Consider the following 288,358-nt stretch of genomic DNA (forward strand, 5'->3'; position numbering starts at 1 on the left):
TGTTCTGGCACTACCATGGCATGACAACAGTCAGACCACCACAACACTTGCCTATCCCAAGATCAGAAACTGAGAGAGACAGTTCCTTTTCCCCATGGCCAGACAGACTCAGCCCCTGGTGAACCCCACACATGAGCAACTCATGAGTCAGGGACAGAGAGAACCCCAATGAGTTCATCAGGACAGAGGAAGATGTAAGCTTAGTGAATGAGAAAGAAGTTGTGGCAAGCTGGTCAAAAGAGCTTTCCTGCACAGCATTAGCCAAAATCCTTTGTGAAAGAAATTATTAATAACAAATGCATTTCTACTGCAGAAAATAAAATCCTATTTTATCTATATATATCTGTTTTAAAAGAGCTGAAGATTATTCAAAGCTGAATCAATAGTGGTACTACTGGAACTCATTTGGAATGGACAGTGTTTGGCCTATTGTGTTGAATTCCTGTGGGTTTGCCTATTTTTGTATCAGATTACGTCTTTATTAGGTACAACTGTTTTTACATTGCATTTTTGTGATTAATGATGCTAAAAGGATTTTGGCATTTCAAATGTTGTACACAAACCTAATGGGCAAAATCTTCTGTAAACTTCTTCTAAGCTTTTGGCAAACTTTCCTCGGGAGCAAATATTAACTCCAGATAGTGTTTATTAGCTTTTATAAAATAAACACTGTAATAGTGGCATGTAATTGCTGGAGGTAAGGGAACATCCAGGCCAAGAATTAATCAAGTTTGAGCTCCTTAACAGAAAAGGTCATGAACAATTTATTTCTTGCTCAGTTTGTATTTAAAATAATGTAATTTTCCTCTGATTTTTGTTTCATATACCAAGAGTGATTTCATACACAACATTCCCTGAATAAACTGTGTTCTTTACTAGAGATAGGTCTGAACAGCAGAGTTCAGGACCCACTTCATATTCTGACAAAGTATAGAGGCATTTGGACTTTAAGTTTTAATTTGCACATTATATGGGGTAGAACAAACAAAACATTCAGATCTGACTCCAGCTCCATTGCCTTTTTTACCTCTGCCCAAACTTTGCATGTTTCTGTTGGCAGGTTTTTGTTCGAGGATGTCCTGACAACATCAGGCAAATGAGAACCAAATATTGTTCTTCAAAGTAATCAGAGTATGCCAGACTCATTAAGCTTTTACTTGTGATAAGTTATAGGGTATAATTGATTTAAAAAAAAAAAAATATCACAGCAGAGGAATACTACCATGAATTCTCGTATATGGTGTCTTTCATGTAAGAGGCATAGAAGTGTTTTGCAATTGCACTCTAGAAAATAAGTGATGCCTTCCTGTTGAACCAGTGTGTGCCAGTAACTACTTGACCAGAAACAGTGCAGAAACAGTCTTTTGACAGGAGACATGAGTAATGGTTAAAACATGAATATAGACATATCTAAGATGATACCAGGTGAAAAAAAATTCTGGAATTGCCCTCCCCAAAAAGGACTTCTGAGTTTAATCTAGTGTAAACACCACTATATAGCCTTACAATTTGGGATACTAAGTAAGGTAGATTTAACATGTAGGGTTGATGTTATTTCAGACACATCTAATTCCCAATCTGCGTGCAGTGAAGCTGTTAGTCATGCTTTTCTTTGAAGTTAAAGCCATAGCATAAGTTGCATATCATGAGATGTGATCTCTCAGGTGTATCAAGCTGAATTAAGACATCCAAGGTCAGCTTCAACATGGGAGACAAGTTCTTCTCGTTAGCTCAACTGACATCTCTGAAAAATCGAACATGCCTGGGACCTTTGAGCACTGAGGTTGACAAACTTGGAATGGTTTGTGTCTGTATTTGGCTCTCTTACCCTCCAAATCAAGGTGGTTGCATCTAAAATGCTTTCTGCATAAAGTCAACTCTGCATTCCTATCTGGAAATTATCTGGGAGAATGCCAGTTTGCTCGGGCAAAATCCATGCCTGTGATCAGCCTAACAATTTGACAGCATGGATAACTGAGTTCTGGTAACTGGGTTTGTATGCTGAAACTGGTAATTCACTAGGAAACAGAGGCTTCACGTATAATTATTCATAGGGGATTGTGTGGTCAGGTTGTTCTGGGAAACAAAGACATCCTAAGTCACAGGCCAGACCTGGAATCTGCCATTTTTCTGTTTGAAAAAACAATGAGAGACTTGCCGTGGAAGTTTTGAGGCAAGGATCTTACCAACAGCATGAAGTTCTCTGCCTGGATAAGAAGGAATCAAAAGCACAATGCCCACAGTGTGGAAATCCATCCATTCTCTAGTGCTAAAATTCGTATTTCTATTTAAAAGAGCTCACAGAAACTAGTCCATTCTCCTTTTATAATCAGTTGAACATCAGCCATCAATCATATTTAATGCATATAAACACCTCTGCACAAAATCATAGGGGATTCTTGTGGTTTATGTGTTGGGGTCTCCTCCCCTGCCACGTAGCCCTGGGAGAGGGGCCCTGAGGGCACAGACACGGGGTTTCCCTGCCCCTGCTCAGCCTTGTTCCCATTGGTTGGTTTGTGTTCCCCTGCGCAGGCAGAAGGACCCTTGGTCCGGTGACTGCAACAGTTCCTTGGCAGAGCCCCGGCCATGCGGCTGGAGAAATAAACATCTCTGAAACATCTAGCAAGAATCTGTCCATATGTATTTCCTTTCCACGGGACGCCTGGTTTGGTATATGCGTGTTGCAGTATCCCCACTGCAACATAATGGTGGAGAATTGAGAGCAGAACGATCCCCGATCCCTAAGCGACTGATTTGTGTGAGTAAACCCTGGAAACTTTGGATTCCTCTTCTTGGTTTTGTTTTGCTATTCCATAGCTAAACTATGGAAGAACCGTGGGAAGACTCTTGGCTTTCAGAGCCGCATATGGACATTTATCTTAAACTTAAAATGATTCTTGAACAACGATTTGTAAATTTTAGCTTGATTCAAGCTCAAAAAGAACTGAAACACTTCCTGGCATGGTTGTTTAAGAACTTTTTCTATGTTTCTTGGGATTTAATTCTTACGAAGGGCTTTTGGAAAACCGTTTGGACACAGTTAATATTGGAGTCAAAATATATGCCGATGGAAGAATATTTTCATGAATATTATTTAATTACCGAGACTGTTGAGCAATGTCAGCTGTGTCTTGGCGAAGGGAAGCCTGGCGCAGGGACCGTGCGGCCCAGGCCACGTGCACCGAGTGCTCTGCGAGCAGCAGCGAGGCAGTTCCCGCGCGCGGGAGGAGCCAAGCGAGCCGCAGTGTCGGTGGTGGAGCGAGGAGCGGCGGGAGCGGCAGGACCCGGCGGTGCCCGCACGGCTGCGCGCAGCCGTGGGTACAGCGCCTGGGGGCCCGGCCGAGACGGGGGCCTGGCCGAGACGTGGGTACAGCGCCAGGCAGCGGCAGCAAAGCTGCGACCAGAGGAGGCGACGCACGGAGAACTGAGCGGCGCGGCCCGGCCCGGCCCGCGCAGCCCCGAACGCAACCCCGGGAAGAGCGCGCAGGCACCAGCAGCCCCGACAATTCCAACACGGGAGCGACTGAAATAGAGAGCAAAGACGCAGCGAGACAGAAAACAGCAGCCACTCGGAAAAAGGAAAAGATTATAGTAGCTAAGATCTCAGGGATAGTAAAATGGTATAATGTTAAGCAAAATCATGGTTTTATAGCAAGGTGTGACGACCAGCAAGACATATTCGTGCATAGGACTGCTATTAAAAAGAATAACCCTGAAAAATGCATCCCAAGCTTGGGAGATGGAGAGGTGGTGGAATTCAAAATTATACAAGGTAGAAAAGGGTTACAAGCATCGCAGGTCACTGGGCCTGATGGTGTTCCTGTAAAAGGCAGTATATATGCAAAAAATCGTAGTCATGTTAGACAATATCTCCATTGTAAGCCCCCCCTACAGTCTCCCTTTCCTAATCCCACCTTTCCCTTTTACCCTATGTCCTATTACCCCCAGTGTATTCCCAATCCGTTTTTTCATCCATGGTTTCCCTCACAAAACCATGCTTTTGCCAATTGTTTCCCCAAAAATCCCTTTCCAATGCCGAGTGGGGGATGAAAAGGGGGAGGGAAGAAGTTAAACCCTCTCCTGCCTCAGTTTCCGCACAAAGCATGCTCAGAGAGTTCTGTCTCCCTTCTGTCAGCCCTAAGATGTTCCACAGAATCTGTTTGGACATTTAAAGACTCAGGAGGGTGGCTTGTTTTGTTTTGAAACTGTTCTTGTTATGTTTATCCAGTTGTTTTCATTCTCCTTTTATTAAAATAAAACGGGTGAGGTGTTGGGGTCCCTCCCCTGCCGTGTAGCCCTGGGAGAGGGGCCCTGAGGGCACAGACACGGGGTTTCCCTGCCCCTGCTCAGCCTCGTTCCCATTGGTTGGTTTGTGTTCCCTGCGCGGGCAGAAGGACCCTTGGTCCCGTGACTGGAACAGTTCCTCGGCAGAGCTCCGGCCATGCGGCTGGAGAAATAAACATCTCTGAAACATCTAGCAAGAATCTGTCTGTCCATATATATTTCCTTTCCACGGGACGCCTGGTTTGGTATATGCATGTTGCAGTATCCCCACTGCAACAGGTATGCCCAGCCACTGCCCTGGAGGGACGACTGCTGAGATAAGGAGATTGAGCAATCTCCCATCAGGACTCCCTGGAAAGGCAACCACTTATGGTCATGGCAAGGAAAGGAAGACCCACAATCCTTTGGGAGACACTATGCAGATCATTCTGTAACCCACTGGTCTGTCCCAGACCCTCTGTAATCCATTGGTCCCCTACTGATCCCCTGTATCCCTATAAAGGCAAGCTCCCTAGGGCCCCTCGAGAGAGAGCTCATCCCTGGCTCCCCCCTTCGCTGGAGGGGACCCATAATAAAGCTACCTTCGTGCAGAACCAGCCACACGGGCCTTCTCGTCTCTCTCTCTGGTCTGGCTTGGCCTGGAGGCTGCCCCACAGAGCTGAGCTGAAACCACGAGCTGATATCACTAAAGAGCTGACAGCCTCTGCAAGGGCCCCTCTGCCAGCAGCTGAGGGAAGACACTGAACCTCAGGAAGGCGATTCCTTTCGGGACCATCTCCCCGGACCAGTCATCTCTTCCTGGGTCACAGCCTCGAACCCCATCACCAGCTGTAATAGATTCTAATTCAAATACAATTATTAACTATAAGCTTTGAAACTCATTTTTTATAATCATAAGATTTGCCTTTAGATTTGCTTTTAGATTTGTCCTGATCAAATCAAAGTTATTTCAATGTTATTATTTTCCTAACCCTAACTTTCTAGACTATACTGTGGAATCACAATACTGTACAGAGAAACATTGTAAATGGATAATGACTAGCAGTTGTTATGCATTACATCATGGAAAGCAGTGTTTCCCACTTCTCAATTCTGGAGCTTCACTTAGAAAACCTGCTATTTCAGTGCCTCATGGGGCTCTCCAGCTCCACAGGTGTCAGAGCCTTCTATTTATCTAAATCACTTCTGCTATCAGCTGTGGAAAAGGTAGTATTAAATCTAAATATGTAAGCCTTTCCAGACCTGGACCTCGTCCAACTCCATGCAGACCCACACAGGTGTCTCTGAACACTGATCTCCAAGGCTCCAAGGGAATACAGATCATAAAGGCCCATGCTGACCCTCTCCAACACTAGCACAGGCTAAAGATTAATTCATTTACATGGGCTGTATATCTAATGATTGCCCTGCAAGGTACACCTGACTGGATAAAATACAGTGATAATTTTTATAAACTTTTATATTGGATGGTCTTTTTGGAGAACTAAATGTGGGCACATAACTGCTATCCAAAAATATAGTCACTTATGTACCACAATGTACCACTTACACAGAAAGAGGAAGAGAGTGGAGTAGTTCACGGGAGTACTGTTAAGTAACATTTACAAAAGTCCAGAGTAACACAATTGTTTTCAGCGTTCCTCAGAAAAATCTTTAACAGGCCTGGAAGATACAAAAGGAGTTTTCTTAATCATCTTCACAATTTGGCTAACCACATAGCAGTCTAAGTTGAGAATTTTCCTTCAGGTAAGAATCTCTGAGAAAGAAATGAAAAATGTGAGAGAAAAGGACCCTGTCCTCCCACTGCAGCTGGCCAGAGAGCCAGCCAGCATTTCCAACATCAGGACCACAGCAAATGGCAGCATGTAACAGCCTGAGTTCTCACTCCACCATGCATACCAGCATTCAAAAAGTGCATATTTATACCAAATTATGGCCCTAGTGAGAATAAATGCAATAGAATTTTTATAGTAATGCACTTTTATATTACATATATGAAAATACAGAGCTCACTGCACAGTTGAGTAAAGCTAAAATTCATCCCTAGAAAATCTGTGTAATCTTGTGTTTGACAGTGCAGGACAAATATAATTCATGAATAGAAAAAGACAGAAGAAATGCAGAGAAAGGGCAAAGGAGAAAATGGTAACATGAAGTATTCAGCTGAAAAGGCATTCATCAAAAATTACAGGTTTCATCCATTTCTGGTCACTTAATATAGTTTCGTGAAAAAAATAGCTTTTAAAATGAAAATACACATCTCGGAAGTAAACATGGGTTTCTGAGGGGAACAGACTACACAGAAGAAGCACGGAGACATAACCAGAAATACACGTAGGACAAGACAAAGTTTGTTTCAGTGTAAAGACATGATCTATGGGGAAGGACAAAGCCTCCTTTCTCTAACCATCCCTGAGACCATTTTTGTGGGGTCCTACAAAAGAGCTATACCTGCTGGCATATATACCTCTGCATCTTCACCACTGGCAGTAAATTATGGAAAGGAAAAAAAACTAACTTGATTTCCAGTCCCTAGGGAATCTGCTCTGATTCACTAAGTCTCAAGTGTGATGTTCAGATTATCATGGGTAGCAGGCTTACACACTGATGTGTACACACAGAGACACACAGCAAAGCCACACTGCTGGGATTGTACCCGTTCACTCTCACCAGTCAAGCTGCACTTTCCTGTGTTGTCTTCGCAGATGGTGTTAGATAGATGTGTTTCAGACATAAAGAGAACCATAGAAGGAAACTCTAGATGTAATTTTATAATCACTCATGTGGAAGCATATTGTTATGTCAGTGTGATACTTACTCCAGTTTACTGACATAAACTGTTTAATACTGTTTACAAAAAATCTTTTTCTAAATATGTGTTATTTTCAGGGCACTGAACATTGTACTAATAATTAAAAATCAAGATCCTTGTTTTAAAAGGTTCATAATCTAAATGAAAAGCATAGACTCAAGACAGATTATGTGATGTAAGAAGCAAGGCAGTAGACAAAAAATTTTACACATAGCTCTTTGGATTTTGTACTTTTCAGGAAAAAATAAAAATCAAGATCTCCTAAAAAAATAGAGAACAGTCCTACCTATTACAGCCACAACAAGAAAGCATTTTGCAATCTTCCATGTTTCTCAGTTATGTTCTTTTGGGGTCTATTTTCATCCACTTTTTTGCAGAGCTTTCAGCCTATGACTGAACTGAAACCAGCCAATCTCTCTTTCTGGTTCATGTATATTAGCTCAGTGCTGTTAGGTTTGTTTCTCCAAAACAGCAGGGTGCTGGGATTTTTTAAAGGTTTCCACAGAAATTAAGAGGAGAGGCATATAATACCTTCAACTCAAATTTATTTCTTTTAATTCATTTTATATGCACTTGGGGCCTAAATAACTCAAGAGTAATTACTAAAAGTAGCCTATTGTGTGACTTGCACCCCTTTGTGAGCAACTATTGCCTTAACTCCAGATGCAGAGTGTTTTGTAACATGACTACGCTCCATATTCCCTTTGTGGAGCACTCAGACAAGCAGTGGATCCATTTTTCACTTGTGTGCCAGAATGGCTAAGCATATGTGTAGAGTTAGCCATTTATGTAAAGGCCAGCAATCAATTACTGCTACTAAGGAGCAGAGACGCAACACCTCACAACTGTCTCTCTAAATAGTAGTGCCTCCTAAGCCTGCCCCAATAACAGATTAAAGTTACTCCTGATAACACAATGTAGTCCTTAATATTTTGACTAATAAATGCCAACCTCTGGAAACGTGGTCTTGAATAACAATAGCAATGACAGGCAAGAAATTTTAAGCGTTCATTCAAGTCGCTGGTCTCTGTCCAAATCATTATCACGCATAGTGTGGCTTGAAAACTTTAAGACACACATTTGTTTGAACAGAGTTCACTTTGTGCAGGACAAACAAGGCATCTCACACAAAAAAAAAATCAATCAGCTGCACAATGTACATATCATTATTATAGGTCTACAAGGATTGTGTGAAATACAAATCAATGTGCAAGGGTTATCAGAGTGAAAGGGAAGAAATGAGGAAAATCTGGAACCAGCTAGCCACATTTCTCTGAGCTAGATAACTACATCTTTCCTCTCTTCATTTTTCCTCTCCATTACAAGCATCTGGAAAAAAATTAATAAGGTGTGTTAGGAGGGGAGTCATGTCTGAAACCTTTTTCCTTTGCTTCAATAAGCTGGAAATCTCAGGATCTCTTAACAGCTGAGATTTTTTTCCTTCTCAGTTCAAAGAAAGGGGGATGGGCTTTTCCTTCCTTAGCACAACAATTTTTTATTTTCTTGTTATACAAAGACTGACGCTTTTTCTCTTAGAAAAATTCTTTGATCGGAAAACATTTGTTAGGAAATTAGATTTTAGATAAAACAATTAAACCAGTACTGTTCTTGGGATGTTTTTAGTTTAGATTTTCCATGTAATTCTGAATCTACATTGCATTAGGTAATATAGATGGACACACATCTGGCTGAACACACATATGCACTGTAATGTAGTCTCAGAATTAAATTTCCTTAATATATATGTTCAAATATATATAAAAGACACAACCTACGACTCAAAAATAGCAAATGGCAGAATTAGCACTGCTCATGAAAACCTAATTCATCCTCCCTTTGGGAATATACATCATGAGGCAGTACAAGATTTTATAACTGCACCACCTTCTATTTTTGCATGGGACTTTGACTCTTTGTTCTCATTCTCCTTGCCTTTTATACTCAGTATGTGATGGCATGAAGTCATGTGCTGGGTATAGGATTATAACTTCCTTCTGAGCATTATGGCCAGCCTGTCACCTGAGTAACTGAATTATTCCGAAACATGAGTGAATATACTTGAGACCACTAGGGTATTAAAAAAAAAAAAGAAAACACCACCACGTTAATAAAAATAATAATAATAATAATAATAACAATAACATAAAACTTAGGAATTAATAAGTTGCTAAAATTTTCTATTTAGAAGAGTTTGTCAGCTGAAGAATCTAGTTTAGGACATATAGAACCAGATGTCTCAGAATAATAAATGTTTTAGAGATCATTGTGTATTCAAATGCAGCAACAGTTAGTTGTGTCTGTAGGCAGTCAGCATCCCTGTAAACCTGTAACAGCATCCTGTGTTAAGCTCCCTATGGATAAGAAAGGCCGTTACTGGACAAGAGTAAAACGGTAGCTTTGAACAAAAGAACTCTGTGAAGAACGGCAGTCACAGAGTAAAATTGCATGACCTCGCACCTCTTGAGCCAGAAAGCTGTTCATCTTTGCTGCAATTCCTTGACTCTTTGTCCATGCCCACTTCTAAGATTAGGTTGTTTAGAGAATGCTCTTTAACAAACATGCTTCAACCAAGTGCATAACCTATCTGATGCACTAAATAAAAGTGATGCTGAAGCAAAATAAAATTTTTTGAAGTTAAGTACTTGTTTAAATAAATAGCAATATTTTTTTAAATAGAAGACACAAATACTCTGTAATTAAACAGGGTCATAGAATCATAGAACTAGAGAAAGGCTTGGGTTGGAAAAATCTTTAGTTCCAGCCCCCCTTCCATGAGCAGGGACACACTTTCACTAGACCAGCTTGCTTAGGGCCCTGTCCAACCTGGCCTTGAACGCTTGCATGGACGGGGAAGCTACAACATCTCTGAGCAACTTCTCCCAGTCTGAACCCATGTCTAGGATTGCCCCGAACCACGTGCAGGACCTTGCACTTGGACTTGTTAAACTACATTATGTTCTCGTGGGCCCACTTCTCAAGCTTTTCTATCATATCATTATAGCATATCAATTTGGAAACACAATTTCCTGATAAAGAAGCATATTTCAACAGTAAACATATTTTCTACAATATTCTGAAATTGGAGCATCTTTGAACACCAAATCCAAAACTTCTGTTTGAAAATATGCAACTTTATAAGAGATAGGTAACTGGTTTCTAGTCAACTGTCTTAATTAATATATGGAAAACAAGTGAATTAAAGTTATGTAAATACCTTAAAAATGGTATTTTCTTGCTTTTCAGACCTTGTACTCACAAAGTTAAAATTCTTCCATGTCCCACATATAGGGTTACAACCAGTAATACTATCATATGGAAGGAACTAAACTTGTCCAACATGGTCTTTGACAAGTCCACAATTTGAAATTTGTTCATTTGGGCCAAACAGGTAACCAAGCATTACAGTAAATAATCCATTTTTGTGTAAATGTTATATACAGATATGCAGAGCAAACAGATATGCAGTTTCGGGAAGACTGAACTAGGATCAAATTTTCATGGAATCATAGAATTGTTTGTGTTGGAAAAAAAATTTAAGTTCATCAAGTCCAACCATAAACCTAACACCACCAAGTCCTCCACTCACCATATTCCCAAGCACCGCTACACTCAATCAGTCCAACCATTTAGCCCTGAGTCATTTTTGCAAACTTCTACCTGCAGCTCCTGCAACTGCACAAGCCAGTTTCCTGAACTGGAACCAGGGCTCCCGTTCTCTCCCAAGCACGTCTTCTGAGAAAAGGAAAGGCAGCTGGACATGCCAGCCATGTCCTATGTGCTGAATTTGATATCCATTTAGAGAAAAGACATGTATGCCTTGTTAATGTGTGTTGTCCATGTTGACTTGGAGTATGTTTGCAATACAGCATTCAATTTAAGAAAGGCCACCGGTGTCTCACTGAGATACTGATGTTTCCCTTTTCTGAGCCACAGTGTCTTAGGGCTTTATAGGTCAGTGTTGTAATGAATAAGAAGTAAAAAATCAGGGAAAATCTGGGAATATTAGAGTTTACATATTTACTTCCATACATGCACAAACACTGGATGAGTAGTGGCTGAATTGAAGTACCGTACACCTCTACTTTCAGAATTCTTTGTATGATAGCAAAGCATGGTGGGCTGAAAGCACTTTGTCTCAAAACTTTAGGATATTGGAGCAGCATAAAGCAAACAGCTCTTTCACCCCTGTCATTCCCTCTAATGAAGTATAGGGTGTTTCGCATTTCTTCCCAAGACTGAACATTTGCTCAAACACAGAAGAATAAGCTGGCAGATATGTACAATACCACCACCTAGTGATTCCCTGCAAGAGCCACCTGCTATGCCAGCACTGGTGTTATAAAATTAAAATTATCTGAGAAGCACTTCAAATACTTAAATACTGATGCTAATCTATATAAACTATTCTAGATCTTAAATTGTTTGGATATTGTTTTGAAATTAATTATTCACAGAATAATGTGTTCTTTCAGTGATTCATGAGCAAGTTCAAGGGAGAAACAAATTTTTGGAACAGAATTGAAAGTATAGAAAAGAAGGTTTTTGAACTATTAAGAGATTCACCAGTGCTCAGGCTTTTGAAATGAAGATGATATTTTTTAATCACTTAGTTGAAAAAGTATCATTATTGTTTAAATTAGTGTCTTGTAGGAAAAATATTCTGATTTCATTGAAAAAAAATACATGGTTTAAGAGAAATTTGGCCTGATTCTGAGCAAAAAAGCATTTGCAATGCCATGTATCCCATGAATGTAAAAAAAAATGGTAGCATTCTACATACATAAAAGTTCCCAGGTTGGGAAAAATTGTCAGGAATGAACTTCCCACCAAAATAAAATACACACATTTTTTTTAATATGTCACACAAAGTATTGAAATATCTTAGCTGTTGCTTCAGCACTTTTTTGTGTCTGTACAAGGATATATTACACAATACATGTCTAAATTTGAATATTGCCTTATGGATATAAATACTTCAGATGTGCCAAAACCGGAGCATATATAGAATGCACAGAATTTCTCTTTTTAAAGGAAGGTTAACACTGATGAACACAAAGATTGGATAGTTCTAAGTCCTTAACCTCCCTTGCTGAAAACAATGGAAAACCTCCATTAACCAAACTAAGGTCAAAAAATGCACGTATATAAACATGTCTCTATGTGTCTACATATCCCTACATATGCATATATACATTTATTTCCATGGTTAAGTGTATATAAGTGTAGAGTGACCTTAGAGGAAATCAGGCTTTCTAAAAATAAGATGGTGATGGATGATGGTTGTACAATGGGCTCCTTTGCTTCTCCAAAGTTTGTGCATGTCACAGTGTGCTAAAAAGCATAAAAAATAATTAGGATTAACCTTTTAAAAAATGGAAATGCCTAAGCCCTACTTCTTGACAGCAGTCCTAACCCTCATCAGAGACAAGTCAATCTGCAGCAGCAGCAGGCAGCTATTTAATGCCAGTGGATGGGGCCAGAGCCATGGGAAGTGCAAGGCTGTAGCTCCGGCATTCATAGCTGCTGCATTCCTGTGCTTCAGGACTGAGCTACACACTACTTCTTGTGAGCAAGACTGTCATCAGTTTGACTTTTTGCCTCTTTATCTCTGTTTGGCATCTTCATTTACAGAAATCCCAATTATCCCCTTCTAAATTTGAATGTCTGGGGTTTGCTTTGGTTTGGTTTAACTTAATTTTTTTTTTAATTCCTTCAGTGCAGCACAGCACTATGAAGGGATCCATGCTTCATCTGGGAGAAGGAAAACAGAATCACCACCACACTAATTGGCACACCTGCTAATCCCAGGCCCACACTACACTGACTTCGCTGCACTACATGAGATCCTGCAGCTTCAACCTGATCTGCACCACGGTTGGGAGCGTGAGCTTATAGTACTATACTATGAAATCTTCTTGATTCAGATATCCCCCAGTTGCTTTATTTTCTTTGAGAACAGAAGTATCATCCTATCTACTGCAATTTCCAGCTCTTTCTGTGACATTTACAGGAGCAGATTCAACCTGGCTGCCAGACAGAGATGCCTGTATGATACCAGTGTTACTCTTCACCCTATAGCTGAGCACCACAAGGACAGGAGGTGGTCCCAGGACAGTGACTGCTCATGCTGTGGTACCCACAGTGGGCTACAAGATCTATGTGGCAATAGGAACAATAAAAAATCTAGAGGACTTCATTTTCCTCTGTGGCCATGGGACTCAGCACTTAGACACTGGAGACAAAATGTGAACTGTATGGAAAATGGGGGGCTCCTGCCCTGTGTGAACATACAGCTTTTTGATTCTTCTCCTTCAGGTAACTCGTCCCCCCTTGCTACATTTGGAAACATTAAAATACCTTAATCTGGGGTATAGACTGTACCAACTTCATTTTAGTAGTCTAGGGTATACAGAAAAATTAAATGTGCATCTGCATTTTTCTAATATTCTTTTGTGTCACCCCTCTCACTCACTTTCTGTTGTCATCTAAGTTTTCTATGCTCTGTTTTCACAACTCATTTTCACCTTCCCACATGCAGGATATCTCTGGCAGGAGACATTTATATTGTAAGCAACCTGAAAGCTTGAGTTTGCACTTATTACACTAAAACTGACAGAAGTCTTGTAGCAATGGGGAAATGAGTGGCCCTCTATGGCCTTGAAAACAAAATGTATTGTACATGGGACCTACAGTCTGTTAAACCCCCCCAAGTACACAATTCTGCCATTCTCTACATTCATGTTTGCCTATAAAACTTTAACTTTTATTTTGTTCTACAGAACAAACTTGAAATGCAAATGAAGGCCTAGAAGAGAGCAGAGGTCTGTCTGCACATGATTCAATGGTGGCTTCAAGGAAGAGAACTCTCTTATTTTAAGATAGGAGAAAAAATGTCGCTGAGACTCGCCACCTGATTTGATCAGGGAGCCAGCTTTAATACTAATGTGGCATCACTTTGCATGTTTCCCTCTGAATAAAAAAAATAATAATAAAAAGTGCAAGTAGGTAAACACATAAAAGAGACTTGGGTTTGGCAGCAAGAAGGGCTTCTGGGGAAATCCAAAAATTTATAGTGTATGCCTAAGAAAAATGTTTCTTCTTAAGAAAAAGAGAAGTTGCTGTACTCTGGTTGGGCGCTTCCCCTGAGGATCTTGAAAGAAACCATGGCAGATGAAGTGCAAACTCACAAGGGAGCCTCAGTAGATGGCACTCCTCCCCCTGAGTCAACACAGGACTTCAGATAAGGATTAGAAACTGTTCTTCTAAGGGGAAGGGGTCAAATTGTCTTATATAAGATTTGGGATTTAATACACACATATACACAAACCATTTCTATTCAAGCTGTAAATATGTATAAAACTTAAACAGTCTAGGACCCAATTTGCCTGGAGATACCTTTCTCCGTATGTCTCAGTGTGACCCATTTCCTTCTAACTCCAGCTGTGGTGGTTGGAGCGACAGATGCTGTGGGGCCTGGAATGGACCAGAGGAGCAGACAACAGGCTATTGCAATACAAAATTGCTTTTGAATATGAGGGGAATCTGTTAAATCTTCCTGTTTGCACAGAACATGACAAATGCAGTTCTTTAGTTGCCCTACTTGGATAACTTCTGTTTGAAAGTATAAAATCACCCCCTTGTTCTACCCAGGAGATGATTGCAAGGTTAAGATAGATAATTTTTGTAGTTGTACAGAATTTTTTATTCTTTTATTATGTTTAGAACCAAAAGTCCACAGTAAGCAGTTACTATTAATGTATACAGGGGAAATAATATATTTAAATCTAGCTAAGTCAGTCCTCATGTCAGAAATACTAATTTACACTGCAGTTCCTTCAGCATGGATTTTCCATGTATTTTACTCAGCTGAACAACATTTTCTTAATACTTGCTGAAGGACTTACCAATCCATAAACATAGTTCACATACTTCTATGCTATCTTCCAAATCAGAGTTTGGAAGAAAATTGTAAAGTCTAATGGCAAATAATCTCAAGAGAGAAAAGTAAGAAGATCTAGAAAATAAAGAATTGTTGGAACAGATATTAGAATTTTCCATTGCAAATTATCGCCACAAACCGGCTGTCTGGGAAGCACTCCAACCTGATGTTGGGTTCTCTTTGATAACGTGGTGTTTCTAAGCAACATTTCTAGTCAGTCCGTATGTATGAGTGGTCAGCCACCACTTGGAAACTTCAAAACATGAATTTCTTTTGTTAGATGCAGATCCAATTTGCTGTTTGGTTTTCATATGAAAAATACAGCCGGCTTTTTAAGATACAGTTTTAAAAAAGGGAAAAAAAAGGAAGCAGTTCTAAATATTGTAACATATTTCAGCACATAGAGCAGCATGTTTAATTTATTCAATACTACATTAATGAACCTCTTTTTAGTTCTTAAGCTAAGCAGATGGGTATTCAGGTAGCATGTGTTAAAGTTGTCAAGAATTTATGTTCTAATTCCTTTCACATAGCAGCTGAAGGCACTTCTTACATAAGAATGACAGTGATAACAATTAGCTGGTCTCTTCAGTCAATATGTTTCCACTACAATCCTAGATAAAATATTTTTCAGAATTTAGACCTGCTGAACTAGAATTTCTGAAGTTCATTTCTTTCAAACCTTGTATGTGAAAAATGTGTGAATTCCAATCCTTCAGAGTCCACGGACTGCCTGTCCAGCTTGCATCTATGCTTTGCATGCATTTAAGTGCAAGGCATATATAATGATTAGGTAATTCATAATTTAATTTGGAAACTGTTCCTATCTCACACAAAAATAATTATAGTTTGATATGTAGTGTTCATATCACTGATAAATAAAGAACAGGCATGTTGCTGTAAAGCAAACGATAATCAGTTCTGCAACAGACAGGATCTCTCATTCTGACAGTAGAAGGGACCCAGACCAGCTCCTGGCTCATGGACCTAGACAGAGACCTGTAGACTGCTGGCAGGGATGGGAATACAGTGGAGCCACAGGAGATCACTGTGTTTTGTGAAGTTAGGCACCATTTCCTGTGGCTGTGCTTGCATCTCAAAGAGACTGACTTCAGATCGCTGGCAAGGACAGTTGCATTCCACGTTCATTGCACTCCACACTCAGGCAGAAAATATTTTAGATTTCTATAAAATCATCCTATCAAAATGAATATATTTTATCAACTCAGATCTGGAATACATGCATCCTACTAGTGCTAATTATAACAAGACATATGGTGAAACAGCATTTTAGATTGAGACAGTTTGGGGAATTTCTCTACTATGATTTCTTCTTGACACTGGAATCTTATGGACATCTGTCAGGATGTAAGTTCCAGCAGGAATGTGGCACACTCCTCTCTTTCTGATCCTGTGCTTCCATATTGATATAAAACCCACAGTAGGTGACAGAAAAGTTGCTTGCACCTGGTTCATGGCTAAAAATACTGAGCCATTAAACTTTGATGATTCTCCATTTAAATGGAGCACACTTGAATAAAAGATGGCAGCTATCCAGAGCAAGTGGTTATTTCAAGTGTGGTTCCCAGGAAAGACAGTAATTGAACTACAGATTAGTTACCAAGAAGCAGATCATCTGATACACCTTATCTAAAGATACCTGAGGTATAGCAAGGCATTTAAAGAAGTAGTTTCCTCTGAAATTACTTCAGAAGAAGGAAAGAGGGAGCAGATAGGACTGAGAAAAACTCAGTTGTTCAGACTTGAAACTGCAGAAATGTCATGGACAGCCCAGACAATTCCAACCAAAGAACAGAACCATCCAAGGTAAAAAGGAAACTGAAGCAGAAGGCTGAATGTGGAAATGTTTTGTCCACAGATGTGTGCTTCTAATGCTAGCTGAAGGAAAATGGCATAATCTCTATCACACACTTGTTCACCTCAGTTATTCCATATTTTTGAGAAGAGAAACTATGAGTTTAGGTAGACCGTAATGTGGAGTTCTGGGAAAAGATATGCATGGAGAAGTAGGGGAGGAGGCAGTGGGCTCTAGGAATCTTCCTTTTATGAAACAATAGTAGATAAAGAATATATCAAAGAAGTCCGCTGGAAAGAGAGGCTAAATCTTACTGAGGCTAAATCATAAGAAAGCTTAAAACATTTAGATATCTTGTAATATTACCCAAACACAGCAGCTTGGAATGTACAAAGAGAACTGAGCTTTATCAAGGCTGTGACACACACAGTCCTAGTAAAATTAATTCATCTAGCCTGCAGCTATGTGTTCCCTTCTTAGCACGCTGACTCCCCTTGTTATAAGTCACAAGAGTATTTCTGTCACAGGCTCTCCCTTTCACAACAGCCAGTCTTCATACAGGCCTGAATTTTGACTGCCCTTGTGAATCGTGCCAAGGTGTAATACATGGAGAGAAGGGCCTTTTTGACCTTCTCTAAAGCATCCATCAGGCACCCAAGTGGTCTGTGGACTTCCTGAGTGAAGCAGGAAAACCACCTAGTGCAACTTTTTGCATTTCATGGTCGTGTGAAAACATGACCAGATGGATCACAGGTGAAGGCAGCTTCCCTCATTTGGTCTGGCTGCAGGCACTGGGGACACCTCTCACTACAGTACCAGTGGAACAGCATTTTATGCCTTTCTCCACCAGTGCTGGCTGAGGTATGTTTTTCTCAATGTACATGGAGTGCCTTGTATCTTCATGGACAAAGACATGGTTCTCCTCTGGAAACTTACTGAAACTATGGAAGATCTGTATCATGCAGTCAACATGTAAGCTTTCAACATTCAGCAAGAGCAGAGCTTAGGTCACATAGAATTTAAAATCCTGAAGTTAAATAAACAAATAAATAAATAAATAAATAAAAATATGTTGATTTAAGACTACAAACATACAAACACAGCCCCTGGAAAATACAGGTGGAGCTTTAACAACAAAAGTCATGAAAGAAATTCATCTACAGAAAATTCGTCACAAAGACACTGAATGAATTCTCAAATAAAGGAAGCACTTCCAGCCATTAATTAATCTATATAAATTATTCATTAACTTTTTTTAAGCTGGTGCTGAGTTCCATGAGCTATGGGGGATTTCCCACAAATATGTATGTCACCAAATGTTGTGAAGAGGTCTGTGTGACAGTGAGTTCCCAGAACAGACCTTGAGAACAGCATAGAAATCAAACCCAAGGTCCATCTAGCAGTTTCTTTAAAGAGCAGTGAAAAGTAGGTGGCTAAAGAAAGTATAAGTGCTAGGAAAACAATATGATATTTTGTCTATTACATCATTCCAGCTTCTAGTGCCATGTAGATAAGTGATTTCATAAGCCAGATGTTCTAACTTTGTGGTTAACACTGCTTGATTGATTTTCTGCTCAGGATTTTAACTGGTCACTACATCTGTGGTTCAGACCATGGGCTCATTTCATTTCCTTCTCTCATGAGCATTTCCATGCTTTCTACCATGCAGGCCACTACACTTGAAGTAACTTTTGCCTATTACTTCATTTGATTCTTCCCATCTTAAAATTCAGCATTGCTCCAGAAAACCTCTGGGAAAGTAGCAATGAAAAGATTAATGAATGTAACTTTCAAATTGTGCATGTGTTCAAAAGCTTGATCCAAAATCCCTTTGCTGACTAAGCAAAAACTGACATAGATTTGAGACAGATATACACTGCCTCCAATGTGATTTTGTTGTGAGAGATGCTAGAAAATCTCATGGCACCTGAAAACTCAAAAGTGGTATAAATTAGGTTTGAACCTGAGACCCTATGTTACTGGGGTTTGTTCCCTGGTTTAATTAAAGCAATAGTGTTTTCATTGCAAATACAAACAGTTGTTAATTTGACACTGACATTTGGAATTATGTATACACAATGTGCATCAAAATATTTATGCCAGTTAACATGCTTGGTGAATATTCACAAAAATCCAATATATAGCCAGAACAGAGTTTAATATTATAGTACCAATAAGCATTACAGTCCCTTTTGATAACCTTCATCAATCTCACCAGTCCATGATTGTGCTGTTCAATACTGTGAAAAGAATAGCAGAATCACTGATGGTTCACAAAGTCATTCAAACATCTTTGGGTGTTTGATAGATTTGTCTCTTGCCATCGAGTCTGTAAATAGGAAATCAAGAGATCGGCTTGCTATACCATAAATGACACCCAAGGTTTAAGTTCACCAGATGGATGTTCACCAGATGGATCAGAGTCTTAAAAGACTCTTTCACATCTTTGAAGATGGGATGAAAATTATCCATGTCACAACTGATCAGTCTAGCAGGACTGCCATTTGTCATTCCCTTTCTTTATTTCCTCCAAAATTTCTTGATCAAATAGCCTAGGATGAAGCCATCCTTACTGGGAGCTTTTCATTTTCTTTACCTGACATGTGTTGCACTCTCAGCAAAAAAACATTTTCTTGGTCTACATCCTTCTATGCCCCAACATGTACATCAACACAGCAACCCAAGTACCAGATTTTTCTGCTTGGTTCCTGTAGCTCCTTTTAAGGTCTTATTTTAAGATGGTCTGAAGACCTTGTTTATCTTTCCTTGCTCACCTCAGTCTTCACCATGATATTTTCCTTCCTCTCTCCAGGATTCATAAGATGTAAGCCCTTCAGTTACTCTTCACAGCCTGCAAAGGGAAGCTTCTTGAGGAGGCAAACACACCAGCTAGCCTGCCTTCTGGTTTATCCACTCATTCTTCCAGGGAGAAAGCTGCATACACACCGTCCTCTTGCTCCCCTGCTTCAAGAAGCCTTTTCCTGCACTTAACTGTCCTGTTCTGTTGTTCTCCCCTGTCAGCTTGAAAGGTTCATTCCTCCTCCTATCTTTCTATCATACTGTCCCACCTCTCAGATTTTGCCAAAACATCTTCTGATGTCCCCATAGGGTCCCCTCACCAGCAACTGACTTTTCCAAAAAACTTCTGCAAGCCTGTGACCCATCCTGTCCCTCTTTTTCCAGTTATTAGATTCAACCTTCTTAATCAGTTCCAGTTGAGGTGCAAATGTTCAACCACAGGAAATTACACTTTGGTTTATTTGGCATCCCTCTGACAAATACTCCCCTACTTCACAGGATTGTACAGGGTGAGTCCTTCCAGGATCACAACACTTTCCAAAGTCTTGGTTTGATTACCCAAAATATTTCAGGGTGCAGAATCAAATTTTATTCTTAAAATGTTCCTAATCTTTTAAAAGTCAGGACATACTTTATTTGAACCTTCCACCTCAGTGATCAAGAGTTGTGTCCTACACAGGTTGTGAGAGATCCTTGGAGCTCCTTACTTGCATGGAGTCAATTAGAGCATGGGCAAGTGGGGCTCAGCACCTTCAGGCTCCCTTTGACGAGGTGAATTGGTACATGCCCTGGCAGTACCTTTGAAAACTGCATTGCTTTTCTTGCATGGCTTTCTTTTAAAAAAAAATAATTCCATTGCAGGCTTGGCCCTTCAATATGCTTGAGGTTAAGCATGTAAATATTTTAACTGATCTGAAAGAAATCGCCTACATGCCTGCACATGTGATTGAATGCTTTGGTGGATCAGGCCAGAATGCCAAACACATTGTTGAATCAAGAAATGAGTATGTATATAAACAAGATCTTTACAAACTGACACAAACATAGCACTTGCATTTCTTTAAGAATCTCATAATTGAATTCAGCCCTGGCCTAAATGCTGATTCCTACTGGTTTTAGTAGGAAAAGGCTAGCAATTAATTTAGCCTTACTTCTTTTTTGATGTGAAGACAAACTCCTCAAGTGAAAGTCTGTGGCGTTAATTTTATTAGTTACAGACATATTTTTGTCAGTTGTTATACAGTTTTATATGATGATTTACAGTATTGACAATATGCAAAAACTTTAAAAATATTTGGATTTCTATTTTTACCAAGCTTCGGTTGCTTTTTTGAAGGATTGTGTTTGTGTTATTGGCCACTGGAGCCCAGCTAAGAACATCAGAACGTTATCCTGCCCTGCCCCTGCAAGTAATGAACTCTTTTCCAGTCTGTAAAATGTTGGCGTTTTGTGGTTTCGTGAAAGGGAGATAGCAGCTAGCTGTTCCTGCTCCCACAGAACATGACGTCAGGGCTGTCTGCTTGTATCAGAGATTGTGACCCCCCTGCAGGCATCAGTGCAGGATTAGGAGAGGAGCATCCCTTTATTTTATTTTACCATCATGACTACTGCAAGTAATCTCCAATTTGATAGCTCCACTAGTAGTCAGTCTGTTAGCCACAACTTCGTGCTCCAGGACAAGCAGCAGTGATGCTTTTATGACATCAAAAGTAAACAGGGATTTACACATACTATTTTTATCTTGATTCTGGCTTTTTTAGTAGTGAAATTACTTTTAGTAGTTGCTATGAATTTTCTTAAAACTTATAGCACTTCTTTCTTTGCTCCTACTTCTATATTGAAACATATCACAAACCATTTTAAAAGACATTAAAATTGCCCCTCCAAAAGCCTCCCAATAGAATTCCTACTTTATTCAGTCATTTATTCTACACTTTGAGAAGACAGAGCTCCCACTGATTGCTATATGTTCATATAACTGGGATTATTTTTGTGGGGTAAGAAAACTGATAAAAAATTAGAAGTGACTATTTTTGTAAATGGATCTGGAAATATTCCAATCTCTCCAGTGCTCACCCCCTGTCTACAAGTGGAGGTTCTATGCACCTCACATGTGCCAGCGTTAATGAGAATGATCTCTGCAAATGTGCTGCATGTAGCTGGGAAAGGAAGAGACTCCAGTGCTCCTGCTTGTTAACATTCTTCTTTGTTTCTGCCCTCTCCAACTCAAACGTTTTCTAGATGTTTTTCTGGCAGCTTAAGCAGCATTAGTGCATTCCAAACTAGAAAAGTTTCTACTTCAATATCTTACAACTAACTCAATATGTACTGACCTCAAACCCAGGATAGTAGTAATTTGATATTGCAGCTCATTATTGTTACTCCCAGCAAGTTTCCCCTTGGAAGTGCCTGATGCTTCCCCCTCCCTCTCACACACGCCCCCCCACCCTCCATTCAGAATTTGTTTTTAATTGTTCGGGAGAAAAAATTCAGACTGTGAGCCAACGGTATATTTCCAGGGGGTACAAGATATTAATAGAGCAACATTGTGGCCCCATATATTGTAATAAACTGTGCTGTAATTTGTTTACCCACCGTAGACAGTAACTAACATTCAGATAAATGGAGTTGGCGCCTGCGAGATTTATGATATACTTCTGTGCTTAGCAATGTTTAATCAGGGAGTTAAAATATTACAGTGTAAAATCCTTTACAAGCATGCACAAACAGAGAACTACCATTAGAGGCTTGGCAGACATACTCGGTGTCAAATAGTACCTCCAGACACTCTCAAAACACAAAGAGGAATATTCAAAGCAGCTACTAACTGACTAACATTATTTGAGAACCACGTCAGAGCTCATTTTTTTAGGGGGGCTTGCTTTTGAAGTGACAGAATGATAGGCAGGGACAAGTGGGCTTGTCTGCAGAGCCCATCAAGCTGAAAGAAGTTGGGGTGGGTGGAAAGCGTTGAGGTGGGGGGGAAGGGAGGTGAATTTTGGTCAAAAAGGTGGTAGATGCCTGTCACAGAGCTTAGACTGTTTGGATAAGACAGGCTAGCATGTGGGGGGATCAGCATGAAGCATCACACCTGGAGGAAAAGACAACTAGCTCCAGCCTCAGTGCCATAAGCCTGGCTCCACAAAGTCTAGCCAACATCTGGAATGGATATCAAGAGACACAGTGCAGCCCTGACTGGCGCTCTACTCTACCTTTGTACTTTTCACTGCAAATTGAAAAGCAAAACAGACATCAAGGATATATTTATATAACTGTCTTCAAGCTGCATTTTCTACTCCCATCTGCTGCACATGATAAGTTTCAAGTGTTTTCTAATAAAAAAAGGATTTTTTTTCTTTTTTACTCCTTGTTCAGTATACAGACTGACCTTTTTTTATTCACAGTTTTAAAGGAACAGTAAATATTTTACAGCCAGAGGAAGTGTCAGCACTGTAAGAGTTTCTGCTATTGACATTATTTAACCACGCAGGCTATTGAGCCAAATGTGACAGGGTGTGAGTCTGTACGTGTGCAGATGCCTGCATTTGCCTCAGTGTGCAAACGAGCTCATTTGCGTGCATTTGTACGAGCACATGTGTTTTGCAGAGGAATGTCCCTGAGAGTTTTTCACTTTATTTTCACATCATGCTGTTGTTATGTCACTCACAGGGGAGGTGAGCCCTGTGTGTACAAACAAGTGCACCCTGTGGTAAACTGCTCTTCAGGACGGACATGCTGAAGGAATGCAGCCTCCATATAAAAAAGGCTCTGGTGTTGCTCTCTGCTTCCCAGCTATGTAGCAGATGAGACCAGATCAGCATTCTAGTCAGGCTGATTAACTATGAGGGAAATAACCAGGATGAGAAATGGTTACATTTGACTGTGAAACTTTGCCTTCTGACCATAAGACACCAAACTGGGCCTGGTCATACATGGGTTTTGGCAGAGACATGGAGAGCATGGACTGATGCCCTCCTCAGTAAAACCAGAAACACTCAAATATTACAAAATACATTCTGGATCACATAGGCAATGATGTGTATGAGTAGCCATGAGAAAGTACAGTTATCTGAGGCAGTCAAGTTCATGAGAGACAGTAGGAACCAGAGATACTCATCCAGCCATAAGAAATACCTCCTCTTTAGTACAGAGTCTGATCCCTATCTACCTCACTTATTAGTGTAAATTAGAGACAGCTGCATTAGTTGGAGTTACACTCCATGTAAAATGTTCAGAAAAAAAAGCTTTTTGAGTCCACAGGTGAGAAGTTTCACCAATAGTAGTAACAGGAATAACAATCCTAGAGAAATTGGCTGGAACATCAAAACTATTATTTGCTATTACTTGTTGCTCTCATTAGAAAGGAGAATTGTACTGGGAAAAGCTCCAGTTTCTCCCCATATTGAAAAATTCCAATTTTTAGCTGTTTTAGTACTGTGAACAGGAGATAGGGATGTAAAACAGGCAGTTCTGTTTTGACTGCACAAGTCACTTTATAAGCCTAAATAACTAGTAATATCTCTGTCCAGTCCTTTGTAAAATACATATTATTCACACATTACAGGGAGAACATGAGGCTTAAACAGTGGTCCTAATTAAAATAATCCTGAATTTTGTGTTGGAAATTTATTGCTGTGTTATAGGCATTTATAGAAGGAGAAATATTTTTCTTTTCCTCCATGGGAAACAGTACCCTTTTTTCCATAAAATAGGCTTCAAGGAAAAAGATGTTTTCTTTAAAAGAAGTTCTGTTTTTGTAATAAAATATTTTTAAAGTGAAAAATAGTGTTTTCATCAACATTTCTTATATGAAAAAAGCCATCATTTCTAATTCACTTGTAATATGCTTCACTTTTCAATTAAAAAGTGCAGTATAAAATATTATATTTATAGCATTGTAAGAAGTTATACATTGTGACCCCCCATGAATTTCAAAAGAGATAGATGTTCTTAGTTGAACTTTTCTAAGTAATGTCTAAATCAATACAATCTGAAAAGTGGATCATTCCATTACATCTATTGAAAAGTGCTAGCTAATGAAACATATTTGCTCTCCTCCATAATATGGAAGAAAATACAAATATCTGATTTTCATTTGCTGCTGTGTTATCAGCAGCAATTATTTTGTTAGACAGCGTAGCGATTTTTGTATTTGGGAGATTTTTTTTACCATTTAAAAGCCTATAACTTCACTTCATTTGGAAAATGGGGTAACATAGGATCTGTGAAGTGAAACTCACAATATAAAGTAAAGCTGGTGAGAAATCACAAAAAAGGAGAAGCCTGTTCTTTAACTGAAACCAGTCACTCTGAATGAATCAGGCAAATTTCACAGACAAAAAAAATTAATAAGTGCTTGCTCTCCTAATTTTGAAAATATGTTTTTCCTTTGAAATCTCACTGGCAAACTTCAGGCATCTTCCCAATGTAATTTTAGAGTTTACTGCTTCTGAAGCTATGGTCCCAAGTGAACTTACCATGACAAAAGTAGCATAGGACAAAAAAATTGCACGTTTTTAGTATAGAAACTCTGTGGAAAGAAACTCCAGGCTAGTGTTTGGACATAAAGAAGGAAGTGCTTTTTCACAGCAGTACTTGAGATGTGTTTTGTCATGGATATCCATTCAAAATAAAAGCCCCATGAGTTTGCTTTTTGGACAGTAGGACATTTCATTTCCCTTTTAACAGAAGGGATCATAGATCAAAGGAAAGCAGCCAGGTGGGTCAGAGGGAAAGACCAGCATTTCCTGACCCTATTACTTGTTTACAGATAAACATCAGACAGCTGTAAAAGTGACAATATGTTTTCACAAGAGCAAGAAGGAAATAGAATTGAAAAAATCTAAAGAAACAGAATTATATATCCAAATTTGAAATTCTTGAGTTTGTTTAATAATGAATGTTTCTATAGAGATTTAGAATATTTTCAATATTATGTCTCTATCATTTATTTGTATTGTCTCATTTATTAAATTCAAATGAAAGGAGTTTTTCTCTATAGAAGGTCTAAAGAAACCAAAAAGTCATCTTTATGTAGTTTGTAGTGACTTTGCAGTGAGGGTCTGCATCAGACCATGCTACCAGATCATCTCATGCAACATAGAGAGCAATGACATTTGCACACTGTAGAGTTAGATATCCCATACTGAAAGGCCCTGACTGCAAATTCAGCATCAAGATTACATTAAACTCCTAAAATATGCTGAGTGAGGTTCGGTTTCTGAGTTTGTTCCTCCCTTACATTTCATGTGGTATATTTCTCAAACAGGGAACCTGCTCATTCTCTCTGTTTACCAGTAGATAAAGTAGAACTGAAAACACTGTGTTGTACTGGAACGTGAAGAAGTTCAGAGTTCAAAACAATTGCTTGCTACAAAAATAAAGGAAGGCCTCTCCTATGAAATCTATGAACTCGAAACAGGGATACAGAACTAGTCGTTGCCAATAACTTTAACTTCATTTATCTATATTTGGCAAAAATTGTGCTGCAGCTGGAGATGAAATGCTGAGCTAAATAACTGCAGCGACGTGAGCTCCAAAACAGCAATTACTAAGCTGTGCTGCCTTGTGTAAGATTTTACTTTTATTTATTGTATTTAAAGAAACTCTCTATCTATGTTCAGTACAACAAGAACTGCCTGATCAAATAATGCCTGATTGCAAGGCCTCTCGGCTCCACTGTCAATATAATTCAGTGTTTAGTAAGGAAAACATGTTTTTCATGAAGCCAAACTACAATGCTGTGCATGGCAGTTTTATCGTTCTACATACCTTTACATTGTCTCTAATTGCAAGGAGTAACTCATATTAAACCTAAATTTGGCTTATCACAGATGATGAATGTATTTTTTTCTTACTATTAGAAAAGCTAATATTTTTAAAAGGCTAAAAGAAAGGGGCACACAATCCCTTTCTTCATGGTTATAAGAACAAAAAACCCGTATTAATAATGTTGTTGGAGGAACTGCTCACCATCATTGTTTCTATCATCTATCTTTTTTAAAAAGAGAACAAGGAAGTTGGGGGCATGTTCCAGGTGGATGTTTTTGTTCTCAAAAGAGAAGCCCAATTAGCTGTAATTATGGCTGATCTGTAGTACTAACTCCACACATGTGTCTACTATCACAGTGCAGCCTCACAGTGGCCTCTCTCTAAAGCACTTCATCTAGGGACATGTTGACATTTCAGAGAGAGAAAAGGAGAAAATTAAGTGACATATGAGTATTCTTCTAGTTGTCCAGGAAAATGGATGCTGACGCCATAAATCTAGCTCCTTCCCAAAAAGTAATGTGACTGAAATAATATCACAATGCCAGAAAAGCTGACTAATTGTCTGGATTCCAAAACTGACATAATTTTTCCAAGATGACATAGTATTATTAGTAGTATCCAGTCCCTCAAACAGTGAGTTTTGTCCTCATTGACCGTATTTCTAACTCTCTTCTCTTTACTTGCACAGACAGAAATCCTGATAGAGACTCCTCCCTTCTTTCAATTTCTTGGTCATTCTTGAGCTTTTTAACCCTCACAAACACAAATTCTTTCACTATCTGTCATTTTCTACATGCAGTCAGCAGCATTTCTTTGGGACAAACATTTCTTTGGGACAAACTGCCTTTCAGCAGATGGTTCCCAAACATTTAGGGCCAGTGGATCATTGCTGTTCTTCAAATTAATCAAAATTACCCAGCACTTGTCTGCAGACCATCTCCCATGACTCAATTGACTGACCATGAGCCACTGATGAATACAAATCTACTGATCTATTGTATGCAGAACTGGTGACATTTGGTCCTCATCATCTGCATCCTGGAAGCACCTCAGTCAGAGAAAGTAGCCACATGGATTATAGTAGGTCATATTGTTTAATTTCTCACTAACTTCATCAATGTTAGATTTTTCTGTGCTTAGGGAGAACCAAGCTGTATGTTTATATGTCCTGGAATACTTCTATATGTAGTTCAACATCCTGGCAAAGGCAAGAACTGGAGGTTTGCCTCTTGTCACCTCCTCTCAAATTTTGGGCCTGCCTTGTTTCATTGAATAAATCTTAGTCCAGCACTATACATACAGATACATCTTTTGCTCTTATTTTGTTACTCCAGCGTAGATCTTGTGATTCCATCCTCTGTTAAATTGCTTGACTTCTGGATAGAAAGGAAGGAAAAGCAAGGTGAAGCAAGCCAAAGAAAGGGATGCAAGTACTGTACAAATCTTCAGAACTTTTGACGGAATTTATCCACCTTTCATTAGTGGATATAGTCTGTCAAAGCCTTGCTTCTTTCTTCATTTATCCATACTACAGGTCACTCTTGCAGTTCTGTAGACATAATGTAGAAATATTTCAATGTTAACCTACAAAAAATCACCACCAAAATCATCTACAAGCTATAGTTGTTCTCATAGTACTGGTTAGTATAGGAGGCCTTTCAGAATGGAAGTGAGGCATCGTTAAGCACATGCATCTAGCAGCCATTTGCACCCCTAGATCAGGTCTGTTGGATTGACTGGGAAGCTAATTCCAAAGTCCCTCTAACTTGATATTCCAGTCTGAACAGGTCAGTGATTAGCTGCTCTTCTCAGCCAGGTCCTTGTACCTTGAAGGACATGAAAACCACATTTCAGTTTACTCTTCCTTTGCAGAGTCACTAAGAGATGGCAGAGTTAAACATTTCAACAGACATCATTTTAAACTCAGTAAGCCAAATGAGCCAAAGCATTCCAACATCAGTGCTAATGCTTTTAAAATACAGTTTGTTTTTTGTTTTTACATCAGAAAGCTCATACTTACATGGACATCCTGCTGAAAAGAGAGACTGCACACATATTTCCAGGGTAATCTAACTTGTACCAGAGGCTGCTAGGGATTAAATGACTGGATGTTAAGGATGTTGACATTCTGATATATGGCTCTCTGCTTCTACTTTAACATCTTACAGCCATTGCACATGTTGAATGTTGTTTGGGCTGTGGTGTTTCAACATAACACAAAGCAGGAACTACAGCAACATATAATTTACAATGGAGAGTCTACATTTTACTTTCACATATAGAACACATAGCGAATTCTTCCTTTTAAAGTAAAGTTTCCTTGTCCATTCATCACACACCACTAATCACCACCACTTAGGCATCTTAAAGAAAATGATGTACCATGTATCAGAAAAACTGACAGGGCAAATGACTGAAATTGAACACATCTGTGCAAATTGTGAAGAAACTGCAGGACTGTTAAACAAACAATAATAATGGCAGTTACATTTCTTTTCTAAAAATGGAATCATTCCCCTGCCATTTACAACAGTTTAGTATTTATGCACCTCCACAATTCTTCAAACAACTATTCTTGAGTTGTTCCAAGGCCTAGACTGTGGTTCTGTCTCTCTGGAAAGATCAACAACTAGACAAGCACATAACAAAATAACATCCTGACTAACTCTTTGTGTTCAGCAGGATAATAGCACTCAGGAATCTTCTCTTTGCTAACAAGGCTACGTTCTGCTTCAGAAAGATTTTCGTGCACACAGATGATTGTACTTATTCTTTGCACTGAGATCTACCCTCCATTATCTAATTTGCTACCTTTTATATCTTCTATTCCATTCTTAGCTATTAAATAGGAAAGACTATGGTGTTGAAACTTGTGTTAATGTATATGATTACCTTGGCAATGGAATTATTTGGTATCTTCTTCTTCAAATTGCTGATATGTATTGACTGTTCTTTGTCCTCTACAGAGTTTTCCTCCTCTGGGCTACAGTGTCAACTCTTTTGTTCCCAGTTCCTCTGTAGTAGACTGGACATAAAGTCTGTCACCTCAACAACCACTCAGATAGAGACACAAGAAAATAAACGTCTTCTAAACCAAGGAGCTTCTTCTGGAGCAGAAAGCATTTCAGCTGAAAGTCATGTGGTAAGATATAGGCAGCTCATAGTTTTTCCCACTCCTGCCTCAAGTAGACACTGTGCTTTGCCCTTGTAGAGATGAGCATCTTCATTCACATGGGGTGCTGACATCCTGTTTTTGTAAGTTAGCTGCAGTGCAGGTAAATTACTGTCACAGCAGTAAGGCAATTCCCATTTCCACACTCTTCTAATCTGCCTCTGCCTCACTTCAGCTCTTTATGCTGATTTGAGACAGTAATTCTTTCATTTTTATGCCAGCTGAGAGCCAGGCTCACCAGCCTCTGAGCTTATGGTGTATCACCTCTGTGAAGCTCATGGGTTTTTTTGTTTATACCACAGAATTCACTTTCACCTGTTAAAAGAATAACTTAGCTCCATACGTGGGAACATCCTGCATATTTCAACCAAGCATAGCATTGCTGTCATTCTGGCCTGACTATTGCCAGTGACTATTCAGACACAAGACAGTGATAAACCTGATACTGAAGCTAAACTGTCTTTTACAAGGAAGTGCACTATTGATAGCTTGTAACCTGCAATCATTTAAAAGGACAAGCAAAATCATATTGGACGCCATGAATTGTGGTTTCAGACAAGGAAATAACTGAGTATCTCATATTATTTGACAGCAAACATTTTCTGAAGGGAAACTATTGTCCTAACCTTTCTAAATAAGAAAAAACAAAATACATGAAAAACAATTTATGAGGCTTACACTAGACTCAAGGCCCTCAATTTTTATTTGGTTGGTTGGCCTGTTGGGACTTTTTCCTTGTTATGGAGATATTTTCTTTCCTTATAGTGAGTGTGATATTGTTAATACAAAAGGATATACTGTTGATAGTAGATCTGCCCTGAATACAAAAGGATATACTGTTGATAGTAGATCTGCCCTGAATATCATTCAACTAAATTTAGCTATAAGGTCAGAAATAAAAGTTACCCTGTTATTAAATCCATATTCTAGCATAAACACTTTGCTAGCCCTTTTCTTCATATGTCAGACAGAAGCTGAGGGGAGGCAATAGTGAGGGACAATAACAATGGAGCCTCATTTGTCCTAAAACATTGCATTAAACTTAGTTTGTAATTTTATTTGCCAAGCTGAACTGTTTTCCCTTAAATTCCCAAGGGCCACCTGGTGAATCAAGAGAGTATGAGAGTGAAGATTAAACAGATTTCCTTTCCTACACTTCCACTCAGGTGAGGGGGAAGGGCTCCAAAGAACCAGAAAATTTTAACTGCATTTTTTTGAGGAAAAAAATAAAAAATTAAGATGGTGTCTTTTAATTTGCTAATTAACAACTTTTACTGTGGAGAATACTGCCAAAATGGTTGAGATTATTTGATAAAGATTCATTAGAGAAGAAGAAAAATAGAAATTAAAGGAATGAAGATCTTAGATAATTCAGAATGTTCCACTGAAGCCAACAGAGCCAAGGATGCAATTTAGGGTGCATAGTTTCCAAATTTTTGTTTCCTGTATTTTCACATATTGCCTACTAAAGCAGTCATTTCTAGAAACTCGATAGGTGCTGTGGGCTGATTATACGACAAATCAAGATCAGGTGAAATAACACACAGCATTTGCCAAAAAGTATAATTTTGAGAATCCTGAAATTATTTCTGGATTTGCAGTGAACGAGTGCAATAAGGGTTTGAGAGCTAGATGCTGATAATGTTGCTATCTATGGCTCTCCTTACTTAGTCTCTTCCAGTTATTACACCTCTACCCAGACACAAGAGACTGGTTCCATTCTGTCCTTCACTAAACACAGTTTTAACCCAAACCACTTTTCTCCAAAGAGAAGGTCCTAGACATTGAACTAGGCATTTAGACTATTCAGGCACTCTCTACTGTTATTTTAATATTCCTTGAGTTGACAAGAAAATAGCACAGTAGCCTAATGGCTACTGAGCCTGTAGACTACCTTAGCCTCAGGGACTGTTCTGAACCAGTCATAACATGACCTGAATATTTTGTTAAAATCTTTCATTTTTTCAAGCAAATGTCTTAAAAAGAGACTGCCAATCAACCTAAACACTAACATCCTCAATCTGGTTTTGGTGATGTCTCACATTAATTTGTTATTTATCAACCCAGTGAGTAAATCACAGTTTAGCCCAGTGGTTAGGGCGTTGCTCTAAGAAACATGAAAGTGGCTTCTCATCCTCTTCCACTGATAAAGTCATTAATGCAATTGAAACAGTAATGACTTAAGAGCATTTTTACCAGATGGCTCATATTTTCTACTATGAGTAAGACACCAGGATTCAGTCTTTACTAGGAGAAAAGAGGGAATGTCTCCCACACTGAATAAGGATCAATACTCAAGGTAGACTGAGCATGGAGGAAGAAGAGAGGTAAAAAGGAGATAATGATGGAAATTACCCTGTCTCAGGTCAAATAGACAGTAGGTTAAAAGTGGGATTAAAATTCAGTTCCTGTCAGCTGGAACACAGACTCAGTTACTACAAAGCCTTGCCTGCCCTCACTTCTTTTACTGCTAGTTTTCCTACCTTATCAGACACATTCATCAAGCCACTTCAGGTCACCTGGCTTTAGAACCTAAACGTGCATTGACAAATTGTCGCTAAGATCCATTTCTGGAGACATTTCTTCCTCTTAACCTGGGATAGGCTTTAAGATGGTTGAGGTGAAACATCCCTCCAGATTGCAGTGTTTGACTAAAAGAGGGGCCTGTAGTGATGAGACTGAGCTGGCATGACTCCATTTCAGATGCCTCAACTATACAAGAGAAACCTCTATAATCCAGCTGCCCTGTCCACGTACAACACCTGTTTGCCCTACAGAGATATCATGATAGTTACTGCATGTTCCAAAATCTTCAGAAAAGGTATCAAATACTATTTTCACCGCTTTGCAGTCAGATTCAAATTCATCTGTAGGCTGCTATTACTCTTCAATTCTTAAGAAACCCATCCTAAATTTTTACAGAAGTTTCAGTTAGCAATGAAGCTAAGCTCCAACAACACAGTAACCATCCTTAACAGCTGGCTTTTTTAATGGCATCCAAGACAAAGAATAGAAAATGTTTCAGTGATGCTGACCAAAGAGATGTGCCATCTCTTCATGAATAAGAGAAGGGGAAAAGCACTCCACAACTGAGCATACTCACCAGCTGGAAGAGAGGGAGAGGCAGCGGGCAGGTGCAAAAAGCCATTTTGGGGCTCTAGCTGGTTTTCTCTGTATTCCAAAGGACAAACAGCAGAAGAGCTTTCTGTGAAAAGAGACGAATCTAGATTTAGTCCAGAAGTGACTAGTCAATTAAAAGGGATAGTATCCAAACTCACACATTTTTAAAGGATTAGGCCCATCACACACACACTGTTTTTCAATATTGTTCTCTGCAATAAAAACCGAGATTGTTTTCTGAACAGGATGCCAGCTGCTTCCTGTTCATGCTACTAATACATAACACTGCCATTGTATCCCATCAAGGGATCTTCACTCTGATCACCAGCCAGCAGAACAAATGCACTATATTAAGTAAATCCTCATAAAAAGCTACAGAATCGATTGGTGTAATTCAGCCCAGTCACACTGACTTCAGCAACATTTTACTCCAGCTTAGGACCTAATCTGATTTATAATTTATCTTTCACATGATTAACTAACTGTTGTACACTTATACATAAGAAATCCAATTCTATAGGTTATGTGTGGATCACACAGTTAGTCGCACTTATGTATTATGAACTCTCAGGTGCACTTGCTATGAAAAGGTACAAAAACAGCAGAAACCTTCCTGTGGCATGAGCTGTCTTGCTCTCCTTTGCCATAAAGAAGCAGCTCTGACCTTCTGCAACTCTTGCTGTGAGCACCCCCTTCCCTCCCAAGAGGCAATCTTCCCCAAGAAGCCACGGCCCCATTCCATGTAACTCAAAACTGCTGTTACCATGGTTAATATTTCTGACTTGATTGGCACCGCTAGTAATTGAACTGCAGTCTCTTGAGCACAGCAAGCTCTATTCATTAGCCCCTATTGTGTCAGGACACTGCATCAACCCACATTATTTTTCTGTGTTAAGGGGGAAAAAATCAGCCATGAATACAAAGTTATGTTGCCACACAAGATTATGCAGTTTTGCTCTTGGATTAATTTTATGAAATGAAATAAAATATTGCACATAAATTTTATTTATGTCAATAACAGTGCAATATGGGATAAGGCACCTTCATTCTGACCGCATAATATTATGTACATCTAAAACCCAAAATAGTTTAGTATCAGCTTTATAAGAAAACTTTTGGTTTCATCACCGTATTAACAAAACCTTTGCAGTCTCCTGTCTCATTTTCTCACAGTTTATATAGAGTTACTCTTTATATGAACTTGCTGGTTTGAGTCTATATGTGGTGGAATGTTATATAAGTAATGAAAAGAACAATATACCAGAAGGTTTCCTGTATAAGGAACAGGACAGATAAGCTTTAAAATGCACCTTCCAATTGCCTGTTCAAACCAAGACTTTATATATTTTGTAGATTTTAGTAGATTTTATAGATGACACTATGGTATATATAAAGAAATTAGACCAATTAGAAATTATTTCATAAACCCTGACAATTTTGAGCTGACAGTTTAATAGAAGTAGCCCAAAATATGAGAAATATTTAGTATTCTGATCCCATAAAAACTTCCATAAATTGATAACCTCCAACATCAAGGAGATGGCCATACCAGCAAGTTGTTCCATAGTGATCCTTCTGTTCATCCTGCTGCATTTTTATTGTACCAAATACCCTCTTGGTTTCATCTTTGCAAAAGTTTTCATGTTTTGTCTGTTTTATTCCTTTTTCCTGTCTCCCTTAGACAGGACCATGAGAGATGTCTGAGAAATATTCATCGCATAGATTCTTTCCCATGGGGAAAAGGAAAAATGAGAAGACAGTAAGAGAAATGTAGGTGTTAAAGAAAAAAAGTTTTGCTTTACTCCATCAGCCTTCCTTGGCATTGTGAGATGGATCTTGGAAAACTGAAGAGTTTGCAGGACTTCAGAAATGTGAGCTAGAGAAAGGTGGATGCAAGAGAGAGCAAGAGACACTGTCAGATACAGACAGCGGACAAACTGCTTCTCATAGTAGCTTAAGTGGAGTAAGATATTCTTCACACTCTCAGTGCCAAGATTCTCACCTTTCCACAACTTACACTCTGTCTTGAAAAAGCAGTAATTTATTCCAAATTTCTTCAGTTTCCAGCCTCACCTGAGTCCACTGTATTATGTAGAGACAAATATAACAAGTCACACAAAACAATACATATTCTAGCAGAGACGCACTCATACAACACAACAGTGCAAAAGAGCAGCACTAAGAGATCTGCCTTCCCAAGGTCACAGGATGGATGGCCCTGTCAGTGGTTCTGACCTGTTTCAGCTCTCTCTGAGAATGTTCAGTACTTGGAACATCAGAAAAATCTAGTTGTGTCCCATTTTACACAAATTATTATAGAAGCACACAAAATTGGTGGCACTGTATATTTAGATCCTTTTCCATAGCATATAGATAACAACACTTATCTTTCCCTTTATCATTGTAAAACTTATTTTGTATTTGCAAGGTATTTGGTTGATAAGACCAGAAGTTGCCAAAAGAAAATTCATGGCACTGTGAAAATTCCTTATCTGGTGCATGCCTGCTGCTAGGACTGCATATGAGGAGCACTAAGAGTGACAAATAGACTGTGAAATGCAGTGTTAACTGAACCTGCTTCATTTTGAGTGAGCGATTCTCTGATGCCTAATATGCTGATTGAGCCAACCTATCAAGGTTCTGAGGACACACACTATCTCCTCCTTCCCCACATCAAGTTTAGATTAGATGGTCTAATAGATTTAAAGTCATTAGAGAGAGGACTGGCCAGCAGAAAATAACAAAATACTCATTTCTTAAGAAAAAATGGTTAAAACTAATTATTGATCATCTGTCTCATCCAGCAGTCTATGTCCATGCCTACAACCAATGTAGGCACCCTTTGAAAAACCATTATATGTGATCAAGTAATAGTTTTCATAGCACATATGCCAATGGATATGTCTGCAGGCATCAGATCAAGGCCTGTGGCTCTCACAGTACTAATGCATTCACACTTCTGATTACCTCATTTCCCAGCTGTAAGTTGTTTTAAATGTAATCTTCTGTTAATTTGTCTTTGGGCATGCATAATCTATACAGCTACATGTCTTCTTGTACTTAGTTTGCATTTTAGGGTTAAACTGATAACTTGATGCACCAGCCCACACCCAGTACCAACAGCCATGTGCTCCCAGAGCATGGCACACGTGCTCCTGTAGCTTTCTGAGATCTTTCTTTCTTTCTTTCTCCAGGGCTCTATTAGGCAGAGCATTGCCAGTAGGTGGAAGGAGGTGATCCTGCCCCTCTATTCAGCTCTAGTGAGGCACATCTGGAGTTCTGTGTCCAGTTCTGGGCTCCTCAGTGCAAGAGAGACATGGAGCTCCTGAAGCAGGTCCAGCAGAGGCTACGAAGATGATTACAGGACTGGAGCATCTCTCTTACAAGGAAAGGCTGAGAGAGTTGGGCCTGTGTAGACTCGAGAAGAGGTGTCTGAGAGTGGATCTCATCAATGTCTTTAAGTCTCTGAAGGGAGGGTGCCAAAATGTTGAAGCCAGGCTCTGCTCACTGGTGCTGGGCAATAGGACAAGAGGCAGTGGGCAGAAACTGATGCACAGGAGGTTCCAACTCAATATGAGGAAGAACTCTTATGCAAGGGACCATGCACCAGAACAGGTTGCCTGGAGGGGTTGTGGAGTGTCCCTCACTGTACATATTCAAGAGCTATCTGGACACAATCCTGTGCCATGTGCTCCAGGATGATCCTGCTTAAGCAGGGAGATTGGACCTTATGCCCCACTGTGGTCCCTTCCAACCTTACCCAGTCTGTGATTTCTGCTCTTTCACAGCCTCATCACCATGTGGGATTTGTAGCATTAAGTAGCCCCACAAGTGGTCATCTCTGGTGTGCATTAACTATACACCCTTTGTTTCACAATTTACGCAGTCCTCTTCAAGCTCCTGCTGGGACCACTGCAAGCATATCTCATGTATGAGCAGACTGGTTATTTTCATGCACGTCAGCTTTCATTCTTTTTGTTGGCCATCATGCCTGCTACATAAATAATCATGGTTTAAGAATAGAGCTAAATTCTATTCCTCTGTTTGACATACTGAACTAACTGCGTATATTCTCAGCTCAGCTTTTTAGAGCAGTTTGTAAACAGCACAAAACCCAGATGTGACTCAAAGGACACTCTCATGTAAATATAAAGAGTCATAATTCAAAGTACGATGTTAAGTTTCAGTAATTCACACCAATTTGAGCTTTCCACTTCAGTGGCAACAAGCATGACCTGACAAATACTACTGTGTAAATTTGTATAAAATTGAGTACATTACAAGGTATTAAAATCATAATAATAGCAGTGGACTTTTCCCTGGAGCCCAGTACATACAGACAGATTTTCTAAAGCGCCTGAGGAATGTAGGTGCATAGGCACTACTGCAGATCAGTGGGATTTCCATGGCTAAATCCCTAGGACCTTTTGGAATCAGTCCCTTGCAATTACTAATTCAGGTACAATATGCAGTTATTCACTTCTCTATTTTAATATACATAAAACAGCAGGCTGCATTTGGTCTGATGCTGAGTCACACCTGCCTACGTACCTTTGCAGTGAGATAATAGACGTTGGTAAAGTCATCTCTAATGGGAGAGAGAGCATCTGAGTCTGTCTGTGGTTGTTTATTATCTTTGCTTCTATTCTCTTGGGTTTTTTCTCTTTTTGTTCAGCATCTCCCATTCTTGAGATAATTTTTTCATGTGTGTTTTGATATACACAGAGTTTTTATTCTTGGCCACACACTCTTTTCTCTCTGCATCACTAGGCTGAATTCAGAAGGAATTAGTGACTTAGCTGCTTCCTTCTCCAGGTTGTATTTATGATAATGATGACAGTATTTGGGTTAACTCCTTCTTGTTTTCTGATAGAACTGAAGCAAAATTAAATGTGTCTGTTAGCCAGACACTAGGGAAGTTTTTGGAGTTAGAGGTATGTCAGTGGTACTAGAGCACTGTCAGGGACAAAAGAGACAGAGTCAAGCAACCCCTATAACTCTCCACCCATACCCATCCAGACTTACTCTCCCTCACATTCCCAGAAAGGAATCCCAAAAAGGAGGGATTCTGTCCCAGACAGTCTTGCAGAGCCCACTGATTGGCAGCATTCATTACATTACACCTCTATCCATTACAGCACAATATCCATCAGTGAAGGAGCAAATCATTCATATATCACAAGGCAGTATTGTGCCTGCATTATGGAAAGGGATTGCTCCTGGAGCAAACATCAAGTGCTGGGAGAGAAGCTCCTAGCAGGAAACTGCGCAGGAGGTCGTCTCACTGTGAGCCCTGAGAGATGACAGACATGGATACAAAGAGATGTGCACTGGTCAACAGCTGCTTGGACACACTGCTTGCTGTTAAGTATAGGATTCCACTGAATAAAACGGTCCCTGTTTCACTCCACAAATGTGAGGAACAAGTGCAGCGGAGTCCAGGTGTATGGATGCTGTTCACTGCACTAACACTGAACCGGCTTCAAAACGGTTTTGTTTAAGTATTCAAACAAACATTAAAAATAAAAGTCTTTTTAGTAAAATATTATCTTAATATTTTACCCAGAGCCCCAAAGATATAAGCCATGTGAGGATCGAATCCTCAGAGTTCAGCTCCTTCACAACTGGAAAGCAGTAAGATTTAATTACTTTATGGCTGGAAGATAAATAACAGTCCCTGTAAGAAACTGCAAGTAGTATTGCAAGAGATTAGCCTTATTTGGTTTTGTTTTCTTCTACACAGGGTAATATAGTTGCTGAATCATTATTAATAATTGTTTATGTCACAGTCATGCCTTAAGCAACCCTCCAGGACAAATACTAAAAAGGATAAACCCTAAGCAATAGCTCCAGCAGAACAAGGGAGATTGTGTTTTCCCTGAACCTGGAGCCTCTTGCACCTCCAGTTGAGCTGCTCCCCAAATTGCCAATGCCGCCCGTGTGTGTGGTACATGGGGTGCTACGGAGCAAGTGGTACTACCTGCCTTTCTTCTGCTGTGGAAACTCAATCACCCCTCAGCTCCTTAACTCCCCAAGAGATCTGTCAACAAAAATAAAGCAAGCCTGGCATGCACTCAGCTATGCTGGTCAATCTGAATAACTCCCTAGCTTTGGTATCAGGCACCATGCAGTTCCCACTCACCTCAGTAGGAGGGAACTGGCCCTGTGCATTGCCCAATTTATCAACATGATACATGCAGTCTGTCTGGAAGATAGACAAGGGGACATATTGCAGTGACATACGAACTTTTTTCAAGTTGTGCATCCTAGGAGAGAGATTACATGATGAACATGTGCATTATGCCTCTTCCAGCTTGTGCTTCTGAGATGAACTGTGATGTCCTTCCTGAAGAAAAGTTGCATTTTATCTCACAGATAAAGCTGGCTACCCTTTCAGGAGGAGCCTCTCAGAATTCAGTTCTCAGGTACTTGAGTGCCTAATGAGAAGAGATTCATAACCCTTTGCCTGATGAGATTTTGTGTTGTCTTTCTCTTTGGGGAGAGGTGAAGTAGTACATTTACATTCAGAGAAAAGCAAATAAAAAGGAGCAAGCCTTGTGATGTAAAACCGTCACAGTCCCTGCCTGCCTCCTAACAAAGATGTTTGCAAAGGCAATTCCACCTCATTTCCATGCTTCCCCTCTAATTCACCATCACTTGAGAGAGAAGAAAGAGCAGACAACACACAGTAATTTTTAAAAGGCATTAGGAATAATATTGTGACAAACAAGTCAGCAGCATTTCAACACCTCCAAACACAGAATGGCAGAAGTGCGCCTGTCAAAGCACAGCTACAGAACAATTTCTGGACTTGCCATCCCCAGTGTAAAGTACGAAGGTGGGAAATCTCCAGGAACCTAAAAGACACATAAAGCAGCCTTCCTTCTCCCAGCCAAATTGATCAGGGGGCCTTTTCACTTCTTATACCTTCAAAAACTTCCCTTCCAAATGTAGTGGATGTCAGCATTATTATGAAATCTGCTACACCTGGACTGCACTATTGCTGAAAACAGATTATCTGAAGATAGTAATCTTTTAATAACATCTTTTCAAATTATCTGTTCTCCTCTTGTCATTGATATGTTGTCATATGCTCAAAATTCATTATAAATATTGATGCTAAGGTTGTGTACCTGGCTGGAGAAAACAGGTTAGCGTGGGAGTTTTTAAGAAATCACTCACAAAAAATAGCCCTCTTAAAAATAAATATATTAATATATGGGTAATAAATAATCCAGATTAGCTAGACTTTGTTAGTTAGACTAACAAAGAGGTTGGCAGTGGATATAGCTTAGACTGTGTTGAAGTATGATTTAAAATGATAGGTGCCTTAATCCAGTTTTTTACATTCACACTGCTTACTCCAAGGCTGCATGAACTTGTATCTCACCTGGTCAGTCCCAGGAACAGGAAAAAGTCCATATCCTGAGACCCTTAACTCACATCAATTCTTTCATCTTCACCCTTGCTCCCCTAATGCCAGGACCTCTCTAGGTAACACATTTGGGCTGGTGGCTCAGAGTTGCTCAGACAATGGGCCAGCTGGATGCTATTACCAGGTACAGAGCATCCAGACCTGTCCATGTGGAGCATCCTTTTGCCCTAAAGCATAAAATTTGAGATCTTAGCTCTTCAATGGTAGCCACTGGGTTACCCCAGGGCTACCAGGCTTGCACCTGAGTTTTGCTCTACAGGGCTCCAAGGAAAAAGTAAAATGCATTGGTAATGTCCTTTCTCTACTCCAGCTGCATCTGTGTTATGCTACAGCTCTGCACATATGAGCAAACTGGAGATCTTTTTCAGACTAGAGTTCTTTCCTTAGGCGTGGCCCAGCCCTCATTCTAACATAGTCAATACCTGAACAGGATGGCCATATCCTGACTGCTTTTTAGGGATAATTCTTGTTACATGTTCTGTTCCATCCATCTCTAGCTATGTGCTGGTTAAATCCATTACAGGGACCTTGCTGGCAGTTTATGTGTGGAAAATCACATATCAATGCTTGAGCATACACTGCTAACCCAGGTTAGGTGTAGCTTCTGTGTCCTCAGCTGCCTAGGCAGAGATGAACCCAACATACCCACTGTTGCCCTGGGCTATCAGCACAAAGTCTCACTGTGGCCTGCTCCACTCAATATTCCAGGAGCAAAAATTTGGGTCCACTTTTTGCCCTGAACACACCCACACATGGTGCTCAGGAAAGCCTGGGTGGCATTTAACACTGAGGTTGGTAAACCAAGACTTGGAAAGCGGTTTGAACTAGGACTGGCTAAGGTGTTGTATTTTAAAGTGTATCAAGACACTCCAAAAGAAGCGAAAATAATGGGGTTTCCACATAATGGCTATAGACGTCAGAGCAGCCTGAAGTAAAAGGCATAGTTTTGTTACTTTGATACTCAGTTTCCATGCAGCCTTTTAAATCAGCCTACTCAAAATCCAAACACACTGCCCTCTGCACAGAACCACAATGCACACAAAAAGGAATATGAAATGCAATTTGGAGAGACAATATTAGGTTGGAAAATTTTGGACTATTTCTCTTACAGACACAATCAGTGCCAGTTTTGTGTATTTTTCTACCTGCATGAACGAAATAATTACCAGACTACAGCATTCTGCAGTAATGATCATTAACTGCAGTAGCAATATTGCAGACTCTAGGGCCTTATTGTAATCTTCCTCATTTCAGTGTTAAACTACTCTAACTTCATTAGCTTCACTGGAGATACTCCACTTTACACCTACATAATTGAGAGCAGAATCAAGCCTCCACTGCTTTGGAAAATACTGGGTAGTGCAGCACTTTTCAAATAAAATGTAATTAACATGAAATTCTAGATCCATATTGCAATTTGCAGAATGATCACTGTGGGTGCAACATGACTTCCAACTCCCTCTCTCATCTTAATTTAGTTAGAAATAGGGCTGCTTGTGTAATATTTTCTCCATAGCAGCAAACAGAGGCATATTTCTTTTCTTTTCCTATTGTTATTTTTTTCTCTTTATAAATCTTTGTCAACAAAGGATTACTAGCTCACCTGAGAGAGGCAGTTAAAGTCAGATACTTGCCCATAATTAGGGAAACTTGGAATCCTTGACAGTGAACACCTGGCTTCTCATTACTACCTGAATTTTATACTTCCAAGTGTTAATCTCTCCTCAGGGTTTGCCTAGGAGTTTCATTCTGGTATTCAATGAAACCATCAGGTTTTCCAGGCACTGACACCTTTGAAATGTTTTCCACATGGGAACCAATATGAAACATGTGTGATTATTACTGATTTTGCTGCGTTGATTTCTATTATGGTAGCTCCCTGAAAAAAATAGTACAGACAGCAGTAATAAAATCTTTCATTGAATAACTTTATATAGCAGGAAGAGTTGTGTTTAAAGGGGCTGGTTTGATTGGGGGGAGGGGGAGGCATTGCTATGATGAATGGTGTTATCATGATTATAACTTGGTTTAAAGGATTCTAAGAACTTGCACATTTTTTAACCTTGAGAGTAAGTTCTACCAGCACTTCTTTCCTTTTAAAAGCCATCACTGCTTCCATTCCTCATAGCTCTAGATGAAATAGGTGGGCTAGCTGGAACCTGGGAGCATGCTGATCGTGAACTCCCACCTAACACTACAGGGCTACAGTTCAGGCAGATTGCTATAATTTCCTTTACTGAGTGCAGAGTTTTCTTCCCAACCTTTACCAGCCTTATGGGCAGGAAAATTTTCTCATTCCTACAAGACCAAATGTGTTGGTAACTTTGTACTTTTTACCCCAGACACTGGAAAACCCAGGCAAAAGGATATCTTTGTGGCTTTTCTTCTGTTAACCAGAAGGATTTACTATCCTGTGCCTGAATAAGAGTTTAAATTATTCCAGGCCCAAAGCTTTTATTGACTACTGCAAGGCAATAGACGTAATAAGAAGTCAAAATCCTCTGAAAGAAAAACACCAAACTAAGAGTTTCCACAGAGCTGAAACTCACTCAGAAACATGAAAACAAGTGACTTTTAAACAGTGCATTTGCTTTTGGAAAGCACCAGGTGCCAATGAGAAGAAGAACACCCAGGTTACCTTAACTTGATCAAGTCCAAGCCCTGATGCACTTGACAATTTTTAAAGTTTTCAGTGAAGTCAGGAAGAGCAGACTTACTGCAGGAGTAAGTAGCATGTTCAGTGAAAGAAAGTATGTAAAACTTGTTTGGGATCTGAAGTGGAAAAGAAAAAAAGAAGCAAAGCAGTGGAAGATTTTGTGACTGATCCTAGTCTGAGCATCTGAATTAGTAGTATTTAACTGATAAAAGAGCAGTTGTCATGGAATCCCAGGAGAAAAACAGAAAAAAACTGAGAAACTCCAAGTTAACCTATGGTGAGCTTTATATGTGAAATGAATTAAGAATGCAAAATGTAATTAAAACATTAAAAAATCAAAAGTGCTGAACAAAGTAGCCTTTGTCTTGAAGTTCAGTAATAAAAAATGGGAAACTCCTTTGAACTACAAGGTTCAACTCAGATTCCAATGTCTAATATGGCAAAGATGCTAAAAATGAGCATCAATATGTTCCAGCAGAACAAGAGAATTTGTTCTTCCCAGAAGATACAGGAAACTTCATGTCCCTATTTCCCAGCACTCAGTTTCATTTAAAAGTAACCAGAGTCCAGTTCTTACCACTGCCAAAGGACACCTGAAAATTTTTCCTGTAGAATAAGGTTGTCTTTCTTTAGTTGCACAATTATGATTGGAGTTCTGGATACAGGCCTGGGAGACACTGATCATATACTTTGAAGGAGACTACATAACCCTGTTATCACAATTGGAATGCAAGCACATTTCCCCAGACCTTTGGTGAGGTCCTGGATGCATGGCATTTCCCAAATTCCTTGGGAATATCAAATAATCTTAGCAGTATCCTGGTTGGTTGTACTGACTCCTACTCAGCTGAGCTCAGGTTAAAAAAATAAATATATCTTCATAAATATATGTTTCAGATTATTCATAAAATAAAATTAAAATAAAGTAAAAACAACCAAACAAACAAAAAGCCTCAGACCCATACCATAGGAACAGTGAACTTTATGTACCTATATTTGTAAGTAATGCAAGGGAAAGTTTAACTTAGATGCTTCTTCCCTCAACAATTTTTCAGTCTCCATTGACTGTTTCAATTCCTGCATTAACCCCCTTCTCCTCAATTCCCAACAGCCTGTTTTTCCTCTCTGTTGTAATACCCTTCCTGTCTCTGCCTTTGATTTTATGCAAATTTAGGTTGTCTGGGGTGATGATTATAGAACTGAAAATAGAGTAATACAATAGTCCTGTGCTAGAGCTTTAGACTCAAACAAAGCACAGAGGATCACTACCTGCTCTGCTGGGAGCATTTCTGAGCACTCAGTGCACCTTATGCAATTCTTCAGATCTTGCTATTTGTCTTCCAGTTATGTGTGTCAGGAATTAATTGTCTCACAAGGCTACAGGGCAGATTTGTGCAACAGTCCAGCTTTCTGGGACTGGCGTGTTGCATCACGGATATGTGCCCTGTCACAGAAATGACACATTCCCACTCTCAGTCTTCATATATCTAATTGTATAATAATTCTGCAAGTCCCACTTCCTTTGACTCAGCTTCTCTCATTATAGAGACTATAGTTCTCAGTTTTCTGTTAAAAAACTTCCATAGATGAGGGCATGAAATATGTTGTGGTGGTGCCTCCTGTGAAGAGTTGGTGACTCTGCCCCAGTAAAACTGACAAACTGTTCACTGATGAAATTACACGGCAAATTGGTGGGCTCTGAAATGTTTCTTTGAATTCAGCTCATGAGTTCTCACAATATGAGGAAATCTGAGGAAATGCTAATCTAAACAGCCATGTTTTTACCAATTTTGGCTGAAGAGATTGACTGATGAACCAGCTTTTATTGCCTGTCAAGAGAAATGAGGAATAAAAAAAAAATCCCAAAAGGATTTGAGAGACATACACAAAGGCAATGAAGGAGAAGGGTCAAAAAACTCATAGGACAAAGAAACGTACACCCACGTGATAGGGAGGATCTGACTTAGCTAATGGATCAGCTCAAGATGTGGAAACACTGTCTTGTTCAGAAAACGGCAAGAGAAATATCTAAACAGAAGCAAGAGTACCTGCTTCCAGCCTAAATGATGTACCAGGGGAATAAGGAAAAGGCAAAGAAATGTATATAGGATTTATCACATTTATCTTGTGCTAGTAAGTAAGGAGTAAAAGAAAACCTGAACTGAGACCTCTGAGATAGTATTAATAAATATATCCATGCCACCCTGTATACTTGAAATGTAAAATAGTGCGCTCACATACTTGCCAATAGTGATTTCTAGGAAAACATTTTTAAATTTGTGAAGTCTAAAGAGTTGGTGTTGTGTTTAGTGGAGGGAACAAAAAAAAAAAAGTTGCTTTGGATGAGAACAAATGTTTCATTTTGTGTTTTCCAATTCAGTCAACAGCAAAATATACTTCATTGCTAGCATCACTTGCAAGTCAGGCATATACACAGGAAAACAAAAAAACATAGATTTATGTTGTCTGTTGCACTGGAGAAACCCAAGGGGAAACTCTGTCTGACAGGCAAAAAAAAGAAAACAGAGAGGAAAGAATTCTTATTTCAAAATCTCTAACTGGATTAAAGTGACAGGGAACAAATGACTACAAGCCTCCAGAGCTGAGGACTTCCATCTCTAGGTGTGCTGGTGTTTCTATTATGAGCCCCCACTTCAAATATAACTACAGAAACTAAATTGATTTTCTGGTTTTATGACCTTTTTAAAGGCACATTAATGTTCTACATAACTGAGTATTTGCACAGTACTTTATTATGTGAAATACCATTAATTTCAATGGGAGTTTGTGTAGTATGGTAACGATGTCATTAAACAGTGCTGTTAAACTCATTGGGCTATTTACCATCCTGAATTACACCTGGACCCCCCTCCCCCTGAGCAGCACGGCCTCTCCCATACCTCTGCCCCTGAGCAGCACGGCCTCTCCCACACCTCTGTACCTGAGCATTACAGGGTGCCCCTGCTTCCCCGGGCTAGCAGGGGCCAAAGACCAAAGCTCTGCAGCTGCAGCTAATGACTAACAGGACGTTTTAAGACATGGCCCATGTTATATCCATCTGCACAAGAGCAAGATTTTTCCAAAAGATACTGGACAAAGATAGAGACATTTACTGTGTGGCTATGCCACGAGATGGAATAGCTTCATTTATCACTCCATCCTAAAATGTCCCAGGTTTATTCTCACAACAACTTTGTGAAGAAGAAAAAGAGCAACTTTATTCCCTGGTGTTAAACTGATGCACACACAGAAGATATGACCTGCACACGGCAAATTTCTCCAGCAGCCTGAGCCATAGGCAGCATCCTGGCTAGAGGCTGCTTTACAGACCCATTACTGCTGCAAGCAGTAGGAACATCAGTATATGACATGTTTTGTAGGTGACTATTTCCATTTTAATCCATGGATAATAACTTGCATGTTCAAGAATTTGCAAGACTTTGTCCCTTTAATGTTGAGGCATTACATTGTATCTTCAGGAAATTCTTGGAATAGGGGAGGTGAGTAAGCTGCACCATCTTTGAAGTAGCTAGAGGAAGTTTTGCGCTCAGCATCACTGCTCTAAAGCAGTGATAGTCAAACCTCTTTCCTGTGTGTGCTGAGGGAAGACCTGTTTTCCCTCACTATCCTATCCATGCTGGTTGCCTTGAAGAGAGAAATTGATGCACATTTAGATTAGGGAATGAGAGGCTGGAGTGCAGCCCTGCAGGAGGAGATCTGAGGCTTTTGATTGATGATAAACTCAATTTGAGTCAACAATGTGCAGTCAAAAGGACCAACCATATACTTGGAGTGCCTCGAGGATGATGTAGCTAACTGATCTAAAGTGATTGTCCCATTACACTCATCATTGCTGAGGCCTCACCTCGAGTACTGTGTGTGGTTTTGGACTTCACAATATCACAAGGATATGAAAATTTTAGTAAGTGCCCAAAGGAGGGCAACAAAGATACAGAAAGGACAGTTGGACATGACTTACGAGGATTGGCTGAGGATCCTAGGTTTGTTCAGCTTAGAAAAGACGAGACTGAGCGGTGACCACATCGCTGTCTGCAACAACCTCAAGGTGGGGAGCAGAGAGGGAGATGCCGATCGCTTTTACCTGGTGTCTGGTAATAGAACACAAGGGAGTGGCTTAAAGCTGCATCAGATGAAGTTTGGACTGGATATGAGGAAAAGGTTCTTTCCTGAGAGGGAGATCTAGCACTGAAAGAAACTCCCCAGGGAATAGGTCATCACCCCAGGCCCACTGGATATTCAAGCAGCATTTGAACAATCCACTTGGACACCTGATTTAACTTTCAGGTTTCCCTGTGTGGAATAAAGAGTTGGACTCAGTGATCCTTGTGAGTCCCTTCCAACTCAGGATATTTTATAAATTTATGAAAACACAGCCCCATCCTCAGCTTTCCACTTGAAATAGAGACAGCATACCAGAACAGACCAGAAACCAGCAAGGGCCGGGTATGAAGGAAGCTCTCACTTTCCATCTTCATATCATGGTTTGTAGCCCAAATCATCTCTTTGACTTTAACCTCTGTCATTTTCTCTCTTTCCCAGTAATGGGTTTTTTCTTTACAATGGTTTCTTCCTGTCCCATTGAAGTCAATGAGAAATAAGATCAAGCTCTTTATTTTTCTTTTTGCGGTTTTTGGGTTTTTTTTTTTTTTTTTGGTATCTAATTTGGATTGCAGTTGTACTGATTGACAACTCTACTACAACTGCATTGAATTGCTGCCCAACTCAGTAATCTACTTTGGTGTCTTAATTAAGTAGAATCAAATTTGAATTGAATTGCTTTTCTTAGAGATCTTTTAGGGTGGTTGTCAATCCAAAGGTAAAGACTTTTATAAAATTGCTGCTGCTTTTTATTTTGTAAAATTGCTTTAGATAAAGATATTTTTCTTCATCTCTTACCTCTCAGTACTTGCATTTCCTTATTTCATATTTCCTTCTATTTCCTTTTTCCATTTTTAATGTATTCTTTTCTCCCTCTTATTTTTTTAATTAGCTTTCTATTTGAATTTAATTATTTTTTTCTCTTTCAGCTAACTCTTGTCTTACACAGAGCACTATCTCACCACCCCCTTCAATAAAGCTCTGTCTCTCAGCTTCACCTGCCTCTTTGAATTCTCAACTCTCTAATTTATTTTTTTGCTTTTCTAATTCCCCTCCCCCCAATAATTATTTTTTAACTCATGAGTTTCTGTTCCAGCCATAGAACCTAAGTTTCTCCACTTCCCTTCCCTTACATCAATGCAATTCTGTGGGTCCCAAATGAGCAGTACCAGATCTGTACTCTTCTTGTGTAGAGAGGAGTCAGTCCCACAAAGCAAACCCAGTTAAGAAAACTGAAATGTTTCCTTTTGAACACATTGGGAAGCAACTGTTCAAAGTATGACAAATAATAGGAAAAATTTTCACATTTCTCATTCCATGAAGGGAGAAAAGCATTGCAGTAAGCAGATAATAAATATTCCTTGTCTTTACCCATTCCCTACCAACATTTCTCTTCCCACTCATTTTCTTTGTACAAAGTTCACATATGATGTCTCCTATGGGCACACATTCTGATCTTGTTTTTACTGCTGTTACACTGCCTTCACTGTGTTAATTTCTGTTCATTTCTCTTGAGTTATTCAAGCGTTAGCAAGAGCAGACTCAGGCTCTCTGTTGGGCTGGGATTTTCTCCTTTTTTGTCCTCTTACTTTTTAAATTTGATGTCCCAGCTGATCTTAAACAGATGGCTTTTTTCATTTCAGGAGTAGCTTAAGTCTGCACTCTCCAACATACAGCAGTTATCAGTTAATGAGATGACTTGTACCCTTGTCCACACTTGCATCACTACGGCTGCTTAAATGAGCTGATGTGCTGCAACCGAGGATTAAACCATCTCTTTCAATCCTGCATGCACTGCAGCACAAGCTACTCACTCCAGCAACCACAGAAGCGATTGCAGTCCTGGGAAACCAAGACGAGCAGAAACCCTTGTGCATTAAGGTAAAGCAACTTCAGCAGCAGAAAAATGAAAAGAGGAACATATCCTCTCCCTGCTCTTCAGATGCTGCTGAAATCCCGTACTATTTTCTTTTCAATTATATATTATTTTGTGTATTTTCAAATGCTTTTTTAATCCACCCACACATGCATCATTTTTGTAAGGTGGACTGTGAACCTGACAGAGTTAAAAAGGGTAACCCAAAATTCATGTCTGTAGACTACACCATTCCAAAGCCATGCACATAGAGTATGGGAAACATGTTCTAGAAAAAGAAGAAAATTCCTAATGGTGGAATACAGTCTTTGAGACTTCATGCTTCCAGGGTGAAGTAGCCACTCTGGTACCCCGAAGCTCAAAGAAGAGTTTCTTTTATAATAATGCTACATTTGTTGACACCACAAGGAACTCACAAATTTTGTCAGAATGGTTACAGAGGTTTTAATCCAAGTGTTGGACCCACCCTGATATTCAGCTATAAATGACTACCTGGCCATTTAAACTGTGGAGCTGAAGATAATTACATGCATCTTTTGGTTGTTATTGATCACCGAAACACCACAACATAACTATTTCAGCCCTAGGGCTAACTAGGTTCAGATGTACCCTCTCTTTTCTATGCAGACCACAGAAAACAAAGATGCTTTAAGGAAGGCTTGGAAACTGGTGCCTATTTATTTGTGCAAAAGTGTAATTTGTTCAGAGGACCTAAATTAATTGTTCCATTTCCCTATTACAGAGATAAAATTAATAATGTTTCTTCATATGTGAAGACAACGTTTGCACTGACGTGGTTATATTTGCCAAAACAAGAAAAATCCTCAGTGGATGAATATTTTTTCTGTCATACACTATTACTCCCTTCTCTGAAAAAATTCTAGATTAGACTTCTTTGGCTTATTGAAGTAGGGAGCTAAGGCATGATTCTTATAAGCAGTTTTATGTAGTACGAAGACTCGGCAAGATCCCAACACAGCTCTAAGCACTGTGCAGACATCTACAGAAAGACAAATCCATAAAATCAACCCTGAAAGACATTTATTCCAATGTAAAATGAATGTATTATAACACCATTCTGGTTTGATGGTAACTGAGGTCCATCAGCTAATTAATTGTGTGCAGCACAAAAATAGTGCTGAAGGGACACAGCAGTCCCTGCCCTGGCGGCTTCACGAACTACTTCCCCTTCCTTTCCTTGTTATACTTGTGTGAGCTCTACACACAGGCAGCAAGTCTTCAGACTTAGAAAGGATTCAAAATAAAGCACACCAAGACAAAAACTCCATTGTGTACTTTCTGATTAATTTTTGAGTGCACCTGAAGCAATTACAAGAGCAGTACTGCTATTCTTCATAAAGCCTGTCCCTTAATGTGCACCATAATTAAAGGAAACTTGGATCCCAACAGACATGGTCTCTAAAGACTTGAGAGATTGGTAAGAGAGGGGGGGAGCAGAAGAACGTGAAGGTCATTAAACATAGCCAAGGTACCTCTGCTTGCCCCTCTCAGCACAGACCAATGCAAATACGTGGTCTGAAAATTAACACAGTTAGGGAGGAAACATCCCACAGGGGGAATCAATACCCAGCAAAGGATAATGGGAACTCTGTGCAAGCAGCTGTGATCTGCCCTCTGAACATTAGCACCTGTCGAGGACAGCAATCAATGCTGGTCAATGGGCAGCTCTCCTTACAGCTCAATTCACAGTGATCATTAGCTGGAACCAAGGCGGTGGCACCCCATGCTGCCAAATGGTGTCCCTCTCTTGCTAAATGTGGACAAACAATGACTTCCCCAAACAATTGACACTGCTCTTTTTAATCTTCTGATTTGGCTTTTTGCAGTATACAAGGAGGATCCATAGAATCCACAACTAGAAATTAAGTTATTCAGCTTAATTTCAGAACATGTTAAGGCATGACGGGCACTTCAGGCACAGCAAGGAATTTGGGTTTAACTATTTCCATCAGTGCCATGTTTGTCTTGTACTTTATTAATGAACCTTATTTATTACCCTTTCAAGAACAGTAGAGGAGCTGAACTGGAGATGGTCCAAGCAGGTTAGTACTTGAATTATTCTCCACAGGACAGAGAAATTTTGCAGGCAGTGACTTTTACATTTCAATTGTATCACTGAAGACCACCCTTGCTGATGCCTTTTCCTGGTCTTAAAATTAAGAGTCAAACGCAGTTAGAAGGGGGAAAAGGGATTTTACCTTGGTATTTATTTTAAGGATTCTTAGGTGCACCACGTCCAGGTGGAATGGGCTGAAATGCACACCACAACGCACACCCCCAAAAGATCTGGTATAACATTATAGGTCTTACTAATTAGCATACCTATCAAAAATTCCCTAGTGAGAAGCTTGAATGAGCTCCCCCCCCCCCCCCCCCCCCCCGCCCCCACTAAGGAATCTTTCCCTGGATGGTTCTATCTTAGTTTACAGAATGTGTTCTGGAGAGGACCTTGGGGTCTGGGGCACACTAACCCCTACCTACGAAGCTTCTAAAATGTTTAGTCTCTTAGCTTGACAAACAAGTCCAAGAATGTAGGCAAAAAGCACTAAGAATACAGAAGCTGTAAAAAGGTATAACAGGGGTATAAAATAAAAGGCAAAAAATCTTCATGGCATCATTGTCACAGCCTTTGTGCTTGTCTCCATACAATCACACTGGAAAATAGTAAAAAAGGGAAAAATGGATATAAGCAAAGAATCATGTCTTTCATGGGGCCATCGGACAGGATGAGGAATTAGCCTGATGTAGTCAGCAACAGGTCCTGAGAATATTTCTTTCACTCAGAAGGACCTTATTTTCTCTGCTACAAGTAATAACAAACAATATCAAAGTCTGCAGATTTTTTAGAAATTTTAAGCATGTCATTTTGACCCATGACTGTATGACTCCTCCTGATAGTCTCCAAATACTGTTGTACTTCAGTATCCTGAGATAGTGTGAAATACGTGCAGTAAACTGAACTCTAAGGAAATCAAAGCCTGATTCCTCTAACTGCTATGTGACTACTCACATAATCAAAACTAGAACTGTGCTTCGTTAGACAGGGGTCTGTGAATCTTCTTTAAATACTAAAAGCCAGAAGAATGTCTCCAGAAGTTTGCAGGAAATCATAATAGGCACCAAAAATTACTCCAGATCTCATGTTTCCCAGTCCCTCGCTCTCAACATAATAATATCCTGTTTCCCACTAGAGAACCCAGTAGCATTAACAAACACAGAAATGCAGATTGAGCTTACTGAGATGCCAGCAAGGGCGCTGAAAGGTAGACAGCTGAGCAGTGTACTGGAAAATGACCAGATATATTTAAACTGGCACGATCCAGTTAACTACATTCTGAACTGATGCCAAAAGTTCAGGGGCATTGTGAGCGCATCTTACATAAGGGACACACATTTCTGCCATCTACGCCTGCTACTGAGCACAGCTGAGTGGAGAGCAGGGAGCAGAGAGCAGAGGATATCCTAGATTGTTCTTTCAAACTTGACACAGATTTCCATTTTGTCACGTTCTTAGCATGTGTGTTTATTTTCCTTGAATATTCAAGCATTTGGTGCTTTACAGTTGCCAGAGCTTATGAAAAGTGCATATTTAGCTCAAAGAGTTCCCAGATGTGAATTTCAAAATGACACTGTGTTGATTAGCTATAGAAGGCAGCCAGTCAAAGAGCAGGAGCAACAACATGTGACTTGGCATTCCCCAGCCAACCAGAAAATAGTCACCCATTTATTTTTCATTAATTTTCCAAAATCTGGGAATACAGCAAAAGTTAAAAGCAGGAAAAATGTTTCTGTTTTCTAATCCCTACTTAATATCTTACCTTATCATCACTAATATTTTGCCTCCTCATTTTGGGAAGGGGTCTTGAGAAGACCTGTGGGGTCATTGGAAAACTGTTTCCAGGACCTAAAAGTTCCTCCTTAACTAAAGTCATCCCACTATGAAGACACCTGGGGCTCTGCTCCACCTCTGGGGAAGAAATGAAATTACAGTGAAATGCCTTTATTTTCTCTAAATGTTATGCATTGTTTGCAGCTGATCATTCATCATCACAGCTCCCCCCATGAATGATTCATGAGGGGACAGCTGTTCCCAGGGCCTCGGTTCCTGAGCTGCACATACCACAGGAGGCTTCCCCGGGCTGGTTATGCCAGAAGCCGAGGACCTGAGAAGTGCTAATGCTTCTTCAGCTCAAAGAGCTTCATTTATTCAAATAAAGGGAAGGCTACAATGCACCCTCACAGTGCAGTTAAGGCGTAAGGAATGGGCAAGTGGGTTATATAGAGAAATAAAAAATGTTTCAAAGTGTACAATAAGCGAGACTTTATGCAGAGGTGGTATCAGTCTGATCCACTGGAAATACTGGGATTAAATATCCTGTGGAGGATTCTTCTAGCTTCTGCAAAATGCATGCATAAAACACACAAAACTTCATTAGAAGTGTTGACCTGTTCTGCAGATACTATTTGGTTTGTGTCTTATTTTTCAAGAAAAGGACAGTATTTAAGCTGTAGGCACTACAGAGAGTAAAGCCAGTTTTCATATCCATTTCTGATTTGCTTATGAGTCTTGTCTTTGTATAACAAGCTGTTTGTCTCTCACTTTCATGAACAGCGTGTATAGCACTTTCTACTGCAGATAGCACTAAACTTCACCTAATGAGGCTTTCCAGCTTTAAATTAATGGTAATTTAAAAACAATATCTTCCCTCTCTCTTTACTATTACTTCAACTGAAGAGCAAAAGCTTAAGATAGAATTTTTTTAAATCTACTCAAAAATCACTGTTGGCAATATTACAGTAATTGTTATTATAAATCAGCTATTTTTTTAAACACAATTAAAATTTTGCCCTAAGAAAATGGGAAACTGGCAGTAGAACTGAAGTGGCAAACATTTTCTGCACTGTGTGTAATGTTGCACAAATCAGGAACATATCTTATACCTTTTTCTCCTCCTTTGTTTCCTTGCCCTTTTGAAAAAAAAGCTAGGATAAATTACTTCCAGGATTATATTCTACTAGCAATTTTAGAAAATCCCTAGACCCCAACAACTGCACTGAAAAAAGAGTGGTGCAACTCTTTCAAGCTCTACCAAAAAAAAAGAAAAAAAGAAAAGAAAAAAGATTGGATTGCCAAAATCTGATGCCATTTCTAATAAACAGCACAGATGTTTAAAATACACACAAAATGCTACTTAGACTTTGGGGTTTGAACTCTTTGAAACCACTTTGGTTGAAAAAAGCATCATGCACTGATATTTCAAAATAGTAGTTCCTAACTGGAAATCTTCTAAATCTGCAGTCCAAGTTTGGAATTCACATGTCACTTCCTTCTTTAAGGAAGAGTAGTTGACAACGCAGAATGGAATTAACTGGTTTTGGGTTTTTTTAACCATACAGCTTTTGTGTAGGTGTTCTTTATCTTGTTTGGCTGGTGTTTTCTCTCAGCCTCATTCTGACCTTTCACTCGACCACCACACTCAATCTACAAAGTATTGAAGGTTATTTATACCACAATCATTTTTTATACAGAAGTGGGCAAGGGAAACTCAGCTGTTTGCATATGCAGGAGGGCAATTTAAAATAGAATGAATTTCAGATGCAGTGCTGGAATTCTTTACCATGTCTTCATAAGAGATGTACAAACCACTTATGCTGCAGTGAACAAGGTTACAAGTCACACATCGTACATATACTGGAGTTACATGGTTTGTGGTAGCCCTCTCTGACAGTGCCAAACTCTGTTCTCAATCTCCGGAGACAATGGGCTTGTGTTGATATAAAGTTGCAGAATTTGACTTTAAATCAGTAAGCGAAACACCAGACAAAAAACAACAGGCCTCTGCAGACATATGTCATTGATCAGATATTACTTGCACATGGAAATTTTTTTTAGTTACAGAAGAAAACCTTTTGTTGTCTCCAGAAAGACCAAAACTATATCTAGGCAGTCAAATGCTAAGTAGCTCCCTGAAAGCAGTAATGGTCACCTTTGCTGTAAGGGAAGAGAACCATGGGAGGGTTTCCCTGGGGAAGAGGCAATGCGTCCAGCCACCTTTTTTCCCGTTAACAACAGTTAGTGCAGTCCAAATTCCTCATCACAGAGACATATGGCACCAACACCATCATGCCTGCTTGCAGCTGGCCACCAGCTGGGTTTGACTTCATTCACTACCTCTCGCTAAGTCCAGCTGTCCAGCCAGATTTTACCCAGTGAACAGTGCACTCATCTGAGCCTTGAGCAGCCAGTTTCTCTGGGAAAATGCTCTGGGAAACAGTGTCAAAGGCTTGACTAAAGTCCACATCACCCACAGCCTCTTCCTCATCCACTGATCACCTTGTCATAGAAGGAGATCAGGCTGGTCAAGCAGAAGCTGTCTTTCATAAACCCGTGCTAGCTGGGCCTGATCACCTGGTTGTCCTGCATGTGCCACAAGATGACACTCAGGATGATCTTCATCATGACATTCCTCAGTACCTAGGTCAGGCTAACAGGCCTGTAGTTCCCCACATTCTCCTTCCATCACTTCTTGTAGATGGGCATCACATTTTCTAAGCTCCAGTTAACTGCAACCTCCCCAGCTGACCAGGTTTGCTTACAAATGGTTGAAGGTGAGCACTTCCACCAGCTCCCTCTGTACACTTGGGTGGATCCCACTTGGGCCCCGTGTGTGTCTAAGTGCTGTAGCAGTGGTTAACTATTCCCACTTGCATTATGGGGCTTCATTCTCCTCTCCATCTATGTCTTCCAGCTAAGGGGCCTGGTTAACCCTGAGAACAAGTGGTTTTATGTTAAAAACTGAGGCAAAGAAGGCATTATTACCTCAGCCTTTTCCTTATTCTTTGTCACTATGTTTTCCCCTACATCCAAAATCCATGGAGATTGTCTTTAGCCTTCCATCTGTTGCTCATGTATTTAAAGAAATTTCTGATTTTTTTTTATGGCATTAACCAGATTAAGTTCTGGTTAATGCCATAAAAGCGGGCTTCAGCCCTTCTAATTTTCTCCCTACAGAACCTCACAACATCCTTGTAGTCATCCTGAATTGCCTGCCCCTCTTCCAGTGATCATAAACTCTCTTTTTTTACCTGAGTTCCAGCTAAAGCTCTCTGTTCAGGAAGGCCAATCTTCTTTCCCCCTGACTCATCTTTTGGCACGTGGGGATGGCCTGCTCCCGTACCTGTGGGATTTTCTTGAAGATTGTCCAGGCTCCCTGGACTCCTTTACTCTTCAGGACTGCTTTCCAAGGGAGTTTGTCAGCCAGACTCCTAAACAGGTCAGAGTCTGCCAAGGTGGCAGTTCTGCTAACCCTCCTCCTTACTTCTCCAAGAATCAAAAGTTCTATCATTTTGTGATTGCTGTACCCCAGATGGCCTCTAACCATCACATCACCCACTAGTCCTTCTCTGTTCACAAACGTTAAGGTCCATCAGGGCACCTTCCCTAGTTGGCTCATGCACCAGCTGTGAGGAAACTAAAGCAACCAGCCCGGTTGTAGACCTCTGTACCCATGACTGAACTGTTCTCCAGTGTTCTTGGGTGATCCAAGAGAGATCCTACAGGGGTTTCCTCAACTGAAAATCAGTGAAGAAGAAAGAAAAAAATGCTGTGTATGTAATGGGCAAAAGTGGAAATTCTTTGAACCAGTTAGCACAGCAGCATGTTCGCTGTGACTTACGGACTTTAAGCATTATTCTGTGATGCCTAATAAACCTTATATATATGACAAAATAAAAAATTGAAAGGTCAGTTTTTCTTACAAGAACATTCACTACCTTTTTTTCTTTGCAATACTTAGATTTCAGTTCCCACAATTAATACTTTTGCATCCTTACTTGAACACAGCAAATATTAAAAAAAAACACTGAAATAATTCATTCAGACAAATGCATATGTCAGAAAAAAGGTCCAGCTGCATGAAGGCCAGTTAGAAAGGGAATGATTTTGTAGGTGCTGTTGTTCACTACCTAAAACATCACTTATCTTTCTGAAGAACTTGTCCTGGAATAATGCTAGACACTTTTTCCCTAATACCAGTAGGCTTCTATGCATATGTTTATATCCAGAATGTTATCTCTATGTTCAGTCATTGCAAAGATGTTTGTGTGCTGTGGCTCTTTTAAAGGCTACTGATTCCTGCGGAACAGCTAACCCACTGTCCACTAACCTACTGCCAAGCATCACTGTGGGAGACAAAACCTCACCACTCACAGCAAATTGATGCTGAAACTACTTCAGATCCACTCTGCCTTCATGAATATACTTTCTGTATAGTAAGTGGTAAAGAAAACTGTAAAGCAGAGATTGGACTAAATGACTTCCTATGGTCATTCCAAACCGAAATTTACCTCTAAATCTATCACAGAATCACAGAAGGGGTCGGGTTGGAAGGGATCACAGTGGTCATCTGGCATACATCCCTACTTCAGCAGAGTCATTCCAGAGCACATTGCACAGGATTGTGTCCAGATCATTCTTTAATATCTCCAGTGAGGGAGAATCCACAGCCTCTTCGGGTAATCTTGTGCTTGGTGACATGTACAGTAAAGTTCTTCCTCAAACTGAAGTGGAATCTCCTGTGTATCTGTTTCTTCCCTTTGCCTCTTGGCCTACTGCTTGGCACCACCAAGAGAACTCTGGCTCCATCCTCTTAAGAACCTCCCTTCAGATACTTAAATACATTGATGAGATCCACTCTCAGTCACCTCTTCTTGAGGCTGAATAGGCTCAGCTCCCTCAGCCTTTCCTCATAAGAGAGATGCTCCAGTCCTTTAATTGTGTTTGTAGCCTCTGCTGGACCCAGTCTAGGAGTTCCATGTCTCTCTTGTACTGAGGAGCCCTCCCTCAACCTGCTGGAAATGTTCTTCCTAATGCACCCTTCCTAATACACCCTTCTAAGCCAAAAGGACACACTGCCAACTCATGGACAGCTTGTTGTCCACCAGCGCTCCCAGGTCCTTCTCTGCAGAGCTGCTTCCCAGCAGGTCACCCCAGCCTGTGCTGGTGCCCAGGGCTATTCCTCCCCAGGTGCAGGACCCTGCATTTGCCTTTGTTAATTTCAAACTGTTCCTCTCTGCCCATCTCTCCAACCTGTTGAGGTCCCTCTGAAGGGCTGCAGAGCCCTCTGGGGTATCGGCCACTCCTCCCAGCCTTGTGTCATCAGGGAACTTGCTGAGGAGACCTCTGCCCCTTCATCCAGGTCATTGATGAGTGAGTTAAACAATACTGAACCTTGGGGGACAGCACTAGTGACAGGCTTCCAACTAGACCCTGGGCCACTGTCTATGACCCCCTGGTATCTACTGTTCAGTCAATTCTCAGTCCACCTCTCTGTCCACACTTCCTGAGTTTGCCTACAGGGATGTTGTGAGAGACATGGTGGCAATGCAGTACATGAGACTGAAGCCTCTCTTACTGCAGAAACCTGAGGATTCACCGTCTGTTATTACCAAGCTGTTGTTACAGTTCTGCCATCTGAGGTGAGGTAATGCATGGGCTCATATCTTGATCATGTGAATTGTCTTCCTCTAATATGCTTTTCCACATAAAATACTAATATATTTGTCTTTATAATTAATATACTTCTAAATTATAAATATACATTATATAGGCCACACAACAAAACCTGTTGAAGACAGTGTGAGTTAAAATAAAACCCAAGCGACTCTTTTACAATTTAGCAATGTCTGTGCACTGTACTACGTCTCTTAAGCAGAAGCCCACACATGAAGATAGAACATGAAGCACCTTTCCTGGGGCTTTACGGCAACAAGGGGTTTACTGCCAGGAACAGCACAGTTCTCAGCCATGTTCAACAGTTGTGCAACACTGATTTGGAGCAACATCAGAATGGGATCCCCACTTTGTAACAAAAATAGGGCTGACAAAACTGTGGAAGGTGACAAAACTTAACAACAGATACAGCATGTGGTGAAAGGGAATGCTGCTTGGAGCATAACATAACACTCACAGCACTGCTGTTTGCAGGAAGAGAGATGTTATTCCTGCCCACCCCCCCCAACACAGACACACTCACACATTGTAATGAATCACAGATAAACCACTACATTATTCCAGCAGATTCAAAGGGCTGTTGTAGAGTAGAAGGCTGTGGGGGTGGTTGTCCTGCTGCTGACAGTGCCAAAGAGTTGCCTCATTTCACTTGAGAGAAGGCATTCCAACATTACACATACAGAAGGGCTTAAAAAACCTCTTTTCCCATGTATGCTGTGCTTGCTATCATGAATGCAGGCCTCGGATATTAACCATTTCAGGTTATTTCAATTAACAGTCCACTGCTTGGTGTGCATGGCTGGGCACTCAAAGTCCACAGAATGATTCAAAGTATGCACACTTCAATGGAGAGATATGTCCTGACTTCCATCCTGGTTCACATGGGCTCAGGCTCGAAGAGTCTGCACATGACTGGTAATTTTTAAATGATTACAATGAAAGGAAAGATTGCCTTTTTAATGTCCAAGCACAACAGCTGCAATGTCACTGGGGTTGTGTTCTGAGATGCTCCTAGACTGCAGCCCAAATAAGCATCTTAATGATACTTTGAAAATATGTAAAGCACTTCTTTTATATGCAATGACAATTCTGTCTGGGCACATTGTCTGTTTGTCCAGCCAGAACAGAATTAGAATTAATGAACCAGATTCTACTCTGATTTGCACAACGTGCAGCTACAATAAAAACAAGAAGGTTACACTGTGTGTAAATAGGGGGAGACTTGGACTATTTTATTTGTGACAATGAACTTACAATTAGATAACACCTTTCAGCACTATGGAATCTCCAGGTTCTCTGAAAAGTGATGCGCTACACAAGGCTCTGCTTTATTTACATGCATCTACTGTTTAACAGTTTTTAACTAGCAGCATCAGAAATTTCATACAACAATAAAACTCTTTATTAAAGTAACAGAAATTTTAGGGAAGCAGACTACAACTACCTGTACAGGAATTTGGACACTATGCGAGCACTTTACTCGTGTAAGAAATGCCTTTGGAGCCTTTAATGATCACACATAATGATGATCTTGTCTTGTTACTGTATAGATAAGACAGCTTGTATCTGGCATAGCGTCCCAAAGGTGAGAACACAGATGTGGCAGCAAATAGTGGTCCTAAAGGTATATTGCTGACTCAAAGAGCTATCATTCCTTAGTCGCAGTAATTCTTATGTATGGTAGTGTTACCAATTATGTTATATATTGAAATTTCAATATATTACCATTTATATACTGTAACAAATATATCTGGTGCTAAACCAGTAGCAACATATAGGCTAGCTTCTTGTCTTTAAAAAAAGGTAAATAAAATAAGTTCATTAGGATGTACAGCATTGTCTACTGAAGGAAACAGCCAAGGTCATGCAAGTTAGTACTATTGACATCTCAAAGGAAGAAAGTGATGACCTAAATGCAACACAGATGAAAATAATGATGGTTGGCAAAACAGTAATAGCCGACTGTATTAGTGGGAGGTGAATTAGGAACAGACAAATGAAGCAATATTGGTTCCAGCAAGTCTCTCATACTCCTGCAACTCTTATATTAGACCAGTGTAAAGGCAGCAGCATCTCAGGCAATACCTGATGTGTCTCAAGGTTATAATTGCTGTCATTGGTAGACGTTTGGCTTTTGTGGGTTCTTCTAGAGCATGTGAAGTGTTATGCTGGAAAATATGAGCCTGTCAACAGCTCTTCCAGTCTGAAAGATGATCCACCACTAATTTATAAACTCATAAAGGAAAAAAAGGAACAGCTTAATTCCAAAACTCTTGGCTTTTTGTAAGTAATGTCTTGCTATATAAAGTAAGACAACCTAATGAATGATATCTGCTTGTCAGCACTCTGCACTCTGCACATTTCCTCATACTAATAGACTCATTAAAATCTGGAGACCAGAGAAGTTTGTAGCTCTCCCACATCCTGGCCTTTCACTTGGTTTTACCTAGAAAAGACAATTGTCCACTTTCTTCTTTCTTTCAATGACAGTTCCTGTAATTAAAACAAGACCTGGGAAACAGGATTCAGCGGGGAGGGGAAGAATGCTAATATAAAAGTACTGAGAAACTTTAAGAGGTCTCAGCTGCTCATCAGGTGACATCTACACAGCCAGCAGTGTGCAGGTGAATAAGGGAGGTATGTCTTAGGGACAAGCAACAAATCAAGTGTGAGACCCCAGCAATCAGATGGAGAAGAGGCCCCTGGGAACTGGCAGCATGGTCCTTGATAGTAAAGTGACTTCAGTGAAAATGTATGGATATCAGCATATGGTTATGCCATCTGACTCCTTATTATATTTTAAAGGACAGAGGTCTGGTAATATCATGAGGTTATAATGCTACAGCAGTCCATAGCATGTGTGCTTCTCCCCAGTAATATTTTTGTCTCCTTCACACACCTATTAGGCTGTGTCTGTCTGATTGACTACAGCAAGTGACTTTGGCAGGGCAACACACAGCCCTGAGGAGGAAGGGCTATAACATATTAGTATAAGAATGTAGTTGATTACAATATAAGCTGCTGAAAGTGAGCTGACTATAGCACAAGACTGGAAGAATGTGGCCGTCTGCAGGGTCCCACCAGGAGAATGCATCTATCTATACCTACAGTGTGTGGCTGACCCCAGGCAGCTGTCACGCAGTTGCAGTGGTCTGATGGGGTTGTCACCTATCAACCATTGCACTGCCATTATTGTGGGTTTAAATACACCTCCTGTTGGCAGCTAACTACGGTTTCTCTCCTGAAAGGGAGGAGGAGGAAGGAGTCTCACCGCATTTGTTAGAAAGTTTGTGAATCTCCACTTTGACAGAAAGTTCATTCTTCAACTGGCAAATGACATTCAGCTCTTGTCCTCAAGGGAGTGATCCCATTATTAAGAATCTGATTTATTTTTAATAACCCTTCTGCTGTATATATAGGAACACCCTGAGCATTATAATCTAAAAAAATCCCTAAGGGTAATTCATTTTGGAATAAATATATTGTCTGGGATTTTTTGAATAGTGAACTGTAATCAAATGAGGTGCATTTTCTATGTCTGATGTCTTGTTAGACAGAACTGGAGTGTATGGGGTTTTGTTTTCTGCTTCTGAAATGCACAAGCAGCATTTAAATAATAAATCATTTTAAAAAAAATAGATCTAAATAAATTCTTAATAAAGAACAACCAGTCCTGCAACCAGACCTATCAGGCCCATCCTGCCTGAAAGCCAAAGAGTCCACCTGCTCTGAGCTGACTGCTATATTTATACACGTATCAGACTGGGATTTGCCAGTTACTCTCTGCCAGTTGACGGAGCTCAGCCCTGCATGGTCTCAGAGAGGATGCTTAGGATAACTCTGCATGGGGCTGTGGCCACCCTCTCCAGATGGTGTAGCATGCCTTCCCTTGCCCAGCTCCCCTTTGGAGCAATGGGCACTTACCCTCTCCTTAGTGGAGCAGCCCACTGACTTTCAGCTCTCACCTGCCCTCTCCAGATCTCCTGCCCCAAAGGTTTCACAGGGAAGCATTAATTGGCCTCACCTCTCTTTCATCAGTACTGGTACACGGGAGTGCATTTAAACATCCCCAGTTGGAACTATGGGTACCACCCTCCATATATATGGATCAAGAAGTCTGAGCTTTTTCCTCTTCAAATATGAGCTATTAGTATGTGAATGTTTTGTCCCTTCCTTCCCCTAAAAAAGAAAGCTTTAAATGTTATTTGCTTTGGATTCTGAGAAGTACAAACTCTACCACATGGCAGACACATGTGAATCCATATGCTAGCATGTCTGTAAAACCGAGAGAGATTAAAGCCTGAAGTTTCTATTAAATGCACTCCTTTTTCTCTTGCATGCAGCATTTTTAGATCAAGCTCTAAATGTTCACCAACTCATGAATATTTTTGAGCCAGCTCTGTTCACTGTGATAAATCATTCTGCTTGTATGTTGGTTTAGTGACAGATAGTTACCTGAAAACTTCTAATGTAAAATGGTTTATGGCCATCTGAGGGGGAAAAAAGGCTGTGATCTTTGCCTGACTGCTGGAACAGTATGACAGAGGAAACATACTGCATTCAAGTTCCACAACATGCCAACTTTATTTTTTTCTTCTAGAAATGGACAGAACTGAAAGGAAAATGACTGCTGGCATATTGTGAAAGTACTTCCAAGTGTGTACAAGTTTCAGTCATGGATGCAAACACAGTCAAAACCCTTCATAGGCAATGAAAAGTTTTGCAAAGAAAGCTGAAAAACATCCTATGAAAGAAACAGAACTATCATGGTTAGTCCTTCCAACAAAAAGAAACAGGCAGTCTCTAGGCTTATGTTCCAGAGTCAGATTTATTGTAGTTGCTAAGCCAAATATAGATATTAAAGGATGTTATTCACAGTGTTAAAGCTGCATATCATATCTGAAGCAATGCAAAAACAAAAAAATTTTCTTCATGTATAGATCTTTTACAGGGATTGCGTTGTCTCCTGGAAAGACAGCTACCTTGAATCACCTCACAGACCATGGTGTATGACCATACAAACCAGCAGTTTTCTGACAAGGTATACCCTGCATGACCTGCCCTGTGGTAGCAGCTTGGACATAGACTTCACACATCTGTAAATGTAAGACATTCTCATTTAGCTGATCCCTATTTGGCCATCAAATTCAATGCTTAAGTTAGAGATCCCTCTGGGATAAGGAAACAGTTGTCTTCTCTTCAAGTGAAGAATGAGAAGAAAACTACCCATAGACACCAGAGAGTTGATATTCTTCCTCATGATGTTGACTGAGCAGCAGCAACTTTTACTGGAGTCATCATCAGATGTCTCACATGCACTGCACCTACCCTGTGATAATGAAAACAGAGTTCTTGCACTTCTTCCCCTGCCAATCTTTTTTTCCTAAATCAGTCCTAAATGCCAAGTTCTTTGTAGAATAAGACGTCTCCCAGTTCTGGAGAAGTATGAAATTTCATTCCTTTGGGATAGAAAAGTAAGAGGTAATGGAAAAAATCTTCTCCCAATGCTGGGTAGAAGTGCATTAGCATAATACATGACTTTGTACTTAGCCTAAAAAAATGTGTTTCTTTTCTTGATTAGGAATAAATCACATCACACCCCCACAGCAGGGGGTTGGAACTAGATGATCTTTAAGGTCCCTTCTAACCCAAATCATCCTATGATTATAAGATAGTTATAGTATTGTCATTAATACAGCATCACTCAGAGAATTTCAGCTCTGAGTTCTGAGGAGGACCTGATAAAGAGTTCTTGCAGAGTGAAAAGAAATTTCGCTATCTATTTTAATGATCAAAGTCGACAAATGAAGACTCTTTTTTCCAAAAGAATCTAAGGGAATAAACTATCAATACTGGTTTTCAGTGAGATCTGCACATTAAATCCCAGTAGATGCCTTTGAAAATATTAATCAGAAGAGCTCAGCCAAGAGTGAAATTTTGTTCAGTAAATCCAGAGACCACTGACATCAGTTGCAGTTACGCTGAGTGGGAAGGATGAAGGGTAATTACAGACCCAGCTGCCAATTCACCTCAGTTGCAAGTAATCATGATTTGCACTGGAATTAGAAGATGGGGAGACACAAACACTCTGAAAATCAAGTCACTTTTATTAACTACTAAAACATGGACATAAGCACTTCATCTGTGTTTGAAAATCTTCACCTCAATGACTAGGGAAGGTCACTAAATCTGTACAGGGATGTGAATGGCACTAAGATTATTGTGATCCCAAACAAGCTGACTATGACTCTTTATTAAAAATATCATCAAGTACTTTGGTCCCTACCCAGATTACTACTTTTGCATCTTTTATAATTAGATAATGCTAACAATGAACTTTGTGTAACTAGCATATTTTTTTTGCATAAAGTTAAATGTATTTGTAGTAAAAGTACTGTTGTTTATGACACAACTATTACACTATTATACTACTGTTCTTTATTAAACTATCCAATTGTTATTCTTTTATATATATATAATAAACTAATGTATTATTAAAACAGCCCCTCTGCTAGAAAGTGTTATTTACAGCAAAAGGGCAGGTTAGACTAGTAATCTACCACCACCTGTAGCTCTTAGGGAACCTCTGCAAGAATAAAAGAAGGCACATGTCTCTGCAAGAGCACCACTTCATTCCTGACTCCCAGTCTTCTGTAATGTCCAGTGTTTTCCATGGAGGCACCCTTCCAAAGCCCTGTTGCTCATCACCCCAAGCAGGTTCTCAAGCCAGCCCTACAACAGCCGCTGCATACAATTGCTGTTCTAATTTAGAGGAAACTCCATCCTGGAGTGTTCATTATAGTAAATAAGGAGACTAGAGCTTAAGGCAAAAAATAGAGCTCTACCATGTCACGTACCATTCTTAGCATCAAAAGTCATTTTCATACTACACCACTAAACATGACCATCAAAACAGAAACGGCAAGTGGAATCAAAGACATTTCCTAGGGAGAAAAAAAATCAGTTTTAATGTTTTGCAAAGCTTTTGTCTCAGTGGTCTATTGATAACATGCAACATTTCTCTCACACCATTCTGCACATTTATCAGAAAATTTTCAATAGAAAACACTCTATTGCTTTCAGTGGCCTGAGGCCAGCTTTGAAGCAGGCATGTTGGCCTTACTAAGCAACCACTATCTTACAGATAATCACTTAGAAAGGTACAGTCCAGAGCATCTTATTGTTCTCATATCTGACCACCTTTAAGAGCAGATTATTTGGAAGCAGTAGGTAAAAATTAATCAATTAATGCCTTTAGTAAACACACCTGTACTTTCTTCACAGCAAATACTGCTGATCACTGATCTGTATCGAATCTCTTCCTTTCGGTGAAGCATAAATTCAGCCAGGATTTGGATCTCAATCCAGATTTTAAAGTTAGATATTTAATAGGCCAGACTAAGTCCGTGATATGCAGACATTTGGAATTCAAGAAAGAATATGACTAAGAACAATGCTATCTCTTTTTTAACCTTAGCCCCCCTCTTTGTAATTTTTTCAGCTTAACAGTTGCAACCTGCCTTAAAACCAGTCACCACAGAAAGCAACATGCTTACCTGTTACTGACAGTCTTTGCTTTGTGTTCTTGAGAGTTGAAACAGGAGAGGAGAGGCAAGGCGAGGCGAGGTGAGGTGAGGAGAGGAGAGGAGAATTATTTTTCCCTGAATCTTCTTATTAAATTATCTCCCTACAGTAGCTGAGCTGATTGCTTTAACCTGTGATTCTATACTGTCATTTCACCTTTGCTGACTATTTTCTAAGCATGTTTCTTATCAGTTTCCCAGAAAAAACACTCCACCACTTAGAGTGTTGTAGTCTTTCCTTGAAGGAGAGGCAAAGTACCTTGGAGGTTCTCCAGAGGATCAGTTTTAAGGATCTGAAATGCAACGTTCAATAGCACTATCCCTTATTCTCAGTGGAAACTCTCCTACAGTGGAAACTATCATGTGATTAATTACGAAGAGTAGCTAGAAAACTCCACTTTTGGACTCTCTGGGAGACATCTCATTACAGCCACCTCTCAGGCTTCTCTGGACACAGGCACTTATCTAATATTCCAATGTAGCTGTAAGTCATAGATTTGAAACAGGAACTAATTCAGGTAAATTTAGGAGCAAGGTCAGGAAAAATTAGAAAATATTCCAAAGGTCAAATTGGATTGTCATGATGGCTGATTGTAAGCTTAAAATACATAAATATAGATCTGTTTTCCTGCAGAAATTTTTATATAATGCTGTCACACACTTCCTAGCCACAGAGATCACCAGTATCACTCAAGTACCCCAACATTGTTATTACCACATGGAAAATATTACAGGAAAAAAGCTCCTTTTTTATTAGGCAGTCTGCAAATCTCTCCTCAACTAACTCAAGGGAGAATGGCCTTAAGCTGAAGAAGAGTAAGTTTAGACTAGATATGATGTAAAATTTATTTACTGTGAAGTTGATGAGGCATTGGAACAAGCTGCCCAGAAAGGTTGTGGCCTCCCCATTCTTGGAAGTGTTCAAGACAAGGATGGATGGAGCTCTGAGCAACCTGGTCTAGTGAAAGGTTCTCTACCCATGGCAGGAGCTTGGAACTAGATGATTTTTAAAGACCCTTCCAACCCAAACCATTATATGATTCTATGTGCAGTATCAAGCATGCTATGATAGGAAACATCCTTCAGACAGGTTTACACTCACAGTCATAGTGAAATCAATACATGTGATACAGGGATCCACGTAGACCTTACTGTTCCCCTTTCAGGTACATATTAGAGGCTTGGACTCTATGCAATCAGCACATCAGCATAAATTTGTCTGTACTTCCACTGCATGTTTTCCTGATTTTCTGTATACAGAGAAAATACACATCTAGTTTAGGTCTATAGTCTTCAGATTATTATTTTCAGGCTAAATGTTGTTGTCTGGATTATGTGCAAAATGGAAAAGACAATCCATGTTATTTCTATATTATAAATCAATATGGATGAGTCAGATGATGACTGTTTTCCAATAACTAAATGCCTTATGTCTTTCCAGATTTATATAGCACCGTGCTGATTTTAGGATTAGTGATTTGCCAAGGACCATTTCTATCATGAGAATTTAAAGACCAGGCCCAGAAACTGGCTCTCAAGAGAAATCTTGGGCACAGAGAAAAAATTAGTGAATAATAGATTAATAGATATAGAAATCTAAGGTGAAGAAGATGGAAAGTGCATTCAATCATTCCAGTAAAAAAAAAAAAAAATATTTTCCATGCTTATTTGGAAATAAACATCTAATAAAATCTACTAAAATCATCAAAGAAATTAAAGGTTATACTTTTCAATTTGCACCTCCCCCTATTATGAATATCCCAGGATACTGTCAAAAAGAGCACCAATATAAAATTCCTATTTTTCAGCTGGGGGTAAATTTTGAGTGCTGTCTTGCAGGACAGGAAAAATCTGAAGCATTAACTGCAGCCTTTAGTAGCCTTTAGTAGCCTGCATGGGTGAAATCTATTGATTTAACTCAGATGTGTCTGGCTAATAAGTGTTCAGAGTAGTTTTCTTTCTACTAGTGCAGTGTGCAGGTGTGTCACATGCTGTTCTGATATGACTAGCTGAGTACTGTGCCAGTTTGGGGAAACTTGGAGGAAAAATATCCTCTGATAGAAGGCAAGTTATAACCACCACTCCCCCCTCCCCCCCACCAGGTCTGGGAAAGAATGACGTTTTCCTCGGAGGAAAGTGAAAGAGGTAAAAGCTATTTATTTAACAAACACACAGGAAAAGGATAATAATGCTAAATAATAAAACCTCTCGCTGTGGAAAGAAACCTGGGAAGATTTCAGAGTCCTTCTGTAGGTGTGGTCTCTCTCCTCCTCCTTGGAGCTGGGTCATGGGCCCACCTCCAGGGCCTCCACCTCAGTAGAAAATTCTCCCTATGTGTTCTGATGTTGAAACAGTCCAGAAGACAAGAAGGGAAAAAAAACCTGAAGTCCCAGGAAAACAAAGTTCAACTCTTCCGAGTTTTCTGGAGAAAAGGAACCGCAAGCTGGCTGAAAAGCAAGCAGGGTGCTTCCTCCGCTCTCTACCGCAGCAGAAGAACACAGAGGAGTGTGTATGTGTGTCCTTGAACAACCACTTTGAGAAGTTTGCTCGGTTTTTTCCTCTCCCCCCTCTCAGGCTCAGTTTAAAGGCACAGAAAGGCACAAAGTTAATTTTCTGGGCATAGAGCAGCAATAGGGGATACACATCATGAAGTCACCCCAAGACAAATGCCTCCCATAAAATTAATCCATGGCTATAGCGACTGTAAATCTGATTACCCCAAAATGGCCATTGTACTTACGAAGTTCAAGCAAACAATGCCAGGGGAGTGCTTCAGGAAATCTTTTCCCCCACATCAGGACAGTCTTCCATGAAGTACAAAGAAAAAGTGTGCATGTGAGCTAAGTTGTCTGTACTGTTTTATAACAAGCCCTCTCATTTTCTTGTACTTCAGCCCTGTGTCCATTAAATGCAATTTAGTGGGATCATCAGAGCTTGAAAGGGCAGATCAAACGGCACTGAGAATCCCAGCTGTGCAGGCCCCAGTTCAGAGTGAACATTAACCTAGGATTCAGCACTAATTTATTCTACTTGATACAGGAAGATGGTCTATTTCTCTGTTGTATGTAGGCCCCATTATTTTTTTTTACTTCTGAAAGAAAAGTCATACAGATAGGTAGAGAAAGAGAGAGAGAGAGAGATTTATGTATTTATGTGTGACAAACTAAGGCAATTTTGACATATGCTATATGTACACACAAATACATGTGGCAAGGAGAAGGATACATCTATCTCCCAGCTAATTTTGGATACGCACAGGACTGGACTGGTGTCTCAGAACCCCATTCACAGAAGCAGGCTATTTCTGTTATTATTATTGTTGTTGTTGTTGCTGCTGCTGTTATTATCAGTAAACACAATGACTCTACAAGCTCATATTCGTGTCTCTGTGGTACCGTGGCTGAAACATGATGGCTGAGGCTGAGGATTGTGCTGAAAGCACATTTTTTAGGCGGAAGATGTTGATCAGTGATTGTACTTTAAAGTTAAACAGTGAAACAGTGTTGTGTTGGGTTTTTCTTCCCTTTTTAGTCCACTGTTAGACAAGAAATGTGCACAGAGTAATTTGTCAGATAGGCTACACTTCATCTGATATAACTGTATGCATATGTCTCCATTTTGCAGTGTATTTTTTTTAACTATGAGAGATGTACAGTGGTACAAACTTCAAAAGCTAGTCAAGAACCAAAACCTGCAATTATCCTTCAGGTAAAGGAAGGCAAAAGTACGGGGGTTCGTATCCATGATGATCATTGCACAAATTGTTAAATTATGGACTAGAGAGTTGCTAGTGCTACCTACTAGTCACATGGCTCATATTTAAACAGTAGCATTTCTATTGCTACACCCTGCACTGGAGACACCCAGGGAAAGGGTAACTCGAAAAGGAAGGTCACAGAAGAATTGCAATTAATGACCAAAGCACAGAAAAAACCTGCTGGGGGCTTTTCTTCTCTCTCTCTTTCTCTCTTCCTGTTCTTTGCTCTGTACCAGATCGTGCTACCTGAAACATCTTGCTTGTTTTGATTTTTCCTAAGTACTGAAGTTTATTTTGGATCAGTGAGGTGAAAAACCTCTGAAAGGCTCATGAGACTCCCTAAGCCCAAGAGTCCAGCATTTGCACCTGTCAGGATCACAGTTTCCTTCAACAGATGGCTAACTTGGAAATTTAGCAGACACATTTCTGCATTTACTTCCTTCCCTGCCTTAACATGGAAAGAAGCAGTATTGTGTAGGTAACATGTAATCAAAGGTTTCACTTTTCAGATTAAGTAGATTGTGGCTTTTTTCAGAAGTGAAAGAAAGCTGCAGCAAACTGTGTCTGCATTGCACAATCCCTCAGGTACACAGAGACAGAACTTAGTTTGTCTTAGAGAATGTTAGAAGGATTAAAACACTACATTAAAAAAAGGGGAAAAAAGGAGTTACTCTGATTAAGGAAAGCAGTGGTTGCCTGTGTGTTTGTTCTAATCTTCACAGTCACATTAAAAGCCTAATTACTTTTTAGTTAAGGATTCAGGTTCTACTGAGGACAAGAACTATGAAGAGACAAAACTAATTAATGCAAAATATTCAAAGTCATGGAGCACAAAAAACTCTTCAATATCCATTTCCCTTAGACACACTTACAATACTGAAAGGTACATCCAATAATATCAGACGAATTGCTTCTGTTGAAGTATTGCAACACTACTTCTTTTCTTCATCCTTCCTTAACTTCAGAAATAGATCTAATATTTAATTTTTATACAATACATATATTTACAAAACAGAAAGTGAACAGATCCTGCGATCTGAACCTTTACAGACAGCATGTATCACAGCCACAGAAAGACACAAACAGTTTTCAGTCTGGAGGTCAACAGTTTCAGCACCTCCTAAGCTCATTAGCAGTCTAAGTTCCACAGATAAGCCCTGCTTTGAAAAGCAAGAAAATAAGAGTCTAAGCTTCACCAAAAATGGAGAATCAGGCTACTAGGTCACTTCCAGAAATCAGGTATAACTTTATTTGTATTTTTCAGAAATGTGTGCCTGCAGTCATGAACCCTGGTGGAAAATAATAGTGGGTATTACTGGAAAGTAATATGAGCCTTCAGAAACCCACATGCTTTTTATGATACAGACCTATGGCCTCAAAGTATCTTTACCTCACCTACAGGTTAGCTACATCTGAGTCTTGCTTAACTTGGTGCTGCTTTGTGAAAGGGCCATTTGCTTTCCATTCTATCAGAAATGCTCAAAAGCTGCTCCAGTTACTGCTTGGCCATAACACACTGTAAACCAAAATCACAACCAATAGTCAACATGAACGAGTGTGTGCCTTCCCACTGCCTTCTCTCTTTGGACAAGTACCCCTTTGATGTTATCTCAACAATACTAAGGAAGAGAATTGTAGGTGCCCCACAGCAGCTAATCATCTCAGAATTACATTTATGCTGAGCCAGATCCTCCAGCTTTCGTGTGAGTTTATGCTGACAGTGCAGAGAAAAGCAGCTGCACAATAATGGAGACTTCTGCCCTACATTTCTATTTCTATCTAGCCCACAGGAACCATAAGAGGATGACCACATCAATCATAAACAATCCAAATGTATTTTGATGCATACTATGAAGTTGGATGAATGTTGCATTAAAAAAGGTTGTGCCTATTCGTTAAAATAGCAACCATGAATGCAATTACTTTGTGCTTTGTGAATATTCAGTAGTTATGTTGTGCTGCTAATATGTTCCAAGGACACATATGTGCATTGAAACATTTACGAGCACATTTGTGCTAATATTGATGGAGATAACAGGTAACATTCTCACTGCCCTCTTGACATCTCTTCATCAAAAGTCATTTCCCCAAATCAGGGGACAGAGAAAATGGTATGTGTGTGTCTTAATCTCTCTAGTACAATATATAAAGCCTGAGGTAAAAAGATCATGAAAGCTAAAGGGATTATATAGATTGTTCAGCAAAGGAAAGCAATAAGGGAATTACCAAATATCCAGTAACATAGATATAAGATATTCATAGGTGAAACATGAAAAGATATTCCTTAGAATTAGTTGATAATTCACCATTCCCAATCCATCATAGTCATATCACACAGACCTTGGAAACTTATCTTAACTTTTTAATATTTACAATGGATATCTAAAGCAGCAATATACAGTAAGGGACAGCCTCAGTCTCAAGTAGCTTTTTTGTCCAAAATGAGCAAGTGAGGTGAGTAATAGGATGAAGCCAATGTAGATGCGTTCTGTAGATGCTCACACTCAATCATGTTTCAGAGGTGTGTCCCCAGCACTGTGGAGATGCCTGTTACAGGATGGCTCTCCCCAGCTTTGCTCAGCATGGAAAATGGTGGCAGGCTGGGACATAGACTGAGAAGTAGAAAATTACTCACTCCTGCCATATTATGATGTTTTGGGGTGACATGTCCCTGGTAAATAGATGCCCAGGTAAGCCACAGAGAAGTGAAGCTATTTGTACTGGTGGTCCTGTGTAGGGTATGTCCAGCCACTGCCCTGGAGGGACGTCTGCTTAGGTGAGGAGATTGATCAATCTCTCAGCAGGACGCCCCCTGGAAAGGCAACCACCTTTTAGTTACGTCAAGAAGACAAACCCAGAATCCTCTGGGAGGCCCTGTGCAGATCCTTTGTAACCCATTGGCCTTTACCCTCTGACACCCACCCCCTGTATCCCTATAAAGCCAGACCCCTGCCCCTGCGAGGGCAGAGAGAGCCTGTCCTTGGCCTCCCCTTCGCCGGAGTACGGACCGATAAAGCTGCCTCGTGTGGAACAGCTGTACGGGCCTCTCGTCCTCTCTCCCTGGTCTGGCCTGGAGGCTGCCCTGCAGAGCTGAGCTGAAATCACGAGCTGACAATCACTAAAGAGCTGACAGCTTCTGCACAGGCCCTCCTGCCAGCAGCTGAGGGAAGACACCGGGCCTCAGGAAGGCGATCCTCCATGGGACCATCTCTCCAGACCGGTCACAGCTTCGTTGGTCAGAGCTACTGACCCCACACCAGCTGTCATAGTCCTGCTATGAAGTTAGGAAACCCCAGGCTTCCCAGCTCTCAACACTGTGCTTTCTATTAAAGCATATTTTTTCCAAGTGCGCTTTTAAGTTTATGCCCCACTGAAAACCTAGCTCCCAGCTTGTCATCTATGAACAGGCCACTCATCCATCCCATCCATCTTTCCACCCCAAAAAAAAATCTTTTTTGAAAACTGTATTCCTCTGTGCCCCAGAATACATAATCTATAAGAACAGTAATAGGGAAGCTCAGATTGAAGGCTACAGATCTCAGCAACAGGCTTGCATCTGCTGTGAGCCATGCATTCATCGTTGCCAGCCTCTGTTTCATCACTGATTTATGCAGAGGTGTACACAAGCTACACCCACTCCTGAGAAACCCATTTCATTGTCGTTGGAATCAGCAAGAAGCCTTGAAGGATTAGGCATGGGCAAGTCTTCTGAGAAGGTATTTTTTGCTAAAGAAAGAAAATTAACATGGCAAACTGGCATCCAAGTACAATATGGACCATGTAGCATTTTATTTCCTAAGTTGCACATTTCATGCTGCCTACCAGCTTTTAAAGGTCAAACATGTAAACTTAAGAAGGTGTGTGAGTGTATACTAGTTGCAAAGCTCTTTTTTTTGTCAGCTCTATGAAGCAATAACCCATGAAATGTAGTTGATATCTCATGGGCACATTTCTCCATGCCTGCAAACATTTAAAATTGCACTTGTGGTGCATAAAAGATTTATAATGATCTCACCCACAAATATAAATTTTATCCCACATAGGACGAAAAGACCTAGAAGCAGAAGCAGTGAACAGCTGAACATGAGCACAGTGTCATAAATTCATAACACTTACAGCTTTTTAACAACCAGTCATAAATGTGACTGATTTCAATTTAATTTATGAAACTTTGAGATAGAACCAGGAATACCTCCTCAAATTTAAAACTGAGTTTTAAAACAGAGTGAGTACAATTATGGCCTTACTAGGATATTAGTTGAGGCAAATGGGATTGGGGTGGCCATCTGGAAGGTCCCTGAGCCATGCTGCATGAACAGGGTCAGACAACTGGAGCTGAGTGGACTCCACCAGACTGCAGTGCAGATCCTGCTACCACTCCAAGTCAACAGCACATCCCTTCCCAGCACAAACTGCCACAAAGGGACACATTACACAACTTACTGTCACCAAACCTAGGGTTCCTTCTATGGGTACAGGTGGGCAATAGATGGCCAAGTCATCCATCATGGTAGTGTTGTGACTATTTCTCTCGTGCAGGTGATGATCAGATTCACCTCATCTCCATTGCTCCATCACATCCCCCAGATATTCATGCAACTCACGCATATTTAGGCAGTTTTGTTTGGACTGGAATTTTTTCTGGCAGTTTTTTGGAAGGAAAAGATATTTGGGAAGGGACTGGAAGGTAGGAAAAACCACCAACCAAGACAACAGGGGATGAAAGAAGAAGTGAAACATTCTTGCTCAAGTTTGCTTCCTCAGACATCACTAGAACAGGTCACATAAATCAGATGCCATAAGTTAAAACCCTTCTCTTTCAGAAATGCAATGCTAACTTTCTCCCACAACTGTATTGTTTCAATACAGAATCAGTGATAACAAAAGAAAAATCTGAATTTCATCTACATGAATCTCATAAAATCTCCAAGACATGCCCTGATATCTGATATCTGGCAAGTCAACAGAACTGTTTATTTTCTTGGACATAGAGATTGAATTTTATTTTAGGTCTGACAAGAGGAAAAATTTTTAAGTACCCTGAGGAGTCAAAGTTTTCCTCAGAGCTCTCTCCTTCTGCACCTGTCAGAAATTTGATTTTTTTTTTTTTCTCTACTGTACGTATTGGCAGCTTGGAAACCTAACAAACAAACAACTTGTATATTTTTCCTGTAACTTCATCAGGATAAAAACAGAAGGAAGAAAACATGTTTTACTACCTAAGCCTTTTGCTTCCAGCTTTATCTTATGTTGCACTTGTTTTTACACTTGGAAGATAACAAACAGTCCCTTGTGTTGCCTATGTGTATCAAATTGAAGGCAAAATATTATTCCACAGTGTGAAGTTGTAATATTGTGCCTATTAACACGTCAAAACTAACTCAAAATAGAAAAAGACATGGTGAGGTCAAGCTGCAGATGTATCCCTAAAGGTATGAACTAAGGAGGACATTTCAGTCCCAATTATTTTTAAATGTGTGTTGATAACTAAAGCATAACTCTTCTGGTTTTGAAGGATATGTTTGCTAATAGGTGATGGCTACATCATCTGAAAAGGTAAAATATTTTTATTTTATTGATTTTTTTAAAAAAATTAAAGAATTTAGATTTTCTTATCAAGAAACTAATTGACCAATTATGGAGACAAAACTACTAAGGACTGACAGGTTGGTGATATTTATTAGTTACGGTAGGTAGGATTATTAAAGGTCAACATGGTGGTTAATGTGAAATGTAATAGTGGTCTGAGTTTCTTAAAATTGTACAGAAACAACTGTAGTCAATCCTGGATCAAAATATAATGCCGAATTGTCACAATGCTTATAGTAATTCTTAAAGCAGTTTGGAGAACAACAGACATAATGGTTACATGTTCTGTAATAAAGAATAAGAAAGTGGCTACATATGCCACCAAAAATTTAACAGCGTCAGCACTGGGGTCTGAGGACATGATCTGTGCTTTAGGAAAGGCATAGGAAAAGAAAAAGGCAATGCCAGTTGGCAGGACAGGCCTGAGGAGCTTGCAGAGCTCTTTGTCTTAGAATAAAGTGGTTACTATGAAGAGCTCTTCAGTCTCTGAGGGGAGCTCTTCAGTCTCTGTACCACACTGAAATCATGGCAGTACACGAAGAATCCAGATGCATCCTGAACTGGGGTGCAAAGCTGTGACAGCCAAAAGTTCCAGTCATGGCCTAAGACACCACTGACCTGATTTGTTGATGAAAGCCCGTCTTTTTCAAAGTCAGTTTTCCTAATAAGAGATAGATACCTGTCTTTAAATACCCATTTCCGTTTATATTCCTGAGACCATCATGATTGCTAAAGTATTGTTTCAGGTTCAGGGAACAAGAACACCTTCATCTCTGAGAAAAGCAAGAGAATCAATACACATTCAAGAGTTTCACTAAGAAGCAAAATTTAAGTACAGAATAGGATGTTTTTGCTTAAACAAAATAACATTAGCACCCAATATATCTCACCTTTCAAAGAAGGTAAAGACGGCTCAAAGTGCTGAAGAAATCCCACTGGAAACCTCACCTATGACAGTTAGTGGGATCTTTCACACAAACACAATTTGGGCTAAGTGATACTCCATTTGTCTGGCCAGTAATTAATTTGGAAGCTCTTTTAATTTTCTGCAAGTATTCTATGATTGCTTTTTTGCCTGCAGCTTAAGACGAAGAGGCTAAACCAAGAAGAAATAAAGTTGCTTGTGTAGTCAGCTCATGTCAGTGAGCTGTGTCCTGCTCTGAGTGTGGCTTTTATTCCAATGGTAGAGCTCCAATTCTTTCGTTTTCTTCTTCATTACAAAAATATCAGAAAATTAAACTTAATGAAAACAGAACTGGAAGACTTTTCTTCATCTGTGTTTAGTCTTCCATTCATGACAGCTTGGATGTTAAATTTACCATTGCCTCTTTTAAAATAGAGTGACCCCTAGGAGAGAGAAAGGAGAGGTATTTATATCCTAATAGATGCAGGGACACAACTCACATTTGCACTGGTGCTTCAGCTATTAACTAAAAATTAATATTAATTCCTTAGAGGCTGAGGAGAGAAAAGGATAACCTTTTCGTCTTGAATCAGTGGCTTGGAGAAATGATTGGGAAAAACTGAACAAAAGCTTTCTATGGTTTTAGTTCTTCATGTCAAAATATAGTTATTCATATTTGTACGGTATTTTCTAAAAATTCTTTCAAATATGACAGTTCCCATCGCACACTTCTGATGTAGGCTCATTTCCATTTGTATCAAGGCAGGAAATGTAACCATATTCAGGTAGCCTGTAGCAGAATTTCAAATGCCAGAGTATCTAGAGCATCTACCTTTAAAGGGTTTGGTGAGGTTTCATTGTTTACTGCTGCCACATCCTGAGTCTCAGTTCACTCGGTGGGAAACAGCAGCCACAGCCACCAAACTGGACACCACTGTAGACAGTCTGAAGAGCAGCTCATGCCTACTGTCAAGATTTATTCAAGAAGTTTTGTATGTTCCAGTGTAAAAACAACAGATTCCAGAAAGGCTCTGAAACTGTAAATATTAGGGTTATCAGAGCTAAACAGTTAGCAACTGAATCACACCAAAAGAGCAGTTACTCATGTGCATAGTACAATTTCAGTAGCAGAACCTAAATCTGCCCTACTATAGTGACTAAAATATTCTCTCTGCTCTTTCAGAATATTATACAATTGCCATCAATGTTTACCCACCCCAATTAAAACAAGTATTCATCTTAGCACTCCATTTACAGGTAGTAGAACAGCTGTGGAGTTGTAAAAGAAAAATAGCCAAACACAGTTTTTCAGTGCTGAAGTAAGTGTTACTGTTTTCTCCTTTTTTTTGGATGCATAACATTCCTGTCCCTGTGATGCAAAGCTTAAGCTGAACTAGTTCCCACTTTGCCACCAAAAGGATAACATATGGTTTTAAATGATTGTTTGACAGCCTAGACACAAAACTTCCCAGATAAGAACTGGGGGAAAATTTTAACATTCATTTAACTGTTCCATAGCTCTGCACATTTCAGCTGGAAATTCATGCAAGCCTTTTGTCATCCAATGTAGAATGTAGTTTTAGTTTCCTCATAGTCCCCAAATTCTGACAGGTATTTTCCATTTACCAGAGAAGGTAAAATAGGTTTGGGAGACTTAAAAAAAAAAAAAAAAAAGATTAAATTAATTATTTAATTAGAAAATGAATTAATTTTCATTGTTTTCTCTACTATCCCAGTACCTATATGCCTTTTACATGCGTATTTATTGTGGGAACTTTGTATCTAAAGATACAAAGATATATCCCAAACACTAAGCATATCACATCTATTGGTGATCATTAACCCATATTTTGAATTTATTTCATATTCTTGGGCTTTTTCCAGCCTTTTTTCATTTTATTTGGAGACGAAGTGTGTGTTTACACAATGGTATGCCAAACTATCTTTCTTCCATGACACATGAGGCACCAGGTAACTAAGTACCGAAGACTCCAGGATCCAGACTTTTCTTGATCTAAAAAATTACCTGGTCCATACAAGGAAGCATGGACTAGCACCTCAGCCAACAACTAGGAAGCAGTAAGAGACACTGAAGGTGGTTGTGATGAAATTCATGAGGTCTTGGTTGTGGTCCTGGCTCTGCTACTGGCTTACCTTACAACAAAACTGGAAAACGAAGTTAAAATGTTGCACCCTCTGCAGACAAGGAGGTCTTTGGGCAAGAATAAGCAAAGAGAGCCAGATATAATAATTATTCTGGCACAGTAACCACATAGCTACTAGAACAAATTGAGTCACATAGTCATCATGTATCACTTGAAGATCAAATCACAAAGCAGCTACACCCTGGCGAAAGAGCTTTAGCCATCACATTGCTTCAGAATGTGAAGTTTAGAAACCCATGGGGGTTTCTAAAAGGCAGCCAGTATGGGGGAGGCCACCAGCCCCCGCACAGTCTGACAAAGAGCAGGGGCTCTGGCTCTGAAGTGACACCAGAGTGTGTATACATGATGCTGCTCTCGACCACACTATCATTTTTCTCTTTATGCTTATCCTTTTCATTGTCCAGAAACTAATTTCCTTCCTTCCTTCCTTCCTTCCTTCCTTCCTTCCTTCCTTCCTTCCTCCCTCCCTCCCTCCCTCCCTCTCTTCCTTCCTTCCTTCCTTCCTTCTTTCCTTCCTTCCTTCCTTCCTTCCTCCTCAACCTGTCTCAGTATGAAGATGTTTCCAAACTGCATGGAAAACACTGTCAGGGTTTCCATTTTTCTTGTTCAACCATGTAATCACAAACAGGAGAGAAGGGATATTAGACAAACATGAGATTTTGCTGTTCCACAAATGCTTTTGTTCACCTTCCAACATGCACAGTAGGCATCCAACTACATTTTAGTCATCTACACTTCAGCCTGTGAGGAACAGTAAGACAGTCTTACTGTTCTGAAAATGAATGGGTAGACCCACTAGCATTAGACAGACTTGGCTAATGTAGACCAGAAACAATAAAAGTCCATGCAATTTACTGCTGGTTTAATGAAACATATTCACACTGAAGAAATGCTACTTCTTTTCTTTTACCAGCTCCACTCCCTTTATTACACAATCCTCTGTGCCTGTGTCATTAAATCCACCAACTTTCTGGACCATAGCCTCTACAGACATCTTCTCTTGGTTAATGAATATCTTCCAGACAACATTCATTTTATTGGCATCCATAAAAGTCCAGGCTTATTTGCCTTGCAAAAGTTAGATTTTATTGGCTGTGTATGCTTCAGTTAGTTAATTAAGAAGCAACCAGCAACAGCCTTGGCTTATCCTGGTTCTGAGAACTTTATCTGGGTCAATTTCCAGTGCTTTAATGTGTCAGTTTAGCATTATTTTTTTCCTGCACATTTTCCCACAGCCTAAAACAATGGCTAACAATCATTTTATTATTTCTTTCTATTCTAGTCATGCCTGAAGGTTCCTACTCAACTGTGCATCTCATATATCTTCCAATACCATGACACAAAAAAGTCCATGCTTTCCAGAAGCTCACAAGAAACAAACAAACAAAAAATAAATGTAAAAAAAAATTTAAAAGGTCACAGTAAAAGTTATATTATTTATGAAACATTGACTGATAAGGTGACTTATCCATAAATAACAGTTGGAGCCCATAGAAAAGCCACAGAAAGCTGAAAAAGTTCGGGGGCTTTTCTTCTGGTTTCTATGTAAATAGACATCAAATGCTAAATTGATTTTAAATCCCGTAAAGAAAATTTGTAATGCTGTATCTAAAAAACAGCAAGCATGTTTTAGGCATTAAATATCATTTGTTTGGTGAGGTTTTTCCTCCCATATTGGGTTTATTCACACCTCTGAGTATTCACATATTGATGATCAAACAAGCCTAGTAACAAAGCTCAGCCTTATTGAGTCTTCATGGTGTTCATTCAGTGATCAAGAGACTGAACTAAACAGTCATACTTGATGGTCACTCGTGATTAGTATGTGATGTCATTGCAGGATCAGGCCTCAAGGAAGCCACTCTTCTCTTTCAAGTGCAGTGCAGGTGATTGGCAGGACTGGGATTTATGCATCAGCCAGGGGCCAGGGCCAGTGTCTGAAGACAGAAAATCTGTTTGTGGCAGGAACGCTTGCTAGCAAACCTACAGTGAGACACAGCAAGCACCCATGCAGAATGGGGGTTGATCTATTCATCAAGTGTTTCCATCTGGGGCACAGATGAACAGGAAAATATTTGTGATTCAAAAATGTTTTCTGACAGTGCAGAAGAAAATACTCGGGGACACATCTGACTGCACATTTTTTAGCAGCTTTTCCATTTGTAACTCCCATCCATATGTGAAAGGAAAAGCCATTTTCCATCCCTGTAAAGTGTATAATGGAAGATTTGTCTGCTAGGCAGGTGATCCTTTTGCAGATACTTCTTGAACAAGGGTATTATATACTCTATAAAATCCTTCGTACTTCGCACAGAGTGATCTTTTTACAGGATTTTGTACAAGGCTCATGGGGTAAAAAGGACACATTTTAAGCTCTCCTCTAAAATGCATGGTCCATGGTACCCTGTGCTGCCCCTACAGAGCCATCTTTCACAGCCCATTTTAACCTGATGAACCTAATGTAGAAAGAATCCAAAGGCTTCCAGTATATCAATCTTTTTCTTATTATTACCTCTTTATAAGAAAAGAATACATTTGCTGACTACAGTCAAGGATCTCCATAAAACCCTTCCTTGACTTGCTTTTGGAAAGAAGGAACAAAATCGAGCAATGGATTTTCTTGCCTATTTACATTACTCTAATTTAGAATATTTTGTTGAAATACTGCACTGAACATGAAGCCCCTCCCTGTCCCCTGAGGGCATTTGTGATGCATTGATATACATGCTAAAGAAAGATTTGTGTTCCACATGGACCACAACTTCAAAAATAGCAGCATCTCTGCAGTACAAAAGGTGCTTTGCTCAGAGGGAGTGTTCTGCAGTCAATCTGATGACTTCTATGACCTTTTTCAACGAGATGAGGAAGATCATAAGACCTATGCATTGCCCTGCCGGTCCCCAGCCTCAGAGCTGCCAATGTCTTGGTGAAAGCTGTAGCTGCACATACTTCCCTTGCAGCAGTTGCTATCTGACACAAAAGATGACTTTGAAGACAGAGCCAGGCCAGCCACACAGTGCCAAATCAGCACAGGGCTGAATGAAAGTTTTAGACTGATAGCTGTGTTCTGATAATTACACAGTATTAAAATATTTCCTGAATTTATCATTGGAAAAACTAAGGCTAAAAATAAAGATTCCTGCATGCAGTGGTCCAGAATTTTAAAAGGTGACATAGCAATCCAGCAATCATTGATTGCGCATTGAGAGTGAAAGCTGTTTAATGCCTAGGAAGAACAGCTAAGACATCTGGGTTGTTTTCTAAGCTCTGCCACAGATTTTTTGCATCTCCTGGGGCTGGCTATTTAAACTATAGAAAACTGCTCAGCAGCTGCAGGCTGCAGTGTGCTTTGGAGCCCTGGACCTTCAGTCACTTGGAATGGGGATCCAGCTGGGACACACTGAGGCTCTCTTATGGCCTTCAGGGGAAGAAGACGAAATTTCATCCTGCCACAGAGCTTGGAGTGAAAGCAAAGGATTCATCCAGAACCTGGGCAAAGTGTGCCTAATATTCTCCAGTACTGACCTCATCTAAGAATAAAAGGATAGAAGAAAGATGGGAAAGGCAATATGAGAAAAAAAAGATAGTAGGAAAGATCGGAAAATCTCCAGACTTAGTAGATCCTAAAGTACTTAAAGTCTGCACATTAAAATGACTGTAAAAATGCTAAGAATTATTGTCTCCATATACACAAGGTGTTACTGTGTCTTTGTGGGTTATGCTAAGGGAAGAATGTGTTGGCTTAAACCCATCAGGGACCAATGCTAAACAGTGGCTTGCATAATTTGGGAAGCTGAAAAATATAAGCAATAATACACCCTCAGAAAATTCCCTTCCTTCACTTGCTTGATTGAATTGTGCCCCCAAAACCTGTACAGAGGTCTGAGTCAACTTTTAACTGACAGAGAGCAGAAATGCCACTGGAAAAAGGAGCATCAACAGATGAGAGAGGAATACGGGCAATTAGGCCTTCACCCTGACACATTTCCTCAGGGAAACAGGCTCAGCAAAGTCAGAAATGAGCAGGGTCTAAGACCCTAGTGCAGAAAGCATTTAAACAGGTGCTTTTGATTTGAACGAGATTTGACTAGATACTTAAGCAGAGTTTGATGAACTGATGCTTGATGAATGATTGCAGAATCAGACCTTTACATTATTCAGTTCAACGCTGCTTTTAAAGACCTTCCAATGTTTATAATCCTCTCTTCTAGACATATCACTATTCAATATAAACCTTGCTTTTTTTTTCTTTACAGTGGCATTAACTCCTGAAATTAAATTAATTAGTTGCTAATTTTCACTCTGTAAAAATGTGTTGACACACAGAGTATAATAAACAGTGGATGGGGTTAGATAAATAGTGAAGCATTTACCTGACCCCAAGCCATTATTATAATTAGCTTCCTCAGACACATTACAGTGTGTTCTTCAATCTACCACCCACCAAACATCCAAAAGGACATCCACACAACAGCACCAGTTCACAGTTCCTGGCATACTGGGGAGAAGTGCTTTCAGTCCCATAAACAGCATAGCAGAACAGTGCTAAGTCTTTAAGCATGGCTGTTCTTTCCGGTTTTTCCTGGGTTTTTTAAGCATCATTTTACAGGAGACTTGGACATTCAATGTTCTGTCAGAACAAATAAAAAACTTCAGCACCTCAGGAGCAACAACAGCAACAAATATCCAGCACTCATATAGAGCTGCACCCACAGTGGAATCCTACAAGCCTACTGTGTGTGTTGCTTATTGCCCTTTGTCATGAATTTCCTCTTATTTGAATATCTGGCAGTATTATGGATGAAAAAAAAAGATTCAATTTAAAGAAGATTATCAGCTGTTCCTAGTTTTTGAGTCAAATGCCAGATCTTTCCAGTTTTTACTATAAAATACAAACAGGTTATTTTTATAATCAGAAGAATTCTGGGTTGGTTTTTTCTCTTTTTTTTAAACAAAGGAATACATGATGTCATGGGCAAACAAATATTGTGTTAGTTTGTTTCTAATAACGGACACATTTTTTAAAGTAAGGATAACAGGAAAAAAACAAGATAAAAGGAAAAAAAGATGAAGTTAGTGTTGAATGAATTAATAGCAGGCAGGTGGCTGGGTGGGTGTCATGGCAGATAAACACTGAGATGAAGCCAAGGTAATTATAATTATAATCTGGCTAGTAATGCTGTCAGCTGAGGGTGTATAAAAACCTTGGTAAGTTAATACAGAGATGATCAGATCAACCTCCTTCCTGCTTGATCCCACAAAACACCATCTCACATATTCAAACTCACATTTTATGCATTTTTATTTTCTGAGTATTTCAGTTAGTATGTTTTAAGAAAGCTATTCTGGTGTAACCAGAGTTTAACCAACTTTCCACTCTCCTCATGAAATCCTGGAAAACATGAGTATGTAATCAGCTGAGTCTCTCCTGACCTCCATGTTTTGCTGGACAGAATTCACCACTTTCTGTCATTCTCTTTCGCAGGCTTTCTCTCCCCACTGTGCTATTCACGGGGGTATAAAATGCTCAGGCAAACAGAAGTCAATGGCAGATGTGTCGGCAGCACTTCTTTCTGCAATTTTGCTAAATGGATGTATCCCATAAAAGCAGCCTTAATTAATGGAAACATTTTAAAGGCACTTATAATAAGCCGGGAAAACAACAGTTGCCAAAAGCAAACTTTAATAGCAAAGAATGCTTAAAAATTATATTCCGGAAGGTAACAAAAGATTTGTGGTGGGTTGACCCTGGCTGGGCACCAGGTGCCCACCAAAGCTGCTTTATCACTGCCCTCCTCAGCTGGGCACGGGAGAGGAAGTATAATGAAAGGCTCATGGGTCAAGATAAGGGCAGGGAGAGATCAGTCACCAGTGACTGTCATTGGCAAAACCGACTTCACTTGGGGAAATTAGTTTAATTTATTACAAATCAAACCACAGAGAAATAAACACATATCTTAAAACACCTTCCCCCCCAATCCTCCCTTTTTCCCAGGATTAGCTTCTCTCCTGATTTTTCTCCCTCCTCTGTCCCAAAAGTGTAAGGGGACAGGGAACGGGGCTGTGGTCAATTCATCACATGGTGTCCCCTCTGCTCCTTCCCCCTCAGCAGGAGGACTCCTCACGCTCTTACTCTGCTCCAGCATGAGGTCCACCCCACAGGACGCAGTTCCCACAAACTTCTCCAATGTGAGTCCTTCTCATGGGCTACAGTTCTTTATTAATTGCTCCAGCGTGGGTCCCTTTCATGGGGTGCAGTCCTGCAGGAACAGGCTGGTCCAGACTGTATCCCCACAGGGTCCCAAGTCCTGCCAGCAAACCTGCTCCAACATGGACTCCTCTCTCCACAGGGACACAATTCCTGGTGGAGTCTGCTCCAGTGTAGTCTTCCCATGGGGACACACACTCCTTCAGGCATCCCCTTCTCCATGGGCTGCAAGTGGATCTATGCTCCCTCATGAACCTCCATGGGCTGCAGGGGCACAGCCTGTCTCACTCAGCTCTTGCACCCACAGCATCCCCTCCCCGTCCTTTGCACTGACCTTGGGAAATGTTGGGTTGCTCCTCTCACATATTCTCACTCCTTCCTCCAGCAGCTGTTGCACCCCAGTTTGGTGGGGTTTTCTCCCAATTCTTGACCATGTCGTCCCTGAGGCTCCACCGTCATCACTGATGAGCTCAGCCTTGGTCAGCAGTGGGTCTATCTTGGAGAGACCTGTCATTGGCTCTGCCGGACACGGGGAAGCTTGTGGCAGCTTGTCACACAAGCCACCCCTGTAGCCTCCCCCTCTACCAAAAGCTTGCCATGCAAACCCAATACAAGATTTTATGTGTGCAGTATTTTAAAAAGGTATTTCTTTATTCAAATACCTTAAAAATCTTACAGGACTCACGTTTGGGACATAGCATGTTTTCTGGAGGATGACAGTGAGACAGGACAGCTTTTCTGCTCCTGTGTGATAGGCAGTAAATGCTTTTACAGTGTCTCAAGAGTCTTTTATTATTTAGAGACCTGAACCTGAAAGGTGCTGAGTGCTCTCAGCTCTCACTGACTTCAACGTCACCCAGTCCTCAATTAGCTTCAGTGGGATCAGAGGGAACATCACATCCCATAGCAGATGTTTACCCCGCAGAGCATCTCCTCTAGTGCACCCCAAATACAGAAACACCTCAATTCAGATCCAGCAGATCTCTTAGATGTATGCTTAAGTCTCTCCTTAGCCTAACACTCTTCTGGATTTAGCTACATGTCTAAAAATTAGTATGTGTTTAAATATCCTACCTTCTTGAAAGAAGATGGAATACTTCTTTATTTTCTGTGAAAGATGTGACAATATGTTCTTTTGTTTAAATAATAAATCATATTTTTAAAAAATGAAAAAAACCACATAGTTAAATATATTCTCAGGAGGTAAATAACCTGGACAAACATCTTGTCATTTTCTAAAGCCATCACAATTCATTTTTGCCAACATACACTTTGCCTTGTTTTTTTGTGGCAGGGATGCTCATGGAGAAATTGAATAAGGCCCATGTTCTTGTTGCACCAAAGGAAATGTCTTTCCTTAGGAAAATGCCCCCTCACACACCATCTGACACTGCCTTTCCAATCAAACATAAAAAGTAAAAGCAAACTGTCCACACCATCTGTGACAAAGTCCCTTTAATTCTTCAAACACTTCTCTGTAAATTGTGGCTATTAGTAATAGCCACACATTTTGCTGCATTTATATATTAGAGCTGTTTTCTTTCATTCCTGATTGAGACGGAATCATTGTATTATTAACCAAGAGAAGTTCTCTGTGCTTTTTAATTCCAGAATAATGAAACTCATTGGAACTTGGCAGCATTGAGTCTTGCTGACTAATCATTGGCATTGGCTAATGGCAATTTTTAATCAAATCTTATTATTAAATCAGAATATAAAAGATTTAGAAAATGCAAGGTTGCAGCTAGAGGTCATTAGTCATGAGCACAAGAAGTAATCAATACAATTATGGTTGCTCAAATTGTGTTGGATGGGCCAGGTGGCGCAGTGTGATAATGCGTTACCCTTTCACCCCGGGTGTCCTGCTTGGATCGCAGATAACAGCAAGTCTGCTGCCTCCCATCTAATCTCTGGTGGATGCTTGAACGTGCAAAAACCATTAAAAGGAATTCAACAGAGTGGGCCAAATTCAATTCTTGGTCACACTGGTGTAAATTTTCAGTGGAGTTATTCCAGATTTATTCTTGTCCCATTGCAAATTGCTGTCTCTTTTAAAACTAAGATATTATGTTGGATAATAGGGATGAGCTCATTTTAATATCATGCCATCAACAGCTTAGCCTACTGTTATTCACTGTAGTGCCAGTATGAAGTAATAAAAATAAAGTCATTGCAGATTTATACTGAAGCTAACGAGTGCAGAGCTGGTTGTTAAGCAGTTTCTAGCAGTTCCTTTCTGTCATGAGAATGTGATACTGAGGGTGACTTATTTTGTCTTAGGAACATATTTAGGAAAGGATCCTCAGGAGGAAAAAAAAGGACTAGGAAAGGCTAGGTAGCAGGTGGAGCTAGAAGCCATCTGAAAAAGCTACACTTCATCCTAATAAATGAATTTATCTCAAATGGGTGAGATGACACTAGAAAAGTTACATTACCTGTGAATCTGGCCCTACTGGCAAGTGTTCATGCAAAAATATTACCATCCACAAGCATTTACTTTCCAAAAGACATGCTTTTCTTTATCTCCTTTTGACAAAACAATTGGCACAACTCCAATCTTAGGCAATTTTTTTAAGGATTTCACACAGGCATCTACCTGGACAAGGGGTGCTGGTCTCCCACCCCTCTCATCAGAGAACATTGAAAAATGCTTGCTTACCAGCAGAGATTGATGTCTGGGGCATTCACACATCAAGAGTATTACCTTCTCTGAGAATTGCAAAATGTTGCTAAATATTTATTTTGGAGTTCATTTTCTCTAACAGAAATATAGTGAGTTTCACTTTGTGTCACTGTATTCCTTGCAGTCATCTATATATGTACCCTCTAATGCAAACAAAAGGAAATTCCAACACTGTAAAAATCTTGTGTTCACATGAAGGTGAGATTTCCTTACAAAAGCTGGACAGGCCAAAATAAGTAGATTGTAACAATTTTTTCTTACTTTTCTGCAAACAGTGAAAGTATCTCCTTTTTTATACATAAAGTTTCATCCTGTGAACCTTCATGTATGTAAGAATAAGAAATAAAACTTCACACAAGCTAACTAGCTACCAACCATATAGACATAATTGCTTTTGGAAATATTGTACTTGAAGACATTTTCATGTCAGCTGTATGTGTTTGAGTACCATCATAACATGGTGTTTACACCAGATTAATACCATATGCTGTGTGGGAATTATGTCAGGTTATAAATGGAAATACAGTATAATATCTGAAATTCAGGAGTGCTTTAAAATCTGATTTCTGTTAATGTGCTGCTATTCTAGAAGAACGTAAGTTTGAATAACATTACTTTTGATTTACACCAGTATAGTGTGGATAGAACCCCATTCCAGATGCCTTAAATTTTGTTAAACAAGTGTTAAAATTATCACCAATTAAAACTATTTCTACACACTGTGGAATCATAGTGGATTCACAACCTCATTACGGCAGCCAGGAGCGCAGCCACAGAATCATGGTGAGACCTCAGATCTGATGTGAGTAATTTTTCTAGCTTCTCTTCTCCCAAAATGATGCCACTCTCCCATGTCTCCTCTAGGCCTCTTATGAGTCCTGTCAACACATTTTAGCTCAAAGCCGAAAGCACTTCTTTAATCTGCATTTTACTCACTGCCTAAGTAATTTAACAGTTGTCGAGCAGGTCAGGAATAGGAATAAAAGTACAAAAATACAAAAGTGGGGAAAGATGAGGGATGTTTAGAACACAGTAGAAGTGAGCCTAAACAGAAAGCAGTTAAAAACGGAAAAGAAAGGCAAATTAAGGAGCAGAGCCAGTAAAACCCAAGAGAGCTTTCCACTGATTTTAATCAGACCCCCTGGGAAAGACAGAGAGGAGAATAATGAAGGACGTTGAGAGAGATGGCATCATTACAGTAAAAGGGCTTAGCAAAAGGACAGCGGATGCTGAGAGCAAGTGAAGGTTTACCAAGGGAGCATCTTCCCACACTGCCGAGGAAGGGGCGACGGGCTCCTTCCTGGGCTAAGCTGGCTGGCTTTAGGAGCCAAACTGCCACATTAAGTCAGCATTGTGTCCCAGAGCTCGATTCTGCTCTCCATGGGGCTCATTATCTGCAACGCCAACACAGCGCTCAGGCTCCCACACAGAGCGGCTTCCCAGAGAGCCAGGGCAGTGCAGGGACAGAGCTGGGTCACCCTCATGTCTCTGCAGATCTGACCCGCCTTTGTTTCACATGCAGACTACTCAAAATTAGGCAAACACCTGACCCCTTGGACAGCTTCTTAAATTCACACTCAACTTCTTCTGAGCAGACCACATCACTCAGGTCAGCAGACTTGAAAAAAGGAAAAATATCAGAAAATGCCCTGAGTTTAAGTAACATTACATTAAATGTACAACATTGTATGAGAGGCTTTCAGAAAATTATAGTGTCTGAGAAGATCACAAAAATAAAAGGTGTATTGATTCCTCAAAAAAAAAAAAATTCAAGTCTAAAGATGATTTTTAATTTAGAGTGGATATGCATGCTAGCATCACAGCTTCTCATGTAAGGACTAATGTATCTTCTAGATACTCCATGGAATGTTTTCTCTGTGCTGCAGTAAGTTCTCCCATGTATTTTCCATTAAAACATATTCATGTTATTCACTTAAACATTACTTAACTCTCTTAGGGATGACAGATTGCCATTTTGATTAAAAATTTAAGGGTTTGCTGTTGATTTGACCCTGATTTATATACTGAGTAGGACGTGATATCTTTTGTGCTAATCTAGTTCCAAGCAGATTTAAATATATACATGTATTTATATATATATATATATTTATATATATATATATTTGAGCATATATATTAAAAAAAAACTATATTGGAGGATTGAATGTAGGAGAGCATTAACTCTGTCTTTACATGGGACCTATTAATATGAAAATTATTGTAATATGATTAACGGCTCCTCTTAACACCAAAGAGAGGAGTCTTGAGAGATTATTCTGAAAGATGATAACATTTCCCTATCCAGTTTGTAACCCTAGGGAAAACTGAAAAAATATGGATTTCGACTTGAACAATAATGAAATGGTAAGTGATATAGCTTTGCTGTCTTATAATGACTGTATTAATTTGCAAGCTGTAGTGCTAAACCAGAATAGAGGTGCTCAAGGAGATATGCCTGTTATCTAGGCAACAGTTAATATGATGAAAATGCTATTTAGAAGCAGCACCATATTTTTATCATAAATATGACTTTAATTCCTTGAGAGTCTCCATAATGTCCTGGTAGAATGTAATAAATGCAACATAATCTAAAAGAGAAGACTGTCATTTATAACCATTCCCAATATTAGTTATGGATCTTTTAAAGTTTAAAAACACTTTCTGTAAGAGAATCCATCCTATATATTCCATCCCATATTACTTCCCCAGTTTAGAAAAATGACTCAACTGTGATAAAGAGATTCAATTTTTACCTTTTGCTTGCTTTTTTGAGTTAGCATGGGAGACCTTATCTATTAATTTACCGGGGAGAATTTCTCATCAATGATGCTCTTTTCCCCAAAAGTGGAAGTCTTTTAAATTTTAATTTTAGTGAGGGAAGGAAGTACTGCACCAGCAAATGACAATATGGAACTATATACAGACTGATGTTTTTTCACCAGGCTGAAAGTACAAAGCTTCTGTGAATGAAATTCTCTTACAATTGTCAGAATTTTATATTACTGGTATTTATATATGACTAGGTTGCATAAGCCTTTTTATTCACTGGTGAGGCTGTACTGTACAGATTTCATGTCATATTTACTGAAGCTGAACTTAATTTGACAAGACCATAAACCACAGCTATTTTTTCTCTGACAATAGCCTAACTTCAGCTCTTGGAAAACAATGTTTTTAAAGATTCCTGGAAGTCAGTGTAGTGGTCTGAGAACTGTAGGACTGAACCAAGCAATAAACACAGGCTCATAACGAGTAATATACAATTACACAATATGCAGTTCAGACCTCAGTCAGAGCCTCTCTTGCCTGGCTTCTGCAAGGCACTCATGTTTTGTCTTGTCTCTTCTTGTATCACAGTGGCAATATGCTGACACACTCTACACACACCTTTGGGGAGAAGACACAATAATGAGGCAGGATGAGAAGGAGCAGTGGCCTCTACATGCTGCAGTACATCACCAAACTTGGTACAGTGCTTTGAAGGGTTGCTCTCCTTCACAAGCCACTGTTCCAAGTGTTTCACCCCTCAGGATTCATTTTACAGTAGTATCTAACATAAGCTAACAGTCTGATGTTCATAAAGGGAGAGTATTCAAGATTGCATTGATAGCTGTTTGGTCTTGCCTGGCTGCATAAAACAGACAATCAGTTATTTTTTCTCAGTTTTCTTACAGACTGCTGAATGAACTTTGGGTCTAGACATAGTGGGAAGAGCAGTCCAGCAGCTGCGTGTTCCTCATGAGACAGATGTCTGCAACAGACTGAAGGATGTGATGTTGCTACAAACTTTGTAGGCAAGTGTGATGTTACCAAATACTTAGTGGTAGGACGGAGTTACCTGACAATCCTAAAGGATGGGGAACACTTGAATCTTTCTGGGTAAGGGACAAAAAGGAACCCTGCTTTTCAAGGAGGGATTGGCTCTTCTAGTCCTGCTTAAAGTAAAGAAAGAGAGAGAAAGTTTGGGTTGATTTGTAAGCTTCAGACCATGTCTTCTGATGTTTACCTGTGCAGTAAATTATCAGTTTTTTCTCCATGTGACAGTGCCATCAAAATATACTGTGACATGTTGAGGCAGACTTCCATCTCTGAAGAAAAACACTCAGGGGAAAAAGTATGGTAAACATATTAAAATGTGTATTCTGTTTAGGTTTAAAATGTGTATCCTGTTCAGGTTTTCTTCAGCAAATATAAAGCACCTCAAACTGCTCATCAGCCAAACCAGCAGCTGATTTATTATCAATGAGAATGGGAATATTATGAGACAAGGTTCTCTCTGCTTACTGTCTACATAAGCAGCTACTCTAATAAGAAGATGTCTTTCTTTCTATATATTCTACATGTTTATATGATAGTCACAGATTTCTGTATCACTAAACACAAAAGCCTTCACAGCCTCCTCCTGAGATAGAACTGACAGAAATTTGTTGGGAATCTGAAGGATATTCTCCCCACACTGGTATTTTCCTTTAAACACTCTCATTTTAGGAGAGCAGGAAGGAAATTCTTTTCTTCAGCTTTGGTCCTCACAAAGTCTCAGTTTCTGTGCAGATTGCAGGATGTTATGGCATTGTCTATATCAATATTGTCTGAGTGCGTTCCCTGTAGCTCTGAGCAGGTAGGATTCTGTCTGTACCTAAATGATAAGACTGTATCTGCTATAAATATAATAACATCATCCACACGCACATGCAGATGGCTACAAAAGAGTAATGAGGCATCTTGTTTTACCAGATATACAACCTAATGAAAGAAATCACAGACTACTTTTTAGCTCTTGAGACTTTTAATCTTTGAACATTTGAGTTCAAGTTCCTCTTGGCTCTGAGAATATTCAGCTTTTTATTATATTATTTTGTTCTTCCTTCCCCCCACTAAAATCCTAGAGCCTGATTTAATTACAAATAAGAATTCTGGCACAGGTTTCAATTTAAAGAGAAGTTTTTTTTCTGCTAAATTTATGTCTTTTCTTCAGTGAAGGGACAAGTTTAAATTACAACAGGGAACACAATCATCCCATAAAGGTTTGGAAAAGCCCTCATTTTCTTCTAAAGCTTAAAATACTTTTCAAAAACTCACTCCCAGCGAGGCTCTTTCAACACAGCTATTAAAATATAAGTGACCATTTTCATTTAGGTTTATGCAAAAAGAATCCATTGTCATTTAAGTCTACTGCCAATTTCTCAGCTGGTATAAATCACCATTATTCCAGTTTAGTGGAGTAAAACTGCTGTAAATCCAGTGCAGGATATGGCTCCTCTTTTCTATTAACTCAGATATAGAGTAGCTGGATGAAATTCTTTAGCCTGTGTTGTACAGGTACTTAGATTCCAAGCTCTAATGATCTCACTTCTACCTTTGAAACCTATGAATCTAATGAAAATTATGTGCATGTATCAAGGGGAAAATATGCCTGTTTACTGCACAAAATTCTTGTGCCTCATTTCACAAGACATAGAAACCTGATTATTTCTTAAGCCAGGATTTCTTCTCGCAGTATTGATGATTATATTACAAACAGTAATTAGCACATGAAATTAATAAACTTTTGCTTCTTCATTTACACCAGTTTCCCATATTGTATTAGTAACCACACATTAGCTAATCAGCAGGTTGGGAGGGAAAGCTGCCAAAAGCAGATCTGATAATTGGCAGCAGTCAAACAGTCATAGCAGGAAACTTTACACTTCCTGCGGACAAGGCTACTGATGGAGACAATGCTGAGATACAACATTAGGGGAAAAAAACTAGGATGTTTAGTTCTTTCGTGTTTAATTATCTCTTGTAAAACTGGATTCACTTATCACAGGGAGATACAGGCATTTTGCGCAGAAACTATGTAGATAACCACCATTGGTTAAGGACAACTTAATAATCTAGTGATCACCTAGAAACATTCATGAGATTTGTTCTCTACCAAATTTTACAAACCATTTAAAATGCTTTTCTATCTCTCCAAGTCCATACATGGTACAGTTATTACTGTAATAATAACTGTAATAATAACTGACACATTTCCCTGCCCAACATTGCCCTGAGATAAATAACAAATCCATCCTCCAGAAAGGAAATTTAGACACACATCAGCTGAGTTTTAGACCCAACCCAGGACTTTAGATGCCTCCAATAGTATTTAATTCAATATTCTAAATTTTCCCTCGTCTACTGCTTAGCCTTTGCACCATCTGAAGTTCTTCAAGTGTTAAGACCAAAGTTTCCCTAGTCATCTCAGTGATTTTCCTTCTAGACATAGATAGAAAAACTTCCATTTTACAGTATAAAGAACCCAAGAATCCCAAAAGCTTTGACTCCAAACATTGTCCACAACTTGGCATCCTTAATTTATCTTCTTCCTGAAGGCATTCTTGCCAATGTTTTACATCAAATATCCCCAAGATTAAATACAGCAATAGTATCTCAGAAAAGCAGAGCTGAAGAACTCCCACTTCTGCTCATACAGAGGTGACTTGGTCCGTCTGGGCCACCATAATTGTAAGACTCTTTCACAAGGAGGAACATTTTCAACAGGAAAACATCAGATTTCCTTACTGCAAATTGGCCAATATCTGGACAGGCAAGACAATTCCAAGAATTGTAGTACAGGCTTTGATAGAAAGAATTGGTATATTTTTTTGATATTATAAATAGGGTTAGGGTTAGGGTTTAGGTTAGAGTTAGGGTTTAGGGCTAGGGTTTAGGGCTAAGGTTGGGGTTGGGGTTGGGGTTAGGTTAGGATTAGGAGTAAGGGTTATGGTTTGGGGTTAGGGTTAGTGTTAGGGTCAGGGTTAGGTTAGGGTTAGGGTTTAGGATTAGGGTTAGGGTTAGTCAGTAATCTCTTTCACAAGGAGCAACTTTTTCAACAGTAAGACATCAGATTTCCTTTCTGCAAAATGGCATATCTGGGCAGGCAGGACAATTCCAAGAATTGCAGTACAGGCTTTGATAAAAAGAACTTGTATATGTTCACTATATAAAGCATAGTGGTAGGCGAACATATAAGGTTATGAATCCTAGGAATTAGCTTCCTGTATCTTGCTACCCATTGTGCCTTCACTCCCACAAGTGTGGTATTTAAGAAACACTCTCGGCACTAGCATTTGTCACCATTTTTCCCTGCTACTGAGTGCTAACCAGTACCTTTCCTTGAACTCTAGGCCCCCTCATGCTATGCTGTCAAATGAGGGACCAAATCCTAATGAATTTCTGAATGTGCTGGAAGCCACTCTCTTTAGACATCTTATCTTCCTACAGAAAAGACATGTACTTTCTTGAAACAAATGGGGAGTAAGAAGGCCGAAAACAAATCCTGAACTTAAAATTATAGCAAAACACAGAATGAGACAATTGCAAATGGCAAAGGGATAAGAGTACCAGGTCATGTATCTGGTCTGCCTTAACCCATCTATCCTAGCACTACTTTTACTGTCCCTTACATTTTTGTTGGGCTGTGTTTCTAGTCCATGCATATACAGGGCCTCAAATACAGAGTTCTGATCTGCGCCACAGTTTTCAGGCAGGGAAAAAATAAACAAATACAAATCAATATAAACTAATGACAGAGAACTAACAGCTGAAGAACAGTCAGTGCACTGTTCTCATTTCCAAGCACCTTGAGATGATAAAGCTTCAAATAAAATATGAGGATTTCACTGAGATGTACAAAAAGAGACATACAAGTAGGCTGAAAAGCAAGATCCAGTCTAATCTTTGGAACCAGACTGCCTTTGCTGACAATGAGGGTATACACACTCCTTGGAAAGTGTGTGTTTTGGGAAGAGATTTGTAATACTTCTGCTATGTAGGAATATGATCACCATCTGCTCAGGTCTATTGAATTTTGTCTCTAGATTTCCTTTACAGATCTAAGAGGGAGTTCTTCGGCCAGCAAATTCTGGGACTGCACATCATACCCTCATCTGGGGTATCTCAAATATATGGAAAATGAGTCCATAAATTTGTGCTGCTTCCAGTATTTGTGCTGAAAAATTTAAGCTCTCAAGCATAGCAGGACTTCAAAAGATATTGTCATTACTACCAAGTATCAAAATGAGAAGGAAAATGCAGGGTAAAATGCCATCCTTGAGGTAATCCTTAATCTCACAAAAAATCTCAGCAAGCTTTGCTTTTACTTTCAGTGCAAGTAGATCAGGACCCTCTGGTAAGCCATGTGTTTTGTGGATTAAACGTGCACATTTCCAAGGTCGCACAGCAAAAGGGAATGATAGTTTTCCCCTACAAATTTCAGATTTACTATTTAATTAATTGACTTTGGCAGTTGGCACAAAACCTTTTAAAAAAAACATTCTGAAATGTCAGCGTTGAACAGGGAAAAAAATAATTTGATGAATTTAATCTAAGTGCCAACCAAAGCACAAATGTTCCCTATGGACCCGTTACAACACTGGAGTTCACAACTGATTGCCTAGGAATGAGCAAACTAATGCAGCAAAATATTTACTAGCTAAGTAGATATAGTTTAATATATACACTCTACTTGCCAGATATTTATACCTGTATCCTGTAAAATGCTGACATTTTTAGAGTTGTTAAATTAATTAATTTGATTAGGTAAATAAATAGAAATACAGGTTGCTGTTTTCCTAAACAAGAAGTTTCACTGACTGAGGGTATTCATTTGTTATTTCTTTCTTTGCTGTTTTGTTGTTTTACAAATGTAAGAAACCACAAAAAAGTTGTTCTCCTGCTTACTCTGCATAGTTTTCATGTAAATTATATATAGTTTACTGGATAGTCTTCAAAAATGAACTTCAGGTACCATCTGTATGTTTTTCTGGCACTATTTATTTGCAATTAACCAGGGCCTTATGTTTTATCCTCTGCAACTTAGAGTCTTAAATCCTGGAGGAGGTAAGTTTAGCAGAAGGGAATATCAAATTCAGCATCAGACTTTCTAATGAGCAAAACCTATCCCACTACTCCATATTTAAACCATTGTGACTGAGAAAGACTGCTCTTCCCAGGTAAAAAAAAATTCTCTTGGCAAAAAAAACCTAACCAAAACTAGTTTTAATAGCACCTGCAAGTGCAGATTAAACTATTTGTAATGATTCATTAAACTTGATGGCTCAGATATTACACCAGTGAAAACAGGCTCCACTGATTTCACCAGAACACAAGGACTTAACTGATAACTGAGAGACTGTAGCAATTTGTCCCAAGTGACTCAATGTGTCCAGGCACAAAATAACTCTTTCATCCTGCAGCGCTTCTCCTGAGGTCAGTGTTTAAAACGCAGAACCTGCAAGAGAACAAATATTCATGAGGCACCAGAAACTTTATTGATGCTGGAGACCGTTTCTTCTTCTCTTCTTTCAACCCACCACACTCATCCCACTCCACCCACAGAAACCACACATCTTGAAACTTGCAGATGCACTCATCTATCAGCAGAGACACACAGCTTTGGGAGAACACTTGAGCAAAATGCAGCAGGCTCAGAAAAATCCCTCTATTCATAAAATCACCCAAATTATCTGTGTGCAGCTTCCCATAAGAGAAGTAGTAGTCAAAGATACAGCAATGAGGCAGAGCTATGAGCCATACCAACATTTTCCAGAAAGAAATAGGCAGAAAAACACAGACAACTGCATCGCCTATTAGCTAAATCACTTCTCCACTTCTGAACATGGAGCTAAACTCAGCTTGCAGCAAATAGTTTATCACAACATGGCACACCCCAACTCTTCATAGCACTGATTTCATTAATGGTATTTCAGTGTCCTAAATACTGAGTGTTAGGTGCTTTAGCACCCTTCCCAGAAACACCCACCTGTGATGGTAAGATTGGTGGAAATGACTTGTGATGCTGAAAATATAAACTTTTCATCCCAGACATTGGTCACATTCTCCTAAACTGAGTGAAATTCTCTGAAATCTTATAGTATGCAAGTACATCTGTGTGTGAGGATGTATAAAAGCAAGTGAGGGAGTGGGTGGGGAAAATATGTGTGGTACAGAACAAATAAAGCAGAAAACCCCAACCTTATCTCTTGCCGTGCACAAGGAAAGTCTATTTGTGTCAGTGCAAGTAATTCTGAAGCAAACAAACAAGACAAGAAGGAGTAAATGACCGTGTTTCCCTCCAGTTTTTTTTATATCATCTCTGAACATTGGTATCAACACATTAAGGAGAGGGAACTGGTGAATTGTACAAGCAGGAGAACATGAATAAACATCAACATAAAACAGGGAGCTAAGAAGTGATGAGGATTACTGAAATCGGACTGCCGGGTTAAATTAAATCAGGACAGGGGGAAAAAAATTGCAGCCAAAACAACAAAATATTGGCCTCCCCATTTCATAAAAATAATTTTACCATTTCTTGGTACAAATTTACTGGAATCAAGTAAGAAACACAGACAGTCTGAATTCCCCCCCTCTCTTCTTAGGTCAACTAGCAGCAAAGGGCACGATGAGGAAGCTGTGCCTGGGAAGCAGTGGCCCTGCTCTGAGCATCTCCCCACTGTGGTCACAGCAACTGCCATCAGCTACCACACACATTCACATGTGGGCTTTGCATATCATACAGATTACAAAACAGAACAACAGAAAGTACCCTCCAACATGAGAACAGTTTTTCTGCCTGAGACCAAGAGCCCTTACAGACTTTTATCTCATTTCCAGCAAAAGAGCTAAGGAAGAGCACAAGAACAGGGCAAATATATACTCTAGTTTCTTGGTTGGCTCACTCATCCCATCATGATAGGTTGTCAGGGACTCTCTGATAAGAAGATATTTTAAGAGTTCTCAGTGGATTTTTATTCCACAAACATGTGTAACAGCTTTCCATGCATGTGTAAACTTCTTTTGTACTCATGGAATAATGAGTGGCACAGCTCAACTACACACCTGGTATTTGTTTCAAACCTCCCATCCAGTGGTTTACATGTGGTGCTTTCTAGGCCCAGTGTTTCAAGAAGGGTTAAATCATAATTCTGTATTCACCTCCCCCCTCCATGATTTCAGGCATTCCCTTCACTTGCTCCTTTCATGCCAAAGACCCACAGCCTATTTTATCTCCATCTGAAGAAGCCGTTCCACATGCTTGACTACCTCTCTTGCCTTCATTACTATTGAGTTCTGGGCTGATGGTTTTGGAGAACTCAGATATTCCTTCTGAGTGATAAGAGCCAGTTCAAAAGCCACTACTGTGTATATAAGGTTAACACCACTTTACACTTCTAATTACTGAATTGTACCTGACATTTTGTCAGCCAGTGAGTCACTATCACCATATTCCTCTGCAATTCTTTCCAGCACACATTTTTTCTAAAGCTTTATATTATTTGAAAACTGTGTTATTTCAATATTTATTTTGCCAGATCTTCTATTGACTAGCTTTCACTTATATCTTTGAGGGACTTCACTGATGATTTTCTGTTGGAAAAGCTGACTGTTTATTCTTATGCTTTTAACTATTCCTTATGGAGAAGAAGAGAGGCAGGAAATAAATAAATAAATAAATATTAAGAATCAGTCTGTTACGATGAAGTGCTGCCAGTTTTGTTATTTGTGCTTCTTCTGGTACCTGTGCCATGAGGTTCACAAAATAAAAGTTCTTCCTAAAACACTCCACACTACAGAACTAAGGATCTTTGATCAAGCAGGTATGTTGTGAAGTTAAAAAAAAATTACTTTTAACTGAGAACCCTTCATTAAAACTCTCATTAATAGCTCTGGAAAGGTTTTTGTATTGGGATACTGTCAGTTTTCCACAAAAACATCTTCTTCTGAAAATATGATATTCTCAATAAAATTCCCCCAAACCCAAAGTGCTTAAACTTGCAAATGGTGCCAGGGTGGTGACTAATAGCAGTTGTATATGATTTGCCTTATTCCCTTCTCTCTGAGCAGAGCACTCTGGCTAGGTACTAAGACATTATTTCTCAGTGTTCACCATAGCCACAAACTTCAATGATGGAGCTTCAATATTCAGCCCCCAAATTGCCCTTCAAAAACAGCTGCAAAATACAGGTAGAAGAACTCAATCATCTCCCACTATTTTCAATTCTTGGGCTTTTAAAAATTTATTACTATTATTATTATTATTATTATTAATTTTTCTTGAGCTGAGTAATTTTGGAGTTCAGAAGAAATCTAATATCTGGGTTTCAAATGCTACCGAGCAGTTTAACAAATAATTTAGACACACATTTTTAGAAATTCTAAATGTCCTATTACCCTTCCACAGGAAGTGCTAGGGAATGGTTATTATCCAGCCCTTTTCAATTGCAGAATATTGGTAATTATTGATTTTTGCAAACGGTCAGATTCCTTTGGAGGCATTATATGATCAGTAAGCTGCACTGGCAAGCCATAAAATGATACCATAACATAGATTACATTTAAATAAGCATGCAGAGGACGTGTATCTTACCAGGTTGTTTCGTATTTTACAATATCATTATTCTGTTCTTCTTTTCACAATAACCTGATTCATTTATGAAGCTAATGATCTGCTTTTGCTCTGTATATCATTGCCTGCAAAGGTGCTTGATCCCTCCACATGCCAGGATCATATTCTGCAAAAATTATGGTTTGTCTTCTCTTCATGTCTAAGTCTTTGAGATGAGCCTAGGTGGCAGGTAGCTGATCAGAAGTTATCTGGAATGAGACAAGTTAAAAACATGAAAGAAACAGATCTGTGATTTCTGCTTTCTCTGTACTATGCTTTTAATTTTATAGTGAAACACTGAATTTGTGTTTGTGGGTTGTTTGGTTTTTTCAAGAACCTTTTCTTTCTTATATTGCTGACTTCCCAAGATTCTCTTCGAGTGTGATATTTTCTCCCTCTGACATTTGCATGTCTTGTGCCAGAAACAAAAAAAAGAGGAAAGGAAACTTGGTCTTTTCAGAGGTAAGTTTTTGTAATTCAAACACACATATAAGCAGCTTGATAGAATTTGTATTTTCTTAGGTTTTTTGGATTTATTGCCATCAGAAGTGGTCAAAATGAAAAAGCCTGGTATGAAGTTATTCATCTGGTCATCCATCTCTGAAATATAACAGTATATATTTGTGATAGGCTGTGAGGTGACAGTATGGCAGTTCTTCCATTTTCCCCTTTGTCCATTACTCAGTAGTTTTTTGACTAATCATCATTTTTTACAATCCCTAGGAGCAAGGAAGTCCAGGAGCTATGCCTGAGGGAGCCCACACCTCAGGGCAAAATGAATCCAGACAAGTGGTCAGGTTTTGAACAAAGGGTTTCCTTCCACACATTTCTACCCTAGCCCTGTCTTTCACATTTGCCTTGCCAATCACTTCCCAGATTCACAGAAAACATAGTAAGAACACATAATATGTCATTGGAAATCTTCTGGATGAGACAGGATCAGCTCCTCCTCCAAGTCTGTCATGCATGAGATTTATTCATGAATAAGACTTAATTGGTTGGAGTCTGCATTGCTATCACAGCAGCTGCATGTGCCTTCAAGATGTTTTTGCCAGACATGCAGGGTCAAGGACAGAAAAACTATGGATAGGTGTTGGGCCCAAGAAATCCCTTGTGGAAGGCTATTCATCTATGGCAGAAAGATATTCTTTCCTTCTGCACATGAAAATGGGCACAATGGACTCTAAATATTCTGGAGGTTCTTTCATAAATTTTGTTTATGCTGTCCTGTTACTGGTTTCTTAAGTGGTCCCTTTCACAAAGCATTCTTTTAACAGCAAGGACTGGGCTTGGCAGAGCAAGCACTTAGTCCCTGCTGCTCTATGGACTTTACTGCCAAATCATAATGCCATTGATCTGTAAAATAAAGGCAAACTTTGAAAAGAAGTAGTATCACTTCCTCTTCACAGTTATTTTTAATGAAACATACCTTTCATGCAGCGATTTAATTTCAGTAGGACTAGCTCAGTAAGTAAGGTCAAGCCCTTGTAAGAACTACAGAGGCTAATGTTGCTGATCTTGACAAATTAGGTAGTGTCATAGCATTACTCCTTGTATTAGTTTAGGAGGCCAACAAAATCAGTGCAAGAGAGGGAGGGTTAGGACATAATATTAAAAGTACTGTTCCTATAGCTATATAGCTACAATTTTTGGAGACTTAAACATGCAGTTTGGAAATGGGAAGGTACCAATCTCTATTTCTTTCTCTGCCTGCAATGTTTTATGTGGTCTTGAGGACCATCTGCCCTTATAATACTGTCTTACCTATTCTATAGAGGTGCTGTAAGCATTATGACTTATGACTCCTAAGTCCTTTGAACACATAAAGCCCTATGTGTCACAAATATAGGTACTATGAAATATAATTATGTAGTTATTGGAAAAGTCCCCGATTGTCTCTTAGAAACAACTGTCACGCAGCACTTACTATACATAGGGAGTGACACATAATGATGAAGTAGTTAAAATGATACTCTTACTTCTAGACAGAGCATTTGCATTTTTGGAGAAATTTCTTGTTTCTTTTTAAGGATTGGCATAAGAAGCTTTCAGAAATGCTAAAAATACCTTTTTATATTAACTAGCTTTTCTTTGGGCTAAGCACACAGAGGTACAAAAACAGCTTTGATAGCTTCTGAATAATGGCATTAAGGTTAGAAAACTGCAAATGATAGTATGTTATATGAGCCTATTTTATGTAGTAGTAGGGAACATTCATTACCAAAGAATTAATAAATTCTGAAATTATGATTGTATAAGTTGCCCTTGGGCACAACATATACTCATAATATTTTACCCAGGGACTTCTGCATAGACCCTATAATTTCTGGTCAAAGTAGGACAGCTTTTAGAAAAGATATGTTTTGAAATCTTAAAATTACTAAGAATCCAACAATACCTAAAAAAAAAAAAAAAAAAGGTTCTACAATCTCAAAAGTGCTACATCTAGTGTGAACTTGTCCAGATTAAGCATTCAATCACAAGACCTTGCTATGGCTTTTTTCTGCTAAATTAGAGATTCCCCATGTATTGGAAAACTGTTTCTTTGCTTGGGACTTTGAGACCATGATCAAGCCACTCCTTAACCTTCTCTCAGATAATCTAAGTACACTGATCTTCTTTAATCTCTCAATGTCAGGCAGGATATTCAGACTTTCAATTGTTTTTGCTCTTCTTTTCTGCAACCTTTCGAGTTTGCCTTAATCCTTCAGAAGTAAGGATATTGAGCAAAAGGATTACAGGATTCTGGGATAGAAACCCATGGGAAACACCCATAGTTCTGGAGCACAAACAATGGGAATAGTATTAAAATCAGTGACCATCAGTTTTTGCATGGCCCCAGATAAGTCAGGCTGGGAGGCTGCTCTTAGGGTGGAAATTGAAGTATTCTCTTGATCCAGTGGCTGGAAGTGAGAAAAGACAAAGACTTTCAGAGTCACTAGAAATTACTCTTCAGCAGGAGAATTTATATTTTGGGGATATTTTCCAATCTGAATTAGAACCAAACAATTTTGTTTTAAAGCTCAGAAACGTCTAGGAAATTGATTCAGCTTTCCTCACATAATTTTATTAAAGATTCTAGCTTTTTTTTCATTCTTTATTGACTACATCCCATGACAGCATTTACAAGATCTGTGATTGGGAAAATATCTCTTTAAACTTTACAGATCGTTTTGCTAAATCAAGTGGATTTCTATTACAATCAAATATTAGCAGCCCAGACTCCAATAACAGGGCAATTAATGGCTGAGAACACCTATATACATTAATATTTATACAACATGGTTATGAAGCATTCTGAGTATTTTAAATTCACCAGTTAACCCACAATCACCTTCGTGATTTAGACAATAGAACACTATCACACCTAATTTATAGATGTGTGGTCTAGCCAAAATTGTACAGTTGCACCAAATTGAAATTACTGCTGTGTACATGGAAAAAGAAAACAGAAACAAGTTTTGTTGGGAGAGGCTTGTGATCAAGGGTCCCCTTCCTGGTAGTTCTGACTTGCTGATAGATAAAATAAACAAATAGCCATTAATAGGTTAAAAATAGAATTAATAACTGAAATGATTAATACTGTTATTATCCTTATTCTCTCCTGTGTGATCTGTAAACTGTTGTCTAGGCTAATTAATCAGTGCCCTAATGCTTGTTTACTTGTTACTGAAAAGTGCATATAAATTGCTCCTAAAAGAGAATAATGCATTGGTGTAAATCAGGGCACATGATACTCAGCAACAGTGAATGGGGGCTTGGATTTATGTTCTTTCCTCCTACTCCTCTTGTCTGAGCCCACCTGTGTATGTTCATTCATCCCCAAAGGAATTTGGCAGTAACTGTGTCTAATGCTAATTCCAGGCTCTCCACTGCGAGTGAAGAGTCAGGTGAGATCCTGAGAAGACCCATTAGGTATCAGGCTTTCTGCCTATATCCTCCTCTCCTTAACCACCTATCCTGCTCCATCCCTGAGAACCGATGTAGAAAACCCAGCCCTCCAGCCCAAATCTTATGCAGCAGCATGTGTTCTGCCAGTTTAAATTTGTTCTCTGTAAGTCCAGACATTTCTGTAAGCAATAGAGCAATCAGCCAGTGCTTGCAGCCATTTCTCTAAGGGAAGAAATGTAAACAACAATAAGAATAATGCAAGTGTATAGGTCTCCTGCAAAAAAAGTAGCAGGTCTTGTTATGTCCATTGCACTGGTGGGCATCCTGGGCAGTATGGAATGTCACAGGCAACAAATGCTGGCTTCAAAATACAGCGGTGCACTGTGTGTCTGAAATACTCATTATTATTACTGTGCACTTAAACACAGCTCTAGGATAGCACAAGGTCCCACCTCAGGAAAAGCTGGCTTAGGGTCTTGGCCAAGGTCAGCCTGCACTCAGAGGAAAGCCTAAGAGGCTCCTTTGCCTAGTGGAAGCATAGCCCAACTTATAAAAAGTAACTCCTAATTTCAGACGAAGCTCTAACACCCATTCTGCTTCTTATATGTTAGAGACCAAGATAAAGGACAGGAAAAGAAAACTTCTGTTCCCTTTGTTTTTAATGTATTTCTGTTTATCACTTCATTGTATCATTTTGTGAGGCAGTTTCAGAGCTTTGTAGGCAGGCTGAATATTAACCATCCACTGCGATCCTCTCAGTCACTCCTGGCACAGGTTAATCCCTGTATCATAGGCAGCCACCAGTTTGCTAAGCAGCTTAAAAGGACATGTTATAGCTTTGACAATGACCTGCTAATGGTTTTACATTTCTCAGAAGTATTATGAGCTATCTTTGTCATTTTTATCTTCTAATGAGATCAATAAATTTAGGAAGCAGACATAGACGGTGCAAACTGAAATGCCACAGCCAAGGACGTGGCATGTATAACTGCTAAACTATAAATAATAATGCAGGGACTATAATCAAACCTTGACTTTTACAGATGAAAATCAAGTTACAAGTGCCTCAGCATTAAAAGAATCTCCACATTTTTTTAGGAAAAGTGTAACCCTTGATTTCTTCTTTCATATCACACCATATCAATTCTTTAATGAAAATCTTCACACTGAGAAGTATGTTTCACTCACTGATTTTTTTTTTTTTTCCAGTGGGAAATAGCAGTTCTTGATGTTTGAACCCTCTCTCTCTGTCTTTGGTGACTCTACATGAAATAATCATGTCAGGTTAAAATTTTTGCACAGCTGCACAGCAGATCTTACTGTTTCTTACACATGTATCGTTAGCTCTCCTTCTTCCTTCCAAACAAGTATGAAAAGTTATAGGCTTTAAAGAGGGAGCGATTGCAGGTTGTTTGCAGTGCACAGGGCCACAGCTTTGGGGTGATACAACAGGGTGATATCAGTTCACATGCCCCACATGTACCTGTTCATGCCACACCTTGGGACTGGGATCCTGAGCCATCTCCAAGCATCATGAATGCCAGAGAGGCTCCTTTGCACAGTCCAAATGGTTCCCGGAGATAACAAACCATTCTCAATGTGTTTGCAAAAGGGGTAGTTGCACACAACACCTGAATGTCGTGGGAGCAAGGTATCTTTACATTCCTCTGAGTTTTACACCTGTGGTTATCCTCTCCAGTGCATATCTGGCCCAAATAAACATGAAAATAAACAAACATTCAGTGACCCTAAGACTCACATTTGATTTCACTGTGTCTGCAGTTTCTGTTGAATTAATCAGAAGTTTAAAGTCAAGTAGCTGTACCACTAGGTATTTCTCCAGCTCAGTAACTATGTGCACAGGAAGGTACAAACTGCATGGCAAAAAAGAAGAGGTCTCTGTGAACATATGCCTCCTGGTGTAGGAGTCCCAGGCAGAGAAACTCCGAGCTATAAGATAGCTAAATATTTAAATGGTCCTCATTTCTGCAGCATGCAAGCACTTGTCACACAGTGGTTGTACTAAAGACAGAAAAAGGAATGTACCATTTTACAATACATCAGCTGGCTACAGCTTCACATATGAAGAAAACGGAGTTTGCATTTCTCAGAGTGTGAGTCTGCTTAGCCTACTATAGCTTTTAATCTTACCAAATTCAACGTGAAAAATATATTGTGGCAAATTGCTACACATCCTACCTGTCTATTGTGTACAGAAGATTCATTCTATTTAATAGGATTTGGATCTGCGTGCTAGTCAGACATAAAAATTCTTTGACAATACAATTTGATGATTGATTTTTGCCTTGTGCAATGTTATCTTTAAAGAGATTACCCTTGACAATATTTAGGAGATATTCCAATAGAGCACAGGTACTCTTCCCCACTCTTAAGCACAAAGCAAACTGTGCTGCCTGATTACAGAGCCTTACTCTGGAACACTACTTAAGCTGCAAAACGTGGAAAGAGATTCCTACCAGCTGAATATGTGTCTACAAACAAAGAGAGGGCTAACTGCTAATCCAAGTACCCCAGGAATGCGTGGCTTGACTTGAAAAAGGTTTTCCTATTGCAAAATAGAATGGTTTGGATTTTTTTTTCTCGAAAATGATCACAGGCAATGAAAATTAAGGCACTGAGCACCTCTGAAACACCAGCAGTTCCTGACTCAGTGCATTGCATTGTTGTGATGTCAGGAATGAGCCCCAGGAAGGCTTTCAGTGGCACTGCAGCCATGCTGCTCTAAGTGCTTACTGCTGACACTGGTGCAGATGAGCCCAAGATACATGTGAGCAGAAAATCAATTACAGAAACTAGAGATTGGGGAAGAGAGAAAAACAAGTCTCCAGTTATCAAATACCTTTCAAACAACTGCACACTCACAAACAAAGAGCACATTTTCCTGCCAGCTTTAAAAAACATCCTTCTGATTTGGATGACAAAACTTGGTTATGTTTTGTATCAGGTGTTCATGGTGCCTAAGGAGGACATGAGTGCCCAAATTACTGTTTTGTGCCCAAGAAAAAGTACAGAGTTCAACACACACATTGTCCCTCAAGCATATTTGAGCAGGACTAATGCAAGATACATGTGTAATATTTAATGTAGGATTTATTTCTCCAGCAACACCTGCGTTCTGCTCTTCACCTGTTCCAAAAGGAGGTTAACAGGGGCTCCAAAATGAAAATTCTGGTCCCAGCTCTGTACCCTCCCTCACCAGATGCAGCAGCAAAATCTTTTTGATGTCAATAGAAAGAAAATAAACTGCTCTGTTTGTGGGAAGTTCATGTTGCTGTATTCCAGATACCGTGAAAACCCACCTGGCCTTCTGTGGAGGGTTCCTCTCCTTTATTATTTACCAGCACAAAACAGCTCTTTCAGACCCTCCCTTCCCAATGGAATGGATGAAAAGTATGTGGTGTGTCTCCAGCATGATCAGAGTACAAATCACCTCACCTGTTTCTGATTGTTTATAAAGTAGGTATTTGTGCCTGATGCAGCAGGCTAGAGTCCAGTCATTAGGGAGGAACAGAGGCTTCACTAACCTGAAATCAGATGTCAGCCTCAGAGTGACACCAATCATGCCCCAGCAGTGCTTATATCTCTCTGAGGACTGCTAAGTATATCTAGAAAATGAGCTTAGACTTTGAGCAGTCACAGTGCACTCATCTATGCTCTACCATGTTCTCCACCAATTTATCACCCATTTTCATGGACATTGTTGCTGAGAGCCCTGTTTTTCTTGCATCCTTACTATTTTTAGCCACAGCTTTAATAACTTTTGACATTATCTACATCCAGGTTCCATTTTACACCCAGCTTCCATTTTCCCTGAAACTACCCACTTTTTGAGACATCCCTCGACAAAGGTAGTTGGTAGTGGTTAATCTCACATGTCAGCTTGGAATCTAATATAATTTGATGAGTGCACCATGTCTCAAAATCTTGAAATGCCCATGAAAATCAGTTGCTTTCTGCATGCAGATGAGTAGGCCAGTGGAAGAAACACACTACAACCTGTCTCCATATCACATCCAGCTTGGCTCTAGCATTTGCAGAGGATGTTAAATCCTAAGGTGAGGATCACCAAGCTGATAATATAGGACTTCGAAGAGCTGAGCGAAATGCCTACTTTTGATGTAACAGTCTGCAGGAGTGGAGGAGCTGTGAGAGACAGCCTCTGGATATTTCTGTACCAAAACAGATCCAGGAAACTGATAGCAAGGAGACAGAAAGGATCAAAAGATTTTACAGCTATTACCTTCTGCTGCTTTTCAACTTGTTTCCAGTATTTTATCTCAAAATATTAATCTCATTTCTAATAAGAATGTCATCCTTATTAAATATATGTATTTTAATCAAATACATGCTGAAAAGCCTATGGGAGGATGTAAACCAGAAAGCATAGTAGACAAGCAGTTAATTCATACTGTTGGAGCATCCTTGGTATGTGGAGCTTTATGACGTGAACATTTAACATTTCAACACAAAGATAAGAATTTATGTTTTATTTATGTTTTACAATTGCTTAGAGCATTGCATATGCTCTAAGCATTGCATTCCTGGCTTTACTAAAAACAAACTTGATACAAAGGCCCACTAGTATTACTATGGATGGAAACTTAATGTCCACTGAATCCATCGACCTAATTAAATATATAGAGCTACCTAAATGTATTAACAAAGGTCTACCTTTGAAAATGATATTGCAATGCCTATTTGAGGGTATAAAACATGCTCCCACACACACATGGAGTATCAGTGACACTGATAAATGAGTATTAGCATTTCAATGATGAAATGAGGAGACATGAGTGAACACCACCTGATACTGTAAATAAGCATGCTTCAGAGAGAGGAGGAATAATTTTCTATCTACAGTCTAATCATGACCTCAGTCCTGACCTGAAAAGACCACTTTCCTTAGTGATTAGATCAGAAATAATCCCAATGTGGCATGCACCCAGGTGTGTTGAACTGAGCTGAAGTGGTTATGTGACAAATGCTGAATTTTTAATATTCAAAAGCAGGACCAGGAATATCTTGCAAACTAAACTCATTTTGGGCACAGCAAGAATCCATTATTTTTAACTCTGTTAACCAACCACACCTGAATTTCATACAGCATATTTTAATACTTTATCAAGTGTTCCAGTTTACTGAGTTTTCTATAAATATTATTCATTACTAGAACTGCTTTGTGATCTTTAAAACTCTAGTCTTTCAAGAAGATATACATCGTGCTTTATGTGACCAGACAATCAGCATTTTGCTTATACAGGCACTGCAATGGTAATTCACAGTCCCAAGATGAGCCCTCCAAAGACCAAATACCATGGTCACAATGCAACTATTGTTATTACCTAAACTTGCTCCATATAAAAGTACATGTCATCTCTTGATGCAGTTATCCATCCCTGCCAACTCAGCTACAAAATTTTCAACTGCCTGAGACATTTTTTTAAATTCGTGCACAACAATAATCTCTGATGCCCAGCCATAATACACTTCAGGACCTGAAACGCTTATCCTTAAAGCATGAAGTAGAAAAGAACTAACCACATGATGCAACAGAGTGAACAGAGCGATCTCCTACTGTCATTCAGGAGGACTGTGTTCTCAAGCAAACAAAAAGAAAAAAGGCATCTTTTAAGTCTCAGATCTCAGCCAGACAAGATAGCAACATGAATCTGTAGTAATACATACAAGGTCTAAGGTTCAGCAGACAGTGTACCCTGGCTCTAAAATCAAGGAGGAGCAAAACAGTAGCAACTTGTTGCAGTACCTTGATCCTACAGCTGACTGATCCCACAGACTAGTGAGTGGATTGGTAGATCCTAAATCCCTCCCTTCCCTGCACTGACCCACAGGGCCATGGACCTCCCTTCTGCCACGTGCAGAATCTGTAAGCCTGGTGTTGGCTGCAGACCTGACATTCATATTTCCATACAGAATCATGGAATCATTAAGGTTGGAAAAGACCTCCAAGACCATCAAGTCCAACCTTCAACCAAACACCACCATGCTAACTAAACCACAGTGCTAACTAAGTCCAGTCATCCCTTGATCACTTCCAGGGATGGTGACTCCACCACCACCCTGGGCAGCCCATTCCAATGTTTGACCACCCTTTCAGTGAAAAAATTTCTCTTGATGTCCAACCTGAACATCCGCTGGCACAGCTTGAGGCTATCTTTGGTGTTTATTAGCATTTATTCATTGAGATGCTTCTAGATGTAAATACCTGGCTACTGCAAGGGGATTTTGTACATCCCTATTCTACCAAAACATTTAAAAGTAGTAAGTGCTCTTTCAAGAGTCTCACCCATGCAGCAGCATTCAGGTCTGATGAGAACAGTGTTCAGTAAGCAGTCACAAAGTGATTTTATTTTAAATGTCACTGTCATAGTTGCACAAACCAAATCAATTGTGATGGAGCATCTCCCATCTATCTGTTCCTAGGATCAGAGAGATTTAAGAGACACAAGTTCATCTGAGATAAATGAATACATATCTTTTTAGGTACAGCAATTTCCCCTTATTTTGCACTAGCCATCAATTTGGTTTCAACATTACACTTTGTCACTGGATGGGTCCAGAGATGGGTCCACTCTCAGGAAAGAACTGAAGCAAGTGAACTGACTTGTGGTGCACGTCTGCATATTAATATAAACACTGAGCAACGGCAAGCTGAAATTTTAGGTACCTAAAAAATTATACCATTCTTCTCACCATAGATCAGGATTGCTAGGCACAGTATTTTGTACCGTAAATATTGTCTCTCTCACATCAATGTGAAAAGAAAGCTAAGTCCAGAAATATTGATGACATCTGGGGAAGAAGTACTTCTCACTCCATACCTCAACACTGCTACTGACCTTCCCTCTGGCTCTGCATCCTTTGAACTATTCTGAATTGTTTATCAAAATCACAAACAAGTCAATTACACTCTCAGAGCATAAAGCTCTGAGCCTTGATTACATGTGCAGGAGGAATATTTACTTTTTAATCAGGGTTGACTGTGGGGTGTGGAGGTAAGGCTATTTTGAAGATTAATTAGTTAGTATTTGTACATTGCTTTGAAGATGTGAGATACTAAGTATTTTTATGGCACACAGCTAATGGCCTTAACTCTTTCAGCAATGCTGATGTCAAGGTCTTGAAAAGTGGCCCATCTGAGCTGGTTTTTATGTAAACCTTTGGGGGCTGTATCAATAAAACACAAAGACAGAATTTTCAGGTTTGGTCCCAAACCCTCTTCCATTCCTGCCAAACCCTGCCAGGCAATGATATATTTTGAAAACATCAGTAGAAGAGGCAGGTAGTGGGATAACATACACTTTTATATCCTTCTGATTCAGCATTTGGGCTTGACAAAGATGAGTGGCTTACATGTTACAAATATGGTACATCTGTTGTCATGACACCCCACTGAAGAAAACTATGAGCTTCCATGTTCATTTTGCAGATGAGGTGCTTTGAAAACCTCAAGATTTTTGAAAATTTGGACCTTTCTCCTATCCAGGTGGCTAAATCCCACAGTGGGATTCAGGTGCACAAGTATTTTCTGGATCTCAGCCTGTGTGTGTTGCACAAGGTCAAGCACAGATCGTACCTATACTTCAAAGGGAGAAAAGAGTTCCAAGGTGCTCTAACCACTGCTTCATTCCTCCCTTCCTATAACAGACAGCTGAGCTCCCATGTTTTGCATTAGTACAGTAATTTTAAAATAAGAGTTAAGGAGTTTAGCTTTATTTAGTCTCATCAAAAGTCAAATCCATGCAGAGGATCTGAGGTCATGAGAAGACATAAACACAATCGCTTTCTTAGGCAAGCACAGAATGTAAAATCACAGGGGATATTCAAACTTGGGATGTACCAACTGCATCCCTTTTGTATACCCCACAGCAGCTGGCCAGAGCACAGCATCAAACCCCAGGAGGAAAATGGCTATTCTGACAGCCACAATACTGGTGTGCATCTGCCACTGTGAGAAGGGGAGATTATGAAAGCAAGAAAAACAATAAAGGTGGCACACTGGTGCCAGTCTGATATTCCAAGATCCATCCTCACGAAAGTTAAGAGGCCTCTTGGCATATGGCTTCAGCTGAGACCATGGGTAAAATAAAACCCTAAGGTCTCCAGCTGAAAATACAAATGACAAATAAAGAGACATTTCTAGAGGAGAGAGAATGGAGTGAGCCACCATGCATATAACTGGCATTTAAAATCAGAAAACAAATGGAAATCTTGTTATCATTAATTATGACAAAGCATAATGTCACATAAAAGCTCAAAAAATGTAAGAGACAAGGTCCTTTGACTAAATATGCTCTAGCTGCATCCAGCACAAATTACACAGGCTGGAAAACTAAGCAGATTCTTACAGGATCAGGTATTATGCAAAGTGTTCAGGATTTGGGTTAATGAATACAGTGTTCTCCAGATGTTCCATCATTGTTCCAGAGTGGGAGGAAAACTGGCTGCAGACCAAATCAAATTTTTATACTCCTCTTAGATAGTGCCAGACACTAAGATTTCACCAATATAACATCTGAGGCACAGAGACAACACATCATGGTTGGATAACCCTGTATTCGATCCATTTTGCTGAAGACAGGACAAATAAACTAAGAATCAGAACATTCAGTGAGTCATATCAAAGGTATAAATTGAAAGTCAACACTTGTACTGCATATAATCTAGCTGAAAAAGAATTAATAGTCTGGAATTTCCCATTTAAACATGCTGCTGCTTCTTGCAGATATACTCCAAATGCTAACTTTAAATACTGCCAGTCCTTTCAAGTTGGGTTTTCTGCTTACTTTATAATATCTTTAGGATGCACATCCTTCTCCAGAGTAATGGAGAGTTTGAGAAAAGAAATTAATCGCTAAAAATGCCTAGTACGCTCAGAAAAAGTGCACCATTTAGTGTTTACTAAGGAGCTAAAAATCAGCTTAATTTTTTAAACATATCATTCTTTTTCTGTTAACAGAATTAAACAGGAAAGTTTCTGGGATGTGCAGAAACAGAGATCACTAGAGACAAAAAAAGGCAGTCAGCATAACACTCTAGAAATGCCAAAGAGGTGATGACAGGAATAAAGAGTCAACATCTACACTGGCCAACAGAAACCCACCACAAGAAATAAACAAAGCTTTTCAAAAAATACACATAAATTAATAAACATTTGCAAGTTCATCTTGAGCACATAGCTGATCCACATGCTGAGCAAGAGGAAAACTGATGTCGGGAAAAGGGTGTACTTGGGGAATGAGCTTCAGTTTCGAGGCTTAAAAGCAGACTGGATGAGGTCTGCGACTGCAAAGCTAAGATCCAGTTCAGTTACACTAATTAGATTTGGTCCACACTTGTGCTTAAACTGGTTTAAGCCCAAAGGATTTTGTGTATGCGTGTGCTTGCTATGGGTATACATCCATAAGACCTAAACACCTGCACAGATATTTTTTACACCCTCTGAAAGCAGGTCAGCAGTGAGCATTCATTGGGCATGAAACAGCATTAAACTATAAAACATTCCCTGCCTGGTGCTGGTGAGGATTTCAGTTTTGTGGCACAAGCAAGTATCTGGGAGCACTGTAGATATATTCACTACGTGTATTTGATGTGCTGCTTCATAGGTGGCCTTTCTGTACTGGCACACATCTGGGGGTTATACAACAGGAGAGAAAACAAAAAGGGAAGAAGAAGATGCCATTGGACTGCTGCCCAAGAATACATCCTGGCTGTGGTCCTCTTAAAGCCCAAGGGCTGTACCAGGGGTGCAGTAAAAACTTCCATAGCTTCAGGACACAGCGGAACCTAGAGGCAGGAAGCTGCTGCATCATGCTGGATTGGTACTCGAGACAGGAGGTGTGGGACAGCTGACTGAATGCCATGCATGGAGCACAAATCAAACTTGGCTTGTGCTAAGCTTAGGGCTGCATCTTCTCTAGATTCAGCAACAACCTGGAACAGGACAGTAAGAATTAAAATGCAGTCACACCCTTGAGAAATCACAGAAGTGTATCTTGTTTGAGTACATCAATACTGAAATTCATCCAGAACATAGTGCTTACAGGATATTCCCTTATAAACCAAACCTAAACAAACAAAACAATAAAACAAATTTAAAGAAACCCACCCAAAATGTTTAAACTTTAAGGAGACCAAGAAATTCTCACCTTCATTTATTTCAAACCTTTCACTTCTTGAGTTGCAGAAACAAGTCATGTAAGTGAAACAGTATCGACTGTTTCTTAAAGGGAAAAATCATTTGCTAATACAAAGTAATAGTTTCATAAAGCCTATTTCTGTGTGTGCAACAAGGTAGCAAGTTGATAAAAAAGGTGCTGTAGACTTAGAAATTCAGATTTCAGGTCTTGTTGACAGTAGGTGAAAACCTTGAACTGTATGTATTTACCTGGGGAATATCTTGTCTTTTAAGCATAAAGCATGCTCTCTTCTGCCTGCATTTGCCTAAATAGATCTTGAATTTCCATTTAGTTCTAGATTGATGGTTTCTTTCTTTTTAAGTAATTATTTAAAAATTAGACTTACTGAGAGTAAACTATCAGAGGAGGTACACTCCCCTCTCTTCAAATGTATGTGATAGATCTAATTATTTTTCTGTAAAACTACAAACAACCCTCTAAATAATGACAATCATTAGAAAACATTAGGGTCTGTCACTTATAATCTTTGCCAACTGCTGATAACATTTTATTACTGCTTAGAAAGGTTGATTAAAGCTTGTAATATATTTAGTGAGGGTGAAAGATTAACAAAAAGGTATTTATGATAGAGACACTAAAACATAATATGTTCTCAGTAAACACTCAAAAAAACCCATCCCTGTGACATTTATAGAGGTTGCTTAAGATGTGTTTCATCTGCACAATGAAACCAATAACAAGTTCCTACATGCTGGGGGAAAAAAAGACAGAAAGGGAGAGAAGCACATTACCTTTGTATGTCTCATGTCAAAGCAAGTGAGAAAGTGCTCTTCAAAAATAAACCATCTGAAACCCCTGAAGGAGCTCCTGGGAGTGCTCTTTGACCATTTGGACAAACTCCTTTGAAATTACAGCAATGAAAAATTAAAAACCAGGCTGGATAAGAAGGTAGTGTCTAAGGGGTATACCTCTATGCCTGGCCTTGGCCTCAGCCCACCCCCCACACCCCAGCATGGGGCGACAGACACTGGTGAGGCTGAGCACTGTAGAGCACAGCAGCTGAATGCAGCCTAACTGGCACTCTGTGACGGGCTGACAAGATGGACATCCAGATTTTCCTCTTGCTCACCTTTCACTGGGAGAAGGTGCTGCCAACAGCCCAGCATGTTTCAGTATGGAGAGGTTACTAAGGATGGAGAGAACTGCAAGACATCTGGAAGCAACCATGTCCCTCACCAGCAGTGAGCCCGTCATCCTCTGGAGATACCAACCTTGCAGGGCATGGCAAAGGCTCTGAGTGGCTGGTGCGTCAGGTGAGAACATGCATTCCTGTGGTGTACTACAGTCTCTCTCAAACATCTGATCATTTATGCATTCATAGGGGCTACTTGCAGGTACCAATTTAATGGACAGCAGGATCAGCTTGCTCCTCATTTCAGAACAGCCTCGGCTGAGGTCAGCTGTGAAGGACCTGGTGCAGCTGAGAAGGAGGTGCCCAAACTCTGCATTACAAGCCCGGGCCAAGGATGTGAATGCAGGTGCCCTGGCAGAGAGCTTCAGCCATCCAGCTCAGTCCCGACCTTCAGCTGCCTGCTCTGCCTCTCTCTACCTCCCTAGTCAAGGATATGGATCAGGAGGGTTCATCAGGTTTCCACAAGCCTGCAGCTCACCTTTGTGAAACAAACAGAGTTCTATTCCAATAAGATGTGGTGAGTCAAAGGATGCTGAGCATGCACAGTTAGACATCAGGGAGCAGGACAAGGTATCAGAAGTGAGCTGGAGCAGACATTGGGAGGACTAACTGGTTCAGACTGCCTACCTTAAGGCAACACAGAAGGACTAGATAACCTGGCAAGGTCTTTTCTGACCTGATTCTGTAACACCCTCCATAGATAATCTTCTCAGGTTTTTTGATGGGCCAATATTTAACAGCATTCCACAACTGACTATGTGACACCACAAAAATCATTTACTGGGAATAAATGACCAACCAGATCCCAATCAAAACCAAACACATTTAAAAATAAGAATTATTTCTGTGCTGTGTGTGCCTTGACAAATCTATAGCCAAATATACATACACAGTCTGCAAATACATTAATGTGTGGCTCATCAGAGGGGTCAAACTATGGTGAAGCAAAATGAGCTTGTGGTTAATCTGAGCGGAGAGCCACTGTCTGCAGCCTGTGAAAATGTTAGTACATTAAAGCACTGCAAAGTGGATGATAGATTGTAGATCCTGTGAATGCAAGTTAGCCTGCCCCAAACCATTCCTCAAATGCACTACACAGGCAACACGCATTTCAGGGATGACTCACAGCTTTCATGTTGAAAAGTGAAAAATTATTTTTAATGTCATGTGGTGGTCAAAGCTAAGGCTGTTAGATATACCAGAAGATGTAAACCTAAGTCTGTCTCAGGTTTAACTGTATCCTACTGTGTCACAGCCAACATATAGCTCAAACACAACTTCTGAGATTAGGTTATATAGCATACATTTTTCCTCATTCTTTCATATATTGGAAATGAATAAAGCCTTGAAAAAGGTTTCCCGGGCTATATAAAGATACACAAGGAGCAATAAATGTAAACAAAAATCTCATGTTTATGCGTTGATGTAGTGAGTCAGAATAAACATGACAGCTTTACCTGAGAAGTTAGAGTTTGAAAACAAATGTCTTATGTTTGGCAACAGGCATAGAAGATTTTTAAAAGAAACACCAAAAATAAACTTAGCAACATACTTTACAACTCCCACAGGTAAGCCTCATTCATCCAGGCAGACTCACCAAAGTCAAGAAAAAATCAGAATCCTGTAATGCTGGGTGCTGAGCATCCCTTAGGCCCTGTATCCCACATGGTGCCTATATCCCACACAGCTGCCACTTGAAACCTGCCCCTACAGGGCTAACCTGTTCAGACAGCAATCATTGTCCTGGAAACAATAACAAGTTAGAAACTCAGCACAGGCTGGTATAGTGAGCTAAACCCACAGAGCCCATATAGGAAAGAAAGAGACTGGGATAGGCACAGCTACTTATTTCCAGCTTTTATACACTGGACACCAGCTCAGGCAGGATGTGACATACAACACTAGGGCCAGGAGTTGAACCTCATCAGAAGTGCTGGTGTGAAGCTGTCAGCCTCCTCTACCTCTTTGCTCATTCTGTTCTGATCCCTGTGACACCTGAATTCCTTGTGTATGCTCCAGAAAGATTATTTTCTACCAGGGTAACAAGGAAGACAAGGGGATTGTGACAGACACTGCTAACCCTTGATTGTGGTAATGGAAAGCTAATTCCACATAGTCTAAACCATTTTGGAGTAGACAATGAATAGAGTACTTCCCCCTGGCAGAAACTCCAGTTTGACTATGACAAACCTAGCCATGGAAGAAATAGAGGGAAATTTTGAAAGCTGGATATTATGAGAACATACATTTAATCAAAGAATAGCTAAAAGATCAGAAGAACCATGAAAGCCATGAAAACTTCCATATTGTCAGTGTCTGAACAAAGCTAAATATTCTGAGTTGTAGTTCATCAGCTGTGAAAGCAGAAGATTAGCAGAGAAATCTGGATGGATTGGATTTAGTAAGATGTCTGGCCCTAACCTCACATAGAAGCAATATTTCAATTTTTACCTCCCAGTTAGAAAGTACCACAACACAAATTCACATCAAAAACATTGGTCTTTTGTCTGTATCTCTTTGATTCAATAAAACTATATTGGTGAGGTATTCCCCCCTTACATTTAGAACCAAAGGTTAGCAAGCCAGAGGTTAAACCAGGAGTTTTTTAATCGAGACTCTTCAGTCTTGAGTACCAAAGCATTATGTTTCCTTCTAAGTCAGGACACAGCTGCATAGGCAGAGCTGTGGCGTGTACTAACCACAGTCAGAGAAATGGCATCCTGTCTCTTTTTTTTTTATTTAGTGTAGTCATCTTAAGAAAGTATGCTGAAATAAATTCAAGAAGCAACAGAATAATTGCCCTTCCCAGGGCTGTGAACTCTAATTTTTGCCTCTTCTAGTGTAGTATCATTTCTTACACATCAGGTATCACACATTTACACATTCACTAATTGTGTGTCTCAGGCTGAGGAAAGGGGAAGTATAACATGGTTCTCTGTGTGCTGTATCTGGTGGGTTATATTAGAAATAAATGACTCTGTGTTATACCTGGTGTTTTTTGTTAGAAAGCAAATTAAACCTTAAGTCTCCAAATTTTACCAGCTAAATGACATGGGGATTATCTTATCCTTCACTGAGTTCAGTTTGGCATCTTTTGAGGTCAATGAGAGTTTTTTCATTGAATGTTCAGATACATCATAATGAATCAATAATTATCCACAGTTGTTTGATAGATGTGACTTCTGTTATATTCTGCAGATATTTAAAGAATTTTCTGCTATGAGAATTTTCTGCTACTTTTTTTCCTACTGCCCTGTGTGAACGCTCTCTGCTTATAGCCCAATTTCCAGCAGAATTTTTTTCTGTTTAATGGAAGAGATCATTCTTCTAGAGAGGTTTCCTTTCTCTTGGTGGCATCTTAGCTGCTGACAAAGCCAATGTTCTTTGAGGAGTCAGGGCTCCACACCTGCTACCCTTAGGATGGGAATAAGCTTCCTAGAAGGAATCACTGCTGGAGGTGATGGGATGAGCCCTGGATGGTAAAACTCCTTCATCCCCAGCCCAGGGAGTCCCCTGCCACTTCTGGGCCCAGTCCCTATGGTGGCCTTGCAGCATTGTCTCTCAATATAACTCACCATTAATCTTCTTCCACTTCTGCTTGAAGTGTCAAAAAGCTGAAAAAAATTGGTGGCCCTATAATTATTATTTCTTGAGGAAAAATAATTTAATTTGAAACATTTCCTCATTATTACTTTCTTTCTCCAAGTTCCTTTAATTTCATGAGTTAAGAGCACATAACTTTAGTTCCTGACCTTGAAGGAAATCTGATTGATCTGCAGAAATTTTATCTATCTCCCTCTTGCACACACAAAATAGAGAAGCATATTGGTCAGAAAAGAACAGAAGAATGCATATGCCTATCAAATATGCTCAGGCCTGCAGGAACTACCAAATATCTTTCTACATACAAGAGGCAGAGCTCTTCAGGGAAAGCTAAAGCATGTCAACTGCTTTTTTATGTGGTCCCCCAGAGCCCTGGAAAGGAACACAAAACATGAGGTTCAATATGCTTTTTGACCCCCTGTGTGTGTACAAGACCTCCCTGCCTTGTGCTGACCAACCAAATATTTTACATTAATATAGTTTTCCTACTTTACCAGCTGCCTTTCTGTCCCACAGTATGCACAGGTGGAAACTTCTGCTGATATGGGAGATCATGAGGACTTAGATGTTACTATGCTGTGCCTATATACCAGTTTTCAGAATAGGTTTTTATGCTAGCCAACATTAGAAATCATGGCACAAGCCAAGCAAAAAGCAAAGGAAAATACTTATTTATTAAATTCAAAATAAGCAACAGAGTTATAGAGATTTTTAACATATGGCTGGCAAAAAGGAAAGAAAACTTTCTCTACAAACAAGTCCAAGAGACCCACCATTATCTCTTTCCTTCTTGTCTCACTTTGTATCTAACTTCCAAACAAGATCTAAACCACATCTGACCCATGGGGACAGTGTCTCAGAGTTGCTGTACACTCTCCACCACAAATATATATTCACAGAAGGGAACTTGCAGCCAAGGAGGAAGGCTAACTTATAACTCTGTACTCCTTGGAGTTTTGCACGAGGGTTCATTCAAATTCATCTCCCCTCCTTCATTCAGGTGTTGGCTTCGATGTCATCTCCCTGGATTATTTACTGGCCTAACATTTTCAAATGCAAATCTCCCTTCAATAGGCCAGGTGCAAATATCTCTTATCCTTTACTATCAGTAAATCATTAATCCGCAGAGGAGCAGAACACTCCCGCTTATCAAGACAAATCTCAGTGTGAAGCTTTTCCAGGCTCCAAACTTCTTATTTCAAATCAGTGCATAGATAGAAAATCACAGCTGATGATAACATTGAAGCATGACCTTTGCTTTTGGGGAAGAGGTCTGTGGGGTGATTAATGGACTCCAGCTTCTCCCTGAGCATTACCATGAGCCCAGTGTGACATGGCCACCAGGACTGGAGCAAAGCAGAAAGAGTCCTTGTTGTCAGGTGTAAGAGGGACAAGCATTTAATAGTTCTTCAGAGTTTTAGGCTACAGGAATCCACGGCATCTGCCAGAAAGGATCTGAATAGATATATTCTTCCACCAGATTCTGACATATATTTATTAATACATGACAAAGGGGGAAAAGCCACAGCAGAATCTAAGCCTAAGAATGTCTTAAGCCTCAGTGAGTCCAAGTTCACCTTATAAAAAATGCCAGGAAGTCAGTTGGGCTGCTAACTTGCAACCCTCGGATGGCCTGAGAGCACAGCTCCTGCCTGAAGCTGACCCAGAGCAGGTGTGCTGAGTATCAAAAAGCAAGCCCTGCTCGGCTGTGCCCACACCAGTGCCTCAGCCCCCACACATCACCTGGCCCCGCTCCAGAGACCAGTTATCTGAAACCAGACCCTGCACTGAGGCACGCTGAATGTGGAACTGCAGCGCTGAGTCACTCTGTTTGGGGCTGCCCCCACATTTAAAAACATTTTGGTTATTGATCTAAAGATTCATGACTCACAGGCTCAATATAGCGCTGGGTTTAAAAGACTGCCTTGTTCTTGGAAGTGACACATATGGTCTCCTCAGGGCAGCCACCCTCCTCTGCGACACCTGCTTCCTCAGAAGAAGCTCCACAAGGAGTTGAAGAGCTGCACAAAAATTAAGTAACAGGGGAAGTGAGCTGTGCAGCTATCACTCCATCCATACACCCTTTTCTAGCCTGCAAGGCTCAGATATGGCAACATTATCCATTCTGTAGTGCATCACAGAGGGTTACTATAATGTCTCCTCTCACTTCCCAGGAGATGAACCTGAGATCTCCAGGACCATAAGGGGTCATTCACTATGTGAAACTGTCTAATTGAACAGCTTTAGACCAAAAGAAGAAATCAAATTGGACTCCATAAACCTAAAAATGTGACCTTGACCTAAAGAAGCACTCTCGAAAGACACTGAAATAATTAGGGACCAAACTTCAAGGGTCTCATCAAATTCATATATGGAAACAGAAGCAGCTGCAAGTGACCTTGTTGGTGCTCAGTCATGTTCATAAAATACAAGAGTGTACTCTTCCATTGTGCATACTTTCCTTGTCCGGGGAAATTCATTTTGAATGTGTGATGTCTCTTTGAATTAACTGGCACAAGTTTTGTAATCAAGCACTGTTGAGCCAACAGGAAGACAAGGACTTATGGTATTTTAGTGTGGAATACACACAAAAAAGCCAAAATAACTGTAAAATGCTGTAAAAGACCACAATACATGCATTCATTCATACAAAAATTAAGTATATAATCACATGATGAGCAAAGGACTTCATATGATGGTATACAAATTTAAAACACATACAACCCTATTTAAATAAACTGCATGCTCTGCTAGATTCCAAAAAAGATGAAGTTACAATAATTGTCACTTTCAGTTTTATATAATTTTCCAAATAAAAATGTGAGAGTTGCCATTAACTAGTACTGACAATGCACATACAGTACACACATTTGTCAATTTCATTAACCTTCCAAATTAGGTATTCACAGGGAGCTAATGGCAGCATAACACATCATTACAATATTCAATGCAATTTCATGGATATTATGTATAGGGAGAAATTTTAGGCTCTCTTGTTCTTACAGCTGTTAGAAAATATTATACTTTGCAAATATCACATTAGTGATCGGCAAATGCTAAATAGCAGAATCTGAATAGCTTGAATTATGTCCCACTCTCCCGCCTCTCCTCATCAGGAATGGGGGTTGCCTCTATTTGTGTCATATTTGGCTGTAAGTAAGAAGTACAAATCATCTGCCTGGACTTTCCACCCTCCTCACCATTGCTATTATAGCTTCCACAGCCCGAATTAGGATCCACGAGATTTGCTCTTAATTTACCCATTAACTTTCTTGATGACCTTGGGCAAATCACTTAATTTCTTGCATCTGCAACAATTTCTTCTTCACAGGGCAGAGTGCAGATAAAATCTATTATGGATCATGAGGGACTGAAGTACTGGTAGAAGGGTTAACTTCCTCCTCATAACTCATAAGGGAGTTTTACTACAATGGGAAGAGGAGGGCTTCCAGCTGGAAATGAGAGTGGGAAGGCACTGGGTATGAGAAGTAGAATGTGGGCAGGTGTGCGAATAAGAAGAAAACAACAGATACTTTGAATTATCTAAATTAAGGTTTATTTGGTGATGAGGTGGGAGAAGGCACTCAGAAGAGAAGCAAAATGAAAGGATCTTAAGTAAAAGTATTCTTAGGAAGTCAGAACATGAGGCAAAGTAACTTTGCAACGCACAAAACAGAGAGATGGGTCATAGGATTGTACACCTCAAAAAAATAACATGTTCTTATCATCAGGAAATGAATATGAAAGGAAAAGATTGTCCTGCAAGGCCAGAAGAGGACATGAATGACAAAAACCAGATTTTTCAGCTTCAATGAACTCTAAAGGGTTTTCTTTTCTAGACCTCTTTGAATTCCTCAAACCAGTCATATTTGAATAAAGTCAGCAGGACTGAACCTCATGGAAATTGCTCTAGTTTGAGCAGAAAATCCTTAATTCTAAGATTTTTGCCTCTTTTGAATTAGAAAGCATTTAAAAAAACAAATAAGGCATAGGAAATTCTCAATATTTTTCCTTCTCATCAGCATTAAAATGTTTAAAATATAAAAACCATCAGCAGTCACGTTATGGCTAAATAAACACACAGCCATGTGTAATGTAGGAAAACAACAAATTCCCATGCAAGCCATCCACTACAGAAATGGTTAGGGTTACCCAAAGCAATTTTAATTGAGATTTGCCTTTCTGCTTGATGCTGTTTTCCCTGACCTTGTCAAACAGGACTAGAGCTAACTGCTCCTATAGCATTCCCTAGCAAAGCAAAATGGAGTTATTAGTAGGTGGCAGCATGGTGGGCAGTGCTAGCATAGTGCTTCTAACCCAGTTGGCTATGTTGCATCTTAAAATATCTGAGGTTCTCTATTCATGGGAAATGCTTTGGATGGACCAGCTTCGCAACAGCCAGCTCGTGTTAATTTGAATCACTTTGGTTTGCTTTTCTCACTGTTGCTCTCACTGCCAAGGGCTGTCAAAACACATTGTCCTGCTTTCAGAAAAGAGCCACATACTGTGTCATGGAGAGATACAAAACACAGCTGATAAAACTGCACAGAAGAGTTCAGCTGTCTTCCCAGTCTATGTATTTAAATGGAGTTATCCTATAGAAGTGAAGCAGTTTGTACGTTAATTTGTCTTTCTTCCCCTCCATATGGAGCACCTGCTTCACTTAACCACCTCATTTTGTATTTAGTTTTTTTCTTTTTAGTTTCCATTTTGAAGAATTGAGTACCAGAAAAGTGAGTTTTTAGCCTTCTTCCTCTCAGAAGAGTTAAGTTACCCATCCAATCAGTTCGGGGGGTTTAAAAAGTGGTACATTGGTAGACTTTTCTTGCTCAGTGTCTCAACTTCCTATTGTAACACACAGAGAAAATATAGAACAAAATGGGTGACTCTGCATCTCCAATAATATGTAGAAAAAAACAAAGTAATGTTCCAGCTTCTTTAAATTCTGGCCAGCACAAAACTGTCTGATAACTAGGGAAAAAAATTTAAAATAGCAAACTATATAAAAATAGCAAAATAAATAGTAACATTTTTTCTAATAGTTGGAGATTTCCCATAGACAGAAAAAGAGCAATCTTTGACACAGGAGAGAGGGAATATTTTTAATAAGGTGCTGTGCCAATTTGGCTTGTTATTCCTATGCATAAAGTATCCTGGTGTCCTTTAAATTAAAAAAAAAAAAAAAGGAAAAAAGTTCAAGCCGGACAGAAGTGCCAGCAAATGTTATAAGCCAGTGGATAGTGGGTGGGTGGTGTGAAAACGTTTCATAACTGCTAACAGCAACCCTGTTGTGAACCAAACAGCTGTGCACAGAACACAGGTGTGCTGCACAACAAGGGCTATTCATGCCTTTCCACAGGGTGCTGGCCAGGTTTGTGGAGCCACAGCTGACCACATAAAGCATCGAGGATGGAAAAGGCTGGGAGTGAACTGCCCACTAAAAGTGTAAACACCGGACGCCACGCAGGCAAACACACACACACACACACATATACACACACATACATTTTTAGCACATTTAGCTCACTGCTGTAATGAAAAGTGGTAAGGAAAGCCTACTCTACTGTGGGAAGCAGAGAATATAATGCCGTAGGAAGTTAATAGGAATGTTATATGCATGAAAAAATAGGCAAATAAAACAGAATTGGGAGATGGAACAAGCCAAAATATTCATGATTTAACTGAACATGTTGTTCCAATAAATTCTTTCGTCAATGTATCAAAGATATTTGTAATTATAGAAAATGTGGAAGATATTCCAAATAATGCTAGCATAGGGGTTACAGATTCTCTTTCCTTGTACAGAACCTCCAAGAGAGAAGACAAATTCCAGGAAAGTAAAATATTATGGTTAAAAATTAAAACCATTTCCCTTTCATATGCTCTGCATAAAGTGTTTTTGCAGCTTTTCTTCCACAAATATCAGCACAGTAAAACATTGGGGGGATGGTTGAGTTTTGTTTCCTTTTTTTTTAACAGGAGTTTTAGGAGATGGTTTAAAAAACAATTCATGTGAAAAAGGAATGATAATCGGGAACCCTTGAATTCTAATTCTGGATATAGAAATCCTGAGTTGGGCATTTCACTTGAACACACAAGCAAATACTATGATTCAGTTGCAAAAGGTAGAATACCTCTGTGGAAAAGCAAAGGACTGCCTGCCCAAGCAGATCTTCTCTATCTATTGTACCTATTATGAAGAGGTAATTATTTGTTAAAAACACAGTCTCCAGATACAATATTTGTAGCCACACATTACACATGAGGAATGAATGCTTTCCAAATGTAGGTACAGAAAAGCCACCTTTCATGACAAAACATGGCAATGGAAATAGAACATACCATAACCATGATGCAGCTAATATCTCCACATTTAAAATTCTCACCAGCCAGTTCAAGGTGAAATGCCAGACAACACCAGCTTTGACACAGCAAAACCCTGTCTGATTCCTACCACTGCTGGTATTCCTGGCTTCATTTCTGCTTTCAAAACAGACTACAAGTTATTGAGACTGAACAGGGTTGATGTGTCAGCTAATAAAGTGGCTCTATGATACAAATATATCTATAATAAAGTGAGTAACTGTCCCTATAAACATAGAAAATCTTCCAATTCACCAAGTACCTTTTTGCATGAACACAGTGAAGAACCCTAGTTTCTCTTTGGCACGATAGCCCCGTTTCAAAGACACTTAAACAATGAACCAAAATTCCTGTTCATTGCAGGTGTAGGGCCTCAGTACAATGGTTAGAGATGCGCAAGAGCAGCATCAGAGATAGGTTCACCGGGTGGCTGCAGCCACACGTCTTTGGCTCCCGGCAGCGGAGGCCTAGATGTGTATCTGCCCAACGCTCGGAGTGTGGCTGTCCCACCCCATGAGCAGCAGCTGGTGGTCAGCCCCCTGAACCACACACTAGAAAATAGCACACCCCAGCCCTGCTGTTTGTGCATTATGGCCACTATCTGGGGTAAACTGAACATCCTCTCTCACCAACTACAAAGGTCTAAAGAAATGCTTTTATCGCATTGTTATTTTTGCTTTCTTCTAAGATGGCCCCAGCTGTCACAGGAAAAATGGGTCCCAAGATCAACCAAGATCAGCAATTTGCATGTGCGTTTTTGATGCTGCTTGAAAATCTGATTAAAAATCCAGTGTTTGACACCATTAAAACACTTGCAACCAAAAAATGACCTGCAGGTCTTCATTCATCCAGTGAACACAGACAGCTGTGATCCAGCAGGACACACATTTCTCATTAGTCACAATTTTGCTCATAAGCCTCAAGAAATGGAGCCATCTCAGGAAACCAGAGTGTAGTTCACACTCTACCTCTATTAAGTCCTTGGCCTCTCTGCCAAGCTGGTGGAAAGTGCCTGAAGTGGCTGATCACCCAGATTTGGGCTGAGATCCCCAATTTATCACCTCTAATCCAATAAATAATTAACATATTCAACAGGAGGAGTTAGTTCTGCTTCTTGTCACTGCTATTCCTACACGAGTCTATGATGTTGCAGGTATTTAGTCACACTTTCTTGTCTATAAAATATGCTGTAGAAATTTAAGTAGTACTAAGGCAAAAATAGTGTAAAGATTGGCTAGCAGCTTGTAATTAGGAACATTTCATTCGTCACAGCTTACTTAGAAGTGATTTACACTTGCCTCAAAATGTTGAGCAAACCTGAAGCACATGCTCGCAAAATTCTCAAATTTCTCTTGGAGATCTCCCTGTGACTGAGAAACCCAGCTTCTTTCCAAAAGCACCAGAATTTAATGTCTACCAACAGAATTATATCTATCTGTCTTGCAGCACGGCTGTAAGCCAGCATCCTGTATTTAAAGAGTCACCAAGCAAATTATAGGACCCTTGGATCTACTATCTCTCAGTAAATGCTGGCACTATACTGGAACCAACACATTTGGCTTATATGTGATGTATATTGTTACAACAATAACAACCTTGAGAAAGGTTTTCAAAAACTAGAAGAACTGAGGATCTGGACTGTCATATTTGTCAAAAAATTGTTTAAACAATGTCACTGGCTCTCCATTTTTTCAATTGCTGCAGGTTTATTCTAGCTATGCTTGAGCAAAAGCAAGACCAATTCCAGCCCAAGCAGATCTAACACCTTTAAAAAGAAACCTTCACATTGACATTCTCATGTTAAACTTTCCAATCAGTCTTACAGAAACCCTATTTTTATGCTTTTTCATGTGGAAATGAATGACTTGCTGTTCTTTTGTGTGATAATTTAGCTAAGCAACAATTATTACTTTGTGTTCTCAGCTGTGGAAAGGACAGAGTTGAGTTACTTCAGTTCATTCCCTATCCTCTCTCTTTGGAATTATAAATTATATATTTTTATCTTTATAAGTTTGCAACTAGAAACAAATCAAACTCATCTGAATAATTACCTCACCTAAATATTACTATAGAAATTCAATTTCTAATCTCAAACACAGATAAAACTTTGAATTCATATTGTTTCTTCAAAATTGTTATGTTTTTTAAATCCAGACCAAATTCTGTCCTTCAGTTTCTTAGAGTGATCTGTATATAAGGGTTAAGAACAAAAAATGAACAGAACAACAGCCGTGTAAAGGAGAGTTACAGTGTGTAAAAAATAAGATCCTTGTTCATAAGATCCTTTTATTCAAGAACTGTGATTTTATAAATTTCTTAGAGCAAGCTTCTAGATAAATCAAATCATGGATTAATATAAATTATACAAGTTATCTTTACAACAATAGATTAGTATACTATTAAGTCACACATATTATCTTCTCATTATTTATTACAGCAGTAAGCCCAGTAGCACTGGCATAACTAATGCCACTGCAAAAATTCAAAGCCCAGTGAAGCCTTCCATGTACAAATCACACTAATCACTCCTTAGAAACAGATTACCTTCAAATGAGAAAATGTGAAGAAATTGCACCAACTGCAACAAACAAAAAACCTACTAGTTATTTAAAGAAAATTGCACACAGCAATCTTGCCAAGATGTTACAGTGTCTCCATCACAGCTGGAGGTGGATGGCTTCTGTAGGTTTGGGCAATTCACATTTCAGATTCTTTTCCCACTGCCCACATGTTCAATTTTACTCAACAGCAAGCCCTATTCCTCCCTTATTTACCTTCTAAAGCAAAGCCTACATTGGTGGGAATGAACACCGAAGTAACACTTAGAAAAAGCAACATCATTTGAACAGCTGTAGACAGTCTGTTATTTATCAGAAATTTTAACAAAGGCCAAAGGAAAAAAGCAGCAGTTCAGCAGAGCAAGTCCTGCCCTAGCACAGCTGTTACACAAGATGCGAAAATTTCAAAATGAGAAAGTAAACACCACTATATTCTAGAAAAGAGGGAAGAGATGTTTCTTCCCAATCCTTGGAAATAGCAAACTTAACACTAATGAAACGCAAACATCCCCCCATCCCCTGAACACAAAAGCTGGGATCCAGTTGTGATCCTTTCCTTGTGGAATTACTTTGTCCATACTACCCACAGGGTAAAAAGCTACGGATGCTGGACAGGCCCCCAGCAGCAGCAAAGCAGGACTGCTTCATTGATGTCCACATTCACTGCTCTGATGGGTTGCTGGACAGGCACAGAGTTCACAGACAGACTCTGCCAATAGAACACAACTTGGTGTACTGCAATTTGGGAAAACACAAGGGGTAAACTCTGCCTCCACTAACCAGATTTGTTAAAACCAATGCAGAGAAATCCTTTCAAGGGTCCTTTCAACAGTTCTTTTATTGAGGGCAGGAACTGACGCTCCTGCAATATTGGTATTAAGAATTCAAAACTGTCCTGGTTCTGCAGGTGGAAACAAACTTATGGTAGATCTAGCTTGAGAGTTTGATTTGGCTGCTCTATCATTTAGAGGCTCTCACTCCTCAGTGCTGTCATTTACCACTAAGATGGCAAATGTACAAAAGAAAAAAAAACAAAACCTCCCCTTGAATGAAGGTAGTACTTAAAAACACCCCCCTCACAGCAAAAGGCAAGCCAAGCACAGCCCAGCTTTGCACCAATAGTGCAGGTACTATACAGGCCTGCGCTATTGGAACCTGACATACAAAACAGCTTTACATGGAGTAGTGTGGTCCTCAAAACACACACCCAACATGTCAGAGAGCTGAAGAGTGCCTCACTGCTCACTCACTTGGATGCAGGGCTGAAACTAGTGCCTGCAGTCTCTGTAGAGGTTGAGCAGTGCATGGAGGGAGGCAGAAGCAGAAGGTCCTGTGCATTGGTTGTTTTCACAGGGTTCTATCAGCACCTGTCACCATCCTTCCTCTTAGCTGGTTCCTAAAAATTAGAGTGGGCCAAGATAAGACCTGGACAGCTGTTCAGAGTTACATCCCCTGATTTACCAAAGGCAGCACCTCAGCCTGGTAGAGGATGCTAAGTGGAAAGAGGAGCTGCTGATTCCTAACACAGACATTTGCCATCTTTATGTCCTGATGTCGTAAAGGGAGGTTTGGGGCATCAGCATCTTCCAAAATGTGCATGTGGAGGTCAGGTTCCTGACCTAAGGCTAAAAAATTCTGCTGTGGGAGGTAGACACCATATCTCCACTGAAGAGGATGACAGGCAGGTCTAAATCTGCCCTATTTCAGATCTCAGACGGGCAACAGCCTCAAGAGACACAGATGGCCAAGATCCATGTCAGGCACATCTACAGCTAAGTGATGCTCCAGCAAGAGTGGTGCTGGCCAGCCCTGCAGTGCCCAGGGGTCCACAGGCCTCCAAAGGGTACCACAGAGTAAACTACCCAGAAGTGTAGGAAATAACAGGAGATGCAAGGGTGGCAAGGGAGATATCTCTTTGTTTAATTGTACTATTGGCAGTTTTCTTCTCTTCTTATTGTTATGTCTGGGGAAATCAGGGAAACAAGGTCTGGCCATCTGGGCATCTACAAGAGCAGCTGTGTTGTACAGACACCTGTGCCTTGCAGGGCTGACACCAAAAGCCAGGCACGAGGCAACATGGGCTCTGTATTTCTGAGCACCCCTTATATGCTTTGAATACTTTTCATACAAAACAAAAGAAAAAGGCAGCACACCATGGGAAAAACTGTATTTGAGGCATCTAGAAGTCAGATACAGGCTTGGATATTAAACCTTAATCTTCTACCATCCTTTGAACATCAGAATCATTAGTTCAGGGGTATTCAGGCTAACCACTATCCACCTCCCTTGTGGGAATAACTTTATTTTGTGTAAACAACAACATATTAACTGGAAAGGGAATCCCAATCACCATCTTCCACCTACCATGGAGTTCTTCACTATATAAAGTATGTATTTTTCTCCCTGATTCCTAAAGAAAAATTTCCATTCAGGAAAGTGTGAGGCCCATGACAAAAAGGCTCTTTTAGTCACTTCAGAGAACTACACTGCTTGCCCGCCTCTAAGCACTGGGCTGTTGGTTAGTCTGGGGTACAGGCAGGGGTAGGTGACCAGAAACTCATCACAGTCAAGGAATCCTGATGTTACAGCATTCTGACATTTGCCAATGAAAAACTGTGTAGTCAGAATTACTGCTGACCATCATTCCCAAAATGCAGCTACTTCCTCTGGTTATTCAGTAAGCAGAAATCTGCTGCAGTGCTCTGAATGCTCTGTGCCTTATATCATACCCCAAAGGTCCAAAGCAATACGCCAAAGAAATAACATTCTAGCTGTGCTCAGTTATAACACCACGGACAATGAAAAAAACCTCAATTTTCCAGTTACAAATAGAAAATTAAAAACTTCTGAATTTTTAGTAATTCACTTGCAATATTTTCCTTTCTAAAACAAATGTTCACATTTCTAGGAATTGCTGACTACCGTGTTTATAAAATGGAGCCCATTTTTGCTGTGTCTAGGGAAGGATAAGTAAAACATGATGCACAAACTAGGAAAACTGTAGAAAAAATATTGGCTGCAAAGTCTGTGCTCCTGAAGACAACCAAGGATAACATTTAACCAGAAACAGGTTTAGACATTCAGCTGTCAGTATTTCCCTTAAGCACTGGAGACTCTCAGTCTGCAGATAAAATCCTGATTCGTACAAATGCATATGCTAAATAAGTGTATGAAACAACCAAATTTTTTCAGAAAATTTTTAGAGAAATGACCTTTCAAAAACTGATGTGCATGGAAATTGATATATACATTTATGATATATAATGCATGACTTTATGTACTTCATTTCACTTTCAGAATAAAATCTTCTTGTTATTAGGAGAGCAGGATTAGCATATACCCACTATCTGGGTATTTACAGAACTTGTTTACAGAACTTATGAAACACAATAGGTTAAAACCCATTTGTACTACTTGCAACCACAGCAGCGTTTCCACATACAAACTCACATGTGTTTCAGCTTTGAAATTTAAAGCACATTAGCTCAGTGTCAACTAAGGACATCAATGTCTTTATCTGGAATAAGCCAAAACAATTTTTTTCATTTTTTCTTATCCATCAGCTGTTCACTAGAGATTCAACATGTATTTTCATGTTCACAAATTATACCAATTGAAATGCAAAAGCTGCAAAATGTAAGAGGGGAAAACAAAGACAGTAAAAATAATTTATAATAATTATTTTTCAAACATAATATCAAAATAATTAATAAGAAATTATGCAATCCTCTCACTCAAATTTAACAGTCTTCAGTGGCACATGAACGAGTGTGTCTTCTGAACAAATTTTGTTTAGCAGAAAATATAGCCTCTGCTGAAATAACTTCTAGGTTTTCTTTTCAAAGGACTCTCCTATTGCTGGTAGGTAACTCTGCCATATAGATAGACAGAGAGATAGATTAGATAAATAGATAGATAGATAGATAGATAGATAGACAGACAGATAGAGCTTCATACGTTTTCCATAGCAGAAAAGCTATGTATATATTTTTGCTCTCATACAATATATTGGCAAAATTCTAGAATCCATTACTATTATTATTTTATAAGATTCAAAACGGAGGACAAAAAGAAAAAAAAGTTGTCTCTTTTCTGAAATTGAAAATGTAAATTTTAGCTAAGGTATAACTAGGGACAATCAACCAAAGAGATGAGGCTGCAGCAACACCTTCAAAAGTTTCCCAGTTTAGGAAAAGGAAAAACAAATTCCATTGTCACACTTACTTTAAATTGATAATAATAGAGGGCACAGGGGTTCTGAGCCAAATCTTACCTAAGGCAGCAGAACAATATGTAATGGCTACAGTGGTGCTTTGGATCAGAACTAAGATTTCTATCCAACTGAAGCTAAAGTTATAAAGGAACTTAGCTCACTCTGTTAAACTCAGTGAATCTTACATTTTGCAAATGCCTGATGAATGCCTTTGAATAAGCAATGCTCTGAATAAGGTGAGTTTCAGGAAAACATTTAAATGGATAACAATAGCTTTTCCTTGAAGAGCACATAATTGATGTGAAATCCCTCAGCTGTACATTGCTGGAGGCTGGGACTTCACACTGTGGGAGTGTCCTGCTCCTGTACCATCCACCAGTATCTCCTGTCATCCTCTGTCAAAAACAGGACACCAAGCTGGGGACCTTTGTCTAAAATGGCCTTTGAACTTTCTTATGCACTGTACAGAAATTCAGACAGGTATCTTTGTAAAACTTCTTCCTTCTCCCCTCATACTCCCCACTCTCTCACAGTTACAGCATTCAGAGTCATCATTCCACAAATTTTGTTTTCAAAACTTTTTCACTTTAAATCACTGTCAAATTAAAATCATAGGATCAGTTATAGCCAAGTGCAACAAGCAAGTGCCTTAAACTTATTTCTTCTGATAACAGGGTAGTGCAGGGCTCTCCCTACCTAGAATTTTACTAGAGCATCTTTCAGAAGCATTAGCAGAAGATTACACAGTCTTTCTTGATTATCTCAGACCTTAAATTTATTATGCCCCTATCACACACAGCTATTATAGCAAACTGCAGGTTTGTAATTGCTCTCAGTGGGAGAAGGTTCAAGCCCTTTATTTCTTCCTCAGAAGGATATTGGGTCTGATCCAATTCAGGCCAGACTCATACTGTTCTCTTCTCTAAAATCTATTTCCTTTTTTTTTTAGATTAATTCAAGCTACAAGATACCATCTTTTTCTCTGGCCCTTGACCTTCTAGATAACCCTTCTTTACACCAGAAAATTATGTGTAAGAGAATATAATATTAATTAAAAGGTAACTTGCCTTTGATTTAGTATCAAATAAGAATATTATATTATCTTAAGATATTATCAGAAAATTATCAGATTATATTATTATTTATTTATATAATGTATATAGTATTATTATTTATATGAATACAATAATATTAAAATACTATAAGATATTATAAGGAAAAAATCTTGGCTGTAGTTCATCATAGAGACAGCAAGTAAAATCAAAGTGTAGCTGTGAGCCAGTATTAATAACATAAGCATACTCACCTCTGATGCAGATGCAGTCACTCAGTTGTGTCATCACTTGAATGCAGAGGTGGGACCCTTTCCCACTCATGAGCTGTTTTCATTTGCCCCAGAATCCCCCTGAGGTTCTGCCAAACAGCTGAGAAGGAAAAGAGCCACTCACTCTGGGGGCCCCTCTGTGGCAACGCTGTTTCATGAATAACATGAGACACCCACCCCTCACCCTACACACCCCTATACATCACCTGTAATTGTACTCTGGTGAGTTTGTGTCTGGGCTTTCTCTTAAAGTAAGAGGTGTTTGTCATTCCAGTTAGTTATTCTCTGTGAAAACACAAACTTTGATGCTTTTTTTTTTTTCAAGGCACCCTAGAAATATTGTTCATTATGAATTAACATGTGTAAGAAAATAACGCAGCTCAAAGATTTTGTAGGAGACCAAAATAAATGGTGTTTTCAGGGGAAGGTGGTACTTTTATTCCAGCTTGATGGTGTTTCCAGGAATTCAGAGTTTAACAGTAGTTCAATAAGGCAAACAGTCAACACATAAACTTGGCTGTCACACATTATGAGTATACAAAACCTACCCCTCCCAAAAGACTTACTCACTGCTCAAGCTCCTCCGCTTGAGAATCCCCCTCAAAAATTGCTTCCAAAGAGGAAAATCAATAGAGTTCTTCATTGGACAGAAAGATGCTATAATCAGGTTCAGAAAGTGATTAGCGTGGAAAAGATTGCTGATTTAGGAACTAACATTAGTGATAAGTTCCCTAGGATTTAATTTTGTTCATAATCTGCACGACAAAGGCTACTACTCTTCCCAGATCCTCACTATTGAGTTAAAACAAGAAAAGGACTAATACCAGCTTAAAATATTTGCCAATTCCAGCTGCTGATTTTGTCTTCTTTTTAAATGCTATTAGTTTCTCCTTTATTACATTTTCAGCAGAAAACAATCAACTCTACAAAACTTAGATTAGGGACCAAGTCTATTTTTAGAAATATTTCAAAGCTGAGGGCTTTTAAATAAGGAATTCTCATTTAATAAAGGATTAGAAAGTAACAAAGTGGTCATGTACCTATATTTTATAAAGCAACTAACCAAGGTAAGCTAAAAGATGAATATTGAAATGTGCATCTTTAATTGGTGAGTTAAAATACTTAACAGTCAAAATCCAATTGCATGATATATAGCACTATTGAGCAAGGTTAATATCCTTTGGATGGATGTCATAATTATGTATTTTCATAGCCTAAAATGTTTCATTTTAGTACTAAATGTCCTGTGTTACACACTTATGTAATGTAGGGTTAATTTCAGTACATGTACAATGTATGCTATGCTTATGTTACTAGAATTTACTGTCAATTTTAATTGAAATTTAACTTTTTTTTCTACTTCAGAGTACAAATCAATCATTGCTTTCTCTCAGTCTCTCCAGTCAGCTGCATAATAAAATACCCTTAAGACCCTTATTGTTGCCTCATAAGGAAAGTGCTGTAATATTTTGGTTTATATGTACTGGTGACACACCTGAGTTTTTAGATTTAAGAACGTCTACGTTAGCACTGAAATTTGGACAGTTTATGTACTGAACTGTCAGAGACTCTCTGGGAAGGCAAAGCTCAGCAACAATGCTGTGGCATGACACAAGATCCAAACTAAGGATGTTTGTGAAACGTCGTTCATTGAGCTGAAGAGATTTTATGAGATTTCAGCACAGTAAAGCATTATTATGGCAGGACTATTAGGGCAGCTCACTGTTTACCCAGCACAGTCCTATTTCTGGTGTATGCAAAAAAAAGTGTGAAAATAAAGACTATTTAGGCTACAAATACAAAATCTATTATCCCCAGAAATGTAGGGACTTTTCACTGTTTCCTATAACAACCTTGTCACACTTTTTAAGAATTGTCATAATAAGGAAACAGTTACAGCATTGATTTGCTTAAAACTTTGCTACTGAGAACAGTCCACTTTACAAATTGCCAATTAGTCACGTTCAAGTAGTTACTACTACAAATTTGCTGGAATGAATAAGTAAAATAACAACTGCTTTGATTTTTTTCATTTTTAATCTACTGGAACTTGACCTTTGGGAAATTGAGATTTTAAAAATGTTCTACATGCTGATTTAAAATATGGAACCTGGAATTTGCCCAAAATGATGATATCCTCATAAAAAGGCATGCTGGTCAAATTTGTTAGTATAAAGCATAGACATCCAGGCTTTAAAGACCCATGTGCTGAGAGAGTCTCACATTGACATGGCTTTAAAGGTCACATACATACCCTGCCTCAATTGAACCCCAAGGGATGCTGTGGCTAAGCACACAAGATGTTCAGACACTACAATCAGGTTTAAATGGGCATATGGCAGAAGAAATCTGTTCCCATAGGAGGAGGAAAAGGAGAAGTAATATCACAAGCAAAATTAAGAAAAATCAGGATGACAGCATATTACTAAACTAATAGAAAGGGTGACACAAAAGGGAGGAGGTTGAGTTGCAGAGAGACACTAGAAATTAAGAAGGTAATTCTGGAAGCATGGCAATGCACTCAGTGTTCTTGCTGACCTTCAGCTGGAAGAAAAAAATTCCTTTTGATTCATTTGGATTTTGGTACATTTCATATTTATCTAACATTTTCAGTACAAAGCAATCTAATCTCAAAAAAAAAAAGAGCTTAGTTTGAAAGCTTAATAAATGAGGGAGTTCACACAGGACAAAGAAGTAAATGAGGGAGTAAGGAATGGTGGTTTTTTCCACCTGTTTAAAGACAAACTGCTTTCACACACTGGCATCTAGACCTCAGAATCTTTCAGACACTACTGCCTCTGTCTGGCAGGCCTCACTTACAGAGCAGAGGTCAGCCTTGGTGAAAAGTTTGAACCCAAATCTGTCTATGATACTTTCTTCTTGGGTTACCTTTCCTTAGGCTAATAAGACAGAAATCAGCCTCGGAAAGAATGAACATTTTGTGAAATAGTTTTCCTTCCTCTATGTCTGTATCCAGCTCTAAACATGAAGCTGCAAAAGCTGTAAGGCTCATTTGCCTTCCAAAATACATTTTTATAAAGCACTTAGCTCTGTAGTAAGGGGCAGGTCTGTGAACACCTCTTTGCTATGGGCATAGGAGTGCAATGCACCATATTCATTTTTCACATAAGAAATAATATAGAGGAATCCAGATTTTTTTTTTTTTTAAATTTTCATTATACCTTTACCATCATGCATATTTTTAAAAAGCCATAAAGGATGAAAAAAACCACAAGACCTTCCATTTCAAAAACTCTTCAGGTCTACAAAGTCCTTTCTCCACCTGCCTGGAACAACATCATTTTGGGAAAGACTTTTCCACATGGACACATGACAAATGATGCAAAAATCCTCTTCTGACACCTTCTCTATTGTATCCAAACAAGACAGGGAGTATCTGGTAGCCCCCATCGGTCTGGGAGCTGGCTGCTGCTGGAGCTGAATACAGAATGGAAGGAAGGCAGTCCAAAAGAGGCACCACCAGGAGACTGAGGAAGAGAGGCAAAAACCTCCCAGACCTGGCCCCTAGTTCAAGCTCTCACTTGGATGTGGACTCCTCCCAAGCACAGTGCAGATGGCAAGTGCCTTTGCAGTGACTGGGAATGACTGGATTGGGTCCTTTTTCTCCAAGTTTCAATTTCTGTGGCTCATTTGTTTCCTTTGTTTTCCTTAACAGCACATTCTAACAATATTTTAATTAAAGTCCTATCTATATACAACTTTGACTGAATCTTAATGAAGGTTTTTTTGTTGGTAGTTTGGTGTTGCATTTTGTTGTTTTGCTTTGGGTTTATTTGGTCTGCTATTTTTCATTTATAGTTAAAATATCTAATTACCAAGGAAACTATAATGAAATCCACTAAATGTGAAACAACAAACAGAAATTCCAATTAGCAAGGGGACTGATAAAAGAATTTACATTTCCAAAGCTGTAGCCAGATACTTTTTCTTATTATGTTACCTGTTATTCATTTCATGCTATCAAAGTTCCTTTGCACAACAGAGAAGCATTTATAAATTCCAGCCATGATTCTTCACCCAGATAAGCAGCATGTGAGGAAAGGAAGGAGTCAGCAGCAACAAAAGAAACCTAGGAAGTTTCAATGAGAGTTTGTGGTGAGAAAATTATGAGATTTTTTGTTCCTTTCTATTTTTCCTACCTGTCTAAATCCCATATACCTGTTTCACCCACAGGAGCACACTTAAATCCTTTAGATATTTTTGCAAATTTTGACTTTAGAGCCAGTAGAAAATAACAACAGCTCCTAAGACTACTGTAAAATACTTCACCTGCACACAGGAAAAATTATGTCAGAAGCCATCTGACTAACTGCTGCTTTCATTGATTTTGCCCCCAAGAAGACTAATCTACCACAATGTCACTCCACATCACTCTGCTGAGAAGCTGCACATCAGCTTTTGTGTACAGACTTTTTTAATTACCAAGCATGTCTCCCACAAGTGAAGGAGCTATTATGCACAGAGTGGCTGCACTGTCACCATCACTGCATTCAGGCAGACTCTGGAAATGATTAGCCCAGCATAATTTCTTACAAGAGTGAATTGCAAGCTATCCATTAGGAAAAAAATACACCACACACACCAACAAACCAACAAACCTCTTTTCAACATAACATTTAACAGAATTTAGGTGGTAAACAGCAGTAGTAATGACAATACTTCAATGCTGTCAACAGAAAACCCATGTCTCAAAACTCAGATGTATGGTAAAATTTAGCTTTGTCAAACAAAATTTTCAGCTGATGTAAAATCAGACAGAGGGATTTTTCATGTTTCACCTTTCAATGCTGATAGCCTGAGGGAAAAAAAAGGTACCCTTTACTAAATTTTACAAAAAATACAAAACATTTCATTTAAAGAAATAGAAAAATATAGGATTGTGGAGACTTGATTTTTGTGGAATTGTTTTTGTGGGAAACTCTCTTTCTTTCCCTCCCTTTTTTTTGGTCCCTCCTCCTCTCCCTGCTCCAGGGACTCTGGCTGGAGCAATGGCAGCCAGGAGACCACTCCTGCTAAGGGCAGCAGTGAAGTTCAAGCCAGGCTCCAGCTCCAGAAGTCAGCCCTGTTGCTTGACACTGGCATTAGCTGGGAGCAGAGTAGGTGGCACAAGGAGCCAAACTCACCCTTTGTTTCAGGAAAACCGAGAGCATTCTCTGAAATAATCACATCTGGCCAGGTTAGAGGTACCCCAGCACCCTTGTACTAGGAGGCCTCTTTGTGGAAACTCAGACACTCAGGTGGAAGGGTTGCAGAGAGAAATGGTCTATGAGCCAGAAACAAGGAGCAGTGCCCAGATACCCTTGACCAAGTCCTAGGAACCAGGACCTTGACAAAAATTGTGAAGGTCAGCTCTAGCTATCAATAAAAATATGCATCACCAGCTCTGATGACACCATCAAAGAAAAACATGGAGCTGATTTTATCCTTTTCCTCAGTCCTCTTTGAATCTTAATTTCAATATCTGCTTCATCTTTTCGCGTTTCGTTGTTTTGCCTCCTTTGTATTTTCTGCTTGCCACTATAAAATATTGGGTAATGACTCTGTGCACTGGTAGAAAGGCGTTCTGCTCCCCAGAGCTGCCAGTAACTCAGTGGTGTGGGAACTGATTCATGTGGCCACATGTAATTTGTATAGCACTTTGGGACCCTTTTGGAAGAAAGACACTATAGAACAGTCAGATCATTTGCATTATAAAGGTTCTGGTGGCTGTTTCTTGGATTAGACACTTTAGGTTTGTATAATGTTTCTATATCAGAAGAAACAGGAGCCAAATTGGAGAAAGTCTTTTCCCTAAAGTCAGCTATACATTCCATATATTAAGTATTCTGTGTTCATTAGGATTCTGATTTTCATTTTGACTTCCAAAACACACTTCTTTCCTAAATTCTCTTTCATTGTTTAAAAACAAACCTTTTGAACATTCAAATTAAGGTGGTGGTTTTTGAGTTTAACATAAATATTGCTCTTTCCCAGCAATAAAACCAACCGCAGAGGCAATTCCAAGCACCCAGCTTCCCAGATCATTAGATGAAATAACACAGTCACTCTCTTCAGTGAGGGAGTCCTCCTCTGACTCAGGGAGCATTCACCAGTGCTTCCTACAAACCAGTATCCAGGAAGGGGCAATAAGATTGTTCTGAGGCAAAATATATTGCCTCTTCCTACAGAAAGAGCACCTGGAGAAAAAGTGGGCTAAAGTAAATGGGAATATCTGAATGAAGAAAACATCATAAGTAGAAGAGGGGTTAAAATAAAAAGAAGTGTAAAAAAAAATTTCTGAATCCTCTGCCCCAGGTGTAGTACTGATAAAAAATAAGATTAGCTTCATTGACTTCAAACCACAACTTATGCCAGATAAGAATCTGCCTGACTTAATTTTATCCCTTACCTTTTTAAACAATGAAATGACACTCTCTATTGCTTTACCTACAGCAACAGGTGAGCAGAATCGATTCTGTACCAATAATAAGAATCCATATTTTTATATAGCTTTTAGCTTCTCTCAATAGTTTAAAAATGCCCCACAGAGAGTTTTTTACCCATACTGTAACAACAACTGCTTCCCTGTACAATAGGCTTACTCCAGACTTTATTGGAATTACTCCAAGTACATTCAAATGATTGTATGATCACTCAGTATCCCTCTGACCAAATTTATATATATGTGCTATATGCTGCTGTGCCAGCACAACACTTAACTGTCGTATTTTCATGTCATTTCATATAAACAGACTCTTTTCCTTTTTAAACTAATTTTTTATAGTGAAGAATTTGTTCAACATGATACTTCTGAGTGGGGGACAGTCAAAGATTACACTTTAGCACATACAAAAAGAGCATCCTATTTTAAGGTATTCTGCAGAAGTCCTGCCATTTATATACTTGCAGTGTTAGGACTGACTGGATCTGCTTCCTAATTGCATGACAATCTAATTATGCTGCACTTTCTCCCACTTGGAGATGGACCAAAAGTCCACTGCAGTTACCACAAATCTAGCTTTGGGTCAGGACCTTATTTCATAAGAAATGGTCTGTCTGCATTAGGACTTACTGCTGGAGCAAGCAGCTATTCAGTGTGGGTATGAATATCATAGTCTGGTCCTGAGAACTTTTTTAAGAATTCTTCCATAACTTATCATGCATGTTCTAAAAAGCTTGAGCAAAACCTATAAAAAAGATGATGCTACAGCAAGCTGCCCTAAGGAAATACCCCAGGAGAGAGTGTGACAATGTTATCAAATAAAACAAGATAGACATCTGTTATTCAAGTTATTACAAAGCATTTGGTGTCATACTCAATAAATAATATTCCAGGAAGTTTAAATGTAATCCTGATGGACACTTAGCAAAAATAATTTTAAAATGAATAGCATATGTGGAGAGTATCTGATGGTTTTCCACTCTAAAAAATGAAAAAGATCTATTTGTGCCAGAAATTTACACTCTTCCAGTTATCACTGTGCTCCAATACAGTATGCTGTGTGCATGAAATATCCTCCCAGTATAATGTGCACCAGAAGAGTGGGGGGGAGTGAAAAGGAAGAGAAAAAAAACACCACTGCTGTAGTTAGGAATTGCAGACTGCTGGTTTATTAAAGTGCCCTTCGTTCACCTGCTACATCCAAATCAACAGTGTGGTGATTGGCACTTGCTCTCGTAAGTGGGTATTGTGTGAGCAGTGGGCAGCTGGAACCCTCTGAGAATCTTCACTTGTCAGAGATGAATCAATCATCTCAAAAGATGTCAGCATCTGCCCAAACCATTTTATATTAGAATAAATGGCAGATGGTGGTGTTTTTATATTTAATCAGTTCCACCAAATGCAGTTTCATCTCTTATAAAACTAAACCATCTGCAGTGTGTAGGTGTACAAATCTAGCTAAATGCCCACTGCAGAGCCTTTCCTCTTAAAGGTAAACTGTACATGTTTAATATTTGTGGATGCTAAGTTCACTAAATTTCAAAAGCTTTAACAAACCCCCCCAGTTTTATAAGCACTTTTATTTTATTTTTATATTTCAAATATTTGGTATGAATGGTCCATGCCTAACTCTTGCTTTTGAATCTTATTATGTAAACTGATCATACTTGACAGTATTAAAATACTTTCTATGCAAGATCATTCCTTCCTTCTTTCTATATTACCTCAGGCCCAGCTTCATAAAGCATAGCACAGAAAAGAGGCTTAGTGACTTGCCCAGGGCAGAATACATCAACAGCAGTATAACTCAGAAAAAACAAGGTGTCACCTGGCAGAATCAGACTGAAAGTCTTGACCACAGTGAGGCTTTCTCCTGATTTTAGCCTGGCTTTTAATACTATGTCCTAAAACAGCCTCATAGACAAACTGATCAAGTACAGACTGGATTAAATGGACAGTGAGGTGGACTGAGAACTGGCAGAACTGTTGGGATCCAAGGGCTCTGATCAGCAGCACAAAGTCCAGCTGGAGACCAGCCGCTAGTGGAATATTATGGTTTGGATATCTGGACCTGTACTGTTTAATTTCTTCACTACAGACCTGGGTGATGGGGTCACAGTGCACCCACAGCAAGTTTGCAGCCAATGGGAGTGGTTGATGAAACATATTCGTACTGCCATCCAGAGGGACATCAAGAGGCTTGAGAAACGGGCCAAGGAGAAAGTCATGATGTTCAACAAAGGCAAATGCCAAGTCCTGCAGCTGAGGAAGAACAACCTCATGTGCCAAGATATGCTGGGAGCTGACCAGACTGAAGGCAGATTGGCAGAAAAATATCTTGCTGAGGACGTCAAATTGAACACACACCAGCAATGCACCCTTGCATCAAAGAAGGTGAACAACTTCTTGGTCTGCATTAGGAACAGTTTTGCCAGCAGGTGAAGAGAGATGATCCTTCTCTGCTCAGCACTGGTGAAAAGCATCTGATGTGCTGAGTCTAGCCCTGAGCTCCCCAGTTCAAGAGAAACAGACATACTGGTGCACATCAGGCAAACAGTCACAAAGATGGTGAAGGAACTGCAGTCCAGTTGTGCAGAAACTACTGTTCTTTAGCTTTTCTTCAATTTTGTTCCAGTTTCTCCCTTTGTGGCTTTGCTGACAGTAGCATGGAAACACATACAAATTTTAAATAATTTCTCCAACAGCACCTGAGTGAAACCTGATCAACAACAGGCTGGACAGTTGATTTCCAACACATTTTATGGGATTTGTTGGGGCAAGAGGGGCAGCAATAAAGCAGCCATACTGACTTCAGTCTTTGTGCTTTTTTCCATTTCAGTCAATCAGCACTGATGCTGGTGTGCAACAACCAGCGCAAATCAGAACAACTGACATATACTGGACTCTGCTCAGACTAAAATTAACAGTGAAATCACTTGGAGATCTAGAAGTTCCCCAATTTTCATGAAAAAAAAATAGCTAAATTCTCTATCAGAAAGAATTACAATCCAACAATGGAAAATATTAAAGATACATCTAGCTATCTAGTAAGTCTACAACTTTGGAAAGTGATCTAAAAATAAAAACTTGCCATAAGTTTAGAAAAAAGATCCTTTGCTATGCCATAAACTTGCAGTACAAGATATACTTTTCCTTCGTACCGTGGCAATAAACATGGTGTGAGGCTTTTGTGCATTGTTAAACTACCTTTACTTTTCAATCCAAGAGTGGCTATGCATTGGGGAATGGCTACAGACTGCAAGAAATCAGCTGGTGCAGGAAGCACTTTTTAACCTTCCTACTTTTTCTATAAAGAATGAAGATGTGAAAAAGTGAAATGAGACTGAAATATCCTTGAGAAGGTGCTATCCGGGAAGCCCCTAGAAATGCAGGCAGAGAAGATATAAGTGAGGTCTGCAGCCAACAGCTTGCATGGAAATGTGCTGCCCACACAGGCTGCACACCCCAATAGCATCATCAGGATGGGGACAAGACTATGCCAAGTGCACCTTGGAGAGGAAAGAATGATCTCAGAACAGTTTATACTTCCCCTATCTTCCATCCCACAGGGGAGAGGAGCAAAAAGTGGTTTATGTTTGAATAATAGTTCCTTCCCAGTGTTGCATCTGAGGCAGAGCCCTTTGCTCAGGGTCATCTCCTATCCTGCTAGTCCACAGGGAGTAAGCAGACAGGTGCCCCGCTGGGAAGTACGGTACTCATCTAGGTTAGCACAGTGGTTTCCACTCATAGCAATTCATGGAAAGCTTTTCTTCAGTTTCAGCCCAAGTGCATTCACAAACAGTCCACTCTGGTTTCAGTTTGAGTTTTTCTGTAAAGTACAGCTCACTTGAAACCAAATGACTCCTGAAACTGCTGTTTACTGCATGAAAATGAAAACTATCCCTATCCTGTATTGTTTAAGACTTTGGGGTTTTTAGTAACTTGAGAGCTCAATACTCAAAACTCAGAGGTTTTTTTTCTGAGTTACTAATTTAGTTTGGTCCTTGTCGTCCCCCTAGGTCAGTCTTTTTTCCAAAACGTCCAGGGAGTCATTCAGGACATGTCTACACACTGTACAAAAGCCTAGCTTCACTGTAGGCATCACTTGTACTTTTATGTCCATCTGTCTTCACCATACCTTGGTTCATTACAGTTTGTATTAATAAGCAGGGAAGTGGGGCCAAAAAAATCTATCATTGAAAAAGCCTCTTGTAAGGGTTATTGTCTGGGCACGAGGGCAGGGCACTGAGAAGACTCAAATCTAGGAAAAGGCAGAATGTCTGCACTGGCTGCCAGAGCTAGAGCCTGGGAATTTTCCTACAGGCAGAAGAATGAAATGAAGCATTGATACAGTCCTACAGAAGCGCATACTTTGCCTTGATAAAATCTCACAGATTAAGAATCTGGGAAGGGCAAGCTGAGTAACAAAGAAATCAAGACAAAGAAATGGAGAAGGCAGTGGGCCAAGTAAGGAAGTAGGAACCAAATTACACCAAGCCCATGAAGAGCTGTGCACCACAGGAAGGTTTGGACACAGACAGCTCCTGAAAAAGCAGTAGGGAAACAGAGGAAAGAAAAAGCAAAGAGCGTATATATTCTTCATTTTAGGAAGATACACATACACATATTTATGCATAAATACACACTTTTGTGTTCACAAACATGCATGTACACTTATATATCCTTACATGTACATGAGTGCATATGTTATTTCTTGTGCTATTTCAGGAAAAAAGGAACTGGTGTGCAAAGAGTGCAAAGACTGTTTGTCTGTTTGCTCTCAGCTGTCACATGCCCGAAGAACAAATTGTAAACTGACTTTTCCAGTAGGACCAATGTTCTCAGCAAAGATGAGCTGATGCTAGTCAGGAGCTTGGTGGGGAGGCCAAAGGGGCTAATACAGCTGTGAAAGCATAACAGGCTGACAGACTGTTTATTGGAAAACTGCCAGAGAAGCCAAAGAGACCATGTTTCGAGCCACCCAGTCAAAATGGAACTTGGGAAGTCACCATAAGTCTGAAAGCTGAGTTTAGCACCAGCTCAGAGGTTCCCTACCAATGCTGTGACACATTTTAAGTAACAGTTTGGTATTTGTATAAAATTCTTATTTCATTTGTTCTAAGCCACTGACAAATCATTATTCCAAAGGGAAAGTCTCTGCAACATTAATTTAACCAAAACTGTTATTCAAAATTTCCAAGCAGATATTTCTCCCAGAATCACACAAATGTATAAACACTTTATCTACAATATCTGCATGTTTAGCTGCAAGGGATTGTTGTAATTTGTCTAGTAGCAGATCATGCCACAGGTCTCAGGCCCTGTCCTCACATCATTGAAATTAAGATATATTCAGAGTTTTTTTATTATGGTCTACAGGGATCCTGTACACAGCTTTCAAAAGCACAATGCCACAAGAATAATACTGATCTTAGCCCACCCAACAGTTATAAATACATAGCACCCAGGACAAGCCAAAATAAATTATTTCATTACTCAAAGTCCTGATGATACAGATGAGGAAGGCACAGAAGGTATAGTAGGTGAGCAAAGAATTACTGACACATAACAGCAGGAGGGTTTTCTGGGGAAAAATTTTACCAAGGATAGAAAATTCATGGGAGAAAGCATAAAGTTGTAGGCAGGGGACAGATATGAAGCTGCTAAACTAGTACAGGAAGGTGACATGGCAGTGTAGGCAACATCTGTAAGGCCCTGAAGATGAGGTCAGGAAAATTTCATGTGGTACAGCTAAACAGGAGGACAATGAGTGACATAGAAAGAAAACAAAACTACTACTGGATCACTTCATCTACTGTCATGTCAAGTCTCAACGCAATTCACAGCTTACAGGTTTACCAGCTAACACACTCCTCACTGCAAGTTTCTAACTGAGCCAACTGTGCAGAAGTTTTCAATTTGGCTGCACCAAGAATGCCATTTTGATCACAGCATGGAGCAATGTGTGGGAAGAGGGCTCTTGTTTTCTGTTGCTGTCATTCTACGATGTTCAGCACGCTGGTGGTGCCATCCTGACTGAAATGCTCGTGCTTTGTGCAACCCTGTGAGGGACCCAGACAGACAAACAACGACATGGTCATGTTCTCCAGATAACAGAGACCAATTGTGTTGTGGTCATCAACACTTTGCCACTGGGGAGAGGAAAAGGGACTGTGCCAGTTGCTTTATTCCAACAATATTTCTTTCCAGCCTATTTATAATGCAATTTTAACAGCCGTGGAGGACACATTATTCAGCTGCCCAACTTGGGCAACACAACTAGCAATGAAGGAGGGGGAGGAACTGTAGAAGTTATGGAAATCGTAAAACATATGCTGCATCACCTTAAGTAGTTTCTTTTGTAATTCAGAGCAACAGATAGGGGTAGAAAGGGTGAATTTTGGGGCACAGAATATTAATCTGGAGTTTTTCTCACCCACCAAATGCAAATAAATTCCTCTGGGAGAAAAGGAGCTGTTCTGCCTTTATACCAAAAATAAATGTGAGCAGAGCCTCATCCAACATGATAACTACTTCTTCTGCTGATTTCTTTTGGCTTGTTTCTTTCTCGCCCCACAAAACGCTGTGTAATGGGCAAATGAACATGGAGTTCTCTTGCAATAAATTGGATGAGTGAACAGGGGGAAATCAATTTCTTTATGATGGGTCCTAGTATGAACAAAACCAGAATGCCTAATGAGTGCTGGAATGATAAAGTTCAAGGACAGAGTCTATAATTAAATTATGTTAAACTAAAACAGCTTTGTTGACTCCAATATATTTATTCCAAATTTTGCACAGATAGAAACTGTGACTGGAATATACAGAGTCTACAAAGTTGAGGAGCAGATTCTGGAAATTAGAGGGATTTCTGTTTCTTCTGATACTTAGGACAAAACTGGATCAATCTCCAATTACACAATACATAAGGAAGAAGGTCTAGTATTACTAACATTGGATATGACAGAGGAATTAATAGGAAGTTTCTCTAATTTATGAGGTTTAAGAAAGAAATCCTTAGCAGGGTTGGAACTAAAGACAGAGAAATTAAATTTTACAAGGACTTTAAACACATCATATAAAAATAGCAAAACATGCTCTTTACCGTAATAGAGGATGACCAGCAGAACAGATATGTGGAAGATACTCTCTAGCTCACAGTTTAATTAGAAATTAAAATGTCATACATTTAGAACAGGTGTTCTAAATTTTTTAAACACTTCCCTTTGAAGCAATAGTTTGCTTACCCTGTTTTATACTCTTCATACCTATTAAACTAAAAATGCATATACATAATTATGAACAAATTCAGACTCCTACTCTGAAACCCTACTTCCAGCAACTTATAAGACTTGAGATGGACTGTCCAGTGGGATTCTCCATGCCTCTCACAGCCACCAGATAGCCTACTTTAAACCTTATAAATCACTGGACAATGATAATAATTTATCAGAGGTACATTAAAGACAGAACGTAACACCTGACTTCATGCCTAAGCAGAGGTTTGAAAGAATCATCCAGTTGCCACACAGTGTTGTCCTCTGGCAAATCTGAAGATAAGCACCACGCCAGAAAGTGCTCTTATCTGGAGCACTAATTACTACAGTGCTGTAAAAGAGCATTGTTCAACTAATGAACTTCTTTTGTCAGAGAATACCTTTCATATCAATGCTAAAAAAACTGTACAAATGCTTAAAAATTCAGGAGCCATCTGCAGAGGTCAGGATGGAGCATTTGAGTCACTTCAGCAAGTTACCAATTCTGTGACATCCTTCACAGTGCACATTTTTGAGAGCAGATGAGGACAACCAGGTTCTCCAGTTTGCTCCAATGGCTGGGAGCTAGTGATGACTCTGGTCTGCAGGTGTCAGGAAAGGAAGCAAGATACTGCTGTTGCCAATGGCACATTGAAGCGAACTGAGGTCTTGTGTTCAGCCTGCAAACAACTTTGTGGAGCAGACTTTGCAGAACTCCACTAGCAGCAGAGCTGAAGAGGGCATTTCTAACAGGGCACGCTCCAAAGCATTGATCTGTCAGGTCTATATTTCTAACAAGGAATAAAATAAAGACTTTATTCCTGATACTTCTGATCCCTTTAGTCTGATTCTGCATCTCTATTGCATCCTACAGGGTAATATCACAAAAAGAGTGAAGCTTATCAAAGCATGTGTGCCTTTATTTGTTCATTTATTTTATATTTTTACAAACCCAGGATCTTGGAAAAATGACTTTAAAAAAGGAACATCTGTCTGTAGGCATATGGACCTTGAGGGATGCAAATGACAGCACATTTTCTAAATTACAAATTTTTCACTTAATTTTTAAACTGAAATGTCAGTCTTCAAAAAAATTTTCTTTTAATATCCAAATGTTAAAAAAACCCCTATTTCTGCTTAATTTATACCTACTCACATGTTTAGCTTTTATTTCAAAAGGGATGCTAAAACATCCTGCTAACTGTTCACCGTGGTTTCCAGTGACGCCTCTTATGCCAGTTCCCTCCTGAGTAAGAAAGGAGAAATCTCACACTATGAACCAAACTTTCATGACTAATTTTCCCATTCAGAGTCTCAAAGTCAAAACCCAGTTTTGCAACTTGTGTAAACCCACATTTAATTTTAAGCTCTGTTCCCACAGCCTGTATTTAAAGTTTAAAATTTTGCTGAATGGTGATTGCCGTAAGTACAGCTTCAATGCTCTGCTGAATCAAGTCACAAATGCTGATTAAGTTGGAAAACTAATTTGTATCACAAGGAACATGAATACAATCTTAAAAGGCATCTAATTTTTAAGGTCAGATTGTAAGCTCTGATATACACTTTATATCTGTAACATCTCAGAAAATGTATAAACACATCTGCCAAACTGGGATGCACATCTGTGGCCACTCCTGGTAACTAGACAGGCTATCAGATTCACATCACACACGCATGTACATTTCCTGGCTCCCTTCAGTACATGACCTAGTTGAGCTTCCTATGTGGAAGGGTATGGTTGAAGATGCAAAGGTCATGAATCGCCCTCTTAATACTACACACCCTGCGCACAGACAGCAGGTGTATCTATGTAAGCATCTCTGGAACATTCCGTGCTTGCAGTCATTGCAGCAGACATTTTGAAACAGTTTGTGCAAGCCAACACCTACCAGAAATTAAAACCACAACATTAGAATAAATTCTAAATGTCCAGGACATTCCCTTCATCAGCTACAGAACACAAAAAACTCTCCTGTGATTTTACCTCAGTGCCATACCCATTGGCTTAATGAGATTATACAGCAAGCAAACCACATCAAGGCTGGACTCAAGATTTGTAGGGAGGAATTCAACTTGTCAGCTCCACAATAGGAAAAAGTGTTCATCAGCTTTGCAGGAGACCTTTGTATGTATCACAATGCCTCCTACATCACTGAACAAGTCTCTCCTATCCCCTACCACACGTATATAAAATATATGCTGCCTCCCATCCTCTGAGTGCAATTTGAGGAGCAAAATCATCTTGCCTTCTGTCAACCTCAACTGGGCAATGAAAACTGTTATTACCTCACTCCTCGCTGGCCTCCTCAGAGAGCAGTGTTCAGATTTCTTTTCTCTGTGATACTACGTCACCATTACCAGTCTTCAACCTTTGCTAGGTCTATTACACATCATTCTGTTAATATGTTCACAAAAATTACTTTCCATCCCTAGTCAGAATTCAAAGCATATCAAGAAGTCCTATAAAAGGAATAGAGCCATCAGACATCACGTCATTCTGAAACAACCCCAAAAAAACAAGTTGGCTTTTTAGAGGAGACAATAGGCTTTGAACTTGCTAATTACCAGCTACTCCTGATGACTCTACATAGGAAAAGCCACAAACTCCCCTGTCCATGGAGGCTGCAGATGTAAACCCTTCATTATCACTTCTGTTATATAAATGTTCTTTTTCTTTTTCATGTATTTAACCTTTATAATGGTAAAGAAACTCAATGTTTAAACCAGCTTTAATTATATATTTTCCTGAGTGTTGCAACAAGGTCCCTTGAGTGACTTACTTGTCTAAAAGGCAGAAAAGTTTGCACAAATGGGTTTTAAAACACTACTTCTGGCCCACAGAACTATTTCTCTCACAGGGCATAATAGAGAAAGAAAGGACACAGAGTGTTTTTCCCACACAAAAAAAAAAAAAAAAAAAAAAAAAAACCACAAGAAAAACACCAAAGATGGAAAGAGTTTTCAGGAATTCAGTCACAAAGCAAATTTTTGCAAATATTACAGCTGGCATTGCAGCCTGAGAGGACTACATAACAGGGGCAGGCCCATTTCAAGGCTTTGTATCTAAATTGACTCTAGTGTCCAGGACAGAGTAAGATTCATAAAACACAAAGCCACCTTTACTCCTCTGCCACATAATGTGCTTTCTGGGATGCATTAGATTTTACATGTAAAATGACTATATTTTTAAAGATATTTAAGCACTTTAATCTTCAAAAAACAGAAGGCCAAATACCTTTAAAAGTCTGGCCCATTATCAGCTGGAAAGAAATTGGTAAAAGCAATTTTAGCCACTTGTTTCTTTTCTCTGTTCATGATCAATATATCTTTTTCATATATTGGCCTAATTCAGACTGCAAGGTCTACTGAGCAGGGAATATGTTTTTACATTTATAGAGTGCCCCATAAATTTATGGCACTAGATGTGTTTTTATAACAGTAAGTAAGGAAAAAAAAATCAATTATTTCAGTGAAATGATACCTTTTTCACACAAGCAATTGATATTAATGCCTCCAGCAATAGCTGATGTTGCCTCTACCAAGACCAGGACCTCTGAAAAATCCTGGAAATTGTGTGCATGTGTTTCCATAATGTGTGCAGTTTGGACTCTTGGAAAGTAATAAAGCATTTCAATGCAAGATGTCTCTTGACTCCTTGCTTACATAAAGGCACTCTGCTTATGAGTGCAACTTCTTACTTTCACATGGCTAAATCATTAGTGAATCTCATGAGTTTTAACATCACCAAGTGCCAGGTGCTGCACCTGGGTCAGGGCAACCCCAGTAACAATCCAGGCTGGGGAATGAACAGATCCAGAGAAGCCCTGCTGAGAAGGACCTGGGGGTGCTGGTGGATGAGAAGCTGGACATGACCCAGACATGTGCCCTTGCAGTCTGGAAAGCCAAATATGTCCTGGGCTGCATCCAAAGCAGCGTGGGCAGCAGGTGAGGGAGGGGATTCTGCCCCTCTGCTCTGGTGAGACCTCACCTGCAGTGCTGCATCCAGCTCTGGGGTCCCCAGCACAGGAAAGACATGGACCTGTTGGAATAAGTCCAGATACAGGCCATCAGGATGACTAGAGGGATGAAACACCTCCGCTATGATGAAAGGCTTTAAGAAATGGGTTTGTTCAGCATGGAAGAGACAAGGGTTAGGGATGACCTAATTGTAACATTACAGTACTTGAAGAGAGCCTACAAGAAAAATGGAGAGGGACTTTTTACAAGGACATGTAGTGACAGAACAAGAGGGAATTCCTTCAAATGGAAAAAAAAAAAAGTAGGTTTAGATGAGATCTGAGGAAGGGATTCTTTACTGTGAGGGTGGTTGAGGTACTGTAACGGGTTGCCTAGGGAAGTTGCGGATGCCCCATTCCTGGAAGTGTTTCGGGTCAGGTTGGATGAGGCTCTGAGCAACCTGGTCTAGTAAAAGGTGTCCCTGCTCATGGTAGGCAGGTTGGAACTAGATGATCTTTAAGGTCGCTTCCAATCCAGGCCATTCTACAATTCCATGATAAGGCCATCACATCAAATGGTCAGGATATGCATAAGCGCAACACATGCACCTTTTGTTTCACTACAAACTTATTTGAAAACTTATATAACTGCTGTACCTACCTTTATGTAGGTCTTTCGTTCTCTCAGCTTTTTAAAGTGTTTCTCTGGCCCACATTGCAGGATACACAGTGTGGTTTTATGCATATAGCATAGGCTCTAGTGGCATGCATGTAAAATGAATGCAAAATATGCAGCCAAGATAAACTCTGGCAGATCCAGAAAGCAGAGCTGAAGAAATCACTTTGCTCATTACCTTTAAAATCTCTTCCATTTGATAATTATATAACCAATAGAGAGAGAAAAGCACTTTTCCTTGCCAGACGTGCATTTTCATGTAATTGAGCAGAACTTCACAGGATGCCTACTCTCTATTTGAATCCTTAAGAATTAATTGTTTTATTCAGCCATTTCCATAGGACAAGGCCACTAAATAACGAGACCCATCAACCTTTAGAATTAAGGAAAAATACAGATAACATAGAAACAGGCAGGGCTTTTGGTGGCATAAAAGGACACCTCTAGCTAGTTAACAGGAATAGCCAATGTATTCCTGACCCTAAGTGCAAAGATTTTAACAGCTGGTCTCACAAAATAGATCCCATGATTAATACATTTGAAACAAACCTGAGTTGCTAGATTAGGGCACTCTGTTCAGCAGTGGGAGCATTCGCTAAATTGCGCATCAGATACCCATTGTCTGAGCGTGGTCCTGATAGTCACATTGTAAAGCTGATTCTCTAATATTCTTGGGATGCAATGTACTGCATTTTTTTCATCATTTCCTCTACATGTAAACTGATCTCCTGCATTGAAGCAGTACTATTTAAAACAAAAGGGTTTGATTTATAGCCAGTCCCCAGCCTCATAAATCACACCTGCAGTGTGGTGCTCTGAGCTCCCTGTGTTCTGCCAGCATTTACGTTTTATAAATGATTTGGGTTTACCTCCCATTGTGATGGAGACTAATACAATTGCATTCTACTCTCCCAGCATTCACTCTTGCTGTTGCTCATTATTCCCACTGGGAATTCAGACCTAGTTTTTGCAAGCTTGTCAGAGGGGAGGGGAGTGGAGGTGGTGTGGGGTTTTTTTAAATTAAAGAATGTTGAATTAAAAATTTTTGTTTGCATGCTGTAGCTTTTTCTATCACTAGACATACAGTGCAGTGGATTTTTTTCTTCCCTATTGACTTTGCTTATATTTAGGCTCCCATTTGCTAAGCTAATGATTTGGAACTTAAGCAGGACAGCAGCTTGAAATGTTCAATATGCAGAGTATTTGACCTTCACAGTAACCCAGGTATGTACATCAGCCTTTCTAAAAACTGCATAAGGAGCTTAAATTATCATTTTTAAATAAATAAATAAATAAATAAAGATTAATGACTTAAGTTCCCCAAAAGACTAAGTGCAAAGGTTTTATTTTTAACTCTCAGAATCTACTGAAATGCCAAAAAAGATGCTTGTATAATGTTTTGCAATTATATTTGAAGCTCTCAACCATATAACAGTTCTAGTTGGTTAAGCATGGTTCAGACACTTGGAAATAACAAAGCTTGCTCCTTAGAGCTGACAGCCTTAAGTCTTGATGCAAGGAATTATTCTTAAGTCATAGCATCATTTAAGTTAGATTGATGGGATTTGTGCACATGCCTTGATTTTCTCTGTACCAAAACAATCAATGGTTCAATTTTTTCAATTAATGACTATCATCACTGCCATTTTTTTGTTAAATACTGCTACTACTATACCTATAACTAGCAGAAAACCAATTGTAGCTTGAGATTGGTAAAAGCCACAAATCTAAGTTACACTTCTGTCACAGATAAACAGTACACCTTAGATTCTGTTTTGGAGCCCAGTCTTCTGAGCATTTAAATTGCAGCCTGTTATTTGATGAGTTGAAAAACTTAGACTTGAGATTTGAAAGGTTGCAGTACATGCCAGTGTATGCTGAGATCAGGCTCAGACCTAAATAGTTGCAAAAATATTTCTGAAATTAATAGTAGTTATTCAAAAGCTACTCCCTTTCCAACATAACTCAGATGTTGACTGGAATAAGTAGACCTGTTCCAGTTCTATGAAGGATTCAGCTAAACGCTACTATTTTCAAAGCAGGTTAAGTGAAACCAAAAGACACTTTGATTCCTGAATTACACATTCACGAATGCATGAATGTCCACACATGCATTTATGCAGGAACAGCTTTTGTGCTTTAAATGCAAACTTTACTTTCATCCAAATTAACTTCCAAAAGAAGGCAGCAAGCCTTGAATTATTGTGCCCATTGTCTGAAAATTCATATTAAAGTATTTGTATGAAAAGTACGATACTGAATTTCATAGTGTGGGCATAAAGATAATCAGTTGTAACAATTCTTGCTAGGTAACAGCTAGCCTAGTTTTTAGAACCTGTTTTGCTTTTATATAGCAACTGCTTGTGTAAAAAACAGTGATCCTGACAACTGCTTCCAAAATAGAAGTTAGTGAATTCACACATTCTGAACAACTGCTTTAATTCTCTAGCAGTTCAAAATTATTCTTTATTCTGGATCAATTACTGAGAAATAAACACCAAGTTTTTATTGCCAAAATTTGTTACCTTAAGTTTAAATTTCTTAGATTTATAGTCAAAATATGATAAACCTATGAGAAGTAGTAGTAACTCTGCAAATATTGTCCATTTGATATTTTATCTTACTGCAGGACAAGGCAGCAAAAACACTGCAGGAGCCTACCCCCTCACTGCAATTATTGTTTGATCCACAGGTTAGTTTTACCATCACATTTAATTACAGTAAAATTGAATCATGCAAATCCTGGTACACATGCATAAGGTTAAATTGCATGTTGCTTGTGCATGTAATTCCATACACTGAAACAAGTCCTCTATTATGATTTGTTTTATGAAGCATTTTCATACATATATTCAGAAAAGAGGTCCAGGATCACGAGCTTCACTCTGAAGTAGCTTCACATGCAATCATGTCCACTGAAATATTAGAGAATTTAATTGCAGGTTTGGTCCATCATTATTGTTTGTCCATTTGATCCAACTGTATGTGAGGTTGCATAGTCACGACATTTAACATATCCTTATACATTTGTTTCAAACAATCCTAAAATTCCAATGTTTCTTCCTGAAGGCAATGTCTTTATACAAGGTCCTATCAAAAATAAACCTGCCATAAAAAATGTTTATGTAAAAAAGAGGGTTTGGTTGAATACCTAAAACCTGCTCCTCCATCAAAGTAATCATTTGAGTTAACTTTGAAGCCTGATTTAAATATTAGCAAGTATGAAAAATTTATTGCAGTCTTTACACAAAGCAAAAAGGCATTAAATGTGCCCCAATGTCTTCAATGAATGAAACTCATTTCAGTAAATGTAGATATGTTTCAGTTAATGGCTTTTTTTATAATGTGAAGCAGCAATTACAAGCTATATCTGGAACTCTGATAAATTCATCCAATCACCTCTCAGATATCGGCACAATCAATTTAAAGGAAATTACTAAACTTAGGTTTCCTAAACTTCCATTTGCACACACAACAGCAGTAGCTGAAAACGCGCAGTTTGATTTGCATACACGGCTTTGACTTCTTCACAGACATTTCCGAAGACAGGTATCTAGAATTTTGCTGGAAATTTGCCCTCCTGTAATTCCTGTGATGCTAGGATTCTTGACATAGTCCATCCATCTGTTTTCTGAGTTAATCCTTATATAATAAAAAGTCTTGCAATTCACTATGTTATTGGAATCCAAATGTCTGTTCCAAATGCTCCTGTAATAGAACTGATATTTTGAAAACACATTTAAATATCCAGACCTAGCAGAAGAGGACTGCCTATTTCCACTTCTGCAACTCATTTACCCCTGGGAGAAATCATAGAGAAAATTTAACCAAAAAACTTGCCAAATAAATATCTGATAGCTCCATTAATATACAATAATAATCAATAAAGAAGGCTTTCCTGGCAGTGAATAACTAGCTGGAGGAAACATTAACTGTGAGAAATTTCCACTGCAGAGTGCAATCTGATCCTGAAAATACTTATTCATGTTATCAATCCTTATTCTTACAAAATAATCCTGATTTGGGTGATCCAGATGTAACATCCTGTTTAAGTACCATAACATACCTATTGTTCCCTAGGTACATTGATAAAGTACCATATTTAGGTCATTTGTTAAGTTCTGCAAATACTAGTTATAAAATTACTTTAAAAGAAAAAAAAAACCAAAAACAGTTTCTTTCTTAAGAGCTTCTCAAAGTTGAGTTCTACGTTACCATGGATACACTGCATTGGTCCTATAATGGTCTTGCTTCAGCACAGTAAGCAGCAGGGAAACAAGACTAACATTTCCATCAGCTTAGAGCACCTTCATTACCTAAGTGCTGCTCCAGTGCTGCCCAGTGGAACACACCTTTTTATATCTTTTTCATTCTGAGAAAGAACTAATTCTTGGTCAAGACCCTGCAGTTGATCTCAGCATAAAAAGTATGCAGCTGTATAATTTCTCCCTAGTACACCCCAGGCATGTTTCTCTGGCTGGTTCACACAGTGCCAGGTGGTTGCAAATTACTTATCATTATCCCAGATCATTTGTACAGCACTAAGTATCATCACTGACCTCCCCCCCAGAAATATGAAGTTTTCAGTTTATACACAGAACCCTGTTTTCTAGAAGAATTCTTAGAATGACAGAATCGTTATCAATGTAAATAACTACTAAATACCTCTGCTCCAAAAGAAATTAGTTATTCTGAGATGTTGCATGAATCCCATCTTATCCAACTGTACATGTGAGGAATAATTCTCTGATGCTACAGGTTGTTCCACTTTCTTGTTCTTTGGTGAAGATAATCGTTATGGTCCCAGGATAAGTCTCAAAGACATTCTTAAGGAGATTGGCAAAGAGAGAGCAATCTTGGAAGAAAAAGAAGCTATTAAAAAAAACATAATTTTCTTTAGATGCAAAGGAGGAAGAGAAGGGTCACTAGTGGAATACACAGGTTTTCATCTCTATACCAATACTTCACATATGGCCAAGGTAGTCAGTGATCAGAAGTGGTGAGTCTGTAAATGCTGCAAAACATCCAAGAGGCAGAAATTATTAGCAGCAGTATCTGAGGTGAGGGAAAATAGGGTTAAATTAATATTAGCTTTCAAAATAACATGAAAACATCTCAAGACAGAATACAGTTAAGAGAAATCCTATCTTCTGGGTGAGGTGAACTAGTGACCTAACAGCTGTTTTCTACAAGATGTTTTCAGATGAGTAATAGGTCCATTGCTGCACTCAGGACAAATTTTCCTTGGACTAACTTCTACGATTGCTGCTGGTCTTTCTAACATTCATCAAGACTCCCTTCTCATCTGTTTCATAAAAAAATTCATCATCTATTTCGCTAGGTTCAGAATGGCCAGCACAGTCCATCATAAAGTTCTTTTTAATTAAAATATTCTTGTTAAGCTTAATATTTTAAAAATAATTCATAAATTCTGACTTTAAGGTATCCCAAGTGATGCTGCATCTAAATGACTGTAAAACTAGCCTGTGCATCCTGTACCACGATCAACACCACTGGTTTTGCTGTTTACTGTCTTCTTTCAAGTTTCATGTAGCCTCTTCAGCCTTGTGGCTATTGTCACTCAAACCAGTATACTGGATTTTGATACTGCCTGGGCTTTCAGGATGCTCTGCAGAACAAATCACCACCACGGCCAATATCTGGGGAGCTGTGACATTGCTAGATGTGAACTTGGCTCAGTGACTCCATTAGCCCCATCAATACACATCCCATGGCCACATGAGCAGCTATGCGATGTAGCAGCAGTCATTTCAGAAGAATCATTGACTGACTTACTGCACAGGCGCAGAACTGACAATTAAATGAACTAACAGCTTCAGTTTACTTGTCACGATCAATCCAAGCTACAGTGTGGCTATGCCTGTGTCCAGCTACCATCTGGCCCAAAGTGGTTCCCAGGGAAAAGTATAAAACCATACTTAGGCCCTACAAACACTGCTTCCACAAACACCACAAGAACTCTCTCTGAGTCCTACAGGGGCCAGAGGGCTTGCTTTTATAGGTAAGGGCCAATGGGTTACAAAGGATCTGGGATGGGTAAAGGCCAATGGGTTACAAAGGATCTGCATAGGGTCTCCTAAAGGATTGTGGGTCTGTCTTTTCTCTCCGTGACCAAAGTGGTTGCCTTTCCAGGGAGTCCTGCTGGGCAATTGCAAAATCTCTTATCTCAGCAGAGATCCCTCTAGGGCAGGGGCTGGGCACACCCCACACAATGTAGTCATGCAGGGAAAAGTTAGGAGCAGCATGACCAAGTCTGAACCACAGCTCCCATTCTGTGACACATCTTCCAATAGAGAGTTTTTCTGTCAAGGGCAAGTAAAGCATCTTAAAAATCATTTCCATTGGTTAATATTAAAGGTGCTCTTTCCAATGCAAGGAAAAATATTTTGGCCAAGAAAAGTATGGAACAATTAAGTGGAGCAGCTGCTGAGTGGGTTGAGGATCATTTGCCCTGAGCAGGGAAACCTCCTGCATCTGAGACAGAGTCTACTGAGTACTTGTATAACCCATACCTGGATCTGAGTCTTTGCTGTTGCACATAACCAGTATTTAAATCTGTGCAAAGACTGTGAAACGTAGTCACTCTGAGCAGATTTTTACAGGCACTTCACAGCCCCACAGAGCAGGACAGTGGAAAGCCAGCACTACAGGCATTACATGCAATAAAACTTATATTTATAGTATATTTTTCCATGCTCCTCCTAATCCACTTTTTTTTCCTTCATCCTGGATACAGGAATGGTTTATTTACTTTTCATAACCCCTATTCTGTCTGAAAAAGGTACATCACTCTTTAAAATTGATAAAAAACTAAGTCACACTGAAGTGCTTTTGTGAAACTTACCCAAGTTCTTCAGTACAATTGACATGTTTTCCTTTTAACATAGATATGGCAGAGAAGACTCCCTGGAGACTCCGCAGTTATTTTCAGTAGCAACTAGAGCCCATCCCAAACATAACTTCCAATCTGTCATCCCTCCTTGAATACTGAAAAGAGCATCTTCCTCTTAAAATGTACTGAAACCAAATCTGTATAACAAAACCACTTCCAACACTCCAATACCACCTGAAATATTTTCTTAGATATGTATCCCAATGCCACAATTTATCCCATGTAAATCAAGCCAGAAGGATTGTGCACTGCCTTTTTTCAAAACCTACCAGCATGGGAAGTTCCACTGGGAGATACACATTTCTGCCAGGGGCAGCATATAGCATATCGGAATTTAAAAGAACCACTAATGAGGAGAGGATGCGCACAGAGGAAAACAGATTTAATGCACGCTAGAAATTTTGGGGAGTCCCCTCCAAAAAGTTAATTTTTAATATAAAGTGCAAACTCAGTAGTAGTTCTATGTAACAGCAAAAGTAAAAACAGAAAGAATTTACACCTTTTTTTTGACCAGTGACTCATATTTTTACAGGCAAGTAATTAAGAGAATTCCCCACCCTTGGTCTTTTAAACTATTGATATAGATATAGGATCTCTCCATTTTTCACAAAGCTATGGTTATTATGGAAGAAATAGCTTTGATTTTATGACAGTAACTGTCTGTACATATTCTCATGAAAGTCTTAAACTTCAACAAAAAAGTTTGGAGACTGTTTTCATGGTGTTCTTATTACTTCTTCTAGGGCTGCAAGATTACTCTAAAGAAAAGAAAACAATTAAGATGCATTGTTTGATTGCAATCACTCATTCAAGCAAATGCATCATTTACAGAACATGTTCACATTTCTCATGCTCCAAGTTTATGTAACAGTGTGCTCTCTCTTTCCAAAAATTTGCATGCAAGGTCTGAAAACTTTTTCTCCTACTAGGAACAAAATCCTATCCACATACATATTAGAACCTTTTTAATGTCTTTTCAAAAGGAGATGGGTCTTGGGATAAAACACAATACATGAAAGGCCCGAAGACTGCATACAATTATCTTGTGAAACACGAGACATGATGGTCTGACAGCACAGCCAGCCTTTAAGCATTACTATACATCTGCAATCCAACCTGTCTTCAGTCCCGAAGCACAGCTGTAGTCCCAGGGGGGCACTCCCCGAGCCCATAGCACCAGGCTGGTTACTGGCTCTGACATCCCTGGCACCAGCCCTTGCACAGTTCCTCCTGTCTCAGCCTCTCATCTGAGTGCATTGTGTCCCAGTGCCAGCGCCAGGGGCTGGGCAGCCACAGTACCCAGCACAGAGGCACCTGGAATGGAAAAGGGGACCGGAAGCTTAACTTACCCTGACAGACGACAGAGACATTTAAAACCAGCGATACCATGCGTGTGCACCTACAGAATTCATGGCAAAGGAAGAGAAGTGCCGTGCTATCCTGCTATCTCTGCTCAAAAGAGCACTTCTACCAACTTTGTGTGGATTGTATCAGTCAAAAAGTAACAAAGACATAGTAATTTGTTGTCTTAAGATATTTCTCAGTTCCATGGCACATGCATTCAAAAGATAACAGCTTTGGTTTCTTATTACTATGAATGCACTAAGCACAGCATCAAAAGTATTCCTGAAACCATTTTGTTTATCTTCTGGCATTGAATTTGATATGACTAGAAACAATTCAAAATTTGTTAAAATAATTTTTAAGCCAAATATTATCATCATCGAAGCTCATGCAAGTGCTCATGTCCATGCACTGGAAAAATAGGAATATCATATTATATTTGTCATGGTTATTGATAGTAAAACATTTTAGGACAAGCTGTAAGAACAATTGAGTGGTAAGGAATGGTTGTACTATTAAATTTCATCATTGGCCCAGTGTACTTAAGACAGCAAGTACACAATCTCTTTCTGCTTTTTAAAATATTATTTATATGGACTTAGCTGTCCTCTGTTAAATAATGTCATATAGCCACTGACCCAAAAAAGCAATTGATCAGTTGAATAACATAGGAAGGTTTATCATCTGTATGCAACATCTCAGACTTTTTGAAGTTTGAGTACCTAAAGTGCCATTCTGAAAAATGTGTCTCCAAAGGAAATTAATTGGGATTATTTTAGCTGCCTCATTCTAGGATTGCAGCCTAATACCAAATTTTGCCTGATCTCTTCCTATTGCTCAGTGAGGTCAGACAGGAGGTGCAAGGGGACAGGTAATGCATTCAGTATTGACTTCTTGAGCTACAGTTTACCATCAGTTTTATTTCAATGGGATTAGTGACCAAACAGAAGACACAACTTGGTGTGTGACCAGCTCAAGAGACAGTTCATCCTCTGTCAACTAAACATAAAGTAGAATATTAAGAACAAATTTTGCAAGGACCAGCTGACACAGGCTTTGTTGCAAACTGCTGTGAGGTGTACATCCCCAGTGTTCACACTACCAGCCATTTACTAGTGTCCATCCTACCTCCTGGAATCTTCACACTTCCTCCTAGAAGAGGCAGCCTCAATACCACCATTCCTCCTGCACACTCAAAAGCTACACCACCAAGAATCAAAATAGCTCTCTGGCCTATTCTGTGCTGAAGGAACTGATAGTTTCTTAAATGGGGCACACAACCAGCTGCTAACACCAAAAGCAACATTCTCAAAACCAAGACCGGGTAACAGATTTTGTTCAATGCCTATATGTCTTTGAATAACAAGATGTCAGCAGCCCTGATCACGCAGCCACAGAATCAGTCATAGAATGGTTGGCATTAGAAGGGACCTCTGGGAGGTCATCTGACCCAGCCACCTTGCTTTAGAAGGGCTACATGAAGCAAGTTGCCCGGACCATGTCAAGATGGCTTTTGAATACCTCCAAGGATGGAGGCCTCATAGCCTTCCTGGACAACCTGTGAGTGACCACACACTCACCATGTAAAAGTGTTTCCTGATGTTCTGATAGCACCTTCTGTGCTCCAATTTGTGCCTGTTTGAGCCCATGGCCTGCTAGAAAGATGGCAGAGAAAAACTACCTGGAGTACTAGGCAGAGTTGGAAGACAGGAAGGCTTTGCTAAATGAGAAGACTTTAAACATATCTATGCACAATTATAGGCTTCATACACATAAGGACCAGTTTTTCACTCCTTTAGTGGTCCTGTTATGAGGTCTGTGATACAGATTCTGTGACAAGCTCCACTTGCACCCTTCATGCTCTTGTGTCTCTATCAGAAGATCAGCCTTGATGCCTTATCAGGCCTTCTAGACACAGAGACTGGACAGGAGTAAAGGAATAAAATAGGTATTTATTTGAAAGGCCTTCAAAGGTACCCCCTGGGGAGCCACAGGCTATTGCCAAAGATGGACCCCAAGATGGACAACAGGTCACGAGTTCTTCACACTTTTATAGGTTTGGTTCATTTGCATATCAGGGTTAATTCTCCAATTAAAGCTTCAGTTCAATGATGTAATTTCCCCTCCGCTTGCCCCCCTTAGAGGCTCTTTGGATTATACTTTTTGGGCCTAGGAAGGTCTGGGTGACCTTGGAGTGCAGGCCCAGAGAGGCTTTGTTATGTCTACCTAGCACAAGTGAGCAGAAATTAGCAAGCTACAAGAAACCTCAGAGTTACACTCTAAGCAGTACAGAATCAGAAAAATATAAAAGTTAAAACCTCGGCATCAGCCTCACTCTGTAGCGATGGACACACAAAATAAATTACAGTGAGACTTCTGGAAACTGTCATCTGGAAAAGGCCAAGAAGTCTGATTTTCTTCATTGCAGAAGCTTTGGGCAGGAGCTGGAATCCTTGTTATGTGCTGTGGGGTTTTTTTCTGGTGAAATATTAGTTTAATGTTTTTGAAAAGCTTTTGCCTTTTTTGTGGGCATATCATCAAAGTGTATTAGTTTAATACTTGCTATCGTTCACTTACTGGAGAAAAATCATTAAACACATGTCACTTCAAAACTGCGTGACATAATATGAAATTGAAATGACCTTTATTTTGGCACAGTACTGCACTGAGTTAGAGTATTATGAAGTCCCAAGTGTTGCCTGTTTACAAATGCCAGACAGGCTACTACTATGGCTCTAATGTGCTCAGAGATTGAGCAGCCTATGAGCAACTGTACCTAACTGAAAATAGTGAATTAGGTGTGGGGGAAGATTCACAGCTTACCAGAAGGAAAAGCCACTACTTCAAGACAATGGTTTTATTTATGTTGGAAGTTTGACCAAATAGAATTGGAAATTTTGACCAAGTACTCACTTTTGTTAGATGCTGTTTCGGTGTTTGGCCTCCTATCATGCAATCCATAAACTTGCATCTTGGGTCTAGGATACTTCTTCCCTTCCATGTGGCTCTCGCACCAAGTCTGTAAGAGTGACAGCTGAATGTGTCACAGTCATGCTTAACTTCAAGCACAAAGGTGTCTAATTCTAAGTCTTAAAAATGCACATGACCGCATCATAAAAAGCCACAGGCTGCAACACAGATCTTCAAAGCACTGCCGGGGAGTGCACAGATGTGTACATCACCCCTCTGCACCCACTGCGCCATTCTCAGGACTCAGGGTAGTCAAACAAGAGTCAGATTACCACTCATTTCCTGAGGTTGTTCAACAGCTTTGGACAGCATCTGATGGATGCTGTGGATCACTAATATTCTGTCCCCTGGACCTTTTAACACACATTCAGCCATCCCCCTCTCACATCAGGGGACTTCTCCTGAAGAGGTACAGGTCTCCAAGACAAAGACATGACTGATTCTTATATCTGTTCCAACAAGGAACTCCATGACTATAGCAGTTGCAGCATTTCGCTGTGTCCAACTGAGGTCCTTCTCCAGAGGCCTTACAACACAAAAGGCATTTTGTAATAGCTCCCTTTGAAATCAAATTAGCGATGTTTCAAGGCGTGACCCGTAAAGGGCTGCTGTCCAGAGTGGACATGTGTTTGACAGATACATCTTCTACCTAGCGGGCCTCTTCAAGAGTACAGATGGAATCAAGATGTGTGAACAGAGCTCCAAAAGGGGAGCCATGGGATATCAGGATATACAGCAAAGCACTCTGCCTCAATAGATAAAAAGGAAACAATATCAGATACAGTGTGAAATAGCTCACTCCAGCTGGTAGGACAGATTCTGACAGCATTATATAGGTAAGATTACTGCAGAGAAAAATGCTATTCCATATGTGCCAAAGCTAGCAAAATATAGCCTGAATTAAACTATATAACCTTGTGCCAACTCCTTATAAAAGTCACAGAAAGTCACAATCTCCTACTTCCATTTGTCCATATACTGCAAAATGCTAAAAGTTATTGTGGGCTGTAGCTCAATATACGCAAGTACACAATTTGATGGGCTGGAGACTAGGGTATCTAGAAAGCAGTTTATTTTTAGCTGTCTAGCCACAAAATTAATGGAAAAGTTAGAAAAGAAGATGAGCTTTCAAGTTTGCCACAATATATTTACTTATCTGACAGAAAACTAATCACCCCCTTGTCCTGCAGGGTCAATTTCTCTGGAGCAGGAACGAAGATGAGAACTCCCTTCCATAGTATATGAAAATAGGAAAGCATTCAGTGGCTGGCCTTTCCAAACATCCAAAGGTCCCATTTGACTGTAATTTAAAGTATGGCAGTCCAAGCCTCAGCTCCATAATTCATTTTCACATGAATTAACAGACAAAAAAATCATGCTAGTATATCAAAAACACCTATAGCAGCCAAATTAAAAGAAACACCTGCTGTCAGGAATTCCATAAGCTACTCCTTGTTGCCACGGTCTTTTTTCTGAAAAGAGGACACAACAGAGATTAACTGTGTGCATTTTGCAAGATGAACCAGAGTCCAGGGCAAGGACCTAAAAAGATATAGGCTGTGCATTATTCACTATGTGTCAGGACCAGCCATTTCTGAAAAGAAACCAGACATTTTAGGCTAGGACTAGAAGCCAAGGTCAAAATACTAGAGTGAAAAATGCCTGTGGATGACAACAGCACACTTCACTGATGGTAGAACTTACATCAGACTCCCAATGAGCCATTTCTTCAATGATCTTCAAGTTCTGCCTCTGCTAACAGGAATGGCAACCGTCTCAGGAAATGGAACCAGTTTCTACCTTCTCACAAAAAGGATAGTGGAGCATGCCATACTGTACATAGTTCAGATATAAGGTTATAACCAAGATTTGGCCCAAGTTCTTGTATATCTATCTTTTCAGCTGCATTTGATTTTAAAAATTGCTGACTAACACTCATAATTTTGATATTATTTTTCCAGGAAATTACTTTAGAACCAGGAACTGTCACAGTGACCACAGACCTACACACAAGTGCCATCCTGATAAACTCACCATCCCTGTGAGACACACACAATATGAGATCCAAACCCTGATATGAAATGCCAACCCAAAAAAGGTGGGAATTCAGCTCACTCTCCACGTTCAAGCAGATCTCCTTCCTTGGACTGCAAAGACGGTCAGTTGTCAGACAGACTTTGATCGTTCCCTCAGGGCAGGAGTGAGAAAATCAAACTTCTACCACTAGAATTTGATGAATCCCAGTGTGGCCACAGCTCTTTCTCTTGGATTATAAACCTAGTTAAAGTTTTGATAAAGGAGTTAGTAGCTGAATGGTAACAGGATCATTCTCATCAGTGCATCTGTATCAGCAGCAGAGCAACGTCTTCCTATTGTTTCTGAAGGAGTAACTTCTCATGTTCTCCATGTGGACTATAAATAAACTTGGCCCTGGAAACTATGCTGTTGGAGTAGTCGATTAAGAGAAAGTATAAAAAAAATAATGCATTAAAACACAGACTAAAGCCCAAAGGCAATGATCAGTCTGCTCCATCACCCAGGTTAGTGAACATGAGCCAACACCTACACTTTGAGTTCCCCCCTAGAGTGGTACCTTTTCCTTTTCAGTCCTTCATGACATATTTACAGCTCTGTCTCTCAGCAGCCCCTACTGAGACTCCAGGGATCCACAATGGCCCGTCATTAATGTTATTTTTCTTGTGCTACTACTGTTACAAGCCAATAGAAGATATTCAGGAAGGAATTAAGAGTCTGTGTTAATGTGATTTCTGTCATCCCCATATATCTTGTATTAGGTTGAGCATACTCTTTCTCCCTTTCCCCATTTCAACAGGGCTTCCCAATGTATATGCTAGAGAAGTAAGTTTGCATTAGCTGTAGCTGCACTAGACAACTGAACAAGTCTGGGACGTTTCTTTGGGATTACAGCTACTGTCTGCAAACATTTCCCATTCATACTATTTAACCTTCTTAACCTCCAAAACAAGATGGTCAGGTACCTATTCAGAATAGGTGCTGGGTTGGAGCTCATCCCTGAATGGTGCCTGTAAATTATTTGAGAGAAATCTAGTTGTTCCAGGTCTAAAGCCTGCCAGGGACTCTTCTAACACTCAGTTGTAGACAATGTGGTGCTTGGGGATGCTTCCTCACAGTTTTCTTTAATAGATATTGCTGTAGATAACAGGAAAAGAAACTCAAAATCATACAGAATCCAGTGACCAGTGTTCTGGTTTTACAGTTGTTTTCTTTTGTTTTCATTTAAATTCCTCATCAAAACTGCCCTCTACCCACTAATATCATATTCTACTCATTTAAAAAACTATTCAATGCTCCTATGAACACCTTCATAAGCTGCCAATATATTATCAAACTTAAAGCATTATATTAGACCCTGGAAATACTATGGGTACATAAAACACACCCAGTAATGATACAACCCTTTCAGACCAGAAGGTGTCTATCTTTCAGACCTCCATAGAGAGATATTGAGTCTCTCTTAAGGGGCTACCCAATCTGTATCATTCAGCAGATCCGAAACAAACTGAATCACATTACAGAGCAAGCATTTACAGGTCTCTACTCTAGGACAGAGCTCCCCATCTCTTGTATGAATGTGACAGCTCCCACGCTAAGGTCACTGGTTTCTGGGTTATTCAAGAATTCAGTGTTGATGTAGAGTCGATGTGTTCCCACTCAGTTATGCAGCTAGGACACATCACCCTTCAGTTTCACTGTACATTCTCAAACACATAGGCAGACACAAGGACAGTAGTTTTAAATCCTTACAGAATGGAAAAGATCTTCCCTGCTCAGAGACAAAAATTCCTATCTCTCCCTGGCATCATTACTTGGTAGCAATAACCCCAAGGTGCTGAGACCACATTTAGCTTTATGGAATAAAACATAACAAGCTGTCAAAATGTGCATAAATAAATTAGAGTCATTATTCCAGCTTAAGGTTCTGGGGACAAAAACAATCCTCTTGAAGTTCGCTGTGACGTTATCTGCAGCAGGAGCCAAGCATTAAAATTACGTCCTGTATACAGAGAGCTGTAAATGCATTCTGTCTTAGAGCCTGGCACTGCAGCACAGAAATCAACAGGCCTGCCTTGGAATACAAAATACAGCAGTTCAGGGCCAATTCCCTGCCCCTGAGCACAAGTTTTATGGCACAGCCTGTGTCCATATGGCTAAACTCTATCCTTCTGCTCACTCCCCAAAGAGGAGTTCTCGTCCGTATCTGCCTGCTTGGAATAGTCCCTGGCTCACGCTGCTGCCCTGACCCATCTCGAGGCCCAACTGCAGAGAGCACTGGCTGGCACAGGCAGAACTATGCCCCGGAGTGTGCTAACACCCAAACTCCACAGGTCACCAACACTACTGCTCCTGGCTCTGCTAGTGTACTGACACAGCCACAGTCTGGGACTTCTGCTAGGATATTACCCTAAATGTTTACCCTTTTCTGACTTCCAATAATATAACAAGAAATGCAGAAAGCGAGATTCTAAAAAGACATGAGGAATGAAGACATAAACACATTTTGTGTATGGGGATATAAAAGAACTGTACCAGGTGAGACCACACATCCATCATGCCTCCATCACTAAGCAATTACACGAACTTAGGAAACAGTGTGATATCAGGGTAAGCACACAGTGATACCTCCTCAGTACAGTCTCCTGCAGCACTTTGTGACTCAGAGACTTCCTAAACAAAAAGTGGTACCCTGGTATTTAAAAGCCTTATGAGGATTCTTCTCAAAGAAAACGAACTCTGGATTTAAAAGCTATATAATTAAAAATCCAGTGAAAACAGGCTTCAGCAATTTGAATTATAAACAAGGAGCAAACCCATTCATCCAGAAAACACATTTTACATCAAAAGAACATCAAAACAAGGATGAACCAATAGTAGTGTCATTACAAGAAAGCATCAAGCTGAAAGCTACAATCTCTAAGAGCAAAATGGCACTGACATTATCACAGAAGGCTTTTGCTTGGGCTCAGTGCACATAAAACACAACAGAATCAAATTTTGTAGTCTATTCAAGGCAGAACCTGCTGTGGGAGAAATCAAAACAAATGGCTAGTAAATCTGGCAAAATGCAGGATCCCTCCTATTTTGCAACCAACAATTTTTACAGCAAATGTTTTTTCCTGACTTTTTTGGTATACCCCTTTAAGGTTTTGAAAAACCACCATAGCAACTGCGTCCTTAGGTTCTGATGGGTATTTTTGAGCTGCTTGCTAAATCCGTATTAGGAGCTGAGGCAGCCATGGCAATATGAAGAATTGTTCCATTCCTGAGTGGGAAATTCCATGAGATAAAACATTCTTGCATTTTGTCCAGCAGAAATACTGTATTTCCACTGAAAATGCCATACTAATAAGCTCACTAGTGATGTTTTTCTAGAAATTAGTAAGACAGAAAAACTTCTGACTTCTCTGTCTCCCCTTCTCTCTCTTCAATGTGGGATCAAGTTGGTCAAACCAAAAATCTAAATGCACTTTTCCCCCTAATAATAAAGAAATTGATATTTCCTTACTTTTGCCTTGATGTATCAAAAACATACCAAGGCAAAATCATCCTGCTTTCCAAAACTTTTGGTTGACCATGTAAAGGAAAGACTCCCTAGAAATTCACCTAGCACAGAAAGGTTCTTGCTTGCTCTGTGCTTACTCACAGCTCGGTCACAACAAGGCAGATGCAAACTTGAACATCCATGATATGACTGCTCTGAGATTTCTCCTCACCTCCATGTACATTGTAAACATGAGGTTTACAACATTTTTATTTGGGAAATCATGGAAAGTTACAGAAATTAATTTGGAGCAGGTGACAGAACAATTCTGACTAGGACAGAAGTCAGGAAGAATACAAAGTCTTCTGCCAAGCTTGCGAAGGAGGGAAAAGGTACTACAACACCGAATTTGTGCCTCTATAGATCACTATCTGATGTATGTTAGAGGAATGCTGGTTATGTCGTGTGATTCTCTTCTGCCAAAAATTTCCTCATCTGCAAAATGGTTGATGCCTTAGGTTTTAACTTTTATATTTTTTTAATTCTGTACTGCTTAGTGTGTAACTCTGAAGTTTCGTGTAGCCTGTTAATTTCTGCTCTCTCATGCTAGGTAGACATAACAAAGCCTCTCTGGGCCTGCTCTTCAAGGACATCCAGACCGTCCTAGGCCCAAAAAGTATAAACCAAAGAGCCTCTAAGGGGGGCAAGCAGAGGGGAAACTACATCATTAAAGTGAAGCTTTAATTGGAGAATTAACCCTGATATGCAAATGAACCAAACCTATAAAAGTGTGAAGAACTCGTGACCTGTTGTCCATCTTGGGGTCCATCTTTGGCAAAAGCCTCTGGCTCCCCAGGGGGTACCTTAGAAGGCCCGTCAAATAAATACCTATTTTATTCCTTTACTCCTGTCCAGTCTCTGTTTCTAGGAGGCCTGATAAGGCATCATGGTGACAGCAGTATTGTCAACCTCACAGGGATCCTGTAAGGGCAATGACATGCTGCCAGTGATCTTCCACTGGGCAAATATTAGATGGAGGACAGAAGAGCCACCACCCTACGGCCTCCACAAATGCCAGAGAAGCATATGCAGAGCAGATCTATTCATGTGTGATCATTTTACCTAAACCAGCATTGGCCTGGATTCCTCAGATCATTAATGGCCTTCAGAACACAACTACTACACCAATGCAAGATAAAAATGCAGTGCTTACAATTATATGTGTAAGATCAAATTAATAGAGAAACAGAATAAATGGATCTAATACTATCAGATCAGAATATATTTGAGCTGCAAAGGATGTAAGAAAAAAAAAAAGGGGGAGAAAACCCCAAAACTGTGCAAAATGATCCTTCAGGCTAACCAGCAACTCTAGTAAGCCAGACATACAGCAAGGGCTTAGGGACCAGCTTGGTAGGGAAGGGAAGCATTCTCATGATGTGTACACTGTAATGACAGCGGCAGGTGACACAAGCCCCTCAAAAATATTGCATTGTAAATGCAGCAACATCCTCTCAGAAGGAACAGCTTCATATGAAAGTGTCCCAGAGTCTCTCACACCCCATCAGTGGTCTCTGTGTCTCAGAATATATATGGAAAAAACAGAGGCATCACTGCAATATATCCCTGGAAACAGGTCAATACACAGGAGAGGCAGCTTTACACAGAGACACTGTGAGGTTCCCCATTTCTTTTCCTCTCAGTCTATGTTGCAGCAGGACAAAGGGCAGACATAACAAATATGGGAATCACCAAAAAATCCTAGGAAGTATTTTCCTGAAAATACTGTGTGTACAAGACTATATCCTACTCCTTTCCCCTCTGGTGGTTACAGTCATGCCTTACATGGGCATGCCTTATTACTAAAGACAGGCAATTAAATATGGGAATGGATGTCATGTAAATGGTCTGCGTTCTTGTGAAACCATTTCACCATTCTTCCATAAACCAGAAAATATTTAGCAAGAGTTGTCCAAACTGGGCACAGGTGCAAGAATGCAATTGAAAGGTGAATATCGTGTGCTGGAAGCAGATCTAGACAGAAGGATTCAGCATGAAAAATATTTCCTTAGTTCTCAAGACATAGAATTTTCTTCTTCTGGCCTGAAAATACTTGTTACTTTAATTCTGAAACTTTGAGTTTTCTATTCATACTTCCAACAACAAACTGTCAGCTGCTGTTCCAAAATTTACAGTGTTTCACAAAAAAAACTACTGACCGCAGCAAAATACTCTTCTGCTGGCTCACATAGACAAAAGCACTTGAGCCATTGGAAAACACAGCAAAGAATAAAACATTCAGCCATTAAAACTCACTTATCCATTTAGTTTATCTCTAACAGCCTTTCAGAGCTTCAGTTCAGTGACTGAAAACCCCCCAAATCTGGAAAATGGTCAATCTGCACAGAAAGCACTTTCCAACAGCTTTGATGTCTCCTAGTGAGACTCTACATTGCTCCAGAAGCCCCGGGGATATACACTGTAGCAATATAAGGGCTGAAATTTGTCCTTATAATTTCGTACCACTAAAATCCTGAGTAATCCTCATTTTGAAGACTTAAATGAGACTTAAGAAGTACATAGCCTCATACCAAGTCTTCTTTGTGTTGGCACAAATTTCACCCAGGCAAGACAATATTTGCTCAGGTGCAGTACCTTGGGTGAGAGTTAATCCCTTTCATTTCTGACACAATACTTATTATGTACAATAACTAATAAAAGCCACTCTTGAGATCGACAACCTACACACTTTCAATTTCCTCTCATGTACTGTAGCCTTTCATAAGCTCCTTTGATCCTGTATAGGTGTCAATCTTTGCATGCATATAGGTCACAAGAAAGTTCATCTCATGTTAATAGCCCAGTCACCTTCAGATACATAGATTTTAAGCCATTTCCATTTCCAAATTTCAATTTATCATCTTGTTTTAGTTATTGCATTATTCTCAAAGATGCAAAGCAACAGAGACTGTGATTTTGCTTGACGTATCAAAGAGGAAAAAGTCATGTCAAATATCAAAGCTTCCTTCTTTCCCAGCCATTTGGAGACACATGTGCACACTGTGCTCTTCCCTCTCAAGGGAAAGGTGGGCCACCTGAGGCAGGGTTTATGGGGCTACTGACCCAGGAGCAACATTCCTGAGACAGTGATTGGTCTTAAATCACACCAAATACACAATTGAATCATGTGGGCTCAGGATGCCTCACGAAATCCAAGCTGAGGACTCTGATTTTGAGGAAAGGCAGAGGGCTACCTGATGCAGGCACTCCTAGAAGACCACTGATGAACATGGAGCATGACTTTACCCTCATCTTCCTCCAGTCCCAGAGGCTGAGGATAGCCCTTCACAAGTGTACAGGCTGGATCCTTCTGCAACCTGAAACCCCTGCCCAAAGTAAAACATCCTCCATAGTTTTTTTGGGTTTTTTCCACAAGCCACCAGCACTGAAAGTTCTGCCTTCTTTGGTGTTTCAAACAGGACCAGAAGCTACCAGTGACAGAGTGCAAGACAAGAGGGACTGGATTTAATCTTTTCTGAGAAGGTAAACCTTACAGAAATGTTTGTTTTCACTCTGCTGTTCAACATTCCAGCTAGTGGGAAGCTTCAGGAACTTGTTCCAATGGCTTGTTTCTCCTGCTCCCTCCCATGGCAAATTGAAATCAATATTTTTAGATTCTTGTCATTCCCTTGAAGACTCTCTCTCCCTCCCTTTCCGAGGTCACACAAACTTTGCTTTGGACTCCAAACTATTAATTTTTCACATTACTCATTTTAGGTGTCTGAAAAGCTTCTTACTCATCAGCCCATAGAAGGAAGTGATCTTTTTTTTTTTCCTTTTTAAGACAAATAAGAGATACAGATCTCAGCAACAGAAATTAAGTCTCTTCCAAGCCATTGCAACAAGGTGTCTCCAAGCCTGACTTGAAGTCTCCCATCCTTGACACACACTGGCTTTGCTTCATGATCAGAACCCTTTGCTTCCTTGGGCACAGCAAAAAAAAATCTGTGTCAGTTGAGCAAATCAGGAGTGCTTTTCTAACCAGGCAAAGTAACTGTAGGGAATGGTACTGAAGTTGAATTCATTTCCCACAGGTCACCAAACACAGTGTCAAACGTTACTGACTTTTGGTAGCCATGAGCTTAAGTTAGGCTTACACTCTAACTAGAGCTTAGCAGCTGCGTAGCCCAGTGTCAGCTTCAGGAGCTCAGCAAGGACTCCTGTCAGCTCTGCCTGGAAAAAGAGATGAGCATGTAATAGGAAGTGGCCTGTGAAGCAAGAAGCAGCCTTCCTCATTTACCAAAAGTTCCCTTTTCTGCTCAGCTCCTCTTCCAGACTCATTTGGATTAGCAGAGGAATATACCAGTGCAGTCCTACCTGTCAGCAGGGAAGAATGTTTGTGCATCTGATTCCTCTATCTCTCTACCAGAGCTTTGCTCTTGGATCTCCTGTGGCTCCTGATAACCTCCTACGTTACTGCAGCTATTTGTTTAACATAAACCCATAAAATTCTTGAGGTTGCCACATCACCCTTTTCTCCTGTCCACACCCAGGATCTCCTCATCTTCTTACATACAGTAAACAATTCCCCACAGGGTCCACATTTGTTGTGATAACTCACCAGCCCATTAAAACTTTAACTCTGACGCACGCAATGCAGCAAGCTTGTGCAGTGCTGTCAGGTAAGACTTTGCTGATGCACTCAGACTTACCAATAAAATAATATTTGTGTTCTCAAAACCATCTACTGAAGTTTCCCAGAATGCCATAGCAAGAGCTACAAAGTATTTTTAAGGGAAAAAAAAAAAAAAAGAGATTGAGAAAATATTTTTCACCATAGAGACTTCAGCAAGTTAAAGATTATGTAGACAAGGCAGAAAGCATTTTGCAAAGGTATAAAGACAGTTTTGTTCTGCTCATTTATACAGTTCCTTTGGTTGAGTACAAATTGGATGCAAGTAGTACCATAATCAAGTATTTCTAGTTTGGTCCTTGAGTGGGCAGAATACAACTGAAATCCAGATGATCCACATTTTTTTCATCAGGTAAGCCAGGATGACATACAGGGGAAAAACAAAGCAGTTTGCAAATGTCCCTATCTAGACTTCAGGTCTGAAAAATCTGCTGAGCTGCTTGTGCTTGTTTGGAAAAAGTCTTAAGCCTAGATCAGCAAGAAGGTCTTACCTTGCTGCATTGCTTCATGCCTGCCTGGGACAAGGTCCTGTGCAATTATTTCTGTACTCAGGATGTCTGAGGTGTGAATCTTAAGTGCCCTTCTCTGCAGACTCTTGAGAATATACTCTGACAGACTGTACTATGCACAGTCTCTTCATTCAGTTGTCTTTTAAGATGAGGTTCCCTTTTCAATAAACACATAGGTGTAAATTTACAGACAGGCATAGCATACACAGCCAAAAGAGAGAGAATGAAAGTATTAGTCAATCAGTATTAACAACCTTTGTTTTAATACTACAAATATTTGAAAGCATTTCTTTGTACATACCTTTCTGGAAGTCCACAGCCTATTTCCCAATCGAAGACAACACGTCACCCATGCAACAGCAATAAAGTTGTCACACCACCTTCAGCTGTAACTTGCAATCTGTCCATATCCGATACTTCACTGAAAAAGAAAAGGTGCAGGCCCTAAATCTGGATAAATTGACTGGCAAAGGGCTGTGTACCAAAAGTTCAACTCACTTTTTTCTTGGCAAAAGCATTTAAATCCTCTAATGGGGATTTATGTCATTTTGTCTGGGTGCGTTTCCCACAGAGGCTTCAGAAATTAATCATGCTTCCTCCACAATCATGGAAACATCCCCAAGTTAGCATGAAATTACCTTTCAAATTTTTTTACCTCATTTTTTCCACCTGTCTCTCTTCTCCAAAATACCTGTACTGGCTGAAAATATCACATGCTTTATTTTACACCTATGGAGAATTGTGTCTGTGATCATCAACAATATTCTGCAAATGATTAGAACTGTAACATCTTCAACATTTCTTAAATTGTTTTACAGACTTGACTGTTGTTTGATCAGACTCACAGACACGTGTAAATTCAAAATCTTTAGAGATATTTCCTTATTTTGCAATTTCAAAGAGCTCCAGACCTGTAATTAATTTTAGAGGCAAATGACCAGCAATAAACTACTCCCTTATTTAATATTTTTTGCTATATTTCATGTTTCATTAGGTGATGCAAAACACCTTGACAAACAGGAACTGAAAAATAAAATATTGAAGCAGGAACCTCTTTTTGTAAAGATGTCAGTTTAATGTACGCAAAATGAAAGATATTTTATAAAACCTATTAATAAAAATATTCCCAAGCTAAAACAAAGTTAACTGCAGCTAATTCTGGTCTACTTTAAACAATACTGGTTTCATAACTAATTATCTCACAATTACTAATATTTTTCCTTGATGAACTCTGTGCTGCCTCATCCTAATGAAAGTGCTGCAAGATAATACAGCAGTTACATGACAATGCAAATAGGACCCATTCAATTTGCACAAAAAAAGGTTGCAAGGAGCAATTAGCACTTCATTAATATGATATAAAATGCTAATTTGCTATATATCCCAAGTGACTCAAAACTCCTTTCCATCCATATGTGCAAATAATAGTTAATATGATGCAGTGTGTGTGAACCAGGTTCATGGTGCATTAGCTGGAATCCCTGTGTCAGTTTTCAGTACAATAGCTATTAGTTAATATGAACAGTAGTTCACACTTAACCTATGACAGCAGTGTTAAATGATAAAAGGATCTGTTGGCAGCAATATCTCATATTTCCACCCCTGTAAAGTTCTCCCTTCCTTGCTATCCAGGATGAAGTATTGGAAACTGACTTCTAATCTAATTTATAAAGCAGATTGAAATGAAGTGCTGGTAGCGCTCAGCTTGGCTGCTCAGCATTTTGAGAAGCAAGATCATTCCTGGTGAATTGCACAGCTCAGGCATTCAAGCACTCACTGGCAGCTTCTAATGATCAAAGTATTTGACTTAAATAATTGATTTATTTATACCAGTAAAGAAGCTCCAGGGGGTTGCAAATATTATGAGATATAATCACACCACTAGGGAATTAGAGACATTCAGATGTGCCTTGTGCTTGCTAATGCCCTACGGGTGTGATTAGGATATCACACATCAAAGGAATTTGCGCTAAACTTTTTCATATAATAAATTAATAAAAATAATTTATTTAAATAATACCATTGATTTAACGGGACAGATCTGATGCAAGATGCAGTATGCAGAGAACTACAATGAAGTGTGTTGATCTAGGACACTACAGAAACCCTGACCATCTTCAGTTAACACTCAGGCACCAGCAGGATCCTCTAGCTAGAGGGTCCTTTACGAGGTATTAGCATCACCCCAAAGCTTACTGTCTGCAGTAAGCATTCCCAGAGATTTCAGTCAGTCTGCATTGTCTGGGATGGAGTAAAATGGTGCTCTTTAACAAATCCTCTCAAGAAGGAAAATGCTGTTTAACAGTGACACGCAAGGCGGTACAGCATTCTGGCACAGGCAGGCAAAGCAAGGGCTGCAATACCTCATGGAGAACCCAGGCTCTTCTGGCCAGATTGTGTATTGAGATATTTTAACATCTGCCTTAATGACTTATGTGGCTTGACCATTGCAAACTACAAGGATTTTACAGTCTTTAATGTACTCCTTACACCAGCATAAAAAAAAAACATTAGGCAAATGTTCTTATTTCAGTTATAAGAAATTGAGTCACCCAAAGAAAAAATAACCTGCTCAAGGGCACACTGACAGTCTGGGCAGACCAGGAGATTAAATCTGTACTGACTTTTTGCAATATGCTTCAGAAAATTTCAGAAATACAACAGTTTTTCCACAAGGATATTACAGCAACAGGCAATTAACATCATGTTATCTTTAACCTCGTGTGCTGTAAGGGAAGTATTTAGATGTTCCACTTTCAGAAGTACAATCCTTGTCTTTATCCCAGGACCCACATGGAAGCATTTATGGCAGTGACAGGAAAAACAAAGGCATCTTTTTAGAGAAGAGTTGGGAAAAAACCCTGTAGATCCCTTAAGAGCTGTAGAAAGGCATGAAGACAGAAAGCAAAATTTGGGGGTAATTTGCGCCTCAGACAAACTAGTACTCCAGGTGCAAAACACGATTGCTGTCCTTGGATTGCAGAAACAATGAGCAAGTAAGACTCTTTGAACCCATGCCTTAACTTCCCTGGGGTCAGGCCTAGTCTGTTTTATATTGCTTTAGTGCCCTCCTAAGATGTTGCAAAAGAACTCCAGAACTGCAATGCTGTTTAAACAAGCCATGAAAGTTCTAAGTGAAGAAACCAACAGCAATTATAAATTCCTGCAAAAGCAACAGCTCTATCACTAAAATTAGAAAGGGAGAGGCATCAAGAGATTTGTTCATGCCTATGGGAAAAGCCTGAGACTGTGTTTGACTTCTCCACATTAAACCTTCATTCCCATCCTTGCATATGTGTTCTGATCTAGGAACAACAAGCATTGTGTGTGCTGGCTGGGCCCATTATCAACTTATGCCACAGAATGACATAGCCCTGGGCACATCACAAATCAGATGTCCATCAAGTGCTTTTATTGCAAGGATCATATCTGAAATCAACTTCAAATGCACACAAAATTCACTCTCTCTCTCTTAGAGAGTTCAAAAGAAACTCTCCTGTTTTGGAATTTCAGGATCTGAACTGAGCCCAGAGTCATGCAGTACACTGTGCTACATGTAGCATGCTCTATTGAAAATAAATGTATACATTTTTTTAATGTTTATACCCTTTTTCCTTTCTTTACTTCATTTTTCCAACATGCACATAATAAATACAGCCTGTCCTACAGATACAGTTTCACTAAAGTGCACAAGAGGACTTTTTTATTTCCCAGCACTAAGGATCCAGCACTGTGCACTGCTTGGGCTGTGGCAGAGTTCAGCAAGGGTGCAGACCCCACATTTAGGTAGGGCTTAATCTGCCCATATGGTCTTGTATCATGGTGCGTACTTGCTTTGTACTGCTTATGTTTCTCATCTGTGTGGGTTCTCCCATGCCAATTTACCCTTGTAGAACTGAGTTGAATACAATTACCATGAGGAATCACGAAAACTCAGAAAGTCTTCCTATATAGGCCCACCTTTAAAAAAGTACAAAAAGTCTGTAAATCCCTAACATATCATCATTACAGACAGAGTCATGTCACCAACTTTGACCTCAATTTCAAATTCTTAGTTTTTTGTGTGACTGCCAACTACAGCTTCAACAGCTACCTGATCTGAGGGAGTCCAGTGCTGACTGGGAAATCTCAGATGTGATCCCAGTTTAGATTATAACCCTGTTTAATACTTCTGATCCTAGTGATATCCCAAAATGCATCCCACAGCACTGCTGCCTGTTAGTTAAAACTGAAAATACCAACAGTCTACCCTTGAAGCAGACTGTCAAGTTTACAAGCAGCTAGTGGAGATCAAGGATTATTAACAACATCGGCTCTCAGAACTGAGGTTTTTTTTAAACAGTGTCTGTTTTGTTATCTATATCAGCCATGACCTGTGTGTTTTCTCAAGGATAACAACAGCTACACCACCTTGAGCAAACCAACTACTTAGGAGACCAGAGAAGTGAATCACCGAGATAGAGCTCACAGCAGAAAGCAGCCCCTGAGGCTCTCAGCAGTGAAAATACCTGATCGTGACTGGAGACAAAACTTAAATGCCAAGGAACAAAATAGTATTAAAAGCTGAAGCTTATCGATATATTAGAATTTTCCATGTTTGTTTATAACTGAAAATATTATTTATATCTATACAGGACTAAAAATCCTCTCTCTTTGTGTACAAAAATGCTCTTTGCTTTAGCTCCAGTGATGGGTGTGCCGCATTTCTCAATACCAAACCTCAGTAGAACTATACCCAACATGGAGGGGCCCAGCGTCTACAATTAACATAATGAGAGCAGGCCGACCAGCAAACCACGACTGAAGTCAGAGGCAGGAAGGTAACTGCATGCCAGTACAGCTGTATGAACCACAGGATAAAAGGAATTCAACAGGAGCCTTCATGAGCAGGACCTGACCTTGAAGGCTTAGCTCTAGTGAATCAAGAATGGTGTTAACTAACACACGGCTCTTTGCACAAGCTGAGTCTCCAACTTACTTGTCTCCATCCTCATCCTCCATTGCAGGAATTCAGTCTGAAGGTAACAGAGACCTGAATCATTCTGCCAAATCACGTCCAAATGGAAGACACAAAGTAAAAAAATAGTCAGGAATGAAACACATTGGGGCATAAGAAACCAAGAATAGACTCAGCAATGGCAACGGGCTTTGTAACTTAAAAGCAGGGGGTAGTTCTCTAAGGAACAGCTGCAGAAAGCCACTCTTCCTTAGCCTCTCTCACTGCATGAATTCAGTTAGAAGACTGTCCTTCATCCCAGTGGTTGTGTCCCAGGCATTGTGAAATATTAGTGCTGTCAGCATTTGCAGCTGTAGGAAGTCAGATATAAGCCCTAGTGCCACAGTATGCTTCTGGCAATGGAGCCTGGCAGCCCTACCACCAGCTAGGGCCTTCAGCACACAAAAAAAAACCCAGTTAAATAAACCACAAACTTGGTGATCAACAAAAGACCTGCCTTCTCATTCTGTCTGGAAAGGAAATTCCCTCCTTTTGAGCTGGCTGTTAAAGTGCTACTCTTCTCTGAAAAACACCTGATGTGACATGACATCCACCCAAACCAGCAAAGCTCCTCAGCAAAAGTTTCCATTCTGGGACTTAAAGCATATGACTGAATCCACACTAGCTCCCCTGCAATAGAGAGAAGATCAGCAGCTCTGAAGATGAGCAATATGACAGATGTAAGGGCAAACATGAGGCATCGCTGCTCAAAATTCTCTCTCTGGGTACTGACTTCCTGCTCTGGACAGCCCCTATTCACTGAAGGAGTAACCCTACCTTGCATGGCTGCCTTCTCTGTATTCCTCCTCCCCATTTTGGGGCCAGTGGGGCCTTCATTCTGAGTAGACGTTTGCAAACTGAATAAACAAAATATTATTCATTGCGAGGCCAAATTCAGTCCTTGGTGTATGTTTGTAATGACACAGCCAAAACTATCCAGGGAGGAACCCAATGACATGTTTTCATATGAGGGAGAAAGAGCATTACTTTTCAGGCCTTTATGTTGCTCCTGATAAAATCAGTAGGAAATTTGTCTTTGGTTTCAAAGAGAGCAGAAAGCTGCACTATAAATTTAAAACTGAGTTTTCAAGGTGTTGGGGGTTTTTTTAACTCCTGCCTTTTTCAATAAACTTGCAAAATGGGACAAGCTTCTTTGCCACCAAAAAAAAACAAAAACAAACATAGAACTCATTACTCCTTAGCAGGCATTGTATCACAGAAGCACAGTTTCTTAAAGGGCATCACCCTTTCAATGGAGAACTGCAATGCTTTCTAGTAAAACGCCTAAATCTAACTCCTCATTACTTCAAGTTCCCCACCCCATGGCCAGCCTGACAGCCTTGGAGCCTGTGAAAGGACAAATGTAATGAGTATATATTAATGTTATATACTTTCCACAGTTCTTGTTCTGGTGTGACCAGATTTATGTATGGAGTAGCTTGAAAGTAATTCATCACGATTATACACAGCATGGACTTCAACATTTCTGCAGGTAGCACGGTCTCCAAACTCTCTTAGCCACGTCTGTATAAAGGAACTGAGAAGTGGCAGCACAATGTTCATTTGTTTGGTGGCAAGATTCAATTAAAACAACACAACAGGGTCTAAAAAAATACTAATATGTGAAAAAATGTGAAAGCGAGTTAAGAAAAACCTTCAAATATTCCCTTGTTCATGACAAGTTGTGTGGGCTGACAGCTTGTCCCAAGGGAGTGAGAGGTCTTAGAAAAAGCCCTGCTACCAAAGGACTGGCTGTTAAGGCAAATCCCCACCAGTCGGAGCCCTGAGGAGAGTGAAGCCCAGCTATTGATGGCCAAACACAGAGAAGACATTGTGAAGGAAATATGGGGGATGAGAATGGCAGTGGAGGAAACAAAATAGGGACTGCCTCCACACAGGGGAATAACAAACCTGTGAAAATAAGAAAGTGCTTTTTCACTAGACAGATTTTTAAGGAAGAAAGACATGTCCCATGGCTTTCGAAATACTGCCTGGGCCTTCAGTGAACTGCATGCTACCACAGCTTGAGGCATGGGGGGAGACAAGGCAGGTTATTAAAAGTAAGCCAGAAATACAAGGAGAGCTCTTTTCAAGTAAGAATCAACTCAATTGCTGCTATCTTCAGAGGGGGCAAAATAAATAATAAGGTGACCTCAAGTATTGCTGACTTCCTATTTTCTTCCCAAGTTCTGCAACAGCCAGTGTTGTTCCCAGAGCACCGGCGTCCTCAGGCCTTGTCACCAGAGCTCTCATTTCTCAGAGGATTGCAGTTCAATGAAATCATGTTTTAAAGCTTTGTTTTTCCACACACAGGATATAGCCATGAATGTAATGCAAACTGTCAGAAATAGTCATTTTAGACATCTCAGTTGGGAGTGGGTGAGAGAGAGGCAGAGGAGGCATGTAAGGAAGTTAGAGTCTCTGAAACTGAGAGTAACTTCACAAAATGAGGGTTGTTGAAGGGAAGCAAAGCTCTCTTGTTGGTTTACACTGCCCAGACCCATAACTGGATTATAATTGAAAATAATAATAATAAGCAGAGAGTGATTTAAAAGAACTTACAGGTAATTTTACATATTTGTAGTTCTCATATGTCGCTACACCTCTCTTTGCAGTTACTCCTACAGCTGTCTCATGGCATACTGTACAGGAGTCCTGAAAGCCAAAATGCTATGCCCTAGGACACAGTCAGAGCAGCTAAAGCACCACAAAATCCCTCCTCCCAAGCCCCAGGTCTCACCAAAAGTCCCTAAGATATCTATACAGGCAATGTTGGTAAGTGATATGACTATAATGACTAAAGACAAAAGAAAACATTGAAGAACAATTCAACACTAAAAAAAGACACATACTTTCCTTTTTAAGTGCTCTAATGTTGTATCTCTAAGTGCCTTGTTCAGCTCCTAAATTCTAATACATGCGCAGTGAGAGAACAAATCACGAGAGGCCTGCACATGAAAGAATATGTCCCATCTGTGAGATTGGATTTACTTCTCCAAAACTTTACTCCCCATGAACCTTCTTACATGAAATAAATGCACTAAGGGAGAGGAATCTCTTTGCAATGTCCATTCTTCACAATGAACTGCCTAACACAGAGGTTTTTCCCACAAAGTAAGCAGAGTATTCAGCTGTGGAAGTATAATTAAAAGACATCTGTGCAGTTCTTGGAGTCCTCAAAGAGAAGATGTGGCCAGCAAGACCCAGGACAGCCCATTAGCATCCTGGTTCTCTCATGACACGAACTTTCTTGCATAGTCCATTGGAGTTGCCACTAAGAGCAGTATTTCATTTGTTTAAATTTGCATTAAGAACAGAAATACTTTGTTTCTTAGTAGGCAAAATCCTCTCAGCAATTACTTTACTAGATGATCATCTCTGCTTTCATTTTAAAAAATAAAAGGAGCTGTCTCTGGTGTGTGTCAAGAGCTTCAGGGACTACATGGAGCTGGCAACACTCAATCTACCAAAGAGGATCAAGGCAGCTCACAGGCCTTAGACAATGCCAGCAGGGCACTCACAGGGAAGTGACAACAGAACAGCCACATGGCCCTGCAATATCTCAGACAGCCCTGCCCTTAGCCTCTGGTGGTCTCCAAAGAGTCTGTGAGAAGGGATACAGTCCCAACAAGCATTATTCCTTACTTTTCCCATATTCGACAGCTCTGCTCTGGGCCTGGTCATGTTGAAGTTCATCTCTCTGTTCACAATTAAACAGAATAAAATATTAGGTTTAGCATCAATAATGGCTAAGACCCTCACCTCCAAATCTCCCACCAAGCTGCACAGCCCTGAACATGATGGCATCCCTCTCACTCACACAACAGGCCTTTGTCTTGAGACATGAGACAAAGCCAGGAACGGGATGTACCATGTGTTGCTTTAACATATTCAAAGTTTCTTTCAGAAGGTCACCTCCTGTGTTGGCAGTTCTGTGCTCAGGAACTTAACAGCAACAAAAAACACACAGCTTAGCTGAAGTGATGCTGGATGGGCCCTTCCATTGTGAAAACTACAAATTTGCAATACAGTGGTGCTTAGCAGCTGCATCCACAGGCCCCACAGCACTGTGGGCACCCTGTGAACTGTAATAAATGTGACAGAACAGATCATTAACTACCAGACCTATGACAGATCATTTCTTGTAAAGGCAGGATATACTTGTACCAAAAATGGGTGTGCTGCTTTTGAACAAATCACATGGACAGAGACAGCAGTGTTTCTGTTTGCAAAGGCCTCACACACCAAACTAACCTTACCTCCACAGAACTACCTCAGCTGACTACACAGCAAGCACCTTTGTTGATGCTGATACAAAAAAAAGTACATAAACATAGGGAGAGTTTGGGAATCCCAGACTCTCTTTCCCCAGCTCCCAGTTTCTACTTGACTAGTATTTTCATCTCAAAATCCTGGAGGAAGAGCTAGGGATTTAAAACATATTATCACCATTATAGCAACATTTGTGGAACTTGGATGTAAGTAGGAAAGTGGTCATAGGGAAGACTTTGGAGGAATTACTTGAAACTTGGTCTGTGTGCACTGCTGGAATGCTTAATGCTTCTCCAACAAAGTTCCAGTTTAGTTTTACAAGCATGGCAGCCTTTGCACATTAGCGCATGTTATGTGAAACATCACCCTGCTTTCCCAAAATAGCAGCTCTAATGAGTTTCGTGGTAGCTGTTCCACTGATCAAACATGGGTTTATGAGCAATACAAGGAACCAATAAGGTGCCTGTGCCCATGCATCAGCCCAAGTGCAGGCAAACTGCAGAACGGCTGCTGCCCGCACAGACACAGTTTGCTGGCTAATGAACAGGGAGACATGAATACAGTCACACTGCAGTTCATTAATCAGTTCCAATGAAGTAGTAACAACCTTGTGAAATTGTTCAACCAAATCTTTCAAAAACGTAGTAATCTGGATACACCTTTTTATTGGAAAACAGAAGCTAAGACTCAGTGGTACACAGATGACAAAGGTTAAGCCTCTCTCCTCCAGCAGACGTACAAGAGATAGAATGAAAGAGACAAAAAGATAGAATGCTTTCTATGCTCTCCCTTCTTCCACTAAATGCACACAAGCCCCTCCAAAAGCCAGCAGTAAGCCTGGGCTCCACCTGAGGGCATCATCTTGACACAAGGACACACATCAGGTTTATATGCAGTACTGAATCCCTAAATGGGAATATTAGTACTTACCTTCTGTCCTTGAAAGCTCCTGTAACAGGGCACAGGAGCTGGGCAAAGCAATATTGCTCATCAGGAGATACCAATCACTGGTGGAACTGGAACTTCAAGAGCCTAAAGATAAATTTCTCTGGCAAAGTGGGTCATATTGCTTCGATGGAGGTATGAAAAGCAGTCAACGTACTATAATCCCAATTCCTAACATATGATCAGACACATACTAGTCTTCTATTCAAAACACCGCTATTTTGCCACCTGACAAGAAACACACTCACACAACCAGACAGAGAAGTGGAATGACAAAAAAGTCACCTTGGTTCATGACCAGGGTGAAGGCACATGGCCATAGCCAGGAACGCAACTAAGAGAGATCCTGATAATGACTACAGCAGAAACACCCCAAGCACACAGCTGTAAATCCAAGAGCCTTTACACCACAGAGTCCAACACACTGCCATCATACAAGGAAAGAGATTTTCACATATGACAATTGCACACGAAGGTGTGCCCCATCAAAATACCCAGGCAGTCTGCAAATCACTCCCCAGCTACAGCTGCAGGGCCTTTGAAGCACCAGGTTGCTGGCCTTGAGCTGGATGGATCGATTATACAGCCTAGGCTGGATATGACTGGCAAGACTTAAATTGGGCAAACCTACCACAGAAAGACAAAGAAGTATTGCCTGTATTACATAGTACTTAAGCTCTCCCCACCACCCAAAGAAGCTCAGCAAGGTGAGCTTCTGTGTTCCCATCAATTTCCCCCTACAATATCTATTTCCCAGGAGGCAGGAGCTAGGCCTAGCTACAATAATCAGGTCCCAGCTCATAGGATCTTGCCCTCCTTTATGCACTGGGATCACATTTATGTAGGTATGCATTTGCTCAGCCTCTCACTATCACACATACAATTAAGTTCAGCTTCTTAAAGTTCTACCTGTAATTGGAGCCAGCTGCAACCTTTCTGACACACACTAATTGCCAGTAATGATTTAAGTGCAGTCAATTCACATGCTGCAATTGTTTTAAATAAAGGAATCTCTCGTACCTTTTCCCTGAGAAAAATCTGTTAATCTTTGCTGCTGACTTATCAAATCCTCCAGTCACCTGTTTGCCATCATTTTCATGAGCTGATAACGTGTTTATTAGAGCCATAATATGCAGGTGGAAGCATAAAGGTCTCATTTGGTGGAGTATGAATTCTGTCTCATACAGCTGTATGGAAAAGCTTGGTTTCACCCTTCAGCTGTGCCTCAGAAAAGAATAAGTTCCAAAATAGTATCTTTTATTCTTTTCAAATGGAATATTAGTTCTTTTAAGCTCAGTACGCATCTCAAAATACCATTTAGATGCGCATTACAGGTTGGTTTTTGTAAAGCTACAGATATCATCGCTGCCTATGGTAAATCTATCTAGCCTTAGTTAATTTCAGTTTAATTGTATTCTCCTTTTAATTATTTTTCATATTTAAAAACAAGTTCTACAAAATAATGAAATGTCATGTGAATTCTATGAGGCTGGTTTAAGAGTTCTTCCCACGCACTATTTTAGTTTCCTGCAGAAGACCTGACCTGAGATATTGTAGACAATACAATTCTGACAGAAAGAACCCAGTATCTCTTTGGAAGTTTTACATTCCTTTCTGTAGTGTTTGGGGGTTATGGTTGGGGTTTGGGGTTTTTTGGGGAGGTTAGATATTTTAGGGGTGGAAGTGTCTGATTGCTTTTTAAGACATGCTATGAAATTACTACCTTCTGTGCACCAAGTTTATCAGTGTACTTTTTCCACCACTGAGTTACTCAGAGTGGACAACCAGATAGCAAATGGATGTTCTGCTGCAGCTGAGTTCACTGGCCCTTTGGCTGGCTTATGTGTGTGTTTTACTGAATGCCCTCAGCTCCTGGGGCAGTATATACTAAACCCCAGGCTTAAACAGGGTCTAACCCAGGTATCTGCCATCTCCAGAAAGAACATTCATAACCCTCGCCTCACCTGTGAGATTATGCAGGAGAAAAAAAAATGTATGGACCAGAATTCAAGTGAGGATGTTCTGCCAAATATTTTTAACTATATAAAAGAGAAGAGAAATAAGTAAAAAAAGAAAAGTACTGACCAGACACTCTAGGAATCAAGGCAGATTTTTCAGGTGAAAAAATAAGCCTGAATCCAAAGAGAAAATATGTAAGAAAGAAAAAGACTGTAAACAAGAAGAAAAGTGATAACTTAAATTATGTTTGGGACAAACTTTCCAACTACAAGAGGAATTTCATCTGAGTTAGGATTCCTTGACTTGGCTCCTGAAAATATAAAGAAGGGGTCTAATTCTAGGACAGTATATGGCTTACTATAAAACAAATCTAGCATATAATAATTTCCTTCCACAATTCCCATGACTTGTGGCACAGGCCCAACACCTCTTCCATGATTCACGTCCAAGCCTCCCAGGAGATGTGATGGCCAGATTGCTAGTTTTAGTGTATGAGTAGTTTGGGTGAAATGACAAATGCTAGCATTCAGTCACACTGTGGAGAAGAGACGACCACAGTTATGAGCAAAGGGCAGAGCTCCACTGGCAGATTATTATTAGCATCCTGAATATGCGTAAAAATGTGGTTTTTTAAGGTAAATAACATTTTCCTACCTAACTGGCCAGTCCTCAGGGACAATTTGTTAGTCATTCCACAGCATGGGCCAATTCCTCTTTTCCAGAGGGGGGAACAGAATGTCTCAGCAGATCCAATAGTCTACCGGGCTGATGTTCTGAGGCGCCTTACAACTCCTAAAGTCTGCTTCTATCCCCAGTAATCTCCTGAATCTGCATTTTACACAAACTCTGAGCCAGTGCTGACCATGCCCAGACTAACACCTCCTGGAATAGCCTTCCCTACTGCTGAAAACCTTGCCAGAGTAAATAAAGTACCAGTTTGCTGATGCAGTCTATTCCAGAATTCCTCCTAGCTTTAACCTTTCCAAATAGTCCCTAAATGTAAAATACAGTTAATCTATGTCTCTGACTCATCAGATTATGCATTCCAAATTTTATGTTTGTTGTTAATTACCCCTTTTTCTTTTCCTGTTTGCAGATTAATCACAGATCAATCCATCAAAACGTGCAGAGAAACAAGTCCCAGCCTCATAGTCTTTGCTCACAACTCATTGCTCCCAATACAAGACTGATCATTTCTACCACGTTATTTCCTCCTTGTCCCTGACTATTTGGTTGAAATTCTTGAATTGAGGAGAATATTGATAAGTATCCAATAATGTATGCACCTTTGAAGCATTACAGAAAATAAAAGGCATTATTACTAAAATTTGTGAGCATTCCAGATTCACCAGTTTTTCTAAAAATATATCTCAGATATCCCAGTATTAGCAGACAAAAAAGAATTGGAGAATACAAAGAAAAAAATAATGAAGAAAGAAATGGAAAAAACCTTGCAACATTTGACTGTAAAAGCTATCATTAGAGAGATCATATTATGCAGTTAGTTCTATCTAACCACCTCACCTAAAACCTGTGGCAGTTAGAGATAATTCAGCAGTGGAAAGGAGAAAGGCAGAGGTCTGCCTCAAAGGGCCAGCAACATCCTTTTTTTTCTCTCAGAGCAGTTCTACTTCTGTGTGTGGTGTCCCACATGCCCATTGGACCAAGAGCTCTAAGTGGGAGCACCAGGCCAGTTATTCCTGTTTTTGAAGGGGAAGTGAGAGGAGAGGCAGGAGGAGGCAAAAATGGTGGTGACTGCTGGAGAAGCAGAATTTGAAGACCAAGATTTCCCGACTGAGATTAGAAGAAAAGATGACTGAAAAAACAACTACGTCTCCTTGGATATTTTCCGACACTTCCCAAAATGTATCTGAACAGCACTGGTCTTATCAGATAGAGGAGCTGAGAGATGGAGGTGAGCCAGCTGACAGCCATGTGAGCAGAGGGCAAGGGACAGGCAACATGAAAGCTCAGGCTACTGCAGAGCAGGGGAAAGCATATGCTGCTATTTCCCAGGCAGCCCCTTAAGCATGGAGAAAGGAGAGGAATACCACAGAAACAAAGCAGGCCATGCCTGAACCCCTGGGTGATAAACATTTAAGGACAGGGTAGAAAAGAACTGCTTAGAGCCATTACAAACCCAGCACTGCTGAGTTCAGCCTAGGCCAAGGCACGCCAGCCCGGCTTGCCAAACTTGGAAGTGGCTCCCTACAAACCTAAGCAGCCTCTTACCTTCCTATCTGATTGGCTCTTAATGCAGTTCCTCCATCTCCCACGTGTGAACAGTTGTAATGTTATGTTCTTACTTGCTATAGGATACCAGGGCTGTAATAGCAGTGGAAAAAGGCTGGAGAGAAATCAGGACAAGAACCTAGGATTAAAGAAAAAGGCCTGGTTAATTGTCATTAATAAAAAAACCTAAACAGAGTTGCAAGCTTCTGTATTTATCATGTGAACTTGCCTTGAAAACAAACAACCACTAGTCCCCTGAGGACTTTTCCAACAGTCACTGAAGATATCTAATGAGGCAATATTTAAGAGACCTAATTATAAGAAAAAATAAACCTTGATAACCATCTTATCCCACATACGGCTCATATATGACTCAGAGTTTATTTTAATAATCCTCTCAGGTTAACACAGCACAGTCCAAGCTACACTGTAGCAATGCAGCTACCAAGAGATCATGAAGAGGAGCTGGGAAGTCACTCACAGCAGGATGCCTGACCAAACAGAGGTGAAAGACCTCTACGTGCTACGGAGGGCTGCAAATAGCAGCCTTGAGAAAGCAGGGCTTTGCATTGCAAACTCATATCATTCTATCAATTTTGGCCACTTCGCTCTGATCACCTGTGTCAACAAGGCATTTCCTCTGTTCTGTACCTTGAGCCACATGCTGCACCTGCCCTTGAAGGAGGAGTTATTGGATTAACCCAGCTTCCTCTTATCTGTGTTTACTCACCAAAATTACTCTGCAGAGAAAACTCCCTGAATCAGTCCCAGACCTGCAGTTTCACTTATATGCAAAATCTCAGATGAAGCATTAAACGTGCAGAAAAAAAATTAGAAAAAAATTACCTCATTGTGAGTAACCACCACAAGCCAAGCTGGGTGAAGTCACTGGGGATTTTTCTTTCCAGCACGCCCACACCGCTGGGACTCTTTCAGAGGGACAGACACCTGCAGTGCTGCTGGGCAAAGGCAAACCTTTTTTCCCCACTTTCCCTGAACTGGGGGAGAAGAAAATGGGTAACTACCAGAACAGACAAGGAAACAGGTTCAGACACGTTACTTTTGCTGCTTGTGTTGGGCCAATAACACAAAAAAAAAAAAAAGGTGGAGTCATAAGGAATTCTGCTTGCTAATACTAGTGCTGGCTTTGCTCCAAACCCATGACCCTTACAACATGTCACTTAGGATTGCTGGGCAAGCTGCTAGAGTCACTGAAGCAAGAGCGAGAAATCCCCAGATTTCCTACTGTGTGTAATTCTGCATAGCATGAGCTAACCATAACCCCCCTGAGATACCTCTTGGTTTTAGTCTCAAAATGGGCCCAAAAAAGGATATACACACCAAAAGAAAAAAAAAAAATAATTAGAACTACACAGTCTTTCTCTTTAAAGCAAGCAACTCCTGACAGCCAAAGACAATAGACTTCAGCAACATTTTGTTACTTAAAGCAGCCTTCCCATCCTGAAGCGGGAATAAAACCTCAGAGCTGTACGCCCAATTGCTGAGATGGAGCAAGACAGAGTTCCTAATGAGTCTTCCCACTGAACAATCGGCTTCTTCAAGGTGAGCAGAGATTTCAACTGAAGGATAAGCAGGAAACTGTTAATGGCAACCTTAAAAGGTTAGATAAGGGAACAGGTTCCAAAGTACCTTATATTTATCTACTCGGCTTTCACCTGCAGATACTTGTCACCACTTACTGCCTCCTCTGCGGCCATTAATGACCCACCATATTGCTTACAGAAGACTTCACAGTAAGTCATTTGTGTGAAAGAACTGTAAACTCATATCTACTTGGGAAAAGATGACAATGTTCTCCTTAAAGGCAAAGGAAATGGGCCACTTCTCTCACCTGTAAATGGTAATTTGCCTCTGCTGAGACCATTCTCTAATAATAAGCCTGTACTTAATCAAAACCAGTGACTTGCATCTTAAGCCCAGGAACCCCAAAGATATTCCTTCGGCACATCTGCTGAAGCTTTAACATACTGATTCCTAAAGAACAGTGTTTTTTCACAGCATCCTGGAACTCAGGAAGCTCTCATCATGACATCAGGGCCAATTCAAAATTCAATGAAGACAGAACATACTGGTGTAACTGATGCAAGTTAAAGTTGGATCTTGCAGCTTTCTAAGCCCTTGTGCCATTTCTGCAGACAGACAAGAAAATCCTGGTCAAAACCAGCCTATACCCACAAATACGCCAAACTGCAGATTCAAAGAAATATGCCACCATTTTTCAAAAGTGAGGAGAGTATGGTATCAGTACACTGAAACATTTTCTTAGCCTATCTTTCTAAGTACTTATAGCAGTGCTTCTGAAGTCCCCTTCTTCTGTCAAGTGGAAAATTTCTGAGATTCCAGAGGCCCACATGTGACTTGGATAGAAAAATGCAAGGCCCAACCTTTTAGCACACAGGCCACCCACATGAAGAGATCACTCACAGGACCTGGGATAAGAAGTCTGAATTCTCAAATAAATCGAGAGTTTGACCTTGGGTGGGTTTCGCAGAGCTTAGAATCAAATCTAGGGAGTCAAACAGACATGAATACTGTGGCCCTTTGCTGCTACAGCTTCCTGATAGGAGAACAATAATCAATGCTGAAGAATAACTCAGTTGCAGGAATGTAGAGTGTTGACAGAGGTATACTGGAATACTAGATATTTTAAGTTGTAGGGAAGAGGAGATGGGAAAACAGAATTTCTCACCAGAGGAAGGAAAATTAGGACAGAAATTAAAAAGAGTAGTTGACAAACAGCACTCTCAAATACAACCTGCTAATCTGAGGGGATACCTACAACAGAGAATGTATCTAAGGTGTTGTGATAACTTGGTACCACATAATTTTCTGGTTGTCTGTGAGTTTACATAGCTGCAAGGCAATCATTTTCCCCAATAAAATCATTCAGCAAGCATGTTTCTAATGATTCACTCAACTTCTAAAATAAACACTATCACAGCTGATTATAAGCACTTACCCATGCTGTAACTGCTGTCATGTTCAGATACACAGGAGTATAATACTACCTTCAATAACAACACCAGAAAAATGACATTCATTTTCTAAGTCAAGCAAGGTCTTACTTTCAGCTCGAGGGCATTCAGCTGTCTGCCTGTAATATGGGAACTTTTCAATGTCATCTCCAGGCAAGCCCAATGTTCAGGAAAAGTTCTACAAATCAAAGCACAGACCATATGATTTTGATGACAACCCGCTCACCCAAAGAGAAAAGTGCAGGATGCATGCAATCCCTTGCCTCTCCCCAGTAAAACCAATACCTTTATTTCCCCCTGCAATGGTTTATATACTGAAAAGAAAAATAACAATGGCTATTAACCATCTGCTTCTCACCATTACAGCTAAAATGTGGTCAGCTGAATAATTTACTTCTTTTTGCTCTGCCTGGGAGATAAGACTGGTGGGAAGGAAAATTATATTCCCAGCTCCTAGCACAGGAACACATAAGGGACCTTCAGTAAATGAGAGAGAGATGAGAGAGAGATAAAGAGGCTCCTATTTTCTGGTAGAGATGGAAGTGGGGATACGCCAAGCACAAGAAGACAAACCTCCAGCCAGCAGGAATGTTCCAAGTAGCAATAGATGGGAGAGGAGCCGAGAGAGAGCCCACAGGGGAAAAACATGGTGCAGGGAGGTCTCAGTGCATTCAGGGCTGTAGAATACACACCACATGGTGATTTTCAATATTACAGTTTTCTGAAACTAGTTAACAGGGTCCCTCTGACAGCCTGAGAACTTTTTATGAGACTGATTTCGTGAAGTGGATTGAAATTAATTCACAAGAGATGCTGGACGTCCTCTGAGTTGTGAAGAGCACTGGAGAGGTAGAAAGAGATGGGATAGGCAGGTACAGGCTGACTGTCACACCTGGGGACAGCCAAGGAGCACGGTGTTGGCCTGCACGTACGCCAAGGGCTGGTGCTTGCTGATAAAGAGGCAGCATTTTTACCTCAGGGTAGCCAACATGCATGTCAGCTACCTCGAGGTAAAATAAGTGACAATGAGGCACTACAAGTTTTACCATGAGGTGACTTGCCAAGATGAGTGTTGTACCCTGCCTGGGGTTGACCTGAGGGAGTTTACTTCATAGTAAAACTAATGTGTGTTGCCTTTGCTGAGATTTCTAATTCAGACAGTTGACATGTACCTTTGTTACCCTGAGGAAAAACCACTCAGGTTTTCTGACAGTGAAAATATGATGATTCACATCTTGGTGCCCCTGTTCAAGAAACTGAAACCATTTTGCATTTGCTCTGGGTGTCATTAGTAATTTTTCTTCACTTACTTTCACTTAAAAGCATATAATTCAACCAATACACAGATGCATATGCTCACCAGAGAAGCTTCTGCAAACTTTGCAAAGAATTTTTTCATATACTGCAAACATACTTTACTTTTCATTTCTGCACAGAACCATGTTTCACCATGTCAATTTCTTGCAAACAGTTAAGAGGAAATTAACACAAGACAAATTAAATTTTTAACCAAAATCACTCTGGAGGAATAACCCATCTTCTTCTTTTAATTAGAATAAACCTTATTGTTCAGCATTTTAAAAAAGAATTAAAAGTCAACATGCAGGTGAAAACCCTTTCAAGCATACATAACTCCTTATTATTCTGCTCATGTGCCAGTATCACAACACACCAAATAAATACATATTAAACTTTTCACAAGCATCATTTATTGGGAAGAATGCTAAATTCTTGCATGAGTATTATTAAAACATTATCAGAAGCTTCCACACTAAACTCACTGGGCATCAATTTCATACTCCTTGCATCCCTCAATACATATGCTGGGCAATAACTGTAAGAAATTCAGGGTAGGGATGGCCTCTCCTTGTTTAAGAAATTGTCAGTACCATATATAATTTCACTCCTACTTCACTGTAAACGATGATCAGTGACAATTAATAACAATCTTAATGATTTATAAATCCTTTATAAAGGATTTTAGAGAGATGTCTTTTAATTAATCTTGGCCTCTCTGTAGAAATATAGCATAGGAATTGGATTGTTTTTAATGGGCCTCCTTCAATTAGGCAAGATAGAACAGACTGATCAAGTTTTCTCTGACCCTCTTCCACACTCTCCTGCCCCAGTAAATCGACCTTTCCTACTCCATGGTACCATGAGCAGCCAGCAGATGGATACAACTGGTGGATGCTCTCCCATTACAAAACTCTACAAGGTTGTGCATCTGCACACAGCAGTCAGAAACACGTGGCATGCCTGCTATCAGCATTTTGTACTCATTGGTAGATAAGCCCTCAGCTGCTACCCCCGGCACTTCCCACCAGGATAACAGGCACATCCTGGCCGAGGTCCGATGTCTCACATCTGCCCTGCGCCACCACTTCGGGTGCCTCTGCCCTTTGCATGGTCACATCAGGACTTCAAGAGTGTGGGAGACCTGTGCAGCTACTTCAGTCTCCAGGAAGCTAGGTCACATATCAGGCAGGAGTCAGGAGGCACACGTAAACATCTAGCTTTGGGCTTAGATCCTCTCAACCCCTCTCAAAAGACTGAAATTTTCCAGGCTCCCATCTACACAAATATGTCTGTATAGAAATAGTTTTGTAGTCACAACTACTGCAGCGATAACAAACACACAGGCATAAAAAATACCTTCTTATCCATCTCCCAGAGCACTTCAAAGGTCAGAAGCATTTTCCCACCTGATTGTTTTCATTATAGGACAAATTTATGTATTACATAGTTGCTCTGAGTTGGAACATGCAAAGACATTATCAGCAACCAATGCATTATACAATGCAGTAAAAGACGCCCTGGGGTTTCTTCTACTTCAGAGGTTTGGGTCGTGCTTCCAACCTTATTGTACTGATAGGCTAAAAAATTAGTATCATAGTGAAAGCCAAGATTCTCATTGCCATTACCTTCATTCAGGAGCTAGAAAAATGTCAAATATTACAAAAATCAAAATACAAATCACAGGGGAAAACAATGAACAATCTAAAGGAAGACCAAATCTGCCATGCCACACCAGGCCCACTGCTCATGTTCAGCATCCCACTCCTAGCAGAAACATTTAATCACTGCCTCGGATTTAGAGAAAGACAATAACCCCATAATGCACCTGATCAATTACGAAATGCTGTATATGGATAAGGGAAAATCCTTCCTGATCCCTACAGAGACTAGCCAATGTGCTCATATATGAGATTTAATTAAGCCTGTATTATTACTTCAAATGTTACAACTGTTCATAACGTTTTCTAGGCCCTTTTCAATCCAGCATGGCATTCACATTTACAGCCTCCTGTGGCTCAGAAGTCCACCAGCTCAGCCTCATGCTGTGAGGCACCTTCTGTGGATGAATGAAATTTACTGGCCCTTTTGCCTCATTTTCTTAATACAACGCCATGCCAGGCAGAAATCTAGAGCTTTTTTGATGCTGTTGGCCACCTTAGGCAGTCACCTCCAAGTCCACATGGATGTTGGCCAGGTGATAGAGCAGGGAGGTTGAGAGGAGAAAAGGAAGTAATTGAAAAGGTGCACCAGGACTAGGAACACAAGCCCTTCTCAAGCTTATCTAGGACACTCTGAGTTTGCCTGCATATGCAAAATTAGGATTATATCCATAATGGTGCAATTATTAATAAAAAACAATAATTAATTATATTATAGTTACTTCAGTCTCCCTTCTAGAACATCCCCTCTGCTTTCTGCCTCTGCAATCCCACAAAAATTTACTTTTAACATGTTGAAAGCAGCAGATAAGAGAGAAACACAAAACCTCAAGTCCAGCTATAAAGAGAAAAGGAAGGAAGGAAGAGGGAAGGCAACAAGTTAATAATTGTTCAGAATCTGAAGTCTACAGTAAAGAGGGAAATAGTTTTGTTCTGTTAAACAAACACCTTACTAATGACAGGGTCGCCTGCCCATTTCACACAATCCTCTGGATAATTAAAAAACAAAAAACCCATCTGTAGGTTCAGCCTGTGCCTTACATAAAGTCAGTTCTGAAGAAAATTACTTGGAGGGGGAAGGAAAAAGGGGAACTGACAGAGAAGTCAATTCAGAGAAGAAAATGTTGTGTTTTTGGAAATTCTCCTCCCTAAAATTACACAGTACCTCACTTTGGAAACTCCAGAGTAATGTTTCAGCAGTCCTGGAACAGAGTGAGACCCTTGGTAATGCCAGCTGACAATCTGCCCCAAGTGTGGCTGCAGCACTGCAGAGCCGGTGAGGCCAGGAGCTCCGCAGCCCATCGGCTGACTGCTGGGGCCACATCTGAACTGGAAACAGTTTTCTACATGGGAAACAGAAATTTCCAATGGAAGTTTTTGATTTTGAAGGAATTAGGTGTCTTCCTGTAAATCTGTATGACTGCAGCTTATCAATAAACCAGAGCAGAAGTCCACAAGCACTGGAGCACTTGCCCAAAGTGCAGGGGCTCAGGTAGGTGGGCTTGTCCAGCTTGAAGAAGAGATGGCTTTAGAAAAACAGCAGCCCCCAGTGCTTTTGAGGATAACCAACAAGGAGATGGAGGCAGGTTCTTCACCGCAGTACATAGTGGGAGAGCAGCAAGCACAAATTGCAAGTGGGGTTCAGACTGGATCTGAGGAAAATATTTTTTCACAATAAAAGCCTTTGAAATCAAGCAGGGGAACAGGATGTCCAAAGAGGTTATGCAACCTTCATTCCTGGGGGTTTTCAATACCTGACTGGACAAAGCCCGGAGCAACCTGGTCTGATCTTTTAGCTGACCCCATTTTGAGTAAAAGGTTTCACATGAGGCTTTCTAAGGTCCCTTCTAATCAGAATGATTTTATGATCTTAAAACTCCCTGCCTGCTCCACCAAATACAGATTTAAAACTGAACCACTTGGAGCAGATGACCTCATTCAGGTGCAAACCACACCATTCCCTTGCATCTCCTTGAAATTATGTTAGAAATCATTCAGCTTCTCATCATCATCAGTGCCCATCTAACTGCAGTTTGTTTGACTAGAGAGCTCATCAAGTACTTCTGTTATCTGACACTTGTTTATAAACCTTTCTACAGCATTCACAAATGCTATGCAAACAGTGCACTAACAATAATGAATCAAGGCTCCTGGAACATCCAGAGCCCACCCTGCAGCCACCAATTTCCTGCAAGGCTTGGAGAGGCTCTATCCCATCCTTTTATCTGTTTTAGTTGCGTGTCCTTATGAATTATATCACCTGTGATACTGAGGGGCCTGTTTGCCCTCCAGCACGGTATCATTAGGCTTTACTATCATTACCTATCTAAAAGTTTGGAGGAGCAAGCTGAGCAAATGGAGCAATCTGTTTTAGGTACTAATGCTTTTCTTCCTGTTAATGTCACACTTGTGAAATCTGTCAGTATCAAACAAGCATATGGCATCTAATGAAGGACTTTGACAAATTCTCAGCAGTCTTGAGATCAGCCTCTGAAATGTGAGGACGTTCAGCACACAACAATAAATGCAGTGGTCCATATGGGTCCCGAGGTCATGAAAGTCCAACACAAAGTATATGAAGTCACTGCAAAGATTCTAATAAAACTTTACAGGCTTTGGAACAAGCAAATGGAGCAGGAACAGCAGATTGCTATGATTTTGGAAAGCTTTGTGATTTCCCTGTTTGGCAAAGAAAAATGTTAAGAATAGGAATCCAGGGAACAGCAAAAGTATAGGCTTCAAACTTTTCACTGTCCTATAACACAGTAACATCACACTCTTCAAAGTACTGATCTCTGCAACACCTCTGCAAGGTAAATACAGCACCCCTGTTTTACAGATTCGGAAGTGAGGCACTGGAAAACTATGTTGAAAACCATACAATGAAGAAAGAACTGAATCCAGGTCTCCTAAACCCCAGGCCATTACCTAGACCTGGTAGCCATTGTTAACATGTAATTTCTTACAAAATTAAGGTGTTTTCTTCCTCAGAACGGGTCTGCAAAGATTTTCTAAAACACTTAATCTTCTCTCAATTTACCAAGATTTAAATTTTTCAAAATTTAGACAAACATTTGACTGAAATGTAACACAATAAGTGTTCAAATTAGATCACTTTTGAACACTGTGAAATGGGATTACCTTGGAAATTTTTTATTGCATGTGCTTTTCCTACCTTTTTATTTCTACTTTTGTACAAGAATAAACCATTGCTTGTTGAAAAGCTGCAAAGACTGGGGTCGTGGTGTCTAGAAACTACAAGATTAGACAAGTAAAATCTACCACAACACCTGCTGCTCTTCTAGATGCCCTACACACAGCACTTTTAGCAAGAATTACTGAGTCAAGAGATACCTAATTAGCACTTAGTCTGCATCTAACCTTCTGCATCTGACCCAGGTGCAGAAATGAATATGCTGGCTGAAGTTTCAGTTTTCTAGCTTTCTGTTTTTAATGAAAAAACTGCTTTTCTGTCAAGGAAGAGTTTAATTGAAGTTTTTTTGAGCAGTCCCATTGCCAAGTGCTCTCAAGGCCCATTAATTCACCCAGTAAGGGCATTTAGTGTCTCTAAGTTCTCAATACTTTTGTACTTGATCCTCTGGGATCAACATAACATGATACTGAGAGGAAGAAAAGTAGTTCCAAGTAGCACAAAACCTAAAACTGATGATGCACATTCCCTGGCAGATTTAACTGGGATGGATGAAGCATTCACCATTGCCAGCTGTCGCCTCTGTCCCTCTTTTGGAAGTTCCATACCAGGGAGTCTTTAGCAGAACAAGTATCCCCTCTTGAGTCAGCAGGGCTTACAGCCTGAAGTCAGCAGGAACTCACAGGAGGACAGCAGGCTCTCAGCTCCCTGGCCAGGGTGCAGGCACACATCACACGCCGCTGGCCCATGGCAAGACACAGGGTGGGGAGGGAAAGGAGCTGGAGCCGTTTCTACTTCAGCTGCCTCTGACTGAAGTCTCACCAAGCATGAGTCAACACCCAAAGCCGGTTAGCGGGCTGCCAGCATACAGCTCTGCTGGTTTATAAAAAGGAATGGCCCTATAAAAATAGTTAAGGCTCAAACCTTCAGCATGCACATCTGCTCTTTGAGACAGACTCTAAGGTCACTTTGAATCACAGAATTAAATACATGGCTAGTGAAATGCAAGAAAAATGACTGCCTTTCCCCTTGTGTCTCAACTTTTATCTGCTCATCTGAACATTTTGCAAAAAACAACAGAAAACCTATTACAAAGATTGCTGGTGCATGAAATGATTGAGAAATATTTGCAGTTTGAAAGCAGTTTCACTTCCTGCCTGATACCACAATGAAGCTTTTTAATAAAGTTAACATCACTGTTATTTGTTTTACATCTATGTCTTTATTTCTCTGTTTTATGTTTCTTGAATACTTATGTTAAAAAAACAAAAAATTCTCTCCTAAATCCAGAAGTTCCTGAGTTTTCATTGTAAGTCACACTGCTGATAATGTAATAATGTTTCTAATAATAATGCTTTATGCTTACAATGTAAAGCAGCTTTCATCCAAATACTTCAATGCATCCTACCAATTTTAGCCAAGCTACCTAAATATAAGCATACCATTTAACAGCTGGGCAGCCTGAAAGATTTTGTGACCCTCTTTCCACAAGCATGGAAACTGAAAAAGTATGTTATAGAGTCCTGAGTTAAAATGTTCCAGGAGCCATTAAACTATACTGCCTGTGCAACACCTATGCACAGTAGCTAAGCTCCAGAGCTGATAGAATACTAATTAAATTAATTTTACAAGTGCTTGTGTGCTGCTGTTTGTAAGGTTGTGTTCCAATATGCAGACAAGCTGTTAGATAGTCATAAAATGTATTTGTGAGTTGTGAAAGTAATGAATAACTATCTAAAGACTGTCCTACGAAATAGAAAACATAACAAAAAGCTATCATATGTCCCCTACTATTATTTTTGGTTACTTAAAATGTTCCAGCTGCCCACTCAAAATCCACGTGAGCACTATCGTAATCTTGCAGGCTCTGTCTCTTTCTAGAAACTACTTGCACAGTGTCCATAATAAAAAACCTAAATTTGTTCATTACATTTTTAACGAATACAGTGAAACACAAACCCAAATATCATTCTGCCCAACAAAGGAATTGCTACAGGGATGGCTGGCCAATTGTTCTTGCTTTTAGTTCCAAATTAGACTCTCTGGTTTCTTTGACAGCCTCTCCCAAGGTGGTGTAATTGGCAGTGACAGCATGGCCATTACCCCATTAAAACCACACAGCCAAACTTTGGTAACATGGTGATAACCCAGCCTGTGCTCTGCACTACCTCAAAGGTCATGTTTCTTGCATCTTCTTCTGAAGCCATCTGGGGGCACCTGTTGGCTGGACTCTGGGCCAGTTCTTGCAAAATGATGGACATTCTTACAGAGCTAAGTAATGTGACATATACATTAAAAGTCTTTTTGTTAACATTTTCTTCCTATGTGGAAAGTTAGATATGCATATTTAAATTAAAAGCTTTTATTTCTATAGGGCTAAATGAGTTACAAGACCCACACCAAAATATGAACATGGTTAGTGACAAATGTGGGAAATATGCAGTAAGATAGGGTGTGAAAGGCAGGAAGCAAAGATGGTATTTGGGTGATTCATGTGTGCCTGTGTTTTCCAAACAAAAAATTTATTGCCCAGGGACAATCCCAGAGTGAGCTGGTGTGAAACCATCATAATACATATATTCCTTTTGCCTAGGTAGACCTGTGTACTTCAGATCCTTCCAGTGCAGCACACTGGAAGGTTTATGCACCAGGATCTGAAACAACTGGAAATAGCAGAAATCCTGGAGAAAAGCTTTTTCTGGTGTGCAGAGATCCTTCCCCTTCAGGGAGTCCTGACAGCAGTCTGAGGCTTTCACTATTCTCTGTCTCAGCTCGCACATTGCCACTGCCCACGTTGACACAGGGAAGGGCTGAACGGCCAGCGGAATGCAGGACTTGTAGCACGTGTTTCCAGGTGGGCAGTGTCACTATGGGACCTGCAGAATCTCCAGTGCTTTGAAATTCTGCTTTTATCCTTCCTTCTTTCTTCAAGCATAACATTTCTTTTTTGTTTCCTCATCTTGACTATGCACTGAGACACACAGAGATCATCAGGTCACTGGGGCAGGGCTGGGCTGGCAGTGTCCCTCAGTGCATGCAGACTTGTGCACGCACACGCCTGGCAGGATGACCATGTTTCAAGCAAGACACCAACAGTGGATGACAATTCAAGTGGAATATATAAAAGGAAACGTGAAAATTGGAGGAGAACGTTTCCCTGTTTCAGCAGGAAAAACAGTCAATTTATAACAAGGGACAAAGTTTTATAATGATGGAATTATCATGGTATACTTTTTTTCTGGTAATTCCCAGAATTTCCGCTGCCTATGTGAGGATATCTTCTATGCCCATACCCCTCATCCTTGCATTGCAATCCACTAAACTTACTCTTTCCCCAGTACCTTCATATCCACCACTCCAGCTTCTTATGGCTGTAAAGACTCCATACAGTCCTACATACCTGGAACATACAGAACATACATACCTATATTCATTTTCAGGCATATAAAGAGCTTTAGGCAACACTTTCCAATTCCCTGAACCTCCTGTGTTCTTCAAATCCTCTTCTCTGCATTGCCCAAGATTTAGGACAAAACCTTTCAGAAACAGATAAAGGCACAAACTACAATGTTAAGAGTGCTGGGAATTGCATCTCTCCATACCTACTTTCCACTAGACCTGAGCACTTGTCAGTCAGGGTACTAGCTTGGCTTCTCTGTGCTCCAGAGAGGTAAGGCTGTATTTGTTCATCCTTGTTTGACTAACATATAAAATATATATGCATCTATCATATGAAGAATTAATGTTACTGTGTTGATGGGCACTGTAATAAATTACAGGTTACACAATAAAACAAAACAATGACCCATGTCATAGGAATAACAACTGATAAACATGCTGTCTCCCTTTTTATAGAGCATTTCAGATTTTGTCTAGGTTTTACTGCACTGCAAGCAACATTTGCTTTGTGTTAGGTTGCTCTTCTCTTTTATTCTCCTTTAAAAGCAATGGAGATTTTTTCTTCAGTTACCAAATTTTTGTTCTTATCTTATATACCACTCCACTGTCCACATAAATGCAGCAAGATCAACCAGTCAAGTGCACCTAAAGCAAACTTGGAAATAACAGGAATAAAGCGATATATTCCTCAACCCTTCCTTCAGCAAACAGCAACAAACAAAAGTTGCTAAACAGTACAAGCCAGCCAACATGAAAATCTCCAGCATTGTTCTCTTCTCGATCTTGATTAAAAAGGCAAAAAATTGGAAAATGTGGGAGAGGAAAATAAAAAGCATAGACAAGTACAGCTATAAGGACAAAAAGAAATTCTTAGGTAGGGCATTGTATCAAATTTCCAAAGCTTTTTCTGGTGTATACCAAATACCTCCTCATTGATTCAACTAACAGAGGAAATAGCAGTCTATTGATCCAGTGAGCATAGCTGCAAGTCATATGTGAGTACACAGACACATATTAAACACATTTTGGAAACAAAAAGCAGTTTTTAGTACATCACCCCTCTCAACATGGCTGTAGCAATGCTGCCAATTGTGCTGCAGTTTAATATAGATTTCCGATGGAAATTAATTCCACATGCTGAAGGCTTACTGGTTAATGCCTATGAGTCACTCATTTATCTGTTTTGCGTTTATTGACTGTCAATGTCATAGAATAACCCCCACCTTCTCTTGTTATGAGACAGTGAATAGTAGCTCCTCATGTTTCCTCTATTCAACAGTTTCCAATAACTGCCTTATGCTTCTCAAGGAAATTTTACAGTGTATTATATGTCTTTTTATACAGGCCTCCTAACTAGGATCATTACACTCTTATTTAGTCTATTTAGTTTCATACAAAGTTTGTGAGGAGATCAAATACTTACAGTATAATTACTAAGCTCCTAAACTGTATATTGTTAAAAATTATATGTATATAATTGTATAAAGAGTATATTGTTAATATTTTCCTTATCAATCTGTTTCTTTGCAGATAAAAAGCAGTTGTTAGGTGAAGACATGCAAACATCATTGCTAAAATGAGAGTGGATGTTGTGTATTCACTTTCTCCATGTGATCTCATGTAATTCTGTAGGGCTAATTGAGTGTGTTAAGGTTATGGTTTGGTTTGAGATCCAGTTTTGCAAGGAAAGCATTATTAACCAAAGCTGGATCCTCTTACTCTGGTTTTTATTCTATTTTATTCTACTTCAGCAAGGCTCCACCTGGGAGATTTGCAGCTCAGAAACAGCCTGAAGTCATTGTCTCACATTTAAGGCAGCACATCTAGGGAGACCAATTTCCCTTTTGTATTATCAGTGCTCTTCATGTAACTGATAATTATAGGTCAGGGCCTGATTCTCAGCTTACCACAACAATTGTGAAACTATTAATGTCCACTGAGTTTCTCCCAATACAATAGAGATTTCCAAACCCTGCAATCAGCTAAGATAAATATTACAATTTTGTAAATGACCTTCTGTGGATCCTGGTGACCATATGTTTGAATTCTAACATACAAACTGGACATAAATATCAGCACATTATTTTCAAACAAATTGTGAGGATAGTTTTGTTAAAGCAACATTTGGTAAAAAGTCCTTTAGTGAATTAATTTCTGCACTTAACAGAAACCAAGAAAACAATTGTTTCCTGTAATTGGACAGTTTGATTAGAGGCAGTTGGTGCAGAGCTGAGAAAACTGGAGCCATGAAGCCAATTTTAACATGAAGTACATTTCCTTTTCTTTAGGATCCAGAAGCATAACATGCAAATTGCTTCCCAAAAAAAAAAAAAAAATCTGTTTCTATTTATTATCCCTTCTGGTATTCTACCCATAGTAGAAGTTTTCAGCTTGGAAAGAGTTGCATACTTGATGCTCATCATACACAGTGATACAGGTATAAAGAGAACATAGACTTAAGAGAAAGAAAAAAGAAAAATGTCTTTAAGACATCTTTGAAAGAGCAGACAAGAGATGTGGTGTTGTGGTAAGGATCTTTTCTTGTAAACCCCAATTCAAACAACACACCCTCACTAAACTATTACCAACTGTAGCTTTATTACTTTTATTACAAGTACTCTGAGGAGTCCCAGTGATGAACCACTGTTCTGGCCAACATACAAAGAAGCACCTTGGACTGCAATAGAATTAAATTTAATTTGGCTCCAGCTCAAATTTCAGTGTGTATCAATCTCAATTACCACACAAGCAAATACAATAACCAGGTCTACTCACCCAGCCTCAGCCCACATTAAGCCAGACACCATATCTAATCAAGAAAAAACTAAAGTCCTGCCATGGGATGGGAAAGAGGTTGACCATTTTATTAACAGCTGATTTAAAGTATACCAAATACTGAACATTGAACTGAGATAGAATTAATTTTCTTCTTCATGGCTCACTTCACTGATCATTCACAGGAGTATGGTTTAAACAACTGAAGGATAAAAACCCCAGGGACAAATTTGCTGCTGGTATAGACTAGCATATAACTTTGATCAGTATTTGGTGTAAGAAATAAGTCTGAACAATGGGAACTTCCTCCTCAGAGAATGACAGCACACCAGGAACTGCCAGTGCCACCAACCTCTCTGGAAGCTGACTCCTCATGTGCTGAGGTGGGAGATGCTCATCACTCCCATTCTGACATGGTACAGAGGACGTGACCTCATCCCACCCGCTCCGACCGAGAGCCCGCTGCACATCTTGACAGCAGGCGAGAACAGGAAAAAAGCCCTGCGCTGGGCCCGGTGCGTGGGAGGAGGAAGCCGCCTTGGTTAGCTGTCACCCAGCGCGACTGCAAGCAGCTGCACACTCCCACTCCCACCACCTGCATCCTACAAGCAAGCTACACCTCTGATCTGGACTGAGACGCTGTGTGAGCACAAATTTACCACCCCAGTGCTGCTGGGAAGGAGGAGGCCTGTGCAAATGGTGGCACTAAACCACCAAGAGTGGTGAGCAATGTGGTGGCAGGAAGGAGCTTCTCAAGTGCAAGGCAAAACTTGCAAGGGCCACTCTAGGCTTGTGAGCCTTCCCTATCACATTGCTCACAGCTGGGCCCAATTCCCCCACCTAGCCATGAGTGTAGGAGTGCCTTTGGGCAAAGCTTCATCCAGAAGCACTGTCTGGTGAGGAACATTAGCAAAATGCACACAGGTCAGGCCAGAAGCATCAGCAGTGTGATGCAGGGAGGGCTGACACCTGTGCGGAATACAGGTGGATGACTTACAACATGTGATGGGGTAGAACAAACCTGCCGAGCTGGTGCTTGAATGAGAGACAACTAACACACATAGATATGTTGGTACTGTTACAACAGTAATATTTTCACAAGAAAGATAAGTACTGAACAATATCTTTACTGTACCAGGCACAAACTTATCAACATCAGCCATGCGTGACCTCTTCTCCATCTATTCTTTCCTTCAATGAGGTATTTATTGCAGGCAAGAGCAGGCATACTTGCAGGGCAAATGACTTTTTGCATCAGTACTTGTACGTTTTAAATGAGAGTAACTTGCTTATTATATCCCAAATATTTACAAGTTAGGCTTAGTAAGAACATAAGAGTAAGGGACAACATAAATTCCAAGTGGTTGCTTAATGCCAGAAAAAATGTTCTTTGTTCAAGAAATTCACTAATTCTAAGAGACAGAAGTGAGGCTGTATGAAATCTAGGAGTGTCTATGTGACTCTAACACACTTCATTGGTCAATGCTAGCAACTTGTTAGTTCCAGCTCAAAATATCATCTGTCTTTTTCTTAGTTGTCCCAAAATTGTCCTTACTTTGGCCATTAACTCTTCCAGAGCAGTCCAACCAGCAGGATGATTGTCAAGCATGGCATTGGTTCAATAGTGACCCGACAAAAGGATTTGATATAATAGGAAGAGTCATTACCTACAAGATGTGAAAATAAGCACTTTCTGAGCGACTCCTTGAGTTCATGCCTTCCTTGGCAAGTCTCTAAGACATGCACTAAAATGAGAGGAAAAGGATCTGTTCTGAACATAACGCTCTGGATGTTGGTCTGGAAGAGGTTCCCTAAAACTAGAAACCTGCTACTCAGCACCGGATAAACTTGGTCATCCTGTGTTACACTTATAATATCCACTTATTCCATAGGATTTGTAAATTTAATTTTAATCCCAGTATCAATCCACCAAAATTCTTTCCATTTCCTCAGAGAAGTCAAAACAAAACAAATTCTCTTTGGTAGACACAGTATTTCTCAGGCAATCATGCTGACTATGCATAATCAAATCATGCTACTTAAGCTCTCTCACTGTACTCCTCCTTAGGTTTTCCAGCCTCCTCCATGTGGATATTTCCTCTTTTCATACTACAGTATTTACCTAAATCATGCAAAAGCAGAGGGGTACACTGGACAAAACTGGAATAAAGTCAACACAGATTTTAAAGATGTTTAAGCATTTAGCTCCCCTGACATTAGGAACAAGACATCTCACAAAATCTGGTTGTTAGAGTGGGACTGGAACAAAACTGCATTCCTCTATGCAGCTGGAGTCTGATGGTCCTGTTTGAAAACACTCTTTATCACCAAAGCGGAGAGAAAGCAGGCACAGACCAGCTGGACACAATGTCAACAGCTATGCAAGGGCAGAGGAACTCCTGTCCTTATTTTGTTAAATCTCCAGCAATCCCAGTCTAACCAGGCCTAGTCCAGGAGCAACTGCTACTGAGGAATGCAGTCTCCTCAATAACCTACTATTTTCCAGTTCAGACACAAGACACCTCTCTCAATTCATCCTGTTGCAACAAATATACTACAATACATACACTAACAGCAACAAAAAGATTCTACTAAAACAAGCCCCTCCAAGAAACTTTGGCTCTCCTGGGAGGAGAGGCTGAGAGAGACACTATGGCTGTTTTTACTGAAGGTGCTCAGATACTCCAGCAATGAATGTGATGCAGAAACACAAATTAAATAGAAACCACCCAGCTGACAAGACTCTGATGTACTTGGATTCTCCCTAGGTCATCACTGACATTGCACACTCTTGCCAGTCCTCCAGCACCTCCCAGTTTTCTCATGTTGTCCCAATTGCCTCAGAATTCAGAGAAGCTGGTTACCTAGGCATGGATTATATCGACCTTGAGAAATTGAGTTTTCAGGCATTTCGATTTCATGATCACTTGTGCAGGTCTGATCCTGATCTTCTCCAGTAATTCTCTTTTCTCCCTTGGGAAATTTCTGCCATCTGTTCCCTTATTCTTTCCTGAAAATGGAGGCAAAAATATAGCTTTTAGCAACACCCTCAGTAAATGCTTTCGCTTTCTCTCATAGGCCACATCATCCCTTTCAGTAGCCTGTTATTCCAAATGCACTGCAAGCAAATACACTTAATTGTATTTTAAAGTGAGCAAAGGTTTCAATTACCAGTTTCGTTCTTGCCCAGTGCATATATTTATTTCAAACACTTATGCATGTTTCCTTTCATTCACCATCTGTCTTATTTTATTTCCATTCATTCTTTCTGTTGTGCATTGTCATCTAATGTAGAGCATTGTACTGGAAGTCAGGTCTTCTAATTCAGCCGCTTATCCCTCAAACTCATGGTGTGACCCTGTGTGTGTCATTAAGCCTTAATAAGCCTCATTTCTTACCTTTAAAAACGATATTGTCTGAATGAACCATTACATCAAAATTGTTTAATTTAATCAGAGTAGTAATACTTTATAAATGTTAGGTACTATTTCCATTTCATGCCAATCATGCCACCCACATTAATAAACTCCTTTTGTTTACTTCTGGGCTCACACATATGTCAGAATCTACTCTCAGGCTCTGGGTCTGCAATGAACAGGTAAATTTCACTTTGTAGAGATCTGTCTTGCTCCTGAACAATTTTCCCTTCTCAACAACTTTCCTCCAAAAATTATCCTTCATGAAACCATGCAGAGAAAACCTGTTAAAAAGAAACTGAATTTTTAAGCTGAACAACAGATAATGTAAATATTTTGGTCCCCTCTTCTGCTAATTGCTCTCTTTTTTTAGTAAGAGTTTCTGAATGTAAACATCCACCCAAAGCATTTTCAACGCAATGTAATCACACTGAAATGAGGAAGGAGACCCTAGGAAAGATAACTTAGGGATGGACCCCATCTATTTATTTGTGGCTCAGAGAGGTGCAGAAAGCCTGTAACACTCAAATCATGATAACAAATTGAAAATTGACACAAAGTGTTTTGCTTTGGTTTGCTTGGGGTTTTGTTCGCGTTTGGTTTTTTAACTCCAGTATGGTATTACTCAAAACAGTTGACAGACATAGGTTACTCTTGTTTCAGTTTTGAATGGTCTCATTAATATTTAGCTCCACAAATTCTAGTTTCTTTAGCAAAGCGAGAATACCTTCCCTACTCAGAGCAACTCAACAAAACCTCATTTGGTTATTGCCACTGGAACCTTTGCAGTCACAAGTCCAGGTGGCCTGTGTGCTTCAGGCAATATTTTGCGAACACCTTTTACAGGTTGAGCCCCAGCTATATTCCTGACATGCTCAGAACTCCTCTGAACATCACTTGCACATTAGAACATTCAAGAAATACAGAATCAGACCAAAGGACAGCAGAGCATGTGTTATACAATTTACTGGAATAAAAACATCTCAATCATCATTTGTCCTTGCTTATAGCAGGTTAAATCAGCTCTTCAGGACTAGTTGCTCTAGTAGAGAGAATTGCCTATCAGTTTCTTTCTATTATAATGTCAGATCGTGCCTGCTCTGGGCATCTTCAGTAACACACATGGGTGGGAGGCAGTTTATAAGTAGAAGAGTATGGGGATTTTCATTATTCCTTTGAAGTATGAAGGCTTGATCAGTGGCTTGATCCTAGCCATTGAGAGGACTGGAGCCAACTTCAGTGCCTATTTCATGTTGGTTGTTTCTCGCCTCTGACCAGATAAAAAGGAATAGGGAGAAAACACAGTCATGACCCTTCACCTCAGTAAACCTTTAAGGCAAAATGACCCACAGCAGGAGCAATCCAGGAAACTTTAAAGCTCTGGAAACCACAACTTTTTCTCTAAGATGCACTTCACCTCTTTTTTTTTTTTTTAGTGAGTTTTTTAGTGATTCCTGACTAGCTGTTACAAAGCTCTTCATTTCTATATATTCTTCAATGAGAATTCAGCTGGTTTTGTGTCCTGGACCCTTAGGCATTTCCCCTCACCAACTCATTCATGACTTTTTTCTTGGATTTTGTTTTCTAAATTTTTTCTTCTCCCTCCAACATCAAAGTTACCTATTTTTTAGGTCACCTGTCTCAAGTGCTCACCACTAGTTTCTTCCTGTTTGTCTAAACCTCCTGCAGAGATCTCTGCCCACTAACCACTATTAAAGAGCAGGTAGGGTCTGCAGAAGATCTGACACCTCTAGCAACCAAAGCAACTACTTTGTTTGTTCTCAAAGACTAAGCGACTACTATTTTTCATTCATCACCCAAAGACAATCATACACATTTAGCAGCCAAAAGACTACCACAACTCAAATACAAGTGTTAGCATTACACAGATTGTTACATCTATTCAAGATGGATACCATTTCCCTGTTGTCTTCTGCAAATCTTTCTTTGACTTCAGGCCTTAATATTTCCTTCTTCCCTACAGAAGGGTATTTCCCCCTGTGCTCTGTTTCACTACAGTACAGCACTTCCCAAGAGGTTATGGATTTATTCAGCAACATCAGGATCTTCCACTCCATCTTTTCCATCAGTTCCTTACACCTAGAGTTCAGTCATCAGCCTGCTGAGACTTTCACTCCTCAGGCTGCTCCATCTCCAGTCCACTTAGCTGGCTTCTGCTTCCCATATATCTACTTGAGAAGTGCTGAGTAGCATAACTTGCTTGAATCTCTCACTTTTGCACTCATGCAGCTTTGGAGGCCTTGTCCCAAGGGATGTCTCCCTGCAGTGCAATACCCACTCCTTTAGACTCACACCTGGCAGACTCATCCCCCGGAAAACAAAGGGAAAGGGCTTGTTTCACCTACAGACCTTACAGGCTCAGCTTATCCTCTGGTAGAGGAAGACATTTAGGATATATATTGCTGCCATAAATTGTAGGTAGTTAAAAGAAAAAAGAACCCTGTGGAGATATCTGAAATCTAATCTCAGACAGGCAGCAATCTAAAATAAACTACAGCTGGTGTTTCAGCTTTGATTCTGCTGCCACCAAAGGCAAATGGCACAATTCCCATTGATTCCAATTAAATCATAGACTAGATCCTCTTCTTACTCATCTTTCCTTTTTTGATGCCTCTATCTGCTTTTCAGTTGTAAGTTTCCCTGCAATACCACTCTCAGGACCATAAAAAAATTCTAAGAAATCACACAAGTGCAAATCTTGGTACTATTTTTTTAATGAAAAAGTAGGGAAGACTTTTAACTCTCCTAATTAATGGCATGGAAGAAAAAGAAGCATGGTTTTGTGCTAATGGTTTAGTTGGTTTCAGTTAGGGCTATAATCCATCCTAAGAACCAACATACCTTCCGTACATCTCTAAACTTCAGAAGAAAAGTACTCCCTTATGACAGTGAATGCATAAATGTGAGAATGCAACTGTTAACCATTTTGCAGTGAGATGGGTGTTTAACCCTTTTGCATCTAGCTTGACCTCGATATGCCTTATCTCAAAGCAGAACATGCACACACCTGTTTTTAGGCTGTGCTCGCACACATGTACAGAGGAAGCTGTGGTGCTGTGCAACATCCCTGCATTGGTGCTGCCATTCTTGTGGGAGTTGCATCACCATAAGTTATGCAGCTTTTTGCTTCACTCACTTTGCTTCACTGTTCTTACAAGGACAGCCAGAGGGTCTCCTGGTTTCCACTTCAGTGGTGACACAGAGTATGACACTGAATCTGTGCTGTGGGCAGCTCAGCTGCAGCTCTTTTGAGACACTTGGGGGCAAAGTTTCAGGGGTGCCAGCTCCAGCATTTTGCTGGGCTCCCTGTCCTCTTTCCTGCAGGTCTACCCTTGAAACTCTGGCCTTCCTGGTTGCAGAGAAAAGCCTGAAAACATGGAATCTTACAGTATTTTTAAGTGTGACTCATGACTTTTTGCCATGAAGGGCACATATGATTGCCTCCTTTCAACTTCCCTTTGTCTCTTTGCATGCAGCCACACCTGCAGATGTTCAGGGAGGAGTGCCTGCACTCATCCACCCTAAAAGCAGCTTCTGTGTATGCAAAAGTCACCACCCGCTTGCACAGGTGTCACTATTCCCATCGGGCGGGTGCAGAGGTTCTGCTTGATGGGGCTACATGTGTATAAGAAGTTGCCCCTTTGAGCACACTAGTCTGAATATCACATTTTAGCAAAGTAGCACAGCTTTTTCCGTGTGTTCCATCCACAAAACATTTTTTAAAGTAGTTTTACAATGTTAGATATACAGATAGCTATCTCAGACTTTTTTTTCTACTTCCACTATCTGACCTTCGCAGTTATTTCATACAAAGCACAGAGCTCAGTTAGCTCTTTCTAGTGGCTGCTGCTCAGAGTGCTCAGCTCACAGAGGCAGAACCAGCCCAGACCAGGGCACAAGGGATTAGAAGTGCCCATCCTCATTACCACCAGTCCTTCTCAGCTTTCTCCAGGGCCTGCAGGATGCACGGCCCTGTCCCATAACCAAAGTGGCTGGGATGCTGGCAGGCCAGTCAAGGAACCCCCAAAGAACATCCCTCCTGACTTCACAGAATGTCAGGATAACGTAGCAACACAAAACCAAAAATCTTTGTAATTTAAATTCATCTCAAGACAGATTTTAAAAAGATATACCAACAAAAATGTCAAAGAGCTCTGTCATTTTGCCTCAAAGACAGCAAAAGAGGTTTGATCCTTCTCCAAACCAAAAGGCCAGAGCCCTGACCCACCAGCAGAATCCCATCCTGGCACTCTTCAGGCAGAAGACCTTCTGCAGGCTGGCAACAAGTTTTCTATATCAGGCAGATCACCCAAAACACCTTGCTGCTTTCACAGTACTATGGAGGAAGTACAGACCCTCATTTTTCTTTAATCTCCCTGGATCATTTAATCAAGAAATGACACCAGATGATGACACTGACACCATGGCAGCCCCAGGGAAATCTGCCCAGAAATGGCCTCAGACACCTTCAGCACAAAGCTGCCCAAAGATATCTCTCCAGATGTCTTTAGTAACAACGCCTGTGACTCAGAGAGCACTTAGCAGCGAGTGTTGAAGGTAGCTGAGCATCATTACCCCATTCAGATGGGGAAAACCAGACTCTCTGGGCTAAGTGATTTGCCTGCAGCCCCGCAGCACCTGGCAGACCTCAGAGCAGGAACTAGAGCCAGGGCTATGGTGTGCTAATTCATGGCACAGAGCCAGCGCATCCAGCCTGCCTCAGAGGGGTTACAGCCCACTTGCTCCTCTGCGTGCATGAGGTGAGTGCGACCCCACAAATTCTTTTGCCTGGAGACAGGATGAAATATAAATTTAACTGCCTATTTTTGCCATTAAATATGTTCCACCAGCCTAGTCCCACACACATCAGTATGGAATACATGAATACAATGCAAAAAAAAATGTTAAAAATTAAAGCGTAAGTGGCTGAATTCAGTAAAGCCAATAGTTGTATTCAATAAAGTAACATGTTTGTGATTATTGAATTTTGCTAGACACATTTTGAAGATAATATCTTATTTGTACAATGAATGGTTAGACTAATCAGTGCAAGGGTTTAAATAGTCTTAAGTACATTAGCATAATCACTCATGAAGCACATGTAGTTTATAAATGAATTAACAGCTACAAATTAAAGAAGTGTCTGCTTTATAAAGCATCTGCCTTTTTTTTTAAGGAGAAAAAAAGGAAAGTTGGGCATTCTGATTTTCAAATGCTCTCAGACTGTGCAATGTGGAAATGCCTGCTTGCACCCTCCACTCCTCAACATGCCCAGCCCCCCAGGAAGCTCCAGGGGCAGTTCAGAGGAGGTAGGACTCTGTGCATGGATGAAGCTCTGCAGACCCCAGCCCGGAACTCTCATCAGTTCTACCTCACTCCTGTTCAGGATTTTTTATGCTGTGTTAAGGTTAAACTTAGGTTAAACCTAAACTGTTTTAGGTTTCTGAAGTGCTTGCACCTTCCCAGAATTTAGAAAAGGTGTATTTTTACTAATAGGATGATTTTACAGACCCCTTGAGTTTTCTGAAGTGAGCAGGATGCATAGTTCCCACTCTGTGTGCCCTTGTTCCTACACCTCATTCTCATGTATTAAGCAAAGGAGAAAGACTTCTTTACTTCTCCCTGAGGTCAGACATACCTCAGCCAACCTGACTGCTCATTTCCCTTGGAGGTGAGGAACACAAGTGCTGCTCTGCAGTCAGGGGTGATGCCACCTTAAGCCTATCCTGAAGAAATCCCAGCTGGAAAGACCCTCTCCAGCCCCATATCACAGCCTCCATTGAACATGCAAAGGTGCACATGTGATGGAGCTACAGATGTTCCATTACCTGGTAAAGAAACTGAAAGGGTAGGATTCTTACAAAAAGTGACATAGGAAGGGGAATAAGAATGAGCACTGAGAATGAGGGACACAAAATAGGAATGAGGAGACAGAACCAAAGCAAGTAGAGGTTCTTCTCAACAGAACTGGTAGTTAAATGGAGGAGTTAGTTGCCAAAGAACATTGTGAACAGTGCATGGTTTCAAGATGCAGTTACACAAATTAAGAAGACATATATCCATTTGGGTACTAGACATAGACTCTGGTGGCTTAGGAAGGCAGGAAACCGATAAGGAAATATTCCTGCTTTTACCCTGTATACCCTTCCCTAGGCATCAGATTGATCATTGTCAAAAGATAGAGCCAGACCAGCCATTTTATGTTCTTGTACTTTTTTATTCCAGAGTGCAAAGGTGGAAGTTAAGAACTGCATTTTCCAAAAGACAAAGCACAGGGGGAAGTTTTACCCCAAAGAGATAGGCTGCTCCCTTAGTCTCTTGCTCATGATCACTTGAACAAGCTCATTCACCTCCTTCCTTAACACCCACCCCACCCACAGATCACAGCAGCAGTGGGTGTGTTGGGGCTGTAGTAAACACCTCTTGTCCCCTCACTGTCCACCCCAGCCTGCACACAGCCCTGACGGAAGACACCAACAGGCTCATGAATCCTTCTCATGCTGCAGTTTCTTTGTGGGCAATTGTCAACTACTTGTGTGTAGAGCAAAAATTTGGTAAACACATTTCTCCTTTGGTTATACTACTACTTTTTTTTCCCTATGGAAAAAAATACTAGTAAAACATATTTAGCCCATCACACACACTAAGTCTTCAAAGGTGAATTTGCCTTTTATTTTGGATGGATTTTTTTATCTTCCTGACTGACTGGGAACCACTGTGAGGCAGTAATCAAGAGCCTTGCACTAGAAGTCCAACCTTCTGGCCCAGCTCCCTAGTAAATGTACTGCTATTTTCATCTGAGGTTAAGGGCAGCCCAGCCACCTCTCACACTAAGAAGTATTAAAAATACTTCCCTCAGTTCTCAGAAAGAGAATAATCTAAACTCTCAAACTAACTGAACTGAAAAAGAAAAAAGAAAAAAAGAAAAAAAAAAAAGAGGAAGCCTTAGCGCGAAGAGCTATTATTATGTCTTCTCACATTTTGCTGTAGCTAAAAGCATGAGTTGTATATATAACTAATGCACCACCCACCCAAGCAAAAATACTTGCTTGAAAAAGTAAAGGCATGCCTGTCAGAACTCATCCTCTTCCATTCAGTCTCCATTGTATATTTTTGTTCCTGTGATAAATTAGCCCACTACTTCCCAGGTGATTCTGGCATTTCAAATTTGAACACAGGACATGCTCAAGTAAAATCACATAGTAGCTTCACCAGCAGTCTGAACTCACAGGGAGCTAGTACTCTGCAAAGCAAAACTGAAATGTGAAGGTAATGGGGTGAAAGTTTGAGGCCTGCCCTCCACTTGCACTCACTCACACACATTAATGTTTCCATCCTGGCAGCTATAAACACTGTTTACCATCAAACACCTGCAACAGATTTCCAATACTCTCATGCTTGCAGTCTAGGTTAGCATGTAATCTGTTTTGTATGCTAGTACAGAGCAGAAACCCGAGATTGCCCTGGAGGGTTATGGTTTGTAGGTGGAGCTGCCTGGTCACATCTTTCTTAGTCTTCTCATTTCTGTCTTTCTCCTTCAAAATTCTAAATATCCTTCTCAGTGTCAGCACCAACTGGAATTCTTTTCTTTCATTAAGCATAGCTAACACCTACATCAGCTTAAGCTGTAGTCATTTTCTGGTTACACAGGCAGACTTTCCAGTCAGTGAATAGGAACACAGAGAGATACACAGAGACACCTCTCAGTCAGTCAAATAGTGTCCTTGCACAAGAATCTTCCAATTTTAGCTCTAGAACCAGGCTTGCAAATATAGAGAGGAAACCAAAGAGATTTTACTCTATCTTTTTGTGAAAAGATGGCACAGTCTGTGACCAGCTATACTTTTGGAAGGCAGTGGTGACAAATGATTGGAATTTCCCTGAATTGTAAAACAAGGTTGAGAATTTCTAGGCAAGACTCAAAATATTTAGCAACTTTACAGGTGGTTTTACAAGGATATTCCAGTAGATCTTGGACCTCTGCTGTATACAATTACTAATGTCAAGATAAAGAATAGGTCTTCTCACTAGTTCTGCTGCTTTCAGAATCTCAAAACAAGTTCAATGTAGTTGGCTCAGCTCCTAACTTTCACGCAAAAGGAAATTATCATCCTGTAACATAATGTGCAGGAAAAACCCTAATTCCATGCATTATTCCTGGACCGGGTGACCTCCCCAGTCATCATATGTTTCCCCATCTTGCCCTTACGACGCACCCTAATTCCTCCTTAACAACCCACAACAGAAACCTGGGTAGAGTGGGATGAGAATATAATTTCCACAACTTCTGGAGTAGCTGTTCCTCCAGTATATCTGACATATAGGGCAATGCTGCCTGGGCTCCAAGGGAGAGTTTTAATAAGAATCTATACTGAGTTAGCAAAGGTGTACAAGTTGGGAGCAAGGTGCTCCAGCAAGCACCATTATGTACATATTTTGCAGGATGTAGCTGAGGTCAGCATTAACACGAAGACATAAATAACTGCTGGCATGCAAGGGCAGAGTAAGACATTCCAGAAGATCTCTTCTAAGATGAAGTATTTGAGTCTGCTCCCTAAGCACTGCAAGGTATAATTGCATTCAGGTATTTATGAAGTTCAAGAAGTTCAAAGCCATTCCAAGGCTTTGCTGGGTCACAAGAAGTGATGGATGTGATGATACAGTAGAATAAAACCCTGGCTCAAGACTTGTGTACTGATTTGATCTGACATAGCTCTGCTCAGCGTGGAAGAAATCCTTGGGATTATTCCCTGAGTACAGTTTTTCCCTACAGAGCCTCTGTTTCCTAGGCTTGGGGTGCACAGGAAGGCCTATGTGCTACTGAGCTCTTCTAAAAGTGGGGTATCATTTTCCTACGCTGATTTTTCTGTTTGCTATAAGTTTAGGGCTTTTAAACCATGCAAATGTGCCTAGAGATTGCAATGGGTGTATGTTTGAGAAATCCAAAAATAAAATAATGTAATGCAGCCAAATACTTAATTACCAACATGTGCATCTGTTGTCAAACCATACGCTAAGTGAGTGGCACTGCTCATTAGTTCTGCTTTCAGGAGCTACCAGGCGTTCGTGTCATCACTACCAAGAGTCTTCTGAGTCTGAATCATCCCCGGAAAGGACAGATTCTGTCACTCATACAGTCGCTGTTAACAAGAATGCTGATGGTGTAGCAGGTGTTTCCTCCACTTCTCTAAACCTGGAAAGGTTCTGGCACAGCTTCTCTCCAATTTTCCCTCTTCAGAAAGGAAAAACAACCTTTCTCTCCTGGCTCACATGAACAGGCAAGCATGTTCCAATAACTCAGGTATTGGATACAATTGCTCCTATTCACTCTGTTGCCTACAATACTGTGTGATTATCATGCTCTGCTAGGTCCTCAGGAAAGAATGCTGGTTTATCCAGTCCAAACCCTTTTCATGCAATAAAACTCTAGCCCAGTGAAACAGAAGGAGGTCTGTGACGCAAAGCAGTAAAAAAGGTCCACTTACTATTTAGCTGACCCATTAATTTGGCAGTGGGTTTGAAATGCTCTTCCAAAGTCACTGACTGATAAGTCCTTTCAAACCTTTAAGGGCATCAGATGTTCTGAAATGGACTTGGAAAACTTTCTGCACTTTGTCCACATCAAGCAAATGCCAGCTGGGATCTAAAGAAAAGAGCAGAGCACTACTACCAGGAAAACAACACACAAGTGCCAAAGAAAGGATAGAAGGGATCTGAGCAATCCCAAATATGGGTCACAACCTGATATTACAGTAAAAGCTCTACAAAACTGGCTGCTCCAGTAGAGACTGACTGTAGGTCCTGACTAGCTCTTGCAAGTACTGAGGGTCTAGGGCTGGCTCAATCCTTTCTAGGGATTGCCCAGGATTGGAGCTGATCTCCATGGCTCATGCAGTCGATGTAGCCTCCTGTGATTTCAGGTAGGCTGTAGAAGGGCACACCTCATTCTGACTACTCTTCCTTGGCAGCTCACCTGTCCTGGTGTGCAAGAGCTGATCCAACCCATGCTGAGGATGCAGCAGAGAATCAAGGGGCCATAGCTGGGCTTCATCCCAGACAGGGTTTTGCTAGATGCCAGTTATATCCCAGCCCAGATCCACTCAGTTCTCCCCCTTTCTCTGAACCAGAAAGGCCCAACTTAGGTCTCTTCCCTCACTTTTTAAATGCCTTGGGGTCTTTTTAGACAGAGTTCTTTATGAAGGAAATCTCAGCAGTTAGCCAACACTGAATGTGGCCAAGCCCAGGCTCAGGTAGTGGCATTTGCATGGGCACAGCAATTTCAGGTTGTCCCCAGGTTGCTGCTCCAGAGCTGGAGAAGGCAGGAATTCCCACTCCCTCCCTGTGCCCCACTTTTCTGTGGAACAATACAGCCAAACCAAATCCTTTTTTTTTTTTTCAAACAGCTGAAGATGGCCCAGGCACTCATTTCCACTCATAATCAAATACACATTTTCTTTTCAGTACAGTGGCTCCCAAGAGCTAAAGCTGGAACATTGAAACACACAGCTTAAATCACCAGTAGGACACCTCTGGTGCTGACACTGATGTACCCAGCCTGGACCTGTTCAGGGCTTGGACAGTACTGGCTCTCTGTTCTCCAGAACTCCCCTCTGAAAGCTTTCCCATCCCTGCCAGCTGCAGCAACCAACACTGCTTACAGCAAATGTGTCACATATAGGTAGGTCACTAAATATCATGCCCAAATGCAACACAGGATCAGATGCCATTAAAAAAAAAAAATCATGTTGATGTAAGCACTATGCTTTTACTTCCCCAAGTCTGACAGGCCTCCTACACAGCCAGTAGCAAGTAGCTATTTCTCTTGTAATATCATCAACTTCCAGTAATGTTCACTTGCCTGTTTTTAATCCCCTCTACAGCCCTTCCTACCATCCTGTGATAAATCCCTTCCCCTCTACCATTTCATGACTGTCCAGATCTTTTCCTCTCTCTCACCACTACAGCTGGCTTCTAGACCATTCTCCACTTCTTTCTGCTAGCATTTTCAAAGCTTATCTAAGGCTCAACAGATTTTTTTCCCTTCTTGGTGGTGGAGGGAGGAGGAGGGGGGACCTGCTGCTTAGCTGGCTTCGGCAAGCCTGGGCAGCTCTAGCTGAACTCCCCAGCCCTCTGCCAAGAACAGTCTAAACAGGAGCACCAGAAACATCTTTTAATGTCATTTGAATTAATATTTTTGGAATTAGGCACACTTGAAATTGCTTTAAAAACATTAAAAAATAGAGGGAAAGGGTTGGCAACCATGTGAAGCTCAAACTGTATCACACACTACTGTCATAGGAAAGTGGCTAACAGGAGTGTCTAAGCCATTTGTGTCAAAGGACTATTTTTCCATCACTTTATTTAATAAAGATGTTCTTAAAACAAGGCTGCTCTTAGGTTTTGAACAGAAGAAACCATTCCCGGTTTTGCTCATTCTAAGCAACATACAACAGTTAGATGTATGATGTGTTCTTGAGAAGAAGAAGACCCTATCCCCTCAAGGTGTATCCAAAAGGAGAAAAAGGCAGACCTTTTCATCAAAAGGATGAAAAGGACCTATGTGCCTTTTCCCTCTCCAGCTCCTTTCCTTAGTCACCTGTTCTTCGTGCCAGAGAAGCAGTGTGGGCCTCAGGAAGGCCCGTGGCTTTCTACCTACTCTCATCATCAGGCCCAAAGAGTTCCTTAGAATTTCACTCTGTGCGCCTTAACCTTGCTTCTGTGATCATCAGAGATTTCCTCTGTACTCACAAGGCCACCAGCTTTAACAACTTACAAGATCTAATGAAGGATTACTCAACCAGCATTTCAAGGAGAGTTAAAGCCAGCCAGATTCCTGGTGCCTTCCTTCTTTCCTTCTCAAACTTTGGCTTCAGAGGGGTAGAGCCAGCACCAAGGGATAGACTCAAAAGATCACCTTTCAAGAAGTACAGTCAAGGTTTTAGGCTGGCTTTCTGATGTCCAAAGCAAATACAAATTAGGCCATGAAAATTTCAGGTATGAAGGAACTGGAGACACTTCTCATGTAGAAGTAGGGCGGTACAGAGAAAGGGGTTGTTAACTCTTGGACCTTGGGCACTGCATAGTTCACAACTTAGTGCCACCTTCCTCTTCTTCGTCCCACACACAATGCAGCACAAAGGCTTCAGACAGTGCTGCAAGGACATCACGCAAGTACCCCAGTGAGATAAAGTAGATGCCCCCAGTAACAGCAGTCTGTCACTGGCTACCCTCAGCTCAGGTTTGTGTCTCCAATATGACGATCACAACCATCTCCATGCCTGAACTTCAGTTTGGATACAGCCAGCAAGTCTACTTCGGGACAGTATCCACAACAACTTGCAACCACAAATGAAAAGCCTCCTTACAATAGCAAAACATAGGTTTAGAAGCATGAAAGAAAGCAAAATAATCTGTAGGAGTAATCTAGATATATATGCACACTTTAGGAGGGAAAACAGATAAGAATCTTTCAGGTGAATTAGAGGGCATACACTTGCAGAGGAATACTGCTTCTTGAGTCTGCAATCATTTCATGATTAACATCTGCTTTCTTGGCCAAGGAATGCTGGTTTTTATTTTTCCATAGCCCAACCCTTGTTCCTAGCTTCTAGACAGGCTTTTGCATTTTAGTTGTCTCAGTAGGAGAAATCATGCTCATTCCAACTCAGTTTGCATGTAATAAATTTCTCAGGCTCTTATTTGTCCCCTTAAATTTATTCTCTCATTTAAAAAATACAAGGAATTAAAAATTGCTACATTTATGCTAGACTTCTGATCATCTCTCTCAGTTGCTATTAACAGTATGGATCACAGCATAATTCATTTTGTCACAGGCAGAAGAGAAGGAGTCTATGCATTTCACAATGATTTAGAAGTCCCCCAAACCTTGAAAGGAACTTGTCAAAGTCTTTAAAATGTTTTGGCCTCATCTTGTGATGTCTCCTTTCTGAAGAGAACCTTTTTGAGGAGCTTGCAAGACTGAAAATTTCCCTTTTCTTGCATCAAGGTGAACACCTTTCTCCTAAAGAAAAGCAAAAGTTGCCATACAACTGGTGGTGTTATTTGAGGATTGGTTTGGGATAATGTAAAACTTGCCTTTGGCTGCTAAGACAAAAGACAGCCCAGTCCTGGAGATCAGTTAAGTATGTGCGTCATTTACATGCGTGACCTGTTAATCTACAGTACTGAAAAGCTTTTCTTTCTAGGAAGACAAGAAGTTTGTACACTCAGACCTCTCCTCATTCTTCATGGGAACAGGGAGAGCTTAAACATGACTGACACGATCTGCACTCTTCTAGAAAGCAATGGCTTTTGTTTAGGTTTCTTTTATTTCTTTCTGCCATATGCTAAAAGTGACTATCATTTTACATTATTATAATATTTTTAGTTGGCTTGATATACTGTACACTGTTCCTTCTGTAAGACAAGATCTATGCAGGAAATTTGATAAAGTAATTTTATTTCTTCTATTCATTGCTACTGCTTTCACTTGCTGACAAATTAAATTCCAGTCATCTGAGTCAGCCTCTTATTTTAGATCATCATCCCATTCTCTGTGTTTTGTCAAATAAATATACTTGTATGTGTAACTATACGCTGAAACCTACAGACTATCGACATGACACTAACTTAACAAGTTAGAAAAAATTAGTTCTTCTAGAGTAAGTTACTCTGGTTTCACAAACTCTTTCCATCCCACTTTTCAAAGCTATATCATTACCAAACTTCTATTGCCTTCTCCATACAGAAGGTATTTTATTAGCTGAGACCCACTTCCTCGTTTCAAAGTCCTTACAGCCTAGGAGCCTGGCTATGAGTGGGAAGTGACAGCTCGGAGAATTGCCCCGTGAATGCATCGACATGATGGTCTGTAATAGCACAAGTGTGTGTGTACTGAGGCAGGGCACTGACCCTTTTACTCTTCACACACTGTGCAGCCAAGCAGTCGGCCCCCACTTCCACAGTGCCCAAGGACTGCGTGTCTCCCTCTGCTCGTTCAGCAGCCAGTGACGGGCCGGGTGATCTGACCCGCTCCAGAAGGCAGCTCAGATCCTGGCAGTGCTGTTCTGAGACAAACAAATAAAACAAAAATCCAAGCCAAGAATTCCAGGAAGGGCTGAAGGAACAGTGGGATGTGGCCAAGAGTCAGAGGCATATGGGCTACTGCACTAGGCAACCAAAGAGGGCCAGGGCATGGGCCCAAGCTCTGGCACAGCATCACCCACTGCTCAACTGTCAGTGCTGTCCTTGGCACAGACTTGTTCTTGGCAACCAGCTCTCACACAATGCCTGGACACTTTCAGCAATAACCAGGGACCATTCCCAATACATGGTTTGGATGGGCCACCTTGTTAGCGTGGGAGACGAAAAGGACTTAGGTTCAAAAGCAGTGACTCTCCAGCTGGCCTTGTGGCCAGTGAGTAGTTCCCTGGCCTATTTTATTCACTAGTGTAGAAGCAATCTTGAATACCACAATTCATTCAGCACAGAGAACTTGCCAGGACAGGCACTGCCTCTTACTAGGACTGCCCCAACCACTCCAACATAGCAAACTCAGCTTTCTTGTATTCTTTTTCTCCCCAAGACATTTCTGTAGAGTCTATTTAATCTCCCCTCAGTCTTCATGCATTGTCTGGGCTGATTTTTAATTGACCAGAAAATTACATGACTGCATCTATTAGGCCAGAGCCCTATTTTACCTTGATGTGGCCCTCGAACTGAAATTGTAGATTGCATCTCCAAGCAGCAATCTACTACCTTACAAAACCCTCCTCTCTCATGGTCATTCTGCCCCTGAATCTAAGCTTCTCCTATTGGATTCAATTCCAAATACATTAAGTACAAGCTGAGATCAGCAGAGGCAAGTTATAGGAAAGATAAAGATCTGTTTAAAAGAAAAACAATTTCTGATTAAGTTAATGCTACTTATTGATTTCTATTTTCAAAGAGCATTACAAACATGAAATTAGTTTTGCAATATCCAAGGGAGTTATATATATAAGCACTGTTATGCACCTTTTTATAGAAAAACAGGTGGTAAACAAGAGGACAAAATCACCTAATTTAGGATTTCTTTGTTTTTTGAGCATTCCAAACAAAACTGAAGTGTCTCACATCACAGGCCACATGAAAACATGGAGGATATCCACATGCTTGACACATGCAAAAAATACAAAACAAGTTAGGAAACTGATGTCCTCAAGCTGAATTATCTGTCCCCAGGCTGAATCTTCTTACCTTTTGAAAGTGTAACAGATGTCACCAGATAACTTCTACAAAAGGAATTGATGTCATTTTCTCACCTTTTTTAAATGTAACTAAAGTCTCAGATAACTTCTACAATAGACTTTGCTTAATAAAAAGGTACTTTGTGTTTTCAAGCATTGCGTAAGATTATCTCACACAAATAGATATGCATTAGGCAGTCGGAGAATATGTATTAGATAGGAAGGTTCAGGTAATTTTACTTTATAAAAGATGTAATTTTTACCCCTTGGTGTGCTTGATTTGTGGAGACCTCCACCTTTCACCCTGCACGGAATAAACAATGTCTCCTTTCTAAACTAGACTCTGTGTCTGTCTTTAGAGAACTCCTAAAATCAGCAACAAAAGGAACCAAGACAAGGCAACATCAGGAATTGCTGGCACTCAGCCTACAGCTCAAACCACTGGATAGCATTGCTTCACACAGCTCAAGAGATTCACAGGTCCAAGGGGAAAAAGGGCAAGCATGCATGCACTAGAGCAGAAATCTGCCTGCTGCAGTCCATAGAGTACATCTGCACTAGGTAAAAAAATAGAAGTGTATAAGCACTGAAATAAGCAAGTGGCTGGACAAATACTGACTAATAAAGATGAGATAGGTTTCTGTGAATGCAGCCCGGGTGTTCTTTGCAAAACTGATCTCATAGGGACTTTCTTATAAAGTATCAAGGTGAAACAATGTTCAGCTTAAAATGGTTTTTAGCAAATGCAGATCAGTCAGTTTCCCTGCTTGGGTGCTCATCATCTTCCTTTTCTGTAGTTGCAGTGATTCCTTCCACTGCTCTGCTACCCTGTCCCACCTCAGCCCCAGAGTTCTGCTTAATTCTGCTGCTGCCCTTATCAGCCCTGATGCAATTTGGTGTTTGCAACTAAATTAAGGTGACCAACACAAACTTTCTGCAGACCTGCTTTCCTTCCTTCCTTCCTTCCTTCCTTCCTTCCTTCCTTCCTTCCTTCCTTCATTCCCAGAGCTGCAACCTTTCCTGTTGCTGCAGTCCCTTGCTCACCCATGGCTTGAAATCATTATGCACTAGTTGCAAACAAATGTGAATAAATTACAGTAATATTCAAATAAGGGGAAGAAAAAGAGGAGTAACAGAGAGGAAGACTAGGAAACCAGGGAAGAAATGCTAATTAACTCAAATAGATTGATTTGCCCTGTTTGCTCAAAAAATTAATTACCAAAAAAAATTGTAAATTAAGAATTAAAAGCACACAATAAGAGGAGCCAAAAGGTTTTTCTCTGGCATCTATTATGACTATCTGAAAAGGATTGTGCCTAATTAGACATCATTTTGCACCAAGATGACCTCATATTATAATTAGATTTACACTAAATTACTTGGAAATAATTACAATGATTGGATATCCTCCATGACTGCCAGTTTGGAAGCTTTCATGTTCACATTGATCCTACACACCTCAGTTTCTTTTGGCTGGGAGTTGGATCTTTAGTAGGTATCTAACATGCAAAAAAGCCAGCATTCTTCAAAATCTCCATCAGGTGACATACACTTAGAAAGACAAGAGAGATGTGCAAATTTTCATGTAATAAAACCATGATCTAAACACGTGGCAGGTACCCAGCACTATTTGCACTCCATTTTCTAAGCAGGACATTCACAATGCAAACAAATGTTATTAATTTTTATCTTTACAACTAATATATCCACAAATACTTTGGGCTTGTAAAACATACTGCTCTAGGATATCGCACTGCAGAAATGTTAGCCCAAGCTCCAACAAGTGTCAGTTGCTACTTCAGTCCTATGGACTGGCTCAGCAAGTCAGTCAAACTCCAACTACTTCAGTGGCTACAGAAAGGGAGGGAAGGCACGTCTAGCACCCTGGGCTAGACAGACATGCTGGGTTGTGTGATGTGGGTAAGAAAATGCTAGTCATGCTAGAAAACACTCACAAAGAAGCTAGGTCAGAAAGTCAGGTCAATGGTAAGGTGAGAAACTGGAATAAGGTAAGGAACAGCTACAGGAGATCTTCCTGTATTTCAGCATCTTTCTGATTCACATGGAGAGCTGGAAGGATAGAGCATAGTGAGCAAAAGACACTGAGATAAAAGTGAGCCTGCATACCCTGAAGTGCAGCCTGGGGAAGGGAACAGCTTCAAAGCTGCCCCACAATGCTTTGAAAGGCACAAAAGATATGGGCTTGCACAGCTACATCAGCCCTTGCATGGAGCCAGCTGCAAATCTGTCTGGACAGAATAAACACAAAATCTCCTCCAGAACAAAAGAACATGCACTAGCTTTCATGTCACTGTGGCAGCCAAGTGGGAAAGATGGGCAACTTCGTTTTAGTGGGAACAGCTAAGGGTGTCATAGCCTGGGTGCAGCTGGTATAACTGGTCTCAGGAGACATGAATACAACATATCTTCCTTCTCAGTGTCTGTTTTCGAGACTGTTTCACAAGGCATGGATATGGATCTTCCTGAAGGCCAGCGCACAAAGATGGCCAGCACACAAAGGAAGGCGAGAAACTCCAGCAGACTATCACCACCCAAACACTCAGCAAAAGTACAGGTCCACAGAGCTCAGATCTGCAGAGTACCTGGATGCTTCAGTATCCAGGCTGTTGTATGCCCTGCAGTTTCAGTATGCAGAATAAAAAGTCCTGTGATTTGTGCAGTTATAAAACCGGCCAGCATCTGAATTGGGAAGAGAAGGTACATTTCCCATATCCAGGCCTACATCCCACAGCCACAGTCTCTGAGTCTCACCACTGACATGCATGACTGGTGGCACAGCCCAGCCACCATAGCCTCATTCATTTCCAGAATGGCTCTGTACATCTTGGCTGCTGCAGAGCTTTAGAAACAATGCTTTTAATATTTTGTGGTATTGACTTACCCATTCATTGTGTAGTGACATTAGCACACATGAATAATCATAAAATTTTAAAAAAGGATAATTAATATTTAACTTTGCCAGAGGGATGTACTTAAGGGAGAAACCATGTTTTAGAAAGAGCAGCTGATATTTGTCAGCTGGAGAACAGGACTAATTAGATGCATCAGGCAGTGGTGACAGGAAGTTGAAAAACAGCTTGTCAACTCTGAAATGACTTATGGCAAATGATTATATATAAAGATGCTTTGTTTTATTCTCACACACAGGTGTGTTCCTCATTTTCCAAACACTTCCTGTGCCTTTTGTTCCTGTAGTAAAACAGGTGCAAAGCAGATTGCCCGCTCATAGATATACCATAATTATATTTTAGGTAGAGCAGATATGTGGTCCATTTCTTGCGCCCAAACCAACAAGGTGTTGAACATTGAAGTACCCTCCATTCTCACTGCTTTCAGTAGAAGATGGTCAACAACTTATAGGATCAAAGGCTTGATGTCTCAACCACATAAGGAAAGTGATGTAGGGGATGAGGCAACGAACCAGGAGGCCAAATTCATGTCTGTTGTAATGTTGGTTGACTGCAGCCAGACAGTTCATTGATCATAGAAAAGGATTTGCCCCAGGGTGTTTTAATTTAAAACAGATTGACATTAATCTGAAGAACAAATCACCCAAATCCTAAACTCTGATCTGATGCAAGTCAGATGCAATATGACAGCAACTCAATCTCCCGAGCAGCAGAGCTGCTAGCTTCAACTTCATACTCATTTCCGAACGGTGTCTGTAAGTTTTTGAATGCTGTTGGAATAGGCCCAGCAAGGGATAATTTATCCCAGGTAGAGGTACATATCCTTCAGAACACACAAAAGATACCAGAAAAGTGAAGGTTCAAGGGGGAATGGAGTGCAGGTACTGAGGAGGGGAAGGGGCCACTTTAGGAAGTGCTTGATTAGTGAATGAGCAATGCTAATGCTGAGCAAACAAAACAGAAGCATAAATTCTGAGACACCAGTTAAACTGCAATCATGAAGTACTCTAAAAAGCTTATTAACTTACCTAGGAAATTGAACCCAAACTAATTGTTTGAATTGAGCTGCTCAAACAATAAAAATGTTTGAAATGTTCTGAAAGTAATTTGTTTAACACAGTATTTGAGCTGTCACAAAAACAAAAGACAGTATTTCTCTCCATCCACAACAAAATCACACCAATACACACACTCTGGCACCAGAGAAGAATATTTAAAGCCGTATGTAGCACCTGTAATACATTGCTTGTATTTATAGTCCTGGTATGATTCGTTTCTAAAGAAAAATTATGCCTATAGACAGCATGTTTTGTTCTTCCTCGTTACTCATATGCAAGAATGAAAGATCTATTACAACATAGTCTTCTTTTCACCTGCTTTGATGAACTGCCTCAAAGCTCTCTGGGGACACTGCTGCAAAGCCTGTGACTTACAGCTTAGGCTCAGAAAGCAGATACTGGATTGCAAGAGCAGACTCAAAGGCCAGTTCAGAGCAGCAGGGGCAGCAGATTGCAACTCCATTTCTAAAAGCAAAGGACACCGCTGTGGTACAGGTGATTCCCCTCAAGCCTATACCCTCACAAAGGAAAAACTTAACAGATCTGCCTTTAGGGACAAATGTAAAAAGTTCAACTTGAAACTCTTAACACCTGTTTCACAGAGACTTCTCTATATTGCATGTTATTTAAAAATTGCAGTTCACTTCAGGACCATTTCTCACTAAGTCAGTTAATGATTTGTACCTCAGCTCAATTTTCCTAAGAGAGTGTTTTGTTCTGCTCAGGTCTATATAGCATGCCCATCACTGTGATATCTCAACACCTCCCTGCAGTGCAACAACCCACTTCCCTGATGTGCATCTGTCACAAGTTGATCTTTCTTTTTTTCTCTTCTCCTCCCATGGAGAAATCTTCATAGATGAAAATAAATATGAATATATTCAGTTCACTTTTCAAAAATAGCTATATAATGTATTTATACTTTCATATATTAGATATAAATTTTTTATAATATGCTTATTGATGCCTGCTATTATCTGTATTTTCAGTACTAAAGGCAGAGTTGAAGAAATGCATCTTAGCAAAGTACCCAGGTTTCTGGTCGGTCACACATTTTACTGACATTTACTCCACAGACTTGTGTAAGAACCTGAAAAATTTTAGCAGAAGCAAAAAAAAGGAAATACTTGTTGCAGAGCCTCAGACAATCTATCAGGTGTTCACACAACACATGTTGTAGATAAGCTCTGAGATCTCAAACTGGACATAGCCGATACCCAAACAGTGAGGAAGATAACATCGTGACTAACACTGAGCTTTGTACTCGGCACCAGAGGTGTGACAACCCTGATTTGTTGATGGCACTGACCTGGAGAAGCTGAATGTTTTGTCCTTTGTCAAGTGCCAGATCACTGCAGGGTTACGAACAGAAACTGGGGCATTAGGACAGAACCTCGTGGTCTAATTATGTGGTAACCAGCATCTTGCTTACACAGACTTACATCCATCTGCAAAGAGAGGCAATTGACACACTTCCCATTGTGTTTTTTGCAAGCACACATGCAACTGCAACACTGAATGTGCAGCACCTACAGTATTTCCTCAAATCTATTTTCCTTTAACCCTTTCAAGTATTCTGCTGACTGTTGTTAATTACAGCTTTGGAGAGAAAACTATGAAAACACAGCAGTATATTTCCTAGAGATACAGAGGTTTCAATACACACATCTGCACAGCATTCATCATTTTCCTGAACAGTCCTGCACAAAACAGCATTTCTGTCATTACATTTTTAATATAACAATTCCCATGGGAAACTGTTGATGAGGACTGGGATACAGATGAAGAGAAAGCAGAAAGATTGCAAGATGAAGGGCTGTTCTCAGCCTACAGATGAATGATGGTTCTCGTAGGAGCTTATCATTAAGTACAGATGAATGGTAGATTCTGCCATTTTTAGTAAAAACTACAAAACCAACAGGAAGGCTTGATTTGATGGAGGAGTTTTTTAAGTGAAGAACTTCCTTGAGAATAAGAAAATGCTTCAGACTTCAGGTGTGGAAATTATCAAAGTTCACAGATACTTCTGACAACAACCAGAGCCAAACTGGCTCTTTTAGCTCCTTTTCCCATGACTGGATCGGCAGAGGAGATCTTGGAATCCCTACAGATCACATCACAGGGGGAGCAGGGGAGGACTTTGACATAGGGACACAGGACCATCAGATATCAAAATGCTGTGGTGGCTTAGAAAATCAGATTGAGCCATGGCAAAGCTACACTAATTCTCCACAAACACTGTTTCAGGGCAATCTGTACTGTCATGTACACCACTTGTGAGCAGGAGCACGTATCCTGTGAGTTTTCACAGTACAGCTCACCATCAGTAACTCATTAACTCAAATGCCTGCAACTGTCTGCCCATGACATTATAGTCTGACCTTGGGAAAGCCACTCTCACCTGACTGTGTTAATGTATTAATTGCTCTCTGGCAGGTTCTGATCCTCCTTGTCTCTTTCTGAAATGGAGACATGGTGGATTCAGGCTTTACACAGCATTGTGCTTCAGATTCGCCATCAGAAAAGTGGAGATAGTAACATTTACGTACCTCAGCAGGTAGTTTGGATGCTTAATTAATCCTTTCAAAGCTTCTTAAAACATAGATATGAAGTAAAAAACTTAACTTTTAATATAATTTTCACTGTGTAATTAAAAAGTACAAAAAGCTGTTTTTCCAAGCAATAAATAGCTATTTAAAAGAATTCAAAACTTATTAAACTATTCACTACTTTAAGACCTCGTAAAAAAAGAAACACCCTTGGAGTAGTTAATCTGACCTGATGTTTAATTAGAACAAATTCAAAGGCAACAGCTCACTCGTGATTAAAATAACATGATTTCTGCCATTTCTTTTTTTGGAGTTCAGTCAAACTTCACATTTTGTAGTTTAAGCCTTTGAATACCTGGGACCCTGAGAAATACCAGCCTGTCATCCTGACATCTGTGTTTGGGAAGATCATGGAACACAGCCCTCAAGAAGTTTTGCTAAGGCACATGAAGGACAGGGAGGGAATTTGAGACAGCCAGCACAGCTTCACCACAGGGAAGTCCTGCCTGACCTCCTATGATGGAATGACTACATAAGTGGACAAGGGAAGAGCTACAGATGTCATTTATCTCAATTTTTGTAAAGCCTTTGACACAGTCCCCCCCAACATCCTTCTCTCTATCTTGGAGAGATATGGATTCCCTGGGTAGATTGTTAGATGGACAAGAAAGTGGTTGGACAGTCACATTCAGAGGATTGTGATCAACAGCTGAGTCCCAATGGACATCAGTGACCAGTGGTGTCCTCAGGGATCCATACTGGGACCAGTGGTTTTAATATCTTCATTAATGATGTAAACAAGGGGATTAAGTGCACCCTCAGCAACTTTGCAGATGGCACAGAGATGAGTGTTGCTGTTGACACACCAGAGGGATGGGACGCCATCCAAAGGGACCTGAACAGCCCTGAGAATTGGGGCCATGGGAATCTCATGAGGTTTGATATGACCAAGTGCAAGGTGCTGCACCTGGGTCAGGGCAATCCAGGCTGGGGATGAACAGATCCAGAGCAGCCCTGCCAAGAAGGACTTGGGGATGCTGGTGGGTAAGAGTTTGGATTTGACCTAGTCATGTGCCCTTGCAGCCCACAAAGCCAAACATGTCCTGGGCTGCATCCAAGGCAATGTGGGCAGCAGGTGAGGTGCCCCTCTGCTCTGCTCTGGTGAGACCCCACCTGCAGTGCTGCATCCAGCTCTGGGGTCCCCATCATGGGAAGGACATTGACCTGTTGGAACAAGTCCAGAGGAGGCCACCAAGTTGCTCAGAGGGATGGAGCAACTCTCCTATGAGGAAAGACTGGGATTATTGGGATTGTTCAGCCTGAAGAAGGGAAAGCTTCAGGATGACGTAATTGTGGCCTTCCAGTACTCAAAAGGAGCCTACAAGAAAGACGGAGAGAGGCTATTTATGAGGGCATGTCGTGACAGGACAAGGGGGAATGGCTTCAAACTTAGAGAGTAGTTTTAGATCAGGTATTAGGAAAAAATTCTTTACCATGCGGGTAGTGAGGCACTGCAGCAGATAGCCTGGAAAAGTTGTAGATGCCCCAAACCTGGAAGTGTTCAAGGCCGGGTTAGAGGGGGCTCTGAGCAACCTGATCTATTCTAAGGTTCGCCTGCTGATGGCGGGGGGGTGGAACTTGATGATCTTTAAGGTCCCTTCCAATCCAAGCCATTCTATGATTCTCTGACTCTGTGAACACAATTTAACGTGAGCCCACTCAATGACAAAAGCTGCCTGCAGCAGGAACTGTCACTGAGACACAGAGCTATCAGCATTCCCACATACTGCGTAAGACATGACATGCACCCTGGTGGGAGGCCATGGGGGTGAACAGATCATTTGTTTGGTTAGTCAAAGTCACACAAACTGGCTCAACTGGAATCCAGAAGGACTTATGTATGCAAAGGGAAACAGTTACAGGCTGTCTGTCCACAGTAAAGGCCATCATTCAAGTCCATACCCAAATTGCCCGTCAGCACCATCCAAGAAGCCTTGGCCATGGTAAGAAGCACAGAAGGTATATGCAAGGTCCTTTGTGCCAGGAAAGTAAGAGGGTAAGTGTGGGAGAGCACAAGGACAGAGGCCATAATCAGCAGCACATGCCCTTTGATAGCAATAACTAATACAAGGTGTTTGTTGTTAATTATTAATATTTGAATACGATTTAACATCTTTAACAGTAACGCTTCTGTAGGTATAGAGGCAGAACACAGTTAAAGGCTTTGATAAAATTTTGGTTTTATCACACACATACCAGCACAAGCAATGGTTGTGTAGGACTGTGAATATGAGACAACACTGTAAACATTTAACTTTAAAAGAAAATATGGCAGATGACTGCTGTTAGAGTAATAAAGAGGTGCCTTAATGCATTGGTCTAAGTATTTGCAAACAGGATAAATGTTTTACTACTGTGTATCCTAAAAGATATACACAAGGTCAAGCTGTTTTTCAGTGTATTTGTACTGCCAATGTTGGAGCATCCAACAGCTTTTGTGACATTACAGTGTGACAGAGCTCCAGATGTGATGTTCACCAATAGACTAAGCTGATCAAAATCCAACATGAAGCAGCTAAGTGATGGTTATAGCACCACAATGCCTACAATATTAATGCATTAGGAAGTTCACTCAGTTTCAGAAATATTGCTCTTTCTCCTATAGGAGCAGTCAGTTTTGTGCACAACAACTTTTACACAACTTAGCAAAGAATTTTAAACCTGGATTTAACTTACCTAGCCTCGGTTCACATCCAACGTCATCTTCCTGCTATCTCTCAGTGGGAGAAATTACGACTGAGAGAGGACATGGAATGGAGAGAACCTCTCCTACTCCAGGAATACATCACAGATAATCCCATTCCTCCAGCCAGGTAGTTGGATTACAGAATGTATTTTGCTTTAGTTTGTATCAATCATGTTTCAGCTCAGAATGCCCCATGAGTGTCCAGCAGAGCGTTGATAAAACAGCCAGTAAGTGATTAAGGGATGCCTGTATGTGGATATAAAACCCAACCTTAGTTGCAAGGGGGGGACACAATGCTAACAGGTCCTGAGAAATCCACAACCCACCCCAGCAAAAGTCACCTTGTGACTTTTTAGCTGTTTACACCTGTGCTAAAAAAAAAATCAAAAACCTCCTGCTTTTCCCTGATGAAGTTTTACATCTAGATTTCAAAGGTATAAAAGATTCCACAGGCTTGCGGCACTGAATACTCATGGCCTATATATTTCTGATTAGCTATTATAATATATAAAAAATATTTTACTGATTTGACAGACTTTATTAGTACATAGGTTAATTGCCTTTCTCTGACACATTTTCACTGCCTACATCTCTGTCACAACATTATTTGCTTCATTAGTTTTTAAAGTGGAATAGCTAAAACTCAGGTTATTGAAATAATAATGTGTCTATGACTGTGCTTCTGCACCACACTATCTGCTTGCAATTCAGCTGATGAATCACCTACATTTCAAGCAGAGCTAGCCTTGCATTTGGAGGAATGCCAAGAAAACAGGTCAGTGTTATCAGCTGTAGGCACTGCTACCCCTTTTCATTTCCCTTGCCATCTTCCAAAAACAGTTCTTTCCTGCAAGAAGGTATTAAGAGTTAAGATGACAACAGCTGAAATATTCCTTTCTCTTTATTGGGAAGCTTTATTTCTTATTGCACCTATTTTTCAAGTTTGATTTGTGGTTTTAGCAAAACACAAGGTTTGGCTAGAAGTTCTGGTCTTTAGGCCATTACTCAGAGGAACACATCGGTGCTGACTGAATGATTAAGTAGGAAAAGGATTAGTTGACACACACCAGCACCTACTGAGCAAAGGACAAAACAGAAACATAGGTTTCCTGCTGTGAAAATGTGCCTGTCCCAATGGAACATCTCTATCTTGCAGCCCATGTCCAAAAACACCAGCAGATGTGCCCAAAGTGCTGATGTGACTGTCTGTGTGATACTGGCCCACCACAGCAAATGATGAGAGCACAAGACCATGGTTGCCCCAAGCAGCTAATAATCCCATTAAGGCAGTAACAGAAAGCAGACATACAGAGAGCATAAGGAAATGATGAAACAACATGGGCATAACACTGCTTTTTTATTTTTTAAGATTATGCTTGATCAGGAATTACAGGATGAAATAAGAGAGATTGAGTACCTATCCCAGGAGGCTCTTCCTGCCCTCTGTTCCCATGTCAGATGAAGGCGGGAGTCACATGCAGCACAGCTGCTGCCCAACTGGGGCTGTGTCTTACAAAAGGGATCGCTCTCACGCTGTGGATGAATGTGTGAGTCAGCCAGAGCATGTCCTTTCACTTTCTGTCCTAAATGTGCCTCTGTGCACAGTTCACTACCTAACTCAGACACACACTCATTGAGTATCAAGCCCACAAAAAATCACCCTTCACCACTGATGCTAAAGTGCCTTTTAGCACTCCTGACTTAGCCTCCTTAATTGTCACAGCTCATCTTCCTTCAACAATTTCTACTTTTCTTTCTCTTCCTCACTGTGTTCCCTGTTTAATGTAAAAAGGATTCTAGGAACGTTTCCTCACCTTTTGTGCCTTCAGTAATGTGAGAGTACAGAAGAAAAGCATCTGGAGGAAAGCCCAGATGCAACAGCCTCAAAAAGGTGCCTCCAGACCCTGCATGTGGTTTGTCCTGCATGGCTCATGGATGTGTGCAGTGTCAGCACTGTGCTGGTTTGCTCACCTCAGGCTCCAGCCCCGGGCCAGCATATGACAGGAGAGCCAACCACAACCAAGGGGGACAAATCCCCTCAATCCTTACACCCACTCTGCACAGACTCAACTCACTCCAGAGAGAACAGTGTGGATGCAGCAAGCCCATCCCAGACTGACTTCATCCCCAACAGCATGGACGTGAGCTAGTCTGCAATAACTTGCTGACCAGAAGAGGCTTATTGTCTGCTGCTGGTCACAGGGGTGATATGAGCATCCCTGAAATGCCACAACCCAGAATGTCAGTGGTCTCATCCCAAGATATGCTACAGCTTGCATGGCAACCCTGAGCTGGTTTTGTACAAGCTCACTGTGTCACAGGCTAGGAGAACCCCAAGGGAGCAAGGAGCTCACTGCAATCACCTGCCCAGCTTTGTTCCCAGTTCTGAGCAGCTGAAACACAACTACACATTGCTATGGCTATGCTGGGTTTGATACCCAATTCAGTGCTACCTCAAGTACAGCTAAAAGTGCACCTCCAGATCACGGGAGAAACCCAGCACAAGCTGCCTGTCTACAGCAGCTGCTCCCCATGCAGCTATTCCCCTGCACATCCCTTCCTCCCCCTTTCACTCGCTGCAGAACAAAATCACTGAGTACAGTGCACACAGGCAAGAAACATAATTACACACACACACTATCTTGAGCCCTTCATAATTACATTTTAAATTGGTTTATTCAGAATCCTTTCAGCTAATCATTTTCACCCAACTCTAATCAACCCTAAGCACTAAAATAAATATACAGCATCTTTACCTGGTATAGCCGCTCTCTTCTGCCTTAAGCCCTCACACTCCAGTTTGTTGGGGGTTGGGAATTTGGATATGGCCAGTTTTAGGTTCAACTTTCATTATGAGCCAGCACCAGGCTTTCATTCTAAGCCACCAAAATGCACTGGCAAAATTCACACGTGCAAAGCAGTGGCTTCTTCCGTCTCTGTGGAATCCCACAAATATTTTCTTCACTTTCAGTTCCCGCGCCTCTGGATAGCTCATAAATGTATGGCTGAAACAGAATGCAAAAACTCGATGCAAACAGATGCCTGATTCTCATTCAAAATCGGTAACTGGATTACTTTCCCTCACAACTGAGTCTGAACCAAAGAAACTCAGTCTGCATCAAGGGAAGCAGTTCACAGCTTCTTACTTGCTATGCAAAAGTTCTTACAAACACAACTGTAAAATCTGCATTTTCATGAGCAAGTCAGCATTTCTTTGAGCTGTCTCTGGCCTATACTTTCCTGCCTGCAGCTTGCATACACAGTTTAGGAAAGGAGGTTCAAAAATTCAACCCCAAGTATCTTCAATTTAACTCACCAGAGCTGTGTATTCCCCATACCCTTCTAGTTGCCTTTCATGACATGACCAGTTTCTCTCTCCTTTACCTTTCGGTGTAAGTCCTGTGTTGGCTGGAGCCAGGCAGCCGGGGTAAAACCCTGAGAACTGTGAAGGAGAAGGGCAGTCATTTTCCCTCGGTTCATGCACACACTTACTAACTCTCAGCAGCACAGCAGTGTGAATCCAGCTCTCAGCAATGCTTTAATAGCTGACGGTGTGAAGCTTCATTGCTTTTAAAATATACTACACAGTTCTGCATATTCGCTGGTATACATTATGCTCCATCTTACAGCACAGAGTGCTGCTTTCCAGCCACCCAGCCTGGTGCTTTATTCTTACTTAATTCTTTCCCAGAACTCTGTAAGACTGCCTACTATTTTTAGCTTCTCTTTGTGGGTGGTGAGGGAGAAACCAAGAGGTTAACTGCTTTGTTTGATGGCTTGGCATGGGCACCACCATCTACCCCCACAGGGCTGCCAAGGTCTAAACCCAGCAGGAGTGTCCCAGTCCTTAATGCCAGTTTCTGAGGTTTTCGCTGGTCTGGGGGACGTGGGAGGAGAGGTGGATTGCCATGCTCCAGAGACGGAAAAACATGTCAGTATTTTAATCACTGGACAGAAAAACAAGTAAGGAGGAAATTAAGTTTCCAAAATACTTTTTTTTTAAATCCACATCATGAGTCGCCTCACCTGCTACCAGCTGGCTCACAGGGATTATTTGCCCTTGGGCTTTGCCTTCTCTTGCCACATGCCCTCAAAGCAGCTGTGGCCACATCATGCTCCCCTCAGCACTGACTCACTCCCTGCCTCTCCACAGGACCTGAGCAAGCTATTTGCCCTCAGTCAACTCTTGTTTATGGGTACCGATACACAAGACAAGTGTTCATGTAGCATACTGTATCTAGGAAAATGTCATGCTTCATACATTCAGTTATCAACCACTATGCCAAGTGCTTTATGTTATCTACAAAAAGCAGACTTCAGAGGGAAATGAACTACAGCAAATCAAAGTCTATTACTGGGAAAGAGAGGAGAGTTGTAAGCCAGGCTTGCAGCACTCTTCCAGCTGCATAACTTTCTAAATAACTTTACCCAATTGAAGAGTCAATAAATGGTCACCCACTTGCAATCAAAAATAACAATTCATGTACGGTTACCCAGAGGGGCTTTTCTAATCCCCCAGGGCACAACTGCAGCAGACAGCAGCACACTAGGTCAGAGACAGCAACAAGAAGGGTGAAAAAGGTCTCACACCTCCCCAGCAGCTGGGAGGGAAGCAATGAGAAAGACCCATTCATCCCACCGTTGTCTCCAGAGGCCACTGCCATTCACCTCCAAACTCAAAGCAGCGCAGCGCTTGGGCTGACCCTTCTACCCCCACAGCCAGGACTGAGTGACTGCCCAGGAGGATAGGGCGGTGGCGTCACAGCCTCAGCCCTGATGCAATGAATTCATTTCTCCCAGCTGTTCCATGATTGTCCATCTGCCCTTATGGATACACACTGCAGCAGTGCCTGGACCAAAGTTCTCCCTACCTGCAGAAATCCCCTACTCTCTGCAGTCTCCAGTTCTGCAACAGATGTATGCCCTGCATGGTGAGCAGAGGACAACCAGCCCCATCCACCAGTTAGCTCTGTAGCCAAGCCCAATAGTCACCACGCAAAATATAACCCAGGTATTTTCATCATAGCACAAACCATTTCATTCCTGATTCACAGGAATGAAACAAATGGGATTCTTTTTTTCTGATCTTGATTCTCAAAGACTGAGAGCCACTGAATAAAAGATGGCTTTGCAACATGCCAGTTTTTCTGGAATTGGAGAGAAGGGATATGAAATTCAGAAATTAAACCTTAATCCAAGCTTTATACCTGTTCATTTGTATTGGGTCAAGACAAAATCAGGAGCCCAGATTCATTAAAACTTTAGTAGTTTGGACATTGGACTTGCATCTGATCTATCAGTGTGGGTGTACATATATCAGCAGTGAGGAAATTACCATAGGAAATTAAAGGCACCAACTCACAAATCTGCAGCCAGTAAGAACAATAAAGAGGAACTGTTTAAATGTATCAGGAACAAACAAAATCCTAACAATAGGAGAGTGCCACAGCTAGATAGGAATCTCAAAATTGCCAGTCATGATTCATAAAAGAAGAAATATTCAATAAATATTTCAGGTTTGTATTTGGAAACTAGCAGGATGATGTATTCCTATCTCATAGTGATAAGGAAACACTTTCTATTCCATCAGTTACTTACAGGAAAGTTAAACAGCCACTATCAAAACCGAACATTTTTCAATCAGCGGCACTTTTTAAGTTGCACCTCAGAATACTAAAGAAATGTGCCAAAGAGTTTTCCAAAATGTTTGTGTTGGTTTTTCACACATCTGGGACCACTGGAGAGCTTCCAGAAGACTGGCAAAAAGCTCATTACTATTTACAGAGCAGTCTGGGCAACCACAGGCTGACTAGCCTAACACTGATCCAGGAGTCAAGCAGATTGATGTGAAGGATTAGAGAGATAACAGTCTTTATATGACTGATACTACCCAGCGTAGCTCCTGGCCTGGAGATGGCACAACTCAGCAAGTCCCCTGTGCTTCCATGTCTCATTTGCATTGCATCCCCATCCCTCTCAGATGGGTACATGTGGGTCAGAGTTGAAAATGGCTTAAAAGATGGCAGCGTAATTAATAGTCATCAGCCTGACTTGGTGGAAAAGCCTTGTCAAATGAGCTCGGTGTTGCTTTTTAGTGAAATTACCAGTTTAGCTGATAAAGATAGCTGTGTCTATGTCATGGGTTTCAACATCTGTGAGGCATTTAACTCAGTCCCACATGACATTCTGATTAAAATAATTAGCACTATCCAGAATTAATGTACCTCAAATCGATTAAAAACTGGTAAGCCAAAAGTGCTCAAAAAGGCAATCCTAACTGAATCATCCCCATCTTCAGAAGATGTCTAATGGGATACCCCGGAAACCTCTTAGCCCAGTGCTGCTCACTATCCTTAGCAATAATTTGAAGAAAATGAAAAAGTGTTGCTATTAAAAAATAGATCTCATTTCAAAATTGCTGGAATAGTAAATGACAGAGAGAAAAATAGTTATATTGGCAGATATGCATTACTGGGTCGAGTGGATTTGTGGAACCTGAGTTTTAATAGGCCAATGAAACAATGCACCAGAGCCTTAAAATCTGCAACTCACTTAACACATGACAGAAGCCCCACTGCAGGAACAGAAAGTCCTAATGGGTAATTTCCATTTTAGCATTCTGTGGTGCTCAGTTGGACTGGATTTTTCCTAGGTATGTCTACTAAATTTACCAGGAGAGAAGGCGGCAAGGGTGCTGAACACTGAACCCAGACTATTCACACTTGCTGGCTCTAGGACAATGAGACAAACCTCTCCAGGCATCCTCAATGTATTGCTGAGATTGTCAGGCTCCTTCTAAAGGTGTTTCAGAAGAAAAACACCACACTCATACCCAGCTATCATCATCAGTTTTCAGAATGAAAGTTGAATGGGAAAGGATGGACATAATCCCTCCTACCACTTTGCAGGAAGACATCTCTGCCTTGCTTCTCATTTGAGACACTGTGTCATGAGCATTCAGTCTCAGAAGCTCAGCAGTGAACTCCACTGTGTGAGCCAAATTTCTTCTTCCTCTTGATTTTCCACGTGATCTGCAGCAGCCTTTGGCCCAAGCACTCCTGTTTCCCAGTGTGCAGTTAGGCTGCATGGCTGAATGAGACATGGACACGGCCTTATCCATGCCTTCCTTGTGCTTAATCTTATAGAACCTGCTACTGATGGTGTGTGTCTGGGCTTAGCAAAGCGCATAGAAGAAATCCCAGGAACACCCACACCATCTCATATCCCAGTATAAGGATCTATTACGTGCTGATTCATAAACCTCATAAAAGTTTGAAGTGATTACTTTTTTCTAAGAAAAAGAAAAAGAAAAAGAAAAAGAAAAAGAAAAAGAAAAAAAAGAAGAAACAAAAAGAGGAAATTATTTGGGCAAGGCTTTGAGCTCTTCTCCTTCTGCTATTTCAAAGCCATTCTTTTTTGATAGCTCAGAGCACCAGAGTCTCTCTAGCTGATTTCTGCTTCACTGAACATTCATCTCATTTGGGGCTCACTTGGGCGCTCCTGGGAATGAAGCTCCCACACAGGAGAAGTCAGGGTGGAAGGGTGGAGAACAAACCCTCACTTAATATCCTTGAGCTCCAGTGACTTGGTTCCTCCAGAACAGGTGCTTCCCAACACAGCCCCAACAATATACCTAAACCAGCCCTGACAGGAGCAAGGGACACATCCATGAATTGTGACCCTCCACAGCTGCTGCACCCTGCTGTGGCAACGGGAACACCTCCAAGCTGAGCTCAGTACATGACCACAGTGCCATTGCTCTGTCCCAGCTTGGAGAACAAGCCATTTTCCGAAAGACTTAGGCAGAGGAATTATGATCCTGTAAAATGCCAAATTCTGGATCCAAAGGAGGGACTTGTGCCCTCAGCTGCTTTAACATCTCTGTGGGACAACTTGGCAAAGGAGGTAAGAAGAATACCAAATTCTGGGCTCTGTGGGCTGATGAAATTAGTTATAATTTTTGCTAGAAACAATTTTGTGCTTTCAAAGTCTCAGCCATAACTCTGCAACAATGCTAGAACGGAGATAAAATTGATACCACATGATAAATACAAGGTGTATTTCTTAAGACTGGCACTCTTTAATTGCCGTGATACTACATAGGAAGAAATCCTCTATACAAAACTCCAGAGCAGCCTTTGCAGAGCCTCCATCCAAGAAATAATGCAGCACAAGGCTCAGCAAGCTCATCATTGCCCATGTGCCTGGCGGAGCTGACTAAAAGACCAGTAGCAGCTGGCAGGAAATGGGTAAGAAAGCTGACCACAGATAAACTGTAGGATGCTGAAGAGTAGCAGAAGATATACTCTGGGAGAGGAAGCCAAGCTGTCAGGTCACACTGTAGTCTAGTGCATACAGTACATACAGTCTGCTATTGAAGTATGCAGCCACCAGATAATGGTCAGGGGACACAGCTGTCAGGCAACGATGAAGTAACTCCAAGGAGCCTGAAGCAGAGTGTGGTACAGCTGCGGATGTTTCTGTTGAGCAGGATAAAGCCTGCCTGTCTCAAGGGTACCATAGCAAATGCAGTGTCATGTGAGTGGTACTAAATAATTAGATTCACAATGCTTATTTAAATCAGCATTGATCAAAACAGGATACCAGCAAAAGCTCCTCCGAGCTGGGGCTGATCCGAGCTTGCATGGGAGCATACAGACACTGCATAGCCTAAATAAAACAACGTTCATGTTTCATACTCATTTTGCAGGTAATGCTCCCGGCAGCATCACGGAGGGTTTTTTCTCTGTGCTGCAGAATTGGGAAGTCAGCGGCCATGCGGAGGCGGGTGGGGGATTTACCTCCACTTCAGCAGGAGCAGGACAGGGCCTCAGGTATCACTTAACATTGAAGGCTGTGCCCAGGCTGAGTGCTAGTGTATCTACTGTGGAGATACTGAACTTTATTCATTATATGATGAAGGTAATTATGGGTCATTAACCTGCTGGGTGGGAAACAGTGCAGCATGCAGAGGGGATCCAGCAGAAATGTGATGACAGAGCAGGGCATGTTTTGCTGCTTTTGCCAAACGGCCAGAAAGCGGCTGCTGGATCATACAGGGATCAAAGAGCAGGAGTTTAAAATACATCAAGTAATGGCTTATAAACGCTGGTTCTTAGTCATGCTGCTCTCCGGGAGGCTTTTTCAGATGATCCATTGGCTGAAACCTTATTTCAGGCTCACAAAGCTCCTAAGGTGGAGGGAAAGAGCCTCATCCAGATCCACAGATGTGTGTTTAACAACATTTGCTCAGTGAGAGAAGGCAGGACCCTGACAGGCGACACTGGCCTTCAGACAGCCCTAGGAGACGCCTACGCTCACCCCCAGTGCCCGAAGGAAGAATTAACTATGCTCCAGCTGTGCGGAGATGTTTCAGCACGAGGGAGAGCCGCTGCCAAAGCAGCACCACCGCAGCGACAGACAGGGTGAGGGCTACGAGCCCACCGGTCAGCCAGGGCCAGAAGCTGTCCCTCAGCCTGGAAGCAAAGGCAAGAGGGGCAAGCTGCTGTGGGGGGACTGATCACTTCTTCCTTCTCACTCTTCAGAACAAAAGGAGTCGATGCACTAAATGATCTGACATTTGCTTTCGTGGTGGGTTTTTTTTTTTTAATTCCAAGCGTTCCCTAAATAATGGGAACAACGGGGCTTTGCACCTGGGAAGGCCGTTGTGCATTTCTCTCCGATAGGCAGGATATCAGGGTTAGCTAAATATGAGTTCAGCTGCGGGACTGACTCACCGCTTGTTCCTGGAACTGTCTGAAGGAGGGGAGGATGCTGTGGGCAGGCTCTAACTGTATCATCTGGGTTAGGGCCGGTAGCAGATGGTCCTAAAAACATACTTCCATGTGGGTTTAAAATAGCACAGCACCCACAATCAGCTGAATGGGGAAATGTGAAAAAGGCTTGTCACACAAGGAATGCTGCTGTGAAGATCTGCAGTCAGGAGGGGATCCAAAGTTTCACCAGCCCTCACAGTATAGAAGTGCCCAAGGCTGTCTCCTTGCTCACACTGGCTCACACCACTGCTGTGTCCCACCAGCCCTGGAAGGGGGATTCTGGCCTTCCCATCATATTTCATGCAAGAGAACAAACTTTTTTCCCCCCACCATAAAATAAAATGAGGAAACTTTCTCTTAAAGCAGCTTTTCTAGTTAAGTAGCACTCCCTGTCCACTGCATTTAAGCCCGAAAAACTGCATTGAAAAAAAAAGAAACTCTTGTCCTTTGTGAGTCAACCTACTGTTGTGCTGGTCAGCAGCGACAGCCCTAAATAGTGTGAGTCTACAGTTACATCCTGCTGGCTGCCCTGATGCCACACACAGAGTAAAAGAGGTGGTGACGGGAGGGATTGGCAGACGGCTCCAAGGCGTCAAGCAGGCGGCTCTCCCGAGGAGGCAGCTAAACTACCCCGGGGTCAGCAGGGAGCAGCCCAGGGAGCCCCAGAAAGATGCCCCCAGCGCAAGCCTTAGGTGAGTGTCCACATCGCAAAGCAGCCCAAGGAGAGTGTCCAGCTGGCCATGGGAGGCACAGCAGCGCAGGGAGCACTGCAGCGCTGCCCTCTTCCTTGCCCCAGCCCACCCGAGGCCGACGTCATGCAGCCAGCAGTGGCTGTCCCCACCTCGGAGGTGCGCATTTCCTTAGCTCCTTCTAAAACCAGCGCAGAGACTCATTTCTGCGCACCTCCTGGGACTCTGCCAGCTCATGTCTTCTTGAAGAGAGCTGGGGTGACTTGCTTCTCACGGCTCAGGTTAACTCCCAAAACTCCCTGTGCCTGAGGGAGTGGGATGAAGTGAAAACTGAGGAACTGGATTGCTATTGTGTGCCTGACTTCCTTAGGCTGATGAGTATACAGAGATGCTGCGGAGAAAAGAACACCCTTCCATTCCCCCATCCCTCCCCTTGTCCTCCCTGCTGTAAGGGCTGTTACTGACAAAAAACACTGATTCCTCTTCATTCCCCATATTTGTGTCTCAGTAGATAAGCAAATAGACCAGCAAAGGTTTCTTGCTTGTTCCCCTCTTCCCCACCTCCTGCCTTTTTGCCATGCAAGCACCAAGAGCAGTCTGGCCTGTAACCTATAGAGGAAGAGAAATATCACAGGCACATCTGTTTTTACAGCTAACTGGCCACAGTTTTTGAAATGGGCAGAAGTGGCACACATGAACAAAAAGAGATCCCTGAGAAGTCATGGCTGCTGTGGGAGCCTGGCTCTAGCTCCTAGAGCAGTTCATGGCACGTCCCACTGACGCCAGAAAGACATATCGAGGTTTGCTTGTGATTGCACCAACTCCTGGTGGAAACAGGTCCAGCCCCCTTTGCTCCGCTGGAACTTGCACGAGTACACAGCAGTGCATTTGGTCCTCTGTTTGAAACATGTTTCAAAAGCAAAGATTTTCCCAGGCATTACCCCAGCCTTAAAAAGTAAACACATGGTGTCTAAACCTTGCACTTAGTTTTCAACATCTCCTGTAAACTGCTTTTAGCACTGCAAGAAAGCATTTCAGAATGCATTTTAAAAAAATATTTTCTGTGTTTCACTTGACTGGGTTTTTATCAGCACAGAACTATTAGTACAGCACTGGCTTGTTATGCACTTATTGCCAATACAATAAAGGCTGTAACAAGAGATGTTTTAGATGAAGATTATTACTGCCAATAGTTGCAGAGAAAGTGCTCATTTGGGCAGAGTGGGCTGAGGGGAGGAAGGGCTGTTCTGGTTTTTGCTGCAGCCTTCACTCATTACTTTTTCCAGAAAGCATTAAGCTTCCTGCCTGCACTTGCAGTTCACATCCCACAATTTTATCTAGGCTGAGCAATTTTAAGAGATGGGAAAGCTATTTGAGTTCACACAGGGTTGCCCTTTTCACCCATGTCTTCACATTTTGGTTCTAGCCAGCAGCAGTAAAGGAGCTTCCCTCCACATTCACCTCCACCCAGCCCCACGAAACAGACACAGTCATGCAGAAATGGTCACTACTCTTCTGTTTAAACTAGAGTTGCACAAATTGGGCAGGGCACTTCTTAGATGTAGAGGAAGACACAAAGGCACAGTCTTAAAATATCCGAATAGCACTTCTGTTTCTGCCTCCAAGTACACACAGAAGAAATTCTCCAGAATCAATAAGATAATCTCTTTCCTTATTGCTTATGCAAACTATATGCCCCTTTAACTGGAAATTATCACCTCCCCAAGATCCTGCGTATTTTTACTGCCTCTCCATCTCTCCCCAAGAATTCAACATACAATAGTGAAATAATGAGCCTAACATATGCTGCAGTCTGAGTACATAATATTTTGCAATAAATGTAAATTATATATATATAAACAGAAAGAGAATGACTGTGAGAAAGAACAAGCCTACCTACTTCCCATTCATGTTATGCAAACACCTTTCACATGTGTCTTTGCTCACTGAATGCAAACAGTGAGTATGCATACAGCTATGCCCACAAAGCACGCATTTCTCATTAAAACCCATGCAATAAATTTGTATCTGATTGACTTTTAAATCCTCCATCTTCCCACAACTACATCTTCCCCAAATCTAGTGGTCCAAGTCCTGTTCACTTCTTCAGGCAGTCTTCCGAGTCTTCTGCCTCCATCAGTGGAAAGCGTCTTCCCATCCCTGTCAATGTTACTGGCTTGAACGCCAGGACTGGTCACATCCAGTTTCACACCATCGGCAACAAGGTGAAGAGGTGGTATATGGAGTTGGTATCATGAAAGGGGAATAGACTCTGCTTTCCAACAAGGCAATATTTTTATGGAAAATCAAGGCACACGAGGACATTAACATGCTTCATTTTCACATAGGGGAAAGTTTTTCTCAGATTATTTTTAGAAAGATTTAGTGGTTTTAATTTTGGTAGTTGGATCCTAAAAAAGGAAGCATGGCACATGGCCTCTTAAAAAGTTGCAAAACCCACTCTCAATAAAATTTAATATGCCCTGACTTGGCTTTCCTTTAATGTGCACTGTGTGAAGTACAGCGGTATAACATTTTTAGCATCAATCATTTCAGCACACTTCTGAGTAATGCGACTACCTCACACCTCTGCAGATAGGACGTTTATTCAACAGTGCCACTTATTTTCTCTGCACTATGTGCACGTCTGCACACCCACAAACACGTGTATCACTGGCAGCATTTCATTGCTTTCCAACTGCCCAAGGGAGGAGTCACTAAGTGCAGAGAGATCAAGAGAACTGTGCTGACACAAACTCACTCCCAGCAGACCAGATTGTCATCCCAGCAAAACAGGAGCCCTGGTGAGTCCATGCTGCTATGTTCTCTGGGTGGGCACTGCTGTGTCTGTGTGCATGTCTAGGTAAATTTCCCATCCACTAATCCTTGATGGAACAAAAGTGGCCAAATCTGCTGCTGCAGCGAATGGATGGAGTCCTGCGTAACTTGACAGAGCTGTAGCAGGTTACACCCACTAAGTGGTTGGCTCCAGGAATGAATTTTGCTGCCATAGCTATTATGTGAAAGCAGCACTACTGTAGATTGTATTATTTATCACATATTTATGTCACTGGTGCAGTCAGGAGAGTGCAGCATACAATGAGGAGGAGCAGGGCCACCTAGCTCACCGAGTCCAGTCCCTCCAAAATCACATAAATAGATGTTCTGCCCAGAACGGCCTGTGAACACTGTGAACATTTTCGCTGTCACACCCACACCCCCACACCCCACCTGAAATAGATAAAAAGCATAGTGTTCTACAGGAAGCATGAGACATGAAAGTGTCATCCATGCTCTGGGCCCCAGAAGTAACAGAGAATTTCCTCCCATCCCCTAAAAGGGTCCATTCAGGTACCACCATGTATCCTGGGTGCCACAGGGAGCTTTGGCTTTGTGAAGTTAAAATGTGTACAACACAGGAGTGCACCCATCAGGGCTGAATATTTATTCAAGTAGATACCGAACAGTAACATTTTGGCTAAAAACATAGACTTCCTTGAACTGCGAACCAAACTTCCTACAGGGTGGGTTATATACCAAGACTGTACAGAAGAGGACTGCAGGAAGAAGCCCTTGTTAGTCAGTATGTCCCTTGTTAATCTTGTTAGTCAGCATGTCACTGCAAAACATATCAATAAGACCATATTCCCCACGGGCAATGCTATAAAGTAGCAAAGTGAAAACTACTGCTGATTTAAAGCAAGAATCCCCATTTTCCTAAAGCTAGTTTTCCTCTGGGAAACATTTGTCGTAAAACACAGAGATCCAGCACGTTTGGGTTTTTAACGGGGACAGTCAGATCAGTTCAGCTTCAAACCTCTCATGTGAGATATTCATTAACTTTTTCAAAGGAACAGGTCGATTTGAAAGCAGAATTAGACACTTCATATGTAATGATCCAGTTATCACCTAAGACTGATTTTCAAACAATTGGATGTGAACTGGCCACAGGACATGGTTAAAAGGAAGTTCGTAGAAAGACAGCATGGGAAATCTAAAGCCAAAATACATATGGCCTAATTTAAAAACAGGATTAAAGGAAATTCACAAAGTCATTTTGCTGCCAGATTTAATTAGTATGTTTAATATGTGAGATCACCTGAATCTACTTTTACTTGTTTTGTGTCCCATTAGGAGTTTCACAGGAGCAGTAATATGATTGAGTGGCCCCTGTGAGGGATGAAGCTTAGGCTGCTTTGAAACAAATTGAATTAATTTGAAATGATTCTTTCCAGGTATGACATTCTTGGAAACAGATGTCGGGATAAGGAGGGAGGGCATCAAAAGGACTGATAGATAGACCTAAAACCGTACCCACCTTTTTGTATGTACATCGGCACCTTTTAAATATTTCCAGAAATATTGTAGAAAGCCTGATCATATAAGATTACAATTGATGATACTCTACAGAATTATGTTACCATTTGAGATATTACAGTGGCAAGGGTCCTCACACAAATTTTCCATCTCTATCACTTCTCTAAAATGTGAAAGCTGTGGGGAATGGGTCATGGGACCTTTTTTGGTAAGATGTTAAAAGAGTAAATTTGTACTCAAATTTACACATGGTGAGTGAAACAGGCCAGACTCCAGTTCGCTGGCTGAGACAGAGCCATTGTGGAGGAAAGGGAGCCTTATTTTGAGTGGCATTCACAGCCCTTCCACTAGGTTTCACTATCGTTGATTGATTTTACATGGAAGTCACTCAGGAGCTTACATTGCTGAGTAGCAGTGCAAACTCCTAAATAGGATAGAGCAGATTTATACTGTTTCCCAAACAAATGGTATCATAAATGCTTTAAATAGTACAGTTACTCAGCTAAAATACTGTATAACAGCAGAGGAGGTGGAGGTAAGGGCAATAAGGATAGTATCAGCAGAAAAAGTGTTCTGAGAGTGATTTCTGGAGACTCAGAACATCTAAAATTTACACCCAACTCTGTAAGCTACAAGTGCTCAGCTCGCCTGAAAACAAGCCCATGCATATGCATTCTCATTTTAACCTACAAAAACATTTCAAAATCCAGGCCCTGATCTGGCAAGATGCTGAATGTTTTCCCTTTTCATCAGACAAGCCTCTAAAGAGATACTGAAGCGTGCATACTGTAGGAGCCGAAGCGCAGCCACAAAGGCTAATTTACCCAGCCAAAAAGCAGTCATTGCTGCCACTGCTATGCAGACATACCCACTGCCTTCAGCAGAACTTCAGTGAAGACTGAGGGCACTTGTCACTTCACAGGGAGCACTCAGTGTCTTCCAGGCTCACATTGGGTCTACATATGGATGAGCCGAATATTTTTCACTACAAACACTCTTCCCCTTCCAGGCCTCCTTCGCTTTCAGTTCTGAAGGGTGAATTCATTGAAAACATCTGCACTACTAGAAACATTCTGTGCTTTTTCCAAACCTCATCCCCATGGTGGCTCTGTAGTAATGGAGAATAGACAGAGCTGCATAACACAAGCCTGCAAGCAATGAACTGCAGTAGGAAGAGGATACCAAATGCTGCAGCTTTGCCTCCAGTACCTAGGCACTATCTGGGCTCTGCTCACCTTCTGCCCTGTATTCTGCTCTCTGCCATACAGCCAAAAGCATTCCCCCTCTGCCATACAGCCAAAAGGCTTCCACAGAAACTGCCACATCCCACTGCACTACTCCTACCTCCACGATACAGAACACATCTTCAACAAGTTCCACTTAGCAGTCTGTCACGTTACCTTCTGCACACCTAGGAGTTGCTGCATGCTTCCCTCAGTATCAAGGCCAATTCTGGAATTGGTTTTGGGGTATTTTACATAATTGCTATCTCTCCTTCTTTTGTCATTTTTCCTAATTTTCTTTAATTTTGCAGACTTGCTGCACTAAATAAAGGGCTCTATAACCATGTCACAACAGCGTGGTAGAGGCATGAATGGGACTGATCCTGTGCCATTCACAAGTGGCAGCAACATACTGGGCTAAGACTTCAAGAGCATGTTTATGGCAGCAAACTTTAAAGAGCCACATGAAATCTTCAAACAAGGGAAAGGAAAAGATGTATTTTTGTTTGGGGAATAAGGGATGTGGACCAGCCTTCAGCAGGCCTACCAGGAAGGCATGTGTAAGGGCTTGCATGGCCATCTGTTTCTCCTCCTTATCAGCACTCCGGTGCCAGCTGCCTCTGTGGCTGAGCCGTCCCACGAGCAGGCCCCCTGCCCGGTCCTGCGTTGCCTCTGTCTACTCCTCACTAATCCCACATAACTCTATGAGCTGCTTCCTACCGGCCCTATTTGGCCCCACCCCACTATAAACCCCGTATAAATCACGGGGGGGAAGCTGGCGTCTCCGCGCTGGTGCCTGCTCGCAGTGGTGCTCCCTTCCCTGAGCAGTTTCTGAGGCACGCGAGTAGATGCTGCACTTGCTTTACTTCCCGTGCTCTTCAGCCTGCTGAACCTCCATTTCCTGCAGCAGTGCCGTGGAAGTGTGGTCCAAGCCTGAACAACCACGGGATTTGTTTGCTGACCTAGCACCTACATCCCAGTGCTGCCGTGCCCAAACTGCAATTAAAACTGCAAAAGCAGCCCAGAAGTCAATACCCCGGATAGACAGGCAAGATAAGAAGCTAATAGCAGATAGAGAGGCTGATAGGCGAGTTTGAAAGCTGCAGCCACCTGGGAGCCATGCACGGTGATGCAATCCAGCAGTGGCAGTTGCCAAAGTCATTCTGACAGCAGAGGCCAAGGGTGGGCAGGGCGCCCGCAGGGGCGCCGGGGAGGGGAGCTGGGTCCATCTGTGCAGAGGTGTGAAAACAGCAGAGCCACAGCCAGGCTCCCTTTGGGGCGTCTCACAGCACTGGCAGCACAGCACTCCACTAAGCCTTGTGCTCAGAGACCATGAACAACCGGGATTGAAAAAATATGTGTAACCTGGCTGAAGGACAGCAAGCTGCTGGGGGAACAGAGAGGGAAGGCAGGAGAGCGTGATCGGCTGTGGATATCTGGAGGATACTGACCCCAGCAAGGGCATGGAGGCCAAGAAAGAGAGCAAGAAATCATCTAGGATGCTGAGTTTTGCGTTACTGTTCCCTGAATGAAATACTGGATGAAATTTAAAGAACAATGAAACTCAGCCAGGCAGGACAGGCTGGCAGATGCTCTGGCATTTCATCTCCTTTGCATTCCAGCACCCTCGTAAGCAGGATAACAGGGAGGTAGGCATGGGAGTTGCTCCCACAGCTCACCCAAGGCACAGCAGCCAGACCTGGCCTTCTCAATTCACTTGCAAAGGTGGAGAGGATCCATCTCTATTGTAATATCTTTCAGCCCAGGAGGCATGGTCACGGACCAACCACGAAAACAATTCAGAACAAAACAATGATGCCACTCCCCGAAGAATTACCCATTGATCTAAGTGTATGAGAAGTAACAGCAATTGGATGTAGTCTCTCCACCAGGGACTTAGAAATTTCCAGTGAGTTGCCACAGCACTTTCACTAGCTTTTCAGCCTTCTCTCTAGCTTTACTGCTTTCCAGCCAACAAATTAGTCTATGCAAAAGCCAACACTGAATGCATTTTTCACTTTAACCTACATGTTGAACTTCAATGTCTTCAGTGAACCCAGGGTTAAAGACGGACTGATGTAATTTTCAGGATGGGTTTATAAACTCAGATCTGTCCCAGATTATTACAGACTTGTTGTTATATCTATAATAATAACAACTTCATAATTTACCTGTTTGTCTCCAAGTACAACGGCTATTTCCTACTAGTTCCCAAATACTGCTACCAGCTCAGCAGGAGTTGGCTTTGTGACAGACCTCCACATCAGGACTAAGGATGGTGCAGGACTGACAACTGAATTACAGAGGGAAGCACTTGCTTTTACTTCAGTTTTGAAGGCTCTAGCAGCAAAGGTCACACCATTATCCCCAACACTGGCTTCCAGAACTTCCCTTTCCTGGGCTGTCAACTGAACCAGCTATTACAAACCTCTGACTACCTCTTGAAGGAGTCAATACTCTGTACAGCTTATTTCTTATTTTACTTTTAAGTGGTGATTTGTATTACAAAACAAGCTATGATCCCAGTGTCCTTGTGCTAGGTGCTACAAAAAGTTTTTTGTGAATTTTTTTGCAATGGGAACCTAGAAGCTAAAAACAAAAATATTTAGGAAAAAATTAAATGGAGAGGACAAGTTCTACCACTGTATCAAACCTAAATTCCTATTGAAGGGTACATTCTCACTTGAAGAAATTATTACAGAGCCTACTGGAGTTTCTGTGGATTTTACTGAGACTAAACACTAGAAATATTTCATATTTGAAACAGAAAGGCTAAAACTTCCTGACCAAACACCCTAAACAATGTACAAATGTGTATTTGAGTGAGATATGAATTCTGACTGGATCCAGTCCCATGAAGGTCAATTCCATGTCATACAGTACAAAGCATAGCTCTAAGATTAAAGAGAACTGAAAAGAAATCCTTGTTCTGCTTTGGTAATTCTCATTTACAGAGATGCAAAATACAAATATTTATAAACAATATTCTTACAGGAATTTGAGGGTGTTGTCCTTTTCAAATCATTACTATTTAAAGAAATTCTGAGCTCACTTAAAATGAGATGCAACATGTGAGTATGCATAGCTTTGTTGGAGAAAATAAATGCTATTAAAAATAAAATTAACATTGGAAAACCTCTGCCACTAATCCCAACCAATCAGCCTGGCAAGCTTGAAGGCAAACATGCAAGAAAGTCTCAGAGAATGCAATGATGCAAGAGGCAAAAGAATCTGCTTGCTTGGGTAAGATAGGTCACTATTTCACACCACCAAGACAACACCTCCAGGCTCTTTTATTTCAGTACTGAGCTAACCTGACTGTTTAGCTCACAAAGTCTTTTGGGACCAGATGATGATGAAGACAGTAGCAAGATAACTGAAGATTAAACTTTACAGATATTTCTGTTCCTGAAATTACTTCCCTTTCTCCCTTTCTCTACTCTGCTACTGGATCTGGCTCACAAGTTTCCTATGCCCTCTTAATAAAGTTAAAAACAATTCAACCAGCTGAGGATTGGATCCTAAATTTTTGTTGCTCTATTAGAAGAAAGTAAAATTAATGGTGCTTTTAAAGCCTCCAGAAGGTCGGCAAGAGGTGCATGGAGCACACTGTGACCTAGTGTTAAAACGAAGAGATTCCAGTCCCAGTTTCTCAGCCACCTTTAAGTCAGAGGTACAGAAGGAATCATATACCTGCAAAATGCAAATGAGGAAGGGGATGTGATGGACTGCAGGGCATAGGTAGTTACTCAACAGTATAAATAATTAGTAAAAAGAAGAGCTTATGAGTACAGTAGTGGAAGAGGTGCTTTAGAAGTGCAAGGAAATGCAGCTACAAACCCACTGAGCTGTGGGTGCTGTCTGCATGCTTCTATGGTGAGTGTTATTTTGAGGAGGTGAGGAATGCAAGGCAGGGGGTCTGTGGTCTATGGTTTGTTTTCCCATCAATACATATGTCTGAGTTGGAGTAAAAGATTAACAAGACAGCTAGCAAATGCCCTAGGAGACAAATGGGTAAAATGCTGTTTGTACATGTCAGTTGAGGGAGGGCTCATTCTCGTCTCTCAGTCTCTGAATGAATCTGCTAGGATGCACACCTGCACCAGGAAGACTTCCTTGACAAGGTAACCCTTTCCTCTGCAGAACACATGAGCATGTCAGCAGACAGCTTACCTTACACATACATTCTTTCAGTCAATGTGGTTTGGAAAGAACCTTCCACCTACTTTTTTTTCTGCATGTGACGTACATTGCTGTATGTTACAGAAAAGCCCCAGGTAAAGTAAATGGAAACACTATCCAGCAGCTATGCACCTGGTGTTTTTGCATTTCCCAACAGATATTACAGTTGCTGGAATGATGTGTGAATCTCCTACAACACCTCCTATTGACAATTTAGTTTAGGTGTGTCATGAGAGAGATCTGAATTATTGATACTGATGACCCACAGCCTATTGCTAAAAACAAGGAAGAAAGGAAGTGAGGGAATTTATAGTTTAAAAACAAAAAGAAAAAAATGCCAAACTATAAAAGTTCACAAATATTTACATTCTCTACTTTTGACAGCAACTTTTCTATTACAGGCTGAAAAGACTGCAAACAGGCATGCTGACACTTAAATATTTCCGGGATGGTCATGGTGGTGGAGAGAACAGCTAGACTGTCAGTAAAGCTCACCTTTTCTAGGTATCAAAAATTCTGCTGTATTTTCCTGTCCTGTTGGCAATCTGTGCTACTGGTGATCCCTTCAGAGTTGATGGTGTAATGGTGTTGGCCTGAGTCCCACTGCAAGGAATGCAGTGGCACCCAGTCAACCACCAGTACTAACCACAATCTCTCTGCAGATCTTAACTAAACTGGCAGCTCAGCTTTGTGTAGTAATGCCACAAGAAATAGGAGCACCTTTTCCTTCCCTCACTATCTTTCTTTTTTTGTTCTTTTTTGATCTTTTCTGGAATAGTCTGAGGGAGTTAAGCACATTCCCTAAGGAGAGAACTGACCCACCACTTGTAGCACTGTCACAACCTTCAACGTCTCTTATGTTCTGATGTCCGCTTTACCTGAAACCTGTCAAGTGTGAGTCACATCCATTTCCCTTATGCCATGATGGAGAGGAATGCTGATATGTGGGAACTGACAAAGCAGTACGAGGGAGCTGATGTTCACCTCTTAAACCTGATGAAATCTGCTGGTGAATCATAGGGTAAGAACTTGACCTCACCCATGAAGTTTCGTGAAGATTAAAAGAACTTCCTTGTACCTCCTTGTTGTGCCTCTGACTACCAGATTTATTGTCTGGAGATGAGCAGTTAAACCACCCCACTAAGCACAGGGAGAATGAGTTCAAGTCTTGTCAAGGGCCATCTTTGACAACCCAGCTCAAAATAACATAAGCTATTCCTTTTGATGAGTCAAGAACAACTACTCCTTCTATTGAACACAACAGACAGATGTGGTTGGCTGAGGAAAGGAACACACTGAACCATCCCAGACCCTTTCATATCAGTGACATTGAATATATTTTTGTGTGAAAAGTCTGGAGCCTTGAATGAGAAGGTGATGTTGCAGGAAATTAGTCCTCAAGCAATGTTTCTATCTCACTTAAGTCTGGCAGCATGCAAGCGAGCACAGGATAAGCTTGTCCAAAAAAGCTGAGAAATAGTTAGGTAACTATAAGACCATCTACAACAACCCCTAAAAAGCAGGAAAAGGGAACATCATTAAATGAACATGATTTACTATGAACTGAACAGCCTTCTGTACGCAAGGTTCTTAGTCACCTAAGGATTAAAATGATCCTAATATTTGAGCTTCCTGTACACTCCTGACTGCAGCTCTTGAACTCATGAGGATTTGGGCCATAGTCACTGCCAGGGTGCTATGTCCCTCCTCCCTAAGAGTGCTGCCAGAATGCAGGAAATAAGACATATGTTAGTCCATCCTGTACTGTACTCTTACTTCTATTTTTTTCCTTCTTTGCAGCTGCAAAATACAACTGAGCAAGTTAAATTCCACTTCCCTTGAACACGGAAGCCAGCAGTGCCTTTTGTCACATGGTCACATCAGCAGACCACAACAACAAGCACAGTCACCTGGTGAAACAATCCACCCAGAGATTTGGAAGGAAAATTTCCTTCAGGCAGGTGACACTGGACATCTGGCAGTCCTCTGCTTCTGTTCTGAGAGCAACACCCACGTTGTAGGGCATGCTGCCAGAAGCTGCACCCACCTGGGATGTAGCCAGCCCAAGATGAAAGGGAGCACCAAATCCAGAAGGGGTGATTAGCATTCACTGATGTTGTTCAGGACACAAGTACCTGGGAACATGCTAGTTCCCCTTAGGTGTTCAGTACTGCATGGTAAAGTCATGGAACTAAGAAAGTTAATCAGGTCAGAGCCAGGCTTGCATATGCTTTCTCCACAGGAATTACAAACTAGTTGCCAAATATTCAGATTGGGTAATTGCTACCCAGACTACTAAGGATATGCAGCCCAAAAGAAGATAATTGCTCAGAGGTTCTGATAGATTGCATCACTCTCTGCCACAGTATATGACAAAATGAGAATTATCAACATGTAAGGATACAAGCCTGTGTGTACAGAAGAGCTGAACCCATCATGGCTGGCTGAAGCAGAAAAAACATTAACACCCAGACTGTTTATAGGAAAGCAATAATTTGATTCTGAACTCCAGAAGCATTTGAGGAATCCTGAGATTCCCTGAAATAACCTTCCCTTTCTTAGGACACAGGGGACAAGCATTCATCTTTGCTCTAAAATGTAAATTTGACCAAAGCTAATTTTACCCCAGTGTCTAGCTATGAGATCATTGTTCTAACAGCATACAAGTTTAGTCTCACACTGCCACATATTTTATGACCAAATGTAACTTGGAGCAGAGCCTGTACTGTCCATCAAGGGTGCTGCTGCGTGATAAAAAAATCCATCATCCATTGTATTTAACGATAAAGCTTTGGTGAAAATCAGGCTACTTCTAACAAAAATCATTAGGAACTACTAAGATTAGGAAATAGAAAGATAGGCATCCAAAATATTACAACCTAATTGTATGTGAGAATGTAAGATTCCTGAAGCATTTCAGAGGCACATTTCTTCTCTGCAACCAAACAGCAATACAATCCAGAAAACAGAACAGATATTTATTCAAATTTTTACTCTATCCCAGCCAGTTGTGCATACAGTGCTGACTCAGGAGCAAACATTAAAAAGCAGGAGCCGTGCAGGAACTTAGAAATCCAATTGTACATCTCCCAAGGGGAATCATTACAACAGTGTCAAACAGGCCTTAAGCAGGAGGAATGGGTAGGTGGGGGAGATCTGACAGCAGAGGAAAACAGTGCTGGTAGAAAAGACCCCCATAACAGCAGGTACGGTCGACACGCATAGCCTTCAGACTGAGGCTTTTAAGGAGAAAACTGATGGCCCATATTAAAAGCAAATAAGGAAGACATGGTGTAAATATAATAAGGAGAGAGAGCACATTGAAATATCTGGTGCAGGCCCCACTTCTGTGTGCCATTATGAGATTATACTCCTCTTTGTTTTCTTAGGTTTATAACTCAAATAGTTAATTTTAGACATGACCGCAAACAAGCAAATAGACTCAAAACTACATGTCTAAGAAAACTGGAAGCTGGCAATATTATTAGGGCTTATTCAAGGTACGACCCCTGGCCACAGATGAAATACTAATTAAAGGTTGCATTCAGTACCTTCAGAAAGTGACTATTCATCACAACAAGGGTGTTTTGTCTAATTGTGTAACATAGTTTTATTTTGCTATGCATAGTAAAATAGACCAAAATGTTAATGTAAGAAGACCACAGAGCTTTAGTGATGGGCTGAAACTTAGGACAGGCATGCGTGCATTAATATTTTACTTCAGAAAGTATGTAAGTCATTTCAATAACACTGTGTTTGTCTTCTGTGTGAGATAATGGATAGTCAACAGTCTTTTTTTCATTGTTGGGCAGATCATCAAATTAGTGTCTAAATTAAGGATCTGATTAATCTGCTTTAAATAATTTGTCCATACAAGTAAAATCACCGCAAATTTAACATATTCACATTTCTGGGGTTTTTTACCATTAAGAATAGGGGTTTTTATCAATGCCCAAATCACAGCTCCCTTAAACTGGGAGGTTTCCAAAATTCTGATCTTATACCATGCCTCTCTCTCCTACATATAAAAAAAAATTGCTTCTTTATCTATTGTGAAAATATCTTTTTTCTTGTCACAGGAACTACAAATTCCACTGCTCCCATTCACACCAAAAAGAACATTACTCCCTAAACAGCACCACTTAATCCAAAACAAACAGTAAGATATCTAAAATATCCCTTAGTTTACTAAGGGACATAAGACTCAAGAGACAGAGCACCTCCTTCTTGGAACAAAGGAAGGAGAGAGGGTGGATTCAAAAGGGCTGTAATCAAAAGGGTCTAACTCATCTCCAAGTACCATGGCCAAATTTATGAGTGTTTCCACAGGAAAAAAAAAAGTGTCAAAAGGACATCCTGGGCTAGAATGCAGTAGAATTGATTCCCACAAGCCTGGGAATGTTGCTGGTTTTCACGATAGAGCTGTTAATCTTATAATAAAGTAACTTTTGAATGTATTTTGTACTCAGCGACGAGCTCTACTAGCAGTGACTGCAGTGTGAGCAGCCCTCCCCAGTAACAGGGCTGTGGAAATATTGCTGGAGGCAGGTCTTGCATTGCTTTCTTTTGTCTCTCCACTTAAGCTTTGCAGAAAGATACTACCAGAAGCACAGAAAGGCCACAAAACTGAAAACATAATTTTAAATCAAAAGGCTTTTAGTGGTTGTCTTAAAGGGGCTATCTGTGTTCCCAATAGTGACTATAGCAATTACATGACAAAAACATCTAGACAGGTGCATAATTTAAAAAGAGAAAGGACATCCTCCCTCTTTAAGAGAGGTCAGGCTTTATATTTCAGTAGGTCTGTTTGGCTAACAAAGGAGAAAAAATGAGGACAGAGTGAAAGAAGGAGGAGTGGAACAGCATAGGAAAAAAAAGATGAGATGAGAGAAAAGAATGGGCAGCAGAAAAAACAGCAGGGAAGGAGGATGAAAGAGAAAGATGACATCTGACTTGGACAAGGGGTGAACCACAAACCTAGTCATTGCCAGTGTCCAGGACAAAAATAACTCGTTTGTCCAGCAGCAGCAGGGCAGCTGCCAGTGCAGCAGGACAGCGTCCCCCCCACACTGCTCTGCCCAGCACATCCCCAGCCCACTTCCAGGTCTGCCCCTTTCCCTGTGCTGTGTGGCAGAACTCAGTGTGTTCTTGCAGTCCCTGTGGTTGTGGTTAGGAAACTGCCGCATGATGGGTCTCAATAAAAAAAGTATTTTAATACAAGAAAAACAGGAAACTCAAGCACGTTTTGAGTCTAATTCAATTTCAGTTCCGTGATTCCTTTATTTTCTATGGACAAAAGGCATGTAACAAAATTATGAACTGGGACGTAAAGAAAGCAGAACTGTGCACATGACAGATAAAACTGGCTCATTATGTGAAAACTGAAGCCATGCAAAATAAAAATTCAGAGCAGATTAGAGCACCTCTCATCCAAAAACCAGTTAGGACCAATCAAGCACATCCCAGCACCTGGACAGAGTTTGAGCAGAACATATATGAACAGGCGCAGGTCAAAGTTTCACAAGGGGAGACGACCAGGTTATAAAGAAATGCAAATATTCTTTCTTCATTTTAAGCTGAAAGCAACCTCTGGTTTAGGAATCTTCAGAGGCAAGGTACAAGGTACAAGGTTCAATGTCAGCTGCCTCACACTCTCTTTGCAATATCAGTGCATTTCAGTGCTAATGTACTAAAGCATGACACTAGCTAAAGATAACCACATTCTATTGAGAAACATAACAATAGAAATAATGGAATAAGCACTTCATGCAATTTGCTAGGAATGTAGTTTGGACACCAACAGCCAAAACAAACTAAAATGGCAAATGCAAGGACTCTCTTTTGAAAAGATCTGCAAACAGACTCAGCAGCTTAACAGGGGGTCATATTTTCCACAAGGATAAACTGTCCTTGAACAATATTTTCAGTGTTCTGAGTACTAACCTGCTTTCTTTTCATATGGATTGCTCTCACCTACACTCCTTTTCCCTGAACAAATATTGACTGTGACCAATAAAGTTCTGCTCTCCATTTACGAGTTAAATAGCATCGCATTCCCACACGCTGCTTTATATACCCATACATTGAGCATACGTGCCCACAAAAAATGACATCTCCAAACTACGTCTGGTGGAATTATTTTTAAGCAATCATATTCACTGTAGATTTCAGTCCTGATTCATCAAAACATTTAATTCACTGTGGTATTAGATCTGTGAGCAAGAGGAATGAAACATTCAGCTCAAGGAAGAAGGTGACATATTTCACCAGCGATAAAGCATTTCTGTGAGTATGTGAAAGAGTGATGCCTGATGCATTGCTCATAAGCATGAGAGTAAACACATCATCTGCACAGGGAACTAGTGACATGTCTAATTTCAAGAAAGCAACAATAGGTATTTTTAGTTAATTATTCATACATTTCTAAATGTGTTCAAGGGTTTTACCAGGTCAGAGTTAAAGAGGACAGATTACAGCCAGCAAGATGCCAGCAGTCTGTAGGTGATAAGCATGCTGGACTACTACCTGTTATACATTCATTATTCGCCTATTATTATTTGCTGCTCATTGTCTTGAAAATTTCAGTAAACAAGTCATAAATTGAAAGAATCCTTAGATGTGAATCACAAACATCCAGCACAAACTATGTATGAAGAAAAAGGGTAAAAATTTCACAGGTTAACATACATAAACAGAGCACATCATCTAAGCCTCTTTTCTTTTCTACCAGGGGACACATCCTCAGCACACCAGGGCCCACCAGCGTCTGTGCTATGTTTATATAGCTTTGGGGAAGTCAGGGACTGTGATCCACATGCAGGTCCTTTTTGCTGAATTCCCCTCCAGGGGCGCAGGGGCGAAGAGGAACACATCTCTCATGAACACCTGCAACCAGCAGTTCCTTCCTCAGACACTTAAATAGATTTTCCTCACACTACAGTAAAACAAGATACTGGCTGTTCCCCTTCATACACCCAAAATATAAACAGTTGTGCTAACAAGAAAGAAGGTGAGAGCTGCAGCAGGTTAATCTGGGATGCAAAAGTAGAGCTATGCTGGACTTGAGTTTAATTTGAAAATCCCAGCTTTTCTGCAGTGCCCCCCAAAATAGGCTGAGGTTCAGACTGCATGGCATGCTTAAGCTCTATCACAAGCACACTCATATACCTTGTTTAGAACTGTTCCTAGTCTTACAGATCTCTCTCAAGTCTCCTGAGACTAGTGGTATCTGACAAAGTTAAATACTGGGCCCAGTATTGTTCGACTTACTCATCAATGACCTGGATGAAGGGGCAGAGGTCTCCTCAGCAAGTTCCCTGATGACACAAGGCTGGGAGGAGTGGCAATACCCCAGAGGGCTCTGCAGCCCTTCAGAGGGACCTCAACAGGTTGGAGAGATGGGCAGAGAGGAACAGTTTGAAATTAACAAAGGCAAATGCAGGGTCCTGCACCTGGGGAGGAATAACCCCAGGCACTGGTACAGGCTGGGATGACCTGCTGGGAAGCAGCTCTGTGGAGAAGGACCTGGGAGTGCTGGTGAACAACAAGCTGTCCATGACATGTGTCCTTGTAGCCAAGAAGGCCAGTAGTGTCCCGAGGGGCATTAGGAAGAGCAATGCCAGCAGGTCGAGGGAAATGATCCTGCCTTCTACTCGGCCCTGGTGAGGCCACACCTGGAGTGCTGTGTCCAGTTCTGAGCTTCTCAGTACAAGAGAGACATGGAGCACTTGGAGCAGGTCCAGCAGAGGGCAATGAACATGATTAAAGGACTGGAGCATCTCCCTTATGAGGAAAGGCTGAGGGAGCTGGGCCTGTTCAACCACAAGAAGAGGTGACTGAGTGGAGACTCCACCAAATGCTATAAGTATTTGAAGGGAGGGTGCCAAGAAGATGGACCAGGCTCTTCTTAGCAACAGGACAAGAGGCAATGGGCAGAAACTGATGTACAGGAAATTCCCCCTCAATATGAGGAAGAACTTCTTCAATGTGCAGGTGACTGAGCACTAGAACAGGTTTCCAGAGAGTTTGTGGAGTCTCCCTCACTGGTGATATTCAAGAACTCTCTGGATGCAATTCTGTGCAATGTGCTCTAGGGTGGCACAAGTTTAGCAGGGAGGCTGGACTTGATGACCCACTGTGGTCCCTTCCAATACAACCCACTCTGTGATTCTGATCTTTACAGGAGAGGCTCAGTGGCCACAGACTATCTGTGAGAGCCACTTGGATGGTCTCTTGGTGGAGAAAGAGGAGAACCCACATAGCCAGCAACATTAATAGACTGTGTATGGTCTCCTAACAACTTGACTAGGATTGGACCTAACTTGATTTAGGGCCTAGGTAAGCCTGATGTTTGAAATTATTAGTGTGGACATGCATGGTCTATTTTCTGTTTTATATATGCATTTGGTTTTTGTCAAGATAACTAGACTTCAGGACAAGCAATAGCCACAAGGCAACCAACCACCAAGCTGAGCCCAATGGCAAGGGAAGCACCAACTTCCCTGTGGGTGGAAGCAGGAGTAATATATCAGCACAGAGCCTTGATTAAAGCAGAAGAGGGTAAGAATTCCCATCCAGAAAAGAGATGTCTGTCCAGCATGAGGAAGGACAGGTTAAACAGCCCGTGCTACCTGCTCTGTACTAGGAGATGCGGTCTGTACAACAAGCTCTCAGCGCCAAACGCCAGTGAAGTGTTAAACAGAGAGAAAATTAAGTCAACCACCAACATGCTGGAAACAGCAAAAACTATTGGCTTTGGCACATGTGCAAAGCATATATGCCTGCGCTGCCTGGAATAGCAAGAGATGCAAAATCCAGGACTGCCAGGATTGTTGGTGAGAGGGAGTGATGAGATGCTGCACTGCTGGGCAGAAAAAAAAAAGATCCCATGTGCTGGTCTCAAAGGAAATCCAGATGGTCTCCTGATAATCTTGAGGGTGAGGATTTCAGATCCATCAGGCCAAGAAAGAGGAACTACACAAAATCAGAGAATCACTTAGGTTGGAAAAGACCTTTAAGATCACCAAATCCAACTACAAATGCAACACTACCAAGTCCATCACTAAATTATGTCCCTAAGTGCCACATTTACACATCTTCTAAATACCACCAGGGATGGTGACTCAGCCACTTCCTGGGTAGCCTGTTCCAATGCTTAACAATCCATTTGGTGAAGAAATTTTTCCTAACAGCCAATCTAAACATCCCCTGGTGCAACTTGAGGCCATTTCCTCTTGTCCTATCACTTGTTACTTGGGAGAAGAGACCAACTCCCACCTCACTACAACCTCCTTTCAGATATTTGTAGAGTGTGATAAGGGCTCCCCTGAGCCTCCTTTTCTCCAGACTAAACAACCCTAGTTCCCACAGCTGTTCCTCCCAGGACTAGGCCCTTCACCAGCATGAGACAGTCATATCAAAATGCTTAGGAGACTTTCTTGTTCACCAAGTTGCTTGTTTGTAAGGTATTTTTTTCATTTATCAGCAAGCATGTTCTATACTAACATCTGCTTGACAATTTGATATTTGAAACCTGTGTCATCTGAAACCTTATCTGTCTCATTTGAGCAAATTTACCTTCTGTCAAACACTAAAGATCTTTGCTTTTAGTTTAAGGTGACCTTGTTTCCAAACTTGTAAACCCTGCTTTACAGAGAAAACATCTTTTCATCTATTATTTGGCCACTATCAAGAATTTAGCAACAAGCGCACAGAACGAGTCACACTTCTGCACACCATGCAATACAAACAGGAACATCTCTCTCTTTTAAATAGTCCCTAATTAAGCCACAATGCTGGTTTCAGGGGCTTTTCCAGTACTTCTGAGAAGAGACAATAGGCTGAGTTAGACAGCAGTGGCAAGCAGCCAGTGTGCAGGTGAGAGAAGAAAGGGACCTCTAACTTCATCTCCACCCAACATTCCCACATGCTTGACCCCTTTCAGCCGCTATGAATAAGATTTCACTGGTTTTCTTAAAACAGATGCTACTGAGAATAACTAGGAAGTCATTAAGCACTGTAAATAATTAAAATAGATAATACTGTTGTAAAAATACACTGAAGAATTGCAATTTGTGATGCATGAGGCTTGCTGTGCTGGATATGTAAACTTAATAAATAGCGAAATTAATTTGACCGCAAAAGGTCTTCCAGTCAACCATGCAAATTAGCACAGTGCTGTTGAAATGCATTATATCTCAATACTGCTTTTAATCAGAGGATCCCAAAATATATTTGTGATCCATAATTAATAAGACATATTATATTTCCTTGAGCTATGCAAGTGTGATTATATCATACACTGCAGTACTCTCATTGCACTTCTCTATGAGCTGTAAAACTGTACTACTGTATGAGTGGGCTCATATAATAGCAACAAGCTGTGACCATTGCCTTGTTTCTGGTTTAGAAGTGTGCTAGCTATGTAAATGTCTGCATATCCATGTGTTGCCATTGCAATTCTTTCCCTCCCTGTGCAGGTACAAAAGACACAAGTTGGTGGGAGGATATTAAACTTGCAACAGTTTTTTCCCAGATGCCTATTTCTTGCTATTTTCCAGTGGGATCCTCCAAAGGAGAAGCAGCAACAGAACTGAAAAGGGAATGTGTTTGTGTACAGATGTGGATGCATGAGTGACAAATCAGTACATCACACTGCAGAATCATGTAACTTCTGAGAAGCAGATAGGTAAGCCTAAAATATACTATTCAAAAACTGGATACCTAATTTTTCTTGCTAACCATGACGAAGATTATTCATGATGAAAGAGATTTAAAAATACAATTTAGTTTTAACCATGTATTCTTATTTAAAGACTAGAAGAAAAATATTATTTTACAGGTAGTGATCAGACACTATGAGACTTAACTTTCCCACAGTTGCATTGTACGTCTGTGCTCACACCGGCAATTGCATCCACTCAAATTGCTGTTAATTCTGCTTACGACATCAGTGCCTAAGAACTACGGCAAGGGTAGTGCCTTCACTCTCGCCAGGCTCTGTGCACACAGAGCTGCAGGCAGGCCCTGCCTGGAGGTCTCACAGCCAAAACAAAAAATTGAGGAAAGGCTGGAGAAAAGGCAGTACCACAGCCAGCAAATTGTGCAGGCTTTAGATAAAGTGGGGGGTGTGGAACCAAAACAAACAAATGACTGATGAGGAAAGATTTAAGAAGAAATAGGTCAGGAGAGATGAAGATAAACCAGAAGAGACAAGGAGCAAAAATGAAGTGAAATCACTGTGGGGAGTGGTAAGATGCAGAAAGAGAGACAGCCCTCCAGCGAAAGAGGATGGGGTACAGAAAATGCTCCAGAAGTGCAGTAAGCTCTCACAGCATCTAACAGTCCCTATTTCAGCAACTCCAGTAGCTGTTCCTCTCTGTGGTTCAGTGGAGGCATCACTTGTGTCCTAACATCCTCTGAGCAAAAGAGCTCCCTACACAACTCTGCACTGAGGGAAGGGGGAGGGCTGGGCACTGACCAGAGCCCGTGTACTTCCCCATCTCCTCACAGCCAGCTCAGCCCTGGCTGCCTCTGCAGCTGCTCTGCCAGCTAAAGAGCTTGGCCGCAAGGCCAACCACAAGCCCGAACTTCTTCTCCTGCTAGTTGGTTCACCACTTGTATCTCACTCAACAGGCCTGCTCTGAGCGTGCTGCAAACACATTGAACACTCCTGCTTCTCTTCCATATCCACACTATTTCCCTTGCAGGTTTAGATGAGCAGAAATATATATGTAACAGATGAGAGAGGAGGAGAGGAAAGAGGAGAAAGATGGAGCTTTCTGGCTCATCACCCAGATGGCTTTTTAGCCAAGTGTACTGACAAACATGCAATACTGCTAAAAGCTGTTGCTATTAAACCCAAATGAATTTGAAGGACAGACTTCGATCCTTATTATTTTTTTGTGAAAGCTGTCAAAATCCCCAGATTCCTAACTCTACTGTACCAGAGAGTTGCGTCATGCACCCTTTTCCTGCAGACAAAAGGACATGAACACATAGCAGATCATGGTTTATGATAGCTGGAAACAGAAGATGCAGGCACTGGCACTTACCTCCATATCCCTATCCCCTGTGGGAGGAAATGGAATTCAAGGGGATGGATGTACTACCATTTCTCATGGTATCTTGCCAGTCCTCTGCCCTGAGTCTATTATGATTAATGCTGATCCACCACCTGGAGCCTGTGTTGGCCGTTCATACTGTTTTTCATGGCGAGTAACCATAGTAAGCATGTGTAATAGATCTCCACCCACATTTTTGAAGAGTTCTGGGATTGCTAGAAAGATGAAGCAAAGTTAAACTGGGCCCCAGACTGTACCATGTAACCAAGTTCCCTGTGGATCCACTTTCTGCTGACGGGCTTGTAGCAAAGGCTTCGTCTCCCTTGAGGGTATATTAGGAGCAGCAAGAAATGAATTGCAGCAGGGTCAGTTCTCAACAGGCAGCAGGTAAGAGAAGATATTTTCTTCTCCTAAGCCACTCTGAATCCTGTTCAGAAGCAAGTTTCTCTCCAGAATCCTTCAGACAGTGCAACACAGCTCACTGCCTCTAAAAGGCTGACCTTCAAACAAGAATATCAAAGTTAGGGCAAGAGGTTTCTGAAACATTTCAAACAGTTTCTTGTGAGTCATCATTAAAATGGCCATTTGTGGGTAAGAACAAAATCCTGAGCAAAGGTTACCCCTCAAATGCTTTTGAAAAGCCATGTGCTGTGTTAAACAAAACCATTACAACACAAGCTGCAACCTATTTCCAACATCCAGAGCCAGAGATCATATAAAACTATCAGATTAGATTTGTATTGTAAAGTTTCTACTAAAATAAAGTCATGCCTGATAATACTGATATACTACACCCTATACATAGGTAAATCAATATTATCATTACCCCCCAGAGTGCAATACTCAAGCTAGGTTTGGTAATCAAAGCAGACTGCATTTAACAGAATATCAGAAATATTTATTACATCTTTAAACAATTGCAAGCCTGAAAGCTAGAGCCCTGATGATTCAAAGTAAAAAAGCAGGATTTTGATAGCACTCCATGGAAAGAGAATTTTCTTTCTCCATTTGGCACACTACCATCAGATCTCCTGCATGCAATCCAGCCCCACAGTAAGTATCCAGGCCACATACAACACACGTACACACCAACAGGCACCCAAAGTTTCAGCTGTTGCAAACTACCATTGCTTGTTTGACTTCGGCACAACTGTTTGCGGCACCTGAGGATCTGGCCCAAGGAACATATTCCATCAGAAACTGAAAAGCACCAGTTTTAATGTGCTTTTGACAGATCAACAAGGTTGTTACTGTTTTTTAAATTAACATCCTTTAGTTCATGAGAAGTCTTCAGCATTTTTATATTAAAACAACCATTTTTAGCTCATCTGCAAGGTTTCAGGCCAATGCCAACACACAGTACCGCCAGGCACTGGTGTTTGGGGCTTACAAGTTATTAAGTTTCAGTCACCAAACTAAAGGCCTAGAATCTCATCTGAGATTCCAAACTTCTCCCTACAGAAGTGAAGATTGTGAGCTGGGACTGAGACTGTGGCTGTGACTGAGAGACCGCCCAGCTTCAAAACAAGCCCCACCAATTCTCATACCTCCATCCTCACCCACACTTTCCCAGATAAGATGCTTTGCTTCCATGTTGAGACTACTGGGAATGTGATGAGCAGCCTCTGGTTTAACAAGAGTGTTCTTGTCTTTCTGTCCAATCACTAAAGTGGGTAGGTCAATGGGATCAGAAGTTTAATGAAGTTTACAAAATAGAATCTGCTATTAATACAGTCTGGGTGGTTTGGGGTTTTTCTTTTACTAGAGTAGTTCATAAGAAGGCTCATCTACTCATCTGTTCATTCTCAAGAAATGTAAACTCCTTAATTCACTGCACGTTTAATTGGAAAACCCAGGGCCCTGTGATGTATCCTGAGCCCTACCACCCAAGGAAGCACTGCAATTTGACGACACATTAAACACTATAATTCATGGAAGCAACTTCTAGGTATAAACACTGAAAATCTTTACAAGTAGTGGTCAATTGCTTGTTGAAGAAACTGCTTTTAAAAGGTCCCCCTTCATCTGGTTGCTACCATCCCTCTGCCAGTAGCTGCCCACACTGCAGAGCTCCTCTTCATTCCTATACAAATGCTAGCAGGTTAATTTAACACAAGAAAAGCTCTTTACTTTAATCTGGCTGACACTACCCTGGAAGCAGATTCTCACTGTCTCTTTCCACATGGCTGTAGGGGCAATGGCATTACAGAAAAAAAAAATGTTGGTAACCAGCAACAAAAAGGAAAGCACATCTGAAACCAGTGTGCTGATCTTCAGTGGATGCCTACCACATCCTACAACACAAAACATCAGTCAAAGATGAAATCTGCAGGCAAAACCAATCTTTGCATGCCAGTGCCTTTCCTTTGAAAGAGATTAAAGAAAAAGTAATTGCAGTGAAAAACTAGTCCTTTACCTAAACAAATCTGGGGAAATTCTAGGAACACATACCTTGGAGAAAAAGAATGCATTCTGGAAATAATTAACAACTGGTTGGCTTCTCTTATGGTAATGTTTGAATTTGAAGCTAAGGAAAAAGACAGTAAATTTCAGCAGATAGATCTCAATTTCACTTCTCTAATGCTCAAACCTGAATGTTAATGTGATAGCAAATTTGGGCCGCAGCAACTTTTTCCTTGATTTTTATTTCTTTCCTGTGAAACTCTGAAAGTGTTTTTATCTTTTTTAATTTCAGGCTGGTTTATGTTCATCAAATTTTATTTTTCTGTATAACTGCCCAAAATGCTGAGTGTTATGTTGATACATACAAATCTCAAATTCAGTTTCCAAGGCTTTCTTCTGGAAAATGCCAATTTCCTCTAAAACATTCATTTTCTATGGAAAAAAAAAATTGAGTTTCTTCTCTTTTCTCAGGATAGATCTCATTTCAAACTTGCAGTGATTTGTCACCTTTTCATCCAAATCTTGGAATAGCAATTCAAGATGATTTTCCAATTAGCCAGATCTTGAAGTAGAGTGGAGGAGGCATTTCTGTGGAGCTTGCATTGTTCTGTATGTTCCCCCTGTAACTGTTGATGAAAATCACCTCTTGATAATGGCAAGCAAAGGAAAGGAGGAAGGGGGCTTGAAGGAGTGGGAATACCCAGTAGAAAATAAAAACCTTTTCAAGGAATTTAAGATTCTGTTCCACTCTGTCCTTATTGTCAGCAAATCTCAAAACAAATATAAATAGTACCACTTAGCACTAGTGTAACTGACTCCTTCATGTTCCCCCATCCTTCTTTTTTTAATATTAGTCCTATGGAAAATGAAACCTTGCAACTTCTGATCAGCCTAGGCATGGAAACCAGTGCTGCATTATGCAGACAAGAAGGATCTCCCTGATTTCAAACAGGGGTCTGAAAAACCAAGTGAGACCAGTCCAACACAACCAGTCCCTGGACAAAGGCCCCCACGCCCCTTTCCAGATGTCCCTCAGCCAGGACTTGCCTCTTCCCTGCTGCTGCAAACCTGGGTCTTTTCACACCAGAGTACAGCACTCATGCCAAATTGTGAAGTGGTTTTACGAGGTGGAAAGGCACCAGCTAGGGGCTAAAGAAAGGCCAATAAACTCCTCTAACTTGTAACAAAATAACAGATTTAAACCCAGGTCAACTGAGGTGAAGGGCAAGTGCATTAATCGCCTGTATTAACAAGTCTCTGTGTGCCTGCAGCAGCCCTCAATTGGAAAAGACAGTACATCTTGCTGTAAATAAGACAAATAAACAGCAGCTACAACAACAAATCTTCCCCCAATTTCTTCTACTTTTCATTAAATGAGTAATCTGACTTTTATTAAGTCCTCTTCAAAGGCCGTGCAGGCCACTCTTTTTAACGGTGCCTGTTTACACTGCATGTGTACTCCAAGACGTACATCACAGCCTGACGGGTGCCTGGAAAGGAACCTCAGCCAGTTTTGTTCTTAAGTGATAATCGAAGAAATCCTCGGTCACGTGTTGCAGCAGTGTGAGTTGGCCATACCAGGACGAAGAGTCATGCAGATGTTACCCAAACGCTTCCATTAACTTAATCTTCCTCAGAAGAGCCCTTCTGCTGCCAAGTACTTAAGAGTGTCACTTGGGATTTAGATGCCATTTTTGTTCACTGCTGCAGACTGGTCATGTGTAGGAATCTGCAGCCTTGATAATAGGGTTTACAGAACACCATGAAAATAGATTACTGACTGCTGAAAACATTTTAAAAAGGCAATGTTACCTTTTTTACTAGCCTTAAGTGCTTTCTGGCATGGAAGGTTTAATGGTTGTTTACTCCAATATGTTTTCTAGAATGTCAGCTTAGAACAAAATAAAGATCATCATAATAATTAGCTGAGATGCTGAAAATATGAATCAAGAGTCAAGACCACTAAATGTTTTCATCCACATTATTTTAAAAAACAAAACTGTATTTCTGTGATCAGAAAATGCATCAAACTTTTTCAATTGTCCTAGCATATGCTGTTATCTCTGTAATGAAACCAGTTTTGCTTTTTTCCTTTTTTAACTCAGTTGTTATGTGGGAAGATGTAGTAGTATAAAATAGCAGGAAATAGTATGAGTAAATTTAACTTGAAAAGTTTAGTATGTGTTTTAGAGAAAAGATTAACAAATCCTATTTTTTTTTCAACTGTCTTTTCATCTCCCTTTTTTTCATCTTGCATTTGCTTCAGCCAAGCAATTCCAACAGTTCAGAAGGACAGATGTTCCATCTCATTCTATTTCCAGACAAGTCACTCTGTAAAATTACATTTCTTTTGAAACATTAGTACAACACTTTAAAGACCATCAGAAGTTTTAAAGGCGAATTGCAGAGGAATAATCAGCAATGTGTTTGGATCTAGTTTCTGTTCTGGAATTTTTTTCAGTTGTAGTACCACTCCTCAGCGAGAGAGTTTCAAATTTATTTTCCACCTTGTGGTTCTTCCTGGTTTGCATCTATATAGTACCACAAACTTCAGTGCAATCTGAGCAGAGTATGTGTATTTGTGATATTCAAGGGTGATGTGTTCGGGGATGTGTTCAGTGAACCAAGGCATACCAATAGACATCACAAGGAGAAAAAAAAATTATTTAAAATAAACTACTATGCTGACTGGCTAATCAAAGCCTACTCAATAAGGACATTCAGATCACACAGCTGCATTTCATATCATCACTGTTAATCTGAATGTGCTGCTACATTTTTACAAGGCCAGAGAGGTAGAAACGTTTGATCAATGCTCTCAGGAAACACACACCTGCACTGACTTTTCCTGAACAGGTTAGTGATGGCACAAGAATTAAATACAAAGTCTCAAGAAAAGCAAATTAAGATTTGAAAGCAGCCACTTAACAAAGAGAGCCAGAAATTACTCCATGTGGGTGCATCTGTACTATTGCTTTAGCTGGGATCATAGGGACACTTTTGAGTCAAACCTACAAATCATCCCCATTTACTGCACTTGGGCTCACATTGCAGGGTGGCCTCAGCACTAAAAGAGAAAGAAATGTTCCTGAGAGCCCCTATTTACTCACAGAGTTTGCTAACATTCTGTCCACAGGACTAGACTAGCATCAGCGTGAAGCACCCTCCTGAGATGTGCTCAGAGTGGGTACCAGGTTCAGAGGGCTGACTGCTCCTTCCTGCCAGTGTGCTGCTGTCCATCTGCTCTGCTGGCTAATGTGGGCACACAGTCTGTATTGTGTCAGTGGAAGGCACATTACTGTTAGGGCCTTAATTTCCAGGTTCTTCTCCAGGTATGAACACTGCTGCCTGTGAAATGGAAATAATGCCACACTTTTATGGAAGGACGGCTGACTATAAGAATAGCTAGGTGCAACAGTGGAAAATTCCTACCATCTTAATGTCACTAGGAATTTTACTATCAATTTCAACTGATAAAGTGAAGTTTCAAGGCAATTGTGGATATCCATTAGATATTTAGCACTATTTACAGCAGCAGTTTGTCTACTCCCTCTAACAGGAATTAAAAAGAAAAAAAAAAAAAAAAAGATGCTTATGTTTGAGTGCAGAAATAGAAAATTTTATTGGGTTAACCTCCCTGAAAAGCAAGATGGCACTCAGTGAAGAGTGTATTATGTCAAATCCAATTATTTAGTAACTCCAAAGAAGACAATGGATTTGGAGCACAGCTGAATTTGGTCTAGCGCTGCAAGTTAAGAAAATTGAGCTAAATTCTGCCAAAGGAACATGCACTGAAGTAAGACTACACATTTAACAGACAGGAAAAAATTTGCTTACATCACACACAGGATCATGTCACGCTTGCTCTGGCAGTGTAAATCTCTTACCAAATGCAGTGGACTTACTCCTCTAATTTGAAGAAGTGAGATTTGGATTTTTCTTTTTACAATTACATATAAGAATGCTATCACATTAGGAAGATTTTCTGTCATCACTTTTCCTTCAATTACAAAAGAGAATACAGAGGGTAGGGGATGTTATGAAATCACAGTATTGGACTGTATCCCAAAACAAGGATTATATTAAATAAAAAGAGGTATTCAAACTTGTTTCATGACTGTGGTGCTTCGGTTTTACTTAGATAATTCTAACAAAACTAATACTCACGTCTGATTTACAAATGTGCACGTACCAAATATGGAATGGAAGATCTTAGGAGCTTTTCTGGAAAAATGTGGAAATTGCATGCTCCCTAGTAAAAGAAAAACCTGGTTTTATTATTATATGACTAATCTTATTCACCTGATATCAGTACAATAATGGACTAAGATAACCTGTAGCTCCAAACACACAAATAGCCCCTTTTATCACTTATTTCAGTGAGTTAGACTTTCCTTTCTACCAAACCATCTGGAAAGCAAACTTTCATCTAATATTATCATGTACTAGCTACAGCTAATGCTCTATGCCTAGAAATTGTAAAACTACTTCCTTTATCATTAAATGTAACATAGCTTACAAACCTTCAGAATCATGCAGATATTCTTAGGACTTTGCATAACTGGAAATGCAAACTGGGATCCTCATAGCTATTCAGCTGCCCAGTTCTTCTTGAATTCCATTGAACAAGGTACTTACCTATTTCTGAGGATGCAAACCCCAGTTTCCCATAAAACTAATGAATCAATACATCACAGAAAGACTATACCAATGTGAGTTTTTCAGGCTGAGCCCTGAATGAAAAATGTGAGAAAGACTTAAGAAAAAAACTTCCTGCATAATGATAGCAGTTCAGCTTTAAGTATCATCTGCTTTTTAAATTTTCAGACACTCGAAGGACTAAAATATCACATAAATGTTACATTTTAAAAAAGGAAAGTCCTGGAAGTTACAGAAATAAATGGAGTTCTCAGTGGCAAATTCTGCACCCTTTCCGTGGGAGTCAGCCTGAGGAAGTGGGAGTAGAGTCACACTAATTGGTAACAAAGTCATTTGGTTCACTCCTAGACTGGTACTAATTTCATTATTACACTATATAGAAACGTATAATTATTTACAAATAATTTCACAAATAAATTGCCTGAATTTACACATTAATAAATCAGGCCAAAGTTAGGTTTTGTCCTGGAAAAAGCATTTTTCAGCAGTTTATAAAGGCCCAGACTTTAAAAGAGGGACCAATGCAAGCAGTGCCTATGTGTTCATCTTCTGTACGAATTGGTTTAACACTAATGATGCACGTGGCACAAAAACTCATATGGGCTGAACATTGCAAGGCTGCCAATTTAATTTGAAATGACTTGACAGAAAATCTCTAGGCCACCAAACACTATTATAAAGCACTGTATTCTCATTAAAGGTCTGAGCCCTTTTTTTTCCTCCCTGAGGGCAGGCTCCTCGTGAGGCTGTCCCTCTGGCATAACATGTGATAGAGCTAATCTGTCTTCACTTGGACAGCATTGCGGATATGCAAACCCAGGTGGCACTAATAGGTTTACAGTAATAACTATGGAATTGGATACAGTATGTTACACTGTGAGAAATTCCCACAGATCAATTTTTGTGGTGAAGGTTAACCAACAGACATAGAGCCATAATATTCTTTTTTCATGGATCTGCTAACAATTTTATGGTTTTAAAAATAAAAGAAGAAAGACTCTCCCATACTTGGACAGAATATAAATATTTAACTTTTCAAACATATCTACAATATATGTGCATAAAAAAATGCTCTCTTGGAAAGACAACTTCTGTTGTCAGTTATTCCAGCACAAACCTGGAGGAATTCCATTGGCTTCAAAGAAAGATGCCACTATAAGTGAGAGCAGAATATGCCCCCAAAATATATGTAACATAACATTGTGTCGTATCATTTTGTTCATACATTTTAGTGGCAGTATTGTAACTTTATTATTAGAAATTACAGTGAGAATAAAATTAGCTGCATAATCATAATGAATGCACTATACAGTTGAAAATACCCTTGTTGTAGCAAAGCATTGTAGCCAGAGACATAAAATTGTGATCTGACCATTTGTGGTCATTAGAGATCCCATGGTACTCTTTGTAAGATTACGGGTTTTAATCTCAGGGTGCTGGCCAAATTCCAGCTTGGGTAATTACATTCTCTCTACCTAAATTCCCCACATTTCACCCAAGGTGGCTGCATTTCCATGGTGCATGAAGTGTTCTTTGCACGTGGACTTTAAAATTCTGTACCTGTTAGTGTAAAAGGTGTTATAAAACATGTGATACTCTTGTTACAATTAAGTTAAAGTACATTCATTCCAGAAAATAGAAGGAGCCATCTGTCAATCAACTGCAACATTTAATGTACTGATTAAAAACATCATTTCAGCTCAAGAGGCACTCCTGTATTGTGGTATGTTATAGTCTTTGCAGTCATAAATTCCATACCCCTGTTAGCTACCACAGATGGAACATATTGAGAAGTTAAACACACGGCACTGGTGACTGAAGAGGATGTATACAACCACACTGCAAATTCACCCAGCTTGTCAGCCCCCAAACAGCACTATTACCAGCTCAAGCCAGAGCATCTGTCTCGCTTGAGACTAACAAAGAGATCTCCTAAACGAAGTATAATCATCTAGGAGAGGGAGTTTGAAATTGAAAACAAAGCCAGGCAAAAGAAATACTTTTCTCAATACACAGACACCTGAGCACTTCCAAAGCAGGGTACCTGTCTACCTGCAGACAGGATGATGGGAAACTGCCTCCCTGGGAAATTTATTACTCCCTCAGATGATTCAGGTAGTGCCTCCTACTGCAACACCTACTCATCCTCACTAGTAAGCAAAGACATATGGAAAGAGGGATGATGTACTCTGCAGCACTGCAAGATGGTTTTCCAGCCCAGAATGCCACCTCATGTCTGCCTAGGATTTTATCAGCCATTTTGGTTCATCTTTCACAAAAAGAAATGGACTGGAAGCAAAATAGCAAAGTATCACAAGAAAAAACAGTCATAAAAAATACTTCCAAGCCTTCCTTTCACCAGCATCTCTTTGTCACATTTTTGACAGTCAGATATTCAGTAAGAAATTTGATACTCCTCAAGCACAGAAATCATTCTATTTGAGTTTCATATAATTAATTCATTTAATTAGGAGTAAAAAAACCTTTCAGGATTGTTCTAATAATTTATCCAGTGAGTCATGGGCCAGGTCTGGGGATGCTCAGTCTAGCAGAATGCCATCTTCATTTGGACTGAGACTGTTGCACTGAACCAAGTCATGTACAATTCAATAACTTCTCAGAGTTTACTCTGATGAAACCAGACTCAAATATCTATCTATCTATCTATCTATGGGACAAGAAAACAAAGGAGGCTTAGTAAAAGAGGAAAAAAGACCACTTACTTAAATAAAAAAAGCTTATTCTGCTGAGCTGGGGAGAAGATGTAACAAAATTTCTAAAACGTAACAGATAGAACCGCTGTAGTTCGCAATAAGCTATAACAAAACGGTCTGAAAGAAATTATCTGATGCTGGAATCATAAATTCTATTGGCTGTCTAGAGGCATGTTATTTTAATCTGATGGTAAAAATATTATAAAAACTGTATGCTTTTCTAATAAATGTTTCCGGCCTTATCACTGTCTGGGGACGGTGCTTTTGTGCCGATACACCGCATCTCTGCGTGCTAAGTGCTTGACAAACAAATCACTTGCGTCGAGCAGCACCATGTGCAATATTGACACCAAGTGCAGTTGGAAGCAGGAAATCACTGATTTTCAACTGATATTTAAGCAGGAAATCGTTTACTATTGATTGTTATTAGGCAGACACTGTTGTACTGAATTAGCACAAAATGATCTGATACATGAAAAAACTACCATTAATCAAGGTAATATTAAGTGAACTTAACTACAAACTTTAAACATCTTTTAGCCTTCCACACCATCTACACAACCTACTTGCACAAGATACAGTTTATTGCCAAGATGAATATTTTCTTCTGTATTTACAAAAATGTCTCACGTGTGGGCCTTCACATCAGAAAAAGTCTTTATACAGCAGTCTCTTGTAAAAGGTTGTTTGACAACTGATACCATGCAACTGCACTGCCAACCTTTTTCCCCCTAGAGAAAACTGGAGGTATTTCAGACACAACATCTGATAACAATTTCAATGGCCTGTCTTTTTAATTTTGAATCTTCAGATTACCATACTATATCAGCGTCATTTTTATTTTGATGTCAGATCATATTCAACCTGTATATGGCTAACTTAGGAATCACAACCAGTGCAGTCTCAAAGAAATTCCAGAGAATAGCATTCCCTTCAGATCGCCCATAATCCAGAGCTTTCAGACCTGACTCCATAGGCAGGCAACGACAAGAAGTTTAATTAGAGTTGTGGAACACGATATTCTGTAATTCTGTTTATGCTTTGCATTGCACAGACATATGAAATTATGAACTAACCCTATACAACATAGGCATCTCTGTGAAGTATCCAGTTGGAATACAGTCTCCCTTTGATCCATGTCTTGCCAATAAGGATAGAAAGACACCTCAACACAATAAACAGATGAATGAACAGAATGATGAATAGAAATAAACTGTTATGTCCATTAAGTACAAAGAAATGACACAGAAATGCTGGCTTGTTCAAAACCCCAAAAAACACCTAAAGAAAGCCAGAAACGGTTCTCAGTTCTATCAAGCTCTGGTTTGGTATCTTACTTTTAAGATGCCTTCTTACCATATGTGTTTCCAAAGACACAGATTCCTCAATGCCTTATTGATCAGGGCCTTCAATTATAGCAATATCTTTGAGCAACAGAGGAAAACAAAATTATTTTCCATCAAAATATTTAAACAAAAAAATTTCAGTAGATTTTTCCTACTTTTTCTCTGAGGAAAAGAGAAAGGTCTGAGTGAGTTTAAAGCCAACTAATAAATTAGTTAATTAATGAATTGGCAGCTCCTGAAATGGTTGCCACATTTTAAGTTATCCACATCTAAACCCAGCCTTTTATCTCAATTCTTCTTCCTCTTTCATGGAATTTCACATCATCTGTTACTACAGTATCACACCATCAACCTCTGAATTTTCTTTGTGTCAAACAGATGCCTTTTCTCAAAAAAGTTACCCATTCTTCTTTATTATGCAGACTCTCAAAACTACAACTAAACCAGTTTTATTTTTCACCAACTCGTCTTCACCTCTTTTTTTTCTCCATCCCCAGACATCAGCAGTCATCATTTTCCCATTATGCAACCCACATTCCCCAATACAAATCATAGTGCTAAAATCACTGCTCTTCTTTGTTCTCTACCAGCTTATCTCGTTTACTACTCCCTTCCCTCCCTTTGTCATATCTGTAAAACAGCACAAGTTTCCCAACCTCTCTTCCCTCCTTCCAAGCTATCTCTAAATTGCCTCATGTGAATCCTCCTCCTATTCTCATCTTTCTGCCCCTCTGTTTAAGGCTTTGCTCTCTCTTTTGTTATTCACCAAGTTACTTTTCTCCTCTTTTGTCATTCACTTGCAGTGCATTTCTTCCACAAAGTATCTTAATCATAATGGTACAGAGAGATGTTTAAATCTCCGTTAATAAGAAATGTGGATATTGAACCCATATATTTCACACAGCTCAATACCTATTGTCTCACTCAGCCAAGTCTACTGTAGGCTCCAGTAGCAGTAGCATTTTCCCCTTGTATATCTGTACAGTACCAAGTACTCTCCTGGAGCTCAGCAAATAATAAAGCAGTTGTGTATCTTAAAGGAACAAGATAACACAGTAATAATGATCATAAGCATATGCAGTAACTTTTCTCCAGATGGATCCCAAAGCTCTCTATACCATTTGCCAATTAACAGTAAAAAATGAAGTATTTACATAGGAATAATTTCACCCACGAACAATGGCATAATGCCAGCCATGCCTTAATTGCATGAAGTTACACAATACAAATTTAGGACAGGAAGTGAAGACTCACGTCATATTTGCAGGGAGAATTAAGGCTGGAGTGTTATAATTACCAAAACTAGTTGTAGAATGCAAATAAATTCACAATAAAATAAATTACACTTATTTCCAGAATTGTGGAAACATCCTAACAATTTTTATCTGGTCAACGACGAGAACAGTTAAACCCAACCCAAACTCTGAACACTTTCAAAGATTGCTGCAATTAACAAAAACAAAACAAAAACAAAAACCAAAAATAATACCCCACTGGTGTACTCCTGAATAACTTTATCAAAAACTGGAAATCAGCCAAGACCTGAGACTTCTTCAACAACTGTTGTAGTGATTTCACTCATCATAAACTGGGAATCCAGATGACAGGAAATATCATGTTGTAGAAATCCAAGAAAAAAACAATTTGACTGTGCATTCACATATCCAGAGTCAAATTTTAATTTAAATGAATTAGATTAATAAAAGCTGAAGTAATTCCTGCCCATTTTTTTCTACACATTGAAAAAGTCACAGGTAAGTTTATCACTAATATTTAAACCAAAGTTCCATAAGTAAATGTAATACTTAGTTCTCAAAAGGCTCTGAATTAGGTGAAGTCATGGCATTGGTCAAACAATTTAGAATGTTTTCACTAACTTTAACATAGTCAGTTTCACTCACAGTCCATGGGATACAGGAGTGTATAATGAAAAAAATATTTTGAATAAATTACTCAATGATTGCTCAAAATTTATGAATAATTTATTTGGAAAAGAGTATTTAACCATACATGAAGCTCGTCAAAGAGGGGCAAATGTATTTCTGAGTCATTTATTCAACAATTAATGGAAAAACTATTCACAGATGTCATTCAAATAAGCTCTAGACTATAGTAACTTGGTTTCCAGTTGACTCAGTATGCCTTTTAGAAAAGTTCCAAGTTTTCCTGCACACTAAGCTTGATCTCATTATTTGAGATCCTCTTGTTTCTATTTTTCCCTCTCCCCCAACAAAACAACATCTTTTTCCTGTAGCACCACCACTATTGCAGGCCTGACTTGCTTTGACTGAAAGGCCAGTATCCAACTCTTATGAAGTAATCTTTCCCTTCACCAAGAAGCCTGAAGCAAAGAAAAACGAGCATGTACATATATTTATATACGTTTGAATTTCTGAATATATCTACTAGGGGGGGAGCAGAGAAGAAATCCACCTCAAAACAAGGGCATGAGTCAGAGGAAACACAGAAGAGGTGAGACAAGAGTTGGTAGCCACATTCCTTCAAAGCCCCTCTTCCAACCACGTCCATGCTTGGACACTCGTGCCTGGAGGGAGCCGAGAGCACCAGTGCACAACCAGAGAGAATTTCCCTTCTCAAGCCACAACACGATTCATTGCAACCACTGGAGAATTAGGTTGCTCTTGAAAAGAAATCCTGGCATTTGGTGCAATTATGCTTTCTTAACTACAGAAGTCTTAGATGCAGGAAATTCATGTTGTTATCATTGTTTTTCCAATATGCATTTAAAATGCAGCACTGTAAACAGTGGCTTGTGTCCCTGCCTCAATGGGATTTTCCCAGTGCTTCGAGCACGGTGTAATGGAATGCAGTCATCTTTCAACAAATTGACTTCTTTTTTTTTTTTGCCAAATGCATCTTAAACAATAAAGGTCAGATTTAAAGACACAGCAAGACAAACAGCTCTGCTTTACTTTTTTTTTTAATGTTATTCACTACCATTTAATGAGAATTTCCAAAGTACTGCAAATCACCAAGGGTAAACAGAAATGAACTGCTAAGTAGAATTTACCTGAAAAGGAGGGAGAGGTGGAAGAAGGACTGTATGATGCTCTGATAAATATGAATAAGCACTGTTTTTACGCAAGGTGTGCAGAAATCGGTGACTTATTTCCCGTGCTCTGAGTAAGAACAAAGGCAAAGTGAAAGAAGCAGAAAAGATCAGAGTGTAAGGCTGTATAATAGCTATTCCAAAGCAAAACAGCCACTATTTTTCAACCAGATCAGCTTTAAAATAACGGCTCATAGAACCAGGCACAATATTTTCTTAATTTAGAATTTTGTAATGCAATCTGATTTGGCATCTAGAATATATAATCATCACCAGAATGTAAATGCTATAATCCTTCTGATATCTATTCTACCTACTCTTTTTGATGCAATTTTGTCTTGACTCTAAGAAATTGTACCATACCAAGTATTACTTTTATTAATAAAGGTTAAGCATAGCTGAATGCTGCTTAGCAAAATCTTATTTACCTGAAAAAAACTGCCTAGAAATGATGAATACACACAGCAATGTGCATGCTTTCATTTCCACATAATATACATCCAGTAACTCTCACTGTGCATTAGAAGTTATCAAAGAGTTATATGCCCTGTATCAACTCTAAGAGATTTATTTAACAGAGCATGATTTTAAAGATAAGTTTTGAATCCTTGGACTGTTTGTTGGCCTGTACCAAAGAACCCAGGTCTAGAGCTGGAAAGAAGATAAAAAGTATGTGATGTGGTTTACAGTACAAGTCACTCCTTCATTTATTCATCTGACTCACACCTGAAGCCAGCAGTGCCAAGGACAAGATACCACTGGAGGTGCTGCCTTTCAGAGGAGATGTACAGGCCAGCACTAACCTACATGAAACCAGAAGAAGGATAAGGTCATAGCTGGAAATAAAAGAAGCAATTTGAGGAACCTGCTGATCAGTGAACAGCCTTGGGGCTTAGCACAGGCTTGGCAGGATCTCCAATCCTCTGACCTCGCTGATTAGGAAAAGGGGAGAAGGGAGGAGATGGAAGGAGTTTGTAAGGAAGATGAAAGAGCAATTGAATCCTGACAAAAACAACGTTCCCGAGACCCCTGTGTCTAATGTCAGCAGTTAGTTTGCATTTTCACATTTAATTTGGACACTGCTGGACCAAAGCCTCCCAGGCACAACCTGTCACCATGCTGATTTCAACGGTGTTAAAGTGGGATACATTTGTTCTGTAGACTACATATTAAACTGCCATCATCTGCTCTTTATGCTTGTAGCACTAGACTGAGATTGCTTCTTGACATTTATTTCAAGCAGCAGCCTTGCCACACATTACAGCATTCATGCCCCTGACCATTTAACAACCAACACTCTGAAAGAAAAGAAGCCTCTTTCTTTTTCGCTCCCCTGTCCAGCAGATCAATGCTCAGGTCCCATCCATTCCCTATGGAAATGATCCTTCTGTAAATATCCTGTTACCTAATATTTACCGCACTGGCACAGAGTCTGAAAGGTAAACTTGGAAAGAGGTGAGTTCAACCCTCAACTAACCCTCAACAAGTAACCAAGAAATGCTCTGGGAACAGCAGGCACGTAGGATTCATTCACTGTAGCAGGGCTACAAAAGCCATTCACAAGACCCTTCTTGACACTGCTTTACTTCTTCAGGACTCTGCTTGCTAATAAAACTGCAAAAGGATTAACCAAGGGGTTTCACAGAAATCACCACAAAATGTCTTAGCATTTTAAAGCAGAAAACCCTTGGCATCGATTTTACAGATGACATACTGAAAAGGTTGGGGGTTTTGTTGCCTTTTTTTTTTTTTCCTCTTAAAGAAAATAGGATTAGAGGTAGAGGCTTTTATATACCACCACTTCTGAGACATATGTTCTGCTCTCCCACCAGTTATGAAGTGATTACTGGAGTGGCACAAACAGATTTTTTTAACAAAGTAAAGGTGTGATTTTCTCAGGTTCTGTGAGAACATGCACACTTATTTTTACCAACCCAATCTGTTTTCCAATAGTTTAATGTCCGCAGGGTTTATAAGGCTATCCTAGGTGTTGGAATCAACGCAGTTTGCAGGGTGCTACCTGACTATGGAAGTTTAAAGAAAAAGATACAGAGAAAGCAGATATGATATGACTCAATGTAACTTGGAGACCAATTTAAATACACAAAAAAATTGACCTTTTTTTGCTGTTTGCCCATATACAGTACTCTAAAGCCCGAAAGTCTTCATATCGTAAATACTCTGAAAAATCTCTGAAGATCTATCCCTAAATAATTTACATATACAGCCTGACCTTTAAAAGTATTATTTTTACCCCACAAAATGAATTTGAACTTATAAACGCTTACGGCTTACCACCAGGAACAGCAATTCCCATGTGGAAAGTGGGACTTGCTTTCTTGCACTTTGTCTATTTAACCTGTCCATAAAAATGTTACTAAAGGCACAGCTGAAGAGATCTGATTTTATATCAAGTCACACCAATTTTTCAGTATATAAAAACCAAGCCAAGGAGATTTCACTACAAGGCAGTGTCAAGAAAGCGTTCACACCTGAATTGGACTGCTCACCTATTCCAGATTCTCGGCCAAAAATCTATAACCACACCAACAGATGGCAATGCTCCTCCAAGAGGCTCTTAAAGCTAAATTTTGGTCTGTTACACTGGGACAAATTTAGAATAACCACTTCAAATGCAGTGAAGATACTCAGGACCAGAGGAAGTGAGAACAAAATTTGGTAGGGACTGTACAGGGAAGTAGTCAATTAACATTTAATCCTTGATGAAAATCTTCAAGGTTGAATGTCCATAAAAGAATTCACACTGGTTTAAAAACCAGTTCATCTGAAAACCCTTTCATGGATATGTTTCAGGCTATCATACAGCATCTTAGCTCATAATTTAGCAACAGAACCTAGACTGCAGATTTCCAGCCTGGTTGAAATCTATGCATTTGAAATCCTGCAAAGTTTTGATGCCATTTTAAGTATAACACTTCTGAAAAAAAAAAAAAACCAACCCTCCTTTTCTAAATCCCTGAGACTTTACAGGTAGATAAAAGTCTTATGTAGGACAATATCTCTTCAGTATTTTTCTGCTCAAATGGCTTTACTTTGTCAGTACTCTTAAGACAAGAGGGTTGTAGGGTATTTTGTTGACACAAGATAGCTCAGCCCTCCTAATCAAAAATTTTCAGAGGAACAGTCTTCATCCTTACCTCTATGCTGAGGGATCGGACAGTGAGGTCAAAGTCATTAATCCCTGACAAAAGCCTTAGCAGGTCCCACTAAGCATGCTTGGTTGGATATTTTTTGTTGCTGTTTGTTATTTTGGATGAACAGTATCCCCTCCTTGAAAACTGAGATTTTCAGTGCAGCCTCTTGTGAGTTAATCTGGGCACATTCACAGGAGCAGAGAGGTCTTGTGGTCACAGCAGCACAGGTGGTGGAGACCCTTTGGCACAGGGCTGCATTCTGCTCTTGGGGCCCCTTTGAAATGCAGCTTTCATGAAATCAGAAGTTTAACTGTAAAGTTGAAAGGAAAATGGAGACTGGGAAAAACTGTATGCATCAAAACTTAGGGAAAGAAAATCCTTTTGTAGGAATTACCCAGAGATAGTCCTGGTCATTTCATTTAGACCTCTTACAATGCCAAAGGCACTTGTGATATCAAAGTTGTTCTTACATCTTTGTTTTTCCCTGCTTGCCCATTAAAGTATTTCCTACCACTGAAACAGCTCCTCAGTGATGGAATTGATGATGTTTCGCTCAGGTTTTTTCACATAAGTTATCTCTTCTTACCCCACTCAATTTCCTATTGGCTTTGCCAAATTTGTATCAGACAAAGCTATGAACAAATAGACATTCCCATTTTAAAATTTACTATGTATACTTTTTTATTCCATACCTACACAGCAATCATATCAAACACCTTGCATGAATTATAACATGGTATTTTTGTCTACTTTTACTGTCTGCTTATTACCATAATTTAAAAAAAAAAAAAACACAATAGAAATAAAAGCGCAATAATCTATGGCAATGCAAAATACAAGTATCTGCTTTAGATACACAGAGTCAAATAAATTAAAAGAGACTTAAACTCTGAGCTAATGCTTCATCCCTCATTCATTCTCTTGTACCCATATATTGAACTCTCAGTACAATGAATCTGTGAAAAGACACATTAATGTGTTGTGGAACTAGTGTACAATAAATTGATAGGGAATTTAATGTGACTCTGATCAGAGACTGGGTCAGAGATTTCAGTGATGAGTAATGCCAGGCAAATAATTTATATTTTAATTCAGGCTTTCCTTAATTTTTTTGCTTTTATTCAAACAGTTGTGGGGAAGAAGGCTTCTGCTGAGGCATCCTATACAAGGCAGTGAATGTCTGATAGTAGTCAGTACTCTGTGATTTAACTGCACTGGTATTTCTTAAAAGTAAGAGGTCATATGTCACAAAGCAATCTCAGGGTCTGAACATCTTCTCTTTAAGATTACTAAAATTCATTAAATCCCATTTGCAACAGGAAGAACATACTAGTCCTAATATTGCAGAGTACATTTGTACTCAAAACATGTTTACAATCCCATATTCTAACAAAGTAAAAATATCTTACATAGTATTAACGTCAAATTGAACAGAAACTCATGCTCTGTGATAGATTTTTTCCAAGAAGAAAAGCTTGCTTTTCAAAGTTCTTTCTGCATCAAGCTTGCTTTTTAGATTTGCTATGAAATGAAACAAGATTTTTAAAGAGTGGAGATTTAGAAAAAATACGGAAACTATGTAATCTTTCCACTGTAAATACCCATGCTGAACAGACAAAGGAAAGTAGAAGGTGTATGCAAAATCACTGCAAATAAATTGCTACATGTGCTGTATCTCGTAGAGCTGCTGAACAGTTTTTATTACATTTTTGTTCATTGGAGATTGCTATAGAGATCTCTGCATTGCAAGTAGCCACACCATTTTAGTGCTTTGCTGTTTCAGAAGAGCAGATTTTCTTGATTAATAACAAAAGGTTTTGTTGGGATCAGAGCTGTTTCCCACCATCTCTATGCAAACCCGGCAACACAAACTGTGTACATTAGCATTTCAAGGAGCCTCCTATTAATGATGGCAAGAAAAGCTTCTCTCAGTGGGTAAAATCCATTTTGTCCTCTCTTGTGACATCTGTTCTAACTTTTAAAGCCAGAAAGGAAACTAGATAATGCCAGAGAGTCTTTTGATTTACTGTATTGGCACTTGTGATGATGCTTCAGACTATAAAAGCATGTAACCCTAGTGGACATACATGACTGTGTAAATGTGAACATCTGCATATTCCCACAACATAGGGTGAATTGAACAAGAAATTCCAAAGTTCTTTGTTAAACTTTTAACTATTTTTTTCAAGATTTCATAATTATGCTTTCAATTACTTCTACACCATACAAAATTCAACATTTTAAATTGTATTTTTATGTAAATGTTTACTGCTACATATGTTTTTTTAATTAATTTCATTTCCCGAAAGCTTTCCTTTTTCTTACATTTTTGTGAGTAAAGACATTTAAGCAAATAGAGTTGGAGTTAGTGAAACATGGTTAAAAAAATAAAACCCCAAACAGTGTAGAATAAGAAAACGTAAACTAAACCCTGCAGATTTCTTACCTCTTTACACCATCTGTGCAGTATTGCTCTTAGGCCTTTTACATTGGTCATCCTGGGAACAAAGCTGAAGGCAGATTCCAGCAGTTTTTCCATTCACTATTCATTCAGAGGTTCATCAGCTCCATATGGATCCAGCCAACTGCTGTGTTAAATCAGAGCCTTTTCCCAGAATTGACATGGTAATGAAGTCATGGTATTGCTCACAGAAAAGGCCTCCATAGGTATTTTCCTCTCTAACAAATCCAGCCTTTTCACCCCATTCACTCCCTAAAATTATCTCATAACATTACAACATCTGTGAACTGGGTTTTTGCCTTTTAATGTCTAGCATGTTTTATTACATGACTGTGCATTACATACTGGTTAACAGGACTCCTACACAACCAAGGAAATAAAATAAACTTGCACTCATCTATTCCCAGCTCAGATTGTTTCATCCCCTTTTAATTTATATCTACTATATTTATTTTTCTGTAGACAGAGCTGTCCAAACTACTGATATACAAGATAAACCTTAAATTTTTTTTATTTCTATCAGAAAGTGGCTTCAGGAATATTCCAGAATGAAAAATTGCTTAACCACAAAATGGTAAATCCATCAATACAAAAAATTGCTAAAGATAGTCTGCATTAATGGCAACTATGTTCTAAAAGTTTCCTTCAGTTCACCATATGTATGAGCTTTGCTTTAGCAGCAATGGTTTAAGATTTATTCAGGAATAAATACGAGAAAATTTATTTCTGCAATAAATATGTAGATACTGCCTTGATATGAAAACACAAGGTAGCTTTATTGGAAAACTATGTCTTTCTTGTAGAGATAATGTACTTGAAGAAATATTATCTATAAAATGGGTATCATTACAGATGTGTATGTGTGTGCAGGTTAACCATGTGCTGACTGAAGAGGATAGCTTGTTACTTACAGTTAGTGTAGGTTTCTGAGATGGTCTGTCAATATATATTTCACTTCTGGTCTGCCTGTATGCTGACAATTTTTTTGTATGAGTTAACACTGTGTCCTGGTAAACTCTGGCATTTTGGATTGGAAAGCAGAAAGGTGCAGAAAGATAAAGCACACGCAATTCCCCTTCTTCACCCCAGCATAACATCCATCCAAGTCCCTTGGCCAGAGGGAAGCAGTATGGCTTACAGACAGTGGCTTGGGAGCAGAGTTACAGTGGGTCCATGGGACAAGTGAGGGCTCTTCTTAGAGAAGCTGTCTGTGGTGTCCCTCCCAAGTACTCTTCACAGTGCTGGTCCCAGCGCCTCAAGGCAAATGTAGTAGACTTACTGCATGTACAGACAACTAAAACAATCAAAGGGATAGAACAGTTGCTCTAAGAAGGAGCAAGTGACTAAAAAGATTAGAGTTCCAATTTGATGAGGAGCTAGCTGAGAGAGGGAATATAAGTTTTCTAGAATCACAAAGCACAAGTCTTCATCAACTTTTGCAATTCTAGAACTAGGGGTCACTTGATGAAATCAGTAAGTGATTAATTTAAAAGAGGTAAAAACACTTCTTTACAAAGCACCTAGCGAACTTCTGGAGCCTGCCAATGCAGAAGGCTGAGGAGGGAACTGCAGGTGTAGGATCATTAAAAAATGAGATAACTTGATGGACCAAGAGTCCATAAGCAGATGCTGAAAGGGCTAAACAGGGCTACAGTCTAACATTCCTAACACAACTGCTCCAGGTATGGAAGTCAAGAGGAATGAATTGCAGAAAGTGACCAGACTAGTACGGTCTCCCTGTACTAGTTTGAAAACAAACCAGTGGGAGGCACCAAGTCAGAATAACAATTTAATGGAAATTAAAGAAAAGGGGAAAAAAAGGTAAAAGAAAACACTGTCAAACTGACAGAGTCAAGGTACAACCTGACACCCTGTTAGGCAGGGTGGTGGTAGCAGTCTGGTAGAATGGTGGCTGCAGTCCTCTGAAGCAGTGATCCTGTAGTAAAACAGTCTGCTCTTCCTCAGGAAGTCCAATAGTGGCTGTGTAGCTCCTGTCCTCTGGAAATCCAGTGGGAAGCCAGTGTCTCTGGTGTTCAGCCTCAGATTATATCCACGATGGGATGCTTGGTTCCTCCCTCTGGGTGGAGCATCTCACAATGGGGTAAGGAGTCATGAGGCAAAGTGTTGATTAGGCTCATTAACAGAAGATAGTCCGGAGGGAGTTATCTCTGAGTCAGGCAGCAGGACAATGATGGGCCATTAACAGAAAGATAGTCTGGGGGGAGGAGGCAAGGAAACACTGCCCCACCTGATTTCAACAGCTGATGGGGATGGTAATAGAATACACTGCAACCCAGGACACTCCCTAAATAACATCTCCTGTTTCTGCTTTCAGAGACACAACACCTGGGCAGCTGGACACTGGTCTGACCCAATTAGTGTCATTACCAAGTTCTTTTTACACCTTGGGAATGTCATTCAGCCACCACTCAGATCCTAAAGCTTAGTGCTCGTTCTACTGAAACAATGACTACCACACTCTGCCAAAATTGGCATCACCCAGAGATCTGCTATTCAAAGTAAAGCCATCTAAAGGTAGATGGAGTGTAAGACCAAGTCATAGAGAATAAGGAACTGCTTTGAAGCAGAAACTGAGAGATATCTTATTTTCATCTGACACAAAAATTTCCTAGTGTCCCCAATATCAGAAGACACACTTTATCAGTGAGTGACAATTAATGGTTGTCTTTGGGGGGGCGGGGGGCGCTCCAACTGGATATGAGAGACCACATATAGTCACTGACAGCATCTGTGCTGGATTAGATCCTGGGAAAAAGTATCCTTTTCCATCTGTGCTTACTGCAGTGAGGTGTACCGTCATGATTCTTGAGATGTATGTTACTAATTCAGAAAAGAAGCAACAAAAAATACTGGTAGAACACATATGCTCCTTTATGGGTGAATTAACTCATTATTAGTGGGATTAGCCAAGCAAACATGTCTTTAATCCTGACATCTTTAAGTCTGTCATGTTTAAGAATACAAAGTCTGAAGATACTCCTTCTATACTTTTAATCCCACAGGGCTAGAGAGCTGCAAGGCGCAGTGACAGCTCCACCAGCACAGTTAGGCAGAAATATTACCCAGGGTGCACCCAAGCCTGACCTGGGATAAATGCAACAGCCCCATGAAAAGTAAAGAAGCGCTTGATGAACATGAACAACATCCTTAAAATACTTCTGGCAATTGGGGAAAAATAACTTGCTGCTTGTATAAAAATAGAAAGAAATGAAGAATAATTAACATCTGCAAAGAAACACTGCACAAGAAAAACATATGGAACTTCTATAGTAGATTATGCAAAAGAATACCCTTTACACAATAAATTTGTTTTACCTATGCATGAAAACCAGCTGCTGAGTCAGAGTCAGCCCACTCCATTTTTTCATGCTTTGGCTTTCAATTTAACTAAACTTTCTAGCACCTAACACAATGCTAACTGCTCATGCAGGGCATATAGAGCAAAGACAAATACCACTCTACCTACAGGCCTCTCTGGTCCCTCTGAATTCGGACAGGACTCTATCTTGAGAAGTGATACTGAGCCTTGATGCAGCAACTGCTGCAGGAAAAATGTGGAACTGAGAGCAAAGCACTGGCGAGTTTCAGGTCCTGGTTAGTAAATCCTGCTGTGGCAGCTTCACACACCAAAAGGATGGTTTCTACCAAGGTTTTCTGCTGCCCTTTGGCACCAGGCAGTTATGAAGAGGAAATGTTACCACTATCCTCAAGAAATCACACACACCATCTCCACAGCACAGTGTGTCTCCTCCTTTCCAGGCAGCAGAGTTTCCAAGCTGGTTAAAGCCAAGCTATCCTGCATAGCAGAGAGCTGAGATGTTGACTGGCCCCTTGGAGAGCAGTGGAGGGCAGGGGGAGGGGACACAAATCCCCAGTGCTGGTGAGGAAGATGCACTTGCTCTGTCTCTGAGGACAAATGCTAAAGAAGTTGGCCATTCTCTGTGTTTGGACACCTACTGACAACTGATCTCATCCTTTCTTGGAAAAAGCTTTTTAACTATTCAGTGCATTTTAGACCTCTTTATCCACAAAGTTTCAAAGTAGCCTGGGGCATGGATGTATGGCATTGTGTTGCAATTGCTTCCACGATATTTGCAAAGGGATTGCTTATCTATTAGGTATTGTGCATCTCCCCTACTTGCTTCTTCCTAGAGGCTACTATGAAGATCAATGCAATTGTGCTTAAAAGTCTTTTAATCCAGTATACAACCAACCACCTCTCTGAACAGCTCACACAATGTGTTTGCAAAATGACTACACCAAATATTCTGAAATTTTGATGTAGTATCTCCTTGTCTGCCACTTACCTATAAACCAGTGGAGATGTATGCCAAAGGTAATGGTGATGGAGGGAAAAGACAGCTGGTTTGAAATGGGACACTGGCACCTGGTCAGAATGGTGCTCATTCCTTGGTTGTAGCTGCTCAGCCCTGCTCTCGATTGCTCTAATTGCCAGAAGATAAGGAGGAACTAAAGAGGTAAATCTGTCTCCTCAGCTGAGACTTGCAGGTGAAAACCTGTATTCTAGCTCCTTCTTGCATGCCTGTAACAGTGATTTCCACTGCAACTTCCGTATGGGTACAGGCTGTTTGATTTAGTGACACTACATGAGACAGGAAAAAAATTCCCTTTGCTCCTCAATTACATTTATTAGATTTGTAATAAATGAAAGCAAATGAAAACATAATTTTAGTTGGAATAAGAACCACAGGATTTTGTAAAGGAAGGCAGAATCCTTTACAGCCTTGTTCAGTGCATTCCCCCCTGAGTAAAACAGCATCTACTTCACATCTACTCAGGGATTTGATGCAGCAAGATAGTCACTTAATTCCAGTTACACTAAGGAGCTGGAAAAAAATCTCTAACACGAAGAACAGCTTTGCTAGACACTCAGAAGAGAGGTTGCCTTAACATAGAGGTTTGTTGCCAACCCAGGGGCCTGCATTTGGGATGTAACAAAGAGGCCTCCAAGTCTGGCAAAAGCTGAGGACTATCATCTGCTCCTACTCTTTCATGTATGATCAATTGAAGCTGTGACAGATTCCAAAATATCAGAAAGGAATTCATGTCCCTCTGAAAGACATTGAAAGGATCTGGGGTACAGGTAGTGTTCTCTTTTATCCTCCCAAGTAGGGCACTGGGACCCAGGCAGAGTGAAACAAGTGGATAGGGTGAAGGACTGGTCGTAAGACTGGTGCCATGCTCAGAGCTTTGGGTTCTATGATCTGGAATGTGCCCTTGAGAGACTGGGCACATTGCCAGCAGATGGGGCACACCTGCACAAGTGGGGTACAAGAGTTTTGGGGAGCAAGCTGGTGGGACTTATTAGCCAGGGCTTTAAACTAGATTCAGTGCAGAAGGGGATGCCCCACTTGATGTCAGTAAGGAACCAGGAAACAACAGCCCTATAGCAG

The 288,358-nt window shown here is 40.3% G+C and overlaps 3 long non-coding RNA genes across 3 annotated transcripts; 1 reads left to right on the forward strand and 2 right to left on the reverse strand.

Annotated features, from left to right (window-relative positions):
- Positions 1-25,601: 25,601 nt before the first annotated feature.
- Positions 25,602-231,108, reverse strand: LOC104685455. Its single transcript, XR_005604191.1, has 18 exons — positions 230,857-231,108; positions 205,784-205,929; positions 190,728-190,815; positions 188,488-188,639; positions 187,642-187,780; positions 173,539-173,658; positions 173,220-173,394; positions 136,919-137,047; positions 133,164-133,242; positions 132,940-133,057; positions 99,618-99,844; positions 84,872-96,479; positions 46,784-46,913; positions 32,697-32,798; positions 29,314-30,410; positions 28,442-28,510; positions 27,894-27,970; positions 25,602-27,797 (listed from the first exon to the last, which is right to left on the reverse strand). It is a non-coding gene; the product is annotated as an uncharacterized LOC104685455 (long non-coding RNA).
- Positions 75,332-77,911, reverse strand: LOC109143749. The gene is made up of 2 exons (XR_002044097.2): positions 76,997-77,911; positions 75,332-76,607 (listed from the first exon to the last, which is right to left on the reverse strand). It is a non-coding gene; the product is annotated as an uncharacterized LOC109143749 (long non-coding RNA).
- A 12,944-nt stretch (positions 231,109-244,052) lies between the features above and the next one.
- On the forward strand, positions 244,053-257,087 carry LOC104685453. Its single transcript, XR_751119.4, has 4 exons — positions 244,053-244,135; positions 251,455-251,557; positions 251,832-252,074; positions 252,854-257,087. It is a non-coding gene; the product is annotated as an uncharacterized LOC104685453 (long non-coding RNA).
- The last annotated feature ends 31,271 nt before the right edge of the window (positions 257,088-288,358 follow it).

The sequence above is a fragment of the Corvus cornix genome, chromosome 3 (assembly GCF_000738735.6).
Source record: "Corvus cornix cornix isolate S_Up_H32 chromosome 3, ASM73873v5, whole genome shotgun sequence".
In the NCBI taxonomy this organism is placed as follows: domain Eukaryota; kingdom Metazoa; phylum Chordata; class Aves; order Passeriformes; family Corvidae; genus Corvus; species Corvus cornix.